The 288,358-nt window shown below is 43.3% G+C and overlaps 1 protein-coding gene and 1 non-coding gene across 3 annotated transcripts; one reads left to right on the top strand and one right to left on the bottom strand.

Annotated features, from left to right (window-relative positions):
- Positions 1 to 21,019: 21,019 nt before the first annotated feature.
- TRNAG-UCC (transfer RNA glycine (anticodon UCC)) lies at positions 21,020 to 21,092 on the top strand. Its single transcript has one exon. It is a non-coding gene; the product is annotated as a tRNA-Gly (tRNA).
- Positions 21,093 to 78,512: 57,420 nt separating this feature from the next.
- LRRC1 (leucine rich repeat containing 1) lies at positions 78,513 to 207,613 on the bottom strand. Of its 2 annotated transcripts, XM_060109567.1 has the most exons (15): positions 207,279 to 207,613; positions 162,596 to 162,713; positions 133,806 to 133,884; positions 130,301 to 130,390; positions 129,129 to 129,164; positions 108,310 to 108,366; positions 107,950 to 108,013; positions 107,487 to 107,561; positions 104,453 to 104,597; positions 101,868 to 101,986; positions 100,069 to 100,152; positions 90,586 to 90,701; positions 82,961 to 83,133; positions 81,652 to 81,788; positions 78,513 to 80,036 (listed from the first exon to the last, which is right to left on the bottom strand). In XM_060109567.1, the coding sequence occupies exons 1-15, from the start codon at positions 207,435 to 207,437 to the stop codon at positions 79,878 to 79,880; spliced, it is 1,611 nt and encodes a 536-aa protein (XP_059965550.1). In that variant the 5' UTR covers positions 207,438 to 207,613; the 3' UTR covers positions 78,513 to 79,877. The 2 variants fall into 2 exon arrangements, with proteins under 2 accessions (XP_059965550.1, XP_059965552.1); XM_060109569.1 differs by lacking the exon at positions 129,129 to 129,164.
- Positions 207,614 to 288,358: the final 80,745 nt, after the last annotated feature.

Here is a 288,358-nt window from a genome sequence, read left to right as displayed (position 1 = left end):
CAATAAAATATACTCTAGAATATGGGCCTGATAAATCAACTTTAAAAGGACAAATGTGATGGTCATATAGCAAATATGAATCAGCCAGTCCCATTCTTTCAAATTCCAATTTGGGTCCCGCTAGTCTAGACATTTATGCATTATTTTGTAGCTCAAAACTTTAAAAATCACTTAAAGGGAAGTGCAAAGGATAGCTAATTAAAACTATTCAGGCACACAACACATATATTCAACGGGTATCAGTTTTATTCCATGAAAAGTGGGCAAATTATATTTAGAAACTTCATGAAAGGAAAGTGTTTTCCTTCACAAAACTGATTTTTTCTTCATAATCCTGGCTTTTCTACTGGGAACAAAGTTATGACAGAGAAGATGAAATTCATTTTTCCAATGGAACAAATGTTCTCAGAATTCTTTAGAAATTGTTACATGCTAGAAAGAAAATTAACTGTATGGCATGATGGTAATTAACTTTCCGGGTTTTTTTGGTTTTTTGGTTTTTTGGTTTTTTTGCAGCAAACTACATATGCGAATGGCAATAAAAAATAAAAATGGCTTTCAGAGTAAGCTAAAACTGATCTCTACAGTGGCCTAGTCTCTCAGCCTTTTCAAACATCATTTTCACAACTGTTTGTGATCATATCTCAAATTTCCTATCGGTTTTTCCTCCACTTTTAGGAAACATTTTAGGAAATGAGTTATGAGGCTCTGTCCTTTAGCATGATTACAGCTGGTTCTCTATTGCCAGGCAGGGTTGCTCTAGAGCTTATTCTGCATCAGGATGGAAGGGCTGAGGATTCCAGAAGTGAAACATTTAGTAGAAATAATCCTAGCTAGCCCTGTTTCAGGATGAGAATTCAGAAAAGGTCTATCAGACTTATGGGCCAAAGGGGCTTCCCTCTTTGGCTCACCTCTGAGTTCCAGAAAGGGAATCACACATGTTGTCCTAATACGTTTGCAATGAAGTCTTATAGGCCGAATAGCAGGCAAGATTGGTATATGTCAAAATCAAGGCACGAGTTGAAATTTTATGTGAAGGGAACTTCCAAAATCTCTCTAGGAACAAAAAAGGCATGCTATGGCTGCAAAAGGAAACAGTTATTGCTAGTGTAATGCTGGAAGGTGAAATTCAGGATCCAGTTGGGAGTAGGGGGATGGTAGGAGGCAGAGCTGGTTGGAGAAGCAGAAGATAACAGGTATAATGACAGGGACATGCCAGTGCCAGTGGGAGGGATGGAAAGTTTAATTCAACAAACATGTACTGAGTATACATAATGGGTGAAGATTACCCTAGATTCAGGCAGATTTTTTAAAAATAATGAATAAAAACAATAATAAAGTGAAAAGATACAATCTCTACTTTTCTTCCCCAACAAACTCACAGTGTAAACGTGACTGGATATAAATAAGATATAATAGCACTCTTACATAGTACAGTCCCATAGCACTCACCATGTGCCAGGGGCGGCTTTAAGACTTTCCATATATCACCTCAATTAATTCTCCAAACCACTTCTAGAAGGTAGATACTGTTCTGCCTACTTCTTTCTAGTGTTTGTTAAACACTTCTAGGTAGATACTACTATTTTCTCCATTGTTATGAGATTAATTGTGTTCCCCAAAAAATTCATATGTGGAAGTCCTAACCCCCAGTCTCTCAGAATAAAATTATATTTAGAGATAGGGTCTTTACAGAGGTAATTAATTTCAGATGAAGTCATAAGGGTGGGGGTCTAATCCAATATGACTGGTGTCCCTGTAAGAAGAGGAGATTAGGACAAATATACACACAGAGGGAAGACCATGTGAGGAGACAGGGAGAAGATGGTCATCTCCAAGCCAAGGAGAGAGCCCCAGAAGAGACCAACCCTGCTGACACCTTGATCTTGGACATCTAGCCTCCAGAACTGTGAGGAGATATATTTTTGTTCTTTAAGTCACCCAGTCTGTGACTTAACAGACTAGCAGCACTAGCAAATTAATGCACCCATTTTATAGTTGAAAAAAGAAGACACAGTTACACAGCCAATAGCTGGCACTCAAGCCCCCTGGCCCAAGCACCTACCCACTGGGCACTTCAGCACCTCTGAACAAGTAATCTCATCCCAGGCACAACAGGGCAAGTGGGTCTGTAGCCCCAGCACTGTATGGTGAGGACCACTTACTCCATCCGTGTACAGAGATATGCTTAAATATATTTTACATATGTTTTAGGGACAAGAGATTTCTTAGGTAAGATCATGCCCATGCAAAAGCAAGCCCTTGTCCACTTGCTGGTCCAACAGAAGAGATGAGCTACATGGGTCTCCTTCCTGTTCATCAATCACGACAAACACGTCTCCTTCCCCTGACCGGAGAACACTCTCCCCAGAGTCACGTGGCTCCATTCTCCCTTCATCCAGAGCTTCCCCAGTGACCATCTAAAATAGCAAACCCTCTGTCCACTCATTTGCTGTTTTCTCCTTCATAGCTCTTATCACCTCTGGCAGTCTATTATTTCACATGATATTTGAAGTTTATACATATCTAATATTTATTTGCAGTTCATCTCTCCTACTACTGTATAAGCACCAGAGGGTGCTTTATTCACTACTTTATCCAGGCACTTAGAACGTAATAAGGACTAAATAAAGGACTTGTAAAGGAAAGAGGGCAGGAGAGAGAGGAAGGAAAGGAAAAAGCGAAGAAGGAAAGAGGGAGGAAGGGAAGGAGGGGGAGGGAGAAGAGGGACATGTATCAAATGGATGTGATAAGACATTTAATGCACTACTATTTAAAAGACTTTTGGTAGGAAACACAGGAATAAAAGGCATGTTTATCCAACGCAAATCATACTATAGATGAATACAATAAGGTTTGCTCACTTATCTTACTCAAAACACTAACCATTAGAGTAAAGGAGAAATAAATAGATTCAGGAAGCAGGAAGAATTGAACTTATTTGCAGATTCTGCCACTTTCTAGCTGGGTCACTTTGAGCAAATTAATTCTCAGAGTTTCAGTGCCCTCTCCCTTTAATAAAAGAATGATATCAACCTCTTAATGTTATGACAAAAATTAAAATGTAACAGGTACAAAGAACTTCACACAGTGTCTGCCATCAAGCAGGTTCTGGGTGGAAGTGCATGCCATTATTTCCCCGGGCTTCGTGAAGTTTATCTAGGAAAAAATGTTCACTTCAAATATAGTACCAAAGTCCTAACAAATGTGGCAAAAAAAATTAACAGAGAGAATGGGAGAAAATATTTGCAAATCATTTATCTGATAAGAGACTTGTATCCAGAATACATAAAGAACTCTTACAACTCAACAATAAAAAAAGACAAATAAACCCAATTTTTGAAATGGACAAAGGATTTGAATAGACATTTCTCCAAAGAAGACAAACAAATGGCCAACAGGCACATGAAAAGCTGTTCAACAAAATTGTGATTAAGGAACCCAAATCAAAGCCACAATGAGACAGTATTTCACACCCACTAGGATGGCTAAAATCAAAACAGACAGTAATAAGCATTGGCAAGGATGTGGGTAAATGAAATCCTTGTACATTGCTGGTGGTTATAAAGTGGAACAATCACATTAGAAGACAGTGTGGGAGTCCCTCAAAACCTTATATACAGAGTTACGATATTATCCAGAAATTCTACGTCTAGGTATATACCTAGAAGTTTTGTATATGTTCATACAAAAACTTGTAAACAAATGTTCATGATAGCGTTATTCATAATAGTCAAAAAGTGAAAACATAAATGTCTATCAACACATGAAAGGGAATATATCATACAGAAGCATATTACTCAGCAATAAAAAGGAATGAAGTATTGATACATGCAGCAATGTGGATGAACCTTGAAGTGAAAGAAGCTAGTAACAAAAAGTCACATATTATGATTCATTTATATGAAACGTCCAGAATAGGAAAATCCATAGAAATAGATAATGGTTGCCGGAGGTTGAGGGGAAAAAGCAGACTGTGGAGTGACTGCTGGTGGGTAGGGATGGGTTTTTTGAGGGTGATGAAAATATTCTGAAATTAGATAATGATGATGACTACATAACTCTGAATATGCTAAAAAGCACTTAACTGTATGTATACTTTGAAAGAATGAATATTGTGGTATGTGACTTATAGATCAATGAAGGTATTATTTAAAAAGATAAACAGAGGAAGATCTATAATTCCTCTCTAAGATGGGAATTTATGATTTTTCTCTAGGAATATAATATGAGCAATGGGTCGCTCCAAACAGGAAATTAAAATCTACTCTACAGTATGGCAGCAAGAATTTCATTCAAAAGTGAAACAAATGACCCTCAGCAAATGATATTTGCTTCAAGACACCGCCACCTCACTCCATTCCTTTGCATCATCACCATATGTCTTGTGGGGATGAGGAAATCTCAGCTGCTCAGGTTTTGTGCTCATATTCAAAAACTGGGGGAAAGTAGAGTTTGCAGCCATTAAAATGACTTGTTCATCTACTGGATCCAAGAGTTAAATATAGTTTTGTTTGGTTTGGTTTAATAGTGGTAACTTCCCCACACTTGCCATTTAAAGAATCTTTCATCTCCACAACAAAGGCACAGATAAATGCTCTGCTGCTGAAATGTCACAAGGCAGGTAGACACCCACGAGACATGAAAAACAAATGCTGTCTTCTTTTTAAAAGAATGACAAGTCTGCAGAGCATGGTGTAGACAACTGAAGATCTTCCTCATTGTACGCGCCAAGGATAAATATGTTTTTATTAAGATAGGATCCTCTTCTGAGACAAGGAACACCTTTTATATGGGTTTCTTATTATTCTACACAGCATTTCCCAGACCTACGTGCTCTCCACAGTCAAGTCAGAAGCCCATGTAACCCCACACTCATTTAGTAGTGATCCAGGACACTGCACTCAGCACATGCCTCCAGGTGCCATATCCTGTCCCAAGAACCACCTGCGTCCCACCCCAGGGTTGTGTTTCCTGTGGCACTCAAACACCAAATGCAATTCCAACTACACCCAGTGCTGAGAACTTATCTCACTCAAACAGCTAACTTTGGACCTGTTGGTGTTGCTTTTGGTTCCAAATGTATGCCTATGTCTCTAGGGGGCTCTGTTTGATGGTCCAATGGGATGAGGGGGAGGGGTGACAGTGAAAAACAAAACACAGAGACTGGCCCCCAGAATTCCCTGGTTTTCCTAGCATCCCTGCCTGAGTCTGTTTATCAGCTTTGGCCACTGTGAACCCTCAGGCAGCAGTTGTGAACTCTTATTCTAGAAAATCCTTCTGACTCTTATCTTCCAGTCTGTCTGTGCATCTGGCAAATAGGCAAAGACCCAAAGACTTTAACCTCCCACTGTCACCATTTGTAAACCCCTTTATGGCTTCTGCAGGCCAGAGGTACATGCTCATAGCTTGTGAAAAGATAATGTCTACAGAGGAATTTCTTAAAGTTGAATTTGTCACTATGTAATAAACATTTTTTAAAAGTGGAAGCTGCCAAATGGACACAAAAGCAAACCCCAAAATATCGTTATATGATAATTATGATAATGACCGCTTAACAAATTTGTACCTTTGTAATTACCAGTCTTCAATGAAACACAAACCTTTTCTACATGAATATGATATTTTTGACTTCTGATACTATTTGATCCCTTATTTTGGTTCTGGGCCATATTTTTTAAATGATTCTAGGCAAGACATTTTAGTCAATGGAAGGAAAAGAATATTTTCTTTACAAAATTACCTTTGATGGTAGAGCATTTGCTTGGAGCATTAGAAAATATTTCAATTAAGTGAGAGCTGTGAGAACTTTGAAAACTGTTATCTTTTTTAATGTGTGCAGCTGAAAAATGTAATTCTTTTATCAAAACTTATTGAAAAATAAAATGAGAGGTTTTTAAAACAAACACTAATACCAATCAACACTGACAAGAGTAACGATTCTGATATGAAATGAAATCCTTATCTCCAGAGCCTGTAACACATAAGCTGAAAAAAATCAGCCCGGGATCCAAGTCCAACAAGTTTCGTTTTCTCAACTGTGCTATACTCAGCACCTACAATATACATTATTTATATGGTATATATATATATATATATATACATACACATATACATACATACACATATATATAGTATATACACTATATTTACATATGCACAAATATTTATATATACACAAATTTATATATACACTATATATATATATATATATATATATATAGTGTATATCACTATATGTGCAGGCCCTCTGAATAGTTAATACACTTTCCAGTAGTCAGTTAGTGTCTCTCTCTCTCTCTCTCTCTCTCTCTCTCTCTCTCTCACACACACACACACACACACACACACACACACACACACACCATTGCTGTCTCAGGAGTGAAGACAACAGCCAGGTTAAATTAACAAGATTTCAGGAAAAAAGATTCAAAGATGAAAGCCTTTACTTTTTGAATATTAGAATTCCAGTGTGTTTCTCACATCAGAAAGGATTTCTGGATTTCAGTTTTCCTGTGCCTTTGCAGCTAAGCAAAGCAATGAGATTTTACACAATCACTCACTTCTCCCCTAACCCCAGCAGCTTAGCTGTTGTTGTGTGAACATGACAAATCACTTTGCCCCCAAAGTCACGGTGCTCTGCCCTTTGACAATGTGCATATACCCAGGATATACTTTCAGCTTTATCAGTGGAAACTGAAACACGTTCCAAGGTAGTATGCCCTTATACGGAAAGAACGCTTACCTTTCAACTGACTTGGAAGCAGCCTGCAGGACGGCCATCCATCAGGGAGGTCACCGGCCACATTCCCCGAGCAGCTGACCCTGTCAGTCTTTGGAAAACACTGTTTACTCTGTAACTAATGCTGGATCCCAGGCAGAAGATACAGAAACAAAATTTTAAATGAGTTAGGCGTAAACCTCATCCCCACTAGGACCTCTTCATGAAAACAGGAGTTGCAAAGTTTCCCCAGATGATTTCTTAATAAGAATGTCTCAGCAGTTCTGGAGATTTGGAGTCGAGCATTGAAAAGTTTTGCAGCACAGCAAACTATCTACTTTTTAGTGTACTGATGAAAATTCTTTAAGCTTCCCTACAGACATAAGTGATAGATAAGTAAAAGGTTAATAGAAATGGAGTTTTCTCTTCTGTTTATTTTGATTAGATTTTTTAAAATAAGATTGAAAGTCCTCCTGAAATGAAATGCCAAATGTTCCAGAGAAAATAGGTCAGAATTATACAAAGGGGAGCCCGTAACAGGCTGAACAAACCACACAGTCACGCAGGGCACTTGCCCTGATATCCAGCCAACAGGAAACACCCAGAGGGGCAGACTGTTGGTTCACCAACTGGCCTTGACACTCACAGCGAGGAGAAAGAGTCAGACACTCCAGACTGGCAGGTGGCAGATTTAATAACCAAGGGAACTTCCATATGAGGCTTGTCTTGGGCGACAACAAGACAAGCAGATCTCCATACCAGCCAACCAGAATTTTATTATTTTATTTTTATTTTCTTAACATCTTTATTAGAGTATAATTTCTTTACAATGGTGTGTCAGTTTCTGCTTTATAACAAAGTGAATCAGTTATACATATACATATGTTCCCAAATCTCTTCCCTCTTGAATCTCCCTCCCTCCCACCCTCCCTATCCCACCCCTCTAGGTGGTCACAAATCACCAAGCTGATCTCCCTGTGTTATGCGGCTACTTCCCACCAGCTAGCTATCTTACGTTTGGTAGTGTATATATATCCATGCCACTCTCTCACTTTCTCCCAGCTTACCCTTCCCCCTCCCCATATCCTCAAGTCCATTCTCTAGTAGGTCTGCATCTTTATTCCGGTCTTGTCCCTAGGTTGTTCTCACCATTTTCTTTCTTTTTTTTTTTTTTTAGATTCCATATATATGTGTTAGCATACAGTATCTGTTCTCTTTCTGACTTACTTCACTCTGTATGACAGTCTCTAGGTCCATCTACCTCACTACAAATAACTCAGTTTCGTTCCCTTTTATGGCCGAGTAATATTCCATTGTATATATGTGCCACATCTTCTTTATACATTCATCTGTTGATGGTCACTTAGGTTGCTTCCATGTTCTGACTACTGTAAATAGAGCTGCAGTGAACATTGTGGTACATGACTCTTTTTGAATTATGGTTTTCTCAGGGTATATGTCCAGTAGTTGGATTGCTGGGTTGTATGGTAGTTCTATTTTTAGTTTTTTAAGGGACCTCCATACTGTTCTCCACAGTGGCTGTATCAATTTACATTCCCACCAACAGTTCAAGAGGGTTCCCTTTTCTCCACACCCTCTCCAGCATTTATTGTTTGTAGATTTTTTGTTGATGGCCATTCTGACTGGTGTGAGGTGTGAGGTGATACCTCATTGTAGTTTTGATTTGCATTTCTCTAATGATTAGTGATGTTGAGCATCTTTTCATGTGTTTGTTGGCAATCTGTATATCTTCTTTGGAGAAATGTCTATTTAGGTCTCCTGCCCATTTTTGGATTGGGTTGTTTGGTTTTTTTGATATTGAGCTGCATGAGCTGCTTGTAAATTTTGGAGATTGATCCTTTGTCAGTTGCTTCATTTGCAAATATTTTCTCCCATTCTGAGGGTTGTCTTTTCGTCTTATTTAAGGTTTCCTTTGCTGTGCAAAAGCTTTGAAGTTTCATTAGGTCCCATTTGCTTATTTTTGTTTTTATTTCCATTAGTCTAGGAGGTGGGTCAAAAAGGCTCTTGCTGTGATTTATGTCATAGAGTGTTCTGCCTATGTTTTCCTCTAAGAGTTTGATGGTGTCTGGCCTTACATTTAGGTCTTTAATCCATTTTGAGTTTATTTTCGTGTATGGTGTTAGAGAGTGTTCTAATTTCATTCTTTTATATGTTGCTGTCCAGTTTTCCCAGCACCACTTATTGAGGAGGCTGTCTTTTCTCCACTGTATATTCTTGCCTCCTTTATCAAAGATAAGGTGACCATATGTGCGTGGGTTTATCTCTGGGCTTTCTATCCTTTTCCATTGATCTCTATTTCTGTTTTTGTGCCAGTACCATACTGTCTTGATTACTGTAGCTTTGTAGTATAGTCCGAAGTCAGGGAGCCTGATTCCTCCAGCTCCGTTTTTCCTTATCAAGATTGCTTTGGCTATTCGGAGTCTTTTGTGTTTCCATACAAATTGTGAAAATTTTTATTCTAGTTCTGTGAAAAATGCCATTGGTAATTTGATAGGGATTGCATTGAATCTGTAGATTGCTTTGGGTAGTAGAGTCATTTTCACGATGTTGATTCTTCCAATCCAAGAACATGGTATATCTCTCAATCTACTTGTATCATCTTTAATTTCTTCCATCAGTGTCTTATAATTTTTTGCATACAGGACTTTTTTCTCCTTAGGTAGGTTTATTCCTAGATATTTTATTCTTTTTGTTGCAATGGTAAATGGGAGTGTGTTCTTAATTGCACTTTCAGATTTTTCATCATTAGTGTATAGGAATGCAAGAGATTTCTGTACATAATTTTGTATCCTGCTACTTTACCAAATTCATTGATTAGCTCTAGTAGTTTTCTGGTAGAATCTTTAGGATTCTCTACATATAGTATCATGTCATCTGCAAACAGTGGCACCTTTACTTCTTTTTTCCCAATTTGGATTCCTTTTATTTCTTTTTCTTCTCTGCTTCCTGTAGCTAAAACTTCCAAAACTATGTTGAATAATAGTGGTGAGAGTGGGCAAACTTGCATTGTCCCTGATCTTAGTGGAAATGGTTTCAGTTTTTCACCATTGAGGACAATGTTGGCTGTGGGTTTTTCATATATGACCTTTATTATATTGAGCAAAGTTCCCTCTATGCCTACTTTCTGGAGGGTTTTTATCATAAATGGGTGTTGAATTTTGTCGAAAGCTTTCTCTGCATCTATTGAGATGATCATATGGTTTTTCTCCTTCAATTTGTTAATATGGTGTATCACATTGATTGATTTGCGTATGCTGAAGAATCCTTGCATCCCTGGGATAAACCCAACTTGATGATAGTGAATGATTCTTTTAATGTGATGTTGGATTCTGTTTGCTAGTACTTTGTTGAGGATTTTTGCATCTATGTTCATCAGTGATATTGGCCTGTAGTTTTCTTTCTTTGTGACATTTTGTCTGGTTTTGATATCAGAGTGATGGTGGCCTCGTAGAATCAGTTTGGGAGTGTTCCTCCCTCTGTTATATTTTGGAAGAGTTTGAGAAGGATAGGTGTTAGCTCTTCTCTAAACGTTTGATAGAATTCACCTGTGAAGCCATCTGGTCCTGGGCTTTTGTTTGTTGGAAGATTTTTAATCACATTTTCAATTTCAATTCTTGTGATTGGTCTGTTCATATTTTCTATTTCTTCCTGGTTCAGTCTCGGAAGTTTGTGCATTTCTAAGAATTTGTCCATTTCTTCCAGGTTGTCCATTTTATTGGCAAATAGTTGCTTGTAGTAATCTCTCATGATCCTTTGTATTTCTGCAGTGTCAGTTGTTCTCCTTTTTCATTTCTAATTCTATTGATTTGAGTCTTCTCCCTTTTTCTCTTGATGCATCTAGCTAATGGTTTACCAATTTTGTTTATCTTCTCAGAGAACCAGCTTTTAGTTTCATTGATCTTTGCTATCATTTCCTTCATTTATTTCTGATCTGATCTTTATGATTTCTTTCCTTCTGTTAGCTTTGGGGTTTTTTTGTTCTTCTTTCTCTAATTGCTTTAGGTGTAAGGTTAGGTTGTTTATTTGAGATTTTTTTGTTTCTTAAGTAGGCTGGTATAGCTATAAATTTCCCTCTTAGAACTGATTTTGCTGCATCCCATAGGTTTTGGGTTGCTGTTCTTTCAATGCCATTTGTTCCTAGGTGTTTTTTAATTTCCTCTTTGATTTGTGCAGTGAGCTCTTGGTTATTTAGTAATGTATTCTTTAGCCTCCATGTGTTTATATTTCTTTCAGATTTTTTCCTGTAATTGATATCTAGTCTCATAGTGTTGCTGTCAGAAAAGATACTTGATATGATTTCAATTTTCTTAAATTTACCAAGGCTTGAGTTGTGACCCAAGATATGATCTATCCTGGAGAATGTTCCATGAGCACTTGAGAAAAATGTGTATTCTGTTGTTTTTGGATGGAATGTCCTATAAATATCAACTAAGTCTATCTTGTTTAATGTATCATTTAAAGCTTGTGTTTCCTTCTTTATTTTCATTTTGGATGATCTGTCCATTGGTGAAAGTGGGGTATTAAAGTCCCCTACTATTATTTTATTACTGTCTATTTCCCCTTTTATGGCTGTTAGCATTTTCCTATGTATTGATGTACTCCTATGTTGGCTGCAAAAATATTTACAATTGTTATATCTTCTTGGGTTGATCCCTTGATCATTATGTAGTGTCCTTCTTTGTCTCTTGTACTAGTCTTTGTTTTAAAGTCTATTTTGTCTGATATGAGAATTGCTACTCCAGCTTTCTTTTGATTTCCATTTGCATGGCATATCTTTTTCCATCCCCTCACTTTCAGTCTGTATGTGTCCCTAGGTTTGAAGTGGGTCTCTTGTAGACAGCATATATACGGGTCTTGTTTTTGTATCCATTCAGCCAGTCTATGTCTTTTGGTTGGAGCATTTTGTCCATTTACATTTAAGGTAATTATCGATATGTATGTTCCTATTACCATTTTCTTAATTGTTTTGAGTTTATTGTTGCAGTTCTTTTCCTTCTCTTGTGTTTTCTGCCTAGAGAAGTTCCTTTAGCATTTGTTGTAAAGCTGGTTTGGTGGTGCTGAATTCTCTTATCTCTTGCTTGTCTGTAAATCTTTTAATTTCTCCATCAAATCTGAATGAGATCTTTGCTGGGTAGAGTAATCTTGGTTGTAGGTTTTTCTCTTTCATCAGTTTAAGTATGTCCTGCCACTTCCTTCTGGCTTGCAGAGTTTCTGCTGGAAGTTCAGCTGTTAACCTTATGGGGATTCCTTTATGTGTTACTTGTTGTTTTTCCCTTGCTGCTTTTAATATTTGTTTTTTGTATTTAATTTTTGACAGTTTGATTAATATGTGTCTTGGCATGTTTCTCCTTGGATTTATCCTGTATGGGACTCTCTGTGCTTCCTGGACTTGATTAACTATTTCTTTTCCCATATTAGGGAAGTTTTCAACTATAATCTCTTCAAATATTTTCTCAGTCCCTTTCTTTTTCTCTTCTTCTTCTGGGATCCCTATAATTCGAATGTTGGTGCATTTAATGTTGTCCCAGAGGTCTCTGAGATGGTCCTCAATCCTTTTCATTGTTTTTTTCTTTTTTCTGCTCTGCAGTAGTTATTTCCATTATTTTATCTTCCAGGTCACTTATCCGTTCTTCTGCCTCAGTTATTCTGCTACTGATCCCTTCCAAAGAATTTTTATTTTCATTTATTGTGTTGTTCATCTCTGTTTGTTTGCCCTTTAGTTCTTCTAGGCCCTTGTTAAATGTTTCTTGTATTTTCTCCATTCTATTTCCAAGATTTTGGATCATCTTTACTATCATTATTCTGAATTCTTTTTCAGGTAGACTGCCTATTTCCTCTTCATTTGTTAGGTCTGGTGGAGTTTTGCCTTGCTCCTTCATCTGCTGTGTGTTTCTCGGTCTTCTCATTTTGCTTAGCTTACTGTGTTTGGGGTCTCCTTTTCCAGGCTGCAGGTTCATAGTTTCCGTTGTTTTTGGTGTCTCTCCCCAGTGGCTAAGTTTAGTTCAATGGGTTGTGTAGGCTTCCTGGTGGAGGGGACTGGTGCCTGTGTTCTGGTGGATGAGGCTGGATCTTATCTTTCTGTTGGGCAGGTCCACATCTGGTGGTGTGTTTTGTGGTGTCTGTGGCCTTACTATGAATTTGGGCAGCCTCTCTGCTAATGGATGGGGTTGGGTTCCTGTCTTGCTAGTTGTTTGGCATAGGGTGCCCTGTGTTGTAGCTTGCTGGTTGTTGATTGGAGCTGGGTCTTGGCATTGAGATGGAGATATCTGGGAGATTTTCACCATTTGGTATTACATGGAGCTGGGTGGTCTCTTGTGGACCGGTGTCCTGAACTTGGATCTCCCACCTCAGTGACACGGCCTTGACACCTGGCTGGAGCAGCAAGAGCCTTTCCTCCACATGGCTCAGAATAAAAGGGAGAATAAAAAGAAAGAAAGAAAGATGAAGATAAAATAAAGTAAAATAAAATAAAGTTATTAAAATAAAGAACAATTATTAAGAAAAAAACTTTTTAAGTAAAAAAAGAAAACTTTTAATTAAAAAAAAAAACGGACAGACAGAACCCTAGGACAAATGGTAAAAACAAAGCTATATAGACCAAATCACACACAGAAGCATATACATACACACTTACAAAAAGAGAAAGAAGGAAAAAATATATATATATATCATTGCTCCCAAAGTCCACCTCCTCAATATTTGATGATTCATTGTCTATTCAAGTATTCCATAGATGCAGGGTACATCAAGTTGATTGTGGAGATTTAATCCGCTGCTCCTGAGGCTGCTGGGAGAAATTTACCTTTCTCTTCTTTGTTCGCACAGCTCCCAGGGTTCAGCTTTGGATTTGGCCCCTCCTCTGCGTGTAGGTCACCTGAGGGCGTCTGTTCCTGCTCAGACAGGATGGGGTTAAAGGAGCCGCTGATTCGGGGGCTCTGGCTCACTCAGGCCGGGGGGAGGGAGGGTACGGATGCGGGGTGAGCCTGTGGTGGCAGAAGCCGGCGGGATGTTGCACCAGCCTGAGGCGCACCGTGTGTTCTCCCGGGGAAGTTGTCCCTGGATCCCAGGACCCTGGCAGTGGAGTGCTGCACAGGCTCCTGGAAGGCAGGTGTGGAGAGTGACCTGTGCTCACACAGAGGCTTCTTGGTGGCTGCAGCAGCGGCCTTAGCATCTCATGCCCGTCTCTGTGGTCCGCGCTGATAGCCGCGGCTCACCCCTTTTCTCAGGAGCTCCTTTAAGCGGCGCTCTTAATCCCCTCTCCTCGCGCACCAGGAAACAAAGAGTCTAGAAAAAGTCTCTCATCTCTTCGGCAGCTCCAGAGTTTTTCCCCAACTCCCTCTCAGCTAGCCGGGGCGCACCAGCCCCCTTCAGGCTGTGTTCACACAGCCAATCACAGTCCTCGCCCTGGGATCCGACCTAAGCCTGAGCCTCAGCTCCCAGCCCCCACCCGTCCCAGCAGGTGAGCAGACAAGCCTCTTCCGCCCGCAAAGGGGCCTCCTAGTGTGTGGGAACTTTTCCTCCTTCACAGCTCCCTCCCACTGGTGCAGGTCCTGTTCCTATTCTTTTGTCTCTGTTTATTCTTTTTTCTTTTGCCCAACCCAGGCACGCGGGGAGTTTCTTGCCTTTTGGGAGGTCTGAGGTCTTCTGCCAGCGTTCAGTAGGTGTTCTGTAGGAGTTGTTCAACATGTAGATGTATTTCTGATGTATTTGTGGAGAGGAAGATGATCTCCGCATCTTACTCTTCCACCATCTTGAAGCTCAGTCCCCACCGGAATTTTAAATTTTACATACAGGTCTAACTGGGTTCAATCACGTGCTCCATTCGGATGATCCCAACAAAACAGAGCTCGCTCAAGGCTGCATCCTTCAAAACAGCTCCCACCATAGGAGCTGTGGGCAGAATGTACATTTCAAGGACAGGGGAGGGGGAGTGGCCTCTGATGACCCGTGTCCAGCTCATGGGTCAACTGGCCGTCAGGCCCTCTCAATGACCGCCCCCAACACAGATCCCCACTGCACCTTCCTCATTTCCCACATATTTTTTCCTGATTATTCTCAGCAGAAAGCAAGTCCATGTTACCCCAAAGCCCACTAATTTTGCGTCCAGCCTGCACACCGGGTTATCCAACTTTGGCCTCTGCTCCATTTGGAGGCTGCTTTTAAACCATGGCCCAAGACACTCACAGTCTGAAAAATAAATTATTACCCACTTATTTGATGTTCTTTGGAAAATACCTCGTTTCGGGTTGGCTTTGTCATCCCAACCAGTATAACATCCCCCCCTGCATTCTATAATGTATTTAAAAGAAAGAAAATATCACAATCAAATATTTGTCATTTGGAATTACTCACATCAGTACTGTCTTCCATTATTTCCACTAGTTAAATGGATTTCTGTTGTCAATTTCTAAGTGAATACTCATGTAACAGGCGGTGTTATTTTCAGGTATCATTTCCTTCTTTTTCATCTAGTTCAACAGTTTGACAATCATTGGTGGCACAGTAGAACGCATGCCTGTGCTGGTGCCGACAGCTTCCAGGGGTGGTTCACACCATCTACTGTCAGGAGCCTCGAGAGGAGTGAACAGAATCCCATACGGCAATACACCAAAGCAGGCTGAACGTGAGAAGTGCTGAATTAGGAGTGTAAATGATGTGCTTTGAGAGCCAAAGAAGGAGAGGACCACTCTGGCTGGGGACACTTGAGGTGATTCCACGCAGATATTGGGTTGGAGCTGGGTCACCCTAGTCCTTGCTACTAAAAGCGGTCTTTGGACAGCAACACGGACCTCACGTGGGAGCTTGTTAAAAATTCAAAATCTTGGGGCTTCCCTGGTGGTGCAGTGGTTGAGAGTCCACCTGCCGATGCAGGGGAAACGGGTTCGTGCCCCGGTCTGGGAAGATCCCACATGCCGCGGAGTAGCTGGGCCCGTGAGCCATAGCCGCTGAGCCTGCGCGTCCGGAGCCTGTGCTCCGCAATGGGAGAGGCCCACAACAGTGAGAGGCCCGCGTACCGCAAAAAATAAATAAATAAATAAATAAATAATAAAAGAAATGCTCTTAAAAAAAAAATTCAAAATCTTGGATGCCAAGCCAGACCTATAGAGCCAGAACTGGTATTTTAACAAGACCTCCAGGTGATTCCTGTGGGCATTAAAGTTTGAGAAGCACTGATTTGACTACTCTTAGAATTGATAGGGATATAGGAAGGACATGTCAGGGGTAAAATAACAGAGGCCAGAATATGGACAGGGTGCTTGAGGAAAGGCAGATAGGAATGGAGGATTTATAGAGTACATAGGAGGATTTATGTCTACTACCTAACAGTAATAATAAAAACATCATGACCACTTACTATGAGTCAGTGACTCTGCTGAGTGATTGATACAATGCTATCACATTTTACGCTCTCAACAACCTGGTGAGGGTGCTGCATCATTTTACAGATGAGGAAGCTGAGACTTACAGAAGTTAAGAAACTTCTCAAGTCCACACAGATAGAAAGGAGCAAAGCCAGGCTTCCTCCTAAGCCAGAGCTCTCAGCCATTCCCTGCTGTAAGCCTTGGATTCTCTGGACCAGCAACAAATCCCAGTCTTCCTAATAAATGTTCCCCTAAAGAACAACCAGAGGACCTGCATCCCGCAGGTAGAGCATCCAAGGAAGCCCAAGCTCTATTCCTCCATCCTTCCTTCTTTCTTAAACTCCTGCACCTGATAAAATCAGGAGAGAAGAGAGACAAGACTGTTTTGGTGACTAAGGTAATTATTTTTTCACTAAAAATTTAAGTTTTAAAAAAATTTATTAACAAATTCATATACACTGTAGAAAATCTGGAAAACACAAAGCAGTACAAAAAGGAAAATTTTAATTTTCTGTAAAGCTACAACTCAATTACGCCACAGTTAATGCTGAAGTACATTTCTTTCCATGTTTTTTTTAATATAGTTAGAATTTTTAGTGTAATTAGAATGGTGATCTGTATTTTTATTGAATAATACATTATGAACAATGTCTCCTGTCATTAATGCTTTTATCCATGAGTATTTCAAATGGCCACCTGGTGGCAAACATAATTTTTCTCTGTCCAGCAAAGAGTCAGGGACAGAGGTCAGACTATGACATTGGTGAGAACTGCCAGATATAACCCACCCTAATGGATGACACTCTCCTTTATCATTTTAAAATTGAAATAGGTCATAGTAAGTTTTCTTAAAATAACAAATAACTGTATGTTAGAGGCAAATGAAATGATCATACTTCCCCAAAACCAGAAAAACAACCAGAAGAAACATTGTAATTCCATGGCCACGAATGGCCTATGCTTCTTACTTATTGCAAACAGTAGCTCAACAAGAGCTCTTGATAAAATATCTGTTGTTTTTTAAAAATACATCATTTATTATGTTTACTATAATAATATTTTAGTAGTAATGTATAATCCTTTTGGATATTTTTTAAATATCCCAAAATAAAGGCATCTTGTTTACTTATACTTGATTTCAGGTAATAGAAACTAACTCAAGAAAAATAATAATAATATGAATAATATATTTAAGAACACAAGAATATCTCATGGCATGCAGCCAGGCTTCATGAGGGCTAGAACCAGAAACTAGAAAGTCATCAGAAACAAGTTTTTCCTCTGGGGTCCCATGATCTCTTATTTTTTTCTTTCTTTGTATACCTGCTTTCTTCCTATTTTTTATGAAAATTTGCTTTCTTTGTACAAGTAAAGGAAGATGCCTGCACTCCTAGTCCAAAATTTGCATGTCCTTCAATCCAAGACATGCATAGCAACTGCCTTGCTTTCTCTGAATTCCCAATTGTAAATTCCCAGGAGAGAAAATCCAGTTTCCCCACCTTGAGTCACATGACCACCATGATCCAATCTGATTTGGACAATGGACTGTGCAGCAGGAAGGAGACAGGGCAGGGTCACACGTTCTCAACACCAAAGAGCAGAGGAGACACAATCAAAGGGATGTGCTGAAATTTGGGAAAACAAAAACAAAAAAACACAACCAAGGTTAATATTTTGGTGGATTTTCTTTCAGCCTTTTTTCTATTAGATTTAACACTATTTCCTTCCAGGCTTTTTCTCTATATGGTATATCTTAATTGTGATAATGGTGTATAAATTTTAGACCTAAACATAAAAATATTTTTATCTTACTATAAAATCTTGGAAAGCATTTTATATCAGCAAGTAAAGCTCCAATTAGCGAATACGCCACATTTCACTCACCATCCCCATGTTGTTGGAAGTTTAGGTTGTTTCTAGTTTGCCATGATTTCAAACAAATCTGAGATGAGCATCTTGGTATGTCAAAAGCTCTTTCTCTATTTTGAATTATTTTCTTAAAGTTGACTCCCAGATGTTGAATTTTGCCAGATTAATGAAAACAAACATCATCCAAATTCTTAACAGAGATTGCTAAATTTCTTTCCTGAAGGGTTGCATAAGTGTGCTTTTCACACACCCTCCCCAGCATAAAGTATCATCATATTTTAAAATTTGCCATAGTGGGAACTTAAAAACAACACAACATTCATTAGTGTTCTTAAGGCAATATGAGTGCAAACATGGTTTCTTCTGTATGTTGTTGAGACACCACCACCATGCATTGGCCAGTTAGCATCAAGACTCCTTGGGTAGCCATGATCAAACATTCATCCACTTGTTAGCTTCCAAGCACTGCTAGTGCCACAACTAGTCCCTGTGCCTAAGGGGATTATTATAAAAAGAAAGAGAAAGATAATAGTCTTCACAGCAGTAGAAGTTCGAGTGCATTCCATTCAGGGCTGCCCTGCAGAGCTCTGGAAACCCTGGGTGATGCTTACCATAGGTCCTCTGGCCAGCCCTCATCCAGACCAGCACTCCAGGAAAGCCCAAGTAGTGGGGGTGAGTAGCGCTCTGAACATATCCCAGCCACAAAGACCAGGCCCACCAAGCACATTCCTGATTAACTGAAAGAAGAATGCCTTCTAAAACTATGAGTTGGTGAGATAGTCCCTTGGGCCTTATTCAGACGTATAAAAATGGTAAGCCCAACTGCAGAATCTGAGGCAGACAAAATTCACACTCGGTAGACTGTCATGATAACACTCCCTCTCTCTCTCTCCGACTGACGACAATTTATTAATGTAAATGTTGCTCCCAATTTGAGAAGTTCATTGAGGGATAATTTAGAATTAATAAACCGAGGCTAGGGTATACAGTGAATGTACTTCCCAAGTTAGACAGGGGTTTAATGTCACCACATAAAAACAAGTCACTACGATTATCTGAGTACCAGCTGTGCACTGATCAGGAACATGAGAGGAATATTGTTAATTATCATTACCCAGAGAAAAATAATTAGTTTCTTTGTAGGGAGAACAGTAAACAAATGTTGCTATTTCCATTTTAATTTCAACCACTGAGGTTGATAAAACTCAAAATTGGTCTACTTTATGAAAATCATAAACTTATTAGCACAGCATTAGCAGATTGCACGTTAATCTTTATGTCCATAAATTAACTGGTACACCATTCATTGGATGATTGATGCATTGTTTTCAGGGGACACACAGTAACTGCCAACCAGGAAGTAAAAAGGGTGATTCAAACACCCTTGAAGAGGATAATGCAAGCCAGCATTCTCAAGATTTCAAAACATTGTAAAAGTTTCTTTTACCCCATTTCCTTTTCTTCAATCATGACAAATTGACTTTCCTTCTCCTCCACACCCTACAAGTGAATTTCACAACCATCAGATCAGAGCAACATAGAGTACAGCCAACAGGCACATGAAAAGATGCTCAACATCACTAATCATCAGGGAAATGTAAATCAAAACCACCATGAGATATCATCTCACATCTGTCAGAATGGTTATCATTAAAAAGAACACAAATAGGGGCTTCCCTGGTGGCACAATGGTTGGGAGTCTGCCTGCCAATGCAGGGGACACGGGTTCGAGCCGTGGTCCGGAAGGATCCCACATGCCGTGGAGCAACTGGGCCCGTACACCATAACTACTGAGCCTGTGCTCTAGAGCCTGCAATCCACAACTACTGAGCCCATGTGCCACAACTACAGAAGCCTGAGTGCCTAGAGCCTGTGCTCCACAACAAGAGAAGCCACCGCAATGAGAAGCCCATGCACCGCAACAAAGAGTGGCCCCCGCTTTCCACAACTAGAGAAAGCCTGCATGCAGCAATGAAGACCCAACACAGCCAAAAATAAATAAATTAATTAAATAAATTTATTTTTTAAAAAAAGAACTCAAATAACAATTGTTGGTGAGGATGTGGAGAAAAGGGAACTCTTGTACACTGTTGGTGGGAATGTAAATTGGTGTAGCCACCATGGAAAACAGTATGAAGGTTTCTCAAAAAACTAAAAATAGAGCTACCATATAACCCAGCAATTCCACTCCTGGGTATATATCCACAAAAATAAAAACACTAATTCAAAAAAGATAAATGCACCCCAATGTTCACAGCAACATTATTTACAATAGCCAAGGTATGAAAGCAACCTAAATGTCCATCAACTGATGAATGGATAAAGAAGACATGGTATATATATATATATATACAATGGAATACTACTCAGCTATAAAAAAAGAGTGAAATTTTGCGATTTGCAACAACATGGATGGACTTGGAGGGTATTAGGCTAAGTGAAATAAGTCAGACAGAGAAAGACAAATGCTGTATGATATCACTTATGTGTGGAATCTAAAAAATACAACAAACTAGCAAAATAGACTCACAGATATAGGGAACAAATTAGTGGTTATCAATGGGGAGGTACAAACTATTATGTATGAAATAAGCTACAAAGATATATTGTACAACACAGAGTACAGAGCTAATATTCTATAATAACTATAAATGGAGTATAACCTTTAAAAATTGTGAATCACTATATTGTACATCTATAATTAATATAATATTGTACATCATCTATACTTCAGTTAAAAAAAAAAGAATTCAGATTAATCATAGCCTCCTCCCCTCAAGAGCCATCAGGCATAAGGACCCACACATCCACCTGGCAGGGAATCACACAGTCGATAGGCGGTGCTATTATTTGTTTGGAAGAGACTACGGTATCTGAAATATTAAAGATGACGCTAGGCCGTTCAAGAAGCTCACAGATGCTAGAACATGCTGGGGAAATCAAAGAATTGTTTTTAAAAGTTTGGAGATTTTAGGAAGCCTACAGAATTCAAAGTGCAGGCAGACACCAACAAACATCAAAAAAACAAAAACATCTAAGTGGGAATTCCCTGGTGGTCCAGTGGTTAGGACTCGGTGCTTCCACTGCTGAGGGCCCAGGTTCAATCCCTGGTCAGGGAACTAATATCCTGCAAGCCACATGGCACAGCAAAAAAACAAAATAAACAAACAAAAAAACCACAAAAACACCTAAGATAATTGGACCCCAAGGACAAATAAGCAGTCACACACTTGTCCCTACATCTAGAACTCAGGCCTAGTCCTCCAAATCCCAGTTGATGCCAATCCATCTCTCTTCACATTTGCATGCCATTAATTAAAGCATTTATGTGTGTCATTAAATACCTTCCAACAGATCAGCTTTGCCACACAGATTTGAATAAGAGCTTAAAACAGAATATTATTTGAGTCCAGTTTATATCTTTATGGTTTTATTCATTTATTTATATTCCCTGAGCCTTCATTTCTTATCAGAAAAAAATGGGAATACAAATAACAACTCTGGGCTTCCCTGGTGGTGCAGTGGTTAAGAATCCGCCTGCCAACGCAGGGGACACTGGTTTGAGCCCTGGTCCGGGAAGATCCCACATGCCGCAGAGCAACTATGCCTGTGCACAACAACTACTGAACCTACGCTCTAGAGCCTGCAAGCCACAACTACTGAGTCTATGTGCCACAACTACTGAAGCCCACGCGCCCAGAGCCTGTGCTCCACAACAAGAGAAGACACCGCAATGAGAAGCCCACGCACCACAACGAAGCGTAACCCCCGCTTGCCACAACTAGAGAAAGCCCACACACAACAGAGAAGATCCAATGCAGCCAAAAATAAAATAAATTGATTTAAAAAAAAAAGAATAACAACTCTCCCATAGTACTATTTGAGGGGTAAAATGTAAAAAAGATCACTACATATTGGTACTGTCTTTGTGGGAACTGTTCTTCCTTTCATCTTTCTGGGTTGTCAGCAGACGAGCATGTTACCTGAACAACGAAGTTCCACAGACAAGTGTCCATGGAGAGAACTTACGGTTGCAATTGAATGAAACAAGTTAGCGGTGTGACATATTTAAGGATTTGAATCATTGTCATTGTGCTGCATGCTAATTGTTAGGCATAAATAACAAGCCGTGGGTATAAGCATCTATAATTAGTATTGCGTTTACAGCCAAGTCCCTTTTAAAAATTTCTCTCCTCTCGTTTTGTCCATTCTTCAAATCTGTAACCAGCATGGAGGTCAACAAATTTTTTTTAATGTGGCTTCTTCACAATTATCACTCACAAGAACAATCAGCCACATTAAAAGACAGAGGGTTCCCTTGGCCCTGAACCCAGATGCCCCTGCCCCAGTGCTCAGGGCTTCCACCCACGGTTCACACCCTAGCCTCCACCACTGGGACTGTGAGGGCAGAGGCAGTGGATTATCGGGACCACGGGGCCACAGCTTTCTTCTCCGTGGAGGGCAGCTGAGGACTGGTGGCAGAGTAAAGAAGAGGAAGCCAGTCAGTATTTGTGGATTACTTTGTACTGACATCTCATACCAATTCCATAAGATAGCTGGGACCGTCCTCTCCCTTTTACAAGTGAGGAAGCTGCACCCAGTAAATGTCGAATAATTTGCCCAAGGCCCCAGTTCAAAGGGGACAAAAGGAGACTCAGAATCGAGATGGGCTCTACCCTCTATCTTAGCCTCTGGTGTTCGAGTGACTGGTCAGACCAGAGGCCTCACACTCCCAAAGAGGCAGGTGTGGGGGGCAGGTAGGCCAGGGAGAAGGACTTCAGAATTCTGTACAGTGGGAGTTTTAAAAGAGAGATGCTGATGGTCAAGCATTAATGGGGAAAGGGAGGGTCAGTTCAGATCATTTCCACTATAAGAATTTTGTTCTGGGAAAAGCAAGGGATGAGCCTGGGGTGGATCAGTCCAGCAAAGCCACCATAAGTGCTATGGCAATAAGGGATTTACTATAGGAATCAGAGTTTTCACAATTGTGGGAGGAGCAGAAAGGTGTAGAAAACTTAGAGGACAGAAGAGTCATTAGCAAGCTTCCAGGGTACACTGACTGCACTGGACAAGACACAGAGCTTGAAGAAAGATCTGAGAAGCTGAGCACAGTTAGACTCTGAAGTGGGGCTGTAAGAAGAGCTCGCGGTGGTTACAGGGGGGCTGTGGTCCCTAGCAGTCACAGCCTCTGTAGGTCTGAGGTCAAGCATCTGATGGTGGACCTGGGTGCATAGTTTGTTAGCAGATCCAGTGGTCAGGAAGATAAGAGGGCCACAAAGTGAAGGACAGCGAGGACAAGCTGGTACCCGTCAGGCACTTCTACATCTTTTCATCCCCGTATCTGGTGGACTTCCATTTCTATATTTCCACCCAAGTTCCTCTCTTGACCAAAACTAAGGGAAACTCACCAGGATGGGGGTTCAGGAGATAAGGTTCCAAGCTTAACCAGGTTATCAATAGGCACAATTCAACAGAAAGAGCTAATGCAGGAAAATCAGTTAGGAAGGTGTGTACGATATAACGTGACTGGTGGAGAAGGGGGAAAAAAAGATGGGAAAGACAAAACACAAAATGAAAAGGACTTGGCAATCTACAAACAAATATAAAGAATTCATCTTTGGGGTTAATATTAGCTAATATTAAAAATATAATCTCTTAAAAATATGTTGTAGTTTACAACAGTAATCTATAAAAGTATAATAATCCAGTTCTAGCATTATCAAAGGCCCTTTATAGCAAAGCTTATTGTTTCTAATAACATTTTAAACTGGCAATGTCATTTCGAATTAGCATTGTTAAAATTTTAAAAATGGAAATATTCTTCATAGAAAACGCTACCAAAACTTCTTAGAAGGAGAACATTTCTTGGAGGTGATACACAGTTTTACTCACCTCTAATAGGTTTTCTTGTCAGTGTGAAAAATCATGCCGGATTTTCAGTTGTGAAAATTCTTCTTGTATTTGGAGGATTGAAGACCTATGATTTCAACAGCCAAAAGAGTAAGACATGCTTGGGAGTTCTGCTTCCCAGAATATTTGAGGCTGTAGAGCAATTGTTCTCCTGTTTCCTCCAACCACTGAAAAACCGAATCTCATCAGCATTCCTATTGACCCCCTAACCCGTCCAAGATGATAACTTATTGAGGTTCCTCTATTTGACTCACAAGGTAAATAAGCCTTAAAGGACACAGAGTGCATCCAAGATGATAACTTATTGAGGTTCCCCTATTTGACTCACAAGGTAAATAAGCCTTAAAAGACACAGAAAAAAGAGTCTCTAGCTTCGTTTAAAAATAGCAAAATTAACAGATTTCAGGTAAACCCATGTGGGTATCAAATACTGCCTTGTAAGTGATATCAAAGGCACTGGATTGAGAGTCTAGGGGGCCAGGGGTCCAATAATTTTGTCATTAAAATGAGTGAACTAGACAAGATAATCTCTATCTTTTCTTTTTATTCTAGAAGTCTAATACTGCCATAGTCATAGGTTCAATAAATTTCATCCACCATCTAAGCAAAACATAATGCAGAAAATCTTCAAACCTTAGTCGACGACCAGGTTTGAAGATTTAGAAGATAGTAAAAGACTCTCTACTGGCCACAGTCACCAAAGCCTCCATACATATGGAGTCCCACCCTTTGGCATCCTTTTTTTTTTTTTATAAGAAGTCACAGAGGTTTAAAGTTGGACAGTTTTTTAAGACCAATATCACTTTCAGGTAAAACTTTTTATCAAGACCCCAAGACGAGTAATGATAATAACAGCCCCTTTCATCTGAAGGACCTCAGTAGCTACTCACAGTACTGGTGACATACACCATCCCACTTGAATATCAGTGAAAATCTCATCATGTAGACAGAGCGGGGGACATTACAGCTATTTGCCAAAAGAAGATACTGCGGGTCAAGGAAACTAAATGGGTTAACAAAAGCCAAGTAGACATCACATCTGAAGATTCGTGGTCTTATTTTGCTCTTTTTGTCATAACCTGCTGAGGGATGTTTTTAGACTGCAATGTCTACCAGATAGCAATCGTTTTGCAAGGTGCAAAAATTGTATAGGATAATTAAAAGTAAGATTCATAATAAAGAGATACTTCATGGTTGTTCATTCAAGCAGGCTGGTAGCCAGTGTAAACTCAATGATATGTGATAAGCTTGTGTCAGTAGAAACAAAATTATGTCACTGTACCTTGTCAAGAATTGCTAGTGTGCAAGTTAACCCAGTAATGTTTCCTCAAGAAGATATATATGTATATATATATATATATATATATATATATATATACATACACACACACACACATTTATATACACACATACATATACACACACATAATATATATACACACATATATAACACATGTATGCACACATACATGCATACACACATACATATATATTTACATATATATATATATATATATATATATATACACATACATATGGAGAACACAAACCCTCTTTATATAAATAGTACATGTACTGTACTAGAGGTCGCAAATATAAATGCTTTCAGGAACCAGCCAACCTTAAATTAGTCAAGTGGACACTTGTGAAACAATGAAAAATGAGGACCATGGTGACCTGGACACTGCGGTCCTTATTCACCTCCAGGCTATTGTTCCTATAGGAGAATGCAGGCCTGGTATTTCCAGATCTTCGCATTTTTCTAGAGAAACTGGATTCTTCTATGAAATCTCCTGATTTTTAAATGTGGGAAACTAATTCAATTTTTTTATGCTGTACAAGAAAAGAAAAAAAAATACAAACACAGCACTAATCACATCCATAGTCCAATTAGGCCAGCAGACCACCAATATACAGCTTCTATTGAATTCCAGTGTTAATACAAGAAAGTATTTGGCTTGTTAGCCCAGGGGTCCCAGGAGAGTGGAACCTGGGACTAAGTTCTAAGGAATGAGAATCAGGTGAAACTAAAAGACAATAGTATAATTACCAAGGATAGGACGAAGACCAAAGTCCTGAAAAAAGTGAAGTGTTTGCCTAAATTTCCATCCCTCATGCCTGTTATCCAGACATGGAGAATTACTTGTAGTTCTTGAGTAAACTGTGCACCCCATCACCTCCGGGCCTTGGCACATGCTGTTCTGATCTGATGCCTGAACACCCTCGATTTCCTCCTCTCACTTTTACTGGTCACCCTATCTTCATACTCCAGATTCCGGGCCACATCTCACCTGTTCCAAGAATCACTTAGCAACTCCGCACTCTAATCCTGTCCTTGGCAGTGCTACGCTGTATAGTTTATCCATCACACAGAACTGTATTTGTCTGTTTTCTTGCACTTCTTCTGGATGACTCCAGAGGTTCCTTGAAGGCAAAATCTGCTTTATTAGAGTTTATAGTCTCAACTTTTAAAATACTGTCTCGCACATAGTTGCTGCACAATATTTCTTAAATGAATATATGCTAAATAATAATGTAATAAAAATATTTTATAGCCTTTCAGATAAGTAATTTGAAAAGTAAAATATTACTACAAGTAGAAAAGTTATGACATTTCTATTTTCAGGTTATAAATCCTCCTGTATCTATTTCTTAAATTATAAGCTAAAGGCAGGTCCTTTCCCTTTCTTCCTGCCTTGATAGTAGATAAGATGGCTAGATTGATGGCAGCCTTCTTGTGACTATAAGGAAAAGACAAAGAGAATTGCAGAGATGTTAGACTTAACGTCATTTATCATTGAACCCACTCTGCCATCCAGTACTGTCTGGGCCTTTTATTTGAGGAAAAGGCACTATTTTTAAAAAATTCTAATTAAAGTGTTATAAAGAATAGCAGCATTTACTCAAGGATAGAGCACTATTTTAGGAGGAGAGACTTGTTCTGTTGAAGGTAAATAAAAGATACGATTCCATGTATGAATTAACCTTAGAGGAAATTAACCTAAAGGAAAATGCCTTAAAAGAAAAAACTACACATAATGAATTAAATTATTATTACTTACTCTCTCCCCTAAACAAATGCATGTTCATCCCAAGTTAATCACTAAATTGAAAAGGTATTTTATTCCAGCAGAAAATGAACAGTCTTTAGCAAGTAGGTCATTTGTACCTAAAGCAAAGAATTAGTTACACAGGGCACCAAAGAATAAGGTAAAAATCTATACAATTACTTTAACCACTTTTTTCCAGTAAAATATAAGGAATGAAAAATACATTCATGGTTACTTTTGAGTCACTAACTATGGAGTTTTTATAAAATACACTAAAATAAAATACACTTGAAAAGTAGGACATTTTTAATATACCAACAACTTCATTTTATGTAGACGGCTTCAAGTTATATGATTTTTAACGCAAATTCTAATATTTGCAAATGAAAGACAATCTATATGGAGTTGGATTTACTTTGTCCTGTTTAAAACAATTTCTAACAACTTGTTAAACTATGATTAAGGCAGCATGACTCAAGTACAATATTAGAAAAATATAAGTGGCAAAATATTCAATTGTTTTTCTAGGAGAGGAAGACGAGTAAAAAGCTTTATTCAAACAGTCTGAATAGGGGAAGACACCCCCAGCGGCTCCATCCTCCATCCTGAAGCCACCTGGGTCTTGAGATCCCAGGTCAGGGTCCTCATCTGAAGTAGAAGGACGCATCAGAATAATTCCAGGTCCCTTGAGATAATTGAGATAATCAGAGGTTGCTGACAAATGAGATGTAGGGATTTCAAAAGGAAGGAGGCTAAACAAAAAAAGATGAGCCAAATGCCAGGAATCACCATGGAAGATGAGTAATCAAATAAATGTAATTGCCAGCAAAGATGTGACTAAAGCATGAATAAAACAACGAGGCAAATGTTTTAAGCAGTAGAACAGGAAAAAGGAGACAATGGATCCAATTCGGGACAGAAAAGCAAATAACAGTGTTACACACTTCAAGAATGTCAGTCTGACTTTGCTATTTTATTGGCAATTTTGATGTGTGGGTTATTTCATGTATCATATGGTAGTAAGTGCTGGGATTAAAGGGTTCACCTGTACATTGAAAGGCCACAGTACAATTTGCATAGATTTTGATAAACTGAAGAGAACCTCAAAGTACTCAATGCTAAAACATATTTTTCCTTTCAAAATATACTTTTAACTGTCACCGAAGTGAAATTACTTGCATAATGGGTGAAATTACTTGCATAATGGTATAATCAAATCCAAATGTTAATTGATGAATGTATTATGTACAAGCATCATTTAGTAGGCAGATTTCACCAAAATGAAATCCTTGTTAGTTTTTTCTTATGAAATACGGACAAGAAAAAGCTAGAGGACAGATATTCAAATCCTTGTCAACAAGCCTCTCCAAGTTTAGCTATCCTATGGCTGTTATATATGCTATGACCCATCCAGAATGCCAGGTTCACATAAAAGTTTAAAACTGCAAAGAGTGGGAACCATAAAGTCACACTGGGATGAGTTCCTCCTACACTGAGATTTTACTATTTCATAGTAAAATGTGTACATATACACCTGTGTGCCTGGAATTTTATTCATAAAGAACATGCATAACAGAGATTAGAATCACAGTAGACTATATTCTGTGAAACAAAGGAACAGATAGATGGAAACTAATCTGGATGAGAAGATTCAGTTAATCAGTCACAGAAAATGGAAGCAAGTGTTTCTTATATTCTGTGCACACTACAGACAAATATACAAAGGCAAAGCTTGGTAGAGAGATGCACCAATTATTGTGTCCACGCTCAGCCATTTAGACCCCTGGTTTTGAAAGAACATTTCAGAATTTCTAATTTGCAGATGGTAGGAGGTCATGTATGAAGCAATGTTAATATGTCTGACATAAAATACATAATATTAAATTAAACAAGTGTACTTACTTATTTAATCTCATTTCTAACCTCAGAAAATCAGAGCATCCTTCCTATCATTGTGGCCTAAATGAGGCTTTATCACAAAAACAAGTCGTTCAGAGTCCTCTCTTCCTGAGCAATAATAAGACTATAAGGTCTGAGAATCTCATGTCCAAACAACTGTGAGTAGCATCCAAAGGACAGAAAGATTACAAAAAATGGATTTGCTTCCAACGACCTTGGTGGTAAACTTCTGGCTCTTTGAGTGACTCTCATGTTTTGTATGTAGTGGAAAGCCTGCGTTTCCTTTTGTCCTCATCAAAATAACGTAACTATCACCTTGCACATGCCTCTGCCTCGGATACACATCCCATGTAGGCATCCCATTCCTCTAAGCCTATGCTTTTCAAAAAGTGATCCCATGACCCCCTCCCCCATCCACTCCATCAAACCCGCTTTTGTATGTTATTCTTCGGAATGCAATATGATACAAACCCCATGGAAGAGAATTTGTCCATAGCTAACAAAATTACATATTCATCTACCCTTGAACCCAGCAGTCCCACCTCTAGGAATTTATCTTGAAGCTAATCCTCCAACAATATAAAAATATATATGCACATGCTTATTCATTGCAGCATTATCTGTAACTGCAAAATATTGGAAACTGCTTAAATGTCCAAGCACAGGAAATGGTTGAATAAACTCTGGCACAGACACACAACAAATACTATCCCCTCCTAGAAACGAAAGAGGAAACTCTCTAGGAAGTGATGTGGAATGAGGTCCAAAAGCTCTCATAAGTGAAAAGTCAAAGCACAAAACATCATATCCCATACCTCTGTTTAAGAAAGAAGAGGAACTAAGAAAACATACATATATCTACTTCTCTTTACAAAAAAATTACAGGGGAAAAATAAAACAGAAATAATTAAGTTGGCTACCTAATGTATTAATTATTAATTAGAATTGATAATATTTATAAGTAATAATTATAAATAATTATAACCACAATGTAGGGGGAAACCTAATTTGAATAATTTATAACAGTTTTGACCACAGGCCCTGCTTGTCCTCCATCTCGGGCAGGGCAGGGAGATGGGAGAACTGGAAAGATCCTGAACTCTTTTTAGTAGGTTTGTTTTTGTAGTACATGTGGGTGAAGGTATTCTGATACTATCTCAGATGTAATATGGGATTGAGCAGATGAGTCAGTGTGCTGATGTTTCTGGAAGCCAGGATTCTCACTGGGAAAGGAAGGACACGTAAATGTGGGATGGGAAAAGGCAAGAAAGGTAAACTGGAATTGGAGATACTGGCATAGACCCATGATACCTAAAATACGTGTGTGTATGTATACACATGTACATGTATATGCATGTACATGTGCCCGTGTGTAGAACATATGTGTGTGTGCATGCATAATTATGTGTGTGGGTGTGTGTGTATACGTATGTGTATGTGCAGGTACACGTGCCCATGTATATGTGTAGACCACGTGCTTGTGTGCATGTGTATTTATATGTGTGGGTGCACTTGTATATTTCTTGGCTCTTTCCAGGAACAATGAGCACAGGTGAGATGCAGAACTTGATCTCTAATACCACTCCCCACAACAAGGAACCAGGGTCCTTGGAGAAGGCCCGGAAAGCCGGGCTGGGGAAGAGTGATCCTGGAGCTACAAGATGAGCCTGGAACATTCTGTTACACTAGAAGGTAAACATGTGCTCCAAAGAATCATGGAAATATGACCCAGGCACAAGGAGCCATCTTGAAGGGACTCTCCTGGCCAAATATGGAATAATATGAGCTTAAAACTATATGAGGGGACTTCCCTGGTGGTCCAGTGGTAATGAATCCTCCTTGCAATGCAGGGGACATGGGTTTCATCCCTGGTCAGGGTACTAAGATCCCACATACTGCAGGCAAATAGGCCCACATGCCACAACGACTGAGCTCGTGAGCCTCAACTAGAGAGCCTGCGTGCCACAAACTACAGAGCCCATGCACCACAACTAGAGAAGAGAAAAACCCGCATGCTACTACTAGACAGAAGCCCATGTGCTGCAACGAAGAGGCCGCATGCCTCAATGAAAGATCCCCTGTGTTGTAACTAAGACCCGACGCAGCCAAAAATAAATAAAATAAATAATTAAATAAATCTTTAAAAAATAAAAAAATAAATGAGGATAATAATTAGAGGCCACTTGGGGTGGGGTGGGGTGGGGAGGGGACACATGAAGTCATGTGTCCATACAGATAACACACATATGTACGCATGCATACATACATGGGGGGGAAGGGAGAGTTCTTGGTTCCAGGACAATGTCACATGCTGACAGATACCTGTGGAGGGGGTGCTGAAGTGGGTCATGATGACCTTTCCAGGTGTTACATTCATACCCTGAGTTTTGTTCTTAGAGTTCAAATAGTTGACAATTAAGCCCAAGAGAATGTTGCTTCTTTGGGCTCTCAGGTGATATTCTCTTTCTTAACATCAATATTTTACTGCTAGGAAGAGAGTCACAATGTCTGATGAATGCTATCAAGGAGATGGCAAATACAGAGGACTCTTTACAGTTTCTTTATGACTCCTCTGAACATTAGGGTGATGTATCTAGAGAAATAAGAGGTTTAATTGAAGTTTTATGACAAAATGAGGACATTTTTTAATGGGAATTTAAAAGTTCTGAGCATTGCTACTCAAAGCATTAAAAAGATGAAAGCAGTGAGAAGAAAAACTGCAAACTGGCCTAGACATCCCCAGGTGACCCAGCAGGAGCATTTTACTGTGATGTGGTAATTGAGCAAACTTTTGTCATTTTTCTCTCTGCCCTACTATCTTTCAGAGAGCATAAGGCCGATCAATAACATTCATTTTAAGTCTAAAATACTGACAGTTGAAATGTGGATTAAGTCCAATCAAGACCTCAGAAAAGTGCCACCAGCGCTTTTAAGTGACCATGATAAGAAGGCTTTCCAGTAGATTAAAAAATCAAAAGTAACCTTCATACAGAAAGGCAAATAAAACCCCAGAAATGATGGAATGGAAGAACGCAAAGACCAGCAGAGAGGAACAGTGATGGCAGAATAAAGAAGCCAGAAGGGTGCAGCTCTGAAACACTTTAAAGGTCAGAGAGTGAAATGAGAAAGCGGGGGAAAGTATTTGTTCTAGACAGGCCAGCTGGGAGGAAATGTTTTCTGATTTCTATAGTATGGACCCAGCAAAGAAGCCAGACAACACATGGTGGGAGCCACTCATTTTGAAGCCAGTCTATTTTGTTTAAGAGATGCTTTCATAACCTAATGTCCAGCTAAGGAAATGTTGGCACTGCCAAGTTGAATAAACATGAAACAGCACCACTTGGGCTAAACATATCACCCCATTTGGGGTTAAACACACCAGAAATGTATCAGAATTTAAAATGTATATTTCTGAGACAATTCCATCAGTGGCTTTGTGAGAAAATATTTTTGAATATTTTAAACCGTCACTGAGAAAAAGGACATTTCCATTTTGTAGGAAGTTTGTTACTTTTTCTTCTTTTTATTTCGTTGAAATTTTTATGAGAAGCATATCAGAGCAAGCAAAATAGCTTTAACAACTTACTGAGAGACTCCTAAATCACATTTTCATGACAGAAATATATACATATATTATTAGAAAAAGTGCTTATTTCCAGAAATAAAAACTAACTCTTCCTGGTCATCTGTTTTCTTTTCTTTTCTTTTTTTTTAACTATAAACTCTCACTAAATTTTCCAAGATACATATTTTTGGGTTTCATTATTCTTCAATACTGAAAATGGACTTATGTTTCAATTTTTTTTAATATAACTTGCTTTCTTCTAGGAGATGGTTCTAATAAGAATGCTTCCTGAAATATAGATAAGAACACGATGGTATCTAAGTCCTAACACACAGGCACAATCCCGCCCCTGTGTGAATAAGGATATCACCCCACGGTATCATATTAAAACCAGTTCTAAATATGACTTGGGCTGAATTGTTGCTTTATAGTTCTGTACCTTTTAAATTAGAAATTTTTCAGATTTCATGTAACCCAATTTGTGGCATATGCATATTACTTTTTAGATTATATCTAGCACATGATCAACTCAAAAATAAATTTCCCGATACCATGAACATGGCTCATGACCTCTGCTTATAACCTGTGCAGCACCTTCAAGGTGAGGGGACTTACTCCTTCAGATTTTTTCTTTTCCCGATCGAAGCGGTTAGATTCCACACCACCCAATTAGGTAATTAAAGGATCAAGTACAGATCCAGCAAACTCTGGAAACAAAGTTGCAAGGGCTGTAGAGTGGAGCCTGCTGCCTTAGAGACACCCTCCCGACCCAATTCATCCCTCCCCTCCTGCCCCCTTCCCCATCTGCATGACTCCATCCCCAACAAGGTTGAGGCAATGCTGTGATATTTTGAGACTAGCTCCGAAGGTGGATGGAGCCACAAAGCACAACTAGAAATATGTGAAGACATTTAGGGCAACTCATTAATAAAAAATTAAAAAAAAACTGGGTGTGCAAACCTTCAGAGTATGTGGCATCTTGTACATCAAGAATTCAGGAACCTTCTCCTCCCATGGTAAAAAGTGTTTAAGTGGGCTCTGTTGGGAGTCAATTTATAATAACTGACTATTTTTATAGTATTAGTACACAATAACTATGCTTTTTTCCTTTCTGAGATTTTGTGCAAATAATCCTTTCCTTTCTTATGTAAATAGTATTAAAAATTAAATGATCACAAAAGACTTTTAGGCATTTACTTTATGGGGCCATAATGTTTTCCAAGTCAAAGAGATAGGCTAGCTGTTGCAGGTTGGGTTTCCCAAGAACCCATCGCAAGATGGATTGGGGATCAACAGCTGTGAAGGATAAGGGACACAAAGCTGAATTGGGCAAAGGGAAAAGGGAACTTCAACTCCTAGCTAAGAGCTCCAGCGAGCGGGGCCCATTAGAGCTAGTTGGGAGGAGATGGCCAGCGAGGCTTTCATCCCTTTCACCACGTCAGTCACTGGAAGGGGGCTGTTTGCACAGAGGGAGACAGGGCAAAGCATCTCTGCCACTGAGGCAGCCACACGAGGACACGTGACAAGTGCGGACTGTCTGCTCACTGCACTCTCCACAGCTGGCCGGCAAGCTGTTCCTTGAAGAAAGATCCAGGCAGTACACTCCGTGTCCACCAAGCTGGTAATAACTGGCTAGACTAGGGCCCTACCTAGCAGCCTGTTTCAAAGTTATCTCTATCCTCTGCTCTGTAGAGCAGTTCCATTTAACAAACAAACATTTAAACAAAAAATATTTAACATTTATACATGACTTTGGAAAACACAGGGAGAGTTGCTCTTAGGGAGGCTGCCTTGAGCTGCTTCCCATGTCTGTTGAGCCAGTTACATCAGCAAGGCTGGCAAGCACTTTCCTTTGTAAAAGCCACCATCGGCGTCTGTCCCTGGGTCAGAGCTGGGCCCACAGCTCTGCAGTCTGCTCAGGTTCAGGGAACCCCCAGCAAATGGCAGAGTGTCCTTCACTTCAGACATCTTCAGGAACTAGAAGAAGTGAACCACTGTGATTTCTGGCTTGCTAGTCAGTTAAAACCACAGACCAACAAGAAGAAGTGTTTTCCAGGTGATGATGTAAACAGCAACCTCCCCAGGCCCCTCTCAAACAGCTGGGGTGCCTGAGGAGAAGAAACACTGGGAGCTGACTGACTAACAGCCCCCCTCAAACAGGCCATCCCTAGACTTGCTTTCCTCCTCCAGCATAATCATGCTCATCCTCGTTGCTATGGGGATTACCCTGAGGATAATCACTTGTGAACAAGCACAGGTTTGGGCAGCCCTCTCCAGGCTGATGTTTCTCTTGCCCCCTTGATCTGAACATGGCAACACTGAGAACAGAGCCTGGAGTCCAGAGAACCCCCAAGGTCAATATCATGGTCCCAAGCTCTGGACTCCAATAATGCCTTATCATTATTCAAGCTTGTTGAAGACTCAGCTACTCTGGCTCTTGATTTTCATCCTGACTGATCCTCCTCCTGTGAGTCTTTAAACAAATCTTTTCTAGATCTCTCTCTCCTCATCTGAAAATAGGGTGGGTGGGTGTGTGGTTGGTAGAGATGATGACTAAGTCCAAAACTCCAAGGGCTAGGACATTGCTGTATGGATCCAAAGGGACAGCTATGGGACCTCTCTTCTCTATCATGAATCAATCACCTGGCAAGTGAAAATAAAATGAATCACCTATTAAATGATAATCACCATACCACTTTGGATATGTGGTGATACAGGCTTGAAATGATCTCCTTTCTCTTTCAACCAACCCAGAGTTTGCTTTAAGACCAACAAGAGCCCAATTTTAGTCCTTCAAACGTTCATTCAAAAAAAGCAAGCTACCTTAAAAGAAAACCCACAAGAAACCATTCTCAGTTCCTCTACTGGGTGAGCCTGACACCTGCTGGCCTCCGTCTCCCCTGCAGTCACATTTCAGAAGGAGCATGTTTTTGCAAGATTCTAATACTACCTATACAAATGTATCTGATCTAGAATGGCAGAGTTTTCTGGAAAGGATCTCATCGCAGGATTTATGCAAGAGAGTGACTTTGAGCAAGACCTCAGTGTATTTCAGTGATCCATTTAGGGATTAGGATTAAGAAAACCACATGTCAATAAATAAACTAAATTTTAGTCACACATACACACACACACACACACACACACACAGAGAGAATAATCTGAAAATTCTCAAAGAAAACTGTTCTAAATTTTCCCTCATCATTTATAAGAATCTGTAATGTTAGTGATACTCATGTGTTTATAGAAAATCAAAGTGACAGATAATATGAGAGAAAATGAGAAAGAAGCAAAGGGAAATATAAGGAGAGAGAAAGATAGTAAGACAGAAAGCTGGGAGTAGATGGAGAAAAAGAGGCAAAATGTAAAGAGGCAGCTCCAGGTACAAAGAGGCAAACACCAAAGTAGCCAGAGCTGGAGGAATCTTGAGTTAGGAAGCAAGAGGGTAGACCGTTCACTTTCCCCAAACAAAAACTGAACAATAAAGTAGAGAAAAGTGACCCAAGAGCTTTTAAGCTGTTTGGTGACTAACACACCTCACTTAGCTGGCTGCTCTCTTAAGCTGCCAGCTTTATCTCTCTTGACAGCCCATGGCGAGAATGTAAATTCTGGTCCCTCTACAAGGCAGCTAAATGTCCCCGGAAGTGAAGAACACATTTCCAAGGCAACACTGAATTCAAGAGTTTCATTTAAAAGGGGGCTTCTGGGCTTCCCTGGTGACGCAGTGGTTGAGAGTCCGCCTGCCAATGCAGGGGCCATGGGTTCGTGCCCCGGTCCGGGAGGATCCCACGTGCCGCAGAGCAGCTGGGCCCGTGAGCCATGGCTGCTGAGCCTGCACGTCCGGAGCCTGTGCTCCGCAAAGGGAGAGGCCACAACAGTGAGAGGCCCGCGTACCGCAAAAAAAAAAAAGGGGGGGGGCTTCTTATGTAAATCAAAACTGCAATGAGGTATCACCTCACACCAGTCAGAATGGCCATCAACAAAAAGTCTACAAAATATATTCAGTATCTTGTAATAAACTATAATGCAAAAGAATCTAAAAAAGAAAATATATATGTATAACTTAATCACTTCTCTGTATACCAAAAACTAACACAACATTGTAAATTAACTATAGTTCAATTAAAAAAAGAACCATAAAATGCAAATACGGTAGTATTATTTTTTTTCAAGTCTACAAATAATAAATGCTGGAGTGGGTATGGAGAAAAGGAAACCCTCCGACACTGCTGGTATTAATGTAAATTGATGCAGTCACTATGGAGAATAGTATGGAGGTTCCTTAAAAAACTAAAAACAGAGTTACCATATGATCCAGCAATCCCACTCCTGAGCATATATCTGGAGAAAACTCTAATTCAAAAAGATACATGATAAAGAAGATGTTGGTATAGAAATGAACTTATTTACAAAACAGAAACAGACTCACAGATATAGAAAACAAATGTATGGTTACCAAAAGGGAAAAGGGGGGAGGGATAAACTAGGAGTTTGGGATTAACATATACACTCTACTTTATATAAAATAAACAATGTCCTACTGTATAGCACAGGAAACTATACTCAATATTTTGTAATAACCTATAATGGAAATGAGTCAGAAAAAGAATATATATATATATATGTACATATATATATATAAAACTGTACACTTGAAATCAACTATACTTCAATCAATCAATCAACGGGGGCTTCTTAAGATGTCACTGAACACTTCGTTTCCTTATAATCAGTTTCTAGCACTAAGATAATTAGTTCTGCTGGGAGAAGGGAATACAGATGCAGCCAAGGTATTTATATTGGAATATAATAAAATATACACTAGAATTAATTGGGATATGCTTAATGCAATAATAAAATACACTTCCCATGCTATAATTTTTCTTATCTTTTGTTTGGGGTAGAAGTCAGAAGACCAGTGTTCTCCTCCTAGCTCTGCCACTCACTAAAGGTCACTTAACCTCCCTGAGACTGTTTCTTTATCCATAAAATGGTGACAACAACAACCTAGTCTAGCCACCTTGGAGGATTATGAAGATCAAATGAAATGACATCTTTGAAAACACTGTGAAATCTTCTGAGCTAGACTTTAAAAATGTGGAATCAAGAAACATTCTCCCTGGATAAGTGAGACGTGAACAGCCTTGGAGAAGAGAAAGATGCTGAAGGAGGGCCATCCCAGCAGAGATGGCTTTCCAGAGGAACCCAACCCCATCCAAGTCTGGGTGAAAACTCTCAGAAGCTATAGTAACGAGGCTTAGACACATCACTAGCAAATGGAAATATTAGACACAGATGAGTTTCTTCTCTGGCTCTCAATATTGATTTAAATAAATGCCCTACCCATTTCTCATTTGAACAAGCTATTCTCTGGTTGGTTGCAAACTACCATGGAAGAAGAAAAATTGAATGTACCCTTCCATTCTGCAAACTACCATGGAAGAAGAAAAATTGAATGTACCCTTCCATTCTGTCAGTTAGAAGTGGCTTTATAGGGGCTTCCAGAGATGAACCAAATGAAGTTACTCCCAGGAGTAGGTTCCAACCTTGGTATCACATGGGTCCTTAACCACCCCGTGGTTTTGTGTGCCTGTGACTCAGGCCACAGAACAGGGGTTCTGGATAGAGATGTATTTTTCCCAGGTCCTGGGCACCACTATCTCTCAAGTGAATTTTAATTCCACGGAGATCGAAGGACACACAGAGGAGGCATGAATCAGAGGGTGATGTCACCCACTGAGGTTTTTCCACTTATTTGGGATAACTCGACTCCTACACGACTGAGCTAGTTCCTTGAAAATTTAGAACTTTGAGAACTATCGAATTAATTTTCACCTTAGAAATAACCTCATAATTGTGCCTAAAAAACAAGCTGGACAAGCAGACTCTGAGAAGTTCCTTCCAGAATGATGATATCAGTTTTTTGTTTCTATTTACATAGCTATGCAAAAGGTGGATCTACTTGTAAGTCTGTGAACCTCTGCAAAGGAGTCCAAGTAGAGAGCATGTACCCCAGGATAGGCAAGAAGAAAAGATCAGACCTTCAATTTATATTTGTTTACCTCATCCTTTATAAAAATCATAAGTTTGTATATGTTTTATGATGCACATTATCGAATAATATCACAGTGCATTTAAATAATTTACAGATGCACACAATATATAAATAAAATTGTTTATTAATATCAGTACCTTATCCCCCAAAATTCTGCAGAACACAGAAATACAATAAAGAATATTTAAAGAATATATTCTGTTTAATTTTGTCATGTAGAAGATTACACGCTGCCTAGTAGGTTGGTTGATCCTTAAAGCTCAGTTCTGTCCCCAGTTTACAAGTGTAATAGACTAACACTAAAGTTCCAGAACTTTGATCTTAATTGAGTCCAGTAAGACAGGGAAAATGCATTAATATCAATGGATCATGACTAGAAGCAGAGCTGGGCCTAGTGTCATTACAGACATGAACATGTAACACACATGTAACCTACGAACAAAGCCATGAAAATACTAATGTCACACACATGGTGTGATGTTTATATTTTTCAATAAAAGTCGTGTCACAGCATTGGAACCCCCAAGGCTAACCTGAAATTGAATGTTTCTTTAATTCAAAGTCTGAGAAGTTCAAGAACTTGATCTTCAAAATGGCACAATCAAGGCAAAATAAGTTAACCTGGTGATCACATCCGCATCAGAAAAGCGCATTTCCCTACTCTGACCTAACTGTCATATCTGAAGAATCACAGACAAAAGGGGTGACATTGGCTTCAATACAGCACCAGGGAGCCCTCTCTCTCTGTTACATATATAACTCACCGTCATTACTTGATTCACTTTCCGGAATGAGGTGCCCTTCGGAGCTGAGTCATCAGCAGAATCAGGTCAGCCAGGATCTGAGACAGCTCCTTCCTGTGGGGCAAAAAGTAACTCATCACGTTCCTTTTATTACTTCTTGTTTTGAATTTTAAATTTTATCCACAGGATCCTCCATTCACCTCACTATGGCCGAATCTAATCCCCAGAGCCATGGAGATGGCGACTTTCTCCAGATTTAATGAAGACAACTAGCATGACCAACCCCCCCCAAACCCCCACCCCACCCTGCCCCACCAGGAATGACTCATTCGGAAAGCACAGTGAGGAAGGTCATAAATTCAGGTCCTCTGCTACATCCAAGGACCAAAGCAGACAGAAAATGCACTCCAAAGGTGAATTGCCAAAAGTTGTCAAAATTGTGCTTCAGTTACTAGACAAGTAATTAATACAAGGACTTTTAAAAAAGAAATTATTGTTACTTATCAACCTAACACTTTATTATTTACCCAGGTTTGTGGTTGAGAGAAAATATAGACTTTGTCAGTCTTAGTAAGTCCTCAGCTTGCTTTCTTCCCTAAATTCTGCTTCTTACTTTGATTAACTATGGCCACTCAAAATACTCCCACCATGACACTAGCAACTTACACAGCAATCTCACTCCTGGCCATATATCCAGAAAAGACGAAAACTCTAATTTGAAAAGATATACACACCCCAATGTTCATAGCAGCACTATTCACAATAGCCAATACATGGAAGCAACCTAAATGGCCATCAACAGAGGAATGGATAAAGAAGATGTGGTACATACACACAATGGAATACTACTCAGACATAAACAAGAAGGAAATAATGCCATTTGCAGCAACATAGATGGACCTAGAGATTATCATACTAGGTGGATAAGTCAGACAAAGACAAATATCATATGATATCACTTATATGTGGAATCTTAAAAAATGATACAAATGAACTTATTTACAAAACAGAAACAGACACACAGACATAGAAAACAAACTTACAGTTACCAAAGGGGAAAGAGGGTGGGGGAGGGATAAATTTGGAATTTGGGATTCACAAATACACACTACTATATATAAAGTAGATAACCAACAAGAACCTACTGTATAGCACAGGGAATTATATTCAATACCCTATAAGAACCTATAATGGAAAAGAGTCAGAAAAAGAATATATATATATATATATATATATATATATATATATATGAATCACTTTGTGGTACACCTGAAATTAACACAATATTATAAATCAACTACACTTCAATTTTTTTTAATAATAATAAAATAAAAGGAAAAAACTATCAACTTAATCAATCCATCCATCAAAACTCTAGTAGCAGCATGGACGTTGAGGAAAGACAGGTGTCCCATGTGCTCGAGCATTCTTTTAAATTAGGGCTCCTTATGTCATGTAGTCATGGCTGATCTGCTTTAAAATATTACCACATGAAGAATTTTTTTAAAGACTCAAGGCAACAAGTGCCTTTAGGGATCCTATAGGCATCATCTTCCTCTTGTCTTGGAAGTAGAAAATATTCAAAGCTGAGCAGACTTCTCAAGAAAGCCACAAACACCCAGGGTACTGACACTTTCTAGGACTTAGTAAGAGACAGTCACCTAGCTCTGTTACCTCCAGTCCCGGTCCAGCACCATATACACACCTTGGCCCTTACCCCTGCCACATACTTCTCAGAAAGCTTCCTGCCCAAGATCCTGGGCTTCAAATCCAGACTGTCTAATTCCGAATCCTAGTCTTCACACCTGCTAGCTGTGTGACCTTGACAAGGTCTTTAACCTCTTGGTGTCTCAGTTTCCTCACTTCCTAAGAAGTTTCTTATTGTATTGGTTTAAAGATTGAGTTAGTAAGTATAAATGATGCTCTGTACTCAATGATAATGCCTGGGGGCTGGAGCGGGGTGTGTGTGGGGGGTATGGATGGAATTGCCCAGGCTGGAAGGCCATGGCTCAGCATGCAAGGAGGAGGAGGAAGAAGGTGGTTTCTTCTCCTCCTGAATGAAAGCAAGCCAGGGAAGCTTCAAGAGAATCCTTGGATAGAAACTTGGGGCCTCAGGAAGGAGAGCTGGTGCCTCTCCCAGTTGGCTGTCTGCTTAGCTACCCTACTGCCCTAGACAGGAAAGAGTAACTTGGACAGAAATGGTAGACGGGGAGAGGCAAGTGGCCCATGTGTGGTTTGGATAAGCAGGGATGTTGGGTTTCCCGTGGGCCAAATGCGCACCATGGGAGGTAGCTGAACTTCAGCATCCTTGCTGTTTGGAGAGAGTATGCATGGAAGGCAACCTCCCTCTCTCCCTCTTTCTCTCTCTCTCTCTCTCTCTCTCTCTCTCTCTCACACACACACACACACACACACACACACACACACACATACACACACACACACACTGCTCCCAGACCCCAGAGCACCAGCCTGGCCAGTGGGTGGAGGGAGGGGGAACTTTAGAATGGAAATGAGAATTTAAATTCTATTGAACTGAGGCTTTTAAATGCCCTAAAAATATCTGCAGAGTTAGTACAAGTGTCCAGAGAGTCATTACAAGGCAGCATATGAGGTTTGAGAGACCGTGGTTGGAGTCCACACCAAGAGGAAAAGAACCCTGTTTCCTGTTTGAATTGCAGTGAGTTCAGACTGATGAACAAACTGGTGTCAGCTACAAATTGACACTTGCCATCTACCTCTACAAGGATTAAATCATGTGCTGCTGCAGCTGGTGACTCTCAACACCCCCTGAAAGCAGTTCAGGGTGGAGAGCAGAAAGGAGGCACTCTGTGCTCCGGGAGAAACTGGCAGAACAGATCTTCAGATAGTTAGATATTTTCAGGAGCTGATTTTATGAGCCCAATTCTTGTATCTCCTCATATCTAGAAAAGTACTAAAATCCTTCATGGTGATGTCTGCTCCTCATGACTGACAGTAACCTGCACGAGACTAGCAGGAACTTTCTGTAAAAAATATGTGCTTTATGGCATGTACTCCTCCTTCACCAAAATCACATATATAGTTACCTTCCCCCCTACCTCTTTTGGAACATTCCTCAGAGCTATTGAAGTGCTGTCTCCCAGGCTGCAGTTCTCATTTTGCCCCAGATAAAACTTAATTCGCAACTCTCACATTGTGCCTTTTTTTAAGTCAACACTGGTTAGAAGAGCATCATGGTCATCATGGAGGTTACTAACTCCTAAATCCAGTTTTCGCATCGATACCACACTGCACATGTCTTACCAAAAGAAAAAATTAATCTTGTACAAATGTAATTACCTGGAATTATCCTTCTCTAAATAATACATATGGGGTTTTGCCTACTTCATAATCCGTATTCTCTGAAATCTGATGCCACCTCCAAATCACAGGAGTGAGTCTCAAGTTGATCTCTCTGCAATTCAGCCCCTGCCTCTGCCACAGCTGATTGGACCAGCAGGGATCACATGACCAGCAGGGTCACCTGACCAGTGAGGATTACATGTTCTCTGAAATTCAAAAGTCCATCATATTTTACAAAACAACGGAAACCTCCTTCTACAGAGTCAATTCTGTGAAATCAGGGCAAGAAGGAAATAGTATTGGTCTAAAAAGTCAGGAAAGTGTTTCCCTAAAAATTCCATAGTACTTGGTCTGCTGTTTTAACTCATTCATGATTCTGATATGTTAGATCAAATCTGGCTTAAAATGGAAAACTATAAAGATCTCCAGGCAACCAAGTCTTGACCTTTTCTCATTTTAGTCTTTAATTTTAGTCTTTTAATTTTAGTACTTTAAGTGGATTGACATGTAACTACAATGCTTATTTTAATACCCATGTGTAGTAAAATATTTTTTGTTTTTGATTTTTTTTTTTTTGGTGTTACTTTCATCTTTATAAAGATAAAAATCATGAAATAGACCCGTGTTCTTCAAAGTGGCATGCACACACCCTGGGGAGATGCATGCAATCTAAAAACAATCCACCAGAGTGCAGGAAAGATATGTATGTCTAATGATGGACATAGTGTATTACTGCAGTAATAGGTATATATATGTCTAAATAAATAGACACATATGTATCGGGTTTGCATGCTCAAAAATGATAGAAGTACTCTTGAAAACTTTAGGCCACTAAAACAGCCAAGAAATCTCCACTTTTCCTCACCTGCCGGCTTTTCAGTCCTAGAGCACAGTGCCATCTAGGGGTGCCTGAGGTAACACAGTCGCGCTATTTGAGTAATTTTTCTAAGAAAAATGGTCTTGTCACTCAGATGGCAAGACAAACAAATAATAATGTTCTAAATAAGAGACACACAATTTTAACTATATTATGGGAAGCTTTGAAAACAGTATTTCTATAGTTTCCTGCTGCTGCCCTGAGGCTTTTTCCTCTGTCCCCCTAAAGGTAGATGCTTTCCTAAAGTTGCCATGCTTTCTTCCCTGCCTTATGCATTCTTCTCTCTCTCCCTGGCCTAACCTCCTTCCCCCCTTGAATCTGTTTCTGATCACACCAGCGAAAGGGCTGCACCCTCCTCTATGCTTCATACCTCTTTCCCTTAGAGCACTTGTCCTGGTGACTTCTAATGATTTGTTTCCTTGCCTGTCTCCCTAGTCTATTATCTTCTAAAGCAGCACTGTCCAGCAGAAAGATAATAGAAGACACAAATGTAAGTCACACTTAATAACTGTAAATGTTCTAGTAACCACATTTTAAAAAGTAAAATGAAACAGGTAAAGTTTATCTTAATAGATTATATTTAATGTATTCAAAATATTATCATTTCAATATGTAATCAATATAAAAAATTACTAATGAGATATTTTCCACATATTAAGTCTTCAAAATCCAGGGTCTGTTTTACATTTATAGAACATCTCGATTTAAACTAGCTACATTTCAAGGACATAGTAGCTACATGTGTCTAGTGGACTGTACTGAGCAGTGATTTCTAATGGCAGGGTCTGGTATCTCCTTACATTTTGTAAGTGTTCAATAAATGCTTCAGAGATAAATAACTGATTATGATGCTAGATGTTCTCTGGGAAAATCTGTCCTTTTTGTATCATGCATTGGGTCTCTGTAAATAGACACCACAAAAAACCTACAAACAAGCCTCTCTTAGAGGAGAAAAGGAGTCTAGCAAATCTTATCAATTGCTCATTTTGTTCTAAAAACTCCTTTTAGAGGTAAGTTATGCACACGGACTTCAATGTGTTTAATAATCATAAAACTAGCAAATGTAAGACTCCTAATGATGCACCGAGATTTCTCCTTATAATATGCAATATATTGTTAATCACTTTTTACAAGTCTTCTCACCCTGCCAGCACAGCACACCTTTTAAAGGCAAAGACTGCCCTGTTCTGTGTGTTGCTATACACTCAGGGCCTATTTATGGCTGGCACACGGTAAGCATTTTAAGAAGATATTTGTTGATTTGGAAAATTTGAGAGCTTGGATCCATGTGTGTTCCACTTCTCTCTGGATTTGTGAGTTTCATCTATTTTTTCCATTCATCTCGAAAACAAGGAGTTCCTCACTCTGTGCTAAGTGTTGGAGGCAGGGAGGGTTAGGAACACTGCTCCTTCCTTCAGTCTGAGCACAACCAATGCAAAATGGAATCCCTTCTCAGGACTCACCTTCGCAGACCACTCCCACATCCCTACTCACAGCGAGGACTGGGCCTTACCCGTGCCCATAGCATTTCTGTCTGCCACTGTCTCCGGCAGCTCTTGTGAGCTTCCTACAGCCCAGGGAAGCAGGTAGGTCCTTCTTAGAGGCTCCAAGAAGTTAAATAATGCCCCCCACCAAGGATCAACATGTTAATAAATTGAACCCGTAGTAGAAGCCAAATATTCTGACACTTAAACCATGTTTCCACTGTAATGGCTCCACCTCTCAAGTTTGAGAATGCATCTTCCAAGTCATCTAATCTGTAGTTTATTGTTGTCTTGTATTTAAAATGAACTTCTTCTTTTTCTTTTCTGTCATTTGTGTCTTACAGCATTAGTCCATGGGGATAAAAGTTATGGCGACCTCCTCCAGAACTCTGAGTGTGAAACCAGTGATACCAATACAAAATAAATAAGATTGGTGATCTGCAAAAATCATCTAGACACAGTGTTCAGGGCCATCATGTGCTGATGTGCAGGCTGGGCACTGCACAACTGTGCAAAGTGCCAGTCGGGTGCATGGCTTGCAAACCACAACCGGTAGCTTTGCAGGTGGTTACCTCCCAGGTCTACAGGGAAAACAACCCCAGAAATCAAATCTAGGTCCGGCAGAGTGTAAACAAAAGTTGAATATTATCAAGGGTACTGGGACATCTGAGGAAAAATTTGTGGCTGACAGGTGGGCCTCAGCCCTAGTCTGGCCTTCACACCCAGAGGGCAAATGCCTCCAGGGCAGGAACCAGGCCCAGGTTTGTTTAGGCCCAACTCTGTACCCAGTAGGTCTAGTTCATGACCAAAAATAAACAATCATTTATTTCTTTCACAGTGTACGTGTGTCTCTAAGGGCTTTGCAAAAGGCAAATTTTATGCAGGTTAATAATAATCACAAATGGGGCTTCCCTGGTGGCGCAGTGGTTGAGAGTCCACCTGCCGATGCAGGGGACACAGGCTCGTGCCCCGGTCCGGGAAGATCCCATATGCCGTGAAGCGTCTGGGCCCGTGAGCCATGGCCACTGAGCCTGCGCATCTGGAGCCTGTGCTCCGCAACGGGAGAGGCCACAACAGTGAGAGGCCCAAGTACCGCAAATAATAATAATAATAATAATAATAATAATAATAATAATCACAAAGTAACTACAGGTCATTCTTTTCACTTATAAAGTCCTTGAAGAATACCAGAAAATGCTATTCAACACTAAGTTGGCACATAGCTTGAGATCCATATCCACTTTTTAAAAGTGAATGGCTCCTACTGTACAGCACAGGGAACTATATTCAATATCCTGTGACAAGCCACAATGGAAAAGAATATGGAAAAGAATACATATATGTATAACTGAATCACTTTGCTGTACAGAAGAAATTAACATAACATTGTAAATCAACTATACTTCAATAAAATGTTTTAAATTTTTTTAAAAATGTTTTTAAGTGAATGGCTCTTAAGAAAGACGGTTTTGCCTAAACTTATAAATAACTTAAAGTAATCTGAAAAGGCTTCTGAAGACGTTTCATTCTAGGAAGAGGAAACAATCAAAAACCACAATTTGTGATGCAGCTTTAAGTAAGCCTGTGACACAATTCAGTGGGTTAAGTCATATCTTCTCTGTCATCCCTCCAGCTGTTTGCCTCTTCCTGGTACACCAGGCATTTTGGTGGAATTTTCTTTGAGCATTCCGTCAGCCAGGGCCCCCCTGAGAACACAGAAAAATTGTATCAAACCTTTCCACCCACAGCTCACACTTGGCTTCAAAAGAAGAAGAAGTAGAAGAAGAAGAAAAAAAAAAAAAAAACAGTGGAAAGAGTAATTACATTTTCTTTTTTTTTTTTTTTTATTTTTTAATTTTTTTTTTTATTTTACAAATTTAATCAGTTATACATATACATATGTTCCCATATCCCCTCCCTTTTGCGTCTCCCTCCCACCCTCCCTATCCCACCCCTCCAGGCGGTCACAAAGAACCGAGCTGATCTCCCTGTGCTATGCGGCTGCTTCCCACTAGCTATCTACCTTACGTTTGGTACTGTATATATGTCCATGCCGCTCTTTCACTTTGTCACAGCTTACCCTTCCCCCTCCCCATATCCTCAAGTCCATTCTCTAGTAGGTCTGTGTCTTTATTCCTGTCTTACCCCTATGTTCTTCATGACAAATTTTTTTTCTTAAATTCCATATATATGTGTCAGCATACAGTATTTGTCTTTCTCTTTCTGACTTACTTCACTCTGTATGACAGACTCTAGGTCCATCCACCTCATTACAAATAGCTCAATTTCATTTCTTTTTATGGCTGAGTAATATTCCATTGTATATATGTGCCACATCTTCTTTATCCATTCATCCGATGATGGACACTTAGGTTGTTTCCATCTCCGGGCTATTGTAAATAGGGCTGCTATGAACATTTTGGTACATGTCTCTTTTTGAATTATGGTTTTCTCAGGGTATATGCCCAGTAGTGGGATTGCTGGGTCATATGGTAGTTCTATTTGTAGTTTTTTAAGGAACCTCCATACTGTTCTCCATAGTGGCTGTACCAATTCACATTCCCACCAGCAGTGCAAGAGTGTTCCCTTTTTTCCACACCCTCTCCAGCATTTATTGTTTCTAGATTTTTTGATGATGGCCATTCTGACTGGTGTGAGATGATATCTCATTGTAGTTTTGATTTGCATTTCTCTAATGAGTAAAGATGTTGAGCATCCTTTCATGTGTTTGTTGGCTGTCTGTATATCTTCTGTGGAGAAATGTCTATTTAGGTCTTCTGCCCATTTTTGGATTGGGTTGTTTGTTTTTTTGCTATTGAGCTGCATGAGCTGCTTATAAATTTTGGAGATTAATCCTTTGTCAGTTGCTTCATTGGCAAATATTTTCTCCCATTCTGAGGGTTGTCTTTTGGTCTTGTTTATGGTTTCCTTTGCTGTGCAAAAGCTTTGAAGTTTCATTAGGTCCCATGTGTTTATTTTTGTCTTTATTTCCATTTCTCTAGGAGGTGTGTCAAAAAGGATCTTGCTGTGATTTATGTCATAGAGTGTTCTGCCTATGTTTTCCTCTAGGAGTTTGATAGTGTCTGGCCTTACATTTAGGTCTTTAATCCATTTTGAGCTAATTTTTGTGTATGGTGTTAGGGAGTGATCTAATCTCATACTTTTACATGTCCCTGTCCAGTTTTCCCAGCACCACTTATTGAAGAGACTGTCCTTTCTCCACTGTACATTCCTGCCTCCTTTATCAAAGATAAGGTAACCATATGTCCGTGGGTTTATCTCTGGGCTTTCTATCCTGTTCCATTGATCTATCTTTCTGTTTTTGTGCCAGTACCATACTGTCTTGATTACTGTAGCTTTATAGTATAGTCTGAAGTCAGGGAGCCTGATTCCTCCAGCTCCGTTTTTCGTTCTCAAGATTGCTTTGGCTATTCGGGGTCTTTTGTGTTTCCATACAAATTGTGAAATTTTTTGTTCTAGTTCTGTGAAAAATGCCATTGGTAATTTGATAGGTATTTCATTGAATCTGTAGATTGCTTTGGGTAGTAGAGTCATTTTCACAATGTTGATTCTTCCGATCCAAGAACATGGTACATCTCTCCATCTATTTGTATCCTCTTTAATTTCTTTCATCAGTGTCTTATAATTTTCTGCATACAGGTCTTTTGTCTCCTCAGGTAGGTTTATTCCTAGATATTTTATTCTTTTTGTTGCAATGGTAAATGGGAGTGTTTCCTTGATTTCACTTTCAGATTTTTCATCATTAGTATATAGGAATGCCAGAGATTTCTGTGCATTAATTTTGTATCCTGCAACTTTACCAAATTCATTGATTAACTCTAGTAGTTTTCTGGTAGCATCTTTAGGATTCTCTATATATAGTATCATGTCATCTGCAAACAGTGACAGCTTTACTTCTTCTTTTCCCATTTGGATTCCTTTTATTTCCTTTTCTTCTCTGATTGCTGTGGCTAAAACTTCCAAAACTATGTTGAATAAGAGTGGTGAGAGTGGGCAACCTTGTCTTGTTCCTGATCTTAGTGGAAATGGTTTCAGTTTTTCACCATTGAGGACGATGCTGGCTGTGGGTTTGTCATATATGGCCTTTATTATGTTGAGGAAAGTTCCCTCTATGCCTACTTTCTGCAGGGTTTTTATCATAAATGGGTGTTGAATTTTGTCAAAAGCTTTCTCTGCATCTATTGAGATGATCATATAGTTTTTCTCCTTCAGTTTGTTAATATGGTGTATCACATTGATTGATTTGCGTATATTGAAGAATCCTTGCATTCCTGGAATAAACCCCACTTGATCATGGTGTATGATCCTTTGAATGTGCTGTTGGATTCTGTTTGCTAGTATTTTGTTGAGGATTTTTGCATCTATGTTCATCAGTGATATTGGCCTGTAGTTTTCTTTCTTTGTGACATCCTTGTCTGGTTTTGGTATCAAGGTGATGGTGGCCTCGTAGAATGAGTTTGGGAGTGTTCCTCCCTCTGCTATATTTTGGAAGAGTTTGAGAAGGATAGGTGTTAGCTCTTCTCTAAATGCTTGATAGAATTCGCCTGTGAAGCCATCTGGTCCTGGGCTTTTGTTTGTTGGAAGATTTTTAATCACAGTTTCAATTTCAGTGCTTGTGATTGGTCTGTTCATATTTTCTATTTCTCCTTGATTCAGTCTCGGCAGGTTGTGCATTTCTAAGAATTTGTCCATTTCTTCCAGGTTGTCCATTTTATTGGCATAGAGTTGCTTATAGTAATCTCTCATGATCTTTTGTATTTCTGCAGTGTCAGTTGTTACTTCTCCTTTTTCATTTCTAATTCTATTGATTTGAGTCTTCTCCCTTTTTTTCTTGATGAGTCTGGCTAATGGTTTATCAATTTTGTTTATCTTCTCAAAGAACCAGCTTTTAGTTTTATTGATCTTTGCTATCGTTTCCTTCATTTCTTTTTCATTTATTTCTGATCTGATCTTTATGATTTCTTTCCTTCTGCTAACTTTGGGATGTTTTTGTTCTTCTTTCTCTAATTGCTTTAGGTGCAAGGTTAGGTTGTTTATTCGAGATGTTTCCTGTTTCTTAAGGTGGGATTGTATTGCCATAAACTTCCCTCTTAGAACTGCTTTTGCTGCATCCCATAGGTTTTGGGTCATCGTGTCTCCATTGTCATTTGTTTCTAGGTATTTTTTAATTTCCTCTTTGATTTCTTCAGTGATCACTTCGTTATTAAGTAGTGTATTGTTTAGCCTCCATGTGTTTGTATGTTTTACAGCTCTTTTCCTGTAATTGATATCTAGTCTCATAGCATTGTGGTCGGAAAAGATACTTGATACAATTTCAATTTTCTTAAATTTACCAAGGCTTGATTTGTGACCCAAGATATGATCTATCCTGGAGAATGTTCCATGAGCACTTGAGAAAAATGTGTATTCTGTTGTTTTTGGATGGAATGTCCTATAAATATCAATTAAGTCCATCTTGTTTAATGTATCATTTAAAGCTTGTGTTTCCTTATTTATTTTCATTTTGGATGACCTGTCCATTGGTGAAAGTGGGGTGTTAAAGTCCCCTACTATGATTGTGTTACTGTCGATTTCTCCTTTTATGGCTGTTAATATTTCCCTTATGTATTGAGGTGCTCCTATGTTTGGTGCATAAATATTTACAATTGTTATATCTTCTTCTTGGATTGATCCCTTGATCATTATGTAGTGTCCTTCTTTGTCTCTTCTAGTAGTCTTTATTTTAAAGTCTATTTTGTCTGATATGAGAATTGCTACTCCAGCTTTCTTTTGGTTTCCATTTGCATGGAATATCTTTTTCCATCCCCTTACTTTCAGTCTGTATGTGTCTCTAGGTCTGAAGTGGGTCTCTTGTAGACAGCATATATATGGGTCTTGTTTTTGTATCCATTCAGCCAGTCTGTGTCTTTTGGTGGGAGCATTTAGTCCATTTACATTTAAGGTAATTATTGCTATGTATGTTCCTATTCCCATTTTCTTAATTGTTTTGGGTTCGTTATTGTAGTTCTTTTCCTTCTGTTGTGTTTCTTGCCTAGAGAAGTTCCTTTAGCATTTGTTGTAAAGCTGGTTTGGTGGTGCTGAACTCTCTCAGCTTTTGCTTGTCTGTAAACGTTTTAATTTCTCCATCAAATCTGAATGAGATCCTTGCTGGGTAGAGTAATCTTGGTTGCAGGTTTTTCTCCTTCATCACTTTAAGTATGTCCTGCCACTCCCTTCTGGCTTGTAGAGTTTCTGCTGAGAGATCAGCTGTTATCCTGATGGGGATTCCCTTGTGTGTTATTTGTTGTTTTTGCCTTGCTGCTTTTAATATGATTTCTTTGTGTTTAATTTTTGACAGTTTGATTAATATGTGTCTTGGTGTATTTCTCCTTGGATTTATTCTGTATGGGACTCTCTGTGCCTCCTGGACTTGATTAACTATTTCCTTTCCCATATTAGGGAAGTTTTCAACTATAATCTCTTCAAATATTTTCTCAGTCCCTTTCTTTTTCTCTTCTTCTTCTGGAACCCCTATAATTCGAATGTTGCTGTGTTTAATGTTGTCCCAGAGGTCTCTGAGACTGTCCTCTGTTCTTTTCATTCTTTTTTCTTTATTTTGCTCTGCAGCAGTTATTTCCACTATTTTATCTTCCACCTCACTTATCCGTTCTTCTGCCTCAGTTATTCTGCTATTGATCCCATCTAGAGTATTTTTTATTTCATGTATTGTGTTTTTAATCGATGCTTGATTCGTCTTTAGTTCTTCTAGGTCCTTGTTAACTGTTTCTTGCATTTTGTCTATTCTATTTCCAAGATTTTGAATCATCTTTACCATCATTATTCTGAATTCTTTTTCAGGTAGACTGCCTATTACCTCTTCATTTGTTAGGTCTGGTGGGTTTTTATCTTGCTCCTTCTCCTGCTGTGTGTTTTTCTGTCTTCTCATTTTGCTTATGTTACTGTGTTTGGGGTCTCCTTTTTGCAGGCTGCAGGTTCGTAGTTCCCGTTGTTTTTGGTGTCTGTCCCCAGTGGCTAAGGTTGGTTTAGTGGGTTGTGTAGGCTTCTTGGTGGAGGGGACTACTTACTGCCTGTGTTCTGGTGGATGAGGCTGGATCTTCTCTTTCTGGTGGGCAGGTCCACGTCTGGTGGTGTGTTTTGGGGTGTTTGCGGACTTTTTATGATTTGAGGCAGCCTCTCTGCTAATGGGTGGCGTTGTGTTCCTGTCTTGCTAGTTGTTTGGCATAGGGTGTCCAGCACTGTAGCTTGCTGGTCGTTGAGTGAAGCTGGGTGCTGGTGTTGAGATGGAGATCTCTGGAAGATTTTCGCCGTTTGATATTATGTGGAGCTGGGAGGTCTCTTGTGGACCAGTGTCCTGAAGCTCGCTCTCCCACCTCAGAGGCACAGCACTGACTCCTGGCTCCTCAATTTGGGATGATTTGTTGTCTATTCATGTATTCCACAGATGCAGGGTACATGAAGTTGATTGTGGAGCTTTAATCCGCTGCTTCTGAGGCTGCTGGGAGAGGTTTCCCTTTCTCTTCTTTGTTCTCACAGCTCCTGGGTCTCAGCTTTGGATTTGGCCCCGCCTCTGCGTGTAGGTCGCCGGAGGGCGTCTGTTCTTCGCTCAGACAGGACAGGGTTAAAGGAGCAGCCTCTTCGGGTTCTCCGGCCCACCCAGGCCGGGCGGGAGGGAGGGGCACGGAGCGCGGCGCGAGCCTGCAGCGGCAGAGGTCGGCGCGACGCCGCACCAGCCCGAGGCGCGCCGTGCGTTCCCCCAGGGAAGCCGCCCCTGGATCCCGGGACCCCGGCAGTGGCAGGCTGCACAGGCTCCCGGAAGGGCGGCGCGGACAGCGACCTGCGCTCGCACACAGGCCTCCTGGCGGCGGCAGCAGCAGCCCCAGCGTCCCACGCCCGTCTCTGGGCTCCGCGCCTTCAGCCGCGACTCGCGCCCGTCTCTGGAGCTCCTTTACGCGGCGCTCTTAATCCCCTCTCCTCGCGCACCAGGAAACCAAGAGGGAAGAAAAAGTCTCCTGCCTCTTCGGCAGCTCCAGAGTTTTCCCGGACTCCCTCCCGGCTAGCTGTGGCACATTAGCCCCCTTCAGGCTGAGTTCTCGCCGCCAGCCCCAGTCCTCTCGCTGCGCTCTGACCGAAGCCCAAGCCTCAGCTCCAGTGCCGCCCTCCCCGGCGGGGGAGCAGACAAGCCTCTCGGGGTGGTGAGTGCCGCTCGGCACCGCTCCTCTGTGCGGGAATCTCTCTGCCCTGCCCTACCCAGGTATGTGGGGAGTTTCTTGCCTTTTGGGAGGTCTGGGGTCTTCTGCCAGCGTTCAGTAGGTGTTCTGTAGGAGTTGTTCCACGTGTAGCTGTATTTCTGGTGTTTCTGTGGGGAGGAAGGTGATCTCCGCGTCTTACTCTTCCGCCATCTTACCCGGAAGTCCAGTAATTGCATTTTCAATGATAGACATTCAGCTGCAACTTCTAGAGTGAAGGTGAATTATTTGCTGACATGCAGGCCTTAGCCAAGTTCACTTTCCAGCCACTGCAAAGCACAGGGATAGGTGTGCAGGCTCATCAAGCCCTCATTACTCTTCAGACTTCAGGTGTCATTTGTGAAATGATCAGACTCCACTGAACCCAAGCCCTGAGGCCAGGACACTGGCTTACTCCTTGATTTTTTTACCTTTCCTTTGGTAATGACTTAGTCAGATCTGTTTTTTTTGTTTTGTTTTGTTTTGTTTTGTTTTTTTGTTTTGTTTTTTTTTTTGCAGTACGCGGGCCTCCCACTGTTGTGGCCTCTCCCGTTGCAGAGCACAGGCTCCGGACGCACAGGCTCAGCGGCCACGGCTCACGGGCCCAGCCACTCCGCGGCATGTGGGATCTTCCCGGACCGGGGCACGAACCCGTGTCCCCTGCATCAGCAGGCGGACTCTCAACCACTGCACCACCAGGGAAGCCCAGTCAGATCTGTTTTTGAGACTATCTTTTCAATTCATGAAAACAAGCTAGATCATCTCAGGAATTTAAAAAAAGTCTCCATAAACCATTCAACGGAAACATTTAATGTTTATGGAAACACACAGCTTTCTGCTGGGCCTTCTGGAGCATGCATGTGAGTTGTGGCCCCTGCCTTCAAGGGGCATACAATTTAAATGGGAAGGCCACACACATACAAATGTGCACAAACAAGCAGTGTGTAACAGCAGTGGAAGGCAGTGCATACAGGGAGGCAGTGATGGGTAGATAAGAGGGCAGATTCTAAGCCACCGTTTGGATTCAAATCCTGGTTCTACCATCCTGTGACCTTGGGTAAGTTACTTCACCTGTCCGTGTCTGTCTCTTCACCTGTTAAATGGAGGTGATAACTGGACTTACTCCACTCATTGTGTGATGAATAAATGAATTAAGAACAGCTTAGAACAGTGCTGGGTGCATAGTAGGAACTCAGCTCCATAGAAAGAAGCTATAATTTTATAATTAGGAACCAAATACATGGGATAGGAAGGGCTTTCAAAGTTCGAACAAGGGGAAAATTGCTGTGGGTTGGTCGGTTATTAGAAAAGGTTTTACAAAGAAAATATTGCATCTGAAGTAAAACTGGAAGGGAAAATGTGAGCCAGAGGAAGAGGGGGATTCAGAGGAGTGGGTGGATATAGGACATCCTAGTTAGAGGGATGTTCTTTCATTGGAAAATAGGGGAAGTTGAGGTTGAAGGATGGCTGGCCCATTGTGGGAGGGCCAGGCACCAGGACGAGCATGGTGGATTTTATCCTTTGGACAATAGAAAGCTCTTGAAGTTTCCTGAACAAAAGAATGATGGATAAGAGTAATGTCTTTATGAAGGTTAATTCTTCAGCACTTGGAAGTGAGGCTTGGAGGGGAAGCCATCCATGAGACAACTGCAATAATTTAAGCGCAAAAGGGTAAGAAACAAAAAGAGTTAAGAGTCAGCACAGGGGACTTCCTTGGCGGTTCAGTGGTTAAGACTCAGCCCTTCCACTGCAGGGGGGCTGGGTTTGATCCCTGGTCAGGGAACTAAGATCCTGCAAGCTGTGCAACGCGGCCAAAAAACAAAAAGAGTCAGCACAGATGCTTTCATGCAAGAACTATCAACTGACGGAGGTTCCAGAACAGAGATGAGAGAAGGAGTTGGTTGACAGCATTAATGACAAAAAGAACGATGATGCCAGTGACATAAACAGGTAAATCCAGAGAGTTGACCTTCTTTTTCTTTTTTTTTTTTTTAACTCCGAGGAGGAAACCAGAATTCCCTTCTAGACATAATGACTTGGAGGAAACAGAGCACAAAGAAATCTCATAAAGGCAGATGGAGACGTGAAATTATTACAGAAAAGAGAGCTGAGATCAAAAAATCGGTAGGGGAGCCTCAGATCATGGGAGCCAGAAGAATGGATGGATTCACAGAGCAGGATTCATGGATACTAAGAATTAATGGATAGTAAAGAAAAAGACACACTTGGAAGAAAGAGCACAGCTTCTTCAAGGAAGGAGTTTTGACCTTTTTTTCATCCGCAATGGCCATGATGGAGAAGTACTCAAAATGGTAAAGGATGACAATTGATACTGAAGCTTTGGTCTAAATCAATAAACAAGAGTGTGCAGGGCAAGACCCTGAGCTGGCAGTCAGGAGAGCAGGGGGTTCAGGGAAGTGGAGGAGTGGTTCCAACCACGGGGATTCCCGGCCCTAAAACTCCACAGGATTCTGTTCACCTCAAGGTGTGGTGCTGTGGATAACTTCAGTCGTTCTTCTTTGCATTATTTTTATTTTCCAGTATTCCCTAATTAGAATGTTTAACTTTGTTAAAGTACGGGGGAAACTATTCTAGAAGCTTATAAGACATCTGTCTACAGGGTTAGGCTTCATTTTAACAATTTTCAAGGAAAATGTAGATGCTTTGGACTACTTCTATAGGTAATTATAGATATAGGTATATTCTATTTAAGAGGAGTTTACATATCACCTTTATGGAGGAAAATCAAATGCATGCCAATTATCTTTTATTTCTATTTTTAATATAGAAGATGCCTACAGCAACAAATTACTTTAAACTTTTTTCTATCTATCCATCTACATATATATGCCTAGGTCCTTGCCATAAATTCTAAAAATACTCAGACACCTCCTTTGTTTAGTCAGTGGATACTGAATGCATTGGGGAACACATTGGTAAGGAAAAATAAAAAATATGTACCCTCTCTGTGGAGAAAAGGGAACCCTCCTACACTGTTGGTGGGAATGTAAATTGGTGCAGCCACTATGGAAAATAGTATGGAGGTTCCTCAAAAAACTAAAAATAGACTTGCTATAAAATCCTGCAATCCCACTCCTGTGTGTATATCCAGACAAAACTATAATTCAAAAAGATACATGCACTCCTACATTCATAGCAGCACTATTTACAGTAGCCAAGACATGGAAACAATTTAAATGTCCATCGACAGATGAATGGATAAATAAGATGTGGTACATATATACAATGGAATACTACTCTGCCATAAAAAGAATGAAATAATGCCATTTGCAGCAACATGGATGGACTTAGAGATTATCATACCAAGTGAAGTAAGTCAGAAAGAGAAAGACAAACACCATATGATATCACTTATATGTGGAATCTAAAATATGACACAAATGAACTTATTTACAAAACAGAAACAGACTCACAGACATAAAGAACAGACTGTGGTTGCCAGGGGGTGGTAGAGGTAGGGGAGGGTTGTATTGGGAGTTTGAGGTTAGGAGATGCCAACTATTGTATAGAGAATGGATAAACAACAAGGTCCTACTGTATAGCACAGGGAACTATATTCAATATCCTGTGATAAATCATAATGGAAAAGAATACGAAAAAGAATGACTATATTATGTATAACTGAGTCACTTTGCTGCACACTTGAAACTAACACAACATTGTAAATCAGCTATACTTCAATAAAATAACTTTTTAAATTACCCTCTTTACACAGAGTATGATGCATTTTTTTTTCCCTTTGGTGTCTTCCCCTTCCTTCCCCACTGCACCACACAAGTTGGTCATGTAAAACTGACGTCAACTTACAGCAGAGCATCACACATCACCACTCGTAAGAGTTCTTTGGTCATCCCTACCTGTTGGAAATTCTTACCAACTCTCTTCCCCCTCAGACCCTCGCCTCTGCCACTTGGCTGGGCTCCTCTCCCCTCTGCAAACACTTCCCCTCCTCCTGCCCTTCTCAGGGACCTGTTTTTTTCCACCTTCCAGTGGAAAATTTTAAAGTCCTCTTTCTTCATGATGCTGTGCCATTTAGTTCTCCGGCTGCTTCCCGGACTTGTCTTCACTTGTAAACTCTCCATCTGTGGTTCTCAGTTGGAGCGTGTGTTGGCCTCACCCGGAGGGCTTGTTAAAACAGAGGGTGCAGGCCTCACCCACAGAGTTTCAGAGTCAGTAGGTCGGGGTGGTGCCTGGGAATTTGCATTTGTTAACTGGAGCCGCTGTTGTTGCTGGTGACTGGCCACACTCTGCAAACCACTACTCTGAAGGCTCCTGAACAAGTTTTCCTAACAACAGAATCACCTCTGAGCTCCTGGCTTCTGTATCAGCCCCACAAAGGGAGAACAGGACTTTTAAGTAAGTTGTTCTCGCTCTTGGGCCTGGGCAGGACCATCTCCCCTAGGAACATTTTCTGTATCATCCTTAAAACATTTGTTCTGCCCTCTGTTCAGAGCTGTAAGGAGGATTCTGACTCCATCATTGGATGTTAGACTGCTGGCAGCTCTCTGATGATGAAAATAATCAATAAGAAATCAATAATAAGAATAGAAAAATATATATATGTATAACTGAATCACTTTGCTGTACACCTGAAACTAACACAACATTGTAAAGCAAATATACTTCAATAAAAAAAAATTTTTAAGAAAAAAAAGGATATATCCAAAGCAATTGATAGCATATCTAAAGTATCCCATCAATGCATAATCATTTTTTAATGAATGAACTTAACCTTTATTTATCAGCATATTTGAATCTTAAAAATATATTTACTGAGAAAAAACAAGTTGCAGTGAACAACCACAACATGATGCCATTAGTATACATTTTAAACCACAGATTCATACTATATACTAATTCATATTCATTTGTGATGTCTATCAATATCATCAACATCTCCTTTTCCTAGTAGAACTCTCTGCACCTGCAAACATGTAAAACATGTTATGAAAAAGTGGAGGTTGCTTTTTCCTGTGTTTATTTCAATAAAAGTTAATGAACTCTGGGAAAAAAAAAAAGAATAGAAAAGAGTTTTATTTGAGTCAAACTGAGAACTGTAGCCCAGAAGCCCGCTTCCCAGATTACTCTGAGAAACTACTCCCAAGAAGCAGGGTTTTCAGCACAGTTTTACATCTTGTCAGAACAAAGAACATTAAACAAGTCAGGGAAACATTTCTCCTAGGTTTCAAAAACAAAAAACAAAAACAAAAACAGACCAGCACACGCACATACAGCATGTCCAGCATGGCCTTGGTACCTGGGGAGGGAGTCTTATCATCCAAGGAGGACCAGCATTGGCGTCCCAGGAAAAGGGGCATCTAGTCTTTATTTTTAACATGGACTTTCTTTACTTTTCTTTAATAATTAAGGCAGACGTACAATGTATGTTTGATAGGTCACAAACAGGCTATTTTAGTTGGCATCAAATTCAAGTTAACTCATGTATAAGCCAGAATGACTTCCCTATAATCTCAATATGTGAAATTTTCTTTTATCATCTCAAACCTCACCTTTCCCTCTTCTGCTGTGCCAGCATCTGAGGAAGTGGGTAGGAAAGCCAGGGTGCTCCCTGCTTTGGTGTGGGGGGAAGATTCAAACCACAGCATCCTCTCTGCACGTGACCCCTCACCCCAGCCCACCCCCCTGACCACAAAAGAAAAGGCCAGGCTCCTTCCCTTGCTAGCTCAAGCCATTCTGGACCTGCATGAGAGGCCTGCCTGCTCACCCTCAGAAATCCCCATTATGTAACTAACAAGCCATTTCACACCCCTTTGGTGTGTTTATGATGTCATCAGCCTCAACACCTGAACCAAACTCTGAGTGAGGGTCCCTCCTGCTTTTGTAGGATGACCATAAAAATTCCCTCAGGGCTTAGAAGCGTTTTCCTTTACTCTTTACATCTAAAGAACCCACAAAAAACCATTCTATGCAACCGTATAGGTAGAATTAAGCAAAAGTTAAGATGGAATTTGAGGTACCTTCCTCCGCCTTCCCCACCAGCTACTGGATACTGGGTACAGACATTTCAGGAAAACAATTAGAGGAAACTACTCTGGTAATTCACACCAGCCCAGTAGAAAAGTTCTGAAGATACTGACATGACCAGACTGTCTTACAGGACAGACCATGGCGACCAGCCCCATTCACAGACACAGAGCTTCCAGCCAGCTTAATGCCCCACTTAAGAATGATCAGACCGAGGTTCAGTCCCTGATCAGGGAACTAAGATCCCCCAAGTCATGCAGCATGGCCAAAAAAAAAGAAAAGAAGCACCCAAATAAGGATCACCAGATATTTGAGGATAGTGTCTCATATGAAAGACAGAGACCAGAGCAAATAACAGGAAAAAAGTAACTTATAGGAGACAGATACAATGCAGGAAGAAAAAAAATTCTTCACAAAATATCATTAATATCCTCAAAAAGATAAGAGAACATATTGCAACCACGAAGAACAGGACACTGTTTTTTTAAGTGAGCAAAAAAATACTTCAAAAAAAGGAGCTCCGAGAAATCAAAAGTATAACAGCAGAAATAAAAAACTTAGAAGGAAGAAGAAATCTTCCAGAAAGTAAAACAAAAATATGGAAAATAGAAATTAAAATATAGAGAATTAGAAAGTTCAGTCGCTCAAAGATCCAAATAATAGAAAATCCAGAGGGACTTCCCTGGTGGTCCAGTGATTAAGAATCTGCCTTCCAATGCAGGGGATACGGATTCGATCCCTGGTAGGGGAACTAAGATCCCACATGCTGTGGGGCAACTAAGCCCACCCCCTGCAACTACTGAGCCCTTGTGCCACAGCTAGAGAGAAGCCCACGCACAGCAGCAGAGGATCCCGCATGCCACAACAAAGATCCCTCGTGCCGCAACTAAGACCTGACGCAGCCAAAAATAAAATAAATAAATAAATATTTAAAAAGAAAAAAGAAAATCCAGAAAGAGAGAAAAGAAAAAAAGAGAGTAAATAGTGAAGATATTTTTTTTCAATTCCCCATATTTGAAGAAAATTAATTTTCACCTTGAAAGGTACACAAAATTCTAATATAATAGATGAATATAGACGTACATGAAGCAATAGCATTGTGAAATTTCAGATCAACAGGAAGGTAGGGAAGATCCTGAAAGCTTCAATTTTTTTTTTCCTTGCAAAAGATCAAGAATCAGAATGGCATTGGAAAACCCAACAGAAACTGTGGAAACTAGAAGTCAAAATTACAAGGGAAAATGATTTCCAACCTAGAATTATATACCCAAACTATTGATTAAAAGTTACAGTGAAATAAAAAATATTTTCTGATAAGGTAAGTCTGAAAAACCTTTTCTCAGATATACTTTTCTCAGAAAACTACCAAAGATTATGTCGCCCAAAATGAGGAAGTAAACCAAGAAACAGGAAGACAAAGAAAGCAAAAAACAGGTAATCCAACATAAGAGCAAAACAAACCACCAGGAAGATGTGCAGGAAGCTCCCAAGTAGATGATTCTGAAGCAGGTCTTAAGAGAAACTAGGAGAGTTTAGAGCAAGTTAGGAAACACCGTGGGGGATTTCTTCAGGAAGATGAATAGACAGGACTTAATGCAGCTGATTAAATCTGGACAGCTGACAGAGTATGGGATTGAATTGGTGACAAGCATATAAAATAATGAAGCAAACAATTATTAACTCCAAGGAAAATAAAGCATTTTACAAAAAAGAAAAAGTAACCATTGTATGTCACTTGCCTTATCTGTAAAATAGCATTTTTAATTTTTTTAAATTTATTGTATTGAAGTATAGTTGATTTACAACGTTAATTTCTGCTGTACAGCAAAGTGATTCAGTTATACATATGTATACATTCTTTTTCATATTCTTTTCCATTATTTTTCATCACAGGATATTAAATAAAATTCCCTGTGCTATACAGTAGGACCTTGTTGTTTATCCATTCTATATATAATAGTTTGCATCTGCTAATCCCAAGCTCCCAGTACATCCCTCCCCTATGCCCAAATAGCATTTTTATAGCAAAAATAATAGCATTGAATATTCCTCTAACCAAAATTCTTGTATATCTGTATTAGGAGAGAGGGGAGAAGGCAGAAAGTCAAATGTATGGTAGGTCAAAAGAGAAAGTATTAAGCAAGACTATCAATCAATACACAATGACTAAAACTGCAAAACTTTAGTAATAATAAAGTTGTAGTAAAGAAGTAACAACAGAAATCTGCCATATAGGGATATGGAAATAAATCTCAATCAAACAGCTCACTTGGTTGGAAGCAGTTGTTGCCAAGGAGTGGAACTTTGGGAGATGCCCAGTGGAATGCTATGCTTTTTATTGGAAGCCCTGTATACTCGTCTGACTTCTTAAGCTCTGTGCATGTGCAGTTTTAAATAGTTTAAATGTAAACTACTCCTAAGTTTACAAAATAACTTACCCTATAAAAAATTCCTAAATTAATTTTCTTATTTAATACATATGCTCTTCCCACAAAGAATCTGAGGTGGCATATCAAAATACATATGTAACTAAAAAGTCAATATGAATACAGAAGAAAATCAAGGGAAAGGAGAAAAAGGAATACAAGTTTCTTGAAGAATTACCAAATTCATAGTAACTTTTTTATTGCTTTATTTACTCAACTGAAAGAAATGAAAATATAATGGCTACCAGCATTTTGTGTGGGGTTTCTTGTTTATTTTGCTTTGTTTTGTGGGAAGGAGATGTCTGTCACTCTTTTTAGATGTGAAAAAGGTGTTCCCAAGCCATGGTAAAGCTGAGAGTCACTCAGCTAGAAAATTGTTTCTGACTCACAATTTGGAGCTAAGCTACTTTTCAAAAGTGAATCTATGCCATTAACGTTCACATATCAGCTCTGCTTCTCCCCCAAGGACAAGCACACAAAATAGGGGCAGTTATTTTACCTGTAGGCCTCGGGGTGTTTTTAAAATATTTATATGTAAGTGCAATGTCTGAGCCAGTACTTCTTATCCCAGGCAAATTTCTGCAAATGGGAATATCTATGAATGCGTTCCTCTGCAAAATAACTGTGATCACATCTGGGCTGCTTTCTGTTTGTCTACATTGTAGATGCAAAAGCCTAGGAAACTGTCCAGGAGTTGCTTTTGTTTCTTAAAAATAATATTCAAATTACCATTAGGGACATGATAAGCTCTTAATCAATAGCCTTCCGTGTTTTGTATTTTCTAACATTTGCATTTTAATAACTTCTAGTTTAATAACTAGAAGCTTAATAAACTCTGCAAACCACCCAGGTCATGAGTTTAGATATAAGAAAGTTCTTGGGTTTTTTTGGTTCTAAGTTGTTATGTTTTATTTTCTAACACTTGTATTTTTCTTCACAAATAGCTATAATTTACCTAGAAGGAAATTCACCAAAATATTAAGAAAGTGTTCATTTTCTTTGTGTGGATCAGCATTTTCTAAAAGAAGAGAGGAAGGAAAGGGGGTGCCAAGAGAGGAGAAAACACCCCTGATAGAAATGAAGCAACCATGTGCATCAGTCCAGGCATGACTTTCTGAAAAGTTTTTATAAAACTCATTAAGATAGTGGCGTTCTCTATGTCTCTATGCTACTCCTCTAAATGCCTGGCTGTTCAAGAGCTTGAAAAACCTAAGAGAAAGATCTTTGTTTCCCACAGATTCTGTATGGGGGACTTGGACACCATATCGATCTAAATCTCTTAAAGATTTAGAGACTGATGTCCAGAGCAGGTAAGCTACCTACTTCGGGACACACAGCCAGTCAGTAATAGATCTCAGACCAAGACACAGCCACCATCTCCCAAGCCGGTTCTGCCCTTGTAACCCCACTTCAGATGTCAGAGTGCAAGGTAAACTTTTTTATATTATACTATCAAACTAAGAAAATTTTATTTTTCAAGCCTGAAAATAACTTGTGGTTTCTAAATTTGTGGGTCCAGAGAAATCGACTGCAATGGATAAATACACTGTGTATTTCAACTCACACACCACAGCACATGCATGTGTGTGCATACACACACGTGTACATGCACACACATACACCAACACCCAATAAGGCCATTTGCCATCTAGCAGAATGCTTCCAAGTGGCCAGATGGCAACATATTCCTGCATGGATAGCTTTACCTGGAAGGATTGCTATATCTGCGTGTCATTCCTAGAATGTGAGTAACCTTGAGCGTCTCCAGAGATGTGTCTGGAAACTTGATGCAAACTGCTGAAAGCAGAATCAAAGAAATCACCCTCTTCTTCTTGGCCACAACCAAATCCTGACTGCGCATGTAGCTTCTTCAATTTCTCATGAAAACTTTCCAGGGATTTCTTTGGTCACTGCTTTTGACTCTAATAGTCAAGAGGTTGCCAAAGGACTGGCTCCTGCTTTGGATCTCAAGAAGAAAAATAAATGTTCTGCAGCCTCTAAAAAGGTGATAAAGCAGAGTGATAACATTCATCTAAAAATATATTGCTCACTCTGTTGGTGAACAATATTCTAAGGCATAGAGAACATCTTTAATAGATTATTTTCACTCTTTGCCATATTTTATTCCTGCACTTTCTTCAGACATTCTAAAGATACCAGCACTTTAACCCTCCCAAATGGTCTTCCTTTCCACGTCTTCACCTTGTCTTAAGAGAGATGCCTGGGCAAAGCCACATCTTTAGTACATTCAAGTTTAAAGGCTTAACATGTTTTTAATATAAATACAGAAGGGAAAAAAGTAAAGTGCTTAAAAATGGAATTAATTATTTCATTAAGCCATTCAAAGAGACAGTGATTTGGAGGGATTTTGCTGATTCTGTAAAATTTTTAAACCTGAAGTTACCGAAATGAGAGACAACCTACTAAAAGAATCAGTAAACAGCCTTAAAAGTTAGGCAATGCTGCCAACAATGAATAATTATAGCAGAAAATCTTGTTTAGGATACACAGAAAAAAATTTAAATCACTATAGAGGAAGCACCTTCATTTGCAAAAGTGATGTCCTATAAGAAACAAGACAATGTCAACTGACTGTTAAGATCTAATAAGAAGATAATCTTCTGACTAAGTCCTCTGAGGCAAACTCCAGTATTGGGTCAAGCATTGGAAAGTTCAAACCAAACTTAAAAAAATGAAAAGATAATTTTTAAATGCACAATTGGAGCACAGTGTGCATGAACAGTATTTTGCTGAAGGATTATTTTTAACTCTTCTGCATACAGATACGTTCACCATTATTTCACTGACATTCATGAGACTTATTCAATTAATTCAAGTCATTAAATGATATTCTTCTCCCTCCCCACTCCCTTCCTCATCCTGAGAATAGAAAAGTCCATTAACAGGTCATGGCAGGAAAGTGCTTCTTGATGGTACCATGGCAACATGCCACCAAACACAAAGGGGACCAGTGCTGAGAGGATGGGGAGAATCGAGCCAACCCACACTAGCCAGGGGGAAAGAATCACCCAAAATGGCAATATTATCATCTCCATTCAGAGCACACTTTTCTGGGACTATAAGTAGAAGCATATGTCTTTAGTTAATATTTCATTTTATAGCTGCAAAGAGAAAGGCCTAAAACTATTTTTTTTTAATCTAGTATATTCTATTTCTAAGGACCTATTCTCTCACGTTCACAGGTGGAAGCTCTATGTCCTCAGCTTCTTGCACTGGACTGACTCTTCCTTCCATTTTTCATTAGCTGAGCTGAGCATGGCAAAAAAAAACCACCTTTCCCTATAATGAGCCCCAGTGGGAACCTGGCAAAGGAGCTCTTAGAAGGTTTCAGGAACCTCTTACCCACATACTGGGAGGCAAGATGGGACCAGGTGATCGACTTCCCTACTAATTTTATCCTACATGTAGGGCATTTGTACCAGTCCAGCTAGGCTGGGGCCGGAAAGGTTTAGGATGCTTACCAAGAAGTGCCTATTAAAACAGAAATGCAGGTATCCATGCCCCTTACTCTGAGAAGGGGAAAAAGGAAAAGAACTCACTGATTACACACACACACACACACACACACACACACACACACACACACACACATGCACACATCATCCTGACATTTTTCAGAAGCCATCTTTTAGAAAGTTTCCTTAGCACATTGCTTTGCCTCTTGATTTTCTTTCCTTTAATTATGGCAGAAATCACAAGGAATAATAAACATTTCCCATACTTTACAAGTTAAAAAATAGGCAGGAAACTTTGAATTATTAAACAAGTATGACATGGGGAAATAGAAGCAGAAAATCATTTTCGCCCCCCAGCTTCTCCAGGCCCTTTGAAAATCCGGGCTGTCCCTCTGAGTTTTCTAGTCTCTTATAACTAAGGCAAACATCCTTGATCCAGAAGTGTGAAACCCAGGCCCATGTCCGATGGGCGTGAGATGGGAACCTTCCTCGAGGGAGGCCATGCTCCAGGCAGGATGCCAGCCCCGCAGAACTGCCCCCTGTAGTGGTAAAGACAGATCTGTGAGAAGAAGAGGATGAGGTCAGGAGGAAGGAAAGTACTCCCCTGACTGGCACTGATGTCTGGCTTCATGCCCTCTGGGCCGGGCCATGGGGAAAGCTGACTATCTCCCTCCCTGGTGCTTTTGTATGTGTTTTGGGAACCCCCATCATCAATGGGGACCTTCCCCTGTAGTTCTCTCCACCCCAACACAAGCGTCTCCATCCTCAAGCTCCTAGGAGCCCTTCCCATCCTTAGCTTCTCTCTGCTGAGCCATGTCAGCCCCTCCAGGTGGCCCACTAGGTCCCTTCAGGGGACCTCAGGCTGTGTATCACACTTGCACCCCCATCTCAGCAGGAGAAAACTAATAACAAGCTCTGGGAAGTCTGGTCCATCCCTACCCCGAAGCAGCTCTCCTTAACTCAGCTGTCCAGCTGGTTTCTGGACTGAGCTCTCTCAGGAGGGTCCCTCTTCCACCTCCTTAGACTTTGAGACTGAGAGGCCCAGACCTAGATGTCTGGAGTGGGTCCCTTTGAAGACCCTCCTGCAGGCCTTGAGGAGGGGGCAGACACCTGTGTGGGGGCTACTGGGAGAGGGGAGAGTCCCAGCAAATTCCAACTCTTTCTAAGGATAACTGGGGCTCCCTGAGTCAGGGCTGTGTCTCCCCTCAGACGGGGGCTCCCTGAGGGCGGGGCTGTGTGTCCCCTCAGACTGGGGCTCCCTGAGGCAATTTTTTGTGTTTGCATAAAATGAGACAATTTTATATAGTATTTTTTGAAATGCACATAAAATATAACTGTATATTGGATAAAAATCAAAGAGGCCATTGGCCCTTTTAAACCTTTTTAGCGGAGTAATAAGGAGCCTTTTTTTCTCCTGGACAATCACTCACTGGATGCTGAGCACCCACATTGACTTTGGATTTTTTCGGTTGATGATGGAGAAATGGAGACTTCAGCAAATCAAGGAAACAGGAGATCATAGACTATTTGCCATTTTGTACAACTACTTTTTAAATATTCCCTAAGAAAAAAGTAAAAGAATCCAACCTCTCCAGCCCTTTGATTAGCTAAAACCATTACTGACAAATTGTATCCTGAGTGGTTTAGTCCTAATTCACGATGTAGAAGACAGTGAAGGCTCTCCTGGGATTAACAACCAGGAAGAGAAAAAAATATAAACTATGTGTTTCAGGTTCGGAAGACAATTTTGGGCATTTGGAGTCAGGATACAGTGTTGTCTAAGAAGTCAATAATTTCCTAATCTCTTGCCACAAGATAGAATAAATAATATTTTTTTTTAAAAAATGAATACCAGGAGAAAATTTGAAATTGAACAAATATCCAGACAATAACCAGATATTTAAGATCACTGGCGTGGACACAACATCTGCAGAGCAGGCAGCAGAGATGCTCATTCAGAGGTGGGGTGCTGCCGGCCCAACTGTCCAGTGAGTTGGCCACTGATGTCTGCCCGTGGGTCCCCACCCCAACCCAGGAGCTGACCTCCACTGAAGGCCACATTAATTACTGGTCATGGGTGCAAAGGCCACCTTCTTGCTTCACTTGGGCTCCCAAGCACCCAGAGGACGGGCTGAAGCCTCTGCCCCAGTGGCCTTGCTGTTTGGCTTCCCCAGACGCCCAGTCCTGCTTTTCACACTCCCTTCAACGGTTGCCACAGAGAACATTTCTCAGCAAATCTCCTGCAGCCAAATCTCCATCTCAGAGCCAGTGACCCGGGGAATCATAACAACAGTAAAGCAAACCAGAAGTAAAGTGGTTTCTAGTTTGTCTTCACATGGTCATCTACAGTTTCCCTGTTTGCCATTCAAAGATGGTAAAGAAATGACTTCAGAAAGTAAAAATCAGAGTATCAGGCACCCACAGGAATAGAAACAGTGCCTACACGCTGTGCAACTCTCAAAAGATGGGCTGTGTCTAGAAAGTGAACGGGGGAGTTTATCTCAGCCGTAGCTCTAGAAAATCCTCAATTTCTTAGGCTGAAATACTGTCAGACTGAGAGGCAGGCAGAGGTTAACTTGATACGATGCATAAACGTAACGGGGAAGCCTGGCCCAACAGAGCGTCCAGTGGTGGGGAAAATGGGGGTCGCCACTGAAAATGCCCATTTTGGTTAGGCTTTTTCCTGGCATCTTTTTTTTTTTTTTTTTTTTTTTTGCGGTACACGGGCCTCTCACTGTTACGGCCTCTCCCGTCGCGGAGCACAGGCTCCGGAAGCGCAGGCTCAGTGGCCATGGCTCACGGGCCCAGCCGCTCCGCGGCATGTGGGATCCTCCCAGACCAGGGCATGAAGCCACCTCCCCTGCATCGGCAGGCAGATGCTCAACCACTGCACCACCAGGGAAGCCCCCTGCATCTTTAATATGCGGGGAACACCCACCTGAGATTCTTATTCCATGATAACATCGTATCTCTCTTCCAAAAGTTCACAAGATACCATGAAACTACATTTCCGCTTCAGAAGTTTTCACAACAGGCCTGTCAAGTAGGCAAATGCCTTTCCTCTTCTTCTGGAACCAATCTCTTTACCTCCCCCATGTGTTCTATTTCCAAGCCCAATCTCCTCTCATTACCGCCCCTTCCTCACCACACCCACATCACAAACACCCACTACACCTCACCTTCCCCTTCCCAGTTGAACCACAGATGCCAATCAAGCATAAGAAGCTTCCTGGGTCTTCATCACCCTCCTCCATTTTTATTCAATTGGACTCCCCCCACCCCCGCCCCTGCCCCCACTGCAGTTGATTGGCCAGGAGCCTGACCTGGGGGACCAATCAAGAGGCCACGCTGGAGTAGCTTGTATTTCTGTGTCTCTCTCTGACTTTCTGTCAGCACCAACCCCAATTTGGCTTTTGAGCTGAAGAGTTTTGCAAACACTGGGGCTAGGACTGCCTTTGCAAGTGACCATTGGAGGAGTCGAACAGGCCTGGTTCAAGCATAAGAGCTGCCACCGTGAGCAAGTCAGTTATCTATTTATGCCTCAATGTCTTAGTCGTTCAAATGTGGATAAGACCACCAAGCTCCGAGTGTTGTGGGAATTAAAACTGAATTGAGCTAGTGTGTGTTCTGCAGCCTGGATAGTGCCTGAAACATAATGGCAGTCACTCAGTAAGGGAGAGCTATTATCTCTTCTTCTACTGATGATAAAGCCAGACGAGTCCCCTAGAGTGTGGGCTGGGCTTAGTGGCTTACTTCTAACAAAAGAGCAGGGAATGAGAAACATAGGGAAGAGAAACTGGGGAACTCTACAGTGGAGAACACTGGTTCTGTCTAAGGTCCACGCAGAAAAACCCAGATGGCTTTTTATTTTGGTTTTGTTGGTGGCTTTGTCCTAGATCAGCCCCAGGTTGTTTCAACCCAATGACCAGTCTCCCCTGACCTGACCCAGGGCAGGGCTCTGGGAATCGAATCTGGGGCTGACATCATTTCCTGCAGGAGTAGAGTGTGCAGGTCTGGAGTGGAGACGGATTTTGCAGTCTGCAGCATGAAGAGGAAAGATGGGACCACCTAGGGAAAACGCATACGTAAGGAACATAAAGCTGAAGGCAGAATGCTGGGACTATCAGAAAACACCAAGGAGGGACCAAGGGACCCCTCCAAGGGACCAAGGAGGCTGGTGAGAGATGTGTGAGGAGAAGCAGAGAAAAGAGAGTCAGGGGAGGCAAAGGCACGGGCTTCAAACTACAGAATTGGACCCATTACTGGGTTATGAAATCAATTACTTGGTTGTGACCAGCTTGTGACTTGGTTGTGACTGAAGAAGAAGGAAGCTGGAATTAGAGTTCTTGCATATAGTCAAGGGTAAGGACTGTGTTAGGAAAGGTTAGTTTCAGCTGAGTAACTCATACTGGGTTACTATGTAGAAGTTTCCTTCATAAGTTGATTTGCTATAAAAATAATTGGAAAAAGCATGGATGGGAGTTCCGAGGAGGTGGGGGCTGTCCACAGAGCCAAATCCAGCAGAGCAGACGGGTCTAGAAACACAAGAGCTGAATCAAAATGTCCACCAGTGTAGGAGCTAATGCTACAGTGGTCATTATTTTGCAAATATAAATGTATCACATCAACACATGCTACATCTTAAACTTACACAATATGTCAGTTATATCTCAATAAATCTGGGGAAAATGTCCATTGAATATGGCAACATGGAGGTCTGGTGAGCCAGTCAGAGCACTTTCCACAGCATGTTGGAGGAAGTGCCCACGGAACTGGATGGAGAAGGGTGGGCGGGGGGGTAGAAGGAGAGAGAGCAAGACTAGACCTCTTTTTCAAGAAACTTGGCAGAGAAAAGAGGAAACAGGTAGTTATGGAGCAGACTTAAGATCAAGGTTTATTGCTTACTTAGGATACGATTTAAATAAGTTTATAGAAGCAGCTGAAGTTAAGGGGCAAAGTGGGTCATTGATGGAGCAAAGTGAGGAGAGAGGCTAAGGAGAGCAGGTTGTGACCAGGGAGTGGGGTCTGGGGAAAGGAGAGACCAGCATGGATGCCCAGTGGGCGCCCCTAGTGGGGAATGGGAAAGCCTGCCTTTCCCCCCCCACCATAAAATAAAGCGGGCATTCAGGTATCTAAATATGCTGCCTTTCCAATCTTTTAAATATTGTAACTCTTCCTGCAGGATGCTAAATAATTTCAATTATGGAGACAACAAGTCACAGAAAACGATATTGTTCAGCCAGGCCTAGGATGGTCATGGGGCCCAGGAAGGGCACCAAGGGTTTGTCCTAGCCCCTGAGCATTCTGAGAAGGGGTGACCCTGGGACTCATGTCCCGGAGCATCCCACGTTGGCAGAGCAAGTGGCAGGAAGGCTGTACTGTCAGAGGCGGGGACCAAGGTGCAGGCTCTCTGAGTTCAGCCCCTGCAGGAAGCCAGTGTGTCCAGATGGGCCTCTGGCTGTGATAAGCAAACAGGACACTTAGCGCCCTCTGGTGGCAAAAGTACCATATAGGACCTATGACTAGAAGCAGAAACCCCTGTAAACTTTATCTGTAAAAGGCCAAATAATATTTTAAAAGGCCTTGAGGGCCAATCTCTGTACATAAACAAATACACACAGCTGTGTGACAACAAAATTTTATTTACAAAAACAGGCAGTGAGCCATAGTTTAAGGACCCCCCACACTTAAATATTTTGATAGGAATATTGTCCAAAAAAAGTTTGTTATTGTTCCCAAAGCAAATCATGTCTCAGAGAAACACATCACTCAGTGACCACTACATTAAACAAGTCTTAAAAATGAACAACTTATTTGGAAATTATATGATAAATGATTAGAGTCACCAGTCAGATCTCTATGAAAGTATTGTCTTGGCCAAAATGTTCGTTTGGATTTTTCCACCAATAGTTTTAATGATATATATAATTTTGTTTTAGATAATAATGAGGCATACAATTTAACATTTATGTATTGATTTTTTTTTCCATACCAGATACTCATTTTGAAGATCATCTTTGCAATAACAAGGAGGAGATTAATGGATTTGGGGAGAAAATTGAAACCTTGGGACAGTTGACTAAAGCAACATGACTTTAGTTTCTTAAGACACTAAAATGAACGCATGAAGAACACAGGTGAGGTTTAGGACCCTGAACAGTTTAGAGACATCGCGGTTGGGAGATTTCCTCCAACAGCCCAGGTGTAAGAGAGGTTATGGGTTTGGAGATTTGGGGCTGCAGTGTCAGGCACAGACACACAAATGAATAGGACACAGTTCCTGCCATCGGGCAAGTCAGGAAGTGTTGATCCCATCTGGCCATGAGCATTCCCAGGCTTCCTCTGGGGTGCTGCCCCACAGGGAAGCAGAGTGTCTAATTCTGGTGGCACCTCCTCGACTCCCATTAGCTTGGTTATGTTCACAGAAGCCTCAAGCCCAGCCCTTGGCTAAAGAGACCAGATGCCCTTCTGCCCACCTGTGGGACCACTGCACACACACTTCAGGTCAGCCGAGGAGCTGGCAATTCCTGAAAGCCTACTCTGTGCCAGCTTTGTCCCCTAATTCTCTAAAAATATCTTCCACTAGGTATTATTCCCATCTTAAAACCGAGTCAACTAAGACTTGGGGAAATTAAGAAAAACCTCTCAAGGTCTCAAAATTAAGTAAGTGCTGTAGCTTTTTTTTTTTTTTTTTTTTTTCACACGAGCCTCTCACTGCTGTGGCCTCTCCCGTTGCGGAGCACAGGCTCCAGACGCGCAGGCTCAGCGGCCATGGCTCACGGGCCCAGCCGCTTCACGGCATATGAGATCTTCGCGGACCGGGGCACGAACCCGTGTCCCCCACATCAGCAGGTGGGCTCTCAACCGCTGCGCCACCAGGGAAGCCCCAGTGCTGTAGCTTTTAAACCCAGCTCTGCTCAACTCTAAGGCTTCTGCTCCTCCCCATACACAGAGCAGTGATTCTCTTAGTGTGGGCGCTGGGCCAGCCATTACACTGGGAACTTGGGAGTTTGGGAACTTGTCAGAAATGCAGATTTTCGGGCCCCAACCTAGCCCTCCCGAATCAGACTCTGGGGTTGGGACCCAGCAATCCAGTTTAACACGGCCACCAAGCGGCTCTGGTGCACGTTGCCTCCAAGAAAGACAGAATGTTGTAGTGGTCCCAGGTCACGGGATGGTGAGCAGGAATGGGCTCGCCCCTGCACCCCGAGCACCGAGAGGGGAGACGGGGCAGCAGGCACTGATTTTTCTGGCCGCCCCATGCCAGCTCCTTAAAGAGCGATGTGATCCTATCACCAGCAGCTGTGATTAGAGGGAAAGAACCAGGCCAGAGCTTCAGCGTATTTTGTTGACATGTTTCTTCTAACAACCTATGTGCTACAGGGAATCGTACACCAAGATGCGGTAGAGGAGGTTGGGTAGCTAGCTTAGAGTCAATCACCACAGGTGACAAACGCTGGGTTTCCAAAGGTCTGCTTCCATCCAGGCCCTGGGCACACCACCTTCATCCGATGGCAACATCAACACGGGGTGACGGCTGGGGAGGGACGAAGACGCAGAGACAGGCAGCCGCTGATGGGAGGCAGTCAGCATCAAGCAGGGACCCCATCCAACCAGTGATTATTCAGGTGTCCAGGTGAGAATACAACACAGATGAGGGTTCCCTCCCATCCTGCAGGGTTAGGGCTAGGCTTACGGTAAATGCCTATCCAGCTGTGTCCGCCCTCATGGGAGAAAGTGGCAGGGCCAGAACCTAACAAACCCGCAGTCATCTAAGGGGGATGCTCCCTGACCCTCAGACGTTCCAGAATGGCGACAGCCAAGAGCGACCCCCACCTGACAGGCCCAGCCCAGAGCCCATTCCCGAAACTCCCCAAACCAACCCCGAAACTCGCCCCACCCAGAATGCCTCTGGGCCAATGGGCAGGACAACAATTCAGGAAGAATATTCTATGCCCAGACAAGTGAGTGTGTTGTTTTGTTTTTCCAAGCAGTGCTCATCAAGGTTTAAACAAACAAGCCCTCACACCTACAGCTGGGAAGGACGGGAGGCCGCAGCCAGGTGTGTTAACACAGGATGCTGGGGTCCAGACAGGAGCAAACCTGTCTGCAAACAGCCAGACCTTAGCTCTAGAAAGCCCCTCTAGAGAAGCTTCTGTGGATTCTCTTTACATGGTATCAGGTGTCCATCAGGCCCCGATGCTCCCGGTTTCCTGCCACGTGAAGACTGCCCAAGGCTGTCTCTTCCTACAACCAGGGTGATCGAGCCAGTTTCCAACAAAATGAAATGCTGCTCAGTCACACAAGTTTTCTATTCTTCTGCTTGGCTGTGTCTGTGATTAAACGAAAATTCCTAAAGGGGAGTAATCACTATTTGTCAAATCTTTCACAACACTTTTTAAAGGGAGGATCAGAAGTAATAAATCACTAGTCACCTTTCCTATTTCCCCTCAAACTGCATCGCAATCAAGCTGCAGCACTCTTGATCTCCAAGTATTCCTTATCTGTCTTTTCTCCAAGGGGAGGCTGTGAAAGACAGGATGAAGATCGTCCCTGATTAACTAGCTCACGCCAGGGCTAACTGCCAATTTTTGAAACATGTTACAGCTCTCTCAAGAGCCAGTTCCCCAACTGTGACTTCAGTCAATAGTAAAAATATATATATCAATTTCTTTCTGGTCACCCACTAACCAAATCCTTTTTCTCCCTAGTTTCTCGAGGATTGCACACAGTCTGAGATGGTAGAACAGAGATCCCATGAACGTTTTCATAGCCCTTGCCATAGGACATGATGTGGGGTGGGCAGGGGGAGGGGTGGAGGGGAGTGGGGGGCATAGCATTTGCTACCCAAACTGGGCACAGAGGAAGATCCAGGTCTGCAGAGATGGTGCTCAATTTCACCGAGTTCTATGCCAGTCTTTGTCCATAACCTAGGCCTAAATGACCCCCAAAAATTAAAACAGAGCCATCACGTCTACAATAAATACAACTCTGAATATAGTTGCAGCTTCACAGTGTTTTAGCTGAGGGAGGGATGGGGGCAAAGGCAAATAAGGGAGTAATGGAGATCAGAGTCTAGTCAAAGGAGATGTGAATCAAATTCCAACTTTGTCATTTACTGTTGGATCTTGGAAAAGTTGTGAAAAGTATCTGAATCTTGCGGGGAGAGATCAAGATGATGGAATAGAAGGACATGGAGCTCCCCTCCTCCCACAAATACATCAAAACTAGCTGAATCCTAATTCTCTCCTTTGCAAAATGGAAATGCCACGACCTACCTCATAGGCTGTTCTGGAAAGCTGAGGCTGTTCAGTCAGCCTGGGGTGTGGCACATAGTAAGTGCTCAGTAAACAGCAGCCATCATAACTGTCATTTCACCGTACCAAGGGGCAGCTCATCATTTGCTTAGAAATTAAACTCTTGATGCCTTGCAAAGCCCTTGGAGGATCAACCCAATTAGATTCTCACCCAGTCAGAGCTCAGGGGTCTGTCACAGGGAGGGACTGCCCACTCGCACAGTTTACACTGTCCATCTGCCAACAAAAGCTCGTCTCGAACCTTCCCCACAGCCTACTGAATGAAGGTAACCAGATCAGGTTCTTCTGGTCGGTCTCCCCTTTCCTCCAGCTGTCAGCTTCTCAAAAAGAAAACAGTCCAGCAAGGTGGGAGTGGACCACACGTGCACCAGCTCAGGCTGCACTGATTTCTTTTATCCGGTAGGTTTTTTTCCCACTGATGCTCCATGTCTTCAGTCTACTTGCCCGTCCTGGTACAGAAAAGCCTCAGAGGTCTCCCTTGGAGAGAGAAGAGACAGAACACAGCAAGAGGGGAAAAAGGAGGGAGTTATGAAAATCAAAGGTGACACAGAGTTAAGATACTAAATGGGCACAACAGACCAAAGTCTAGAACACTGAGGACTTGGCAGAGAGGGGACGTGGCCTGGAAACCCAGAGACCCTTTTCTCAATTAGGCGTTTAATGGTTTCTTGGTAGAAACTAGCTTTCCCTTGAGGACAGCTAGCTTCGTAAAGTCCAGTTACAATGAAGGGGTTACCAGGGGACCACTGCTAACCTTATCATTAAGTGAGCTGACCAGACAAAACTTCCCTCGCCCATTACGTAACTCATGGGTCTCTAGAGAATATCGTAGAAGAGAGAGTTTTCAGATGAAGTTTTCTTCACCAGAGAACTAGCATGTGTCCTCATTTCCGGGGAACAAGACACTGGTGATCACACACTGCTGAGTCCACAGTAGGAAGTACAGAGCCGCTAATAACACCATTATAATAACAACAACAGCAAAGACCTGTAATAGTTGCAGCCACACACGCCCTGAGAGCTTGTGTCCTATGCAACCCATTTCATCCTCACTCTGAGCCTGTAAGAGGTATCACTGCCCCATTTTAGAGATGAAGGACCGGGGAGGTTAAGTCGCTTATCCAAAGTCACATGGCAGGGCTGGGATTCAAACCCACGTCCATGTGATTGCAATGGCTGTGCTGTGCTGACTCTCAAAATTTTAAACTCCAAAGTGCTACTTTAAAAGGTACACTTGCTCTCTGCTCCCCCCGAGTTTTTTAATTATTTCATTGTACAGTCTTCTCTTTATGGATGTATTTTAAAACATAATTTGGTTCCTTTAAAATGGCTTAACAGGGCTTCCCTAGTGGCGCAGTGGTTGAGAGTCTGCCTGCCGACGCAGGGGACATGGGTTCGTGCCCCGGTCTGGGAAGATCTCACATGCCACGGAGCAGCTGGGCCCGTGAGCCATGGCCGCTGAGCCTGCGCATCTGGAGCCTGTGCTCTGCAACGGGAGAGGCCACAGCAGTGAGAGGCCCGCGTACCAAAACAAACAAACAAACAAAAAATAACGGCTTAACATTTGCAGCAACATGGATGGACCTGGACATTATCATACTAAGTGAAGTAAGTCAGACAGAGAAAGACAAATATCATATGATTCGCTTGTATGTGGAATCTAAAAAAAAAAAAGAACCTATTTACAAGGCAGAAATACACTCACAGACATAGAAAACAAACTTATGGTTACCAAAGGGGAAGGGAGGGGAGGGATAAATTGGGAGGTTGGGATTGATACTACTGTATATAAAATAGATAAACAACAAGGACCTACCATATAGCACAGGGAACTCTACTCAACATCTTGTAAAATGGCTTAGCATTGGTCTCGTGTTGGTAATTGCTGACTCTGGGGGCAGGTATATGGGAGTCCACTACATAATTCTACTTTTGTATGTTTCTGATTACACATATTTTAAAGTTTTTTTAATTGGCTCTTTGGAAAGTTGGGTGAAGTCAACACTAAAGTCTGATGTGAGATTTTTAACTCTCACCCAGCTGCAAGGTCCCTGCTAGCCTCCCATTAACAAGCAGCCGTCCCTGGTCAGACTGTGTGTGTTTGTGCAGCCTTGCCCCCCGCCAGCCAGCATGCCCGTAGCAGGGGTGTCAGTCATCTTATATGATTAGAACTGGCTGCTCCGAGTAACTTTCCAACAAAGAAAGAATTTTCCCAGCCTCCACCCCATCCATTATGTGTGCCTTCTTGGGTGTGGTCCATTTCACAAGAGATGGCAGGATGGCTGTCAAAGGCTGGTGCAAACGACTTACCTGTGCTTCTTTACCCCCAGGAAGTTTTTAGGTAGAAAGATTGGGTTGGTCAGGACCATTGCTCCAAGCTTTCCAGAAAAAAACAGAAGATCCAGGCAAACTGTTCTCTCAATAGTTTTCTCACCTGCCCCTCTTTTCATCATCAATGATTTCATGATTTTATCCCCTCTACATTTTGAAGGTTTTATCCACTTAGGTGTAATTTCCTTGCTAAAGAAGAGGAACTAGGGGCTACAAACAAGTGGATGAACAGGTCATACTCGTCTTCCCTGCTTTTACCTGTCACTCCCCCCAAGACAAACAGTCAGGCCTTACAGCTACTCCTCCCTTTCCTAAAGGAAGGGCCAGACAGGGGGTGGAGGCTGACCGGGCTGTGGAGAAGGATTCCTCAGGAAAAGGTCAGGAACTTCTGGCACTGGCCTCACAAGGCAACCCTTTCACGTTTAAATTTTCCTTATAACGACAAGATACTTTGCTCCCTCATCTGAGGGCACCCCTTTCCTTTTCTCCATTTTAAGATTCTGGCATACTCGGTTTTATTTTATAAATATGATGCTTATGCCTGTTGCCTGACACACCTGATGGCTTTAACACTTTGATGGCCCTTGAAATTGCTTTGTAGAATCACTCTTTTTTTACCAATAAAGGAAGAATTTTTTTTTTAATGAAAAAAAAACCATGATGCTTAAGCTCATGGGCTGACAGAGAAGCAGATTGGCTTTATTTAAGGAGCAATCTTGACCCTGAAGAACAGAGAGAACTTCCATGGTGGTTTTTGTTTGCTTTCATATAAAGCCCACCCTTTACTACTCAGTTCACCATGACTTCGGTGAAACAGAGGTGGATAGAACAGTGTGTGTGTTTAAATTTTTCGAGGAATTTCTATGTACCTAATTATTTCTCTCCTTTTCCTTGGAAAAGGCCGGCATGTTCTTGGGTTGGGTCTGACTGGTGGGTGCTGTTTCCAGCATGATGCCTACACCTGTCCCAGCATCCGGAGGGTAAGAGCATCATAGTGTCACCCAGAATAAACAACTAAAGTGAAGGTGACTTTTCCTGCTCAAGGAAGGGGGAGGAAACTAATCCCAAGACTGAAAACAAAAAGCAAAACAAAGCAAAAAACCCCAAATGAATGTGAAAGTAGAAGAGACAGGCCAAAGGAAACAAGTAATTAGGTACGTAGAATTTTCTAGAAAAATTCAAACACACACACTATTCTGTCCACCTCTATTCCACCGAAGCCATGGTGAACTGAGTAGTAAAGGGTGGGCCTTATATGAAGACAAACGAACAAAATACCAGGGAAGTTGTATCCGTTCTTCAGGGTCAAGAAAACTCTGCTTAAATAAAGCCGATCTGCTGCTCTTATCAGCCCATGAGTCTGTGGCATCATCTTTGCAAAACAAAACCGAGTATGCCAGAATCTTAAAATGGAGAAAAGGAAAGGGGTGCCCACAGATGAGGGAACGAGACATAAAACTGAGCAGCCGAAAACCACTTATGTGCCACGTGCTTTCAAGTCAGCAGTCTTAGAAATGTACACGCACATACAAACAATGGAAAAAGCAAAGTGAAACTCCTGGTAGTAAAAGAAGGTATCGCAGTTGGTTGGTTGAAAGCAGGTTTCTAAGGAGTCTCATTGGCCAGACAGCCCCAACCCAAGGCCAGACTTGAAGGCGATGCTGGGCTCCGCCTCGGGTGGGAGGAAGGGGTACTCAGACCCACAGGAGGTTAGCATAAAACCACCGGCGCTCAGGTATTTGAGGAAAGGGAGGGCATTCTTAAAGAACTCAGCTGCCTTCTATCATTTGAACATACGAGGAGAAATCAACTTTAAAAAGCTGTAATGGCTCATGTCCAGGGTGACTTTATTTCATGGAAAGAATAAAAAGATAACACCAACAGCATGATTTTCCTAAACACCACACAGGGACAGGCTGTGTCTTCTTTTCATTCCTCTTTTATCACATCATACAAAATTTTAAAAAAGAAACCAACAGAAACACACCAAAACATACCCCCAGACCCCTTAAATTAGCAGACTTAAAATTAAAACTTGAAGCAATATTTTGTTATACTTTGATCCAAACTCTATTTACAAATTAAATTGCACTTATAAAGACAGCAACGTTTCTAATGGGGTTGTAGGTTATTCTGCTTTATTGTGGTTTTATATCTCGATATAAAACTTTTAAAGCTTTCTTCAGTAAAAACCATACTTTCTTTAATAGTACATAATGCATTTCCCCACTGAATTTCTGAGCCGGTTTTTTCTTTTTGTGCTTTTCTGCTCTGTTTTATTTTACAAATGGCACATACCTTCTGAGTAGGTACAAGCAGACACAACACTCATCCTAAGAGACTCATTCATGAAAAAGTCAGACTGTAAAAGAAATGAAATATTAGCAGTCCAATCCTTTGGTTCATCTTAAAAAAAAATCAACTGGTATAATTTACGAATTGGTGGTAACTCTTCTTTTTGGTTAAAAACAAATCCACCTGGTAGATTACTGATTAAAATCCAACATTGCTTTCAAAGTACCACCTTTCCAGCCTCCTCTCTGCTCAAAGATGCCATTGTGACAACTGGTTTGACAGGACACAGGCTACAGTAAGGCACAAGTGGATGGTACAAATAAAAACAAATACTTTAGGACTGGTGGTTGTTTTTTTTTTTTCCTGCACGTACCGTTTCCAAGATAAAATCACAAAAAGAAATACATATTATTTTGTTATGAAATACCTATACAAAATGTTTAAATGTACACCATCTGAGCTGCCAAAAAGGGTTTTAAAAAGTATCAATTTTTTTCCCCCATACATAAAACTCTCTCTCATCAGTAGGTCCAAGAGAACTTGGGTTCACAATGTCCCAGCACTTTATGGGAGGGAGGAGGAACAAAATTCCCCTTCTTGCTCTCCCTGACCCCAACACAAGACAAAAACAAAGGTCAGATGTTGTCAGTAGTGTATTCTACTTATTACAAACAACTGAAATTTAGGGGAAAAAAAAAAAAAATCAGGCCGGAGACCACGGGTGCGTACAGTGACTGGCTGCCGGATCAGAGTAAGGCACTTCCTGGGGGCGCAGCATCCCGACACGTGGGTGGGGACCGGTGCGGCGTCCGGTGGAGGCCAGGGCCTCTGGGGGCTCCACGCAGGGACAGGCTGGCTCCGCAGCAGGATGACTCGGGAGGTATGACGTGGACGCGCCATCTACACCGACGTGGTCACGCGGTCAATGGTGTGGTTGACCTCGTTTTTGTTGGAATCCAGTCCTTTAGCAGCGTTCCTGTCGTTCCGTAAATTTTCCACCGTCTTTTTCATGTTCTTGAGCTCCCCTGGGTGGGGCGTGGCTCGTCTCAGGAGCGTTCTCTGAAAAGCAAGGAGCGCGGTGAGTGTTTGGGTTTTACTCCATCACTCCTTCAAATGCGAAGCTTCCCGGGTAGCTTTCCAACACAGGTCTCCCCTTCCTAGAGGTTAAGAGGCAGAGTGGGCTTGAAAAGCTTGCTTTGGAGGTACGTGCATTTATCAACTGCTCCCCCGTGGTTAAGGGAAGGTGAAAGTGTGGAGTATAACTTACCTAGTCAAGATGGAAGGGCTCCTTTCAGAATAAAAGAATACTTTGTAAAATACGAGATGAGTGTTACGATAAGAACAAAGTTCCACGTGCAGTAAGAAAAAATAAAAGATTTGTGAGATAGAATTGTGGGGGGAGGGGAGGAAGGAGAAAGGAGTCAAAAAAATTGTAAAATGAAAATCCCTAGAATGTTCTACTATTATCTGAAGCGGTTCTGGCTTTCTTCAACCCATGAGGCACGGGAGGTGAAGGAAAAGGGAAGTGAGAAAGGACTTCTTTTCTAATTTTGCTGCTGTGTTTTATTTATGACCTACTGAAGAACGTTCATATTTTTCTAATAAAGACCACAGGGTGGGAAGTGAAGTGACAGGGTATGGGCAATGTTTTTAAACTTTTATTATTTAACATGTTATGTGCTCTTCTGCTCCTAAAACAGCATTTACATCTTATAAATGGCCAGTCCGGGAGTTTCAGGAGGAGCTACGATAGGTTAACAAAGGAGCAGTACTAAGGCAACGAGTAACTGGTGAAATAATCATGCTCTAAGAAGTCATGAGATAAAGTCATTTACGTTGGAGTCATTTTGTCATGCCTAATTCCTACTTTGCCCTCTACCACTGTAAGTGAATAAAAGCCCACTTGGGGACAGCTGGAATAACAAAGACTCCAGGCAGTAATTTAAAATTAAAAACTGCCCTTTGTCTTGGGGGCTGCAAGTACTCCCTCTGAGTTCTGCTTATGAAAATCTCAATTAGTGCAAGGAGTTTAAGAAGCCAAAGCCAAATTGCAGGAAGACTCCAAGAGTTGTCCCTGACTCAACTGGATGGCTGAGACACATATGGAGGACGGAGGCAAGTAGGGCTGAGTGGTCCTTTCAAACCTATTCCTGATTTCTGAATGAAAACCCATAAGGGAATCCTACTAAGATCACAAGCTCTCTGCATGAAGGTGAAGGCTCCCGGTTACGTGACGGTGAGCAAGAAGTCCAGGAGGACAGCAGGCAAGCTAAGCCATGTGGTGAAACATGGATGAATCCCCATGGTACGGCTACAAATGGGGGTGGAGGGCAGGGAGAGACTCAGTTCACTGGGAACAACAGAGAAGAAAAAATTCCCAACCAATTTTAAGAAAGCAGTGGGGGCAGGAGGGGTAACTATCACAAATAAAGAAAAAGAAGCACCCACAGACTATTCAAACAAACAAAGTCTCATTTGCCTTATATACACATGGTGAATCAGAACCTTAGAAACCCCCAGTTTTGCCTTCTAAAAAAAATTCTTAAATGCTGAAGGCAGAACAGAGAAAAGACTATTTGAAAATAAGAGAGGTCTTTATCAGGTGTCACTTTCAATCTCGGAAGGCTTTTAAATTTTGAACGTCTGTGGAAGCCAAGGAGCTCAAATCCCATACCGTTTCATTATCATCCTCATCCTTTTCATCTTCCAGAAATCGGATTGCGCTGACTCTGTTCACTGCACGCTCATTCCAGGCCTCATCGGACACATCGTTCACCAAGCTCTCCAGGGCACCACAGCGAGGCAGGTTCTCTGTTGGACAAAGACCACATCAGCAGGGTTCCTGTGACTGGCAAGGTTGCCCTTTCTTTTCAAGGATGCGTAATTCTATTTGAGATCATAAGATATCTGCTAAATCAATATTTACTATTTCATTCCAGAATGTCATCATGATTCATAGAGTTCTTTTTCATGATTCTTTTTTACACACTCACTTCAGAAACTTCCTCTTGACCGTGATATGGCCGCACATGTTGGATCTAGTACTTTGCTTGACAACGCAATCTACTGCATTGTTCTCTTGGGGTCTTAAATGCTCCTCTAACGAGGCTAGGATAGGCAAGGTGGCTCCGTTCGCCCAGACTCTTCTCCCTTTTTTCTATCGAAACCAGCTCCCAGAAAAGGATTTATGACAGTCATGTGATATGAGTGTGAATGGTTTTTTTTTTTAAGTAATCATTTTTTTTTTTTTTTAGAAGATGTTGGGGGTAGGAGTTTATTTATTTATTTATTTATTTTTGCTGTGTTGGGTCTTCGTTTCTCTGCGAGGGCTTTCTCTAGTTGTGGCAAGCGGGGGTCACTCTTCATCGTGGTGCGCGGGCCTCTCACTGTCTTGGTCTCTCTTGTTGCGGAGCACAGGCTCCAGACGCGCAGGCTCAGTAGTTGTGGCTCACAGGCCTAGTGGCTCCACGGCATGTGGGATCCTCCCAGACCAGGGCTCAAACCCATGGCTCCTGCATTAGCAGGCAGATTCTCAACCAGTGCGCCACCAGGGAAGCCCTGAATGCTTTTTTAAACCACACATAATTTACAAAACAAAGGTACAGTCACTCAAAACAACTCCCTGCCTTAAAAACAGTTTGCTGGAGATGTTCAACACTAATCCTCCAAACTGTCTGTTTGGATTTTAAGGGACTCTTACCTCTTTTAGGAGTATGTATTTGCATTTTCAGCCTTAGCTAGAACTCAAAACCAGAAGGCAGTTTTAAGAATATCACATGTGATACACGGGTATGAGCAGCACGTTTTTTCTGCAGAGATACAGGGGAAGCTTCCCAGAAAAGACCCACAATGACCTCACACCTGGGCTGGGTCTGCAGGCAGATAAGACACAACGCAGTCCCGTGTGGGAGTGAGAGGCCTTAAGGACAGGCATTAGCTGCTGCTAATTCTCGGGGCCAAGTGAACCTGGTCCTTCAATTTACCTTGGCAGGCAGGTTCAGAAGGCAGCTGAGGAAGTAAGACACACGTGAGAATCTTCTCCCCGGTGGTGTGGTCAGTGTCCGTCTGGAATGTGAGCAGGGGCTGGGATTGGTTGTCTGATAACCACAGAGCCTTCAACTTCAAAGCGGTCAGGGATAAAGGCAGGTGTGACAGCCTTGATGAAAACAAAAGGAGACATGGGGAGCTTACAATCTGTGATTAAATCAAGTCTTGTCCAAAACAAAACAGGAAAAAAAAAAAAAAAACTGCTTCCTGGGATTGGTTTCAATATGTGAAAAGGTATTATGTTTATAATGAGATACTCGATTTACCCTTTGCCAGTGGACGCTTCAGTGGGTGACTGTGCTTCCCTTTTCTGTCATCACCTCTCTCATTAGCACCTCCAGGCCACGGGGCAAAAAAGTGAGGAAATTACAGCACACGCTGTTTACTCTTGGGAAGTTTCCATTTAAAGGCTGGGGTGGGGCAGGGGAGTGGGGAAGCCAGTGTCATTGTGGAAGAACCCAGAAGCCGAGTTATTCCTAAATCAATGGGGACAGCCTCACCGGCAGGGCTGGAATAAGACCATGGTGTTACCTGCCCGCAGTAGCACCTGGCAAATCGGGACGTGAGGAAGGTGAGGCCTTGGGTGCTGCAAAGTTTAAATTGCAGTTAAAATAAAGATTAAAAGTGTTTCTTTATGGACTCCACTTGCTCTCTCTGGGGAGATTATTTTAGGTATTCCATTTTAGACTTTTAAGTTTCTGAAAGCTCCCACTTCTCAGACACCTACGTGATAATTAATTTCCACCTCAGATTGCTTCAGTTTCGAAGAAGATAAAGCACTTTAAAAATTGTAATGTGACACCTAAAGATTAGTTTTCTATCTATGTTTGTACAAGTATTTAACCAGTTATATCTATTTAGTGACGACCGTCACCAGAAATCATATGCACTTGGTACTTGGCGAAGATTGCTTGGAACAGAGGATCTCAACTAGGGGCAATTTTGCCCCTGGGGATACCTGGCAGTGTCTATAGACATTTTTGGGGGTGCTATTGACATCTAGTGGGTCAAGGCCCGGATGTTGCTAAATACCCTACAACGCATAGGACAGCCGCGCAACAACTATCCAGCCCCAAATGGAACACTGCCTAGGGTGAAATGCTGCTCTGGTAAAAACCAAGGCTTTACAAAAGTTTAATTCATTCTGAAAACACCCGAACCTCTGCAGATACCAGGAATTTAAGGTTTAAAGAACTTAAGGTTATATTTGATCAAGTATTTTTACTCTAAGGATGGCTCCGTAGATTAAAGGATAGCTCCATCTTAGAAATGACTTCATACGTTAGCTAAAAATAAGCTAATCACAGTCTGTTACCTACAATAGGAGGCACATTTTCTTAAAAGAAATCTCAGGCCCATTAATTCTATATGAAATTATGTGACAGCGTGTATTCCTGGGGTTCTTTCTTCTATGAAATGGTACCTCTATCTCCACTTAACATATATGGGAGAGATGCCTAAATGTCTCACCAACAGATTAATGCAGACTTATCAGACATATTTTGAATTGACAGACTTATGGGAAATAAACTAGAAAAAGCAGTTATACTCCAATATTATAAAACTAATCCAAGTAAAACGTAAGCACAGACCAACTAAGTTAATTTAACAGATGAAGTTAGAAATGATCAAAGAATGCAGACAGCGTATTAACAAACTTTCTATAAGAACAATGAATACATTTCACAAAAGCCTTCCCATGTCCTAGTTATGGAGGTGAGAAAATATTTTCTTTTCCTAAAAGTTAGTCCAGTCAAGGCTGACCCATCCCATACACACGCAGTGGGTTTAGTATTGGTTAAATACAGGGAACTGTGCCCACGTGGGAGTGAGGTTCTCAAGTCGATGCCATGAGGATTGCCTATGTGAAAGGACCCTTGAAAAGACTCCGTGTGTTGTACACGCCACTATTTCACCAATGACAGCCAAACTGGGTGGGAAATGTGTTTTTAAATCCCAGAATCCACCCAGTGCAGTGACATGCACATACCAGGAGGATGCCTGGAGGGGTCTGAGGGCACAGCAACTCACAGTCCCACTTCCCCTGATTCTGAGGTATTGGTTCTTTGAGGGCGCTAGAAAGTGAAATCTCTGTGCTTATATGTATAAGCGTACAAATGATCTCCCCCTCTGCCCAAAGGCTGTCACACACATACTCAAATGCAAGGAAGTTAAAGACACAAGGCAGGTATCTGCCAGACAATGTGACAGGACTTTTTAAAAAGGATATCCTAATACACTGGGTGTGGTGGGGGGGTGCTTAAAAGACATCAAACCCTTTTTCATTTTATTGAACCAAAGGGTAATTTCTTTTGAAAGTTTGTCCCTATTTCTTTTTTAAAAAGGAACTAAGCTAATACCCTCCAGAATGTTTCAAGTTTCAACGTCTTGGGCAAGAAATCTATAGTCAGCATCTCTACCTTCGAGAGAGTAAAGAAAAAATAAATCAAGATTTGAAAGCTGGCATGACACACAGATACTAAAAACACAGTCATCGTGCCTTCTCAGACTAATAACTGGCTTCCCAGATAAATGCTAAAGCAAAGGTATAAACAAAAGGCTAAACAGAGCATCAATAATAAATAACAGCTGCTAAGGATGCAAATCATGTCATAAAAACTAAAATAAATTACTAGACTCCGCAACAACGGGTCTTAAAATCACATGCCACCAAGCCAGGTAAGACGGCTGCATGGTCTAGAACACTGGTTTTCCTGCAAAGAATCAACGTGCCAGCTTGGATTCGGCCGCTGCCGGCCAAGCACACACCACACATGAGCTCGTTCACACGTGTCTTATGGACAGAGGTGTTCCCAGTGTCAAAGAGGAAAAAAGCCCTGCTCCCTGCCCAGTCTGCAAACAGAGACTCTGCGGGCTGGGCCGACCCCGTCGCTGACTCACTGCGGCCTGGGGGAGAAAGACACACACTCCTCTGTTTCTCTTGGGTGAACCATCTCAGATACAAGCCAGAAAACAGATTTTTTAAAAAATCTGCTTTCCAGGGGAGTTAGTAATACATTTTTGGTTTATTCTGGTACTTTCTGTTCACTACAGGATCAACAAAAGAAGCCGCAGCCCCATTAGTACACATCTCTGTGCTACATTTAGGACCACATCGCCTCAGAAAAAAAAGCCCGTGGTTACTATTTACATCAACAGTACAAGGAATAAAGCAAATGAACAACCAAACAGTGAGCTTTTCGTTTCCAGATACATTGGTGACCAACCCCGCTGAAGTGACCTTCCCCACCTCTGGCTATGATAGCAGTTGCTTTATCAAATTTACTTAGCAACTAAACATGGCCTACTAATTAATGTAATACTAACTAAACCTATGGCTGAATACTTCTTACAACTGAATATTTCATCTGTTTGTTACCTCCTAGTAGAACTGTTCGTTTTAAGCAACGTTTTCAAAAATGTTTAAAGAGATACACAGAGAGAACATAATCAGTGAAAAAAATGTAAACAATACCAAAATATCTAAAGTGTAAACAATACCAAAATATCTAAAGTGAAAGCCTCCTGTAACCTCAAGCTTCCAGCCCTCCTCTAGGGGAGCCACTTAATATTTTAGTGTTCTCTAAAGGTAAGACTTTTTAAAAACAAAAACAGGAATGAGAGCACCAGGCACTGTCCACACTTGCTCTTTGCCCTGGGCATCGTGGGTCACAACGCAGAGAAATAGATACTTCTCTAGCTGCTCAGTATTCCACAGTCTGGCTATACTGTTGTGTTGTGTTTTGTCTTTTAATATTTTTTCCAGCTTTATTGAGATATAATTGACATATACCACTGTGTAAATCTGAGGTGGACAATGTGATGATTTGATATATAAAGTTGGTGCTCAGTGTCTGAGGATGCAGGACCCGCGGATGTGGAGGGCCAACTATGCTGCGGCATCTTATATAAGGGGCTGAGCGTCTGCCATGTTGGTACCCTCGGGGGTGCTGAAACCAATCCCCCCAGGGATACAGAGGGGATGACTGTTTCGGGAAATGATTACCTCAGTAGGCTTAGTATCTCCATCTCCTCACATAATCACCATAGTGTGTGTGTATGTGTGTGTGTATGTATGTGTCTGTATGTTGGAAACATTTAAGATCTACTCTCCTAGCACTTTTAGAAGATATAATACAGTGTTGTTAACTACAGTCGTCGTACTGTATATTAGATCCCCAGAACTTATTCATCTGCTAACCGGAAATTTGTACCCTTTGACTGGCATCTCCTAATTTCCCCCACCCGCTGGCCCCTGGCAACCACCAGTCCACTCTCTGTTTCTATGAGTGCAGCTTGTTTAGATGTCACATAAAAATGAGATTGCACAGTATCTGTCTGTCTAACTTATTTCACTTAGCAAAATGCCCTCGAGCTCCATCCTTGTTGTCATAAATGACAGGATTTCGACTTTCTCATGGCTGAATAATATTCCATTTCATATACACGTATATATGTGTGTACACACACTCTCTCTCTCTCTCTCTCTCTCACACACACACACACACACACATCTTCTTTATTCATTCACCTGTTGGATGCTTAGGCTATTTCCATATCTTAGCTACTGTGAATAAATCTGCAATGAACATGAGAGTGCAGATACCTCTTGGATATCCTGTTTTCTTTTCCTTTGGGTATATACCTAGAAGTTGAACTGCTGGATCATATGGTGGTTCTATTTATAATTTCTTGAGGACACTCCATACTGTTTTCCACTGTGGAGGCACCAACTTACATTCCTGCCAACACTGCACAAGGGTTCCCTTTTTGCTGTGTCATCACCAACACGTGTTACCCCTTGTCTTTTTGATAAAAAGCCATCCTAATAGGTATAAGGTGATACCTTTTAGGCTCTTTAATTTATTTTTTGGATCATGAAATTCAAAGTTACAAACTATTTCTCCATTGACAGCCATGGTTTGCAGTATTTGGTACTAGTAATATTGCGAGGAAGATGCTCCAATACCCGATTTTGTGTACTTGGTGGATAGTCATATGGGAAAGAACCTAAGAGTTAAGGACATCTGTATTCTGGGCCCATAGGTGGTTGCTGATACAAGGCACCTCCTCTATTACTGTACCAGAAGGCTTGGTGCTTTAGTCTCCAAGTGGCATTTTAGCGTTATCCTTGCTATAATTTTCCTATCAAACGTGTCAAAAAAAAGTTTCTGGGAACCGACATGCAGCCTCCCTGTGCCGTTTGCTATTTTTTTTTAATTTTAATTTTTTTTATTTTTATTTATTTATTTATTTATTTATTTGCGGTACACGGGCCCCTCACCGCTGCGGTCTCTCCCGCCGCGGAGCACAGGCTCCGGACGTGCAGGCCCAGCGGCCACGGCTCACGGGTCCAGCTGCTCCGCGGCATGTGGGATCCTCCAAGACCGGGGCACGAACCCACATCCCCCACACCGGCAGGCGGATTCCCAACCACTGCTCCACCAGGGAAGCCCGTGTTTGCTATTTTTATATGCTTGGGGGGAGAGGCAGAAACTTCTGTTGTATTTGGTAAGACTTCCCATGGTGTGACATTTCTGCAAGCTGAAAAGCTAACATGGTAGCCTCTTTTCACCTGGAGGGTATCAGTTTCTCTACTGATACTTTAAATAAGTAGTAATTAAATATTTTAATAAGCTTAAAATCTGGTTATGCATCTATATACACAGTGGACTAAATGACACACCTAACTGACTCAGATGACAGCTATAGCACTCGGCTTTTTCACTGGTTTTTTCCCACCCTGGCCCAGGCATAATAAACATCGAACTTTCCCCCTCCTCCTGAGAACTTGAGAATGGGGTCTTCACTCGTGTGAAAAACAGTTTTTAGAGGTCAGAGCCATCTTTCTGCTCGAGAATTAGTGATGCAAATCCGTGCTCCCCAAAGTGGCAAGAACTGGGGTGGGTCTGGAATCACTGAGCTTCTACTGCTGTAGGGAGAGGTTAGGAGGGAAGGGCCTTCTCAAGCTGCATGTCTCCTGTTGGGCTTAATCCAAGCAGAAATTCAACATCCCGCTCAAATTAATTCTGAGTTTCCAGTCACCAGTGAATGGCCTTAAGAATCTATCAAGATGTCCTGAAAGCATCAACTTTAAAACGGTGAGGGTTTCCTGAGGCCGTAACTCATCACCAGGTTCCCCGGAGTCCTGCTGTTTGTTTAGCACTGCTGTCCACGATCCATTAGCAGGAGTGAAAAATGGTGGCTCGTGCCTGACCTGTGAGCAGCGAATCACGTAGGACACAATCCCCCAGACACTCTTTGGATCGCTAGCCTTTACCATTTTGAAGCATTGATCATCTTCCCCTGGTCCAGCACGTTCTCTCCCATCTAACTATATAACACCCAAAAGCATTTTTTAAATTCCTTTTGGCAACATAGCCCGTGATATCAGGCCCTCTGCAGTGGCCTGCCAGCCATTCTGCAAAATGAACATTTTTAACATTTCCATTCAGTCGACCAATATTCACCAGGCATGTACTGAAGGGACAAATCACAATGACACACAAACCATCACATCTAACTTTAGGTAACTTTAATTTCAGGAGGGTTGCATGCAGGTAAACAAGCAATTATCATCAGGGTAATTCAGAAATGCAGACCCAGAGAGGAGGCTTCCTGGAGAAAAGAGGAACATGAGTGCCAAAGGATAAAAGTGGGGAAACAGAGAAGGTGTCAGAGGTGGAAAGAGCCTGGTAGGCGGGCTCAAGGGAAGGAGAGTGCGGTGACATCCGCAGTGATGAAATTGGTTCCGAATGGCTGAAATGACTCTAGTCCACATTCCAGAGTCTGGCAAGCAGCCTGCACGCCTCTGACCCAGAACTCGAGAGATGGCGCTGCTGTGACCCTGGGGACACTGACTGGTGGCTCGTCAGGATTTTTAGACTATGAAACACCTGGCAATTCTGACATTGCCTGAATACAGTTTTTTTTTTTTTTTTTTTTTTTTTGCGGTACGGACCTCTCACTGTTGTGGCCTCTCCCGTTGTGGAGCACAGCCTCCAGATGCACAGGCTCAGCGGCCATGGCTCACGGGCCCAGCTGCTCTGCGGCATGTGGGATCCTCCTGGACCGGGGCACGAACCCATGTCCCCTGCATCGGCAGGCGGACTCTCAACCACTGCGCCACCAGGGAAGCCCCTGAATACAATTTTGTTCACAATGTCAGGGGGTTCAGAGTCATGGGCAGGACATATCAAGACCCCTGGCTAAAATCTAGCTCAGACTCATGGGAGCTCTTTTTTCAGATGAGGAAACCAAGGTCCACCATGACATATGGAAGCCAGTTATAAAAGCCAAGACCTAGGTCTCCCTCCCCCTTCCATCGCGGTACCGCCATCTGGGAGGCATGTGTCCGGCCGTGCCCACCGTAACCTTAAAGGACTACAAGCTCTGGCCGCCCTTGACCTTGTCCACTCCATCGGGCTCCATCACTCCAGCTCCCAGACTGGGAGCTTCCAGGCCTGGCTAATGCGACCAATAAATATATATTTTACAAGGTGGAGCAAAGGCAAGACAGCCAAGGCTGGGGTGGATGACCGTTTGCTTGTCTCGGGCTTACCTGTTCCCTGCCACGTCCAGGACGTGCAGCTCAGCAGCCCGTGACACCTCCGCAGGGATCCGAGTCAGCCTGTTGTCGCGCACGCAGAACACGGTGAGGCTGCTGCACCCGCCGATCTATGATGGGAAAGAAAACATGACTGTTTTCCAGGTTTTTCTGGGAGATGGGGGTGGGACTGGAGGGTCTTGTTCACCGAATGGCATGAAAAGGATGCACAAAATAACATCACATGACTTTAAGTCTCACTGATGAACAGCTATGATTGATTTAAATCATATAAAACACTGAGTCGTCCAGTAAACTTAAAAATCTCTGCAAAACATTAAACACGTATGTTCTAAATTAAGTCAAGAAAATAAACAATACAATTCAAAAACTGCATTCTGAACAGAAAGTCATTTTCTACTGCTACCTAATGCAACTGCATCTTTTAAATATGTTAACCAGACAACACAGGTCCAGACATATAGTATTTGGTAATATGGGAGTTTAAGAATTCTAGGTTGGAAAAGAATATGAAAAGAATATGAAAAAGGATATATATATATATGTGTGTGTATATATATATGAATCACTTTGCTGCACACCAGAAACTAACACAACATTGTAAATCAACTATACTTTAATAAAAAATTAAATTAAAAAAAAAGAATTCTAGGTATCAAAAGTCAGGCCAAAGGTGATACACACACACACACACACACACCCCTTTGAAGACCTGCCCATTATGTTAACTTCAGTGTTCCAGTTTCTTTAAAAATAAAAGAAAAAGAAGAACATCTGAGAGATGATACATTGATTTCTACCATACATCTTTTAATAGCCTTTGGTCATTCACAACTTAATTTGATAAATTCATTGCCCTTTGACAAATGCAAAATGAACCATCTTTTAGCAAGAAGTGAATTTGGTCGGCTATGACCTACTGCTGAAAGCACACGTCGACATCTGCGTCCACACCAAATTTGATTCCCTTTTTATTTTAAGTAACCGATTCAAAAGTAACTGAGCTTAGTAAGAGTCTAGTCTTCGCAAAAGAATTCAAGGACGCTCTTGAATAAGCTGTCTGTGGTTTCTACAGTCAGGAAAGCTGAACGAAGGGGTTGCAAAACCAGCTGGGTCCCAGACACAACATCCCGCAGGCCTGCGTCCATGCTACACTCTCCACACATGCGCTGTTCTGACTCAGGGAGGCTGGGGAAAAGGGCTGATGAAGGGACCTATTGATTCTGATACATGGAAAAATACCCCAGAGCCTCCGCCAGAGGAGGAGCAAGACACCCGGCTCTTCATCCATATCTGAATATACCTTCTGCCCTTTTCAATGTATGTCTGTATCTTAAAAAGCAGAATGCACATTTATGAAACTGCTACAAATTACCTTTGTGCACAATCTTTTTATGTCTTCCCTTAGGAGTTAATATAAGGATTTTGAAATAATATATTTAACCACAGCATGTAACCATAATGAATGTAGAAGAAAACTAAACACACAAGAAAACACAGCCTAACATTCCTCTCCGGTCACCTGGAAACACCCAGAGACATACTGTTCCCCTCGTTTCTCAGTATTCACATTTCCCATCCCAGAAAAACTGGTTTGCTCACTGTCCCCTAAAAGACATCTTGTATTTTTCGTCGCACTGTTTCTCATAGATACACCCTTCTTCTTTCTGTCTTTTTAAAATCTTACCATCACCCCAATTAGCTAAACATCCTCTACCCTGAAAAGCCTTCCCAGAACCCCTGGTCCAAGTCAATCCATTTCCTTCCTAATTATGGTCCATACAAACCCTCTGACAGATCGTTTGATGGGGCTGTTTAATTTGCACGCTTACATGTCATCAGGGTGCTTGGCATCCTCTCTGCCCAAAGGTGAAGCCCAGCTACCTACCAACATTCCTCATGAAGGTATGTCTACACACTTGTATTTGTTTACTTACTACTGAAAGGCTGTTACTTAAAGTTGTCATCTGCTTCTATGTGTAACAATGGAGACCACAAAACTCTTTTCCCTGGTAAGAGTTACTAGGACGGCCTCTCACATTTTGTAACTAACATGTCCTAAAAGAGGCACATCTTCTGTGGGGCCTGGCATTCTTCCCTCCCTTGAGGAAGGGGATCAGTTTAACCCAGGTGCCCAGGCACCTCCCAGAAGGAAAGGAATCAAAACCCTGGACACCCTGGATCGTGTGAGGACCGACACGATTAGATTCGCTCTGATGAATTTAGGTGACCCCAACAAAGATCGACCCATGCGGAGGTCCCCGTGGGCCCTGGCCCCACTCCATGTGGACGGGGATCCGCACCGGGTCTGAGAGCCAGGAGGGGCGCCTTCTGCGTCAGCACGTGGCTGAGGCCGGTCACGCCTCATGCCGGCCTGGCTCTGAGGAGACAGGGCTTATCTGGACTCCTGGGAGGCAAAGTATCGGTTATTTACACACAGAGCCGAGACTGCATCGTGATTTGGGGCTTCGCTTTGTCAGGAAGCCGCCCGCTAACCCCGCCACCGGTGGGGTCTTTGTTTGGGGGGCCTACTGTTGCATACGCCATGTGAACATTTTCAATTTGTACCGTGTGCCTATACCATCTACTCCTAAAAATTAATTAATGAAAGTGCGTCAGAGAGGTCTCTGAAAGTCGTCCGTGCAATAAGTTCCGGACAAGTTCACACCGCTTACGTACTTCGGGGGAAAGAACGGGAACTCCCGGTGGAGGGTGTGCACTGCCTACGTGTTTACAGCCTGTGATGTATTTTTCTGTCTTTCCTTCCCCGCTCTACCCTTTGAGAGGTCAAGGGGAGGAAGGCAGTGTATCCAAGAGCCTCAGGCGCTCTGGGTGGACAAGGCAGGTGAGTGGCCTCTGAGCGCCACTGGCCATGTTTTCAGGAAACGATCAGGACAGAGAGCCCGTCTGGGCTGAATGTGTGAGGGCTGCCTCACGGGGCAAAAAGCAAAGGACACGCTCACACCAAGCCAGCTGGGAGGGCATGGCGCAAAGCTCTGGCTTTTGGAAAAGATGATCGAGCAGTCAAAACCATGATTCAAAAGACAGAGTTCTTCACAGACGTCAGAGGGGGGATGCGGGGTGACAGAGAGGGGGCGCTCTGGGATCTCACAGACCAGGGGTGGAACTTAGGCTCCGTCCTAGGTCCTGTGGATTTGGATACGTTACTTTAGCAAAAGTAACAATAAGCATTAGATTGAACGAAACCACCTATCAGAGCCCCTATCCTAGGACCTGGCCTATTGCTGCTGCCAAATAAACGTAGCTGTTGTTTTTCCAAGAAGTGAAAGTCCCAGGTCCCAGTGACAGGCTATCCACACCTGAGCCCCTGCCGTGTTGCTGGAACTGTGCTGAAGCTGCCCACCTCTGCCCTGGACGCCCCAGAACCTCCTAAAACACTGTCCCCCTGACGGTGCATCACAGTGACATTTTGTGTTCACAGGAGTGAAGAACTGGCCTGAGTTCAGTATAGCATTCTGCATCATTCGCACGTATTTCTGCTTTCTCTTTTGGGTTCAGGAGGCAGAGTTTACAGGCTCCCTACGGGTCAACAGGATAAAATGTCTCCATCACTTAGAAATTCTGGGAAGCAGAGTCACTGTTTAAATAACTTATTACCAGTTACGTAGGAAGCTGATATTTTCAAACTCCCTTGAACCACAAAATAGCATACAAGGATAGCAGCACCAGAGAAAAGAATACGAGGGCTTGGACTTGGATTCTCTGAGAATTACAGAACGTAGCTAACGATCCTTGATGAGCTGTTCTGTGTTCTCCTAATTTAAGACAGTACTGTCCTTAACTCTTTGGCACTGATCTGATCCATCTCAAGGATATGGGACCTGCAGATCACTGAGCAAACCTTCAGTAAGGTCAACCTTCCCTGAATATTAACTGCCTGCAGGTGACAGCTTAAAGGAGATTATCAGACAGATTGCATGACTCAAAGAGAAAGCCTGTATTGGTCACCTTTGCCTATAGCCTGCCTTGTGAATACCTGCCCCGAGTGGAAAGGAACTTTCATTTTCCTTCGGCATCTTCCTTTCAATATTATTTGTAGCAGAACTGAACCCACATTTCACTGGCAAGAGGGAAAATGTACAATAAGCAAAATCTGGTCAAAATCCTATTTGAACAGAAATAACATGAGGTATAATTTTAGAAACCAAAGACTATTTTTTGCCTTTCCCATGATCATCTGTGGCATATTATTCAAATGTTCCCTGCTCCAGAAATATTTTGGAAACCATGTGGTTTTGGGACTCCCTGAATTGTTGGGCCACTGACATCAAAATATCCACTAACAGCGACAGCATTCTTCTGATTATAAGAAAGTAACTTAGTTGACTGGAAAATAAAAACCACATACACACACGCACGAAAGCACAATGAGAAAATAACTCAAACCAAATCCTGCCACGAAGGGATAATCGGTCTTAACATTTTTAGGTTCAAATGCCATGCATTTATGATTATAAATATGCACTCCAACAGAATTAGGACCAGCCCTATGATCTTTAGCACCTTTGTTTGCATACAGAATCAAGAATGTCTTCCCATGTCATTTTGCTTCTAACAGAATTTTTACTGACCACATAGTTATTTCCTTCTACGTAATGTATCACAGATTACTTAGCAGATCACCACTGTAGACACTGCTAATTAGTTCTACCATTTCTTTGCTGTGTGATCCTGGGCAAGTTACTTAACCTCTCTGAGTCTTAGTTCAGAAATCAATATCTGTTGGATGCTGATGATGATTTACCTATACCTCATTGAATTGTTGTGAAAATCAGACAAGAATTAGCCTGAAGGCACTTGGCACAGGGCCTGGCACATGTCAGCTGCCTCCGGACATGTTTGGCATGGTGCCTGGGACACGTTAGATGCTCCTGCATACACTGGGAGAAATAATCTCGTGCATGATTCTCAGTGTACATTCATAATTGTTCTCCTAGGATAAATTCCTATAAGTGGAATTACAGAATCAAAGGGTATGCAGGGCTTCCCTGGTGGCCCAGTGGTTGAGAGTTCGCCTGCCGATGCAGGGGATGCGGGTTCGTGCCCCGGTCCGGGAAGATCCCACATGCTGTGGAGCGGCTGGGCCCGTGAGCCATGGCCGCTGAGCCTGCGCGTCTGGAACCTGTGCTCCGCAACGGTAGAGGCCACAATGGTGAGAGGCCCGCGTACAGGAAAAAAAAAAAAAAAAAAAAGGGTATGCATATTTTTCAAAATTTTAATACTACTACCAAATTCCCTTCCAGAGAAGCCATAATAATTTATATTTCCATGATAACAGGCACTTTCCTGTACTCTCATCAATATTTGGTATATTATTATATTTTTTAAATCTTGAAAATTTGATAGGTGAAAATGCTTCAATTAACATTTTTTGAATAATGATTTCACATTAAAAGTCATTTCTATTTTTTTCTCCTGTGAATCACTTCCTGGTTTTTGTGGGGGGTTCTATGCTTTTCTTTCTGTCCACTTTTCTAGAGTGGGTACATGTCTTTTCTCAATGATGTGAAAGAATTTCTAACAGAGTAAGGAAAGACAGCCTTCACATGTGATGCCATAAACGTCACCCTTCCCCCAGCCTGTCTTTATTTTCTTGAAGGTCAGAAATCTCATTTTCACGTAGACAAGTCCATCAACTGTTTCTTTTATGAGTTATTTCCTCTTTCAAGTTTAGGAATGCCTTCTCTATCCTGAAACCAGTCAGCTTTTTTCTTTTTTTTTTTTTAATTCTAGCATTTTTAGGTTTTGTCATATCTTTTTTATTTACCAGTAATTCACTTTAGAACATCATGGGAACTTACTCTAGAAGAATTTTAAATTGTACTAATAAGAAGGCAGAAAGCTATCCACAAAATGAATACTCTATCACCATGGACATTTCTGAATAGCACAATAATATCTGTGGGTGATTCATGTTTACAGATTGCCTGATAAAGGAAAGCTTTGACGAATGATCTGCAAATCCTCCCTTGTCTCATCTGACTGGACAGGTATGATGTAGGTAGAGTCACTTCCATTTTGACTTAATGGAGACAAGAGACTAAGCCCTAAACTTGGATATATACTCTATTTCTTCCAGACAGAAACTCTCTGTGGTCTAGGTTATTTAACGATAAGATGTGGCTGGAAATACTATAAAGTTTGTGTCTATCTTCATACCCATGATCACACATACACCGATGTCTTGTCTATCCACGAATCAGAGTCTCTTCCCCTTAATTCTTCCCTCCACCAAAAACAAGGTTTTTTAGGAACTTCCTTATCACAGAAACATATGTACTTGAGCAACGGGATGAGAAATAAAAGATGCAAGTAAGTGGTTTGAAAAATCAGAAGCATGCCACATGTAGCAAATAAAGCGAATCTAGCCTGTCCCTCAGAGACAGAATCGTGCCAACAAAGTAGAATTTGATGAAGGCAGATGAGCCCCCAAGGTATGCCTTTCAGAATTTCTGAATAACTTAAGATGTAATTCACAGAAAAGCATTCTTTTGAGAGAGAGTAATCGGAACAAATCTGACAAACACATAGCAAAACCAGGTTCCAGGCCATGCAGTCATTTAAAGAAACAAAAATAAAAACTGAGTTTCGAGGAAAATGTCCAATGTTTTACAATGAAGAGCACACAAAGCTGTCAGCCGATCTGAATCTTCATGCATTTGAGAAGCAGAATGGAAGTCAGAGATGCAACTGTGGTCTGAACAATACTTACAAGATTGCAAGTTTACCTGACTTTTCTAAATTTCCAAGCAGCTAACAATTAAGAAAACAAGAGACATTCATTGATTTGCAAATGTTTACTACACATAACACCACACAACACAAACAGAATCTATTATCGTGACCCGCACAGCGCAAACATTTTCCCCTCAACCATTTGGGAAAAAAATGCAAATAAATGCTGCTATAGACGAAGGAACTGTGCTGTAAAACTGACAATATGTGATACTATCAAATGGGGGGAAAAAAAGACAAAAAAGAGGAAGAACTACACAGCACACCAGACCAATGGCCATTAATACAACTATGGATTTGGGGCATATAAATGGAATTGGTCAGCATTGCAGTTTAGATGTGTCATGCGTGAGACTTAATTGTTCAAGAGGAAGTAATCACGTTTGGAAAGAAAAGAATCCAATCAGGAGAGTGCAGGATTTGATGGGATGGTATCAAGCTTGGAGGCAGAGTGTATGCACACATGTGGCCTTCCCCCTGCACACACCTTCACACTCACACCAGACCAACAAACAAGACCCCGTTCAAGGTGAGGGGCCCATCGATGATTTGGCAGCTCAGCCCGAGGGTCAGAGGCCAGCACTGCCCATTTCTGCAGGGTCACCAAGCTGGGACCCACAGCAGAATTGGGACACGTCCTAGCCTGGGAGCTCAGAGTATGTGAGTCAGAGTGAAATGGGCTAGAAAAGAGCCAGTCCCTGGGGTCCTAAACAGCTCTGCTTTCTCGGGCAGCTGAAGGAAAAGGCACAAACCTCATTCCTTGATGAAACTCCAAATGCCAGGAAAGCGATCATATCAATAATTTCATTCTCTCAGAGTCAAAACAGGGCTGATGCTAATATGATGGGGACAGTTTACAAGTAGAAACTCCTCGCATTCTTGTCTAAAATGTGTTCCTTTGAAAGAGCAGATCCAAAGAGAGGGATGGGGACATGGCAGGTGGGTGGTGACCTTGCTGGGGATTAACATCATACTCAGAAGCCCTCTCTTTGGCCTTTACTGAAACTATTCCTCAAATGTATTAATTTTCTAAAGTGTCCAAACTAAAGATGATTTGACCTTCCTTTACCCAATCAAGGTCCTGCCTTACGTCAAGGTCACAGCGATGAAAAGGTAGGTTCAATCTGCTTTTATGGGCTTGGCCATCTGGGGACACGTCTGGAACCCATTCTCCCGACTCCCAGCTCTGTGAGCCCCGGTGGGGAAAGCTTCTCACCAGCCTCAGTTTCCTCATCTGTAAAGTGAGGAAATCCTCACGGCCTCAAAAAGCTGCTGTGACGATTCAGTGAACATACACAACAGCACCTAGTGTAGTGCAGGGCATTGAGAAAGGAAGTCATGAATCTTTTCTACTTCTCTCTGCATATGTTTATGTGTCCGATCTACACCCATCCACACGTGTTCTCCAACAAGAGTACAATTAAATGCTCAGAACACCAGCTCTGTGTTTCGGTTTATTGCTTTGGGACTGGAACCAAAACATTTTGATGAGCAGACTCTCTTGTGTCCCAGTTTAGCTGAGATGGAGATTTAGGTCTTTCTGCTGGAAACAGAACGTAGTCACATTTATAACAAACATCCTTATGCTTCCACTCAGGAAGGCTGGCTGTTCTCACCCAGGGACAAGCCTGGGCTGCCAAGAGTAGAACAGCCAGATGGGGAAGGGAAAGAAGAGACCAAGCCAAGTTGGACACCCAGAGAAGCGGCCCTGGGAGTATAAGAACCCCTTGAGCTCTGGCTGGTTGGAGGGCAGCTTTGAAACTATTCCAAAACAGATGTTAGAAAGGGTCAAACAGAGAAATAAGGAGGAAACCGCGCCTGGCCAGGGGTCATCACATCAGAGGACACAGCACCTTTTCATATGAGGCCTTGGCCAGGGGGAGGGGCTCACCAACAGCTCACTTGATGGGCCGGAGCCGGGGGGAGAGTGGAGAAACGGTATCTTAAACTTTATTTTAGGCTCTATTGCTAATAAAAAATCAAGCTCAGTATGACCCATTTCCAATCAGGTTCTCCTGGTTCCAAATAGAAAGCGAGCCTTCCTTTTAAACAATGGCCCAGACACCTCCCTGTGTGATCTGTCTCAGGTTTCCTCCCCATTCTCAGTACTGGCACCTCCTTTGCCAGAACTGAAATGCCACTAAGCTGCACAGCTATGCCTGCAAATGATGGTGACTGTCTCTTTTTCTCCTGCTTGGAGCACTGACCAAAAAACCCTAAGAGCCTGGCCCGACCTTCCCGGGCGTCCTCCTCTACTTGGAGGTCTCACTCCCTCTCTCCCAGAGGCAAGCCTCTGCCCACGAAGACACTCCATCAAGATCCGTTTTTATGACTCCAACGGTTATGGGACAGTTTAACTCCTCATTAAACCCAGTCAAACCCAAAGTCATCCCCTTCCTCTGCCCAACTCCCAGATCACCCCTTCCTGTCCGTGGTGTCACTGTTCTCCTAGGTCAACCCCAAAATGTCATTCTCTCTGTCCCCCTACAAATTCACCTTTCCCAACTCTGCCCACAGCCATCTGGACCCACATACTCTCCTTAATGGTACTGACGGTCATTCTTTGATACAATTCCTCCACCCATCCCTGAATCCACAGACGAGAGTTTACACCTTTAAAAAGCATCACATAAGTCTTTTAAAGTAGTTGACATCTTTGACCCCTTATGTGTTATTATTTCTTTATAATTATTATTATATTATTTTCTTAAAAGCACGTACCTCTTTTGGTAAAGACACTAATTTATTTCTGTCTGCATTCAAGTTGCTCAACTTCTTAAGTTTTCCAATGCTCTTAGGTAAAGTCTGTTAAAGTAACATTTTTGTTATTAACTTAATGCATACTTTTCACACGGCTCAGAGTAAAACATCTTTTCAAGAACTGAGAGAATCTAATCTCATCCAGTAAGAGAAGTGACGGTTCTTCCTGAATATCAGGTGTCTGTAACACTCACTTGGGGGATGTGGCATCTAATATTTTGTATTTTTGTAGAAATGAGAGTATGTTTCAATGAAATGACGTCAAAGGCACAGGCCTGGGAACAGAGAAACACCAAGTAAAAGAGGTAATGAAGGCTCTTCAAGTCAACGAAGTGAAATCTGCAACCTCGAGATTCATCCCTTCCCCACCTGCACCTCTGAGAACCCCAAGAGATGGCGGCTTAGATGCCTGTGGAGGCCAGAGAGCTCAGCAGGCAGTGAGAACCCGAGCGGGGGGGCCATGAGGCTGGGGGAAGTAGGGGGGCCACCCGGGCTGGTGTGGGAGCCCACGGCGGGGGGGTCTTCAACCCTGATGGAATCAGGGATGAATATTATTTTTCTGACTGTTATGACTACCATCTGTAATTCCGTTTTTCTTTTTTTTTTTTTTTTTTTTTTTTGACATGGACCATTTTTAAAGTCTTTATTGAATTTGTTACAATATTGCTTCTGTTCTATGTTTCGGTCTTTTGGCCGTGAGGCATGTGGGATCCCAGCTCCCCGACCAGGGATGGAACCCACACCCCCTGCATTGGGAGGTGAAGTCTTAACCACTGGACCGCCAGGGAAGTCCCTACCATCTGTAATTCTAAACCCAGAAACAAGGAAGGAGAGCCTAGTCCCTCCCACCCAACCTGCCCAAGGAGGCCGCTGTCCTGTCTGAGGGGAGGTGCTCCCGGCACACCCCACACTACCAACTCTACATCCTTCACTCCCTCTTGCTGTCTTCTTCTGATCTTTTCACCTAAAGAGCATTACTTACTCTGTTTATAAAGAGAGGAGAAAAGGGAAGAAAAAAGGAAAAAAGGAAAGTAGAGTAAAAACTAAAGTGACAAAATATAGAGAAAAGAGAATGGCAGGAAAATAAACTAAAGAAAACAGCGGCTACAAGACAACGACAAGAGGAGAAAGGGGAACAGATGGGTGGGAGGTGAAGGACGATGGACAGAGAGGAAGCAGCAGGAGGCGAGAAGCAGCTGAGGTTTGCCGTCGCCCTGGGAACCCGCCCCAGCAGGTGCTGGCCCGGGAGGATGCGGAGGCCTCTCTCTGGTCCAAGCCTGGGGAACCTGCACTGTCTCACCCAGCTTCTCAGATGGGGCGAGGTCAAGGTCAAAGCCGTGCTCTGGCTCCTCCAAAAGAGCATCCCCCCACCCCCAGTGCTCCCAAGGCTTCCCAGGCCAACCACCATTCCCTCCCCCTCTGGCCCGTCCTCGGACTCCCCGATGGAGGCATCAGCACTTCCAGCGACTGGGCCGGCCCCCCACCCCGCCCCTGCCTCCCTGGGCCCCCTAGTGTCCAGCTCAGTCCCTGTACCCTAAGCATCACAATGGGGACACACTCTCTGATGGGGGACCTGGACATGTCAAAACGGATCACCTTTATGTCACATACTTGCTTCTCAGGTCCCTTTGTTAGTTACAACGTAAGGCAATTTCCATCTGGTCTACCCAAATTACAAATAAGTAGAATCGAACCTAAGGAGCCTTTGTGATACAGAACCCACATCATAAGTCTCCCTCCGACCCTGGAACCACACTCACCAGGAGCCGGTTTTCTGTAAGAACCAATTCCGTGAGGCTTTCACAGTCCCCAACCGCCTCGGGCAACTGGGCGAGTCTGTTCTGATCCACCTTCAAGATTGACAGTTTCTTTAGTTTTCCTGTAAAAGCGTTATTCAAACTCATTAGCTATCACTGTTTTCCTGGTCACCGCTTGGTATTGCCTATCAGCTGTCCTTGCTCATTTGATTTCCTCACCCAGCTTTTCAGATTATGAAACTGTATCATTCTCATTTCGACCACGAACAGTGGAGAGTTAAAATCATTTGTTCAGAATGTCAGAAACAGTCAGCAATTAGCGGCAAATCCTTTGGAAAGTCACTACCTAAAAATAAGTCAAAGCCCAAAGATTTCAGAAAAAAACAAACAGCTGGCTTTTGATAGATCTTTAAGAACAAGAAATGTCTCATGTACAGAGGAGAGACTTTAATGTTACTCTAACGATCATCCTCACTAAAAACAAAAGACAGTGCAGTGCAGTTTATTCTATCACCTGTGGATGACAATGACTCAGTGAAGACCCCTACAATGAAGTATTTCTGTCAATGCAGAGTCAGATGGTAATCTTTGGGCTTCCCTGGTGGCGCAGTGATTAAGAATCCGCCTGCCAATGCAGGGGACACGGGTGTGAGCCCTGGTCCAGGAAGATCCCACATGCCGCGGAGCAACTAAGCCCGTGTGCCACAACTACTGAGCCTGTGCTCTACAGCCCGCGAGCCACAACTACTGAGCCCATGCACCACAACTACTGAAGCCCACACGCCTAGAGCCTGTGCTCCACAGCAAGAGAAGTCACCGCAATAAGAAGCCCGTGCACCGCAACAAAGAGAAATCCCCGCTCGCTGGAACTAGAGAAAGCCCGCACACAGCAACGCAGCCAACGTAGCCAAAAATAAATAAATTTTTGAAAAAAAGATGGTAATCTTTGAAAAGCCACATTAAGACTGATCTATTTCACTCTGGGCGGGGAAAACGGACTCAGGGGCAATGCCCTCAGGCCACGGGAAAGGAACTGGGGTTTACTGCAGCCTTCTCAGCCCCCGCGGGGTGGAGGAGATCCTGCATCACCAGATTCTCACTTTCAACTACTACTTCGTCAGGGGCTGAGCCTACGGAGCAGAGGTCCTTGTTACCCACAGAGAGCGGCCGGCGTGATGACACTGTCCCCAGGAAAATCGGAGAACAGCCTCTATCATAAAAGAGACATAAAGCTGGAGACATGCAGATGCTGAAGGGATGAACTCGCTTTGCGTGCGGTCCCAGGGCAAGGCAGAGGAACTCACCGATTGCTAGGCTCCTTGTTTAGCACAATCAGTACCAACTAACACTGTCCCCAGAGAGTCCCCCCCAGTCCTCAGGCCAGGAGACCCATATCCTCTGTGGGGCATGGAACCCTACAGCTGACAGAGCTCACTCCAAGAATCTCCTCAACAACATCTCTGACAAGTGGTCCGACAGCCTTTCCTCAAATACTTCTAGTGATGGGAGGCTCATTTCTTCACTAAGCAGCCCAAACTGATTCATAACAGATGTATTTTAAGCTCTTTCTTAAATCAAATTGAGATTCGCAACCCTTTCCTTTCACCCACTTGAACTAGAAGACGGAATAAATCTCCTTCTACCTGACAGCCTTTCAAAGGCTTGACATCAACTGTCTCATGACTCCTATTTCTCCCTTTTCCCAATGACAAAACATCCCCAGTCCCTACAACTGCTTTCCGATGCCATATATGATTCTCAGCAAATGTTTCTACCTGGAGTCAAAGTCCCCATCAATTTCCCAACCAGCCTCAACCAAAAGGCAGAGCCTGTATTTCCGCCAGGTCGCTATTATCATCTGGACCAAATACCAGAAAGGAAGGGGTCCTCTGTCACACAGCTTCTCCAACTACTGAAAACCTTCTCCAAACTCCCTTTGATGTTCTGAATACAAGTGAAGGTCAGAGACAGCTATCCTATGACAACCACACAGTTAAATATAGTTTCTTACAATTTCTAGGCAGCTTGGCTACGGTGGAGCTGACAGCGTATGTCTGTTTATATCTTCTCTGTTTGCATTTATTTTCTCACCCTGGGCTGTGTTCCTTTATGGTAAAGGAAACGTCTGGATTGTTTTTTAAAGGAAATGGCAAAGAATGGTTCAAGGAAAAGATGATTCTCGATAGACCAGAAAAGGTTCCATACAACAGCCACTCTCCCTGTAACAGCCCTTACTTGGGTCACACCATAAGGTCAAAGGTCGTTTCCCATAAACTATTTACGATGCTCAATTAGAAATGTCTTAGTGGTTGTTCACATGTCCGAAACACATTCTGTGATTTGGGCTCATCCCTACCGAAATCAGGGAAACAAGATGCGGAGGAAGTAGACAGGGGCCAACACTTAAAAGTAACAACACGTATAACTGCTACCAGACCAGGGCGACAGAAACGCTTGCATATGGAGAAACTTTAATTGTATTCAATATTCCTTGCTTTCCTTCTTTAAAAACAAATGACTGAAGGAATCACGTCCCCAGCACCTGAGAAGAGCCAGCACCTTGGTAGTTAGTTATTTTCAATACTCACCAATGCCATCCGGGAGTGTTTCTAACAAGTTCTGGGAAATGACTAAATCCGTTAACGAAGTCAGGCCACTGATTTCTTCGGGAAGTCTTTCCAACCTGTTTTCAGAGACATCTAAGCAAAGCAGGTTCTTCAGATTACCTATTTCCTACATCAACAACACAGGAAAAGAAAGTCATGCCTGAACCTGCCACGGTACGGAGGAATTTGTTACAGCGATTTTTCAAAATCAAATCCCAGAGTGGTCCTAAGGATGTTTCCTTAGCGCCGGTGTGAGTGTGAAGGCAGGGGTAAGCTTCCAGACTCCCTTCCAATGAAAACCGAAAGCGGTGTGAATCACACACACGGAGCTGGGAGGGATGCCAAGCCCTCTGACGTCACGCAGGTGAGGAATCACTCCCTTAATAAGATCAGGAGGTTGGCACCAAGAGAAGATGAGTCGTTTTAAGGTCCCACAAATTAGGGGAGAAAAAAAAAAGGAGGCTAGAATCCAGCTCTCCAAGTTTGGAATCAACCACTCAGAAGGCAGCGCGCACTTGAGAGCAAGCCTGAGATGTCCTGGAAGGAAACCATCCACTTTCTATCTCCCATGACAGACAGCGCTTGTTACAACATCGGTGCATCTGCTCCCCAGCCAAACTGGAGCACACAGACCCGCCGACACTGTTAACACCCGAGACAAGAAAGGCAGACTGCTTTGAAGCAGAAGAGCCAACCCAGGAGTGAGGAAGGTGCCTCTATGAGTCTCACATTCCATTCAAGAGAGATCGTACCCTTCTGCTCTCCAAGGGCACAGTTTCTCTCTGATAACCGCCTCCACTGTTCCATGCCATTGCCAGTCTGTTACGTTCCCACTCGCAGTACCCTCCCACCCGGACTGGTCTGGGCATCCTCTGCCCACGTCTGTTTACAAACCATGCCTCCATCTTTCCCTCCAGTAAACATCGCTCCAGTCACAGAATCAGACCCCTCCTCTAACTCCAGTGGCTCCCTGATGGCTACATAAGCACAAACTCCTCAACTGGCATTGAATTGGGCCTGATCGATTCTTCCAAGTTTATCTCCCACCTAATATACATCCTGTGAGCCCCACCCCTGCATTTCCTGCCTGTAGGAAATCAGACTACATTTCTACTAATTTCATGCCAGGCCCCTGAGGTTCTTCCACTTTTTCATTCATTCCTTTTAACAATGGCTTTGTCTCCTTTTCTTTCTGTCATCTGTGAAGACAGGAAAATAATTCTGATTATCTGGGACTGTCTGATGTGTTTAGTGCTGGCTTAATAGAAGGTTATACAAGCGGGCAAATGAGATGCTGAAATAACCATTAATAACATGACCAGTGACGTGTTAATTTCTTTGTGTTTGGGACATGGCATTTTGCACATAATTGTTTATGTACATCTGTCCACACATATACTCTCCCCCTGCATGTCTAATAGCTGATATTTTCAAGTTTATTGAAGTATAGTTGATTTACAATGTTGTGTTAATTTCTGCTGTACAGCAAAGTGACGCAGTTATACATATATATATATACATATATATTCTTTTTCATATTCTTTTCCATTCTGGTTTATCACAGGGTATTGATACCGTTCCCTGTGCTATACAGTAGGACCTTATTTATCCATCCTATATAGCTGGTATTTTATTACTTTCTTAATAACTTCCTGGCGTCTTCCCCCCATCCTTTGACTCTTAAGTAACTAGAATCCTCTCAATCAAGATTTCTCATAATTTCCTAGAGAAATCTAAGTGTTAATCAAACCCTTGCCCACATCAGTTACTGTTCTGTCCTATCTTTTTCCCAAATGCAGCCAAGACCTCAGAAATACACTCAAATTAGTTCCTTAGTTGCATTAGTCGTGGGTGATGTCAATGGTAATTCCAGCACTATAACTACAACAATTAGAATGTTACTTAAGTGCTTTTTTCTAGTGTTAGGCTTCCCTACACCGATACACATTTCCCACCCGAAGTGCACGGTCCCACCATGACAGGTTCACACAGCCCAGCAGACAGCTTCTGAGTTACTGTAAAATACACACACCTAGACCATCATGAAATATATTCTGACTTTAAACCCTGGCTGTAAGAGACAGCAAAGAGTAAAATTCAGTAATAGATGGAGAAAAACAAAGTAAGGGGAAAAATGCCCGTGTCTTGTTGTTAGTTCAAGTTTCTCTTTCAACTGACCAGAAAGCGGGTCCTGCTTGCTGGGACCCACAAGGTGACCATGACATACTCAGAAGCCCACACGAGACTCCATTTCATTCCGAACATGGTTCCCACACTTGGTAACAGCAGGAAAAACATGAACAGCGTGTGACATTCCAGCTAAACCATAGCAACACTTGGAAAAAATATGAAATAAAAGCTTTTTGCATTACTTTTACATCAACTATTACAGGGCAAACTGGGGTCAACTTATCCCAAAGCACTTGGCACATCACAAACAGTGGCAGAAACTTCTACCATCACAATCTGGCATCCTGGTAACTTCCAGATTTTCTGGGCTTCAAGCAGGCAAGCCAAGCATAAAGCAAGGATGAAATAAAATGCAGACTTCAGGGCTTCCCTGGTGGCGCAGTGGTTGAGAGTCTGCCTGCCGATGCAAGGGACACGGGTTCGTGCCCCGGTCCGGGAAGATCCCACATGCCGTGGAGCGGCTGGGCCCGTGAGCCATGGCCGCTGAGCCTGCGCGTCCGGAGCCTGTGCTCCGCAACGGGAGAGGCCACAGCAGTGAGAGGCCCACATACCGCAACAACAACAACAACAGCAACAAAAAAGGCAGACTTCACGCACTAAAGGATATATTTACTATCTTTAGAAACGGTGGGTTGAGGCTTTCAGTTTTTCTACAGCAATGCAGCACGATGAATGCTCAATATATTTTTCCAAATCTTTTTTTTCAACCAATGTTTTGATTTTCAACATCCCTCCTACAGAAAATCTCATGTAGAGGCAGGAAACACATGAAGGTGGTGGTGGTGGTTTTACATTTTGGGGGAGACAGTGTGAAATTACCACTCACCTGAGGTAATTCTGACAGTTGATTTCCATCCAACCAGAGATCCTTTAGATGTAAGAGAGCGCCAATCGATTCTGGCTAAAACAAAAAGTAATGTTATGGTAACAAAGCTCCAATTTCCAGCCTTCCATTAAGAAAGAACCCTAATTCAACAGTTAGTAATGGGGTACTGCAGAGGTCGTTTGTTGGTACTTCTCCAATATCAGCCCCCTCTTCCTAAAAGCATCTCCAACGCTCCCCAAGAATGCCAGCTGTTTCCACTGATGCCCATCATCTCTAGCCGTGACCCTCCACCCCTGAATCATAATTCTTAACCTGTGTGAACTGAAGCACATTCTCTAATGCTGCCAAGCTGCATCCGTGGAAACACTGGCTTACAAGCATCCTTACAGATCTCCCCCAAAATACTTTGTGATCGTGACTAAGAAGAAGGTGAAACTCAAATCTCTCTTCAGTACAGACTTACCAAATTATATATTTCATTGTTTCCTAGATCAAGTTCTTCTAGTCTCCGTAGCTGGGTTAGAGAGCTATTAAAAAAAAAAAAAAAAAAAAAAACAAAGGGAGGGAGCTCTTAGGACTTAGAAATGCTGAGCAATATGGCATTCCTCACTTGGACTAGTTTCCCAAAATAAGATTCATCTGGATTTTATGGTCATAATTATTGCACAGGAAGGACTATTGAGAGAAGGCTGGCATCTCTCAAATTTTCCAAAAGACACAGAATTTCTTTTTGACAAGATACTGTAGTACTTTTTTTTTTTTTTTAATGCTTCAAGAAGTTCATTCAGTACATAACCCCCTCTCCTTTTCCCCAGAGACTCACTCAGGGAGATACGTAAGAAGATTCTCTCTCAGTTCCAGTGAAGCCAGGTTATAAAGACTAGAAATGAACAGAAGGAAAAAGTATAAGGAAAGTTCCTGAGATTCTTCCTACTCCACTCCCCCAAAGTACACACTCCTCAAGGAGCAACTCTTAATAAGACCTTGTACGTCACTTCCCAGGGGAAAACATCTATGACCACCTCCACCCCCACTGAAAACAGCATCATCTCCACTTCCCAAGTTTTAATATTAAAATAAAAAGAGCAGTGTCATCACAGTAAGGCACCCTCATGCATATACTTTGTACAGTTGATATGTGAAAATAACTCTCTAGCCCTTGAAAGACAACCACTCCCAGGACCAAGATAGCAGCCGAATATGTGCTTCTAGGCTTTAGAATGTCGAAAATGTGCTGTTGCCATAAAAACAGGAAAGCCTTTAATCTCACGGACCTCTTCTTACAAACATCAGTGAGAAACCATGCCCGTTTGAAAACAGTGGGCATATCGGTCCAGAAAGTCCACGTGCTCTACTTAAGACCACAAGTTTACAGGGCAAGGGAGCACTGAGATGCAGGAGGACTCAAGTAATAACACACTCCACACGGTGCCCACGATGAGAGACTGTGGTCAATAAGCAGCGGCTGTGGTAATGTTGCTTTTACTCTTAATAAACCCCGAATGGCACTCTTTTCATCAGATTCTCCTGCCTCTCGGCTGTAAGCCATGTCTATTAGGAACACGGTGCAAGGAGACAGATGCTCTCCCCAGATGCCGACGATCTGGGTGGCAGTGGCAATTCTGAATCAGCAGACACCACACACGTCCAAGTATGTCAGCACTGGCATGACGTACTGATTCAGTAGATCATCAGTTGGTCTATTTCTCCAGCAGGCACTGTGCTAAGCTCTAACCAATAGCGAACTCCAGCTTTTGCTAATGTCACCAGAGTAACGACCAGATTTGGAGGGCATTTACATGTGAGTGCACAGAACATGGGGAGTCATACATCATCTCAACACTCTCATCTGCCTTAATCCTCTGTACTCCTTCCAACATCAAAGCCAGAATCGCGGTCACTGACAAAGCCGGTTTCATAATATCAGAAAATGTAAATTTGATTTTCAGAAACAATACATATACACACGTAAAGCCCATGGGCTTGAAAGTGTATTTGAACTATACTAGGAAATGCACAGATATGGTATTTCCTCCTCTAATTTTAGAGAACTAAAACTAATTTTAGAAACTGAGTAACGGTTTTCACAATTAAAGCAAAAGCAAACAAATACAACTCTTTATAACATACTTTTTTTAAAAAAAAGTCAATATCCCTGCTAATAAGTAATTGTGAATTTAATATCAATTAGTCTCTCCCCAAAATGTACCAGGTGGGAGTCGCACTACCCAGTTCTACTGCCTCTGGGCCAAGCCTTCACGTAGAAGAAATAGAACACGGGAGGAAGAGGGTGCAGTATCTGCCCCCAAAAGCAACCTGTAGATGAGGGGGAGATGTGACGTTACGCACAGTAAAAGTAAAAACTTAAAAACAAAGGGCTTTGTTTTCAATTTTAAATGTTCCTGGAACCGCTAGCCAGTTTTATGGGGAAGGTGATCATCATTTGGCTGTTTTCACATTTCTATTTTAAAAACCAGATAGAATTGTCATTTTATCTATTTAATGTTCATTACTTTCATGCCTCTTTTGACCCACTAAAGACAACCACTAATGAATGGAGGGGAAAAGTCCTTCTTTGCTTCAAAATCTTTACTCCCTGGGCATCATCAAAAGCATCTTGCAAAGAAGCAGTGTCACCCAGGCCCTGCTACTGAGTGTTGCACCAAGGTCTGCAGCCCTGGTCTGAGGCCTCCTGCCTGAAACAGAACAGAGCTGGGACCCACCCGCCACCTGGGACGCCACCTGGGGCAGGAGACGCTGGGTGAGGCGCCTTACCTGTGTCATCTCTGGACCAGGAACAACCAGCACATTGTCAATACCACTGGGATGACACCATTAGGAAAGTGAGGTCCATCAGACAGCGGAAAAGTCACAATTCAAATCTGGTGAAAGCCAAAACTCTGCCCTCTCCCTGAGGAACACCATTCTCTGGAACTCTCTCATTATACTTTACATTTTAAAAACACCTGTCAGCGACTTCCCTGGTGGTCCGGTGGCTAAGACTCCACACTCCCAATGCAGGGAGCCCGGGTTCGATCCCTGGTCAGGAAACTAGATCCCACATGCCACAACTAAGAGTTCACATGCCGCAACTAAAGATCCCGCACACCACAATGAAGATCCTGCATGCTGATCCCACGTGCCACAACTAGGACCCGGTGCAGCTGAATAAATAAATAAATAAATATTAAAAATAAAATAAAATAAAATAAAAACACCTGTCAATTTGGGGCAAATACAGGAATCTTACCTCCTCAACCACACCAAGGACATTGGGGTTTTTGCAGATTTATGTCACTTTAAAAATATAACACATTTTGAAATTATCTCTAAATTTTGTCTTAAGGGGAAAAGGCACAGGCCACAGTTACTGAAAGCAAATAATTCTTGAGCGAAAATGCTGCAAAAACACCAACAGGCTTGTGAATATATAGAGCTTATAATAACAACATCACCTATCGTGCTAACACCCAAATATAACACCCTGTTACGTAAGAAGGTTCTGACTATAAAACCTCTTAGTTTCTATCATTTGGGGATAGTAGCGAAATGTGGATGCATGGGTGTTAGTTACAGTGACAACAAAAAAATATCCTATTTTTGTAACCTTTCAAAACTCAAAAATTAATTTAAAATAAAGTGTATAAAATAATATCCTTTCTGGGGTGATGCTTCCCCGTTATCTTAAACTATTTAAACTGAAGAAACTGGGATATTATAATCAGACTCTAGGGACCCACTGATGAAAGGTCATCTAAAAAGAGTCTGAGAGGAACGAGGGCCATCCCTCACAACTACTTGGATTTGCTTGGCTGAAGTGCTTCATCACAGTGCCTCAATTCCCCTAAAATGAATACAATCATATCTATTGCAGTAAATAGGGCATGATATATATTCCCTTCAAGTTAACAGAGCCAATTTGGTACCTTGCTTCCTTGAGATAGCCCTGTGCCCAAACTCAATCAGGGGCCTCACAAATATGTGTGCCCCGAGTCAGGGTCTCTGAAAAGATTGCTATAAGATGCTATCAACCACAGGAGTCATCTCCTCTGCCCAAAACCTCCTCCAAGGACAGGCCTACAGATGGGGAGCGGCTGGCACTGGCCAACTTTTAAGGATACATCGTCCATAATTGGTGACTCGAGGAACAACAATGAATAAAAAGCAAAGACAGTGGTTTGACTACAGACGCCCACCTCCCACGTAAGCCCAAACCTCGGAGTGTAACCTGGACTGGTTGTTCTCAGTTCGATCATTAACTGATTCTCGAATGAAACTATGGGTTTGGTTCTCATCAGTAACTTGCCCTGGACAGTCCCAGACCAAACACAGAATCCTACCAGCCCCTCCAGAACGTGGTTCTCCAGGCCACTCTAGGAAGAACTGACATAAAACATGGTCTGCTTGAATGCAGGTTTAGACCAGAGACATTAAGACCAAAATGAATGGACGAATGATCTCCTCCCCTGGCTTTTCCAAATACAGCAGCTTCGATCAAGACTCCAGGATGGGAAGACGCTGGGGAGGTCGTGAAGGAAGAGCTGGCTGCTGCCAAGAAGGTCCTGCTACAGCTCCTGAGTTTACCACTACCTAACCTGAGGTCAGGACTGGTCTGAAGGTGGCAGGTGCCATCTGTGTCTTTTCAGTAGTTCCCTTCGGAGACTGGAGCCCTCAGCCTGCCATGAACATGGGTCTACAGCTTCCACTGCTCAGGCCTCCGATAGTGTAAGGAATATAAAGATGGAACACCCATTGTAATCTGTAGCACTTAAAAAATGGATACTGGCCTATTCTACTACGAAGATGTCTTATGAAATTTAAAAAAGTGATTTAAGTGCATGACTAGAAGACTTTCTCATGAAGATCTTCTTCCAGAAGCTATTTTTTGAGACAGGCAATATACCTGTAACGTCCCTGTGGAAGAGAGGCTCTTGGTGCTCCAGCCAGGCATCAGGGCTGAGCCTCTGTGGTGGGAGAGCCAAGTTCAGGACACTGGTCCACAAGAGACCTCCCAGCTCCACGTAATATCAAACAGGGAAAATCTCCGAGAGTTCTCCATCTCAACGCCAAGACCCAGCTCCAATCAATGACCAGCAAGCTACAGTGCTAGACATCCTATGCAAAACAATTAGCAAGACAGGAACACAACCCCACCCAGTAGCAGAGAGGCTGCCTAAAATCATAATAAGGCCACAGACACCACAAAACACATCACCAGACGGGGACCTGCCCAACAGAAAGACAAGATCCAGCCTCATCCACCAGAACACAGGCACTAGTCCCCTCCACCAGGAAGCCTACACAACCCAATGAACCAACCTTAGCCACTGGGGACAGACACCAAAAACAATGGGAACTACGAACCTGCAGCCGGCGAAAAGAACACCTCAAACACAGTAGGTTAAGCAAAATGAGAAGACAGAGAAACACACAGCAGATGAAGGAGCAAGGTAAAAACCCAACAGACCAAACAAATGAAGAGGAAATAGGCAGTCTACCTGAAAAAGAATTCAGAATAATGATAGTAGAGAGGATCCAAAATCCTGGAAATAGAATGGAGAAAATACAAGAAACTTTAACAAGGACCTAGAAGAACTAAAGAGCAAACAAACAGTGATGAACAACACAATAAATCAAAATAAAAATTCTCTAGAAGGGATCAATAGCAGAATAACTGAGGCAGAAGAACGGATAAGTGATCTGGAAGATAAAATAGTGGAAATTACTACTGCAGAGCAGAATAAAGAAAAAAAAAAGAAAAGAATTGAGGACAGTCTCAGAGACCTCTGATACAACATTAAACACACCAATATTCGAATTATAGGGGTCCCAGAAGAAGAAGAGAAAAAGAAAGGAACTGAGAAAATACTTGAAGAGATTATAGTTGAAAACTTCCCTAATATGGGAAAGGAAATAGTTAATCAAGTCCAGGAAGCACAGAGAGTCCCATACAGGATAAATCCAAGGAGAAACATGCCAAGACACATATTAATCAAACTATCAAAAATTAAATACAAAGACCAAATATTAAAAGCAGCAAGGGAAAAACAACAAATAACATACAAGGGAATCCCCATAAGGTTAACAGCTGATCTTTCAGCAGACACTCTCCAAGCCAGAAGGGAGTAGCAGGACATACTTAAAGTGATGAAGGGGAAAAACCTACAACCAAGATTACTCTACCCAGCAGGATCTCATTCAGATTTGACGGAGAAATTAAAACCTTTACAGACAAGCAAGAGCTAAGACAATTCAGCAGCACCAAACCAGATTTACAACAAATGCTAAAGGAACTTCTCTAGGCAGGAAACACAAGAGAAGGAAAAGACCTACAGTAACAAACCCAAAACAGTTAAGAAAATGGTAATAGGAGCATACATATCATTAATTACCTTAAATGTAAATGGATTAAATGCTCCAACCAAAAGACATAGACTGGCTGAATGGATTTAAAAAAAGACTGGTATATATGCTGTCTACAAGAGGCCCACTTCAGACCGAGGGACACATACAGACTGAAAGTGAGGGGATGGAAAAAGATATTCCATGCAAATGGAAATCAAAAGAAAGCTGGAGTAGTAATTCTCATATCAGACAAAATAGACTTTAAAATAAAGACTATTACAACAGACAAAGAAGGACACTACATAATGATCAAGGGATCAATCCAAGAAGAAGATATAACAATTGTAAATATTTATGCACCCAACATAGGAGCACCTCAATACATAAGGCAAATACGAACAGCCATAAAACGGGAAATCGACAGTAACACAATCATAGTAGGGGACTTTAACACCCCACTTTCACCAATGGACATATCATCCAAAATGAAAATAAATGAGGAAACACAAGCTTTAAATGATACATTAAACAAGATGGACTTAATTGACATTTATAGGACATTCCATCCAAAAACAACAGAATACACTTTCTTCTCAAGGGCTCATGGAACATTCTCCAGGATAGATCATTTCTTGGGTCACAAATCAAGCCTTGGTAAATTTAAGAAAATTGAAATCGTATCAAGTATCTTTTCCAACCACAACGCTATGAGACTAGATATCAATTACAGGAAAAGATCTGTAAAAAATACAAACATATGGAGGCTAAACAATACACTACTTAATAACCAAGAGATCACTGAAGAAATCAAAGTGGAAATCAAAAAATACTTATAAACAAATGACAATGAAAACACAACGACCCAAAACCTATGGGATGCAGCAAAAGCAGTTCTAAGAGGGAAGTTTATAGCAATACAATCCTACCTTAAGAAACAAGAAACATCTAAAATAAACAACCTAACTTTACACCTTAAGCAGTTACAGAAAGTAGAACAAAAAAACCCCAACGTTAGCAGAAGGAAAGAAATCATAAAGATCAGATCACAAATAAATGAAAAAGAAATGAAGGAAACTACAGCAAAGATCAATAAAACTAAAAGCTGGTTCTTTGAGAAGATAAACAAAATTGATAAACCATTAGCAGGACTCATCAAGAAAAAAAGGGAGAAGGCTCAAATCAATAGAATTAGAAATGAAAAAGGAGAAGTAACAACTGACACTGCAGAAATACAAAGCATTATGAGAGATTGCTACAAGCAACTCTATGCCAATAAAATGGACAACCTGGAAGAAATGGACAAATTCTTAGAAATGCACAACCTTCCAAGACTGAACCAGAAAGAAATAGAAAATATGAACAGAGAAATCACAAGCACTGAAATTGAAACTGTGATTAAAAATCTTCCAACAAACAGAAGCCCAGGACCAGATGGCTTCACAGGCAAATTCTATCAAACATTTAGAGAAGAGCTAACACCTATCCTTCTCAAACTCTTCCAAAATATAGCAGAGGGAGGAACACTCCCAAACTCATTCTATAAGGCCACCATCACCCTGATACCAAAACCAGACAAATTGTCACAAAGAAAGAAAACCACAGGCCAATATCACTGATGACTATATGAATATAGATGCAAAAATCCTCAACAAAATACTGGTAAACAGAATCCAACAGCACATTAAAAGGATCATACATCATGATCAAGTAGGGTTTATCCCAGGAATGCAAGGATTCTTCAATATATGCAAATCCATCAATGGATTTGCATACACCATATTTGCATACACCATATTAACAAATTGAAGGAGAAAAACCATATGATCATCTCAATAGATGGAGAGAAAGCTTTCAACAAAATTTAACACCCATTTATGATAAAACACCCTCCAGAAAGTAGGCATAGAGGGAACTTACCTCAACATAATAAAGGCCATATATGAAAAACCCACAGCCAACATCGTCCTCAATGGTGAAAAGCTGAAACCATTTCCACTAAGATCAGGAACAACATAAGGATGCCCACTTTCACCACTATTATTCAACATAGTTCTGGAAGTTTTAGCCACAGCAATCAGAGAAGAAAAAGAAATAAAAGGAATTCAAATCAGAAAAGAAGTAAAGTTGTCCCTGTTTGCAGATGACATGATACTATACATAGAGAATCCTAAAGTTGATACCAGGAAACTACTAGAGCTAATCAATGAATTTGGTAAAGTAGCAGGATACAAAATTAATGCACAGAAATCTCTTGCATTCCTATACACTAATGATGAAAAATCTGAAAGTGAAATTAAGAAAACACTCCCATTTACCACTGCAACAAAAAGAATAAAATATCTAGGAATAAACCCACCTAAGGAGAAAAAGTCCTGTATGTAGAAAATTATAAGACAATGATGAAAGAAATTAAAAATGATACAAACAGATGGAGAGATATACCATGTTCTTGGATTGGAAGAATCAACATTGTGAAAATGACTCTACTACCCAAAGCAATCTACAGATTCAATGCAATCCCTATCAAACTACCACTGGCATTTTTCACAGAACTAGAACAAAAAAATCTCACAATTTTTATGGAAACACAAAAGACCCTGAATAGCCAAAGCAATCTGGAGAAGGAAAAACGGAGCTGGAGGAATCAGACTCCCTGACTTCAGACTATACTACAAAGCTGCCGTAATCAAGACAGTATGGTACTGGCACAAAAAAAAAAAAAAGAAAGAAAAGAAATATAGATCAATGGAACAGGATAGAAAGCCCAGAGATAAACCCACGCACATATGGTCATCTTATCTTTGATAAAGGAGGCAAGAATATACAGTGGAGAAAAGACAGCCTCTTCAATAAGTGGTGCTGTGAAAACTGGACAGCTACCTGTAAAAGAATGAAATTAGAACACTCCCTAACAACATACACAAAAATAAACTCAAAATGGATTAAAGACCTAAATGTAAGGCCAGACACTATCAAACTCTTAGAGGAAAACATAAGCAGAACATTCTATGACATACATCACAGCAAGATCCTTTTGGACCCACCTCCTAGAGAAATCAAAATAAAAACAAAAATAAACAAATGGGACCTAATGAAACTTAAAAGCTTTTGCACAGCAAAGGAAACCATAAACAAGACGAAAAGACAACCCTCAGAATGAGAGAAAATATTTGCAAATGAAGCAACTGACAAAGGATTAATCTCTAAAATTTACAAGCAGCTCACGCAGCTCAATATCAAAAAAACAAACAACCCAATCCAAAAAATGGGCTGAAGACCTAAATAGACATTTCTTCAAAGAAGATATACAGATTGCCAACAAACACATGAAAGAATGCTCAACATCATTAATCATTAGAGAACTGCACATCAAAACTACAATGAGATATCTCACACCGGTCAGAATGGCAATCGTCAAAAAATCTACAAACAATAAATGCTGGAGAGGGTGTGGAGAAAAGGGAACCCTCTTGCACTGCTGGTGGGAATGTGAATTGGTACAGCCACTATGGAGAACAGTATGGAGGTTCCTTAATAAACTAAAAATAGAACTACCATACGACCCAGCAATCCCACTACTGGGCATATACCCTGAGAAAACCATAATTCAAAAAGAGTCATGTACCACAGTGTTCATTGCAGCTCTATTTACAATAGCTGGGACATGGAAGCAACCTAAGTGTCCATCAACAGATGAATGGATAAAGAATATGTGGCACATCTATACAATGGAATATTACTCAGCCATAAAGGAAACGAAATTGAGTTATTTGTAGTGAGGTGGATGGACCTAGAGTCTGTCATACAGAGTGAAGTAAGTCAGAAAGAGAAAAAAACAAATACTGTATGCTAACACATATATACGGAATGTATGAAAAAAGAAATGGTCATGAAGAACCTAGGGGCAAGACAGGAATAAAGACACAGACCTACTAGAGAATAGACTTGAGTATATGGGGAGGGGGAAGGGTAAGCTGGGACAAAGTGAGAGAGTGGCATGGACATATATACACTACCAAACGTAAAATAGATAGCTAGTGGGAAGCAGCCGCATAGCACAGGGAGATCAGCTCAGTGCTTTGTGACCACCTGGAGGGGTGGGAGGGAGGGAGACGCAAGAGGGTCGAAATATGGGGATATATGTATATGTATAACTGATTCACTTCCTTATAAAGCAGAAAGTAACACACCATTGTAAAGCAATTATACTCCAATAAAGATGTTAAAAAAAAAAAAAAAGATTTCAGGATGGAGCCTTCCCCATCAAGGCAACCTGGTCAATTCCACTCCAGCATCTCTGTATACCTTTCAGCAGTACCAAGTAAAGGACACGCTGCTGAGAAGTGATGCACTGGGGGGACCTGAATGCAATTCTGTCTACTTCAGAGGCCAGGCTCTTAACCACAGGCCAAGAGAAACTCCTCATGCATTTATCAGCTGCTTCAGTCAACACGTGGTATTATAGAGATGAAAGAAAGCATCCAGTACTTCTAATACTTTTACAAATGTGACCAAAGATTAGACACTGAGATGCAAATTGAGAATGACTGGTCTTTAATCCTCCGACCTCTAATAATGATATCAGCAGATTACTATACAACAGATACTGGTGCAAGCGCTTTCCAAGAATTAACTTTTATGGATGAGAAAATGGAGGCACAGAGAGGGGACCTGAACAAGGTCTTCCACAACTGGGAAGGGGCAGAGCCACGATTCACCAGGGAATCTGCATTTTTAATCACCATCTTCTGCCATCTCTCACCCTTCAGTTTGTGAAGTCAACTTTGTGAATAGGTAATCCATGAACCTACATGTATGTAAAACAAAGTATTCAGTAATAAGTCTCCTCCTACTTCTGTCTTTCATCTATCTGGTTTCCTACCACCTAGACCCTCTCACTAGAAATAACCCTTTTTGTTAGATATTTATGTGTTCACCTAGAGTTGCCTTTTATGCAGAGACAAACAGGTATGAATATATACGCTTATCCTCCTTTTTTTCACACGAAAGGTAGCATCCTATACAGAGCAGATATTTGTCTCCTTTCTTATCTGTACACCCCAGTATTTTTTTAATTGCATAGTATCTCTCTATCTATATAGACCTTAATTTTTTTAACCACTCCCCTAGTAACAGATCTTTTACCCTTCAATTTTAATTTCTGGCAAATTAAATTTCTATGTGATACCATCGGGAGGACCTCATCCTCCTCCTACAAAAACCGCTATTTTCTATCCTCCCTTCACTCCCGCAGTTTTTACCACCAAATGGGGCTTAAAAAAAGAAAAGAAAGACAAACACCTAACAAGCTCCTGCAGAAAGAGTGTGCACAGAAGTCTTTCTTTCCAGAACACTGATCTTAATGTTCTACACAGTCCCTGAGAGCAGGAGTTATAACAAGAGTTATACTCTTCTGTAAGCCAGAATGTAGGCCAACTATATTTTTAGGATTCTATTTCAGGGACTGGATGAGGGGTTACTTTAAAAAAATTTACATCTGTTCTCCACTATATTTCAAAAATTCCTTTCTAAACCACTTGGATTTTTTTTTCCATTTTGGTGGCCAACATCATTAAGAAAGTAAAGAATAAAATAAATTAAGGTGCCCCAAGCAAACAAATGGCAGTACAATATTAAACCATTAAAATATAAAATCTGTAAACATTTACAGCAATAACATTTGACTGGAATGGGGGAGAAACACACATTCATAGTGTTTCTGCTTTTTTAATACCAGATTAGTATTTAAGAAATCTCTAGTTACAAACTTCCTTATGGTGGCTTTGTTCTAGAAATTTTTCTAAAATTGTTCATTTTGCTTTTGGAACAACAAATATTTTACAGAAATTTCTGGGCCTCAAAAAAAAAAAAAGACCATTAAATACAGTAACAGTTTTCAAAAAGATTGATTCCTCTCAGGCAGCACGTACTAACAGGTCACCATTCCCAAGGGCAGCAGACACAAAATCACAACCACACACTTGACTTCAATCTGCCAGAGAACCCAGGACTTATCTGCTTCTTCCACTTCTATTAGCATATGGTGACAATCAAATCTTTATTGATAATAACCATTTAGTGACTGACCACTGGTTTTTGGGCACCATGCCAGTCCATTGCTTATATTTCTTCTTCTTAAATAATGCTCTTTTTCAAGGAGAAAATTTAATTAAACAGAGTAGAGATGTCTAGACATATTGAGGCTAACTTAACTTTTTTTTTTTTTTTCTGATGGCACCAGTTTCTTTAATGGCAAAGGATATGGAATCTCATGGAGCCAGATACACAAAGTCAAGACACAGCAGCTCCCGATGGAGGCAGAGCCTCCCCAGATTCTCAAAATCCTCCACAAGTTCCCGATGGGGCTTCTATATCCTCCCTACCCCGCCCCCATCCCTCCACAACACCTGGACCTTTTGGAGGCTCTGGCTGTGCAGACCTGCTGATCAACAGGTGCCAGTAACTGAGACAAAACGACTTCAGCACATTGCCTGTAAGGCTACCTTAGGGAGGAGTGCCTGTAAGAATAAACCTAGGTCCATTTCCAAGGTATAGCATCATCCCTCGGCAGCACCAGGCTCATTTGCCTAACGTCCATTCTTTTTATTTTTTTCATTGAGATATATTTCACATACTATAATATCCACATTTACAATGTGTACTATTCAGTGGTTTTCAGTATATTCATAAGGCTGTACAAACATCACCACTACCTAATTCCAGAAAATTTCCATCATCCAAAAAGAAACTTCAGACCCATCAGAAGCCATTCCTTATCCACACCCTGTTCCCCTCACCTGGCCCACCCCACCCCTGCCCCTGGCAACCACTAATTTAATTTCTGTCTCTACGGATTTACCTATACTGGACATTTCATATAAATGGAATCGTACAATATGTGGCCTTTTCTGTCTGACTTCCTTACTTAACATGTTTTCTAGGTTTATCCACATTGTAGAATGTGTCAGTACCTCACTACTTTTTATGGCTGAATAATATTCCATTACATAGACATAAGCACATTTTGTTTATCAGTTCATCACTGATGAAAATTTGAGTTATTTCTGACTTTTGGCTATTATGAATGATGCTGCTATGAACATCCATGCACACATTTTTATAGACATATGTTTTCTTTCTTTTTAATATAAATGTATTTATTTATTTATTTTTCGCTGCACTGGGTCTTTGTTGCTGCACTCGGGCTTTCTCTAGTTGCGTCGAGTGGGGGTTACTCTTTGTTGCGGTGCACGGGCTTCTCAATGCAGCAGCTTCTCTTGTTGTGGAGCACGGGCTCTAGGCGTGCAGGTTTCAGTAGTTGTGGCACATGGGCTCCAGTAGTTGTGGCACGCAGGCTCAGTAGTTGTGGCGCACGGGCTTAGTTGCTCTGCGGCATGTGGGATCTTCCCGGACCAGGGCTCAAACCCGTGTCCCCTGCGTTGGCAGCCGGATTCTTAACCACTACACCACCAGGGACATCCCTAGACATATGTTTTCAATTCTCTTGGGTAAACATAACAAGGAGTGGAACTGCTGGGTCATATAGTAACTATGTTGAACTTTTTGAGAAAGGACCTGCTCCCTCAAATGAGGGGCTGCATCTTTTTTATTGAAGTATAGTTGATTTACAATATTGTGTTAGTTTCAGGTGTACAGTAAAATGATTCAGTTATATATATATATACACTTTTTTCAGATTCTTTTCTATTATAGGTTATTACAAGATATTGAATATAGTTCCCTGGGCTATATAGTAGGTCCTTGTTGTTTATCTATTTTATATATAGTAGTGTGTGTCTGTTAATCCCAATCCCCTAACTTATCCCTCGCCACCTTTCCCCTTTGGTAACCATACGTTTGTTTTCTATGCCTGCAAGAGTGTTTCTGTTTTGTAAATAAGTTCATTCATATTACTTTTTAGATTCCATATATAAGTGATATCATATATTTGTCTTTCTCTAACTTACTTCACTTAGTATGATAATCTCTAGGTCCATCCATGTTGCTATAAACGGCATTATTTCATTCTTTTTTACGGCTGAGTAGTATCCCATTGTATATATATATCCCATCTTCTTTATCCATTTGTCTGTCAATGGACATTTAGGTTACTTCCATGTCTTGGCTATTGTATTAAATAGTGCTGCTATGAACACTGGGGTGCATGTATCTTTTCGAATTAAGAGTTTTCTCCAGATTCATACCCAGGAGTGGGACTGCTGGATCATACAGTAACCCTTCTTTTTTTTTTTTGCGGTATGCGGGCCTTCTCACTGTTGTGGCCTCTCCCGTTGCAGAGCACAGGCTCCAGATGCGCAGACTCAGCAGCCATGGCTCATGGGCCCAGCCACTCCACGGCATGTGGGATCTTCCTGAACCGGGGCACGAACCCGTGTCCCCTGCATCAGCAGGCGGACTCTCAACCACTGCACCACCAGGGAAGCCCCCTTTTTTTGTTTTTTAAGGAGCCTCCATACTGTTTTCCATAGTGGCTCCACCAATTTACATTCCCTAGGCTGCATCATTTTAAATGCCCACCAATAATGTATAAGGGTTTCAATTTTTCCACCAACATTCATTCATCTTTTTGATGACAGTCATCTAATGGGTGTGAAGTGGTATATCACTGTGGTTTTGATTTGCATCTATCTGTTAACTAATGATGTTGAGCATCTTTACATGTGCTTATTGGCCATCTGTATATCTTCTTTGGACAAATTATTCAAATTCTTTGCCTCTTTTTAATTGGGTTATTTGTCTTTTTAGTGTTGAGTGGTAAGAGTTCTTTATGTATTCTAGATATATGATTTACAAATATTTTCTCCCACTTGTAAGTTGTCTTTTCACTTTGTTGATAGTATCCTTTGATGCACGAAAGCCTTTGATTTTGATGAAATCCAATTTGCCCATGTTTTCTTTTGTTGCTCAGACTTCTTATGTCATATCTAAGAAACAACTGACTAATCCAACGTCACAAAGATTTACCCCTATGTTTTCCTATCAAAGATTTAACTCTTATATTTAGGTCTCTGATCTATTTAGAGTTAATTTTTGTATGTGGTGTGAGGTAGGGGTGTGACTTCATTCTTTTGCATGTGGATGGATATTTAGTTGTCCCAACAGCATATGTTGAAAAGACTATTTGTCCTCATTGAATTGTTTTGGCACTCTTGTCAAAATTGGTTAACCATAAATGCAAGGGTTTATTTCTGAATTTCCAATTCTATTCCATTGATCTGTATGTCTATTCTTATGCCAGTATCACATAGTCTTGATTGCTGTAGCTTTGCAGTTAAGTTTTGAAATCTGGAAGCATGACTCCTCCAACTGTGCTCTTCTTCTTTAAGACTGCTTTGGCTATCCTGAGTCTCTCATATTTCCATATGAATTTTAGGATCAACTCATCAATTCCTACAGAAAAGCCAGCTAAGATTTTGATGGGGATTGAGTTGATCTGTAGATCAATTTGGGTACTGTTATCTTAACAATATTAAGTCTTCTAATCCATAAACACAGGATGTCTTCCCATTTATTTAGGTCACTTTTAACTTCTTTGAATAATGTTTTGTAGTTTGCCGTGCACATGTCTTACATTTCTTCTGTTAAATTTATTCCTAAGTATTCTATTCATTTTGGTGCTTTATAAGTGGAATTGTTTTCTTAATGTCATTCTGGATTGTTCAATGCTATTATATAGAAATACAACTGATTTTTGTACATTCATCTTGTATCCTATAACCTTGCTGAATTCATTTATTAGCTCTAATAGTTTCCTGTGGATTCCTTAGGATTCTCTATATACAAGATCATGTCTGTCTTCAGGCTACCTCACTTTTGATAAGCAAAAAAATGCAGTTTGTGATTTACTTGAGTAGAAATTGATACAACTGGTCTCAAGAAAAATATTTTCACTATGAACAAGCTCTTTTGAGAGAAAAATTCATTCACACTTCGTACCAACGTTTGAAAACTCGTTAAAGCAAAATTATCCTTTCAGGCTTGACCGGTAGAATCTTCCAGGTGTGTTTAGCGATAGGATAGTAAAAAGTCATTGTCACTTGGCACTGTTTTCAAGGGCCTATCTGAAAAATCCGTTCTATTTGGACAGTTTTCTTAAAGCCCATCCCGGACTTGGAGCTCTACTCTCGAAGGTCCTATGAAGGTCTCCCTCCTCCTCCACCGCTGCCCTTCTGTGCTAAGTGTCACCTTCGATGATAAAGTCCTTTACTTAACTTTACCCCAACTTTTTCTAAGAGGGATTTAAAGAGGTCTTTAAAAAGTGCAAATATGCAAAAAGTTTCATGAATGAGAAAATGAGGGCCGGGGAAGGGAGGAGGAAACTAGTGTGCTCAGTGGGGCACCTGCAGCAAAGGAAATGCAGCTTTTTCCAGGGAGAAACCAAGTTCAAACCCCCTCTCTGCCACCCACTAGTGACACACACACACACACACACACACACACACACACACACACACACGGGCAGATTACTTACCCCCTTTTTACAGACAAAGCTAATGAAACTAGGGATGGTTCATGCTAACCTGTGAGTAGGGTGCTGTAACAGGACAGGTGTGCCCATCAGAGCATCGCCCCACCCCCCACCCCCACCCACTGTGCATGCCACGCAGCACCTCTGCCCCCAGGTCTCCGGGTCCCTTCATTCCATGGAAACTAACACAGCTGCTCTCGCTGATCGTGGGAACCAGCTCTGAGCTTTCTGGCAACAAAAGCAGAAAGGGAAATGTGATAAATGTCAGAACTGTTATTAAAAGGAAGATGCTTACAGTTCTCCCGGTGAGGCATTTTTCCCCCTAAAAAATAAATATTTTAAAAATCTCTCCCTAGTGTCTCCTTATATGGGGGAAATTAAGCAATATTAATGGATAATAATTATTCTTCAGTAGAAGATTTCAGGGCAATGGAAGCAGGTTCTTTTCATAGTTGTTTCTTTATGTCAACCTTTTATAGAAACTATATAGCATTTAGCCCAAAAAGTGACCGTGGAGGAACAGGTTAACGAGGTCCCAGCACAAAGCTTCTGGAACCCAACTGGATCATCTACGATGTCAGTTTGGAAACCAGCAGCATGCAGGAGGTAACACTGTGCACCCCGTCCCACAAAATTGTTCAGCGTGTCAGAGCCACGGCAGGGTCGGTATAGACACAAAGAGGGTCTCAGACCCAGAGCCCCATGGCTACAGGAGACAAGGTGGCCTGGGTGCACACGCTAACAGACACACACACACACACACACACACACACACAATCAAACACTGAACTAGCCTTCTGTGTGCAGACAAAGCACTCAAGGGCTGATTGTGTGCGCGATGTGGGGGGAGGGGAGGGGCAGTCAGGGAATCTGAGTCTGGGATCTATTTCACCTCTTCCAATCACTGGAGAAGGTTTCATGAAAGAGGCAGAATTTCAACCATTAGGTGGGGAAAAACCTCAGCCAGTTTGGAAAGAGAGGAGGCAGGTAAAGAATTCTGAAGTTCACTTTCATAAAAGGCTTTGAAGCTCTCTGCTTGGTTTGAGCAGAGCTCAGTGGGATCTACAACCCAGTGAAGACTCCCCAATGCATGCTGCTACAATAAACAAGCACCACCAAGCATCTGAAACAGGGGTCTCCAAACTTTGAGTGAAACACATATAAAGCAGACTTTTTAAATGAAAATATTATATGTAACACCGATACAAAAAAAAAAAAAAAAAAACTTTAAAGGTAATAGCAGAGCTGTGCTGGTGCAAACAGGGACCAGCAGAGACCATGAACCAGGGCACTGGTCCACACTCTCCACAACTCCCGGCAGGGACTTACCGGGAACACCTGGGGGCCCAACAAGGCAGAGTTTGAGAACCACTGGTCTCTGGCTTAAGGGACTCCCAAACAGTCTGCTCTAGAGTGGTGGTCCCCACACGTTTAAGAGTAAACCTTCATAATCCTTCTATTTATTTTAAAAATATATATAGATGCACTATGTGCCATTATATTGTACACATTATAAAATATATAAAAACAAAAAATTTTAAGTAGAAGATAAAACAAAAGAAAAAATATTTTTAAATATTTTACTAAAGATACAAAAATCTTTCTGGCTCTCCTTCGTGAAAGCAATGAGACTGAAAATACTGTATTATGTAGTAAATCTTTTGTTTTACATTTGGGTACAAAACTGATTCTAAATGATTTGATACTTGTTTAATGGCTGTAACAGGTGAAAAAGACACCTCACAAAGTTACACTGATCCAAGAACTGTGTCATCAGCTGCACTTATTAAATCACCCTATGACCAATTTTTTAAAATTTCTTCTGATTATGGAAAGGTCTTTGCTGAAATTCAGCTGATAAATTCCCATCTTCCCAACATCAAACACTTGCTCACAAAGACTAATCAGAAGGTGTATTTTTCTATTTTTAACAAAGGGGTTTTAAAACAGCCATTGAAGGTGAGTTCGTTTCCCGCTCTTTGTTAGGTATCACCTTTCCTTTGAAGGACCAAGTAATGTAGTACTCACGGGCCATCACAGAAAAGAGTCAGCAAATTTGAGACACTTTTATTCTAGTGAAAGAAAAATGTGTGCTTTTGCACGAAGTAACTCGTATAACTCTCTGTGGTTCAAAAGATTTTCCTGATCATTTCTCATCTCGCCACAAGTATTATAAAGATTCTACTACTTGAGAGACTTGCTTTATCAAGGTAACTGCACTGACGGTTACCTGGCATGTAGTCACGCCCTGCAGGACATGAACCACCTGGGCGATCCTGGCTGCTGCTCATCACCAACAACTGATGCTGCAGACTCCCAAGCACCCAAACAGTGCACTCAGCAATTCTGACAGCAGCAAGCTACTGTGCACTGAGGCAAACTCACAGGACCTCTGTATGCCTGTTGAGGACAGTGCCTCTTTGCAAAGCGGTGATGAACGCCGAGGACGTGGAAAAGGAAATGCCGTGGTATTTTGAGAAGCTGGGCAGGTGCCCATCGGGTATCCCACCTCCCACAGCACAGATATGGGGATGTTTAAGAATGAAATACAGGGCTTCCCTGGTGGCGCAGTGGTTGAGAGTCCGCCTGCCAATGCAGGGGACGCAGGTTCGTTCCCCGGTCTGGGAAGATCCCACATGCCGCGGAGCGGCTGGGCCCGTGAGCCATGGCCGCTGAGCCTGCGCGTCCGGAGCCTGTGCTCCGCAACGGGAGAGGCCACAACAGTGAGAGGCCCGCGTACCGCAAAAAAAAAAAAAAAAAAAAAAAAAGAATGAAATACAAATATTCAGTCTTTCAACGTATACTGTTACTTTTTCGAACGGTTGTTAGGACAAAAATGCTTATCGAGTTGTTTGGACCTGACTACTTAAAAAATGGACTGTTAGGTGTCGCTAGGGGAATGAGAAGAAAGTCGCTGAGTCCCTCAGGGCCGCGGGAGGCGTCTGTCCTACGGTGATGGGGGTGGAGTGGGGGAAAAGCAGGCCTGGGGCCAGGAGCGCCTGACTCCAGCTCCAACTCTGCCATCAACGCCCGAACGCTCTTCAAACTGCCGTCAGCGAATCACACGGGATGGGACAGGGTGCCCTCAGCTCCGAGGCCCTGCAAGGCTGCCTGTCCGAAAGGCTGGACTCTCTCCTCCAGGCGGGACACGCCCACCCGATCCTGGAGAAACCCACAGCTCTCCCAGTTAAGGCCACGTGCCGTGCCAGGTGCCGAAAGGAGACACCGAGATCCCGTCGTCAACTGAGGCTCAAAAGGCCAACACTGGGCTTCCGTGGTGGCGCAGTGGTTGAGAGTCCGCCTGCCGATGCAGGGAACATGGGTTCGTGCCCCGGTCCGGGAAGATCCCACATGCCGAGGAGCGGCTGGGCCCGTGAGCCATGGCCGCTGAGCCTGTGCGTCCAGAGCCTGTGCTCGGCAACGGGAGAGGCCACAACAGTGAGAGGCCTGCCTACCACAAAAAAAGAAAAAAAAAAAAAAAAAAAAAAAGGCCAACGCTGAGGTAGCTGCCCCATCTGACCCAACAGGCAGGGTTAATTTATACCCAAACCTCTACTTCAGAATCCACAGAGACAACAGTGAGTATCCGTCATGAAAGTGGCCATTCGATGTCATTTTCCTACTTTTTTTAATACCCCATCTTTGTGCCTTGTTTACAATACCATACTGTCTCTGAGAAGTATTCTTGTTACTAAATATTTGGTTAAATGCTCCAGAGCAACCATGTGGGATGTGGGAATTTTCGGGAAACTGAAGAGTCCCTCCCAAGAGGAAAGTCGGTGTCAAATAACGATTTGTTTAAAGTACAGTATGCTTATGCAAACAAGAGATCTCCTGGACAGTCACCAACTCAGCCGTTTCAAGTGCCTTTTCAGCACCGTCCAGGGCACCAGAGGGGTCCAGTCTTCCCCAGGGAGGAGTCTGCTCTCCGTTTCTTTCTACTAAGTGAGAATGGACACATAAACCCTAAGTCCAACAGAAAGAAACCATGGAGTATCTTGCTACGGTAACAAAACCAGGAATAGGAAACTTCCCATTTCCCATTAACTTTCACCAACTGACCTAATAAAAATCAGTTGATTCACTCCTCTGCCCAATATTCTTACTTTCTGGGTGATTACTCACCACAGGGTTCAAGTTCAAAGTGGCATTTTATTTTGGAAACAAGCAGTATATATGAGGCTGTAATAATAACACAAGCTGATTAAATCTAAACTTGAAACAAAACAAAAAACTGCCCTTATTACTGATCAAAAAAGCAGATACACAAGAAACGCTGAACGCTGACAAAAATAAGCATAGATATTAACAGAAAAGTGGCATAAAGCCTACTGTAAATTATCCTGAAAGGATTGTTAAGTAACATTTTCCATAAAAACAATGCAGTAGGGAGTGAGAGGGAACTCTGGTTTAATAAGAACATATTTCCTCTCAAAGCATGAAACCTGTTTAAAAAGACATGAATGAGGGGATGGAAGGGGCAGCCATCAGGCCAGTGGGAGGCCGGGGAGAGTGGAGGAGGGTCTCAAGGGAATTAGATTCCAGAGACCCCGAGGGGCACGAGGAAGGCAGCAGCAGTATTTCAGTGGCTATTATATTAATTAGAAATATATGAAACTTGACACAGCAAGAGTGCAGTGCGTGAAATCCACGGCAAAACACTGTCAATTTCCCCCACGATGGGTACCATGAACTCAGGGACCCTCTTGTCTCTGTCCCCTCTCGAGAGCTAAGCGGCACAGTTCTTAATCAGCACGTGTGCTGGCCCAGTGTCCAAGCATCAGCATGAACCTCAGAGGAACACAGACCTGCAGACGGAAACAGGGCAGCCAGCCGTCCTCCTCCTGCAAGGAAGGGACGCAGGGGGCTTCAGATGTCTGGCAAGAGAACCTCTGCAGAACAAACCCAGATACACTGCAGTTCCCCAAAAGGCGAGCTTCTGTTTTATCTTAGAACTTAGGCAGGATGGGTAAGGCCGAGAGAAATCCTTTATGACAGCAGGACACACTGGTTCACCAGTGTCGGCTGGCCACAGTGGGCTTTTAAGTGGTCAAGCGTGAGCCACCAGGCTGCTTTAAGCCAGTGTCTGTCCTGAAGGGATGGAGAAGACGAGAAGACCTACTAAGATAATTCCATCAATCAGTTCATCTGTGGGAATGTGCAAAAGAACACTGATTCACCAGCATACAGTTTCTCCACAGGGTTTTATTTCTTGCCATGGCTGTCCTCCCCGACCTCCGAGCCAGCATCGTGGACACGTGCCCGTCCCATCCCACCCCTCTCCCCAGCCCACCCACCCCCAACACAGACACCATGCCTGCTCTCCAGACACACCACCCTAACTCCCTGTTCCCAGGTCCATGGCACACAAATATTGTCAGACAGAGCTGTTGTTTAGGGCACATGCCCTATGTTTCCAATGAAATTACTAGTAGTCATTTCTAACAGTACTTAATAACCACCTATATGACACATGCTACTTCACTTCAGTTAACTACTCTGGAATCCATCGGTTTAGAGAAAACTTCAAAACAAATTAGGTTTTTTGGGCTTCCCTGGTGGCGCGGTGGTTGAGAGTCCGCCTGCCGATGCAGGGGACACGTGTTCATGGCCCGGTCCGCGAGAATCCCACGTGCCGCGGAGCGGCTGGACCCACGAGCCATGGCTGCTGAGCCTGCGCATCCGGAGCCTGTGCTCCGCAATGGGAGAGGCCACAGCAGTGGGAGGCCCGCGTACCGCAAAAAAAAAAAAAAAAAAAAATTAGGTTTTTCACTAGTAACAAGTAGCAGCATCCTTTTTAACCATTAAAATATAGGGGCAACTGGATGCAAAAACGCAGAGGCTTTCTTGAGGGAGATATTGAAGACTGGCTAAACGGCTTTCTGAGTAGAAAAACAAGACCTGTAAAAGCGAAGGAAGTGGAGTTGATGATATAAACGCCCTTTCACCCTGTATATGCAAACTTCACATAAAAACTTACTTGCCAATATTTTCAGGCAGAGACTGCAGTGAGATGTCATTTACAGAAAGACATGTCAAATTCTGCAATTCGGGAAAGCTTTCTGGCAATCTAAAACAAAAAAAAATATTGTTACAGTTGAAAAAGAGAAGTGCATATATGGTGTATACTAACATAAATATAAAGATTTCTTCTGTATGCTGACTGAAAAAACCTCCTAAAATTACTTTATATATGGCACATTTGTCTTGTCTTTCTATTTATAAGGAAAAAAATAAGGACTTGGTCTACCTAGCAGTACAGGGGTATGATAAATACTTGTTGACAGGGTGATCCAGAAATAATTAGAGAGGAAAGATATTCAAGCTGTAAGAATAAAGGAGAAACAATGTTGTGAGCCTACCGAGTGTATGGCTATGAAAGAAAATGATAAATAGTTCCTGCAGCTGAAAGTGCCTAAGAGCGAAAATACTTTATTGATTAACAGAAAATAGAAATTTTAGTCTACAATATTATAATAAAACACAAGACAGTGGCTTGATTTTTTTTTCCTGTAGCTTATAATACCCAGAGCAAAGCTACAGATTACTTACAGTTGATCAGCTGACAGCTAATTGCTACTTTCTTAATATTTTTCTTTTCACTTGATTTGATATGTCAATCATGTGAGATGATTTATGTTTCACAACGTTCTACACAAAGAGAAATTCTGCATACTTCCCTTAGACTACTGAAGAGCGAGGATTCAAAATAAAAGTATTATTTAAATACCTGCAAAGAAAGTTTACTTTCAATATTTCTATGGTTACTAGTATTTGGAGAGGAAAAAACACAAACTGAAAGCAAAAAAAATCTCATTGCATCTAAAATGCTGAAGGTCCTTATACATAAATCTGCTAAGATGGAGAAAAGAACACATAACTCATTTTTTTGCAGGGGGTGGTGAGGACTTCTTGCCTTAGTGATAGTCCCTAGATTAGAATCTTTCATTTCTTTCCTCTTTCTAGAGCTCTATTTACAATAGCCTGGAGATGGGAACAACCTAAATGTCCATCATCCGATGAATGGATAAAGAAGATGTGGCACATATATACAATGGAATATTACTCAGCCATAAAAAGAAACGAAATTGAGCTATTTGTAATGAGGGGGATAGACCTAGAGTCTGTCACACAGAGTGAAGTAAGTCAGAAAGAGAAAGACAAATACCGTATGCTAACACATATATATGGAATTTAGGGGAAAAAAATGTCATGAAGAACCTAGGGGTAAAATAGGAATAAAGACACAGACCTACTTGAGAATGGACTTGAGGATATGGGGAGGGGGAAGGGTAAGCTGTGACAAAGCGAGAGAGAGGCATGGACATATATACACTACCAAACGTAAGGTAGATAGCTAGTGGGAAGCAGCCGCATAGCACAGGGAGATCAGCTTGGTGCTTTGTGACCGCCTGGAGGGGTGGGATAGGGAGGGTGGGAGGGAGGGAGACGCAAGAGGGAAGGGATATGGGAACAGATGTATATGTACAACTGATTCACTTTGTTATAAAGCAGAAACTAATAAAAAAAAAATTCCTATGCTGTTTGACATCTAATACAGGTAATTCCAAACTTCAAAACCAAATCCAGGCCCCAAAAGACGAGAGTATTAACTAGGATTTTCATAATCGATGAAATACATTCTCAGGAATGGTTTCTATGAAGTTGCAACCTCTTTCGTAGCGTAATAGAGCTAAGATTTTTTAAATTTATATTTCAAAAGATGCAACTTAACGGTTCTGAGTTTTTACCAGAAACTATATATAATTTTAAAACTAGCTAAAATGATCGTAAATATAAGGAAATTGTATCTTTAAATGGCTGATTTGCTTTTTTCACTGGCTCTTAACATTAAGAGCCAAACTAGTGATGTGACACGATGAGGAAGGCCAGACTTAAGGTCGGGAGAGAGGAAAGCTAGTCTGAGCTGCCGCTCAGAGGCTGCATGATCTAGCAAGGTCATTTCACCTCTTGGAGCCTCAGTTTCTTCAGCCATAAAATCACTAGGCCACGCTGAATAATTTTTAAGGTCCCTTCAAGTCACAGACATCGTCTTCTTCTTCTTTTTTTTTTTTTTTTTTTTGGTCTTAATTCTTAAAAGAGCACACCTGCCAAATTAAAACGGCTTTCCTTTAAGAAACCTGCCCAAAACAGAGTCCAGGGTGAAAACTGAGTAAGGCCTCATACGATGCAGTGTGTTCTGGTCAAGAGAGTTTTGAAATGATGATAAAGTCACATATCAGTAGACATTAGGGGAAAAAACACTAAAGAAGTAGACAAGGGGATTAAGCAACTGAAGAGTTAACGAAAAACCGCCAGAGCAGCATAATATTTCCCAGCTGCCCAACCCTATGAGCTGCCTTGAGCACAAATAGCTCAGTTCAGTTCAACAAACACTGAGGGCTCACTCCATTCCAGAAAGTACAGTAGGGCTGCAGATAGAACCGTAAATGACAGAGGAGTACATCTCGTTGGGGGGCCTTGGTCAAAGTGATCGTTTACGTGTAGGTTTCGTGTGTTATGAGAAAAGTACTCAGAGAGGGTTACAGGGCCCAGAGGAGGGGCCGCGGGGAGTCGTCAGGAAAGGCCCCCTGAAGAAATGTGATGCTCAGGCTGCATCTTAAAGGAGAGCGAAAGGGTTGGCACAGTCAAAACGAGGGGGAGTGAAATCAGAGACCTGGAGCCCTTTATTACAGAGGACACAACATCAGACAAGGCAATTGAGGGCCATGCAGGTGGAAAGGCCGGCCAAGGTCAGACAGAGGGCGGGGGGGAGGCTGCACAGCACACCAGGAGCTCCCACTTGATCTTATAGGGACGGGGAGCTACAGAAAGTTTTGAGAAAGAGGGACAACCGTATGGATGATGGTTAAGAAAGAGGACGAGATGTAACAACGGTGGTGAGTTAGAAAGCTATCAGGCTAGAGCTGACTAGAGTACTATTTTTCATAAAAATAAACATTACTAATAACATAATAACTAAAATTCAAAAGACAAAAACCAGAATTGTTTTTAAGACATATTTATACTTCTTAAAAATAAGCAGATATGGGAAAAACAAAACGAAATAGGGCATTCCCCACCACTCCATACCCAAGAAGATCCAAGCAATTTTGAGACAGATGAGATGAATCCCAAATTTTAACTCAATCTCAATTTTTCTAGACACTTTAAAAAAAAACACACAAAAAAAGGGAATGGAAAGGAAAGGAAGAGTCCTTTCTTCAAGGTTGCTTACAGAGTCTTGAGAAATTTTATAAATAGGCCCACCTGGCCCAGAGAGACATCTAGAATGGACTCTTGAGGGCTGTCCCTGCATTGCTGTTTGGGCATCAACTCGGTTACCCTGGCAACACAGGCGCCTGGAATCCACTGGTCAGTGGGCTCACGACTGAGCCAGGAGCCACAGGAGGGGCTCCCAATGTCCCCGTGTTCAAAAAAGGTACCCTTAGTACTATGGACAGGAAAGCAAGCAGAAAGGTTACCTAGTCAGTGGGTTCCCGCTGAAGTCAGCGACCTGTAGTGCTTTACAGAATGAGATGCTCTCTGGAATTTCAGGAATATCTGCAGAAGGAAAGAAAATGTCTATCACTGACCACCACTGTTAACAGTTTTCATCATCCTCAAGATGGACCACAGTCGCAAGGGAATATCACAAAGTACTAACTCCGCTCAAACATGGCATGGATTCCTAAAGTACTTTTCTACATTTATTTTACATTTGCTTTCCTAATATAAGATATATTCTAAACAGAAGCACATTCAAGAAAAACATAAAGAACAACCACCCCACCAAGTCCCATCACCTCATCAAAACTCACTGAGGGCATTTGGTTGTAATTTCCTTTAGGCTTGTTTTCCCCTGTGTTTTCATATGGTTATATCAGTACAAAGTATTCTGAAGTATGCATTTTAAAATTATGGAATTTCTTCTGATTATAAGCATATTTGGAAAATACAGAAAACTCCAGTGAAGAATAAAAAACCACCAACATTCCCATCACCCAGAGACAATATTTTATTCTGATATATGTTTTTAATTGTCAGATACACATACAGAGTGTGTGTATAAATAGATCATATTTCAAAATACTAGGTTCATGCTTCACTTTATGTTATTTTACAAACTTTTTCCCCTGTCATTATTTTTCCAAATAGTTTCCCATTCTTAGTGGCAGAAAAGCCCACTGCACACATTTTCATACTTCATGTAACCAATCCCCAGTTGTTGGATATTTAGGTTGTTTCCAAGTTCCTAACATTATAATTATATTTATGTCCATTTCTGGTTATTTCCTTAGGCTAAGCTCCCAGAGTGTAATCACTGTGTCAAAGGCACTAACACCTCTGCAGCACTTGACAAATACTGCTAAATTGCCTTCGAGGGGGCAAGGTACAACTTTATACTTCCACCACCCGATTCAACATCTTTCCCTTCTTCCTTTCTTTCTCTTACATTTGAAAAACTGCCCATGTTATTGATAAAATAGTCTGGCAACATTTTCTTTTATATTCCTTTGATTACTAATGAGGCTGAATATTTTTCCCCATGTTTACCTGCCACTAAACATTGCGATTCTTGAAATGACCTAAAATGCTATTTTAAATTCCTCTTTCTCTTAGTTTAAACCCTGAGGTTACAGCTTTCAGGGCTGGAAAAGGTTAGTTCATAGCATTTAATTTCAAGAATACATTTATTTTGGACATACTAATGTTAAGAAGGGCTAAAATAGAAAAGGCTCTCTTGATCCCATGCCGTTTCTTCCACCAGCTCAACAAAGGCAAGCAGAGCCAAAACATACCTAATATTTCTAAATTGGGGGTGAAAAGGAGATGGGAGAAATAAAATGAAAAATGGATGCCCTGCTCCAACACCACAAAGTAATCAGAAGCTACATAAAAGCTCTAAGTACAAATTTAAAAGCTGCAAATATTTAAATTTGTGGTAACATTAGCCTCACACAATTCTCTGCCTTGCATGGTCGTATAAGGTAGTGAAGAATACATACTATTAATGATCCTAGTTTCATAAATATGATAGCAGTATATATATATATATATATATATATATATATATATATATGTACACACACACACATATACACACACATATACAAACATATACACACATATGTACACATACATGTGTGTACATACATACTTGTGTGCATGCATATGTACACATACAGACAGACAGACACACATGATATATATATATATGTGTATATATATGGCTTATCCACATTAAGAATGGACAAACTAGTGAATATAACAAAAAAGAGGCGGACTCGCAGCTACAGAGAACAAGCTAGTGGTCACCAGTTGGGTGGGGGGCAGGATAGAAGGAGGGGAGCAGGAGGTACAAACTATTAGGTATAAAATAAGCTACAAGGATATATTGTACAACCCAGGGAGTATAGCCAATATTTTATAATAACCCTAAGTGGAGCATAAGCTTTAAAAGCTGCGAATAACTATATTGTACACCTATAATTTATACAATATTGTACATCAACTAGACTTCAATTTAAAAAAAAAGGAAAAGACCAAAAAAGAAAAAAGAAGGAACGAACAAAGGTACATCCATCCATCATTACAGGACCAGCACGGCTATCCAGGGTGTGAGGCCTGCCCAGGTAAAAGGTGCCGGTCAGCCCTGCACTCCTGACTGTCCCTCCTCGGCCACCACTTCAGGTCCTAGTGAGCAGTTTTTACAAGGCTGAAAAAAGATGTGCAAGGGCTGCACCCGTCACCTCACAAGTGCTAGGGAAGATCAAGCTGACACCCACACACACACTGTACAGCAGCTTTCTGCTTGATCTGAGGAAAAGATCAAGGAAACAGAGAAAGAGGAAAGGCACAGCAATTTGGTAGAAGTCTTTAATATTTCTCAGAGCATCAGAAACATCCCTGAAGCTCAGGAAGATGGGCCTACCAAGGAACACATGAACTCTGCTCGGGGCTGGTCTGGAGTCAGGGTATCTGAGGGTAACAACAGCAACTGCCAGAGAACACAGCTGGACCCAGTCCAGACAGAGATGCCTTGTAGGAAGACATTCCATCCCTAGGCAAACTTGCTTGTACACAAGATCAGCAAACAGAACATAGGTCTCAACTCCAAAGACCATTTCTTTCTACCATACGCATGTTGCTAACTTAACTGAAAAGAACGTATTTGCCTATAAAAATAAGAGCTTTAGACAAGGAAGGCAATAGTGTGGCTAGAAGAGTCCTGCTTACTGGTTTGCTTTAAATTACTAAAAATATCAGAGCAGAAAACTAAGGAAGGGAACGTCTGTTCCTTCTTAAATACTTAGCTAAAATATCACACCCTCAGGGACACCTCCTTTGGGCCTCAAGATTCGGTCAGATCCCCCTGCTCTCAGGTTCCTGAAATCTGTTACAGGTTTTTTTTTTGGTGTTTTTTTTTTTGCGGTACGCGAGCCTCTCACTGTTGTGGCCTCTCCCATTGCGGAGCACAGGCTCCGGATGCGCAGGCTCAGCGGCCATGGCTCACGGGCCCAGCCGCTCCGCGGCATGTGGGATCTTCCCAGACCGAGGCACGAACCCGCGTCCCCTGCATCGGCAGGCGGATTCTCAACCACTGCACCACCAGCGAAGCCCCCCTCTGTTACAGTATTAATTAAATAATTGTTTGGTGATGGTCAATCTCCCTTATTGAACTCTAGGCTCACTGCAAAGAAAGACCATGTGGGCCTTGTCTGTTGCTGTTTCCCCAAAGCTGACATAGTACAGTCGGCCTACAGGTTCCACATCTGGGAATTCAACCAACTGTGGATCAAAATATTAAAAAAATATTCCAGAAAGGTCCAAAAAAAGCAAAACTTCAATTTGCCTCATTGGGCAACTATTTACATAGTATTTAAATTGTATTTACAACTATTTACATTGTAATAGGTATTATAAGTTATCCAGAGATGATTTAAAGTATATGGGAAGATATGCAAAGTTATATGCAAATATTATGCCATTTTACATAAGGGATTTGATCATCCTCGGATTTTGGTATTTTGTCCTCCACGGAGGCCGAGGGGTGACTGTACTAAGCTTAAACAAACAGCCCACGGGTACTGAATGAATAAATGAGAAACTCACATTGCTAAATCTCTGCAAAGACAGTTGCTCTCTAATCTGAGTCATGAAATATCCCCTGCAGGGTGAGTATTATCTCTGTTTTACTAGTAAGAAAACTGCTTGGTCCCAGATCTCTTACAAGAGATAATATAAAGCCTGCAGGTTATTCCCAGCTGAAATCCCCTTTAACTGTCTTCCAAGTGTTTTGCTCTGGACAAATGTGAGGTTTAAGACTAAACATATGAAAAACTATAGACAAAAACCACTTCTCAATGAGGCCAAGGCTGACCACCAACCTTTTCCGCATTTATGAGGTCTGCACCCTCGGATAAACTATTTAACTTACTTGTGTCTAATTTCCTTATCTGTAAAATGGGTCATCAACAGATATTTTCAAATAATGCCAGTATATCATACCTTAAGTGCTGCAGAAGTTCAGAGAAGGGAGAAAATGAAACAAAGGACACTTAACGCTTTGAACCAAATAAATAAGAGTAAAGGAGCAGCATAGGCAGGAATGTGACACTGGATGCAAAGTGGGGAGAGGGTAGGCCCTGGGCACAGTTTGCCTGAACTTCAGGATATCAGTTTGGGGGTATCTGGAGAGAAGGCCGGAGAGCTCTCTTGACAGAAGACTACCAATGCCAGGCTGAGCTGTTTACAATTAATTTGCCAGACAAGGAGTTTCCTCTTCTCTAAAAGAGGAATCATCACAGCTCCAGCTTAGGGTTGCACAAGAATAAAGGAGAGTCACACAAATAAAAGCACACGGTACACTCTACTGGACCGCTTTTTTATACTGGGTGGGGGATCAGTAGAGAGGACCACTATTTTCCATTCAAAGCCAAATAATTTTTTTGTGGAAATATAACTGACTTACAATGTTGTAGTAATTACTGCTGTACAGCAAAGTGATTCAGCTATACATATATATATTCTTTTTTTATATTCTTTTCCATTATGGTTTATCACAGGATATTGAATATAGTTCCCTGTGCTATACAGTAGGACCTGGTTGTTTATCCATCCTATGTATAATAGCTTACATCTGCCAACCCCAGCCTCCCACTCCATCCCTCCCCCAACCCCCTCCCCCTTGGCAACCACCAGTCTGTTCTCTATGTCCGTGATTCTGTTTCTGTTTCATAGGTAGGTTCATTTGTGTCGTATTTTAGATTCCACGTATAAGTGATATCATATGGTATTTGTCTTTCTCTGTCTGACTTACTGCACTCTAGTATGATAATCTCTAGGTCCATCCATGTTGCTGCAAATGAAGGCCGAATAATTTGAAGAAGAGTGGCGTTATTAATAGAGATGAGAGGCCTGAGAGGGCTTTTGCTTCTATCTGAGAAGGAATAAAAGCCTGAATGAACATCTATTTACATACAAATATTAGAAATAACTCATGAGGTTTTTCCTCTCATTAAAGAAGGTACCCCCAAACTTATAACTGCCAACATTCAGCTTAGTTCAAGCTTCTATATAAGGTGAAACAAAAAAAAAATCTTTACTCATATTTTTCATGTATTTGAACTGTCTTTGTCTTATATACGTCCAAGAATAAAAGCATAAAATTTGAAATTTACAAAATGTCTGAAAATTATTATCAAATTAAGTAATCTCTTCCCTACAATTTTCTTAAAATAACCTTCAATTCAGACCCACTCTAAACTACCATCATTTCTGAATCAGAATTGCTTTGAATTAGTGAGATGTGGTTGTACTTAAAAAATAAAAATACTGAATCTGTTGTTTACCAATATAACCATTACTACCACGTGTGTACAGGCGACTGATAATCAGTCCTAAACTCTGCAGTGCCAAAAATCTTCACCACCACCAAGCAGACAACCATCCTGGCACCATGAGCCCAAGGGCTTCTGAGAGAGAATACACTTTTCACCGCAGATACTGTCATTTAGAAAGTGATTTAGAAGGACAGTGCTTACCCTTCCTGGCACTCCTGCTATTTTCTCAGCATCCATTTTTAACACATCAGGCTGGGGTTCCACCTTCCCCAGCCCCCTCACCCACAGAAGTAATACAGAGCCTTAGCCTGCAATCCTCTATAAAGAACTCGATGCCCAGAAGCCTCAAGGTGGACCACGCCCTTTCCTGAAAAGCTATCACCATCTCAGGGCCCCCCTTGGGATAGACACAGGCTGGACTGTGTGACCTTCCTTCTAACTCCTTCTAAGGAGTTTAGAACCTTCCAGGGCATTTCCTGTCACATAGAACGGTGCACAAACGGCCTGTCCAGTTTATGATCGCAGCCCCAGTGCACAGCAGGATAAGTTCTTTCTGAATAACTGAATTACTCACTGGCATTTCTTCTGGTTCTATATAAACAGCATCTCTTCTCCTGGGTTCAAGACCCATCTGAGGTCCACAGTTACAGTACGAGGCTCTCTCCACCAAGAGACCATGAAATGCGAAGCAGAACGAAAGTTTGCAGGCCCGCAGCAGGCGTGCAACACTATTGAATTACCAACTGCGCTGGGCCTGGGATCCGGAGACAGACTCCAGGCCCTGAGCACGGGGATGCCTACACTGCCGGGCGCCCCTGCTCCTCTCAAAAGGCTGCTGGCCTTCTCTGCCTCGTCCACCACCCCAGGCTACTGAGAGGTACGATGAGATGATGTACAGGGTAACGTGGTAAAGTACACAAATGTAAAGGACTAGGTGGGGGGAGGTGTTCCCCCCCAAGGGGCACAGGCTGGCTTTGTCACTTTTTCTATCAACGTGTGGGGTCTGGGGCACATGGTCCCCCCCTCCTCTCACCCCGACACACTCAGACCAGAGGGGAAACTGTTCTCAAGACCTCTGTCAGCACAGAGGGAACTGAGTCTTTACCTGAGCATTTTGTTATCAGTATCGCATCTCAGAGAAATGTGCAGCTGCACGAACCGTCAGGCATTGAGGGCAGTACCTCAACGCATCACTGATACTAAACCACATCAGAAACAAACAAAAAATAAGACAGCACAAGCAAACGGCGCCATGGCAACGATAGCCACCCCTGAACTGCCCTTAGAGATCCAGGGGCAGAGGTGACCCAACAGCCACCTGGCCGTCCCAGAGGCACCCGGGTACCAGACTCTAACCTCCCCTGGCCTCTGCGGTGACATTCCACAAGCCACCTCGAGACTTGTCCTGGGAATAAATGTGCACCAGGGCCCACCAGCCAGTGCTGGTCGCCATGGAGATGTGTGCACACACACCTCCCTTCAACCACATATACACCTATACTTTTTAGCACAGAACTTCTACTTTAGAGGAAGATTTGAAATTGCTCCCCACTGCCTGGAGCTCAGAGAAGCCCCCTTTGCAATCGGTCACCTGGCAGTTGTTGTCACCGCCACCTTGGACACAAGTAGCAGGTCTCAGGCACTGAGAGAACAGCAGGGGACAGACTCAAGGTCAGGAAGTGACAGGTACAGGTCTGAAAGAGGAACACCTCCGAGCCCTGTTACACCACTTGACTGTGTGGCCCCAGATAAGAAGAGGTGCCTTTCTGAGGGTCTTCATGCATCATCTAATCCCAAAAACAAACAGTGGGATGGATGGTGGTGGTCCCGCAAGCAGATGCAGAAGCAGGCCTGGAAACATTAACTAAACAGCCCAAGGTCACTGTGCTCACATGTGGAGGGGCAGAGCTTTGAAATTCGGGTCCACCTGCTTCACGGCGAGGAAGAGGACAGTCAGATTCCATCGGCTCCAAACGTGCTGGAGAAAGAGATGCTGGAGGAAATGCACCTGGGGAGACAGACGAGGTGGGAACACAGGCCCGCGGTTCCGAGAGAGGCCTGGGCAGTCATCTCACCCAGAGGCGGGGTGGGTGAACTCTGTTGTGAGGGCCCCCAACACGCAGCTGGGGGCAGAGCCAAAAGGTCGAGGGAGCAAAGGGGTCCCCGAGGGGGTGGGTCTACGGTACGGCCAGCAGGTAGGGGACATGGGCTGGGCCCCAGGGTTCTGCTGCCACTGTCCAGAGGCGCCATCAGAGAGAGTGGTTTGAGGGAAATCAAACCACAAAGGTGGAGAAGCCAGGTCGCCTGCCGGTTCCTGTGGACAGAGAGGAACGGAGGGCATACAGCAGCTGCCCGACTCCAGTCTCAGACACGGGGCTCCTGGCCAGCAACATGGGGAAACGGGGAGACGGTGACACGACTTTCCGACCATGAAGCCAGATGTGTGTATTTACAAGGGTCACTGTCCTCTGGGCTCTGTTTAATCAGAGATTATAGCCGGACTGCGGCCTCGAAATCTCCTGGCTTTTTACTCAATGACAATGAGTTCTCCTTATCAAAATAAAGACTTAGCAATCCTGTGTCACAATCCCTCTAAAATAAATCCTGCTGTTCCATTAAATCTGAAAGTCTGCGAGCCTGGAGACTTTGGAGTGTGCCGTCAGAAAGCCTGGCAATTCAGGGGAAAGAGGAAGGAGGGGTTTATGGCTTGAGGAGAAAACCAAGGTCAAGGGGAAAGTTCACCGTAGCGTGCTTGGGTGGGTCTGATCTTTTTGTTTGGGACATCTGCGGGGTGGGCGGAGAGGCAGACAGAAGTAAGATGAAGGAGCGTGGATGCTCATGCCCGTCTTTGCTCAGAAGGCAGCACGGAGGGGACGCAGGGCCAAGGGGAGGCTGAGGGTGGAGGCTTCAGAACCCCGTCCCGGTCCACATCCACAGGGAAAGACGGAAGGGGCACCTGGAGGCACAGGTGCAGACGAGGGAGAAGCCCACAGGCTGGGAGATGTCCCTTCCCACAGCAGAGGCAAGTGACAAAACCCCCAACATGAAACATCCTCAGCAAACAATGAACCCCGCATCCACGAGGCGATGCTGCATGCAGTGGGCAGGGAAGACTGGAGGGTCACCCTGGCTTGGAGACGGGGATCCCGTCCCGTATAAACACCATGAATGCAGGCCTGGCCAAAGACAGGATTCAAACACGACAAGGACTAAACCACCAGCCGTGAACAGAATGAGCGCGTGAAAAAAGATGCTGCCGGGCCGTGGTGAAATACTGAATGCTGTGACTTCAGGCTCGCTCTGTACATCATGCTGCTTCACTGAGGACTATTTACTGCTCAGGTAAAACAGGGCCCTGTGTGCCAAATGGGCTGGCTGACTGCTGGCTGCCTGATACCATCCTGCTTAAAAATATCTGGGATTGGGCTTCCCTGGTGGAGCAGTGGTTGAGAGTCCGCCTGCCGATGCAGGGGACACAGGTTCGTGCCCCAGTCCAGGAAGATCCCACACGCCGCGGAGCGGCTGGGCCCGTGAGCCATGGCCGCTGAGCCTGCGTGTCCGGAGCCTGTGCTCTGCAACGGGAGAGGCCACAACAGTGAGAGGCCCGCGTACCGGAAAAAAAAAAAAAAAAAAAATCTGGGATTATCAAGAAAGGCTCAGTATGAACGCGTGATCCCAGTCTGCATTTGCTGCCCCAGCTGTTCCTCAGGGTGTGCAGGGAAAAAAATAATAATGTGAAGTGGACATTTTTTGTTTTCAAAGGCACCATCTCATTTATCACATTATTCCAACACCCAGGGACTCGCCCAGGAGGCAGCCGGCCTTTGTAGACAAAAGATGTGATTCCTGCGGCAGCCTTTCCAGCATCTGGAAGGAAAAATGGGAACAGACAGTGCAGGGCAGAAAGGCTGGCACAGCCTCTGCGTGGTGCAAGGGGAAGGTGGGACACGGGCCCTTTGTCAAAGTTTTATTTTGAGTCTTGGTAACTTGTGCTGGGAAAAAATTTTCCCAGCCCAGAGGGTTTTCACCTAATTCCAGCCACAATTACAAAAATAACCTTTACTCCTCAGCTTTTCCTCCCCAGCAGAGTTGGCTCAATAAACTCAAATATGTCCCGAGATACAAGATCTCCTGTTTTGGGGGAAAAAAAAAAAAAAATCACCGGAAAGAAAGAATTACAGAAAAGTAAATGTTAGGTTTCATACAGAATGAGAAGGGGGGTTGGGGGGAATGTGGACAGTTTCGCATTCTTTCTACTTGCCCTCCTCCCAAAATAAAATATATAGGATTTTGAAATAATGTCTACTTAAACCTCAAGATAACAGCAACTAAATTTCAAAACCAAAAAACAATATTTGTATTCATCAGCTATTTTAACAGTCACTCAAAATTACCACTCATTTTAATTACTCCCATTTAATATGGACAAAATCACAACTCCTGGTATTTATGCACCAAAATTCCCTAGGGAAATGAGGTCTTCCAATGGATCCAGGATGCTATGATCCAGAAATGAAGGCTTCTGCTCTCCCCCAAGCTCCTCCATCTTCTGAGACCACACACCCTTTCCCTCCCCTGAACTGCAGATAAGCACCTGGGGTCAGGGTCCCCCTGCACATGGATTCTGTGGGTCTGGCCCCGTGCTGCTCGTGACACCTTTATAAGTATACTTCACCTTTCCAGTTAGCATCTGTGACCGTCAGCTGAGATAAACATCCTCTCACACCACCACACCACACACAGTGTTTGCCAACTGACAGGCCACAGGCTGGGGTGAGTCATTCAGACTCCTAAAGCCATGCTCTGTGGAACACAGAGAACAGAGGACAGGGCGCAGGGCTGGGGGTGACAATGTGCTCTCCACAAGTGCAGGGAGAAGCCTCCTGGCCCAGGTGAACTCGCCAGAACGCTGAGGGTCAAGAGTTCCCACCAGCCCCTCCCACGGCACATCCCTAACCCGGGGCCAAAAAAAACACTGAGGATCCCAGAGGCTGGGGATTACCAAATTTCACAGGACAGAAGAATCACTCGGAACGCTTACTCGATGAAAGGGCTGGGCCCACTCCGAGCCAACGGATTCACAGGGTCGAGGGTCTGGAGAAGGAATCTGCATTTTAATCCAGCTCTCCTGGAGATGCAGAGTAAAAGGGTCTTCAAGCCCCCGAGAAACACTGAGACATTTAACCTAATTGGTTCTCAGCCCTGAATGCACATCAGAATCACCTGGTGCCATCATCGCCCGAGATTCCAGTAAGTCAGCCTGGGTGGGATCCAGGAAGAAAGACAAATATCATATGATATCACTTCTATGTAGAATCTAAAAAAAATGATACAGATGAACTTATTTACAAAACAGAAGCAGACTCACAGACATAGAAATCAAACTTACGGTTAGCAAAGGGGAAAGGGGGCAGGGGAGAGGGATCCATTAGGAGCCTGGGATTAACAGATACACACTACTATATACAAAATAAATAAACAACGAGGTCCTACTGTATAGCACAGGGAACTGTATTCAATACCTTGTAATAACCTATAATGGAAAAGAATCTGAAAAAGAATATACATATTATTATATATTTATTTACATATATATTTTTATAACTGAATATATATTTATATAACTGAACCACTTTGCTGTACACCAGAAACTAACACAACATTGTAAATCGACTATATGGTATTAAAAAAAAAAAAAAAGGTGAATCTAAGATGCAGCCAGGTCAGGGCCCACTGATGATGAGGCCCTGGCTGTGTTGGTGTGGTGCCTGACTTACCCAACAATTACTCACAGCTCCTGTCCACCATCCACCTCCAGAGTAAAGCTATTTCTGCTCTTAGATGGAAGCCCAGCCTACAACACATGAGGCTATGTGCACGGAGCGCTTGCTTGATCAGACTGCTTCAAAGGGAGCCAGAACAGTGATGGGAGGTAAAGTAAAGCCGTCTTGTTGTTTGGAAGAAGAGTAGGGGAAAGAGGTGGGGTAAAGATGCAAAGGGGGTCTGTCTGAACCTATTTAACAGCCTCCTTCCCATTTTTAGATAAAATCAATTTTTAAGAACTCCCTCTACCTGTAATACAAGTACACTTTTTCAACACTAACCCTAAAAAGAAAAGAGGTTAAACTAGAAAACGGAGTGCAAAAGTCTTCTAAAAAGGGCTCAAAAACATATTTATGCTATTCCAAAAAATACTGTAGAAAAAGAGCTTAAGGGCTTAAATACATAAGTTGTCAACTCACAGATGAAAAGGTATGATATTAGTAACAATTTCAGGTGTACAGCAAAGTGATTCAGATATACAGATATATACAGACAGATTCTTTTTCAGATTCTTTTCTCTTATAGGTTATTACAGAATATTAAGTAGAGTTCCCTGTACTATACAGTAGGTCCTTGTTTGTTATCTATTTCATATATGGTAGTGTGTACCTGTTAATCCCAAACTCCTAATTTATCCCTCCCCCCATTTCCCTTTGGTAACCATAAGTTTGTTTTCTATGTCCGTGGGTCTATTTCTGTTTTCTATATAAGGTCATTTGTATCTTTTGTTTTTCAGATTCCACATATAAGTGATATCATATATTTGTCTTTCTCTGTCTAACTTACTTCACTTAGTATGATAATCTCTAGGTCCATCCATGTTGCTGCAAATAGCATTATTTCATTCTTTTTATGTCTGAGTAGTATTCCATTGTATATATGTGTATGTGTGTGGGGGGGGGTTATATATATACATCTGTGTATCTGTGAGATAGACAGATATCAATCACATCTTCTTTATCCATTCATCTGTCAATGGACATTTAAGTCGCTTCCATGTCGTGGCTATTGTAAATAGTGCTGCTATGAACATTGGGGTGCATGTATCTTTTCAAATTATGGTTATGGTTAGGTTCCTCAATGAGTGGCTCCTGGCTCCAATTTAATTTACATGACTTTCCCTGGAGATTAAAATGCAGACTCCGGGGATCCTGCTCTGGGAATTCTGAACGTGTAGTCCTTGGGGAAGGTGGGAGATATGCAATTTTAACAAAGATTCTGACGTAGGCGGTCCCAGAGCCCACCTGGAGAAACACTGCTCCAAGTGAAGGAAGGAAGACCAAAATCCAAAGTCTAAATTTCCAGGTAGAAAGAATTCTTGCTCCCGTCATACCTGAAATCCCCTTTCTCTGTGGTCTGATGGTCAGCAGGACATTGATTTGTTGGACTTTGTCATCTTTTTCTCCATCCTCCCTTTTAAACCTACAAGCATGGTTTTGCCCACATGGTCTGTAGGCCTCTGGGGATAGACTGTAGCTTGTTGTTTCTGGACAGGATTCTTCCTTCTGCTCTATCTGTGATAACATCCCAGTTCCTGATGTGCAGAGAAAGCACAATAAAAGTTTCTCGAAGTTCCTATGTGCTTCTTTTCAAGAACTTAAAATCTGTTATAAAGATCACAACTTATAATGCCATGGAAGTGCTAAACCTCACATTTCATTGATTCTCTGCCAGCCATCTACCAGTTTCTGAACTGATTAATTCACATAATTCAAGAAATCTGCACCTAAGGCTGGATAGAGGGGCTGCAGACCCTGCACCTTGTTACAAAGCACCATTCAGAGAATAAGCGCTCCTACAAATCAAAAAGTGACAAAAACAGGGGCTCTCCTCTTATATCCAGTTTCTCTCTGAAGTTAAAACGGAAGCAATGGCCCCAAGGGCAAAGGCTAAGAGAGCACCCTATTCATTCACGTGTCCATATATCAGACTATTTACGCAGCTAATACTTGGTGAACCCTGGTGACTTATGTCAGGCTATGTGGCAGAAGCTAAGGAGGCAAAGGTGAGTAACAGAGGCACGGCCTTTGCCCACAATGATATTAAAATGCAGTGGGGAAGAGAGGTGTCATAAAAATAAGCCCAGTGTAGTGTGACACCCAACACGGGCAACCTCACCAGGGCGGAGAGAGTCTGCGAGTGGGAAGGGCAGGTTGATGACTTAAACTTTGCCTCCATTGACTTTTTATAATGAACCATATGCTGCTTTCCTAATTATATAAAAAAAAAAAAATCCCAAGGTGAAATAAACTTGGAAATACAATGGGTAAATGCAATCATTAAAGGATCTTAGAAGGAGAAACACTGTGGTCCTCAACACTTAACATGGAATAACCAGGCTTAAAATGCCAGAGTCCACTCTCGTCCCAACCATCGCTGACGACCAGACTCCAGAAAAAAGAATATTGGTGACTGGTTCCCCCCACCTTTTGCCTTCTGGGTGTGCCTGAGACGGCTCATTCCCATGCCAGACACCCATCAAACCCACACACATTATGACCCAACTTATGAAACTCCCCCATTAATTATATCATGGTCAGCCGTCCAAGACACACATCACATCAGGGTTGCTTCCGTGCCTTAGAACTGGCAGATCCAGCAGGAAACCGTGATGGCTGTTGTTTCCTCCCGGAAATGGGGGCTGCAGGTGTTTTTCAAGCACTTCTCTGATCTCGCAAAGAGAGTCCGGAGAAACGCACAAAAAACAACAAGCAATGAATGCCATAAACCTCTCTGGCGTCGTTTCTCCGGTCACAGATGACCTCCCAGATGCCAAATCAATCCACGTTTACTGCCCATCCAGCCCCTTTTTCCAGGCAGCCTTCCCGGATGTGCTTCCCGCATCTGGCTCCCAGGCAAGGTCTTGGGATGCTCCCGTTTCTCCACCTGCTCCTTCCCAGTCTCTGTCTCAGGTTCCTTTTCATCGGTCCTTTCACGACGGTGCTCCCCAAGGTCCTGCTTTCCCACAGCCGTGCCTGGACCGTCTCATCTGTGGCGACAACTCCATCCATTGATCTGCAAGCGTTAGCTCCACCCATGAGGTCAGTCCTCCGGGGAGTCTGACGCGGTGGCAGTCGGCCACGCTCTCTCTCGGCTTGTCTACGACACCAGCCAGCACTGCTGAGCAGCCCAACTGCCGCTCCTTCTTGGATCTTCCTCTGCTCTGCCTTAAACGGTGACATCCTGCACGCCCCTGCCTTCATTCCCGCAGCCCCAAACATCCCCTGCACAAGGATGCCTCCCAAGCCTTCACCTCCCCTGAGCCTCAGACCCTGATACTCAGCTGCCCACCGAACACCTCCACTGGGATCTTCCAAAGGCATCTCCCCCTCATCTTTGCCCTCAGTCCTGTCCTGTCTTGTGTCTCTCGTCTCCCCACGGTGGGAAGTGGGAGTTTATCCCAGTCGCAGACCTCTCACTCGCCCTTCCCTCCACACCCAACACATCCCCTCCCCATCTGTCACCCACACACCTGGTCCAGTGTCTCCCTTTTTCCTGCCCCCCCATCCAGTCTCTCCATTACCCACATGGATGCCTAGCCTCCTGCCTCCAGGCTGCCCCCATTCAACCCCATGCTCCCTGCTGGTGCCGGGTGACCTGGGAGTCACTCCCCGGCTGGACACCCTTTCACAGCGCCAACCCTAGCCCCACCCCTCGGGTTTCAAGAAAACACTCCCTAGCTGAGCCCACAGACCCCCGTGATCCCACCGCCATCCACCTCTCTCCGGCCTCATCTCTTGCCATGCGCTACAGTAATATCTTGCATTTTCCAAATTTCAGACCTTCAGACACACACACACATGCTATATCATCTGCCCAGGAACATCCTTCTTGTCCTTCTTGTCATTTCTTTGTCTCTACCTGCAACTTGTTCCTCAGAGCTTGAGTAAATATCATCTTTCCCAGGAAGGCTTCTTTTTTTTTTGGTACGTGGGCCTCTCACTGTTGTGGCCTCTCCCGTTGCGGAGCACAGGCTCCGGACACGCAGGCTCAGCGGCCATGGCTCACGGGCCCAGCCACTCCGCTGCATGTGGGATCTTCCCGGACTGGGGCACGAACTTGTGTCCCCTGCATCGGCAGGCGGACTCTCAACCACTGCGCCACCAGGGAAGACCAGGAAGCCTTCTTAATACTCTTCCCCTCCCCAGGAATGACGGAGACCCCACCCCACCCTGGGCTCCTTCAGGCACACCTCTGACACCGTCCTGTCATCACAGATGGACCTGGTCCTTTCATTCCTGTCCCCTAAATCCCTTGAGAGCCATCACCAATCTACCACTAGCCAGCTACCACTGGCTCCTAGCACAGAACTCGAATACCTGGTGCTAGTTTAAAAATTCAGGAAATGAATACAACTCATTCTAAAACTCTGTTCCTGTTCCCTTGTCCCTTATCTCAGTGAAGTGTGCGTTCCAGCCAAGACTTCACCAGTGCTTTGTTGGGCCTTTCCCAAGGAAATACTCTGCCGTTATTTAGAACGCTTACTTGAGTTTCTCACTTCCCATCTGGATCCCTGAGGAAGGTCAGAACAGTTGCCAGCACAGTCAAGAGGCATTTTAGAAATAAGAATAACTTCAGCTGGCTGCAGGGAAGGTCTCCAGAAGACCAGAGCATCTGCTTAGGAAATGCCAACGAGCTACAGGGAGACCTCCTTGCCATGGTCCAGTGGGTCACATATAAAGGCTGACTGGTCCATGACAAAAGCCCAAGGCAGGGACCTTGATAAGAAGGTCTGACTTATGGCTAAAAAAGATGTGGTACATACATATAATGGAATATTAGGCATTAAAAAGAATGAAAGAATGCCATTAGCAGCAACATGGATGGACCTAGAGATTATCATACTAAGTGAAGTATGTCAGGTGGAGAAAGACTAATATCATATGATATCACTTACATGTGGAATCTAAAAAAAAAAAAAGATACAAATGATCTTACGAAACAGAATCAGACTCACAGACATAGAAAACAAATGTATGGTTACCAAAGGGGAAACGTGGCGGGGGGAGGGATACATTAGGAGCTTAGGATTAACATATGCACACTACTATATATAAAAATAGACAACCAACAAGGACCTAATGTAGAGCACAAGGAACTCTACTCAGTATTCTGTAATAACTTATATGGGTAAAGACTGAAAAAGAATGGATGGATGTATACGTGTAACTGAATCACTTAGCCGTACACCTAAAACTAATACAACATTGTAAATCAACTGTAGTCCAATACAAGATAAAAATTAAATTTAGGGGCTTCCCTGGTGGCGCAGTGGTTGAAAGTCCGCCTGCCGATGAAGGGGACGCAGGTTCGTGCCCCGGTCCGGGAGGATCCCACATGCCACGGAGCAGCTGGGCCCGTGAGCCATGGCCGCTGAGCCTGCGCGTCCAGAGCCTGTGCTCCGCAACGGGAAAGGCCACAACAGTGAGAGGCCCGCATACCACGAAAAAAAGAAAAATTAAATTTAAAAAAAGTTATGAAGGCCCGAGTTAGGTGAGGGAGGGAGGAACACCCATGACCCATTCAGTTCCCGGGGTGCCTGCTGCCGCCCCGACTTAGTTGAGGCCCCTGTGGTGTTACTTGGGGCTCCCCCACCCCACTCCCCAGCTCCAGGTCGCCTTTTGCTGGGGACACGTATAGAGTCATTGGCACCTGGCCCTCCCATGTTTGTCTACCTTGCTCAGGCCCCCTTGTTCCTCTTGGCCCACCACTCATCCACCCCACTGGATGGAGGAAGCCTATGCTTTCACAGCCTGCAACTCCATCAAACAAAGGGTGAAGAGCAAAGGTAAACACTCCAGGGCATCAACCCTTAACATGCAATGGCACTTCCACTGAGCACCTTCACAAACAAAACATATGTTAGGTAAACATGGAGCTGATTGCTTCACAGAACCTTAAAAGCAGCGGAGCACTCGGGCTCCGTCTGCTTCTGCCACGTTCTTTCCCGTGTACCTCTCTCTGCAGCCGCATGGCCCTGGGGGTGGCTGTGTCTCCCTGACTGATTTCAGCACGAGAATCCTAAGTCAGGTAGAGACTTCTAAACTGCTTACTCACCTCTTACCTCACTCTGTCTGGCTGCCTTTGACTTATCACATCCTCTGGAAATTTCTCCACCTTGTTGGTTATCTACACCAATCCTACCTTTGAAACCTATAGCTTCCTGTTGGTATTAAAGTTACAGATCAGTTCGTGTTTTCCCCAGAAAGATGAAAAGGCAAGAGTTACTGATGAATCTGCCTTGTTAAAACAGTTAAATATTTAACAATAAAGGTTTGGGAAATGTTCGCAAACCCATATGAAGTGAACAAAAGCAAGACAGAAATATCTATGTGGTGCATAACCCCAATTTTTGTGAAGCAGGTTATGAAAAGGAAAAAGATAAAGAGAATACATAAAAAAACATTAATGATGACTATTTCTGGGTAGTAAGATATAATATTTTTCTACTGGGGAGACAGATTGTGATTTGGAATCTAACAAACCTGGATCCACTGCTCACTTACCCTGCCACCAAAGACAAGGTTTTTAAACCTGAGACTCGGTTTTCTCACCTGTTAAAAAGGGGGATGCAAATTTCCTTCTTGGAGGTGGTTTGAGAATTAAAGGTGATAACACACGACGCGCTTGCTTGGCCTCACAGCTCGTACACAGTAAGCCCTCAGTAAGTATTCTGAGGATAAAGATTCACACAGTTCTCTTGGTTTTTCAACAGTGTTTCTTTACGTTTCCTTATTATTAATTCTCAACAAGCAACATGTGCTTTAAAAAAACATAAGCTGGAAAACCAATGATCCTGATAATTCCTTGCTCTGCCCTTCCCCAGTCTTCTCAAGGACAGGTCAAATGGAATTCACTTTAAGTACAGAGAGAAAAAAGGGAAAAAAAGGACACCAGCTAAACTGGGGCTACTCTATATTGCAAAGAAGAATTTCCCAGAGGGAAACCTGCTGGCTAGCCCAGGCAGAGCCTCAGGTGTACTCCAAGGGTGAGATGAGTGTCAGTGGGTTAAGCAGGTGAATCACCCAGTTGCCAGGTCAGCGACAGTGTACTCAGAGAAGATAGGGCTACAAAAATGTGTGCCACGCTAAGTAAATTCATGTGGGACCAGTGATCAATCTGTATGCCGATGGAGCCAGGTACTGATGTCAACGTGTCAGAGTATCACCTGTCTTCAGCGTCCTTACCAAGAATTAAATGCCCCATCACAGTGCTTGCAGAATATTCACACTCTGAGAAAAGAACATGGGATGATCTTAGCCACTGGAAGTTAGAGACAAAGTCCTCTCCATAGGAGAGGGCCACACCTACTTCCAAGGGACCTGGGACGTTCACGTTGTCTAATCTCTTTACTTTTCTTTCACAGGTAAAGCCCCATACAGTCTTCATTTTTGGCTTTCCTTGTTCTACGCTTCTGGCAACACACCGGTCTTTTGCCAAGACAGCACAACGATGACCTTAGAAGGGTCACATCAGAGCATCCCAAGAAAGCCCTACTTTCTTTCATTAGATGATATTTCCTTTTTGGCCATAAAAGATGGACAAATCACCTCATAGGGTGTATCACTTCTACTGGTGGTTGAATTCATTCACTAGGTAGAATGTCATGAGTTTAAATCTCTTAGGCTGACTTTTTCCTATTTTCATCTCCAAATGCAAAGAGTACTTAGTCATAAATATTGCCTATATTATTTCTCTCAAAATAGACTAGAACTATCAGCCCTACCTTTATCATGCTCAATGTTCCCCAAATAATGAAAAGTGCCACCCCTCTGGGTTTCTTACTTCAGCTCCATCACTAACTAGAAATACAACTTGGAGGCATACCACAACTTCTTCAAGCCCCAGCTTCCTCATCCTCATCAGTCATCCTGAGATGCTTCTACCCAGCTCCCAAGATTGGTGTGTGGATTAGATAAAATACAGGTGTGATGAAACAGCACAATGCCTAGCATAAGGCACACAGTATCTAGACATCACTTCAGGTAGAAACCTCCCTCACCTGTGTCACTCTAGCCTTCAGACATGCTCGTGTCCTCACCCCTGCCCTGAATACTTATTCTCACAGTCCTAGTGCAGATCCTCATGACCCAAAACAAAGGACAATAATAGGGTTAATTCCAGCAGCCAACACTGAGTGTTCATTACATGCAAGGCACGTTTTTAAGCCCTTTACACACACAGCCTCTTTTAAGAGTCACAATACCATTCCCCAGATGAAGAAACTGAGGCACAGAGAACTGAAATAACCTATCCAAGATGGTGACCCCTGTCCTGAAAATCTTTCAGGACCCCATGTTCCCCAGAGCAAGTGCCTCAAACATCCCTCATACATAAAACTCTCGTTTTCAAAATATACTTTAAACCAGTTTCTAAAAATTCAAATTAAAACAAAATCATGCATACTTGCACAGGTTTTATGTTAACTGTTAGCAAATGGGTGGCCACCCATCATGTCGATCCGTGTCTGGGTTTACACATTTCTGTGCAGATGTGGAAAGGAGGCTACCCTTCCCTCTTTGGGGGCACACATCTGAATTTCCTACAAATGGGTCACTCACTGGAAGGTTGTGACAGAGCAACAGAATCGTGTGTGTGTCTATGTCTGTGTGTGTGTGTGTGTTTACTAGGCCTGTATGTGATCAGTGACATAAAACCGTACAATTCCAGGATTCAATTAAATGCCAGTTGGGGCAGCTGCTGCTCACGCCTTACCAACCAAGATTTCTCTTTTTCTTGTGTAAATAGCTAACTGCACTTCCCACCTCCTTTCAGTTAAGTTGCGGACATGAAACTGGCCAACAGAACATGGATGAGGATGATGTAGGCCACTTCTCAACACAGCCCATAAAAATCACCCAGGCACAAACCCTGTTTTCCCCTCCCACAAGGACCCTGGTGGCCGCTAGTTGAAGCAACATGTACATCCAAGGGGGAAGATATATATATCCCTGAATATATAGAACAGAGCCTCTCACAACCCACCTCCCCATTCCACACACCCCCACCAAACACACACACACACACACACACACACGGCAAGGGACTGTAAATTGATCAGCAATAAAATTTCTCATTCTGTTGAGCCCTTGAGAATTCTTTAGCCATGCAGTGCGGCTTGTGGGATCTTAGTTTCCCAACTAGGGATTGAACCCAGGGCCACGGCAGTGAAAGTGCCGAGTCCTAACCACTGGACCACAAGGGAATTCCCTCTTCTCTGATTTTGGATGAATCTTAAAATTTTCAGTGAGTATCCCACAGACAAGCACTGAGATATTTGCATTTTTAATGATATCATTGACTCCATAAATGTATAACAAACATTTGAAAAATTTTTCCAACAAACAACAACTCAGCTGAGGAATCCACTCCTTAACTCCCTCCAAATTTGCAACTCAAGTATGAGAATTGTTAAAGACTGCATGATTTCAACTTCAAACCAAAAATCCCCATTATTCTCTCAAGTCTCTTTCAAATCAGTTATACTGTAACTGACACCTCTCTGTGTGCCCTGAGCACTTTATTTGTATAACTGTATAAGCCATTAATGTTAAATTACTTACATATGTCTGTTGTGCCTGTAGAATTACCTCCTTAAGGGATAGAAGAATTCAGCAAAGAGCCTTACACAAACACAGTAAGTACTCAATAAATGTTGCTTGAATTTAAAAAAATAATAATTATGAGCTATAGTTGATAACCACAACAGTAAAAAAAAAAAAAAAAAAAATGGCCTAGATCCAAGGCTTTTTCAAACTGAAAAGATGTAAGAATCAAAATTTATTATTAGCTTGGAGCAGGTGTGTTAGACTGAGGATATATTCAATACTTAGAAAGTCAATTTAAAAACCAAATCATTTCTGGGCTTCCCTGGTGGTGCAGTGGTTAAGAATCTGCCTGCCAATGCAGGGGACACGAGCCAGGGTTCGAGCCCTGGTCCAGGAAGATCCCACATGCTGTGGAGCAACTAAGCCAGTGTGCCACAACTACTGAGTGTGTGCTCTACAGCCCGCAAGCCACAACTACTGAGCCCACGTGCCACAACTACTGAAGCCCCCATGCCTAGAGCCCATGCTCTGCAACAAGAGAAGCCACCTCAAAGAGAAGTCTGCACACTGCAAGGAAAAGTAGCCCGCGCTCGCCACGACTAAAGAAAGCCTGCACACAGCAAAGAAGACCCAACGCAGCCAGTTAAATAATTAATTAATTAATTTAAAAATAAATAAATAAGTAATAAAATAAAATAAAATAAAAACCAAATCATTGCTACATATAATCCTCTAGTTCCAGTTCTCAGTCCTGCTCCTCAGTCCCCCTTTCCTCCTCAGCTTCTTCATCCTTTTCTAAGATGTGTCTTTTCTAGCTTAATAAGCTCAGAGCATTGTTTCTGGTCATGGCAGCAAATTGCTGTCACCATTCTTACGGAGAGATGCCATCCAGCCCTCAGCTGCCTGAAGGCTTAGCATCTCTTGGCTCCAGCCCAAGTCACGTGACAAAACAGGTGACCTCAAAATCAAAAATGAAGCGCCATGGCCACTCACCCTCAACCACTTTTACAGCTGGAAACTGTCAACCTGAAACCAAGGAAAATTGTCTAGTTAGAAAGTGAGCAGAGACTGTCATTCCACATGTTGGGGTTTTTTTTTATTACTGAAGCATAGTTGATTTACAATGTGTTAATTTCTGCTGTACAGTTACGTGATTCTGTTATGCATATCTATACATTCTTTTTCATATTATTTTACATTATGGTTTATCAGAGGATACTGACTATAGTTCCCTGTGCCATACAGTAGGAACGTGTTCTTTATCCATCCTATATATAATAGTTTGCAACTGCTCATCCCAAGCTCCCAATCCATCCCTCCTCCACCCCTATCCCCCTTGGTAACCACAACTCTGTTCTCTATGTCTGTGAGTCTGTTTCTATTTCATAGATAAGTTCATTTGTGTCATATTTTAGATTCCACATATAAGTGATATCATACGGTATTTGTCTTTGTCTGGCTTACTTCACTTAGTATGGTAATCTCTAGGTCCATCCACGTTGCTGCTAATGGCATTATTTCAATTCTTTTTATGGCTGAGTAATATTCCCTGTGTGTGTGTGTGTGTGTGTGTGTATACACACATACCACATCTTTATCCATTCATCCGTCAATGGACACTTATGCTGCTTCTATGTCTTGGCTATTGTGAATAGTGCTGCTATGAACATAGGGGTGCATGTATCTTTTCCAATTAGAGTTTTCTCTGGATATATGCCCAGGGTTTTGTTTTACTTCAGGAGAAACCACTACAATTATGTGCCTTCATCTTAGCCCATTCTGTGTAAATCCAACACTGTTTTGGAAAATCCATCACCCAGCCACAGAGCAGTGCAGGACTGAGTGAATGACTGAATGGGGGAGGGGTGGAGGAGGGATGAGGAGCTACTGAAAATCTCTAAACATTTAGAGAACCCAGGACTGACTGAAGTTCGTACTGACCTAAAAAATATATTCAGAGGTGTTGACCTCAAACTCAGGGCACCATCTCTATTACAAACCTGCTAATTAAAGAGAAAACAAGAAAGAGGAAGTTATATAAACCTACAACTTATTCAGCACAGCCACAATTTTTCTGGTAAGTGGAAGAGAACCATATGAATTAATAAAGAGTAACAATAGTTTACTCTTTTATACTTTTTTGAAATTGCCATCTGAGGCAGATTTTGAGTACTATAAAATTATCAGTGGGGCTTCCCTGGTGGCGCAGTGGTTGAGAGTCCGCCTGCCGATGCAGGGGACGCGGGTTCCTGCCCCGATCCGGGAAGATCCCGCATACCGCCGAGCGGCTGAGCCCGTGAGCCATGGCCGCTGAGCCTGCGCGTCCGGAGCCTGTGCTCCGCAACGGGAGAGGCCACAACAGTGAGAGGACCGCATACCGCAAAAAAAAAAAAAAAAAAAAAAAAAAAAAAAATTATCAGTGTCCTGGTTTATTTACCTAAGTTGGCCTTAAGTAATGCATGGCTGTTTTCAAAAACTGATCCACTCGAAAACGTGAAACAACTGGTCTGAGGATACGCAAAATGACAAATTCTGAAAGAGTTCCAAAATCATTTTGAGCAGAGACATTGTTGTCAAAATTTCCCTTCGGATTTAACAATTTGCATCATTAATTTGTGATAGATTTTCAGGTTTATCTGATAAAATATCATGGATGTTTCTTTATGGTACAAAAAAAAAGGAAGGATCTGTTTGCATAGTTTATTCCAACTCTTTCAGTGTTGAAAATGGAAAGGTGATTAGAAAACATCACAGATGCCAAATTTCTTTCCACCTCCACTTTGAAAATAATTATTATTATCTGGAATTAAAATGTGAGTGGAAGGCAATTGTATGTTTTCTATTATTAACCCCTCTCCCTAACAAAAGAACAGGTAAAAAGGTAAGACACAGAAAGGGCCTGTGATAGGAACGTGGCAGTACTTGTAAAGGCAACCAAGCCAGGTCTGGGGTAGAAATTGTCAGCTCTCCACCCACAAGGCAGAGTGGCACCATGGGGCTTCTCTTTGAGGGGTGTCTCCTGTACCATTTTCACAGTGACTGTGACAAAGAAACTCACGACTGATAACACAGATTAGGTCTAGCACTGGAGCGGTGTGCTAGGCAGAGCATTAAGCCTGGGCCCGGATTAGGCAGAGACAGAGAAGGGAACAATGGCCTGACTGTGGAAAGTCTTCAGTCTGCGTGGGCGAGAACTGGCCTCTGCCACACTTCTGTTGTGGGTGTATGTAGTTATTACCCCCCAAAAACACTAACTGTTCACAACCAAGAAAGAGGACTTCTAGGCACACTGGATGCCTTGCTTGCCAGAAAGAGCTTTTTTCAGGGCACACTCAGAAGCACCAAGACTTGCTGTTACACAAGGGCATTTCAGTAGGCTTCAAAATTGATCTTATTTTTTTTAATTTTTTATTAGTTTCTGCTTTATAACAAAGTGAATCAGTCATACATATGATCTTAGATTTCATTAAACAAACCCACTGCCACAGAGCACAGACACTGATCCCCATTTTGCAGCTGTACAGAGGGCGACTAACCCAAACATTTAATCCAAGTCTAGCCTCTCGACTTTGTGGGACGATGATCCTGCTGATGGAATTGGATAAGCTGTCCATCTGCTAACTCTGAAGCTCTGTCCCAGTGCCAGTGAGGGTTTTGTACTAAAACTATCTCTTAGTTTCTTGTTCACTCAAGTTTGCAAAGTAATTCTCCAGAATGTGCAGTCTCTGGCCATGTTTGTTCCGCATGCAGTATTATTTGCCCCATAAGAGAAATAAACTCATGACTTCTTTGGCTGTGCTAATACTAATAGCATTTCCTTAACTTCATCCATCCCTGTTCTACCTTCACAATTTTTGTCATCCCAGTAGAGCACCTGTGTTCTTTATTATTTACCTCACTCTTTTAAATCAACTTTGTTGAGTAAGATTTATCTTTAAATCACTAACATGAATAGAAAGCCATTATCATCACCAGATATAAAAGATAAATATAACAATCAATAAAATATAGTGCTATTAAGTTTTACAGAAAGCAACCTAAAGGGAGTAAAACTTTTTTAAATAAAAAGGAAAGAGGATAACTTCCTCACTCTGATTCAATATTAAAAACTGCTGTTTTGCAGTACCACTTAAAATCTTCTCTAGCAGTGCTGGTGGCGTATGCCTTACACTTTCGGGGAAAAAAACTGAACTAAACAGACAATGAAACAGTACTGTGATGTAAGTCGAATTACAGCATAGACTATAAAATTCAAATTACTAACCCTCTGGGCAGGACTCATGATGCACTAAGAAAGTCTGCCCTAGATTTGTGGACAGCGAGATAGTACTCTGGGGTAGTACCTCTTCTCACATATCCAGAAAGCATTTGTCTCCAAGAGCTAAGAATCAGTGAGCAGAGAAAACAGACAAAAAGTCCGGGCATGAAAGCGGATGCGCTTCACCACAGAAAACTGCATCAGACCTTAACTTGAAGTCTGTAGTACTATCTCCCTCCCTTGAGCAGGGAACATTAGGAAACGTTTAATTTTGCTCCTGGAATCAAAGCCGACTTGAACTTCAGTCAGCTCTAGCCTCTTACCCTTTAGCCAGGAATATCCTGGAGGTTTCCCACCTTCCACATGGGCAGGTGCGGGACCAAGAGAAACAGCGAATCTGGGCTCAAAACCACAGGAAGCTGCTGAGGGGCTGTTAGGAGAGGGCTGGGGGGTGGGGACAGCTAAGATCTCCTCCTCAGCGTGTTTGGCATCCCTGGGGAGCTTCTTAGCAATGCAGCATCTCCAGACCCACCCCAGACCTACTGCATCAGAATCTACATTTTAACAAAATCCAATGGTAATTCATGGCATGATCAAGTTTGACAAGCACTGATCCAAAAGGGCTTGAGTGGTCTGACACCAACATCTCATTTGCCTCCCTCCTCCATGGGCAAGCGACACTCTTTGGAAAATCAGGAACTGAGGAAGCCAACAAAGGTCCTACCACGACAGTGGCCAGTGCTGGCCGTGGCCCTGCTACAACCCAGGGACTGGGTAGGAACAGCCTCTGATCACTGAGAGGGCCTTCTCTGCTGGGGCTGCAGAAGACACACGGGGATCCAGACATGAGCCCCAAACCCCTACAAATACCTGCATCCACACAAAGTGCAGGTCCTCCCACTGCCTCTCAGGCTGCAGCCTCTGTAACTTTGATTCACCTACTCAGCTGCCTAGGAAACTCACATTAATGGGATTTTATGGGCCAAAAGAATGAGAGAGGAGACACGGGGAGATTTGCCTGACCTGGAAACAGCTCCAAACCCACGTTCCTATTGGTTATAGTAAAACCATGACCTTGTTCTGCTCTGTCATCTGTGCAGTTTTTTCACAACCACAAAGAAAGGCCCCTCCACCACCACCACCCGATTCCCACCACACACACGAGCCAGAGCAAGCCTTTGCCAACAGGCGAAGGGGGAGGTTAACTCCCCCAGCATTTCTACAAGAGCCTGATTAAAAGGGAGCAGATCTGCAGGATCCGTCACAAAAGTCCAACACCTGCAGAAGGAGAGGTTGAAAATGAGGGGGGGAGAAAAGGCGGGTAGGCATCCCAGGGAGATAGAACACTGTGTGACCTGACACGACTACAGTGAAAGCTCACCTCCTCTTATCAACATGCTGGAAGGCATAAATGGACACGTGGAAAGAGGCACGTAGCCCTTCTTTCTTCCTCTGAATATCTGAAAAGACACAGCTGATGTGGAATCTGGTCAAACTGGCCGCTGACAATGCTGAATTCCCACAGAGCATCTTTTCCCATCAGAGTCAATAATAGGACTGCAACCTTCAAGCTTTATGCGTTCTCTGCTCCCAGATAACTAAAGCCAATACTTCTCCTCTTTCTCAAGTATGTCTGGACCCCTGCTTCTCTTCCTTCCTAGTGCCAATTTCAAAATGACTATTTGATTTCTTGGGATTGTGTGATTTCAGCGACCATTTTTCAAAGGCACTGCTTCCTTGCAGAGTTCATAGCCAGCCAGTCTTTACAACGGAGATCATCGCTAAGACAAGAGAAAGCAGTTTCAATCACATACTCCTTAGGTAAGGGAGACGACGCAGGACAGCCTTAGAGGCAAGGCTGGCCTCAGAGGCCCGCCCCCTGCCACACTGCAGTGTGAGGGGACGCTGCCCATCGACAACTTCTGCAACGAGGGCAGGGCCGCGCTCTGTACTGCTTGCCACCCCTGTACCAGGGCAGCCAATACCTAGGGTGCCCAGTGACCAGGAGCTATGGCTTACAGTTGGCTTAAAAAAGATGAGTTGGGTCAACCAGGCCTCATTTAGAAATGGCAGCCAGATGCCACAGCAAGGGCAGAGGCCCAGAAGTGCATGGTGAGAAACCACAACAAACCGGGTCTGCAGAGGCCAGTTCCAAAGAACAGAGCACCCATAAACAGAAGAGAGACGCCAAGAAACCACTAAAATGGTGTCAGATGTGGACTCCGGGGCAATGCTTTTAGCAAGTCAGCTCCACCCCACACCCCATCCTTACCATCAAATCCCTTTTACTTAAGCAGAGCTGACCCCCCTGCAGCCAAATAAGCCATTGTAAAGAAGCCTCCCAAACTAATTCTTTCACTCTTTCTAGCACCTGCAAGGGAAGAAATAATTCTCATGACAAAGGTAGATGCTATATCAAGAGCATATGGCTTGGCCTAAAGACAGTTTCCAATGGATGGGATCTGAGAGGTGGTAGCAATTTAAAAAGTGGAGGGTAGGGGCTTCCCTGGTGGTGCAGTGGTTGGGAGTCTGCCTGCTGATGCAGGAGACACGGGTTCGTGCCCCGGTCCAAGGAAGATCCCGCATGCCACAGAGTGGCTGGGCCCATGAGACATGGCTACTGAGCCTGCACATCCGGAGCCTGTGCTCCGCAACGGGAGAGGCCACGGCAGTGGGAGGCCCACGTACCGCAAAAAAAAAAAAAAAAGTGGAGGGTAAAATCATTCTTTCTTCACCATGTTTTCAATCAAGTACTGATTATTACTGCTGCCTTATAACAATGATCCACAGGAAAATACTGTTATCCGGGCCTTGGGGTTTCTGCAGAGGACATCAGATTAAAAGAGCCAGACCTGAGGGTCACTGAGAAGGAACCTACAGATTTTTGTAGGAAAGCAAAACAAAACACAAAGCGGGTGTGTAATAGGAGAGACAGAAGAGGATTATCATTTTTATAAACAATAGATTACATATGGGCTTATCCTCAGGACATTCAACCGGAGTTCTTGCAAGGACTGAATTCCATCACTAAAGACAGGACCCCCTGGGAGCTGCCATTTTAACTTGAAGTAATTAATCAAACATGCTTCAACAAGCCATGGGACCAGGCTGCCCGGGGAATGCTCTAAGGGCTATAAAACCCAAGGTAAAACCAGGGTACCCATTTAAAAGTGAAAGGTTAAACAGGATATAAACACCCTGCTAGGGCGTTCACTTAAAAGGAAGCAACATTACAGTGAAATCTGAAAATCAAAATAAAATCACAGATATGCCACACAAATAATTCAAGTGGGCAGACCTACCCGGGGCCTAATCAGAACTGAATGAAACTGACAGAAATATCTGGACGGCAAGCAGGTCTGTTCACTGCAGCAGGGAGACAGATTCTCAGGGGAGCAGCCCAGGCAACCAGGCCATAGCCAGGAGAAACCAACCCTTCCCTAGGGCGCTTTCCCTACCACAGCAGTCCCCCGAGATCTGGACAAATGACCATACTAGCAGCCCTCAATGTCACCTCCAATCAAACAAGGGGGCAAGCTGCGGATTTGCCAGTCCACAGCTCCACCGCTGTGAATCAGACTGAACCAACTTTGAGAAAGTTATCGCCTAAAAACTGTCATGACACTTTGGGTAAATACATACGAGGTGACTAAAGTATTCAATAACAGCATTAATTTCATCCCAAAACATATACATAGCTTTCCTCCAAGAATATTTATCCAGCCATATTTACTAAAAATTGTAAGCATCAGCATCAGAAGAGACAAATGAACAATTCAAGTGGAATCATTTTTTCTTACCATTTCGGGACACGTCAAGTTCCACCAGCTGCATGAAGTTTGCTATTTCTGGAGGGAGCCGCTGAATTTCGTTATCGCTAAGTCCAAGCTTTCGTAACTTGACTAGCTGGAAAAATTGCTGAAAGACAAAATAGTTTCATGTAGGTCTCACATCTATTTGCAGTGTAAACTTTTTGCCCAATATGAAATTTAAAACAATATGTCTTCTAAAAGTTAGTGACGATTGCACCAATGTCAATTTCCTGATTTTGATATTGTACCAAAGTCATGTGGTGATGTCACCAACAGGGTAAACTGGGTACACAGGCCATCTCTGTGTACCATCTACAATTATTTCAAAATTATTTTTTTTTTAACAATGAATAAGTAACTCAATGAAAATAGTAATGACTCCTTTATATTATCCAGTAGGTGGCCACATTTTCTACTTATGGAACCTGATATGAAATCTGCAATGTTAAATAAAGATATTTGAAAATTAGAGTGAAACATTTCTTAAACATTTTTAAAAGAAATTACTGTGCATCAGAAAATATATAACATTTGGAGGAGAAATGTGTGGAGGAGAAAAAAATTATTTTTGGCCAATCTAAAAAAGAGCCTGCACTGGATCCTTCCATTAACCATGGCACACAGAGGTGCCTTTTGCGCCACACCCTTTAAAAACAGTACTAAAATAGCATTAAGGGAATTTATAGGGAGATGGATATAGATATAAAAAATATGAAATAAAGTCATGAAGACAATTCAAGATGAGAGGGAACGAGAAGCAAACTAGACATGCAACAAAATCCTTGAAGCTAGAAAACAGATAAATTAAATGACAGCTAATGAAAGAATCGATACAAAGCTGAAATTTAAGCCTATGGAGTGAGTAGCCAATAGGAGATTAGGTCCAGGTACCTCTGAAGGAAGGAGAACTGCTTGAAAATGGATATAAAGACAGTTAGGCCCCCATAACCCCTCCTCTCCCCTGCACAATGAGGCAGGGACTGGAAATTTCCCCCAGAAGGGCTGACTGTAAGCACAGCTAAGGGCAGGGGTGAGGCACCCAACTGGAAAAAGGGGGAGGGGGTCAGAGCCTGCTCACTGAGATCCATCCCCTTCTCCCTGCAGCCAGGCTCCCAGGGGGGAAAACAGACAGACTTACAGACACGGATTATACAATAGGGAAGCCCCAGGTTACAAGCCCCACCCATGCACTCAGAGCTTCAATTCTTTCCTTTTTTACTTCAAGTGCCTGGATCTCATTAAAACAGAGCCAAGGTTCTCCAGACACTTGAGGAAAGCCCTTTACATGCAAGAGAGTGGGCACCCACACACATCTCAGAAGAAACAAATGTGATGTAGGGAGCAGGAAAAACTTCACCAACCAAAAAAAATATAATTAATACCCACAGAGAAATAAGAGGAAGTGAACAGCATGATGCCATAAGAGGCAAGCTTCAAAGAATAAACTCTCAGAAATTAAAAACTAGTGCAGCATCAATATAAGAATCCAATAAAAGAGATGAAAAATAAAGTTAACAGAAATCCCTCAGAAAGTAGAAAAGAAAGACAATGAGGTGGAGAAACGGGACAGAAAAAAATAGGAAAATTAGATGATCAGTCCTCAAGGTACTATATCCAATGAATAGGTATTCCAAAGAGAAAGAAAACACAGGGACTGCAGAGCATGAGTTTCCAGTTTGAAAGGGCCCAACACGTGGACAATAAAATGAATGACACAAAACACATAGGGATACCAAGGAATATTATAAAAGTTCATTAACTCCAGAAATAAGACGATTCTAAAAGCTTCCAGAGACCAAGGGGTTGGAGGGGGAAGGGAGGTCATAACAAAGGATTGGGAATCAGAATGGTGCTGGACTCAACAGCAACCTTGAAAGTAAGAGGGCAATGGAGCAATGCCTTCAAAATTCCAAGAAAACATTATTCCCAACCTAAAATCACATACCCAGCCAAACTATCAATCAGGTATGTGACAGAATAAAGACATTCTCAGACACGCATGGTCTCAAAAAATTTATCTTCCTTGGACCTTTCTCAAGAATCCATCGAGGGACTTCCCTGGTGGCACAGTGGTTAAGAATCTGCCTGAGAACGCAGGGGACACGGGTTCGAGCCCTGGTCCGGGAAGATCCCACATGCCGCAGGGCAACTAAGCCCGTGCACCACAACTACTGAGCCTGTGCTCTAGAGCCCGTGAGCAACTACTGAGCCCACGCACCACAACTATTGAAGCCTGCGCACCTAGAGCCCATGCTCTGCAGCAAGAGAAGCCACCACAATGAGAAGCCCGCACACCACAACGAAGAGTAGCCCCCACTCGCCGCAACTAGAGAAAGCCCACGCACAGCAATGAAGACCCAATGCAGCCAAAAATAAATTAATTAAATAAACAAATTCATTAAAAAAACAAAAAAACAGAATCCATCGAAATGTGGAAGTATTGGGTTGGCCAAAAAGTTCATTTGGTTAGTGACTATGTTGTTCAATAAAATTATTGGTGAAAATGAAAAACGTGTCTCTTATTTTCACTTAAAACCGAATGAACTTTTTGGTCAACCCAATAAATCTAAAAGGAGGAAGATCTGAGATCCAGAAATCAGAGAATCAACAAACAGAGACAAAGGACAAAACAGTGAAGGAATTCCAAGATGGCAACCGAGCAGCAGGTCCCAAGAGCAACCTGTCTATACTGAAGAAAATATGGGGCTCCCATAAAAAAAAATTAAAAATAAAAACACATGTGAGGGGTTATCTGACATGTTTGGGAGTATCAGGAAGATTTATTTGGTGACAAATTAGAAACTGAAATAGAGAAAACAAAGCAAGTAAAAAAGGAGGGAGTTATTAATTCCAGAAAAAATACAGAGTAAAAGAAGATATAGTCATAATATAAATATAAAATTTGGTTATGAACAGTACTTATACAGTCATAATATTTTAATATTTATATACTGTCAAAAACAAAATTTATATTATGTCAATACTGAGAGGATGGGAAAGAAACTGTAAGTGCTAAAGACTCATCTTCCATAGAAGGAAATCAATAAATAACTAAAAAGTGTGTGTTGCGGGGGAGGGGGAATCAAACAGTAAAATCAAGCCATTTAGCAATGTGGAAGCTAATGTCAATAGAAATATCCCAGAGCTGGGGGTTCGCAAAAGCCAGAAATTGGAGTGGGAGAGGGGGAGGGCAAGAGGCTTATTGGATTTTTTAAAAATTATTTGCATATATTACCTTGCTAAAAATAGAAATTGAATTTACAAAGGAAAAAGTCTCTACTAAGATAACAGGGTGCTCCAAATGATAGTTGCGAAGGATGCTAACATTTAATAAGCTACATCATTTCTTTTCCTTTGGTAAAAGGGATTGTAACTTATACAGTCAAAAAGAAGGCATCGTCTTTGACAACCAGTTGGGCAATACACAAAACGTAAAAAGTTTTTCAAGTCCACTGACATCATAACAATACTTTTGGGCATCTATTCTCCTAACATAATTGAAAATAAGAAAAACCAGCTACGGTGCACAATATGTCTTTGCATTCTTATCACTACAAATGAAAAGCATGTCAAATAAGGGAAATGATTAGCATGTTATTAATAACTCAATACCAAGCAAACAACAAAAACAATTACTGTAAAGACCAGAGAACTTGAAAAAGATTGGCAATGCAAATATAATTTAAAAAGAAGACAAAATGGCAGGTACTCTATGGAAAAAAGCACGCGTGAATGTTGAGAAGGGAACAGGGGGATAAAAAGTTATGCTAGGCAACAAGGGAAATGCATGAACAACTTTATTTTTTTAACAAAAAAGAAAGATGTTTTAAAATAAAACGAACTATGAATCTCAGCAAATGAATGCTACCAATTAGCTATATATGACAATGAGCGTGCTCAACAAAAGGACTAATACTCTGGAGTTCTTTAATCATAGGGCTGAAATTTAATTTCTTAAGGAAAGGTATTGAAATTTCTTTATGTGGGTTTTACTAAAGCATTAGCTGACACAAAAGCCATTCAAAAGAGTCACATTTGAATAACTGAGCTTATGCCAGTTGTTCAAAGAGTCTGACAGTTTAATAATGCATCGATGTGTTTACTCAGGCATGAAAAGCTCACTTTGTTTTCCAGGAAAGGCATAACAGCAACAGCACAAAAACCATCACCAAATACATACATTCAAGGACCGCTCAGAAATAATACAAGGAACCAAGTCAACCAAGAACTTAGATCTACAGTGAATAATAAGCTCGTTTTATGTCTGTGGAAATGACAACCTGCAAATCCCAACGTCCAATAGAAATCCTAATTTAATCCTAATCCTAACTTTAAATCCTAATTTAAAGCAAGCAAATTTAAGTTTTGTTCTGCATATTAAAAGCAACCGCAAAAAGAACCTGTCACAAATACTACTTTATTCAACTGGGGATGCACATACCAGATGGAAAAATAACCCTATCTGACAGCATCCCACAACAAAAACAGTGATTCCTCAATCCTTCCCTCATTATCCTGATGGGATCTTAGTTTGGTGTCCAAATGCTTTAAATTAACTACATTCTATAAGATAGACACAATGCCACTAAGACTGATTAAACCTTCAAGTTTTCAACTTCCGCAGATCATCATGGAAGAAAACTCCACAAGCTTATAAACCCTTCTGCCTTCTCTCTGAGATGAGCCAGGGCACATGAGGAACAATTCCTGTAGCCCTCTTGGCAGGATGCCTCAGCAGGGTGGTCATGTGATGGGGTACACAGACACCATTCTTCAACCACACCATGTTGATTACAGCACACTGGCCCACTTAGAGCACATTTTGTACAATGACATGGAAAGAAACCCAAATTGCCTTGGCTTGCTTTGCTACACCACAGTCTTCTTATAGCCACCATTGTTTTTAGTAGATACAGAGTCTTTAATCTGGTTGAACAGAATGTTTCTTTTTCCCATTCTCCATTTCTGGCAAGATTCTTTTTCCTTCTCTTGATAGTATGAGTTCCTCTCCCTTCTTCTTAGGAATACTCAGTCCTAAGAGAGCTGTGTCCATAGCTATCACTATATGGCCAATGATCAATTGTCCCCCACTGCCCAAATGTCCCCATAAGGTGGAGAAAACATGAACCACTGTTACAGATTCACCTGGGGGATGACAATATAAAGAATGTTATTAAACTCCTGAAAAAACTGTTTGAGCTGTCATGACATCACATTTACTCACAGACTTCCTTCTGGGGGTCTTCTAACCTTTCAACTAAATTTGACCCCTTTCCATCCTACATAACTCTCATCACATCCCTACTCCTGTCCCCAAAGACCTGAACTGCCTTTGTGGTCAACCTCCTTGGTAAAGATGTTGTAAAGCAGTTGTTCTAATCTCCAGGTGAGAATAACACTTGTTACAATATTTATCATTTGTATCATCTGGCAATGTTCCTTTCTACGAGACTTACAAAAAGTAACTGTGACTTTATTACCCAGAAATTCTACTCCTAGGTATATACCTTATAATTTTTTTTTAAACTCTCACATATTCTATTCCAGAATATATACAAGAACGTGGTTGGCAGAATTGTTCGTAATTGCCCAAAACTGTAAATAACCCAAATACCCATCAATAGTAGATCTGACAGAGGTATATTCTTGTAATAAAATTTTTCACAGCAATGAAAATGGAAGCTTACACTTAGTCATAGTATGGAGAAATCTAGAAATAATATTCAGCAAATGAAGCCAGACACAAAAGAAGGCATACTGTATTATTCCATTTATGTAATGTTGAAAAATCACCAAAACTAAACTGCTTTGTTAGAGATACATACAGAGGCGGTAAAAAAATATTTTTTAAAAAAGGCAAAGATGTGGTTACTATTAAATCAAGTTAATGGGTACCTCTAGGTGTGAGGGAAACATTATGATCAGGAAGGTCATGCAATGGGCATTAGGAGGCCTGCCAATGTTAAACCTTCTAAGCTGAGTGGCAGTTACGAGTATTCATTTTATAATTTGTTATATACTGTAAGCTGTACATTTATGCTTTATGCACTTTTCAGTATACGTGAAATATTTTTATTTCACAATAAGAAAAGTCTTTTTAAAGCTTTAAACTACTTACTAATCAGGAAGAAAAAATACCAGACAATTAGCACCATGACATCAAATTCTTTAACTCATCAGAGTTAATGATAAGGAAAAGCAATGGCATTATGTCTGGAAGAGGAGGAGAAATAAAACGACCAATAGTAACCAAAACAATGTTAGAATGATCATTCTGTAGCCATTATGATATAGCTGTCAACCTTTACTGAGGGATTCTCTGTGCTCAGCAGTGAGCTAAGGACTTTACCTGGATCACATACTCTAGTCGTCTCAATGTCACCACAGTGCTAACACCTACATGTATCAGTCAGCCACAGCTGCGTAACAGACCATCCCGAACTTAGTGACTCAAAAGCAACATGATTTTTTGAAATTTCTCACATTTCTGTGGGCTTGCTGGGCAGTTCCTCTGCTGTTTTCACCTGAGCTCACTCATGCAATTACAAGCAGCTGGAGGGTCAGAAGAGCTGGAAGACCACCCTGGCCTCACGCTTATGGTCTGGCAATTAGTGCCAACACCCAGCTGGAGCGCCTCTGTTCTCCACAGGTCTCTTTCCTCTCCCTTATGATTGAGTGGCTTCTTACATGAAGCTCTCTGAGTAGCATTCAAAAGGGACAAAGAGTCTGGGAGGACTCTTGGGGCCAAGACCTTGAAATTTGCACCATGTCATTTCAGTCCATAGTCAGGGGAGTGGAGAAATAGTCTCCACCGTCAGATGTAAAGAGCAGCAAAAATCACACTGAAAAGAGGCATGGGAGGGGAGAAATCTGGTAGATTAAATGGTCTACCGCAAAATGAGGTAGGGGCCTCAGGGGTGCTACAGAAGAACACATATAAAAACTGCACAGATTATCCCAGAAAATTCTATGGTTGATCACAGAGTAATGATTTTTCCAAAGGAAATTTAAACAGAAAATATAATAATATACTGAATAAACTTTGGTTAAGACATGACTTTTGATACATGAGAAAGTTAGGGATAAAAGGAAAAGCCCAAGAAATATTCACAGAATAGTTAAAAGATCCATTGGCTAAAGCAGAGAATTCAAATAATCATATCCCATGTCCAGAATTTGAATTTGAAAGGGTTTCAGCAAACACTCAAAAATAAGAACTATTGATGAAATAAGCATCAATAAGATACTTTTTCTAGTATGTTTTAGTAAAGAGGGATGAAATGGTAATGTCCCCAGGTGAATCACTTGACTTCCCTGGTCCTCTGTGTCCCTGTGTAAAAAATAAGCATTAAATGATCGAAGGGCTGTTTTTAGTTCTAAAAATACTAGGACTGCATTTCAAAATACCTTCAATGTACCATAAGAAACATGAAAATCCTATTAACACGCAATACAATAAGCATGCAGTTAAAAATGCATAAAATTACAGAAAGTAGATTTGTGGTTGCCTAGGAAACGGGAAATGACTGCTAATGGGTATGGGGTTCCTTCTGGGGTGATGAAAACATTCTAAAATTAATTGTGGTAATGGCCACACAACCCTGTGAATATACTAAAACCACTGAATCATTCACTTTAAATGGGGGAATTGTATAGCCTGTGAATTACATCTCAATAAAGGTGTGAAATCATGCACAGAATTGGTAGACAATAAAGAAGGAATCCCCTTTGGTAATGAAAGACTAAGCTAGGAACACAGAGACATTTTATTTTAAATTGAAGTATAGTTGATTTACAACGTTGTGTTAGTTTCAGGTGTACAGCAAAGTGATTCAGTTATATTTACATATATATACACACACATATATATGTTCTTTCTCAGATTCTTTTCCATTATAGGTTATTACAAGATATTGAATATAGCTCCCTGTGCTATACAGTAGGTCGTTGTTGGTTATCTCTTTTATATATAGTACTGTGTATCTATTAATCCCAAACTCCTAATTTATCCCTCCCCTCCACACCACTTTCCCCTTTGGTAACCATAGGTTTGTTTTCTATGTCTGTGGGTCTATTTCTGTTTTGTAAATAAGTACAACTGTCTCATTTTTTTAGATTCCACATATAAGTGATATCATATGGTATTTGTCTTTCTCTGTCTGACTGACTTCACTTAGTATGATAATCTCTAGGTCCACCCACGTTGCTGCAAATGGCACTATTTCATGCTTTTTTATGGCTGAGTAACATTCCATTGTATATACGTACCACATCTTCTTTATCCATTCATCTGTCAGTGGACATTTATAATAGGTTACTTCCATGTCTTGGCTATTGTGAACAGTGCTGCAATGAACATTGTGCATATATCTTTTCATATTAGAATTTTCCTAGACAATTTTATTTAATCAAATCCCTATATGCACCAGTGAGGTAAAGTTTTTTATGTTCAGTTCACAGATGAGGAAACTGAGGTTTCAGCAACATTTCATGGCTCCCTGATACTGCTGCTAGTTAATAACATTCTTTCAGGCATAACAGCATTGGAGGATCACAGCATAATAAATTTTCAAGTAACTGGCAAACAAAAAACATTTGTGAAACTATATTCTAAAGAGCTAAGTGAAACAAAGTCATGGGAAGGGGAAATTGGGGCTAGGATAGGTGTTACACTAAAATGTTGCCAGCGCTGTAGGAAAGAAAAGAACATGCCAACAAGGCCTCATGGCAGGGGCGCTGTGGCCAATTCAATCCAGGCAGAGAGAGCAGACGTGAAAGAGAAGAAATCTAGACAGATAAGAAAGTGAGTAACTTCTAGAGGATCTTGGGCCTGGAGAGGTAACTCCAGATAAAGCCTAAGGCCAGGGGAAAGGCTGAAAGAGACAGGAAACCAGGAGACAGAATGTGATACAAGTTTATAATACGACAGAGCAAAAGGGGCACATCAAGAAGAAAGGCTTGGTCTACTTTTGGAGGCAAAGGAGGAAACATCACCCAGCAGCAGGGCAGCCCGGGTGGAATTCAAAAAAGACTGACTACACTGTCTATTCAACTGGCAATTCGAATTTTCTGAACGATTTTCAGATAGATATAGAATGGGATTCAAAAGAGAGTCACAAATACTAAAGAATTTGAAATGCTGATTCACAAAATGGGAAGCTTATATCCACACACTACTGCGTGGGCCAGGGTACAGATAATAAACATGAAATGAGATAAAAGGTTCAATCCGTTCAGTAAAACTAACCGCTTCCTCTATAATGAAAAGCAGGGAGAAATATATTTCCTTGCCCACTGATTTGCCCATAAGACAAATAAATGAGACAGACCACAGGGAAAAAAATCTCCTGTTCTAAAATACAATGTTTAATCGGTCCCTGATTGAGCAGCACAGGTACCCTTTCTTTTGGCAACAAAGAGTGTGGATTCTTTTCCTTGCGTGGCCCTAGAAAGTCACAGGCAAATCAAAGTTCAGAGAAGCAAATGAGTTTCCCACTGAGTGCTGACATGTATACTTGAGCATTTATAATAAGGATGTTTACTTTGCTTGGAATATTTCTCTTCCCAATTTTTCTGTCTCTGGTCTCCACTAATCATTTTACCCTCTCTCATTTGCTAATATATGTTCACACTTTCATGGTGTTTTCATTACATTATCAAGCTGGCATCATGAATGAACACTAACAAGGATATGAATGCCTCAAGGGTGCACCCCTGGGAACTAAAACAGCTCAGGTGTGGATCACTTTGAAAAATCATAAAACCAGGAATGCATCATTTATGGTGCTATGATCAGAAGCCTGGATGAGGCTGGGACTAGTATTGCAATGGCTTGGAGAAGAGAAACCTTCATTGAAAGTACGATGGATTAGGACAGCGTTCCTTTACTGAGAACCTGAATGAGGGGAAAGCCAGGGTCATTGGAGGGCAGGCTGATGGCACAGAGAGAGAATGGACAGACTTGGACTGAGCAGGAGTGGTCCAGCATGGGAAGGGTCAAACGTGCCATGGTGAGAACAAGATATCAACCTGAAACACTAACAAAGGGGAAGGATTAAACACAGGCTGGTAAAGTCAAACAACGAACTATTGTTTGGCCATTAAAAATGTTTCTGGAGAATGTTTAATAATACAATAAATCCAAGTGTTCTAGGGCTATGGAGAAACAATGTAAAAGTGCATAAACTATACAATCCCTATTATGTTAAAAAATATAATATAGTTTTAGGGAAAAAACTACTTTAAGGGCTTCCCTGGTGGCTCAGTGGTTGAGAATCCACCTGCCAATGCAGGGGACACGGGTTCGATCCCTGGTCCAGGAAGATCCCACATGCCGCGGAGCAACTAAGCCTGTGCACCACAACTACTAAGCCCACGCTCTAGAGGCCACGAGCCACTACTACTGAGCCCGTGTGCCACAGCTACCGAAGCCTGCGCGCCCTAGAGCCCACACACAGCAACGAAGAGTAGCCCCCGCTCTCTGCAACTAGAGAAAGCCAACATGCAGCAACGAAGATTCAATGCAGCCAAAAATAAATAAAATTTAAAAATTAAAAAACTTTTTTAAAAAACAACTTTAAAAAGGTAAATCTGCTGAGAAAAAAAGAACTTAAATTCAATGATTAAGGATCACTCAACTTTGGGGTATTGATATTTTGTACCACAGAAAACCAAAGACTATTTATCTGAAAAAAGAGTTGTTTTTCCTTCAAACTTGAACCAACTTCAAGCAAAACTTGAAAGGAAGGAGCTAAAACCAGCTTACATACAAAAAAAAACAGCTCTTCCAGCAAGAAGTCAAACAGATATGCAATTCAGGTAATTAAAGTGGTTTTTCTATTATATTTTGACACAGGATTTTGAATAAGGTTGAATTTTTCACACATTGTACTCACGAAGGCATTACATGACTCAAATGGAATAAAACTGTGTTTGGGGGATGTTTTGGCTTAGATTCAATACAATTTATCCAAGCTAACAAGCAGTAGCAAGCACTACACAGAAAATGTGCCTACCACGTGCAGGGTTTTGAAGTGGAGGAAAAGATGATCAAACAGGTGTAGTCCTTAATCTCAAGGGACACCCAGGGGTTGACACAAACAGGGAGATCAAGTAGTTAAAATACAAGGGAGAAAGTGCAAATCATCACAAGTGAGGCTCAAAATACTAAGAAAGGATAATAAAAGTCTTGTCAGAAACTACATCTATTATGCTCCTTCAGGTTTAAAAGAAAAAAAAAGGTCCATTAGGCTATTTTATGGTCAATCACACCACACCAATAAGATCAAAGATTCCTATGAGACATCACTTAAGAATGGATTATTCAGAGAAACTGTTAAGAAGGTCGTTTCTGGGGCTTCCCTGGTGGCGCAGTGGTTGAGAGTCCGCCTGCCAATGCAGGGGACGCGGGTTCGTGCCCCGGTCCGGAAGGATCCCACATGCCGTGGAGCGGCTGGGCCCGTGGGCCGTGGCCGCTGGGCCTGCGCATCCGGAGCCTGTGCTCCGCAGCGGGAGGGGCCACAGCAGTGAGAGGCCCGCGTACCGCAAAAAAAAAAAAAAAAAAAAAAAAAAAAGAAGAAGGTCGTTTCTGAATTTTCTCAGGAAATTCACCAACATTTAGATCAATGCTCTGAGTTCTTCCAGGCTCAGCTAAGAAAAAAGATATGGGCAACACACATATCTTGGATGAAGAGAATACAGCCAACTGCCTTTTCATTAATGTTTTCCATCTTCTATAGTAATAAATCGATAGCACCCCTAGCCAAGGATTGATCTTTCTGGAGAGAGAGCAAGAAATGGAGGAACTCAGTCACTGACACAGCATTTAAAAAAGTAATCTGAGTTACCAGATCACAATCACTCAAGAAACTGGTAAAGACTCTCTTTTGGTAACCAGAAAGCTCATCAGTACCTCTTTGGCTTTACAATTTTAGAGTAACGACAGGCCTAATTTGTGAGTCTTTTTCTATACAATCTGAACAAATCAGATTGTACTGTCTCATTTCCCCCTGAATATTCTGCAACGTCCCCAGTCAAATCACACGACCAACTCCACGACGCCCCAAATCAGTCTGAGTCCTAAGATGGAGGACATGTCCATTAGAGAAACTTCACAAAGACTCCAAGCCCTTCCACAAGGGAACATTTTGTTTGGAGATACCACATTGTGAAAACGGTCACTGTGTGACTTTTTGTTACAACATACGCAGAATATCTTAGAATTGTTCATATGAATGTCAATATAAAACGATGTCAGGGTCTGCCGTGGATCTGAAGCCTGAAGAAGTGTGAAGGTCAACACAGCACATCCTGGGCTATCATACACTGCTTGCCCAGTGCCCTTTGTGCCACACTTACCTTTAACTGAGAAAGGGAGCACTGGCTTTACTCTCTGGTTGGCATGACAGCCCGTGTTTGATCCGATGCTGACAGAGGATATAAGGTGCCGGGGCAAGATTCAAGGCCCTTAATAGAGAAGGGGTTGGGATACCCAAAGGAGGAGATGCACTGAAAACAATGCACAGGACGTTTGATTGTAAGGGAGGAATTTTATTTTTTATCCTTTTTTGTTTTAATCTATTTTTGGCTGCTTTGGGTCTTCATTGCTGCACGCAGTCTTTCTCTAGTTGCGGCGAGCAGGGGCTACTCTTTGTTGCGGTGCACGGGCTTCCCATTGCGGTGGCTTCTCCTGTTCCAGAGCATGGGCTCTAGGTGCACAGGCTTCAGTAGTTGTGGCGTGCGGGCTCAGCAGTTGTGGCTCCCAGGCTCTAGAGCAGTAGCAAGCACTACATAGAAAATGTGCCTACCACGGCTCAGCAGTTGCGGCGCACGGGCTTAGTTGCTCCGTGGCATGTGGAATCTTCCCGGACCAGGGCTCGAACTCATGTCCCCGGCATTGGCAGGCAGATTCTCAACCGCTGCACCACCAGGGAAGTCCCAGGGAGGAATTTTAAAATGCCCATCAATGTGATCTGAAATAAATTAAATCAAACCAAGACCAAAAAAATGGCTCCTAATCTTCTAAGATGACATATAATGGCACTTTTGGTGCATGCTCATTATAAGTAAAGGGAAAGAAAAGGACTTTATCTCTTATCCTCAATAACACTTAAGATGACCAAACTGTTATAAACCACTATCGAGAGATTTTTGAAGGGTGGGGGAGGGACCTGAGTCACCAGTGAATTTGATGTATTTCCACCCAGAATCTGTGTCCAACAAACTGCTGCAGGGGCTGAGCCCTGCAGCGCTAGTCATCACAGCACCATATTTATTTTGGAGAGTTTGTTTCGAGGAATTGCCAAAGGACTTTTCCACAAGAGGAGGGGGCACATCATCGAGTAACAGAGTAAACTCAAGAGAAGAAATAATCCAACATGGGACGCACATCTGCTGAGGCCCCACAAGACTCCAGACAATTTAAACATTGCAATTCGGTCTTTGCATAGATGAAGAAGTCACTGTTAGGCCCCAGCCAGATTTCAGGCATTTAGAAATATAGTGATCACTGTCAAATTTAATAGTGCAGAAGGGCTTACCTTGCCCCCCAAACATTTTCTAATATATTCTAAATATGCATGAGCTACAACATGCCCTTTGGCATCCGTAATCACAATTTAAGATTAAAATTGCATAATTCAGGAACTTTAGGATGAGCGTGTCTCTCCACCTAGATAGGCTTGGGTTCCAAAGTGTTTCTAGCTCCTATGAGAGTGGCCTTGCATCTTCAAAAGAGATCATCTCTCGTGTTCAAGCTTCTCACACACACTCAATGCATACTGTTTCCTACCGGCTGCCCCAAACAGCTAAGTGCAAAGCAAGATGGAAAGACCCAAGAGTAGATTCCCTGGCAACTCCCACACAGTTATGCAAAAACACAACGGAGCACCTGCCGATCCCTGCATTTTAGCTCCACAAGCTGAACGAGATATTAAGTTCTAATATTAATGCAGATGAAGAAACACAAGGCCTAATTCTGAAAACTGTCTGAACTGCCTACCGCGTAAGGAACAAGAGAAACCCCTCAGTGTCTCCCAGAACATGCTGCACCCCCATGGTCTCCATCTGAGTAAATGCTTTGTGTGTGGAGAGGACAGGCAAAGCTCTCCCCCAGCCACTTCTTTAAGCTGCTCTTTTTGACATTCTTTAGATTTTATTGCTACTGTTTGCCAACAACCTTGGTCAGAGGCCACACAGACATTCCTGGTGTTCGTTCAACGTTGGAACGTACAGCGGTGCTGGGTGGGGACCCGAGGCTGCCCCATCAGCCACTCCACTTGTTCAGCTCAGCAGCTAAGGACTCAGCTCTTCCAACATCACCAAGCCCTACAGAGAGGTCCCCGCAGTGTTCTCAAGCCGCTGACCAGCCGCCTCCTTGGGAGAAGTGCTTACTCAGTTCATTACCTCAAGAGTTCTGAGTCGGAAACCTCTTTTCGGCATGTGACCAAAAAGAACATTCGAGCAAAAGGGAACTCCTGGATGAAACCCAAAGCAAAGTAGGAGAGACAGCCACCTTCCTTCAGCTCCTGGACCCCAGGAAACAAGCAAGACCTCCCAGGGGTCCAGACACAATGGCATGGACCATCCCCCGTAAGTCCTTGAGGCAATTTTCTGAAGTAGCTCCAGGGTCCCAGTAGCTTCCATGCTACCACTTCCCCAGCCCCCCAGCCTCCAACTCCCAGCCCTGAGTCCAGCTTTTTAGCCAGATTTGTCTAATAAAAGGACATCAGGTCATCCCTTCATCCCTGTCATGGAATCCCATCAGCACCTCCCACCCACCCCATCAGCACCAACAGGGGCTGACCCCGACCCAGCACCACTTTCTCTCTGGAAAGCATCTTCCACAGCCTGGCACTGTGGCTGACTAAGCATCAAAGATTTGGGAAGAGCATCAAGTATGCATAGGTCCAAGCAATTTAAAATTAAAATGCTACATGACCAGAGTAGACTTTGAAAGTCTAATTTCAAAAAGTTTCAGCACTTCACTTTTCACCACAGTAGCTCTAAACTAAACAAAAGATGCCTCTAAGGTGCCAGGTACTAGGCTAGGGGCTCTGTAAACATCACCTCACTTAATCTTAAAAACCACCCTGAGCCTGACAGCTACCAGGATTTCACAAATATTGAAAGTGCAGCACAGGGAGGGTACACACCTGGGCGCCATTTACACAGGTGTGTCAGTGCCAGGATTCAAACTCAGGTCCAAAGTCCCTACCTGTCCACTATAAACAGCAAGGCCAAGAAGCATTGTGGAGTCCAAAGTCTGTAGACTTGGCTCCCCAAGTTACTGGCTGGCTGTGTGACCTCATGCAAGCTGCTTAACTGCTCTATGCCTCAGTTTCTCCATCTGTAAAAGGGGGTCACAATAGTACCCATCCCTCACAGAAGTGCAGCGACAATTATATGAGTGAATCGAGGTCAAGTATGTAGAACAGTGCCTGGCATATAAGAAATAGTTAATAAATGTTAGCTATAATTATTACTATTATCTCACCATAAAGCACTCCCTCTTATATATCCAAGCTACTAAAACTTTTCAAGTGTAAGAAATGTAGATCCAGTTATAACATCTTGCTGTCCTTGGATTATACTGTTAGGATGAAGCTAAGTGCTAAACGAGAACCATGCCCATACATTTCAAGACTTCTGTTATTTTCAAAAGCAGAGAAAGACCACAAACAAAAAGACATTATTACACATAAATCAACAGACTGCTGAGACCAAATGCTTACAGGACCTGGAGAGGTCCTTACATGTTAGTTAACGTTACCTGTTAGTTGACAAGTCCAGTCACCCCAGTCTACCCAGTACTCGAGCTACTATCCAAACACAGCAAGTAAATTCGAAAGCAGTATTTCCTACTCATCAAATCATTGAAAACAAAATAAAGCAAGAGTGAACTAAAACATACATGAAAGGGCTGGAAGGATTTCAGGGAAGCTCAGTGACCTGGCAAGGGCAAAGTCAGGCAAGACTTCAGGGTGGGCTGAGCCTGGTCCTGAGAGGCACACAAGTGGGAGGGGAGGCCAGGAGGCCCGCCCTGGAGGAGGGCTGAGCCCACGCAGGTGGAGACCAGTTCTGGGAAGCGGCCCCGCAAGGGCTGCCTGGCTCAGGCCCGCGGGTGCTGCCCTGGGGCCCGGCTCCTCCAGGCCTGGCCCTGTGATGACCAGCAGCAGAGGCCTGCGCTCTCCAGATGCCAAAGGGACTCAATTAGGGCTCCGGGCTCTCTTCCAGGGCCCACAGCCTGGGAGTCTAATTATGAGAAAGGAAGGAGAGCGGGTGATGCAACTGCCCACGTCTCTCTCCCTTGGCCTTGAACCAAGAGCCTCCACCTCTCCAACGGGTCAGCTTCCAAACATGTACTTGCAGGTCAGGGGTGGAAGCTCAGAGCACATCTCTGCACACACGGGGGCAACACTGCACATGTGGCCGAGTCTCCGGGTCACCCCACAAGTCTGCTCGACCCCCAGCAGCCTGGATGTGTCTTCCTGAAGCCTCCAGCAACCGGCCACTGCTTACAGAACGAGGCACAGGCCCCGGAGGGGCACAACTGGGGCTCTCCTGCCCTGGGCATCTTCTACTAACAGCATCAACATTTTCTATAGGTTTTGGCAGCTTGCGAAGTGCTGCCTCGTACCTCATGCCACCAACAGAACCGCCCAGGGAGCAATCGGTCATTCGAGCTGAACTTGAGAAGGACAATATGGTATGTAAGGCATCCGAGCCACAGCTCACACCCAGCCTCCCTGGCTGCAAGTCTGGTGTCTGGTCTAACCTCTGCCCTCAACTGCCCAGTGGCCTTTCTGACCTCAGTCCCCACACCCACAGCCCCAGGGAACTATCATCTCCGCACCAGGCACTGACTGTCTCCAGCACCTCTCCCCAGCTAGCAACAGCTCACTCACCCAAAATGTCACAACCTCTCGGAAGCCTTTTTACCCAATCAATATCCTATAATGAACCTTAATGAAAAAGAATATGCATTTATGCATACGTATGTATAACTGAACCACTTCGCTGTACACCAGAAACTAACACAACATTGTAAATCAACGATACTTCAATTTAAAAAGAACAAAGTGCATTCCTCTCCCACCACATATACGAGATTTGGAACTGATTGCCATTATGAAGTATCAATATATCTAAGAACCATACAGACCAAAGGTCTAAGGACAATGTCACACCCTTTCCCATGCATGCTTGCCAGGCAAAAACGAGAACTGCACAAGATACTGGAACAAGCTGGTACAGAGCAACCAGAAGAGCAAGGCTGGTGATGAGCCCTGATCACACCCCACAAAGAACTGAAAGGGAGTTAGATTTGCAGGGATTGTCAAATAGCTTATGAGTATCTGAAGATCTATCACGTGGTAAAAGAACCAGACTTGCTCAGTATGGCCCAACCAAAGAAAGAAAAAAGTCCCTCTATATATTCAACTAAAATGTGATGGGGTCCTCTGGGGATACGGTGAATTCCCTGCTCAAGCACAGGGCAGATGACTGCTTAGTGTGGTTTCCTGACAGGAACTGATGGATTAGATGGGAAGTGGATCTAGAAAGTGCCTGTCTGACCCCAAGATTCTGCAAGTTCAATTTCCCTTGGCATGCTCTTCCTTTCACTCAAAATCTACCCAGATTCTTAGATAACAGCTTGTGACATGAGCTTGGCCTGTAATTAGCTAGCACCAAGTACAGTATCTGCAAGAAGCAGCAAAGCAATCTCTCGTTATCTGGGGTCAGAATTCAGCATCCAAAATTCAAGTCAGAAAGTGATGTCACAGACCCTGGTGAATGAGAAGAAAAATAAGGAAGCACTGACCAAGTCAGGTGGCAAAAACATAGCACCACTTTTCACAGGTATCGGAAGGAAGGAGAAAAGAAAGAGTTTGGCAAGACAGAATCACCAACTTGTCTTCTTCACAAGGACGCGGGCGTCAATATATTAAGTTTTTCACGATAGGATCGTGTCCTCCCTCAGGAGTTACAAAGAACTTTTAAAATACGGAATTTTAATTGATTCTTATCAATACTTTCCATGCTAATAGAAGGTTTCTGTTCTGTTTTGAAATCCAAAGATCTGACCTCATAGATGAAAATAGCATTATGAGTGGGAATTGTTACTGAGTCCAAGCTCGCACTGCTTGCCGCACAACAGGCCAATAAATCGAGAGATGAGGTGTTGGGGCAAGGAATGGTGACTTTATTCAGAAAGCCAGCAGACCGAGAAGGTGGTGGACTCACGTCCCAAAGAACCATCTTGCCTGAGTCAGAATTCAGGCTTCTTTTATACTAAAAAGGGAGGGGGTCAAGTCAAGCATTTACTGGTTCTGGTCAGTCTCCAGAGGGGAGGTGTTAATTCCTCCCTTCCTGCAGTCATTCATTCACAGGTGGGCCTGGTCAGGACGTTTTCTGTGAGCTAAACAAAGGTATTTTAGCTGGACATTCATTACCCGGGAGGCAGGGTTCCCAGACATGGGCCACTATGTAGAATTTAAGCTTATAGGCAACATCCCTTTAGTGATTAACTTGTAATGGAATACTACGGTCCTTCCCTAGTACAGAATAGCACGTCCAGGTGAGGCGCTGTGATGCCTCAGACCAGGAGCAGGCGGGCCACAGCCTTAAGGCTGGCGTGATAACCCCAAGGATCACAGGAACGGAGAATTCAGAATCTGACCTTGGGAGATGCATCCTGGCATCCAATCACCATCCTTAAACTGGTGATGGCTGAGCTGGAGAAGCCAGAGAGTACCTCACACAACCGCAACTGCTCAAGCCCTTTCTAGCACCCAGAGGCTCCCACCTAAACTGGGCTCAACCTTCCCCACTGCCGGGAACACACTCACGTCTCCCAAGAATACACACGTGGATTACACGTCTGCAAGGACAAGAACAAGAAGAAGAGAGAATGAATTCTTTGTGTTCCCATTCTTCCCACCCATTATAAAGAAGCACATTCCACTAGGACTGAGGATGCAAACAAGAAGCGAAAGGGCATTTAGTTCTAGTCAATGAGATTTTGGTACTTGGCCAGGTGGCCATTTGTCTACTAATCCTGAGTGAACCACAGAAAACTGAACAAACCGCTCCTCCGTCCACGAGCCCGGCAGGACCTGGATGCTGCCCAGCAACCACCCGAGTGCTGGCCAGCCGCTCGCCCTCCCCAGCGCCTTTAGGAAGACACGCTTTCACTGCTCCAGGTCGCTTACAATGGAGATGCCAACAGTGTTTCTGGCTCTCAAAATGCCAAAGTCACCTTCCTGATTAGGCCACAGCAAGACACAGAACAAGCCTCGTCCTATTTCTCCCTGACCTCTTCCAGTCCGAGGGTGGACTTCGTTCAAGGGTACTGGGTCTAGCTTTTTGCAGGCCTTTATTTTAGTGTCGCCCATTTGTTTGAACACTCAACAAGCAAGTTTAAACCACATTCCCTGCTCTCTCACTGGTGTCTGAGTCTTTGCTGCTGCTGCGTCTTCCCTAACTCCTCTGCAATTTTCCTCCCTCAATTGCTATGTTCTTCTTGTCAAGGAGCCGTACCCCTCACCAGCCATCTGACATTTGAACGGTGGATGCACTGTTCCTAATAGGACCTAGAAATATACAGCTGGATTAAGAACCAAGAGCAAACGGTCTCTCAATCCATGACAAGTGCAGTGATTATATTTTCTTTCACGAGTTTTAGTTCAAAATAATTACTTACAGAAACCTAAATATGTTTGACACGCTCCATTCAAAAAGGAAAAGAACAGAATGGTCTCAAAACGTTGAAAAGAAATTTTTTTAATGTTTTAAAAGCCTAGCATTAGAAGGCAAAGCATTAACCTTAGAGTCTTTCCAAAGTCAGCCTCTCAATGGGCCAGAACAGTTACTGAAAAAAACGTCCCCTTTACAGCCGTCTTTAATAGCACAGAGGTCTGCACAAAATCTGAGAAAGGCAGCCAGGGCCCGACAACCTGGAAAAGAGCAGAGAAAGAAAATGAAGATGGGAAAAGCAAGTGGTGACTTCTCAGATGGTCATCGGGACCACCCAGCATTCTCAGAGTAAATGAGGATACGAAATGGACAGGCACAGCCACCAGGATTTGCGTGGCCCTCGGCGTGGAGGGGGCACTCCTCAGCCTTTCAACCTAGGAGGCCCGGTGCCGAGGGCCCAGGATACTCTCAGGGGCTCAAAAAATTTTTCATTTAAGATCAAAAGAAAAAAAAATGAATATAAGATTATATATCACACTCATAAAATATAGCTGGTAATATTTTTATGAAGGAAGGGGCCCATGAAGGAAAAGTGCCTGCAGCGGGCCCCAGAACAGTCATGCCCGGCTCCGTCCGCAGAGGAAAAGCAGATGCCAGTGAGGCTGGTTACCCAGGGCCCGCGGCGTGACAGATGCTCAAGTGCTCCCTGAACAGCAGAGAGAAAACAAGCTCTGGCACCTGAAGAAAGAGCAAAGAAGCCAACAAGCCCTTAAGGAGCTGCTCTGTGTGGCCGCCACCCTGGATAGGGAAGCACAGCCGACGTGCCCGTAACATCAGTGCTGATGCTGAGTGTGTTGCCTCGTGCTTCTCTCCCCTGGTCATATCTACTCCACTTTGAACTTTTTTGTTTCATCAAATTGTGATGTTTACACTCCAACATCTTGCCTTCTTCCTGTAATATTGCATCCTGAATCATCTCCTATGTCTCTAAATAGAGCATCTGGAATTCACCAAGGTATGTGGGAACACCTCTTAGGGTGCCCTGGACCAATGGAGAGATGAGCTGAAGAGAAAACAGGGGGGCGGGGGGGGGGATTGGAAACTGGTGGAACAATCTAGGTCAACTCAGAGATTGCTGGCAGGTGGGCATGTCATCTAACTGCAGGAGTGACCACGGGGCACCAGTCAGGCTTCACACTGCGCAGTGCTGTAACGAATGAGTATAAGACACTGATGTTCCTCCACAGGGAGCCTACAACGTGCAAAGCTCCATTCTAGATGCTTGCCGTGCGTGGACTACCACACCCTTATTTATAACAAGACTGGGAGAGACAGAGGTTTCCATTTCATACCAAGGGTAGCGTACAGGATGAAAGTTCACAGGCCTGAGTAATCTGCCGAAGGTCAGACAACCAGCAAACAGCTGAAATCTAAGTTCAGCCCCCAGCTCCACCTTCTTTCCATTTGATGACACATTTTTCTTTCATTTTCAGGGTCCCTGAAACTAGCTGGTAAGTTGTTAGAAAATCTGGTGGAAAAAAGATCTCTCGAAAGGCAGCTACAGTAGAGCTAACGTGCTAATCTGATGAGATTAAATTCAGGCCCAAGAAATGTGAAGCCTTGCATTAGGATCCATAAAAACTAAAATCCTGTACAGAATTATGGAGACTCAGCCTGAAAGGAGCAACATGCATGAGCAAGACTTGGGGATGGTGTTAACCAAGCATTTTACAAACTATACATATTAACTGAGCCATAAACACAATACTAGGGACTTCCCTCGTGGTCCAGTGAGTAAGACTCCGCGCTCCCAGTGCAGGGGGCTGGGGCTCTACCCCTGGTCAGGGAACGAGATATCGCACGCATGCCACAACTAAAAAGATCCCGCATGCCGCAATGAAGATCCCACGTGCAGCAACTAAGACCCAACACAGCCAGAATAAATAAAATTTAAAAATAAATATTTTTCTAAAACATTTAAAAAAATAAACACAATACGAATTCAATAGTTAGGAATGCACTGATATTCTCTCAGACTACATTTATGAGCATGTTATGCCCAGAACGAAGAAAGCAGCCCTTCCCTGCACTGGCTGGTAAATCTCACTTGGGGCACCGTGATTTAAAAAGGTCTCTGGTGAAATGTAACATCTCCTCTAGGAGCATAACGAGGCAAAATAAAGGAACTAGAAAGTTTAAACCGAAGACCAGATTCTATAGAAGGGGATAGGGGAGAATCACGGCAGAGGGGATGCTGGTATACATCCCTTCACACACAGGCAGAGCCCCCGCTGCCCGCATCCCTTCCATCTGACATTTACACTACTTTGGTCCAGAGCGGAGGTTCTAGACTCCTTTACAGATGTCTGAGCAGATAAGATACCTCCTCAACAAAAGACTCAATAATTTAGGGTCCCGCTAATAGCAATTCAGACTTTTTCCCAGGACTTAATACACAGTCACTCAGGAAGCATGTAGGCACTTCTGTGAGGGCGGGGGAGGGACACGATGTCTTCAAGCACTTTCCAAGGCTCCCCTGAACGACACCTACACCTCCCACTCTTCCCAGCTCTACCTGCCCCAAGCATAAATCCAGGCAAGGCTAACAAGATAAATGTGAAAGGCCACAAAGGGATGTGTTGAGATGCAAACCCAGCGGAGACTCCCAAACCCCCTTTTTCTCCCCGACAGCTTTCCATCTGTTGCCTTCATCATCGGGTCACTATGCCACTTAACTCACCTTTCTGACAAGACCCTCCAGTGACCATCGGACCCTCAATTATCTCTGGCTCTTCCACAGCCTCAGTAATTCTTTTTTCTGGTCCCACAGAGCTTTCATGCAGGCTCTGAGCATCTCCAGCGCAGGGCAGGACCCGCCACCTGCGGTGCCAGGGCAGTTAGCACTCCATGGGTGTCCCTGGGTTCTGCTCCCTGGGCTCCCTGATGACTCGGACCCCAAACGATAAAAGCACTCGTGAAATGAGATTAAGTGAGGATTTACGTACCCACGCCATTTCCTAGAAGTGAAAGGAAGGAGATTTGACAAATCACTTCAATGACCAGGACGCCTCCTATTCCAGGAAAGATTCAGGGCATATTTTAAGAAAACGAAGAAATTTAATTTAGAAAGCGTTTTTGGACTTGACTTGCCCCTCCCCCATCTTTCTCCACGCTCATAACATCACACGTAAACATACAAACACACAGCCACATGCAGAGTTTCTCATTATTCTGTAAAAAGGAGATATTGTATGATCTTCTCTGCATCTTTCTTTTCTTAGATAAAAATATATCAAGAAAGTTCCCCCATAACAACTACTTAATAAAGCGTTACCTCATCTTTGCAAGGACGGCAACGTAGCCATGCTGTGTGTGCATCACAATTCATTCAATCATTTCCCTGACAAGCATTCACTTTATTTCCTTTTCCTTTTCCCTTTTTTTGGCCACCACAAAAATGCATTAATAAAAATTCTTCAATCTCCATCTTGACACGTTGGTATTTCTATTTTTAAAACAGAATGTCAGAGCTGGAATTGTTGGGCTGGGCTTCCAATTTTCATCAATAGTGCAGGAACAGCTTCCAGAAGGGCCCTATCACTCACATGTCCAGCCCTGCCCTGCATCCCAAAGGCAGACTGCTTAGAAGATAATTGGCATTGGTGTTTGTATATGCACAGACTACCTCTAGAAAGATACAAGGTAATAAAAGAGTGGCTTTCTCCTCTGAAGGGAAGTGCAGGCCTGGGACTCAGGAAGGGGCACTGCTTTTTGCTTTTCGTTATACACATTTTTGGTGCTGTCTTAATGTTTTACCACATCCATATACTACATATTCAAAATATAAAATGCTGGGGCCTCCCTGGTGGCGCAAGTGGTTGAGAGTCCGCCTGCCGATGCAGGGGATGCGGGTTCGTGCCCCGGTCTGGGAGGATCCCATATGCCGCGGAGCGTCTGGGCCCGTGAGCCATGGCCGCTGAGCCTGCGCGTCCGGAGCCTGCGCATCCGGAGCCTGTGCTCCGCAACGGGGGGGGCCACAGCGGTGAGAGGCCCGCATACCGCAAAAAAAAAAAAAAAAAAAAAAAAATATATATATATATATAAAATGCTCTCTAAAATATCTCTAGACATTCCAAAAAAAAATAAGTACTGATGGTACAGCACTGGCCGTATGTAATTCAATGGTGTGAGCTTAAAATGCATGGAATTTCATTTCAACTTTACCATTTTTGAGTGCCTCCATTACTCTAGATTCTAGGGATACAAAAACTAAGGCAGCCCTTCCCTCAAGGAGCTCCGAGTCCAGTAGAGAGAAAGACATCCACAATGTCAGGTGGTAGCCAGGATGCTGGAGGGTGAAGGATGCCCCCCTGGGCTCCTTGGGGAGCTAGCTGGATGCCCTGCAGTGGAGCTCTAGACAATCACCACCTCTCTGAAGTCAGGGACTCGAATCTTAGGTGCGATTATGGGGGACTTTCTTCTGCCTCATTAAACATTTTTGCATTTGTCAAGGTTCCCAAAATGGGCATCAGTATCACTTCTGTAATCAGAGGCGGGGAAAAAAATACTACCCCCCAAAATCAATTGCCAGCATCAAAAATATCAACCCAACTGAATTTTTTTAGCTTAAAAGTTGAAGCACTAATTAAAATTCTGGCTATCTTCTCTGTCTTACCATGAAACTAATGTGATGAAATGTTTGTAAAGAGGAAGACAGCTGGGTTTTTAGGGAGCCCTCACACTGTTTCAGATTGTTTGGCACCTAGGAAAGCATTCACACGATGCGTGAATCAGAAAGAACAGGAAAGAAGAGCCAGTACATACCCATCACCCTTCCCTTTAGTCCCCATGAGCTGACTTTCAAAGAAATATTTAGTTTACAAAGAATACTAGAAAATTACTAAAATCTTGAATAAGGAACTTTAACATACTATTTAAATATTCTATGGAAATAAGCTATATTCAAAAGCAGTGACTACAAATTTAGCTCTATTTTGATTTTGGTAACTCAAAATGAACACAGAAAAAGGCTTTTGACTGATTTCTATAGGCGTCAGGCACTTAGAATTTCCAACTCCATGAATTCTCTCTCCCCACGTGTTTCTTTTGCTTAAGATTCAAGAGGCTGTTGGGAGAGAGATGAAAGGGTTCAACTCCTAAAATACATTTGGATATTCCATCAGGTAATGAATGCAGAAGTATTAGTATATAACAATCAGAGAACACAGACCCAACATCTATTTTGTAGTCCAAGCCTAAATTATACCGAATATAATTAGCAAGCCAAGAATAAGGAAATATACCAAACGAAAAACAAAAATGTGCCCTTTGGTACTGTGCTCACCGTAATTTATATCCTCAAAATATCTAATGAACAGCCCAGTGACAAAGGCATTGAAGATTAAAGCCTCTTTTACTTAAAACCTGCTTCTGAGACTGGAATTACATCAGACACACCTTCATGCATTTGCCAAAATTGCTCACGTTATGAAAGCCAAACTTTCAGTTAAGATTTTAAATGATTAGCGAGAAAAGAATGCGGAGTTATTCAAAAGTCACAAAGGGGAGATGGAAACTCAACAGCAACATGCTCGGGTCCTCGGCAAACCTGCTTCTATCCTGGATATGGGAAGGGTTTTGTTTTGACAGAACCCTGGGGCAAAACCAAGGCATTCTTTTTTGGGGCTAGCATTAAAAACCAATAAAAACAAAACATTTTGTAAAAGCTGGCCTGCCTGTCTTCCAGGAAGATCAAGGTCACGTTGACTGAGATGAAGTTTTACGGAGACAGCTGTCTGTGTGTTGAGCCTGCTTCACTAGCCTGTGGACGCAGGGGAGGGAGAAGAGAACCCAGGTCTGTCCCTGAAAACTGGAGCCTGAGTTCCCTGCAGGCCCAGCAGGCAGAAGCCAGCTCTGACAGGCTGCAGAGTCCCCTTGGCAGGCCAGGCCCACAGACAACTGTCACCATGTTTCAGGGACCTGGGGGGAGAGGACTGGGCCTGAGCCAGGCCTCAGATACAGCTCCTTGGGACCAGCTCAGCTGTGCGTGCATGTGTGTGTGTACGCGTGTGTGCACACATGCAAGCACACGAGAGGAAGGGCCCAGTGGGAGAGTAGAATAGAAAATGAGAGAAGGGCACATCTCAAGTTGTGGCCACTAAGGGCCCCATGGCACACCTGGACCTATAGGCTGAGCCACAAACACCAGGGACAACAGGACAGGGGGCCCATCATCCATGGGCCCCACAGAGGAAGGGACTCTAGGCCAGAGGAGAAAGCAGCGAACCACTCCCTCTGACAAATACACCAGAAGTTCAGAGTATGATGGAGACCCTTGACTTCCAACCCTAGGTGATGAGCACCATAGCATGTGCCAAGCAGAGCAGGTGCCCTGTGTATACGGACTGCACTCCTCACAACGCCCTCCCCGGATGGCATCACCAGCCTCACTTAAAGGACGAGAGACAGTGGTGTGGACATATATACACTACCAAATGTAAAATAGATAGCTAGTGGGAAGCAGCCACATAGCACAGGGAGATCAGCTCGGTGCTCTGTGACCACCTAGAGGGGTGGGATAGGGAGGGTGGGAGGGAGACGCAAGAGGGAGGGGATATGGGGATATATGTATATGTATCACTGACTCACTTTGTTATAAAGCAGAAACTAACACACCACTGTAAAGCAATTATACTCCAATAAAGATGTTAAAAAAAAAAAGTTAAACAAAACAAAAACAAACAAACAAAAAGGACGAGAGAACGAGGCTCAAAGATGGTGAAGTAACTCGGCGAGACCACGGAACCAGTACAGAGGAGGCAGGGCAGGAACCTGACCCATTCGACCCAAAGCCCACCGCACCCATGGTTCTCAGGGTGTGGCTGCGGGACCCCCAGCACCACTCACCTGGGGCGCCCCCTCCCCGGGCACATAATGCATCAGAGTCTCTGGAAATGCAGCTCCGGAATCCATAGGTTTCCAAAGAACTCCGCAGGTGCTTCTGATAAAGAACCAAGTCGAACCCCTGTGGTGCCTGCGGGCCAGCAGCCAGGGGAGGCAGCGCGGCCACAAGCCTGCTTCGTGCGCGTGCTGGTCACCAACCAACGGCGCCGGCGTGTGGCCACATGCACATCATTCTTTACAGTCCCCACTGAGGGAGCCCAGACCCCAGGGCCTCCCAACGTAGAGCCTAGAGCCCAAAAGGCCCACGAAGACAGTAACACGGGTCTCAGAGTCCACTGCAGTATTTCAAAGGCCAAGAGAAATCATACCTTCGTTACCTAACTCCAGGTCTAAGTAAAATGTCTTTGGAAGAGGGAAAATTTAACGGTTCATCACTTCACACATACAGTGTGTCTGGACTCAAAGCCTTTACAGCCAGGCTGAAAACGGAACAGAGAAGTGGCACAGACCCCAGGCAGGCGCTGTTGCTCCAACATCTGGGCACTTCCCCACTGGAGCCACCTTGGGGCCCCTCCCTCCACCCAGCAAGACAGAAGACCTGGGTCAGTGCTTCAGGGAACTACGGTATTTCCCAGACAGATCCATAACCTTATTCTCTAGACTTAGTCCCAGCCTGTCCCAAACATCAAATGTCCCTTCAAAGGAACAAAGACCTGCAAACTCCAGGGATGGTCAAAGGTATGTGTGGGTGGCCTGAGGATAAACAGTGGTTTTGAAATTTGAGTCAAACCGGCAGGGTGATTAATCTGAAGGGCAAACCATGCCTCTGGATGCACACGTGCCTACGTTACAGCTCATTCACCAAATTTGAAAACTAAGAAAATAGAACATAAAAGCTTACTGAATCAACACCCCAAAAAACTGATCTACACATTGCTTTAGCCAACTAACTTGAGCCGAACTTGAGTGAGAAAATGAACTGGGGAGAAAGTAAATATGGAAAGAAGAGATGGGCAAAAGGGTAAGGAAAGAAAATGCTGGAAGGAAGCAAAAGAGGAAGAACAAGTCAGGAAGCAAACTAGAAAAAAGGAAAAAGAAACAGGATTGCCAAAGAGGGACGCTCTGTCCAGAGGAAAGGAGCGGGACTGCTCACACATTTTTATCAGGATCTGCGGTTCACTTGAGCCAAAGGCTTCAGATTACTATCACCCCCCTATTAGCTCCCGCTGGGAAACTAATTAGCTAGTTAGGTCTTTATCTTTAAAACCTCCATCCTCCAAACAGAAGGCGATGCCCAGGAAGGCACCGGAGCTACCAAGACAGTGGGCTCCAGTTCCCAGTCACCCCCCAATCCCTGCAAAGTCCTAGGGTCTGTAGAGCAGAGGGGACGACAAACCCAACCTGTGCACTTGATACATGGTGTGGTTTTTAAGTTGTATAATAAGATGTCAACAATTAGAAATCAGGAGACTTCACATAGAAAATCTTGTTTTCCAGCAAAAGAAAAACAAAGCACTGAGTTAGGCAGTAGCAGGAGGCCCTCACAAAAAGCCCTAGAAAGCCTGTGCCACCAGCTCCAACCTTGGGTTGGTCAGGTGGGGGCATCCCCTCCAGGTGGGGCGTGGGCGCCTCCTGCCCACGGGCCTGTCTCAGGCTGGACCTCCCCATCCCACGCCCCCCACCTGCCACTGCACAGCTGATCCTGAGACAGGCGAGCCTCGCAGCCCCTGGCTTCCTTGAGGCTAGTGACCGCCACACCCTGGGCGTCACCATCCTCACCTGGTCACACCCTGGAACGCTGACCCCACTCCGAGCTGCTTGCCGTCACTCACCTCGACTCCGATATTCCAGACCTGCCACGACCTCTCCCACTCCCTCCACGTCTGCTTCTCCTGGACCCTCTCCCCTTGCGGGAACCTCCCCCTCTCTCCACCGAAACAGCATCCCAAACCTTACGCATCAGAAACCTCAGGGGCCTCACACCCTCTCATCCTGCCGGCCTCCCCCGCAGGTGGACTGGGCACCTACACCCTACCCTCCTCTATCCCAGGCCAGTAGAGCTAAGCCTTCTGGAGGATAACAGAACAACCCACGAAGGCCAAGGCACCCCCGGGAATTCACACCCACCCAGGAATGCCCTGAGCCCGCCCCCCGCCCCCTCCTCCCTCACCTTGCAGGTGCCCCACTCCATCCTCCACTGAGAATACTGAAGCCCCCAGCCCTGATCTTTTATTAACCACACGCACCCTTCCCCTCGGTCCTCAAATTCTGAGGGTGGTACCCAGTTCCTCAAGCTGAAACCTCAGTCGTTATCCTTGAGCCCAGACTCTTCAAGCCAGTCAGTCACCAAACCCTGCCCCTGTCCCGCTCCCCTGAAAATCTGCGCACAAGCTATCAACAGGCTGAGCTGTCTCCACACAAGTCTGATCAGAGCCCCGGGGCTTACTCCACTGACGACAGGCCTCCATGACAAAATAAGGACCAGCCTCCTGAACCTGGCTTTCACAGCCACTCACAACGGGGCTCCGGCTGTCCCTCTCCTTAAAAATGTGGCTGGCAAAAAAAAAAAAAAATCAAAAAACAAAGGAAAAAAGGGGGGCTTCCCTGGTGGCGCAGTGGTTGAGAGTCCGCCTGTTGAGGCAGGGGACATGGGTTCATGCCCGGGTCCGGGAAAATCCCACATGCCGTGGAGCGGCTGGGCCCGTGAGCCATGGCCGCTGGGCCTGTGTGTCCGAAGCCTGTGCTCTGCAACGGGAGAGGCCACAACAGTGAGAGGCCCGCGTACCGCAAAAAAAAAAAAAAATGTGGCTGGGTTGTACATGCCTCCCTCCACCCCTAGAAAGCCTGTGCCACCAGCTCCAAGGGCTCGGCACGACATGCCCGGGTGTCGGATGCCACTGCTCACTTTTGCACACCCAGTACCTAATAAGTTCACTGGCCTTTCAATGCACGTGAGCTGCGTGTTGATCTCAGGACCCCCAGCCTGGCTCTGCCACATGAGAACATGGCATGAAAAAGCAGGGCCTCTGGAGCCCCCGGACCTGGACTTCCCACCAGGTTGTTTCCCACGTGGGTGACCTCAGGCAAGGGCTCAGCTTCTGTGTTCTCATCTGTAAAATGGGGCCTTTAAGAACCCTCCCACATAAGGCTGACCTGAGAACCAGGCAAATCCTGTGTACATGCCTAGCTGTGCGTCTGAAACACGGTAGGCGGTCAGCAAAGAGCTCCACTGGGTGTTTTCAAAACAGTAGCTGAGGTTTCCCTCCGCTCTTCCAAGGCGAGGGCAGGCAGTCCAGCCCGTGGGCAGACCTTCCGCACCGCCTGGCCATCTCACTCCTCATCCACGCTTCTGCAAAGACACAGGCCTGAGCAGGGCCAATGCTGTGTTCTCCCTGGACCCTGCGCCGGCAGGATGCACTGCCTCAGCCCCAGCCTCCCACCCGAGTGCACAGCAAAGCCCCACCACACGCCCTGCTGGCTGCCGGCGGGTCCCTCCAGGGACACCGGGCGCAGGCTGAACTTGACTGAGGCTGGACTGCGGCACCACCAGCCCCTCGGAGTAACTCACCACACTGTGGCACCAAAGGGAAATGTCCGAAGGTTTATGTATCTCAGCTACCCCATAAAAACTTTTTTTTTCAATGCAACAGACATTTTTTGAACATTTCCTGTGAATAAAGCAGTGAGTTCCCCACTGTCTGAGACAGAGATGCATAAAACAAGTCCCTGATGACAAACCGAGAGAAACAAACAGATGCACAGCTAAGTCTAACCCTGAGGAACAGCAGGAGAGAGGTGAGTCAAGACGGACTGCGGTGGGTGGGGGAAGGTAGGGGGGTGGTTGCAGGGACATGGGGTCATGGGTATGGCTGCAGAGCTGGGAGGGCTTCTCAGAGGAGGCAGCAACTGCCCTGGAGAAGAGGCTTCTGAGCGGAGCGCACAGCAACCGACAGGCACGGAGGTCTGGAGGACGCGAGACCACTGAGTCACAGAAATTTAACCATTAAAGACCACAGTCAGAAAGTACTAAAAAGTACTTAGCATGTTAGAATTTAACAACTTAGAAAATAAGTATATCTGGTAATTTAATCTTTATAATATCTTCTTGACTTATTTTTTCTTCTCTCACAAATTTTCTCTCACACATAGTGAGAAGGAAACCTAGGGAAAACATCGACATGTCCAAGCTTTTCTTTTTCTTAAGAACACCTTGGAACAGAAATCAATCCTGCCGGAGACTTTTCCTGAGCAGATGGTCCCTGTGTTTCTGGCAGAAGACACAGGTTTAAACGAGAGAGACGTCACAAAAGGAGGGCATCTGCAAGGGCCAGCAGGCGGGCGCTGTCTCTGCCCCTCCTCCTTCCGGGAGCACTGCAGCCGCACCCATCCCCACCCCGTATTCCTACTCCTCACCTTCCCTGCCTCCCTGCCTCCCACTAGAGGCCAGAAAAAGAGTCCAGGATCCACCCGTGACTCTGCATATGCCCATCCCCGGGTGCCACCATACGAGGAACTGCAAGTCACTCAGGAGTCCCCTCAGTGCCCGGCACTGCCGACCTGCTAAACCAGCCCTAACTTTCCTTCGGGCCTCCTGACACGTGAGGGCCCTAAGTGCCTCTGTCACTTAAGGCATCTTAGGTTGAGATGTTTGTTACTCGCAGACAAGAATATTCCAAAGGCGCTCCTGTTTCTTCAAGGCTGAAACCCTCTATGAGGGGAAATGACCAGTGAGCTGAAACCAAAGAAGTTACCTGACTTACTTTGGACCTAAACCCGAATGTCGAAATCAAACATTTTAGAATATAGAAATTTTTAAAGACTACAGGAACTACACCTCACAAGCAATTACCCCCTTCTCTACTTGCCTGACAAAGACATCTTGAGACAGTTTTTCTTTTCGAACAGTAAGTTCTAAAGAGGGGTGGGCATGCGTGAGGTTGAAGAGTGGGGGTAGGGCTTGCTTTCTCTTGGCCTCTGTGTAACGTCAGTGAATCACCACCATTCTCAGAGAGAACGTGACACTTTCCTCTACCGCCTCTTGCCATTTTAGAACCAAGTTATCGCAAATCAAGGTAGGTGAATTACTGTCACATGCTACTAGGTAAGGCGCATCTCCTATAAGACGCATAGCTTCTATTAACCTAATCTTATTAGCGTCCATGTGTAGCAGTATTGGAATGTGTATACTTCCAGAAAGTACATTCGAACCTCTTTATGAGTCTGACCTTTACAGTCAAGACTCGTAACTGCCTCATGAGCTAACCACTTGATATCATGCTTTGACAACAGAGATCAATAGTATAATAGCTGAATCATTGGCAGCAGAATTATAATGGAGACACTCCTAGGATAAAACCAGCACTCATTTTCTCTCCTGAAGGTAAAAAAAAATCCAGCCCCCAACAATGGGTGCCACTAATCTTCTTTGAAAGATTATGCGTGAATAAGCACATTAATATTTGGTGACCTAATTTTTAAAATATTTCAGCTCAGTGCTCTTTTTCTTAACAATGCAAAAATAACCCAGGCGGCACAGGTGTCTCTGTCCCCTTTCTCAGAGTGGACGCAACTCCTGGCCCATCAGGTGGCTTTCGGTGCCAAAGACGTGGTCTCTGTGCATGTGACCTTGAGGAAAGACGGTCCAGTGGTTAGGAACACTGGCTCTTGAACCAGACAGCCCCAGTGTGACCCCCAGCCCTGCTCGTACTAGCTGTGTGACTTTAGCAAGTTAAGTCATCTCTCCGCGTCCTAGTGTCCTCAAGAGGATAATAAAGCTATTTATGTTTGTTGTGAGGATTGAATGCGTTCATCATGGGAAGTGTTTAGGCAAAGCACAGCTCGGGGCACATTGCTCAAAAAATGTCTGCTGTCTTTATTATAATTATCCATACCCAGGCTTCCACCCCTAAGTTCTGGGTCTCATAAACACTTCACCACACCCCAACTCAAGGACTTACCAGGTCCTATGCCACTATACTCCCTTTCCTGGTCCTCCCAAACCCCATAAAGGCTCTGCCAGCGCCCCGGTTGATAAACCCAAAAACGTACATCCAATACATCAGCAGGTTCTGTTGACTTTACCCCCAAGATAAATCTCCTCACTCACTGCTACCACCCCGGTCCAAGTCCCCATCAGTTCTCCAGGTCTCTCTGCTCTGTGAACCCTTCCTCCCTCGAGACTAAACTCTCACCTGCCAGCAGAGTGAACTTTCTAAAACACAAATCAGATATCTATAGGCTTACGATCTGCCACACTTTCAATTGGTGAAAAAAAATCCAAACTCCTCACCGGGGTCTCTGAGCTCTGACATACCACCAACATGTTCACCTTGATTTTCCACCCGCCACCCTGTCATACCAGCCGCACTGACCTTCGTTCTGCCCACAAACACCCCAAACTCATCCCAAGCCTTTGCAAGGAGCTCTGCACTGTTCACACAGCTGCCTCACCGCATCAGGGCAAGGGTCACCTCCTGGGAGAGGTATTCTCGGAGTAAACAGAAGCCTCTCCATGGCTCTCAACCACATTTCCCCATTTGGTTTGCTTTATAGCTCTGATCACTATCTGAAATTCTTATTTGCTTATCCATTTACCAGCAGTCTCCCTTACCTGGAATGGAAGCTCCGTTAGGACAAGGCAAGATACCCACCTTGCCAGAGAGAAGGATGCCTGTAGCACAGCCGGCACTCAATAAAGATGCAGGGTGCATAGGGGAAGCGGGAGTGAGGGTCTGCCAGGACCCAGCAGAGATCGACCCCCCAAACCCCCACTCCTGAATCACACTGCCTGGGAAGCCTGACACCAACATCTAGTCAGGAAAGCAAATTTCAGCAGAAGAGTAGAAGGCTGTAGCTTTTGATCCTAATATACTCCTCAAAAAGCCACCTCAGTCTGATTTTAACCCATAGATATTCCTTAATCATCAGTCCCCAAATTAGGTTTCCCAAAATACAGTCTCTCGGGTGCTCAAATCAACCCAGAGTGAACTTTCAAACAACCGCCTCTGAACTCTGCTTGAGTTCATTTAAAAAGGAGACAAAAAGCCAGAGCCAAGTTGCCTATTTTACCTCACTTCTAAAAGCTGGGAGAATGCAACTGACACAGGGGAAAAAAATTCAGTGTTCAAAGGTTGTTGGTGTGTGTGTGTGTGTGTGTGTGTGTGTGTGTGTGTGTGTGTGTGTGTGTGTGTGTGTGTGTGTGTGTGTGTGTGTGTGTGTGTGTGTGTGTGTGTGTGTGTGTGTGTGTGTGTGTGTGTGTGTGTGTGTGTGTGTGTGTGTGTTAACCAAAGAAAATCTGCTGATCTTTTTCCCTTAATTGGTTCTGGGAATCAACAACTGACCGCAGGAGGGTAAGCGTTTGGAACAGCTTCTCCTTATTATCGAATCCTTGATTATAATGATTAAGCCTGGACTTCTGGTTCTACTAAACCTCACCGAGCAACCTCACGGGTCACATGCACAAGTGGGGACCACTCCCCTCAGGTTAGCGCTGTGGCATCGAGTCATAAAATATCATAAAATTAGCATCCAGGGAGGTCAGAACTCAAAGAGACCTTGAACATCCCTAACACCACCTCTTCAAGACAAATAAGGAAACTGAGGCTCGAGAGATTATGTGAATTGTCCAAGGTCAGGGCTAGTGTCAGTCAGAGCACGGACACAAGCCCAGGGCTATCCAACTGCAAGACCAGTGCCACCACCACCGTGACGCCATCCATACAGGCAAGGATGGCAGAGAGCCCGGCTCTTCGTGGAGTAATCGGTGAGCTCAACTTACAGTCTGCCCCCAACCCATTTCTAAATCCACTTGCCAAAAGGGCTGAAAACGTCCCCAAGAATGCTGCTCGAATATGTCTTCAATGTCTGCTCTGTGACGCAGCAGGAAAGCAAAGAAGAAAAGGTGTGTTGTGGCTTCGATGGGGGACAGAGATCATTTCAAAGAGGTAACAGTAAGGACACAGGTGTCCCCAGAAACCAGAGAAGAGGGAAGGGAAGTGTTCTCAGAGGAACCTGATCGCCTGAGCTGTGTCCCACGGGATGACCAGCAGGGAGGCAGACAAAGAAGCCAACAAAGAGGAACTCCCAGGAGACAGAGCACAAAAATGAAGACTCTGAGGCATGAAAAGACCGGTAACCAAGGGCAGCTAAGTGCTGCTGAAACGCAAGGTTCAAGCAGGGAAGAGATGGGAGATAAGGTAGAAGAGCCAGGCTGTACCCCGCAGGTGAGGAGCCACTGCAGCAGGAAGTCGCCCATCACATCTGTGTTTTAGAAAGATGTCTCCCGCCAAGAATTGAGACAGGATTTGAAGAAGACAGGACGAAGGGGTTTGAAGCCTCTCTCACAAAACAGCCAAGAATGATGACAACAGCCAGCAGATTTGATTGGGTGCCGTCTATGTAACAGACACTGTTCCCAGCACACATAGTAACCCATTTACTCTTCACACACATGAGGTGGGGTCTATTAGTACCTTTTTACAGATGAGCAAACTGAGGCCCAGTGAGGCTGAGTTACTTGTCCCAGGTGTCACAGCTAAGGGGTCGATCTCCTAACCACGCAAGAGATCCAGGCCAGAAGCAACACATCCGTAGAAGGGACGGAGGGAGGAGCCGACCGGCCCCCCCACAGCCTGCACGCTGCCCTGCCCTCCTGCTCCAGAAACCAAATCAACCCACATTAGGAATTCCGTGACGCCAACCTCTCTGCCCGACTAAACAGCATAAGCCACCTGAATGCAAGCATTAGATGTCAGTCTTCCAAAGACCCGGAACGAATATCGTATTGACGGAAGCCCACTCAAGGGTCTTCCCAGGTCTCTGGGAAACAGCCCCAGTCGAGGAGAGAGGGGGGCAGAGATGACAGAACCCGTCTCCCCACCTATTTCTCCAGCCCCCCGAAAGAGCACAGGACCTGGAGCCAGGAGTGGGAGAGGACCGCCCATATGTTCATTTTGCTCTGATCCATCACTTTACCTCACTCGTCTTGCACTTCTTTAGCTGTAAGGTGGGTAGATGTCTCCTATCACTAGGCCTCCACCCAACTCGGATTTAAAAAATAATCATCTTTGACAAGCTAGCAACATCTACTGAAATTTGTAAAGTATGTACCCTTTCATCCCATGATTATGCGCCTTGAACCCATGCAAAGAAACGTTTGCATGTGTGTACAAAGTAATATGAACAAGAACATTCAATCTAGTGTAGTTCATCGCTGCAAAAATTTGGAACAATTTAGATGTCCAGCAAAAGGAGAATGGTGAAATAAATAAATCATGGCATAGCCTATATAAGGGAACCTACAGCACCAGCACTGATGTTAACAAACATCTATACATACTGACACAGAAGACATCCAGGATACGGAGTTAAGTACAAAACAGCAAGTCGTGAAGCAATTTATATAGTAACTTATATAGAAGTAATTTATATAGGAGTCCTCTTTTCCTTTTAACAATGATAAATATATGGTGGTATGTGAAGAGGAAAAGTCTATAAGGATACATTCTAAAATTGTTCATGTCTGGTATCACTTGGAAGGAATCAAGGAAAATGTCACTTTTTTTTTTTTAATAGTGATCTTGGGGTCTTCTTATTTATTTATTTATTTTTTTTTTTTTGGCTGTGTTGGGTCTTTGTTTCTGTGCGAGGGCTTTCTCTAGTTGTGGCAAGTGGGGGCCACTCTTCATCACGGCACACAGGCCTCTCACTATCGCGGCCTCTCTTGTTGCGGAGCACAGGCTCCAGACGCGCAGGCTCAGTAGTTGTGGCTCACAGGCCCAGTTGCTCCGCGGCATGTGGGATCTTCCCAGACCAGGGCTCGAACCCGTGTCCCCTGCATTAGCAGGCAGATTCTCAACCACTGCGCCACCAGGGAAGCCCAAATGTCACATTTTTTATTCTTTGAATTCTTCTATGCATCCAACACATAATAACAAGACAAAACAAGGCCACATCATAGTCAAATTCAGGCAGGTTGCACTAACAGCATGAGCCTCAGAGGCCTCAGAATCTTCCTCATCAGGTCAGGCAGTCAGAGCCCAGGTCACAGCAACTTCCACATCAGGTCAGACATTCAGAGCCCAGGTCACAGCATCTTCCACATCAGGTCAGGCAGTCAGAGCCCAGGTCACAGCATCTTCCACATCAGGTCAGGCAGTCCGAGCCCAGGTCACAGCATCTTCCACAACAGGTCAGGCAGTCAGAGCCCAGGTCACCTCCTCAGAGGTTTGGCAGCTCCCTTCCGGGCTTCACAGCTGCTCATCTGACTCAAGCTCCCCACGTCCACCACAAGTCAGCTGATAGTCCCTCGATTATCTTTCCCCCAGAAGTGGGTGTGGATTGTGGAAAGAAAGGTGACCAGAGCGGTCAGGATGGGAGGCCACGCTATCCAGGAATCAGTTTGGAACACACTGCAATTAGGTGTAACACCTTCCACCCACCACATGATAAATCCATGCCTTGTGGTTCTCGGAAACAGAAATGCCAAATGTCTCCCAACTGAGTCAAATTCTCTGGAATCTAGAAGTTACAGCCTGGATAAGGAAATTCTTCCAAACAGTGATAAGTTAAAAAAAAAAAATTAATATTCCATCTTACTTCTAGAAATTCAAAGTATTTTACACTACAGGCACATACACATACATACATACATACACACACACACACACACACACACACACTCGATTAGATCTTCTAAAATACCACATGCAATAGTAAATTACCATCCCTGTCCACTAAATAATACCCAAGAGAAAGTAAATGGACATCCAGCAGTTTCTCCTGTGCATTGACTAAGATCTGGCCCATGATCTCATCGCCCCTCATAACTATCCCATGAAGTGGAGGACAAACATCTAGCCCCGTGTTCTGGGGAAAATCCTAAAATAGGCAAACTTCCTCTAGACTTCTGTGAGCAAAGAGAGAAGCCTGCAGCCTTACTGGATCCACACCCAGAAGAGCCCAACGCTTCCGTTCATGGCTCGGCGAGACCATGGTTGGGATTTTTGTCATCACTGCTGAGAAATGTTTACACTGCTATTTCTGACCCTCTTGTGTAAATATCAGCTATGCTTTACCCCCCAAATTTCAAGCCTGGGTAAAGGGTCCTTTTTAAGGAAATCCCAAGTACCCAAGTATCAGAGTTACAGAAGCTGCAATTTTTGGTAGAGAGGATAACGCTCCAGAAGCTGTGAGGAGGGGCCGAAGTGGCCCTTTCTCTCTGGAAGCCCCTGGGAAGAGGGGAGGGGGGCTGGGGAAATGGGTTCATTTTGCTGTTACCAGCATGACACAACTTTCTCAACTCTAGGAAAGGTTTATTAAGTGAATAGATTTACTTTTTCTCAAATAATTGAGCAATTTTTTTGCAACATTTCAGCAACGAGTTAACTTCAAGTGACTCTGGAAATCAAAAGGCTCCAAGCATCAGTGTTTTAAAGCATCAGCAGAGAACAGAGGAAACTGAGGTCCGTGGTCCGGTACACACATAGCACATATTCATGTTACTTGGGAAAAAAGAACCCACAGGATCTCCAGGGTTACTACGGCTGCAATTTTATCAACTTGATGACCCAATTCAACTGAAACCAAAAAAAAAAGAAACAAACTCTTCCCACCCCCAGCACCTCTGTCTGTCCATCTCTCCCCTAAGCCAATGCCTACACACAGCTTAGCGAGCAATTTACAAGTTCAATGCTGACACGCCCCACAATCAAGGAAAATGTGTCTACAACAAGGAGGTAAATGCTTTGTGCTTAGTGTCCCCCGAGCCCTGATGAAGGGCCTCAGGCGGTCAGCACAGCACGGCAGGGGGAAGAGGAGAAACGGTGCTGGACCAGAGGGCAGGAAACCCCCTGCCTGAACGTCCTTGATCCATCCCACCTTGCCCACCCCGCCGGTGCCAGATGGTTTCCTCCCACCCAGACCACCACAGAGGCTCTTGACAGCATCCTCTACTCCTCCCAGGACCACCTTCCCAGAAGAGAGGTCCACCTGTGCGGCGCCTCTCCTGACACACCGTCCAGACCCCTCCTGGCCCCTCTCCAGTCCCGCGACCACTTGGGCAGCCTCGCTCGAGCCACCTGGGAAGGATGGGCTTTGGTGACCACGACAGGTTTTTTCTTCCTTCTAACGTGAATGTCACCCCCTCTGAAGTCTTCCCTCAGCTCCATCAGAGCTGTCACAGGGCCAGGCCCTGTCCCCAGGGGCAAGTGACACGGAGCTGGAGGCACGCCCTGGCTCCACAGCTGACCTTGGCCAAGTTCCTTACACGAGCCTCCGAAACAACTCCCTAAGTAAGTCTCGGTGCCCACACTGGCAAAACTGGAAATATAAGGGCTAAAGTGAGCGGTGGTTCCATTTAAGGGAAATAATTTCTAGAGAGAACTTAATGCAATGTTTGGAGCTCAGTAAAATCTCAGAAAGTGGCATCTAGTAGAATATTATTAATAAGTAGCAGATACTCAAAGTTAATCAAAGGCACTCCAACATCCACCAACCTGGGGCAAATGACATCTTCCCCAGGCCTCAGTTTCCTCACCTGTAAGGCGGGGGTGGGGGGGAGAGGGAACAGGAGATGAGGGAGGGGCACTGGACTAACACGGAACAGAACAGGAAAACAACCAAGAGCTAAACTGTGTAACAGCAGCAGGCTCTCTGAGAAAGCAGAACTTCAGATAGTTTCCCTAACTTGAGAAATGTGCAGGTCACGGCTCTCAGGGGCAAGTGCTCTCTTGGACGCCCTTCCCCCTGGGCTTTGCCTTAAATTATTTTCATTATAATGCCACTTAAGTCTGTCCAAATCTAAAGCTTCATATGCTTTAGCCCTTATAAAACTGTAAGGTGAGACAATGTAAAAATTGGATAAAAACCAATAAAAGAGAGCTCAGCTTTCATTGAACATGACGTATGACAATGATGCAATTTTGTTCCATGTGCTCAACTGCTCACACAGTGTGTTAAGTACAAGAATACCTGGAGCAAGTTCCTGGCAACTCTGTGGGGCTCTACCACCGTGGGGCTGGCATCCCCTCAGCCAGCCAGCCACAGCTCTTCTCTAACGGACCATCGTGAACCCTTTGTTCATGTACTTCCAGCCCTCATCTGACCCCAAAACACAATTTCTGCGATAAGTCCACATCTGTCCTTTCCCGTTCGCTACAGACAATCAAAGGGGTTCGCAATCTAACGCTGGGAGGAAATCTTTATGACATGCCTCATTTGGAAGGTCATCTGGATGTTACAGAATCTATGATTTTTTTAATTATTATTTAAAAGAATATTAAAAATTTACTTTTGGTTTTAAAAAATCACTTGCAAATTCCCAGGAAGATGTCTTTAAACTCTAGTTTAATATACATTGTTTCCTCAAAAATCAAGAAAATATTATATTTTGGTGAAAGAACTGAGTAACTGTATAAATATTATAAATTTGTTATATGGGGAAAAAAAACATGGTTTCCTAATAAAAGCATCTTGCCATAGTATCCAGAAAGATCTTAGACATCACAGACCTAACTGTAAGTGTTCTGCGCGCATACTCTCTTCAATCCCAAGAACCACCCTATAAAGTAGGTGCTACTGCGACACGTGAGGAAACCGAGGCTTGAAGAAAGAATGAAAGTGATGGAGCAGCACCTGAATTGATTCCAGCAGCCTTGCCCCCTGCTCCTTCCAGACCAGCCCTGAGAGCCTCTGTAGAGGACGGCCAGACACGCACAGCAGGGATCCAGGGGAAACCAGCTGGGGGAGACAGAGACGCAGAGGGAAGGTGGCATTCTCAAGGAAGAAATGACAGGACCTAGTGACAGGATGGATGGAGACAAGAAGGTAAGTCCCTGAACCTGTGAGCCAGGAAGAATGGCTGGCCCGGCCTCCAGAAATGGAACTGCTGGGGAGAGAAGCCAGTGCAGGGAGCCAGACCTAAACTAAAACACGGTGGGTTTAAGACAAAAGGGACTTATTCCAAGTGGGGATGGATATCCTCTCAACAGATCACAGGCGAAGAGGCTGAAGTCTCGTTACACAGGAATTATGTTTACAAGGCACGAAGATTATTTCGAAAAGACAAGGCAGTCAAAAGTGTCCAGCACAGGGGAATTCCCTGGTGGTCCAGAGGTTAGGATTTGGTGCTTTCACGGCCGGGGGCCCAGGTTCAAACCCTGGCTGCGGAACTGAGATCCCACAAGCCTCACACACGGCCAAAATAAAAAAGTGTCCAGCATAGAAGAGACGGAGAACAAAGATAGGCAGGAGAGGACCACTGAATTCTGAACATCTGTGTCTTTACTAATTCCAGTAGACCAGTGCACAGTACAAGTCAGGCGTGGCACAGGCAATCACAATGGCAAAGAAACAGGGCTGTCTCCCCGTGACAGCACATGAGGACTCATCCAGGCAACAGGCATGCCCACTGTGTCCCAGATACTGTCCTAGGTTCAGCCACAAACAAAAACCCCCCTGCTGGCATGGAGCTTAAGTTCTGGCTGAGGAGACAAAGAACGAGCAAGCAAGGACACAGTCTGGAACCAGGGGGTGATGAATGTTCTAAGGGCTAGGGAAAAAAATAAAGCAGGATACGAGAAACAAGAAAGGGCAGGGGCAGGTATCTGAGATAATGTCATCTGGCAATCACGGAAGGACTGACTGAACTCTAAGAGGAGGTGACAGGATGAAACTCAACTTTTTAACCTAGAGAGGCTTGAGAGCATTCACTCCAAGTGTCTGCTGCCTAGTAGACCAGGCCCTGCAATGGTCTAGAGAGACCACAGTAAACACATGTTTGAAGATATCTGAGCATCGTGCACAGATTGAGGGGAAAACTGATGTCATCAGGAACACAGAGAGGAAGGCAGGAGAGGAAGACAAAACAACCGCACCACGTGGATGACCTTCACTTCTGAAGACCTGGATATGCTCTGACTCCATTAGAGAAGGACAGATGCTGGAGCAGTGATGAGCTTCAGGGGACAAGAAAGCAGCAGAGGAGAAAGATCTGCATCAGACTCAGCAGCCTTCAGTCAACAGATAAACAGGGGTTTACCCAGCAGGACCCACTGGACGCGGAGCTCGTGCTCCCAAGGGGGCACCTCGAGGTGTCTCTGTTAACACACATCCCAAAGGGAGGGGGCTGGGGAAGGGGACCAGTTGGAGGATGGGAAGGGGTAGTGAGGCCAAAGGTGAGGGCTCTAAGTCCCCTGCAGCCATGAGAGGCTCACAGGGTGGGGACACTGCTGAGGACAGTGATGCGAGTTCAGCAAAAGGTCGGCAGATTAGGTCAGTACCCACGGCGGCAACTGATAACTGCAGTGCCCGCTCCAACCACAACCACCACACCTGTACTAAAGCCACTGTCTCCCCACAAAGCTGCTGATTAAACCTTGTTTAATCTCTGTATCCCCCACAACTAGCAAATCCTGGAGGGTCAATAAAGGCTCTACTGAGGCCAAGCTTACATGACAGGAGTAAACCAGGAGGGGCTAAATAACTGAGGTTCTGATGGAGGTGAGAAGCCCAATAGTCCAGATTCCTGCTCAGTTGGCAGATGCATGAAACGGGAGAGCTTGTGGCGGGGTGGGGGGTGGGGGTGGCTGGCCATAGCGTCTGTATCACACCAGCTGCACAGCCCTGAAAGTCACTTCAATCCTGAGTCTCAATTTGGAAAACAAGGGGATTGGAGCAAATCAGAGGCTGCAGACTTTCAGGGAGAGGAGATGCTTTTCTCAGTGCTGAAGGCTGGGGAGCATGTGTGCTTTTGCTATTGGGGTTGGGGGATGCAGGCCTCCCCTTTGGCTGCAAATGAATCGCGGAGACGAGAACATAATGCAGGTATGGCCATCACGACGAGGACCTTGGAGGTTTGTCCGCAGAAGAGGCCCACTGGTGACGTGGCAGGTAAGAAGACAGGGGCTGGGGGAGGGGGCCAGGACTGCAGTGAGCAGCGGTAATGAGTTATGCAGACCTCAGACGGGAGACAACGGATGCCCAAGCAAAGACTGTGAATGAAACATCCGTGTTTTGAAGACGGTTGCTGGAGTCTGGCTTGTACACACCCAGGCACACAAAAAGTCAGGGAGAAACAGATTTTACATAACTTGAAAACTATGAAACTACTTTAAGAGCTGTAAGAGCAATTACCCATATGCCAGACCACTTCTAGCCTTTGAGGAGCTTGTTTATTACCATATTTACTGAGGGCTATCAGACTGTATTTTGAGCTTCTGAGAAGTTTCCATTTAGAATCAGTAGAAATACCTGACACATCCAAACCCCATAATTTCCCATACCAAGCTGAATCTCCCAACATTACAGACAAACCCACAAACTTTGCAGAAGGGAGTGAAAAGCCAATCCAGTCACAGGAAATCTTCCAGCTCTACAAAAGAAAACAAACAAACAAAAACACCACAAAGAGCACTGAAACATTTCTAGTCTAACAGCTTTTCACTCAAGCTTTAATAACTTTATTCTGAAGCCCTTGAAAAGTATTAAATTACATACAGTATTCTATATTCCTGGCAGTAGCAATGCCTAAAACTTATTATAACTTAAGGCAGTAAGTGAATTCATGACTTTTAAGTCAAATTTAAGGAAGCTAAAGGCCAGACAAAACCATGTGTTTGAAAATGCCCACAAAATAATAAATGCCAGAGGGAACTGGATGGCTTTTCTGCTTCTAAGCTAAATAAAGCCTGGGGGGCTTTGCAAAGATCCTAGTGAGGATAATCACCGCCCCCCGCCATTGCACACAGCAAACCATCCAATCAATTCTACGCAGACCAAGGAAAGTTAATCCAAGAAGAATAACAACACTTGAAATGTTGAGAAAAACATAGTTCTGCTGTTTAAAACACTCTTATCGGGCTGGAGGACAAATCGGGCCATTCTAACATGCCAGAACATTTGACTGGTGAGTGTTTCTGTGACCATGTCTTGGCTTTGTGTTAACAAAGGGTCCTGCAAGACATCTGAGTTCCAACGCTCGGGTCTTCAGGAAGGTCCTCTCTCGCCTGCCAGCAGTCTCCCTACTTCCTGCACACCTTCGGATTAACTGCCCCGACTTCCTGCACAGCCCTGGATTTGGGCTACCTTCCTCCTTCAGGCTTACTCAAGCTAAGTTCCCCGGGCAAGCTCGAAGGGTAAAAGTTCGCAGTCCCCGACCCTCCATTAAAGCGCAATCAGCATGTGTCGCTTGACAAGCCTGGCCGCGGCAGGGTGATTAATTTACATAAACAACTCTGAAGAGGTAACTCATCACTGCAAGGGCAGAAGTCAGCCGGCTAAACCTGGCCGCTCTGGGAGCGGCGGCTGCAAGGCTGGCCCACCCGGCAGAGCCTCTGCTGACGTTCACCGCGGCTCCTTCCACGCAACAGGTCCACGCAGGCAGGGCACCAGGGCACTTGCCCACAGCTCCGCAGGCGCAGCCCCCCTCCTGCCCCGCCCCCCACAGCCGGTCCCGGAGCCCGGGCAGCTACGGCTCTTCCCGGCACGGCCCACCCGCGATAAGGCCCGGAGCACATTCTTCGGAAGATGCCGAGATAGCGCGGCTCTCTCGCGCGCTGCCCACCTCCTCCCGGCCCAGTCCAGGCCGAAGGGAAAAGGCGCCCCGGCCAGCGATCGGGGAATGCGAGACAAGGAGACCGCCCCTGGAGCCGGATGCCGCGCTCGGTCCTTCCAGCCGGGAACGGCCCCGGCCACCTGGCTCCTCACCTGCCTGGTCACAAGTGCCGGGCGCTAGTACCTAGATATGTCTATAAACTACTTATCGGCACAGAACGTTTTCCCAACTGCACAAGCTACAGCGACCACTCAGAAAAGAGCAAGTCGCTTTGTATAGAAAGAAAAGGAACTTTTCGGGAGGGGGAGGGGGAGGGGGAGGAGTGTGGGAGGAAGAAGCAGGTGAATGAACGTAGACGTGGTTTCCGCGGGACCTGCCTGCCGGGTCCCGAGGTGGAAGAGGGGGCGAGAGGGGAGGGGAGGGGAGAGGAGGGGACGGGGTTGGGGGAAGAGGAGGGTGCGAGGCTGGCGGGGCCCGGCCGCGCTCCACCAGGGCTGCGCGCAGGTGAGGCTGGACACTCACCTCCGGCAGCTCGCGGAGCTGGTTGGCGTCCAGCAGCAGCTCCTCCAGGCTGCGGGCGTAGCGGTAGATCTCCTCGGGGACGTAGACCAGAGAACAGTGGCGCTTGTCGATGGTCTCCACATGACGGTTGCACCGCCACAGGGGGATGCAATGGAACATCGCCGCCCGCCGCCGGGTCCCGAGCCGCGGAGACCTAGGCTCCCCGCCCGCTCCGCCCGCCCGGCGGCTGAGCTCCGCCCGCCGCCCACTCCGCGCTCCTTGGCCCCCGTGCTCGCTCGCACCTCGAGCCGGGCTCCACGCTCCCAAAAGCGCCCAGGAACCTCGGGCGAGAGGCACCCCCCGACCCCGCGCCCCCGCGCCCCCGCCGCCCGCCGCTGCGCCCCTCCCACCCTCCGGCCGCGCCGCCGCCGCCACCGCCGCGCTGAGCTTCCTACTCGCCGCCGCCGCGCGACTGAGCATGCGCGCCAGTGGGCTCGCGCCCAGGGCGGCTCCTGCCCGAGGGATGCTCCGCTCCGGGTTTTCGCGGCGACTTGGATCCGGAGGGTCGGAGTAGCAGCGGTCAGACGCTCGCTGTCCCCCTACTCAGGCTGGGACCCAGGGAATGTCGCGGCATCGGAGGGAGCCCCTCTGAAGGAGCCCGGGGCAAAGAGGAGGCAGGGGCGAGGCAGCCCGGGGGGAGCAGAATAACTTTGTTTTTTACTTTTACTTAATTCGCTCTCCTCGCTCCCCTTCCCCAAAACCACTTTCCCTTCCGGGGTCAGGCGGGACCGCCCCGAAGCGTACCTTGCGCGCCGTGGGCGGCCGGAGCCCCAAGGTTCCGTGTGGTTTTGAGGTGTCTCCGCCGCCCTGGCTGCGGCTTTCTTGGCCACTTGCGTGCGCGCTGCTCCAACACCCCCCGAAGAGAGCGGGCCGCCCCCGGCCCCGCACGGCACCCCGGCCCCTGCCTTGCCCCTGGTCCTCGGGCACCGCCTGCAGGCTGTGTAGCATTCTCAGTAATCATCGTCTCTGTACACAGTAATAGGAGATCCCTCTCCGCAAACCACCAACATAGGCGTCAGAGAGTCTGCGAGATTCTTACAGATGTGGATGCACCCCATCAGAAGCCCACATACAAAAACGAGCTGGCAAAGATTAGTTTCTGAGCCCATTCCAGCCTGGCCAGATGTTGGTCCCTGGCGACTAGCCTGGACAGGTGAGGAGGGAGGAGCGGGAGAGGTGGGGCAGGTCGCGTGGGGGCTTCCGGCTGAGCATCCTCCATCCGGCTTCTGCGTTTCTGCACTAACACCCAGTCTCTTGCGAACAGTAGATTGCAGCCCAGGGAGTAGCTGGGGAGGACCCAGGAGGCTCACTACTGGGTGATAATGACCATTCCCTTGCCCCTGATTCGTATCAAGGGACTAGGACCAAAACCCCGAACTGACCCTCTTCCTATCTCCAAATAACCAAACTGGCTCCTTCGCAAAGGGTTGCTGACGATGTGAAAACCAATCACATTTATGGATTGTTTACTGGGGGTCTACTCTGACTCCCCACCTGGCCACCCCCCTAGTCCTCACACCTTCTGCTTCAAGTGAACTGGGCCTGTGACCTCTGAGTAGACACCACCCAGGCTCTTCCACCCCCACTACTGCCCCCAAACTGCTAAAATCTGGAGCCACGGAATCCGCATTTCTGCAGAAGACTGAAAGCTGAGTGTGCTACATGGCCAAAGCAAATCTGGGTCCGAAACTAGTTTCTGCAAGGCATATGTGGTCTCAGTTCCAACCGTGCACCAGACAGTTTTCCTGGGGTGAGTGGGGAGGGGAACATTTCGTCATTTCAACTCTACTAGGACAGCTTTTCACTTCCCAGTCGGTGAGGATGGGCCCAAGTACCATTGCCTTGTCTGTTTCTACCCTGGCATTATCACCTGAACTCTAGTTCAAATCAATCCCTAAACTCCACTGCCCTACCCACTCCACCTTGTCTTTTGTTTGTGCTGGCTTGATTCCTACATTCTCAAGGAAGGTTACCCGGACATTGAACCTTAGTCACTCTTCCTTCATTCTTGCATTCCAGAAACCCAATTTGTGCCACCTTTAGTGGGAGACTGTGGTTCCTGCCTGAGAGCCTGGGTCTGGAATGGTAAGCAAGTCACTGGCCTTGTAAGTTTTTCAACTGCTTAAAAATAATAATAAAAATAAAGAAGGCCTGGCCCCCCATCTTAATCTTCTATTGACTTCCAGAGATTATCACACTAGATTATTATAATAAACACCAAATGTGTCTTTAAAATGTGGCTGATCTTTTTAAAAATTCAAACCTCAAGAAGCATTCCCTGTGTGCCTCTCCATGGCACTTATACTTCCCTGTGTTAGATTATTTTTGTAGCACCTTAATCCCCAAAAGACTGTGACCTTTTGGACATCAGGTACTGTCTCACTTGCTCTGTAGACCCCTGCAACTACCATAGTTCCATATGTACACTGAATGACCGGCTAGTCTTGGCTCTTTGGAAAGTCAGTGGCAGAATTCTTGACTTTCCTCATTTCCAAAGATCTGCCAAGAATCTGAAACATTAGTCTGGTAAGACAGAAAAAATGAAAACACTTTGCCAAGTGGAGAATTAGGGAAGCAATTCTTTATCCTCCTGAAGAGTTTGAGGGTTTCCCTATTGATATAATTTCTAGTTTCTTTCCCCATATGTATATGATTTGGACTCAAACAAAATTTAAACGACCATAGAAATCTAATTTTTTTGGAATAATGCAATTCATTTTCAGTATGAACCATTTTTCACATCCACTGGGGCTAGAGAGGTCTGACTTTCAACTCTGGCTCTGCCACCTAATAGCTTTGTTGAACAGGTTGCTTCACTTTTATAAGCCTCAGTTTTATCAGCACAAATGAGGACAATGGTCCATGGGTTGTTATCAGGATTAAATAAGATGGTGTTAGTAAAACGCTTAGCACAGTGTCAGGCACACATCTGTTCAATCAATAAATATTCACTATGTACTGGTTTGTCTGTGTAATCAACGTCTATCTTTGTTTTGGGGGTCACTCACTTTGGAGAAACCAGCTGCCGTGTTGAGCAATCCAATAGAGAGACCCACACGACAGTCTTGCCCATAGCTATGTGAGCGAGTAATATTGGAAGCCAACCCTCCAGTCTCAGTCATGCCTTCAAATGACTGTAGAACCAGCCAATCCCCTAAGTGCAACCTTGTGATAGACCAGGAACCAGGACCACTCAACTAAGCTGCTCCTGGATTCCGAACTCTCAGAAACTGTGTGAAACAAATGTTTGTTATTTTAAGCTGCTAAGATTTGGTGTAATTTGTTACACAGCAACAGATAACTAGTAAATGTACTTACCATGCTTCACACATGGTGCTGCAGATAGGTCTTGCCCTCATGAAGCTTGTATTCTAAGGTTAAGAATGATAAATTCTCCATTAATGGGGGTCTTCCCTGGTGGCGCAGTGGTTGAGAGTCCACTTGCTGATGTGGGGGACACGAATTCGTGCCCCGGTTCGGGAAGATCCCACTATGCCACGGAGTGGCTGGGCCCATGAGCCATGGCCACTGAGCTTGCACACCCAGAGCCTGTGCTCCGCAACGGGAGAGGCCCCAACAGTGAGAGGCCCGCGTACCGCAAAAAAAAAAAAAAAAAAAAAAAAAATTCTCCATTAATGGTGTTGTTGTTGTACTATTATTAATTTTTTGACTATGGTGGTTGTCATTAATTTCTTTTAAAGTGAAAGTCCAAAGTGATAGCTTGTAAGATGGGGTAAAATGGGGATTCAGAGGTTTGAGCATGTGAATTTTAAAGGGAGATACCACCCCCATCCACTAGAATGACTAAAAAGAAAAGGATTGACAGTCTCAAATGTTACTGATATGGAGCAACTGGAACTCCGGCTTTGCTGGTGGGGGTGTAAAATGATAAAACCACTTTTGGAAAACAATTTTTAAGGTTTTTTATAAGCATATGCCTACCTTAATGATCCAGCCATTCTACCTACCCCTGGGTATTTCCATACAAAAGCTTGTTTACAAATGTTGATAGCAATTTTGTTAAAGATAGCCAAAAACTGGAAACCATCCAAATAGTCGTCAACAGATAAATGAATACTACACTGAAACAATGGAATAAGAACGATAAAAAGAAGTTTGTTCCTTTTCTACTGCTTTTCTAATGTTAATAATACTTGTAACAATGTGGATGAATTTCAAAAACAGCATGCTAGGGCCTCCCTGGTGGCGCAGTGGTTAAGAGTCCGCCTGCCGATGCAGGGGATACGGGTTCGTGCCCCGGTCTGGGAGGATCCCATATGCCGCGGAGCGGCTGGGCCCGTGAGCCATGGCTGCTGGGCCTGCGCATCCGGAGCCTGTGCTCCGCAACGGGAGAGGCCACAACAGTGAGAGGCCCGCATACCGCAAAAAAAAGAAAAAAAAACAAAAAAAAAAACAAAAAAAAAAAGCATGCTTAGCAAAAAAAGCCAGACACAAAAAAGTATATACTGTATGATTCCTTTTATATACATGTAAATTCTAGAAAATGCAAACTAGTACAAGTGGTACAACCTAGATCACTGGGTACCTGCAACCAGGGATTGAGGAAGAGATGTGGATAGAAAGATTGATGGCAAAAGGCATGAGGGAACTTTTGGGGATGATGGAAATATTCTACATCTTGATTGTGGTTGTTATGTGGGTGTGTACATTTATTAAACTCATCAAACTGTGTACTTAAAATGGGAACCTTTTATTGTCTAAAATGTATACATCAATAAAATTAATTTAAAAAGTTAACACATAGTATACAGGTAAATGTACCCAACAGGCAGTCGTAAATTACATCCAGGGCCAAGTCATGTTGTGTTATTTATTTATTGAGTGGCCGCTATGTGCCAGTCACTGATAAATTTACTGAGTTCTGGAGGCTGGGAAGTCCAGCACCAGTAGATATGATGTCAGGTGAGGACCTGCATCCTGGTTCACAAATGATCGTCTTTTCACTGTGTCCTCACACAGAACAAGGGAACAGGGGAGCTCTCTGGGGTCTCTACTATAAGGGCGCTAATCCTGTACATAAGGGTGCCACCCTCATGATCTAATCACCATCCAAAGTCTCTGCCTCCAGATATCATCACATTGGGGATTACATTTCAAAATATAAACTTAGAGGGAAACATATTTAGTCTATAGCATTTTATCTTCTCTGCTGGATGGCAGCTGAAATTTTGTATTATTTTATGCTTAACTGAGATGCTTGAAAACTGAACTACACATGCATAGTTAAAGGTCAGCCAGAGATATGGGCAGAGTTTATGCAGAATTTGGAGCATCCACTGTCACTCAATCCTTTCTGAGGTTTCCCCCTCTCACTTCCCAACTGCTGTGGTCACCACAGCCCTGTCAGACTGCTCTAAACATTAGTTGTTTTCATTTATACAAGAAATATTACCCATTCTGTGCAGTAGAGAATAGTGGCTACGCTTGTTAAAACCATGAAAACAGAACCTCACCTAGTGTTATATCCTCTTTCCAGTGTAGACTCCCCTTCAGTTTCCACTTGCTTTTGGTCACTCTCCAGGATCTTCAGATAGTTTTTTCTTAATATTTTGTCCAACATTATCATTGTTATCTGTGGGAAGGTTGGTCTGATAACCTTCCCACTCAGTCATTACTAAAGATAAAACAGTATTCCCTACTTTTTATTAATCAGAATCATTTATTTATTCAGCTTTACAGGTTGTAATAGTATGTAAACAGTCTAAAATTTCACATTATGAAGACTTAAACTGCTCCTCCATTCAGAGAAGTTACAGATGAGCAGTTTGAGTTTATCTGCTCTTCTGTTTTTCTCAATCTGATGAATGTGCTCATGATGAGACAAATATTGAACAACATTTTGCCTTGATGGAGGTGAGCAAACACTGTCTGTCATGTAGGCTGGTGGAAAAAAACTCATAATTTTACATTGAATTTTTGCATCTGCTGCTAACCAGGGATGAGATCTTGGGTGATTCATATTAACTCCAGTATTCATTTTCTTTATTTCTGCAAAAGAGATGAAAAATGCCACCCTCAAAAAGCTGTCAAGAAAACTGTGGATTAATGTAGTCAAAAGAGCTTTCTGTACCCCAGAAAACTACACATTAGGCATTAGTCACTGTCAGTACTCTTTTCTCAGTTACCAGCCAAAAGAAAGCCTATCCTGTGAGTACTCCATTTGGGTAAACAATATGTAAATTATTGGATTGGGAGAAGTTAGACTAAAGTTTTCAACATGAAAGAGACTATACCAAAGGAGCCCAGTACAAACTATAGCACACGCCACTGAATCCATCTTTTTCTCTGCCTCTGTTTCACACCTTCCTTCTCCAGTAAACAGAAACACGTGGGGTGAAGCCTAAAGGAGGCTCATGAGCACACTTCCTCGGGTTGGGGCAATGATTTCCATTTGTATAATGCTTTTTAGTTTAAAGAGCCATAACATACACCATCTCACTTGATCAAAATATATTTTTTAGTCATTTGGATAAACACAGAGGCTTCATTTACTGCTTCATTTGTTTTCCACCTTGATCCACAAAGGATTTAAGAAGAGCATAAAGATTATCCTTTTCTCATATCACTCTTATTTTATAGTTATGGTGCCTACAATATAAACTAAAGTATTATGGACACTAAGTCTTCACTGAAGGCCAAGACCTACTGCATAAGAAATAAGAGAAAAAGATATCAATGAGCAGAACTGTGTTCCTTCTAACAACCAGGGTCATTCAGACAATTCAAACACCACTGCTAATAAAAGTGTGTTGATCAGTTCACTAGAATAAACCTAGAAAAAGTCATGTTTCTCCAGTGAATTTTGCACCATCCATAACACTGATATAAACTTGATTGGAGAAATAACACCTTTTAAGCCCTGTCAGAATAAAATGTTGTGAGGTTACTGAAAAGGATTATTTTTAATTTTAGTTTTATTAAGGTATAATGGACATACAAAATTATAAGATATTTAAAGTGTATATCATGGTGATTTGTATACATTGTGAAAGGATTCCTTCATGTAGTTAATTAACACATCCATTACCTTACACACTTAGCTCTTTCTCTTTTCTTTTTTTTTTTTTTTTGGTAAGAGCATTTATGTTCTAATTTCTTAGCAAATTTTAATTATGCAATACAGTGTTATCAACTATAGACACCATGTTTTACATTAGCTCATAAGACATTATTCATCTTATAACTGAAAGTTTGTGCCCTTTTACCAAATTCACTCTTTTCCCTCTGCCCACTGGCAACCACCTTTCTACTCTCTGTTTCTATGAGTTTGACTCTTTTTTTCAGATTCCACGTGTAAGTGATACTATGTAGCATTTATCTTTCTCTGTTTGATTTTTGTGTATGGTATAAGAAAGGGGTCCAGTTTCATTCTTTTCCATGTGGCTCTCCAGTTTTCCCAGCACCATTTACTGAAGAGTCTATTGTTTCCCCATTTTATAAATTTTATAAATCAATTGACCAAATATCCATGGATTTATTTCTGGGCTCTGTATTCTGTTCCTTTGATCTATGTGTCTGTTTTTATACCAATACCATACTGTTTTGATACCAATACCATACTGTTTTGATAACTATAGCTTTGTAATATAGTTTGAAATTAGGACACTTGATGCCTTCAGCCTCATTCTTCTTTCTCAAGATTGCTTTGACTTTTCAGGGGTTTTTGCAGTTGCATACACATTTTAAGATTGTTTGCTCTATTTCTGTGAAAAATTCCATTGGAATTTTGATATTGATTGCATTGACTCTGTAGATTGCTTTGGGTAGTATAGACATTTTAACAATATAATTTTTCAAATCCATGAACATGAAATATCATTCCATTTATTTGTGTCTCATTCAGTTTCTTTAATCAATGTTTTTTCAGTGTACAGATTTTTCACTACTTTGTTCCTAGGTATTTCATTCTTTCTGATGCAATTGTAAGTGGGATTGCTTTCTTAATTTCTCTTTCTGATAGTTCATTATCAATGAATAGAGGCACAACTGATTTTAGTCTATTGATTTTGTATCCTGAAAATGTACCAAATTTGTTATTAGTTCTAACAGTTTTTGGTGGAGTTTTTAGAGTTTTCTATCTATATAATATCATGTCATCTGCAAATAGAGATAGTTTTACATCTTTCTTTCTGATTTGGATGCCGTTTATTTTTTTTCTTTCCTACTTGCTCTGGCTAGATCTTCTAATACTCTATTGAATAAAAGTGACAACAGTGGGCATCTGCTCTTGTTCTGGATCTTAGGGAAAATCAGTTTTTCACCATTGAATACTGTGTTAGCTGTGGGTTTATAATATATCGACTTTATTATGTTGAGCTATGTGCCCTATATACCCAGTTCTTTGAGAGCTTTTATTATAAATGAATGTTGAATTTTGTCACATTCTTTTTCTGCATCTATTGAGATAATCATATGATTTTTATACCTTAGTTTGTTAATGTGAATGTCTATTTCCTTCCCCAGGTTAGGGAAGTTTTCAGCTGTTGTTTCTTCAAATAAGTTTTCTGACCATTTCTCTCTCTCTCTTTCTTCTCTGCCTGGACCCCTATAATATGAATATTTGTCCACTTGATGTTTTCCCATAAGTCCCTCAAGCTGTCTTCATTCTTTTTTTCTTTTTGCAATTCTGATTGGATGAGTTTCTCTGCCCTTCCTTTGAATTCTCTAATTGTTTTCTTCCTCTTCATCTAGTCTGCTATTGAACTCCTCTATTGAATGTTTCAGTTCAATTATTGTTTTCTTCAGCTCTATTTTTTTCTTTTTGGTACTTTGCTATATTCTCTCTTTGTTGAAATTTTCACTTTGTTCATGCATTGCTTTCTTGACTTCAGTAAGCATATTTCTGACCACTATTTTGAATTCTTTATCAGGTAAATCACTTACATTTCATTAAGGTCTGTTTCTGGAGTTTTATCATATCTTTGTTTGGAACATACTCTTCTTTTTTCTTCATTTTCTTTGACTCTCTGTGCTGAATTCTGCACATTGGGTAAAACAGCCATCTCTCCCAGTCTGGACAGAGTGGTCTTGTGTGAGAGATTAACCTTATTGCTCAGCCTGGCCTGAGCTATTTGTTGTCTCTGAAACCTTTGTGATTGTCCAAGCTGCCTTCTTTGTTCTTAGTGGCTCCCAGTAATTGAGGGTGTGCCAAGGCCCATTTCAATATGGGTATTTTCTCATTTGCCCAATGTACAGACATCACTCAACTAGTTTCTGGATTTCTTTTAGAGGAAATTGCTCTGTGTGTAACCATAGATTTAGTGTATCCAGAAAAGGAGGTGAGTTTAGGAGACTCCTATGTTGCTCTCTTAGACTGGGACGCTAATGAAGCTTTCTCAAAGAAAAGAAAGATAGCTGTGAACTTCCAGGCTGACATTTACCAAAAAAAAAAAAAAAAAAAATTTTAACTGTTTAAGAATACCAGGTAGCGGGGCTTCCCTGGTGGCACAGTGGTTGAGAGTCCACCTGCTGAGGCAGGGGGCACGGGTTCGTGCCCCGGTCCGGGAGGATCCCACATGCTGCAGAGCGGCTGGACCTGTGAGCCATGGCCGCTGAGCCTGCACATCTGGAGCCTGTGCTCTGCAACGGGAGAGGCCACAGCAGTGAGAGGCCCACGTACTGCAAAAAAAAAAGAATACAAGGTAGCTTATTTTTCACCTTCCAATTATATTACTAATCAAACAATAAAGAAATGTGTCTTATTTATTTACTTATTTATCTTAAAGTACAGTATTTATATTTTATCCAATGATATTTCTTTACTTCAGAAACCATCTGGAGGCCTCCTCAATTCTAATTTATTCTTAGTATTTTCCATTAGTGGATCAACTAACAAATCTTTTTTTTTCCATTTCCCCCCACAAAACACAAGGAAGAAATCTTTCTAAAGAGCATTATCTTGCTGTAAAAAATTTTATTTTCTTAATATGTTGAGTAATTTGTAAACAAATGCATTTCTTTTTATTCTACTGGCACCTTAAAAGAGGTAAAAAATTAAAATGTTGGGCCTCCCTGGTGGCGCAGTGGTTAAGAGTCCGCCTGCCGATGCAGGGGATACGGGTTCGTGCCCCGGTCTGGGAGGATCCCATATGCCGCGGAGCGGCTGGGCCCGTGAGCCATGGCCGCTGGGCCTGCGCATCCGGAGCCTGTGCTCCGCAACGGGAGAGGCCACAACAGTGAGAGGCCCGCATACCGCAAAAAGAAAAAAAAAAAAAAAAAATTAAAATGTTAGTGTGAAAATATCAGTAAGTAATATTATTATAAATCTATCATTTGGATAAGCTGAATCAATTTGTAGGAAGGCAACACTACAGGTATATCTGCTATAAGAAAATCAAGCATGAAGATACCTAATCTTATAACAAATTTCAATGGGGAGATGCTTTCTCTCAATTTTGTTGCTTTGCCAAAAAAATTTACTGCAGGATTTAAATGGATCATTATTTTAATGCATTGAACTTGAATTTTACTTACCAAAAAAATTGTTTCATACAATTTTGTAGGTAGACATCTAATGCACAAAGCTAAGTATAACTGTATTAGTCTTGAATATGATTATTATTCAAGACCTGTACTTAACAGTGAAGACATTACTCTGTGAAAGTCCAGAGCCAATCAGAACATGAACGTTCACCAGACAGTTTGAATCTCTCTTAGACCTGCTGTGTAAGAAGAATTGAGGAAAATTCACATTAAAAGCACAACTTGCTAAAATCTACATACATGTATAAGGAAAGTTCACTTGATAGGCTTGTTTCATATTTTTTAAAATTTATTTTGCTGAAGTATAGTTGACTTACAATGTTGTGTTAATTTCTGCTGTACAGCAAAGTGATTCAGTTATACATATATAGACATTCTTTTTCATATTCTTTTCCATTATGGTTTACCACAAGATATTGAATATAGTTCCCTGTGCTATACAGGAGGCTTGTTTCATATTTTTAAATCTCTTAAGTGATATAGAAAAGAACAAACTTCACATTTATAAGAAAAACTTAAACTAATTCCCTTCTAGACCATAAAGTAAAATTATTAATAAAAGCCACTGAATTAGGAATTCAGTGAGTCTCAGTCCTGGCTTTTCAACAAAATAACACTGGACATCAGAAGATTCATCTCTCCTGTGCCTGTTTCTCATCTCTAACCAGAGCAGATGGGATGACAAAGTATTATATATAAGGTCTCTGACAGCTCCTTTTAAAAGGACTATAATTCCTCTTCTGCACAATGTTCTGCTCTATACCTTTTAGCAAGAGTAAATGGCACAAAATCCATCATAAGGAAATGATCCTTCACGTTTTCACTTTTGTAAACATTTCTCTTTCAGGGTTCGCAGCCAGTGCATCTCCATTTTTCCATTATCAGTTTTCCTCTTCCCAATGTAACTGTCGTCATCAAATCTCTTTGCCTCAGAATATTCACCTGTTCATAGTCCCTTACATTCTTTTCTTTGTCTGTTCATCTGGCTCCTCATTTCTCTCTACTTTACTGAGAAAGAATACTTCAAAGACAGAAATTGTTAAGTTTAATAGAGTGATTGGCTGTCACAGACAGCCCAATAATTAAATACTGTCCCTAATAATATAGACTCTCAGTAATTATTAGAAATAGAAGAACACAAAGTGTCAAATTGTTGGATTGACCTTCTTAATCTCCAAGCAAGTCGTATTTACATAAAAGATAGGTTTTTCTACTTGTACAATAAAATACAATAAAATGTTTATATTTAGAATACTAATTTTTTAGTATTTATGATATGTTTGTCTAGTTACATCATACATAGTTTAGTATTTACATAATCTGTCTTTGAAACCTGAAAGGATGCAACTGTCAAATTTGATCTACATGGTTCCCTCTTGGGAGGCTAATGCAGCTAGGCAGTGCCATGGCTAAGGGGCAGCCAGCAGGAGAAAGAGGGAAGAAGAGCTGAGAGATCATCCAAAGGCAGAACACTTCACCCTGGGGAGGTGGCTGGAGCACACTGTGGCTTAGCTGGGAATAATAAACAAGTTGCCTTCCCAGTGTGGGCTGGGAGTGGTATTTACATGTCACCATGACTACCTTCCTGATCTTTAGGGCTCCCTGAGGAAGGAAGCTGCAGTGAGTGTGTGTATGTGTGTAGACCAAAGAGGAGGACGTGGAAAATGTACCAGGGAGACAGCCAAAGGGGAAATGGTTCTTAAGAAACAAACCAGATCAGAGGAAATGTATAATTAGGCTTAGAGTGGGAATTGAAAGTAGAGATGGTGTTATAAGTTGTAACACGTTGTATTGTAACACTATGCAAAAGAAGTCATGATTGTTATTATTTCGTGGGGTATGTTGAAGCTCTTCTGATACAGCCGGTTGCGCTGCTTAGCAGTGTTTTTGTTCCCAAAGGGTGTGAGCCTCTTACAGAAAGACAGGACTAACTTTCCTATGAAAGTGATGACATACAACTGGACACATCACAATCCCCAGGCTAGCTCTGTAAGACTAAACCACATTGTAGGCAGACTCTCACATGGACCCAATGATCTCCACATCTCTGTATACAATAGAGGTTCTTATATTATTCCCTCCTCTTGAGTGTTGGCTGCATTTATTGACTCGCTTCTAAGGAATAAAAAGGCAGCAAAAGTCATGGGATGTCACCTCTGAGATTCAATTATAAAAAGACCATGGCTTCCATCTTAGGTGTCCTGCTCCTTCTGTCTTAGGTGGCTTGCTCTGGGGGAAGCCAGTGCCATGGCGCGAGACAGCCCTGCAGAGACACCCACTTGAAGAAGCTTGGAAGCAGATCTCTTGAAACACGTCAGCAGCCACGTGAGTGAGCTCAGAAGGAGATTCTCCCCAAGTTGAGCCTTGAGTTGACTGCAGGTCAGCTGACATCTTGACTGCAATCTCAACGGGAGGCTGAGCCAGAATCAACCCAGGAAGCTGTGCCCAGATCCCTGACCCACAGAAACCTGGAGATAATAGATGTTTATTGCTTTAGGCTGCTAAGTTTGGAGTAGTTTGTTGCACAGCCATAGAGGACTAATTCAAACCATGACAGGTAACACATAACATAGCTGAAATGCTATATAAGGTGCAGCGGAAGAGTTAGGATCAAGGCAGGCAGGGGTTGGGACAGGAGAGATGTGGACGGTGACACAGCTCACGGAGCAGCTGTGTTGTCCTGTGTGCCAGGCACCTTACAGACACACCTGAGGTTATTCTCATTACTCTGGAACACTGGAAACGTTCTCCCCACATCACACATGCATAACCTAAGGTTCAGAAGGGTTAACTAATTTGCCCGACTCTAGGGAATTCCCTGGCGGTCTGGTGATTAAGACTCCGCGCTTTCACTGCTGAGGACACGGGTCAGTCCCTAGTCAGGGAACTAAGATTCCACAAGCCCCATGGCGCAGTCAATAATAATAATAATAATAATAACAATAATAATAATTTGCCCAACTCTGTAGCGCTAGTAAGTAGCAGACACTGGTTTTGAACTCTGGTTTGTGAGCGGATATGATACATATACATGAAGGTCCTGCTTCTGTTACACTAATTGCAATGAATGACACTGGTAATGAGTGGAAAATCACACCCGATTGCACCTTTCAGACACATGCCTCACATTTCACGGGATAAGAGCTGAAGTCGGGTGTGAGCAGATCTCTGCAGGAACATGAATGGTGGCGGTGTGGGGAGGGGATGGAGGAAAGCCCCATGTGGGTTACATCAGACACAACAGCACAGCCTCTGTTACCCCCCGGGACGGCTCTGGCTCTGGTATCAGAGTGACATGGGTTCAGACTAATTATTGGTTCTATGACCAGGACAGGTTACTTCTTGCTGCCATAGTTTCCTTATCGGTACTGACTCAACAAGGCCACGCATAGAAACTGCTTGGCAGAGAGTCAAGCATATGGCAGATACTTAATAGTTGTTCACAACTAATAATACTATTATTATGGTTTTCTCTTCAAATTTGCCTTTCTGTTAATAAATATGTAATTACTAGTACTGCCTTTTATGCTCATTAGTCAGAGTGATTGTTTTTTTAAGGGAGGGAAAACTATTTCCCTACAATAATTGGGTGAGAGAGTTGAGGCAGAAAAAAAAACTACACTAGAATATGAGAAAAGGGAAAGGGAAATAAAAACAAAAGGTGTGTGTTTGTGAGATAATGATTGTGAGAACAGTGCTGGGAGCAGAGGCAGGGAGGCATGTGGACTCTGTCTGCAAGGAGCAAAGGCTGCATTTTGTCCATCTTCCTATTGTCCTAACACCATCAGGCCCACGGTCCTTCCACGAATGCACAATGAGCTCTTTCATTCAGCAAACGCTACGCAAACTTATGGCACACCATCACGCTTCCACGAGGGTAGCATCGCAGAGCTTCCGTTCTAATAAGGCAAGAGAGGCAATCAACACATAATACACAGAGTAAATCTACATACACAAAGCATGAGTACATTTGGAAAGTCATAACCGCGAGAGAGATTTTAAAGCAGGAAAAGGGGCTGGAAAGACCAAAGAAGGGGTCATGCTGCCTAAACCAGGGTGATCAGGGCGTTGGTGGCTTCCAAGGCTGCCTTCTGAGTGTGGTGGGAGGGGGGAACCTCTTTGGAGGGGTGCAGCCTGGGCGCGTCCACAGGGGAATGCTTGGGCGCGCAGTGCTGGCAAGGAGGCTGGCCAAAGCCAGAAGTGGCACCCCACCAGCTAGGTAGAGAGGGAACCCACCAGTGATTCGGTCCCTAGCAAAAGTTCCACCAGATCCTTGACCCCTTGGCATTCACCTTAAAAGTAGTCAGCGAATCTTTTTCACACATGGACAGGCACTTTTCAACCCGCTGCCTCTGCACTGGGACTTGGGGCCAGTGAGTGTGGCTGTGAAACCTTCAAGAGTGGAGTCTCGGGCTTCCCTGGTGGCGCAGTGGTTGAGAGTCCGCCGGCCAACGCGGGGGACGTGGGTTCGTGCCCCGGTCTGGGAGGATCCCACGTGCTGCGGAGCAGCTGGGCCCGTGAGCCACGGCCGCTGAGCCTTCGCGTCCGGAGCCTGTGCTCCGCGATGGGAGAGGCCACAACAGTGAGAGGACCGCGTACCGCAAAAAAAATAATAATAAAATTTAAAAAAGGGTGGAGTCTCCACAGACACAGAGAACACACTTGTGGTTGCCAAGGGGGAGGGGCCTGGGGAGGGATGGAGTGGGAGTTTGAGATGAGCAGATGCAAGCTATTATCTATAGGATGGATAAAAAACAAGGTCCTACTGTAGAGCACAGGGAACTATATTCAATATCTTGAGATAAACCATAATGGAAAAGAATATAAAAAAGAATGTATATATATGTATAACTGAGTCACTTTGCTATATAGCAGAGATTAACACAACATTATAAAACAACTATACTTCAATTAAAAAAAGATTTAAAAAAAGAGTGGAGTCTCAGTTTCCCACAGCTCCCCAGCCCTCCCATATGTAAGCACCCCTAGTTTTCAAAGCCACGCATTATGCAGGCTCGTCTTCCATGTGTAGGTCTCCAGGGCCAGGGGGCCCAATGTGGGGCTTGAACACCTTTCTCCTAAGGGAGGACCTCGCCTTTGTGATTTCCCCTCCTGCTGTGGGTCCCCTCACCGGGGGTGTGGGTCCAACTAGACTACGTCTCTGCCCCTTCTACCCATCTCCATGTGATTTTTGTCTTTATATCCTTAGCTGCGGAAGAGCTGTCCTCCTGGTCTTCAGAGAGAGCTGCTCTCTATGGAGTCGTAGTTTCGGTGTGTCCATGGGAGGAGGTGAGCTCAGGGTCTTCCTACTCTGCCATCTTGATCCTGCCTGGTACCTTTTTCTGTTTATTCTAACTCACTCTTTTAGATGTATCGTGTGTGTGTGTTTTAGAAATACATTAGCACAATGGTAAATGAATACAGTGTATAAAAAAGTAAAAATATATTGGGGGAGTTAAATGAAAAAAGAAAAAGACATGTTTGGTTCTTTAAAAAAAAACAAAAACAAGTAATTTGTAGGGTGACACTTAGGCACCATGGAAATATTATTCTCCAATGACCTTTCACCTAGTAGCGTTAGCATTCATTGATGATCTTTGGCTACATCAATTATTTAAGTGGGAGCTGCAAAAATGATGCATTTTCTAGTTCTACCCTTTCTCCTAAATCTGTTTGCTGGCTTTGTTCTGGGAAGAAAGAGCTTTTTCTTGTTAACTGGGGATGAACTAGGACCACTGAATTTCAAAATTTCAGACTTTAAGGACCATTGTTATTTTCACCAAAGCTGCTTCTTTATGATTTTGTAGATTGTGCTTTGCACAGCTCGAGTGGTGGGGGGCTGACATAGTAGTCATTGTAGACTGTGTAATTATTATGACAATTTTCTGGAAGACAGCAGAAAAGCTTCTTGAGGAAGGGTCCTCTTTTCTAATTTAGCCCGAGCTGCACTCGGGCTGGCAGCTGGGACATATGTACCCCCATCCCTGGCCACTCACCTTCAGACCTTGGAAATCAGCCTCTGGAAACCATTCTGGGGTGTTCCCCAACTGTGTGCTTCTCCCCAGAACTCTGTCCCACCAGACACGTTTCTCCCATTCCCGGTTTCTTTCCTACCATCCTTTATCATCTACTGGAAGAGCACTGAGGCAACTCTGAATTGGGGGTGTTTTCAGTGTAGAGGAAGAAAGGGAAGGTACCTGCCATTCACTGATGTTTTGTGAACGATTCCGGATGTTTTGTGCACTCACCAGTTTTCAGAATCTTCTCTCTTCTGTCCTGTGCAGGAGTAAACAGTACCCACCATTCGTTTCTTTACCTCCTTCTATTTCTAGCAGACTAGAATTCTACAAAGGGGTACATTTTCCAATGTATTTATAGGCAACCAGGAGAAATGGCAAGACATTTTACTCAGAAACATTTGCACACCTAGTCAGTGATGCTTAGTGAAAATCGTCTACATCTAGTGGGATGGAGCAAAGTGTCTTCTTATGGACTCATTAAACATCTACAGGGGGCTTCCCTGGTGGCGCAGTGGTTAAGAATCCGCCTGCCAATGCAAGGGACATGGATTCAAGCCCTGGTCCAGGAAGATCCCATATGCCACGGAGCAACTAAGCCTGTGCACCACAACTACTGAACCTGTGCTCTAGAGCCCACAAGCCACAACTACTGAACGCACATGCCACAACTACTGAAGCCTGTGCGCCTAGAGCCTGTGCTCCGCAACTAGAAAAGCCACTGCAATGAGAAACCTGTGCACCTCAACAAAGTGTAGCCCCCGCTTGCTGCAACTAGAGAAAGCCCGCGCACAGCAACGAAGACCAATCACAGCCAAAAATAAATTAATTAAATAAATAATTAAAAACAAACAAACATCTGTGGGGTCGCTCTATTCCCAGCTCAGCTAGAGCAGCTGTTTGCTTAAAAGCTGTCACGTCCACCTCCCCTTTGTGCTCTGTGTTTCAGCAATTCCCCGAATGATGGAAATTTTCAGCTCTTTCTCTCGCCCTCTTGCCCAAGGAACCTGTTGGCAATTACAGCCTTTCCTTGACAAGGTCCTTTTGACACAGCCCACTGATGGCAGTTGCCTCCAGGAGGGTTCAGCTGTTTTAGGAACAGGGTGACAGTCAATTGCTTCGATTTCCACTTGTTGTTAAAACTTTTCCAGGACTTTTCAAGGTGGTCTTCTTGTACCATCATGACAATTTTCTTTTCTCACCATGGGTGCTGTCATGTATAATTAAGCTCTGTGCTCCAGAATGAAGTCAGAAGTGGTGATTACATTACCATCAGCTGAATGCCACCAACTCTATCCCTATGAAATTTAGAGAAGCTTCATGCAGTGACTTTTATTTTTTGCCCTCTTTTAATAAGAACTCAGTTCATACACCTATGAAACATTTCACTTTAGAAACTAGAAGACAGGTTTGAGCCACCCTGTCTGTATCTGGAAATCAGAGTTTTTTCACCTTGGCACTATTAACATTTTAGGTTGGATAACTCTTTGTCGTATAGGGTGTCCTGTGCATTATAGAATGTTTACCAACATCCCTGCCTCTACCTGCTAGATGCCAGTAGCACACCTCTCCCAAGCTGTTACATCCAAAAATGTCTCCAGTTATTACCAAATGTCCCCTGGGGGGCAAAGTTGTCTCCAGTTGAGAATCATTGTCCTAAATGATAAAGTATTGATATAACTGTGTTCAGTTTGGTAACATACATTTCTTTTTTTGACATTTTTATATTCTTTTCCATTATGGCTTATTACAGGATATTGAATATAGTTTCCAGTGCTATATAGTAAGACCTTGTTGTTTATCCATTCTATATATAATAGTTTGCATCTGCTAATCCCAAACTCCCACTCTATCCCTCCCCTTCCCCCTTGTCAACCACAACTCTGTTCTCTATGTCTGTGAGTCTGTTTCTGTTTCATGGATATGTTCATTTGTGTCGTATTTTAGGTTTAAGTGGTACCATATGGTATTTGTCTTTCTCTGGCAGTCTTACCTCACTTAATACGATAATCTCTAGGTCCATCCATGTTACTGAAAATGGCATTATTTCACTCACTTCTATGGCTGAGTAATATTCTGTTGTATATATGTACCACACCTTCTTTATCCATTCATCTGTCGATGGACATTTAGGCTGTTTCCCTGTCTTGGCTATTGTAAATAGTGCTGCTATGAACATAGGGGTGCATATATCTTTTCAAATTATAGTTTTGTCTGGATATACGTCCAGGAGTGGGATTGTTGGATCATATGGCAACTCTATTTTTAGTTTTCTGAGGAACCTCCATACTGTTCTCCATAGTGGCTGCACCAACTTACATTCCCACCAACAGTGTAGGAGGGTTCCCTTTTCTCCGCACCCTCTGGTAACATACATTTCATTGTTTTATTCTTACCTGTAAAAGCCTCACAAAATCTCTGCCTTGCCTAAAGGTATAATGGAAATAAAGTTCTTAATCTTACTTATTTTTCTACAGAGTTATCCAAAGTGATTCCTAATGAGTGTAACCAATTAAAGGGATAATAGGGAGGGGAATACTTCTTTTCTGTATAATAGACTAACCAATGCCAGTTTATTCACTGTGGGTAACTTTAAAAATACCAGAAGAAATGGGTAAAAAATAAGAACTTGTGCCATTTTGTCACATGATTAACCTGTTGATTTGTTTTTAAGAGTAAGATATTTTGGAAACCTAAGTTTAATAGCAATTCTACCACCATTAAGACTAGGTTCCCTCGAAGATGATTATTCCAGGACCTAAGATGATACAATGATATAGGCTGATGGGATCTTCCAGGCAACCTCAACACAACTCTTCACTGGCAGCCAGGACACTGAAACCCCTTGCAGTACAGTAGTGTATGTGTGTCTGTGTGTGCCTGTGTGTCTCTGTGTGTGCCTGTGTGTCTCTGTGTGTATGTATGTGTGTGTGTGTCTGTGTATGTGTATGTGTGTACGTGTATGTGTGTATGTGCATGTGTGTCTGTGTATATGTGTATGTGTGTGCCTGTGTCTGTATGTGTGTGCATGTATGTATATGTGTGTGTGTGTGCCTGTGTGTCTGTATGTGTGTGCCTGTGTATGTGTGTTCGTGTGTATGTGTGTACATGTGTGTATGTGTGTGTCCATGTATTGTGCTTGTGTGTGTGTGTGTGTGTGTGTGTGTGTGTTCCGTGCTGTCATGGTTCTCCAGCATTCTCTTCCCTCCCTGGCTCTGCTCATCTGACTGTTGCCGATCTCGGGAGGCTGAGCTGCTTTTCCTTTGCTTCCCTGAAATGCTTCCCTAGAACAGTGATTCCAGCCCAGGGTGATTTCTTCCATCCTTAAATCCTCAGTGTGTATCCTCTACAACAGCATCTCCCCATTCTCTTGGAATGTTTCATTGGTTTTATACAAAAATGTGTTCCATGTTCAAATAAATGGGGAACTTGGCATCAACAAAAGGTCTGCAGATTACATTGCAGCAGACACCCCCCAGCCTTCATAGGCTAATATGCACAGAGAATCTCCAAGGAAGGGGCCCCCTGTGAGTGTTTCCCCAGCTTAATGCACTCTGGGACACTTCACAGAGTATCTAATGGGACTAGAGTTTCTCAGAAGACTTTTCTGCACCACTCCTGTGACGCTTAGCATATGCTATGTTATGTTTTTACCTCTGCATTTCATTTCACCTTCCCTACATCATAAGGGAAACTCCAGGGCAAGAATAAAATTCTAGCCATATACACAGGAGATGCTCTGTAACTGTGTTGATATAAAAATGCAAATCCACTTAACAGCGGACCTTTGATTTAGGGCCCCACAGATGGCTGTGCAGGTTAAGAACATGACACTTTTGGGGGCGACATTCACCTCCAGCATGAGGAGGGCTTCTGCAGGCACTGCACGACCTGGGCAAACACACCCAGGGGCCCCCACCTTCCAGCCCTTCTGCCCTGGAGTGCTGTGTTTTCTTCACATCCACCAGAACCTGGAGTGCAGCAAATCTTCACATGCTGTTACATATTTCATTCACACAAAATCGTCAGTCAGGGCCTCCCTGGTGGCGCAAGTGGTTGAGAGTCCGCCTGCCGATGCAGGGGATACGGGTTCGTGCCCCGGTCTGGGAGGATCCCATATGCCGCGGAGCGGCTGGGCCCGTGAGCCATGGCTGCTGAGCCTGCGCGTCCGGAGCCTGCGCGTCCGGAGCCTGTGCTCCGCAACGGGGGAGGCCACAACAGTGAGAGGCCCGCATACCGCAAAAAAAAAAAAAAAAATCGTCAGTCAGACCCATATCCTTTACTGAAGATTTTATGCGACAATCAGCAGAGGGGATTTGCATTGCCCACGGTCAGGGAACATTAAAAATTACCCATTAGACCTTTCTATTCTCCTGAAGACACTCTTCAGCTCTGCCACTAGTGTGGGCCTTGTTTTCTCTGTCCTTCCTTCTAGAAGCACGCTGACTTTCCCCCTTGTTTTAATTTGCTTTCTCTGAACCACTGTGGCAAGGCACAGAAAAAGGAAGCAAACAGCCTCAAGCCACCACAGAAAGTCTTTATGACATCAAGGAGGGGCAGCTGGTGTTTGAAGGTTTGGGGCGGGGATGAAGTGGGAATGCCAGCAAAACAAACCAACATGGAAAACAATTGCTATGGCTTAGTTAGAAATATCTATACATGTCAATGGGCTCAAATTACACAATGGTATCATGTCTGCGATGTGCATGTGGCTCCTGCGCTGAATTCGGAAACGCGGTGTGGTCCATGCCATTGCCTGTCTGAGACCTTCAGCAGCTCATAAGATGCTACTGGCAGCGTTGTGTGCTCTGAGCAACCCCAGCAGGAAAACTGGGGTTGGACGGGTAGAACCTTTCTTTTTTTTTTCTTTTTTTCTATACGCGGTCCTCTCACTGCTGTGGCCTCTCCCATTGCGGAGCACAGGCTCCGGACGTGCAGGCTCAGCGGCCATGGCTCATGGGCCCAGCCGCTCCGCGGCATGTGGGATCCTCCCGGACCGGGGTACGAACCCATGTCCCCTGCATCGGCAGGCAGACTCTCAACCACTGCGCCACCAGGGAAGCCCTGGTAGAACGTTTCAAAGGGCAGCATGGAGGGTGGTTCTTCCCACTAAAATATGAGTGGGGAACTTTAGGGTCAATCTTCAGGCAAGTGTAGTTTTACGTGACATCTACTGGAGGGTGAGAGATGGGGGTCCACAGGAGGCAGGATCAGCTGATTTCCAAGCCCCCTGAGTCCAGAAAACAATGCTCTCATGCAGCTGCTGTTAAAGGCTGGTGACCAGTGGGGAGGGCAAGGCCCCAGGCCCAGGAAAGCCCTTTCTTTTGTAGAAACAGAGTCAGAAGCCTAACAAAAGTGGAACCACCCTTCAGCTCTGAAGTGCTGAGAGGCCTGGAGTCTTTGGACCATTTTATGAAGCAGTTTTCAGTCAAATCCTGGAGCTTTCCACAGAAGGGGAGAACTATAAGTCGATTTATACCCTATTATATTATGTTAGGCACTTGTTTCTCTGACAAAGTTACTGACTGCAAAATAGAAAAGGCTGGTAGAACATGCCATCTTGTGCCAGTGAAGTCCTGAGCCAGTAATTAGCACAAATCTGCAGAATAATCTTCTTAGGCCTTTTAGTTACCCACAGGCCGATTCTAGCTGCTGTGGACATGCTCAGATAAGCTTCTCTTGCATTTTAACTGTGTTCACATGACAAGGGACTGTGCATGGCAGGCAGTGGAACTTTTGCAAGCTTGTCTAAAGACAGAAGCCACCGCAGAGTGACAAAACTCTCCTGCTCTCTTCCAAAATAAGCCCTCAGAGCTGCAGCGTGGTGTCGGACCCCCTGACACACAAGAACATCAAAAATCTCCTCAGGCCAGGAGAACAGGGCTCGTCAAGTTTGGATGCCATTTGCCGGACCATCTGGAATCCTGCAGTTCCTTCCAAAGATGCTGGCTGTGTCCTTAGGATGTGTCATTTAGTGCCTTGGGTTCTAGTTCCTGCCTTTCAAATCTGTATTTTCCTCTCCAGTTCTGTGGGTTTCTGAAGGGCTTAAGTTTGGCCAGCATTGCATATAAGACAGCAAAGGGATAATGTGGTTCTTTCCAAACAGGAGAAAATAATTTTTTTCCGATTATGCAAGTTATGCTAGCTCATGAAAGAACATTTAGAAGGTATGAAAGATGAAAGAATATTTAGAAAGATGAAAGAATATTTAGAAAGATGAAAGAATATTTTATAAGGTGCCTATACTTCCACCACCTTGAGATGAATCAATTCGATCTTTTCTCTTGAAGAACTTTGTAATTAGTTGTAATTAAGAAACAAGCAGTTGGAAGAGGAACAGAAGCTACAGATACGTGGAGAGACACAGAAACAGAGAAAGAACCAGGATGTCGGTCGAGCACCAAAACCGGGAATTGAGTAGCTCTCGTACTAAGGAAATTTAGATCCTCTCTAGGTGTGGTCTGTACACCAGCAGTGGCATCACCAGGAGTTTGTTGGAAATGCAGAATCTCAGGCCAAATCCCAGACTTGCTAAATCAGAATCTGCATTCTGACCCCCACCCCCGACACCCCGGTGATTCCCACACTAGACTTTGGGAAGTTCTGCCCGAGGTGACCCAGAGGCCGCAGCTGTGGTGGGCCCTGATAGCCTTCATCCTGAGGTTGAGGCCTGATGGTACCCACCTTCCATGTCCCGTGAATCCTGGTCCCAGGTCATGAGGTTATAAATGGAAAAACTGGGATCCAAACAGGAGTCTGCCTCTCTAGTCCAGCTAGTTCACTGTTATGTTCTATTTCTAGTCCTTTTATCCAGAAACACTATATGGTTGCCAGGAAGACAAATCACGTGATTAGAGGGTTGGACCTTTCAGTCTCATCCCTGACCTCCAGGGAGAGGAGAGGGGCTAGAGGTTGAATCAATCAGCAATTGATTCGATCCATCGTGCCTGTGTAACACAGCCTCCATAAAAACCCAAAAGGACTGGTGAATACATGGAGATGGGGGCGGGGGTCCTTCTCAGAGAGCATGGAAGCCCCCCACCCTTTCCCACATACCCTACCCTATGTATTGCTGTCATCTGGCTGTTCCCAAGTAACATTCTTTTATGATAAACTGGTGGTCTAGTAAGTAAAATGTTTCTCTGAGTTCTGTGAGCAAATTAATAGAACCCATGGCTGGGATCATTGGAACCTTTGACCTCTAGTGGGCCAGGCAGAAGCCTGGGCATTTGGCATCAGAAGTGAGTGGGGAGGGCCCCTAACCTGTGGGTGTCTAGAGAACTGCTTGTCGCTGTGGAGAAAAACACCTCAGCCACATGTTGGAAATTGGGTCCAGAACCCACTTTTAGGATCTTACATATTTTTACAGGAAACTTCCATTACCTGTTTATGAAGCAGTTGTTAGTACTGCTTTGAACTGTTCTTTGTTCTTTGCACCACTTAGGATTATACTTAGCAATATAGATTTTATGTCACCCTGCACAACTAATTTCTTCTGGCTTTGCTTCCGTATCAAGATTGGCCTTTATCATAATAGGAAAATGTAAAAGTTAACATTTCAGAGAAACTCACAAAAAAATGAGTATAAAGTGTTTGAGTTGAAAGCTCAGAAGTTCTCTTTTGGTAGGAGGAGGCTCGGGGCTCAGGCAGATAGAGGTTTCTATCTTGACTTTGCTAATCACTTTCAGAAGTTACGAGACGCAGAGACAATGATGGTGGCTGTTAGATCAGTGGTTCCTAAGCTTTGCTGTGCTCTAGAATTTCCTGGGGAGCTTGTCAATTCCTATGGCCCCCTGACCAATTAAATCATTGTGTCTGGGGGTGAGGTCCCGGCAGGAGGAGCTTTTTAAAGATTCCCAGGTGATTGCAGTGTGAGCAAAGCGGGGGACCCAATGTACTAAACGGTGCATTCCTTACAATAGCAAATGATCGGCTCCTGGTTATCTGTTTAATAAATCCAGATTTGCCATCATTGAGTTTGCTTGCTTCAAGTAAGGCACATGTGTAAAGTATCTGATATGACTAATAATTACTCTTTCTATGCAGAAGAAAATGGCCCCACCCCACAACTATGAGATCAGAATCTGCATTTGAATAGGATCCCTAGCTGATTCCCTTGCACATGAAGGTTTGATCAGACTGTGACTCCTGGGAGGCCTGGATGAGACAAGAACTATCCTTGTTTCCCTCATGGCCTCCTGGTCCTTGCAGACAAGAGCATTTAAGAACTGATGGCTGATTGACAGATGAATGGTTAAAGAATATGTGATACACACACACACACACACACACACACACACACAATGGAATATTACTCAGCTGTAAAAAAGAATGAAATAATGCCACTTACAACAACATGGATGGACCTAGAGATTATCATACTAAGTGAAGTAAGACAGAGAAAGACAAATACCATATGATATCATTTATATATGGAATCTAAAATATGACGCAAATGAACTTATCTATGAAACAGAAACAGACTCACAGACATAGAGAACAGACTTGTGGTTGCCAAGGGGGAGGTGAGTGGGCGGGGGGATGGATTGGGAATTTGGGATTAGCAGATGCAAACTATTACAGAAGGATAGATAAACAACAAGGTCCTACTGTATAGCACAGGGAACTATATTCAACATCCTGTAATAAGCCATAATGAAAAAGAATATGAAAAAGAATGTATATATATATATATGTATAACTGAGTCACTTTGCTGTACAGCAGAAATTAACACAACATTGTAAATCAACTACACTTAAATAAATTTTTTTAAATTCTGCATACAAGTTTGTAGACCCCTGGAAGCCCACACGTGAGCTCCCTGTGTCCCTGGCAGATAAAACTTGAGTCTAAAGTGATCACTGAGATCTTGAGGTGTGTATGCAACTTCCCCGCATCTTCAGAATCAACAGAGGGTAGAGCTGGATTCTAAAAAGGTACTGATGACAGGTTAATTTAAAGGCTAAACCAAAAATAGTTTGACAAGGACAAGGCAAAGATGTTTATTTAGGCCTTTACACACGAGTCTCAGGAAAGTGTTTTGACTAGCACTTTGGTTTTCCTACTTCGTTCTTCATGCTGTGAATGTCTTCAGCTTTTTTTTAAAGCTTTAAATAGATCTATGATCAGAATGACCATGAACTGTAACAGAACAAGAGAATCGTGCCTATTAACACAAATAGCCAGACCCTATCTAAAATAGATTGGGCAGTCTTTATAGGAAAAAAAAAAAACGGCTTGCTTGCATGGGCTCCACACCCAGGCAATTAGTTCTGTTATTGAGACATAAAGCACCAGGGGAGAAGCAGGCTGTCAAATGTACCATGAATCTGTATGTCTGAGAGTAGGATTGGAAAAGATGCATACGTTAGGTTTGACTCACAAAGCCAAATTAATGGTGATTGGCAGTAAAAAAACACTTTCTACGGTTTCCCTGCCTTTAGCAATTTGAGTCATAATCTATTTAATGCTTGGGGAATAATAATTTTCCTTATTTATCTTCTGGTTTATTCCATGTAAGACATAAAATGGATTATACGGATATATGTGCCATGGAAGAAAACACAATTTTGAATAAAAGAGTGAAAAATATAAGCCAAATGAAAAATAAGTGGGAAAATCATGAGACAGCCATCAAAAACTGCATTCTCTAGGTCCTGTGTATGTGAGACATGAGAGCCGCTGATGGCTAAGACAGAGGGTTACTCATTGGGTTCTGAGTTTTATTGTATGAAAACAAGGAGTATTTTCACAATCTGCTAAAATAAAAAGATCTATTTCTGTAACTGAGACTAGAGGAAAAAATGCCTCCTGCATTGTCAAAAAGAGGACCTAGTAAAAAATTGAAAAAATTCTTTCAACTTCTGTACAGCCAAGAGTTTTGTAAGATTACAGCATCAATCAAGTCGTTGAAGCATAAGTTTCAAGGAGGGGCACACAAAACACGTTTTGTTTAAAATACATGTGTATTTTATCCACTGCAAATGGCTACCAGAGCTGCCAAGACACACTGTCCATCCTGACCTTGACCCCTCTGGGGGGAGATTCTGGTACAGCTCAGTGACAGGGGGTCTGTATGCCTCTCATGTAACCAGCCCACGGCCGAAGCACTGGTCATAAAAACTGCACACAATCTTGTATCAATATTATTTCTAACATATTTCTCGGCAAGTCAATAAAAATATAGTAAAGATTAGTTATGCAATAACTGTCAGCTCCCTGCCTGCCCCTTGGGTAGAACCTCAGAAACTCACACTGACAACTTTTCAAGGCAGAAAATATCTTAAAAACTAATAGGATTATAATTTATGGGAGAGTAAAGAGTGTTACCTTTTTTAATTAATTTATTTTTTATTGAAGTATAGTTGATTTACAATGTTATGTTAATTTCAGGTGTACGGCAAAGCAATTAAGTCATATATATATATACATACACACACAGATACACACATGTATATATATCATCTTTTTCAGATTCTTTTCCCATATAGGTGATTACAGAATACTGAGTATAGTTCGCTGTGCTATACAGTAGGTCTGAGCCCACCACCTTTGAACCTTCGAACCACTCTCTGCTGGTGGGAAATCTCCCCCAGGTGCCTCATTGTGTTGGAGGCGGGGACTTGGTTTTGATTTTTAACTTAAGTGTTTCCCAGATTTCACTAGCATGTCACTTTTATTATCTCTGCAAACTTTTCATACTATTTGTCCTGTTATTAATATCTTTCTTGCAGCTGACTTTTAAACTTTATTCATCCTATGTGAAAACAGTTGTGACATTACACTTATGCAAGAATTTTTTTTCTAACAGACATGAAAGACATGGGGGGTTTTTTTGTTTTTTTTTTTTTTTGCGGTACGCAGGCCTCTCACTGTTGCGGACTCTCCCGTTGCAGAGCACAGGGTCCGGACGCGCAGGCTCAGTGACCATGGCTCACGGGCCCAGCTGCTCCGCAGCATGTGGGATCCTCCCGGACCGGGGCACGAACCGGTGTCCCCTGCATCGGCAGGCAGACTCTCAACCACTCTCAACCTGGCTTCCCACCAGGGAAGTCCAAGACATGGTATTTTTAAAAATTTCCCCCAGAACCACCTAAAATTGTCTCACATCCAACACTGTGGAAATCATAGCTTAAAGCCTATGAAAGTGCTTTAGAGGCAGCATGGCACAGGGGTTTGAAACTACAGGTTATAGAAACAGACAGCCAGGGTTCAAATCCCAGCTGTGTTTCTTGTTAGCTTCACAACACTGAGCAAGTTACTTAATCTTTCTGTGCCTCAGTGTCCTCACCTGCAAAATGGGAGTGATAGCATCATGAATTTAATATATATAAAGTACCTTTTTTTTTTTTTTTGGTTGTGCCACATGGCTTGCAGGATCTTAGTTCCCCAACCAGGGTTCGAACCCTGGCCCCAGCACTGAAAGCACTGAGTCCTAACCACTGGACCACCAGGGAATTCCCAGTATATATAAAGCACTTCTAACAGGGTTTGGTGCGTAGTAAGTGCTGTGTGCTGTGTACCATTATTATAAGGACACAGTAAGCAACATAGCCTTTGCTCTAGAAAAGTCCGGACTTCCAACTCTGTAAAGCTGGGGAAAGTGAGCTTTTTGGTAACCCTGGAACTAACTCTTTCCTGGTTCTCACCCAATTCATTCCTCAGATGACTTGTGCTGGTAGTTACCTTTCATATCAGATTTGTTGGGCCAATTCACATCTTCACCTCTGGATCTGTCCCACCTAAATTTTCTGAGTTAATACAATATTCATAGTGACATTTACAGTTTTAAGTTGGGGGAGCGGTTTGTTATTTAGTGCTAAGCGGCAGATGTAAAGGAAATGGGGGAGGGGAGAGGCAAGACGCAGTGCAGAAGGATGGAGGTGGAGGAGGAGGCCAGGCCTGAGGTCTTCAGAAAGGCCAGTTAGTGAGCTTCAAAAAGTTGTCACAGGGGTCAAATAAAATGGGACAGTGGGTACTTCCCTGGCGGTCCAGTGGTTAGGACTCAGTGCTTCCACTGCAGGGGGCGTGGGTTTGTTCCCTGGTCTGGGAACTAAGATCCCGCCTGCCTCGAGGCTCAGCCAAAAAAAAAGTGAAAGTGGCTGCCTCTGAGTGGTAGGATAATAAATACATTTTATTTCCTTCTTTCTCCTTTTCAGTATTAACCAAGTCTTGTACAGTGAACAAGTATTGCTTTTATAATGAGAAAAAAATTAAAAGTGTTCTCTAAATTAATAAAATGTGTCCTTGACAAACTCCAAACAGCAAGCTGCTCAGGGAGAAAGGAATTCAAATTAATAGCAACTGAATACAGAGAAGAAGAGAAAAACTCTGACAGGGTAAAATTTTACACTTACTCCCTTGCTTATTCACTTGTGTAAAAGACCACCAAGAATCTCAAATGCATAACTCAGGAAAGGTATTAACCTCAAAACAACTTTCTCACAGTTCTCTGGAAGTGCTCAGAGTTAACTCTGGCTGGAAAGTAGGGACACACCACGTGGATAGAGTTAAAAGAGGAGGCTGGGGGCAAAAACCACAAACCTTCCAAGGCCTACCTTCTACTGACACACAGAACATTCCCTCCAGGGGTGGAGTAGGGGTGTGGACCGGGCTCCCCATACTTATAAAGTTGTAATGTCCTAAAAAATTTTTTGAACTCTCAAAACCTATATGTCCATAGAAACTATGTTATAACTGTTGAATAGAATTCCAGTCTCCTTTGAGTTTTCAAAGATATGTTGCATTTTTTTCCCATTTAAATCTGGCATAGACTTACTGTTTCTTTTTTTCCTGATCTCTCAGCTTCAAAGGGAGAAGTATTGAAATCTTTCTATCAGCCTCTGAGGTGCATTAAAACCTCCCACTATGATTTAGAGTTTGCCCATCTCTTCCTGTGGCATCAATTTGTTTTCTTTATATTTCATGTCTCTGTTGCTAGGTACATATAAGTACGTGTTTGTTAGAGTTTCTTGGATTATTCTTATTACGACATATAATGTCTCCCTTTATTCCTTCTCTTGGTGCTGTCATTTTCCTTGGGAGGTGAAAGCCCAGGGCAGTGCAGGTGAGGAAAAAAGGAAGTGAGGTAAGGAAAAATGCAAGGCTGGGTGAGCAATGAGTTACCGTGCTGGTCACCACTTCCCAACCAGCTCAGAAAGCACAGCTCTGTGCTGAGCGTGGTTATGTTCTCCAGTATCAGGGACTTTCTCCACAGGGTTCAAGAAAAGAAAGGACAAGATTTATCCGCCTGGCTCCCTCTTCTCTCCACCTACCATTGGTTGAGTTTCATCCCACTGGGACCTAATTCCCCCACATTTCAGTCTTGTGTCATCTGGCCATTCAGCCAGCTCCAATGTCCTGAATGTGACCTTTAATCCAAATTCGGAGTGGAGGGAGTGGAGTGGGGTAGGAGAGGGGAGGCAGCTGAGAGAATCTGAGGAGAGACAAGATTTGCATCGAGTACATCCCTTATAGCACACGTTCTCAGTGACCCTGAGGTCAATTCAATAAAAATCGACACCCCAAAGAAAGATTGACCAACTCAAAATCAATTCAGTAAATATGAGTTGAGCACTTACCACATGCAGGTTACCATGCTGGGTACTCTGAGTGGAAAACAAGATGCTAGACATAATCCTGGGCCTCGTGGGACACAGGCAGTGTCTGGAGGACAGATTTTGGATTTAGAGAGACCTGGATCTGAATTTCTTCTCTGCTCCTTGGTGCTTTGTGAATCTGAACAAAAGGTTTATCTTTCTAAGCCTTGGTTTCCTGGAGATGGTGGTAGTTCTTGCCCTAAGGATTGTTATAAGAATGAGATGAAATAATTTTAAAAGTAGCCAGTATGGGCTTCCCTGGTGGCGCAGTGGTTGAGAGTCCGCCTGCCGATGCAGGGGACACGGGTTCATGCCCCGGTCAGGGAAGATCCCACATGCCACAGAGCGGCTGGCCCCGTGAGCCATGGCTGCTGGGCCTGTGTGTCCGGAGCCTGTGCTCCACAAAGGGAGAGGCCACAACAGTGAGAGGCCCGCGTATCGCAAAAAAAAAAAAAAAAAAGTAGCCAGTATGTCTGATTAACGTTAAGTGTTATTTCCCTTCATGGGCCTAAATCAAGGGGTCAATTCAGATAACTACAAAAACAGCTGTTATAGGTAGAGGATGAACAAGGAACCCTGAAGGGCAGAGGAGGGAAAGGAGGGACCCAGGAACGTCTGTAATGCTTCCAGGTCTGTGGTAAGAGAAAGAGAATTCTTTCCCCTTTCCTGGGGCACAGTAGGCCGTTAGCAAATTTTCTGTAATGGCACAGTTGGCACCCTTCTGACCTCTGTACCCCTCTCCTGCCTCAGGTCACCTCTGTCCTTCACTTCCTCCAGGGCGTTAAGCCTGCCCCAACTCAACCCCCTTACCGGAGGAGGCACTATTATTTATTACACAGTGAACTGATCATACTAATTCCGATGAAGTTTGAGTGACTGCTGGCCCTTTACCCTACTGATTTGTGCCTCTTCCTAACTGTCTTATTTCACAAAGACAAGTCTCTAATTTGCATCCCCTCCATGAGAACACACAGGCTCAGGCAAACTCCCTCAAGCCTCCCTGGCTTCTCAGGGTCTTCCTGTCTCCACTTGGACCCACAGGCTCTGGAAGCTGCAGGCTTCCTCGGGGAGCTCTGGCCAGTGGAGAATCCAAGTTCTCCGACAGGTATTAGATGTTTCCACCTCAGAGGAGCCTACTGCCCCCTCTACATTTTTCAATCACAAAATTTCCATTCTAGCCCCCTCCTCCTTTCTCAGCACTTTTCTCTTTTTTCTTTGTGTATATTTTCTATATTAAATCCATCATCCACCTATCAATTTTTTGTTTAATGAGTCTTTTTTTTAACAACTGTTTATCAACTTTATTTTCTTCTTTTTTTTGTTCAATAGTTTTTTTAATTGAAATATAGTTGATTTACAATGTTGTGTTAATTTCTGCTGTACAGCAAAGTGAATCAGTTACACTTATATACATTCTTTTTCATATTCTTTTCCATTATGGTTTATCACAGTTGAATTGAATATAGTTCCCTGTGCTATACAGTAAGACCTTGTTGTTATTCCATCCTATATGTAATAGTTTGCATCTGTTCACCCCAAACTCCCAATCCTTCCCTCCCCTGCCCTCCCCCTTGGCAACCACAAGTATGTTCTCTGTGTTTGTGAGTCTGTTTCTGTTTCATAGATAAGTTCATTTGTGTCATATTTTAGATTCCACATATAATTGATATCATATGGTATTTGTCTTTCTCTTTCTGACTGACTTCACTTAGTATGATCATCTCCAGGTCCATCCATGTTGCTGCAAATCTCCCATCTCACCTTTTTGTTTGTTTGTTTGTTTTTGTTTTTGTTCTTGTTTTTTTTGCGGTATGCGGGCCTCTCACTGTTGTGGCCTCTCCCATTGCAGAGCACAGGCTCTGGACGCGCAGGCTCAGCGGCCATGGCTCATGGGCCCAGCCACCCCGTGGCATGTGGGATCCTCCCGGACTGGGGCACGAACTTGTGTCCCCTGCATCAGCAGGTGGACTCTCAACCGCTGCGCCACCAGGGAAGCCCTCCCATCCCACCTTTTGATGGTGGTGGCAGGTCAGGAATGAGAAGAGGCCGTGTGCTACAGGGGAGAGCCCTGCACTGACATCAGGGCAGAAGATTTGCTGAGTCACTTATTAGCTATGTGACATGACCAGGTTACTTCATCTTGTGGGGCCTCCTTTTCTCACAACTAAAATGTCAGTGACAAGCCACACCTCATGAAGTCAACAGTAAGTGAGATCATCTGACTCATAAAACACTTGAAAACCTGCATGCCAGATCCTATGCTAAGTACTAGGGATATACTTTGAACAAGACAAAGTTCCAGCTCTCCAATAGGGCAGAATCTAGCAGGAAAGTCAAATCTGTGAATGGGTGTATCCTGGGTTCTAGAAGTGGATTCCACAGAGGCTCACAAGAGATGATATCAGACACACACAGGGAGCCACCCCTGGGTGAGGCTTCTATGCTCTCAATAAGTCTCAATAAAGCTGCTACTGCCCATATGGAACACATATCTAACGTGTTCTTTAGGTTGACTAAACCTAAACATTTTCAGATGGGGAAATTCTCATGTAACCTCTTCCCACCCCAGACCCCCAGAACCTCTGCTCTATACAATATTCGGGCAAAGTCAGTCATCACCTTATCTTCAACTTCCACTTGCTAATGACTCTGAAATCTGCATCTTCAGTCCAGATCACTCTGCTGAGCTCCAAAACCACCATCTGCTGATGGGTACCTATCTTCTGGTTGATCCACAGGTTCCTCATTTGCAATAAAAGCAACACTGAACTCAGGGCCCTTCTCCCTCTGCTGCTGGACCTCTTCCTCCCATATTCCCCCACTGTGTTGCAGGACACACAATCTGCCTGAGCTAATGACCTTGGAGTCATCCTAGATTTCCACCATCCTTTGCACCATTATTAGTCATCCACCAAATCCTGTGAGTGCCATCTCTGAAATATATAATATAGATCCCAAGTCTCTATTCCCACTGCTCTGAACCTAGTTAAAATCTGTAGGGCTTCCCTGGTGGCACAGTGGTTGAGAGTCCGCCTGCCAATGCAGGGGACACGGGTTCCTGCCCCGGTCTGGGAAGATCCCACATGCTGCAGAGCGGCTGGGCCCGTGAGCTATGGCCGCTGAGCCTGCACATCCGGAGCCTGTGCTCCGCACTGGGAGAGGCCACAGCAGTGAGAGGCCCGCGTACCGCAAAAAAAAAAAAAAAAAAAATCTGTAATAATCTGCAATCATTTTTTTCTGGACTGTCCCCATGACCTTCTTGTCTACTTCTAAATGCTGTTCTCTCTAAACTATAATGTTTCTTTCCCACAGGTGATGTGATGACGTCAGTCCCAACTAAAATCCTTCCAATGGTTTAACCCATTGGAAGCACGCAACACCCAGAATTGTGTCTTCCCCCTCTCCTTGCTTGATCAATTTGGGGGCAGAGTGAGGGACTGCCATGCACAAGAAATAGAAGACACATAAGGAAAGAATTGTAGAGGAGATCATCCTGCATTGAAGTAATTTATAGTCTGACTTGGAAGGCACTGGAAGAGTCAAATAGCATAAAGGTTATTGTATGATCACTTACTCAATACCTGTGACGTGTCTGGCACCAAGCCAGTTGCTTAGTGCAAAAGATTAAAATAAGTTGGGGATTAAAATAAGTTGCACTTAAGTTGGGGAACAACTGTTGCGTCATGATATAGGTATGAAGTACTGCCCCAGCCTGGAGCCTGAGTTGTGACTTGAAGGTTGAGTAGGGACTGGCAAGGTGATGATGAACTGCATGGGGCAGATAAGGAAGCCAGAAGTTACAGCAAGAGGAAGCATGATGTTTGGGAGATCGCATGCAGTTTGTTGCTGCAGGATTACAGGGACCATGACCAGGGGAGCACGAGAATGAAGGGTTAGTCTGAGGCACTCATTCATTTATTCACTTACTCATTCACATGTTCATCAGCAAATATTTATCTAATATCCTTTCCCGTGTCTCCTATTAGTTCCATCAGCCCCAGAGAGCTATGGCTGTATCATGGCTTAGTTAAGACCTTGAAAGTCACCAGTGAGTAGATAAAGATTCTAAGGGAAATCACCATTGGTCTATTGCTTCCCCCTCCCCAACCTCCACTCTCAGTCCCCATAAAATGCCCTTGAACCCTTCAATAATTTTTTTTTGGCTGCGCCATGCGGGATCTTAGTTCTCCGACCAGGGCTCGAACCCGTGCCCCCTGCAGTGGAAGCACCGAGTCCTAACCACTGGACCTCCAGGGAATTCCCTCAATATTTCAATCTTGTGTTCCAGCCACAGATTTGAGATGTCATCCTTTAAATGAATTAGAATGAAAGAAAATAAATACATTTAAACAGAAAGAAAGGGCTTCAACAGTTGCACAGAAACCTCTTTGCTGCTGTAAACATTTAGGACAGGAAGACACACGGCTGAAGTCAACTCCCAGCCACGTTTGGTGTATAGTTTTCATGTTGTAAATGATCAGCGTTCAGTCTTTACTCCTGTACTGGCAGTCTTTTCCTTTGTGTGTGTGAGTTTCTTCCTATTAAGTAAGCCTCTCTTTTGGAAGCATTCTTATGGCAACAACTATAATTACAAACCCAAGACTGAGCTGCAAAATGCGGTGATGTGACAGCTTTTGTGAAGAGTGGAGAAAGAATGAAAGCTCATAATTTTCTCTGAGGTGTCTTGAAAGCTGACAGTATTTCTGCCCTGATGATGTAAACGTGCAGTGACCTGGAGATTCAGGTGAGAATAAGCCAGACAGACATGCTAAGTCCCTGCTCCATGGGCCGTAAGTCAACAAGCAAGAGATGGATTCTTGATGGCGTCTTTCAAAGGAATCATCTAGAACAATATTTCTCAATATTTTGGAATAGGAAGGCTGCTTTTTCATGTCAAAACTTTTCATTCCTCCTATGAGTTGAGTTGTTCTTTTTGAATACATCTTTTGAGGAAACATATAAATGATCACTAGCAGTTGCACCTTTGCTGTGACTTTGAAATAAATTTGTTTGCCTCATGAATCACAATAGCATTTATGCTATTGGAAAATTTCATTAAAAAATATGATTTCTTCGGTCGACCAACAAAGCTTGGCCCCTGATGAATTGGATGCAATTTTCAGCAGCCCAAAAACCTATGATTTCCTCCTCCCCTCACTGTCCCTACTTCAAGGTCACAGACTTGGAAAGGCGTGTTCCTTGTATCCATTCATTTAATTGTTTCTTTTCATAAAAAAAAAAAAGTATCAGGAGCCTATTATATTTTGAGCATCATGATTGGGGTCATACATACAAAGTCAATACCTGGCACCTGCCCTCAAGGAACTTAAGTCCAGTTGGGGAGACGAATATGAGAACAGTAAGACAGGATGGTGAGCACAAAGGAGGTATGGTCAGTTCTATCAGGGGAGAGGAGTTAGAAAAGCTTTCCTGTAGGAGGAGTATCAGCCAGCTATGGCCACGGTAATTCTGGGCAGCTCATGGCTCAAAGATGTGATGACTGAAAACAATAATCCTTAGGCTCATGGTCTACAAGACAATGGCCAAACCATTGGGCCGAGCTTGACTCCAGGCTTTGGGTTCCAGCTCTAGGCTGCTGACTGTGTTGGGGTCCACTCCTCCACTCCACATGGCTCTCCTCCTCCTTAGGTCAGAGTCTGTTCTCAGAGTGCATCTCTAAAGAGCAGGAGAGTTCAACTGTTCCAAAAGTGTTCAAGTCTCAACTCTCACTGCGGTCACTAAAATTCCACTGGCTGAAGCAAGTAGCATGGCCACACCCAAAGTCAAGGGACCGGGCAGCATACTCCACTTTTCCATGACGTCGGTATGGATGCCCTACAGGGAAGTGAAGAAGTGGGGCCCGAAATTCAATTTACCAAAGGAGAGGACCTTGGCTCTACATTCTGAGGGATGATTACAGCTGACATAAGGATCAAGGGAAATCAAGGAATATTCGTGCACAGTATTTGGCCTCCAAGAAATGTTATGAGGGATAGGGGTCAGGGATGCTCTGGGGGATCCATGCTCAGCGCCTGTCATGGAATATTCCAGAGCCACTAGTACATAGTGATGAGCACAGCCTTGTGGCTGCCAGAGCTGCCCTGAGCTAGAGGAAATTTAATGAAGGTTCTCCTCCTGCTGAAACTAGGCCCAGACCGACCTGGGGCCATTTGAACCCTGTGTCTTTGGTTTGATGGACAGTGACATTTAAAAGAAGAAAAGTAGGACACACATTCTGTGCTACCTTCCACACTAATCCATTCTTCATGCTGCTGTCTTCAAAGGATTGTATTCATTTCATATTTCCACTGTCGGGGAGGGGGACAATTTCCCCCCACCCTTCTTGAATTCTCTTGGCTGGTCTAATCGGTAAAAAGACACAGGACAGATTAACAGGAGAAAAAAATTTTTAATTCATACCTATGAAGGTCTCATAGAAACGGACCTAATTAGTAACCAAGGCAGGCAGCTTTTTTTTTTTTTTTTTTTTTTTTTTTTTTTGCGGTACGCGGGCCTCTCACTGTTGTGGCCCCTCCCATTGCAGAGCACAGGCTCCGGACGCGCAGGCTCAGCAGCCATGGCTCACGGGCCCAGCTGCTCCGCGGCATGTGGGATCCTCCCGGACCGGGGCATGAACCCGTGTCTCCTGCGTCAGCAGGCGGACTCTCAACAACTGCGCCACCAGGGAAGCCCTAGGCAGGCAGCTTTTATACTCTTTAGACAAAGAAACAATAAGTTGAAGAGGAATGGAGAGGACAAAGAAATTTAGACTTGGGCGCTTAATTAGTGAAGAGTCAAAATGGAATTGGGCTTGGATGGTGAATCAGTAAAGAAGTAACAAGGTTTGTTTCTAGAGCCTTTTTGGCCCTGAATTCCCAATCTCTGGTGATAAGGATGTCAGAAGCAGGGAGGGCACCTTTCACATGGGAAATTTATTTCCTGTTTCAGGGAGACAAGAAGGAGGGTCAGAGCGTCCTTCTTACATTGGCTGTTTCTTAAGTAACTTTCATTCAAAATAATCAATATACCACTTTGGTGTATTTGGGGGCAGCCTGCCCTGGGCCCCAACACCACTGTAACCCAATTACCACAAACTTAATGGCTTAAAACAGCACACATTTATGATCTTACAGCTCTGGAGGTGAGAAGTCTGGAATGGTCTAATGGGCTAACGTTGAGCTGCAGTCAGGGCCGCGTTTCTCTTGGAGCCTCCAGGAGAGAATACGTTCTCGCCTTTGCTGGCTTCTGGAGGCCACCGGTGTTCCTGTGGTTTGTGGCTCCTCCATCTTCAAAGCTAGCAGTGAAGCATCTTCAAAACTTTCTCTGACTCTTTTCCCTTGTGATGCTATTGAACTGATCAGAGAATCCAGGATGAGATCCTTATTTTAAGAACAGCTGGTTAGCATCTTTTATTCCATCTTGCTAGGTAACATGGGGACATGGACATCTTTAACAGGCCATTGTTCTGCCTGGCGAACAGGTGAGGGAATGGGGGGTGGGGCATGAACATTGCCTCCTACTGGTATTATGCTTTATGACATATCAAGACTTTTATTTTTTATGCTCTCACTTTTCAATCAATAGTAAGCAGAGAGCCGTTTTATAAGTGAATAAATTGAAACCCAGATAGTTAAATGGCAACACAGTATAGCATAATAGTTACTTGCTGCTGTTTCAACTACCTCAGAGTACTACCAATGTATCTAGTTGGCCCTTATCTGACTCAATTGCTATCTTTTGTTACTTGTCTGTCTCATCACCTCTAGGCAGGCATGGAGTGTCTTTATGCTCTGTGCCTTAGTTTAAGGAGGGTGAAAGAAAATAACATTTATTAGACACTCATTGTAAACACCATTTGTCAGGGAAGCTATATGTGATTTGTACTTAAAGATGAGTAACCATGGGTCCGACAGAACAAGGCTGGAACTCACACCAAGATCTGCCTGACTTCAAAGCCAGTGATTTTTCTTCTTCCTATGGTTACAGGAAGAGCTGGGACTGGGACATAGATTTTGTGTTCAAAAGGGGGCAGCTTTTTCTATCATCCCTACTAAATTTATGGAGTATTCCAGTTTTAAGACAGAACTTTGAAACGAAAAGTACATGATGAATATATTTGTCCAAACCCATAGTATGTACAACACCAGGAGTAAACTATGAACTTTGGGTGATATTTATAAATATTTAGAATATTGAATATTTGTATAATATTCTAAATTCTTTGTTGTCATTTCAATAATCTTCACAGCATCTTCACCAGGAGTAGATTCCATGTCAAAAAACCACTTTATTTGCTGATTCATAAGAAACAACTCTTCATCTGTTCAAATTTTATCCTGAGATTGCAGTAATTCAGTCACATCTTCAAGTTCCACTTTGAATTCTAGTTCTCCTACTTTCCCCACCACATTTGCAGTTCCTTCCTCCACTGAAGTCTTGAATCCCTCAGAGTCATCCATGAGGAATCAACTTCTTCCAAACTCCTGGTAACATTGATATTTTGACCTCCTCCCATGAATCAGAAGTGTTCTTCATGGCGTCCAGAATGCTGAATCCTTTCCAGAGGTTTTCAATTGATTTTGCCCAGATCGATCAGAGGAATCACTATCTATGGCAGCTATAGCCTTATGAAGTGTGTTTCTTTTTTTTTCTTTCTTTTTTTTTTTTTTTTTTTTTTTGCGGTACATGGGCCTCTCCCATTGCAGAGCACAGGCTCAGCGGCCATGGCTCACGGGCCCAGCTGCTCCGTGGCATGTGGGATCCTCCTGGACCGGGGCACGAACCCGTGTCCCCTGCATCGGCAGGCGGACTCTCAACCACTGCGCCACCAGGGAAGCCCTGAAGTGTGTTTCTTAAATCATAAGACTGGAAAGTTGAAATTACTCCTTGATCCATGGGCTGCAGAATGAATGTTGTGTTAGCAGGCATGAAACTAACATGAATCTCCTTGGCTTTTTTTCGGAGCAGTAGTTCTCAATAGTGAGCTTAAAATATTCAGTAAACCATGTTGTAAAGAGATGTACTATCATCTGGGCTTTGTTGTTCCATTTATAGAGCACAGGCAGATTAGATTTAGCATAATTCTTAAGGGCCCTAGGATTTTTGGAATGGTAAGTGAGCATTGGCTTCAACTTCAAGTCATTAGCTGCATTAGCCCCTAGCACGAGAGTCAGCCTGTCCTTTGAAGGCAAACATTGACTTCTCCTCTCTAGCTATGAAATGAAAGTCCTAGATGTCATTTTCTTCCAGTATAAGGCTGTTTTGTCCATATTGAAAATCTGCTTAGTGTAGCCACCTTCATGAATTATCTTAACTAGATCTTCTGGACAACTTGCTGCAGCTTCTACATCAGCACTTGCTGCTTCACTTGCACTTTTATGTTATGGAGAGGGCTTCTTTCCTTAAAGTTCATGAACCAACCTCTGCTAGCTTCAAACTTTTCTTCTGCAGTTTCCTCACCTCCCTCAACCTTCACAGAATTGAAGAGAGTTAGGGCCTTGCTCTGATTGGGCTTAAAGGAATGTTGTGCCTGGTTTGACCTTCTACCCAGAGATTAAAACTTTCTCCATATTGACAATAAGGCTGTTTCACTTTCTTATCATTCTTATCGTTTCTTATTATTCACTGGACTAGCACTTTTGATTTCCTTCAAGAACTTTTCCTTTGCATTCGTGACTTGGCTAACAGTTTGGCACAAGATGCCTAGCTTTCTGCCTATCTTGGTTTCCAACATGCCTTCCTCACTAAGCTTAATCATTTCTAACTTTTGATTTAAAGTGAAAGACATGCAACTCTTCCTTTCACTCAAACACTTGGAGGCCATCGTAGAGTTATTAATTGGCCTAATTTTAATATTGTTGTGTCTCAGGGAATAGGGAGGCCCAGGGAGAGGAGAGACATAGGGGAATGGCCTGTTGGTGGAGCAGTCAGAACACACACATTTATCAATTAAGTTTGCCATTTTGTATGGGCCTGGTTCATGGAGCCCCCCAAAAATTACAATAGTACCATCACAGATCACTGGTCACAGATCACCATAACACATATAATAATAACAAAAAAGTTTGAAACATTTGAGAATTACTGAAATGTGACAGACACAAAGTTAGCAAATACTGTTGCAAAAACGACTCCAATAGACTTGCTTGACACAGGGTTGCCACGAACCTTCAATCTGTAAAAAATGCAATATCTGCAAAGCACAATAAAATGCATTAAAATGAGGTCTGCCTATAAATGACATCATACAAGAAAGATTCTATTGACATTTTCTTTTTTCACTCAGTGTTTTGGTTTCAAGATTTATCCATGTTAGGGACTTCCCTGGTGGTTCAGTGGTTAAGACTTTGCACTCCCAATGCAGGGGGCTTGGATTCAAATCCTGGTTGAGGAAGTAACATCCCCCATACTGCAACTAAGCCCGCGCACCACAAGCACTGAGCCCACGTGCTCTAGAGCCCACACACCGCAACTAGAGAAGCTCGCGAACTGCAATGAAGAGTAGCACCCGCTCGCAGCAACTAGAGAAAGCCCGTGTGCAACAACGAAGACCTAACATGGCCAAAAATAAATAAATAAAATAAATTAATTTAAAAAAATTAGTCAGGCTTGTATTTTGTAGGTCTGTTGTTAAATTTCATTTGTTTTATGAATTGCTTTTTCTTTTATTTTATAAATATACTGATCCTCAATAGGTTGGAAATTCAAAAGGAAAGCACTGGATTTTCATGATACTGTTTGAGAATCTCTGCACAGTTTCTACCCAGAAGAGGCATTTCTGGGCAATGAGTAGGTGCATCTTTAACTCTAGGGTGTTTATACTCCAGGATGGTCAAACCATTTTCCAATCTCACATGCAGTGTATGAGTTTCCTTTTTCCCACAGTTGCATTATCAGACTTTAAAATCTTTGCCAATATGATTGATACCTGCAAAATAATATTGCATCTTAATTAACACTTCTCTGATTAATGAGCTTGAAATCTGTATGTTTGTTAGGTTCCCATTTGTGTGACCTGAACAAGGTAGATTTTTTCAGTTTGCCATTGGAGGGGGTAATATTTCCTTAACAATCAAGCTCTAGGAGGTAAAGTATTATAACAGGTAGAACTGGTATGGATGAGGAAAAACCTAAGAATAGCTGGTTCTGACTTGATGAAAAACAGGAAATGCTACTTGTAGCAAATGACTGCTCAGGCAGGGACTTTCCTGTATATGCATCTTCCCTGGTATTTTGGGTTTGGGACAATCATTCAGTTGTCACCACTAATACACTTCAAAGGAGCAGTTTTCACTAAGAATTTTGTACCTAACATCCAGTTCTGATCATCCTGTGTTTTTCTGGTGCTAATGAGGCAGGAGATAGATGGGCCCTGGGCAGAGCAGCTGTAGTTCATCCCCTGTGGACAGATACTCCAAAATAGCTGGAGGTAAGAAAAGCTGAGCCTTGCTCAAATAAGAGACAAAAGACGACATATTCCTCATTCTCGGAGTCAAGGAGACCTTCCTGATTACACACGTGCAGAGAGACTCCTTGAAGGTCAAAAAGGGAGCAGGCACCACCCCATAGTAAGTGATGTCAACCAACCCATAGGCCTCTTCGCTAGAATCCATCTTAGCTAAGAGATGCACGTGAACACATGGGAGGACCCTTAGATAAACCAAATACAGACTCAGAACCAGGCAAATGATGGGCCAAAGGAAACCCAGAAGAAATGCCCCATATACGTGATTCAAACGACCACGAGGGTGCTACTCTGTCTCTGAGCCCACCCGTGTATCTATCCACACGTACTCTTTTTCCTCCTAATAAACACTTCACTTGTTTCACTACTTTCCATTTCTTTGTGGAAATTCATTTCCTGCAAAGCCGTATGGAACCAGGGCCTTGTCACTGGCCACTGCCACAGCCTGACTTCAGTCTCTGGCTGAGAACGAAATCCTGCTTCAAGCCGCTGCAGGCTGAGGCCACCTGAGATCACTAATAAGACAGAGGACACAGATGGGACTCAGAGGGTCTGAGATGGAAACACAGTGGAGAATGAGGGAACCACCTGGCCAAGAAATAGGATGTTACCAGTCCTTCTCCCCACTAACTGGTACTTTATACTAGTTAGTCAACGTATCATCTGATATATCAGAAACCCACAGGATTTTTTAAGAACTCTGTTAGCTCAATCAGAGACATGCCAAAATGAAAAGAGCCTCCGGGTCCTCAAACTTCTATGGGGAGAAAGCAGGGTAAGTGTTTCTCAGCTGCAAACACAGATCATTTTAATGAAAAAGGCAGTATGTCTCAGCGGCTTCCCAGAGGCTGGCCTGGAGAACTGTGGAGAACTATTCCAAGAAGCTGAGCTAGCACGTGCCCAGTGGATTCTGGGATTGCTGTGGATCACTGACTGCTCTGCACCTTCTAGTCACTCCCCCCTTTTGAATGCAAGTGTCTACCTCTAGGTTACAGATGTATGTTGAGTGTGTGTATGTGGTGGTGGGGGGAGGAAGGAGATAGAATAACTTCTCTTTCTGATTCACATTCTACACAATCTGTATCTGCAACCCAGGAACCACACCCAAGGAGTTGTGCCTGAGGAAAAATTTCTGAAAAGCCCCATCTGAATTTGAACATGATTTAGATGACAAGACACCATCATGGGGTGAGGCTTTGGGAGTCCAGAGAGAGGTAGGTGTAAGTATATTTTGCTTGTGAGGGATGTGACTACTTGAAGACCAGAAAGTACACTGTGATAGCTGGGAGCTTCACCTCCTGGGATTCAGGCCCCTAGGTGGCCAGTCCCCTCCCACATTAAACCTGGTGATTTGTTTTCACTATTAGAGTAGGGCAGAGGTAACATCACGGCAGTTCTGTGCACAAGCCTCAACAAGGCCAGGCAGCTTCCACTCTGTACTTTGGGGATCCCTGAGCTGCTGTATAAGAATATCAGATGCTCCGCTGGAGAGATCATATGGAAAGGCCATGTGCGGAGGCAAAAGCCCTGGATTACATGAAAAGAAAGAGTGAAGCCTGGACTCCCAGCTGTCCCTCAAGGCGTCAGACAGTGAATGAAGCCGTTTTGGACGTCATAGTCCCAGCTGCCATCCAATTGCAGCTGCAGGAGGGACCCCCAGTGAGACCAGCAGAGCTGTCCAGCTGAGTCCATCAATCTATGGAGTCATCAGCAATGATAGAATTGTTGCTGATTTCAGCCACTACTTCTGGAGTGGTAACAAAACAACATCTTTATAATGTGAATCTACTTCATGAACATGCTCTATCTCTCCTTTATTAGATGTTTTTCAGTTTCTCCCCACGACGTTTTGTAGTTTTCTGTGTCATGGTCTTGAACATTTTTTTAGTTTGGTTCTTAGACATACGCTTTTTGTGTTCTGTTGATAAATAGTATTATGTATAACATTTTATTTTCTAATTGCTTATTGTCAGGTTATAGAAATTTAATTATATGTAGAAATGAACTACATGATTTTGTTTATTGACGATCTATCCATCTATCCAGTGAGCTTGTTCAATTCTCCTATTAATTCTAATAGTTTATCTGTAGACATCTTTGATTTTCTACCTATGAAATTATATTATATATGAATAATGACAGATTTATTTCTCTTTCTAATCCTAAAGATTTATTTCTCTTTCTAATCTAATTAGAATTTCCAATTCTAAATCCTAATCTAATCCTTTTTTCCTGTTGCACTGGCTAGAACTTCTAATATAATGTTGAACTGAAGAAACCATTCTTGTCTTGTTCCTGATTTTACGGGAAAAGTTTTCAATATTTACCTATTAAATATGATATTACTTGTGGGTTTTTTTTTAGATATTTTGGGGAAGGCAAGAGTTTTTATTATAAATGAATGTTGAGTTTTATCAAAAACTTTATAAAAAACTTTTTCTGCATCTACTGAGATAGTCATATTTTTTTTTCTTTTATCTGTTACTGTGGTGAATTTAAACATTGATTTTTAAATTCAAAACCAATCTCACATATCTGAAATAAACCCAGCTTATCTTTTCAAATCTATCACTGGACTTGATTTGTTATTATTTTTTAGCATTTTTGCATGTATGTTATAAGAGAGAGTGACCTGTAACTTCTCTCCTTGTATGTCATTGTCTGGTTTAGGTATCAAGCTTACGTGGGTCTCATAAAAAGTACTTCTTTTGCTATTTTCTGGAAAAGTTTATGTAAGATTGATTTTATTATTTCTTTAAATATTTGGTAGAACTCACTAGTAAATCATCTAAGTTGGGAAAGATTTTCATTATAGGTTCAGTTCCTTTAACAGATGTAGATTTATTATTTTTCTTTTTTTTTAATTGAAGTATAGTTGATTTACAGTGTTGTGTTAGTTTCAGGTGTACAGCTAAGTGATTCAGTTATACTTATACAGATGTAGATTTAAATCCTATTTCTTACTGTGCCCGTTTAGGTACACTGGGTTTTCTAGGAATTTGTCTATATCTAAATTTTCAAAATTATTGGCATAAAATTATTCACATAGACATCTTATGATCTTTTCAATGACTTCATTCCTGAAATTGTTTATTTGCACGTTCTCTCTCTCTCTCTCTCTCTCTCTCTCTCTCTCTCTCTTCTTGATTAGACTGGCCAGGTGTTTGTCAACTTAATAGTTTTTTTTTTAATGATAGAACTTTTATATCAGACAAACTTCATTGTGTGTTTGTTTTGTTTTCTACTTTGTTCTTTATTATTTACCTTCTCTACTTTCTTTGAGTTTTCTGTTGTTTCTAACTTCTTGAAATGGAGACTTAGATCATTCATTTTCAGTTTTTCTACTTTTCTAGTAGATGCAATTAAACCTATAAATTTCCCTTGAAGCATAGCTTTGGATTCAGCCTACATGTTTTTTGTTTGTTTGTTTTTAATTTGTTTAATTAATTTATTTATTATCTTTGGCTGCGTTGGGTCTTTGTTGTTGCGCATGGGGTTTCTCTAGTTGCGGCGAGTGGGGGCTACTCTTCGTTGCGGTGCACGGGCTTCTCATTGTGGTGGCCTCTCTTGCCATGGAGCACGGGCTCTAGGTGCGTGGGCTTCATTAGTTGCAGCACGTGGGCTCAGTAGTTGTGGCTCACAGGCTCCAGAGCAGAGGCTCAGTAGCTGTGGCGCACAGGCCCACTTGCTCTGTAGCATGTGGGATCTTTCCAGACCAGGGCTCAAACCCATGTCCCCTGCATTGGCAGGCAGATTCCTAACCACTGCACTACCAGGGAAGCCCCAGCCTACAAGTTTTGATGTCTCATATTTTCAATACATTCAATTAAAAATATATTCAAATACCTACTGTGATTTTTTATTTGATCCACTGGGTTATTTAGTAATGTAGCATTAATTGTTAAAATTATGGGATTTTCATATTGGTGTATTTTCATATTGGTATATTTATTAGCAGCTTAATTACATTGTGGTCTGAGAAAATTCTCTGAACTATTTTTTTCTGATGTTTGTTAAGACTTCCTTGATGGCCAAGTATATGGTCAAATTTTTTATAATGTTCTATATGTACTTGGAAAAAAATGTGTAGTCTGCAGTTGTTGGGTGCATTTTCCAATATGTATATGTCAATTATGTCAAACTTGTTAATCATGTTGCTTAAATCCTCACATTTTTACTCTGTTTTTGTCTGCTCATTCTATTTATATTCTTTAGTGAAGGACAGTCTCTAGAGTACTCTACAGTACAGTACTGTACAGACTTATCTAGTATCCATAAGTGAAGATCCTAGATAAGTCTTATTTTTCCTCCCAAAGCTTAGCTATTCAAGACATGGTTAGAAATCAGGTGCGTGTGATTCCATACAATTTATTGTCCTGACTGGCACGTTTTATAGGCATCATGGGATGGAGTACCTCTCCATCAACTGAAGACACTTAACTAGAGGAAGTAAAGCAAAACCAGAAACACAGCATAGCTTCATCAGAAAGCTTTTCAGTTCCTGGTTTGTGTTCTAACTTGTCCTGAAGTGCATAATGAAGAGAGTCTGACAGGATGGTCAGGATGGGGACACTGAGACAACACTGTCACTGAGAAAAGTCATGTGACAAGTGCTAATAGTACAAATCCTAATATTCCATTTGCGGTGCTGACACTAAGATTAAATTAAGACTGCACCTGCGGAAAACACGGCTGTGCTGGGATGGTCCTCCTACGGGATGTTTGTGTGTCTAAGCTGAATGTTTTCAACATCTCTTTCCAGTTGCTCAACAAAGGATTAATGAACATAACTCCATTTAATGTGATTAATGTCTCAGAAATATATCTTATTCTAGAATTCATAAAAGACCCTGACTTCCTATCGAAAGGCCTTCAGAAAACAAGGTAAAGAACATAAAATCATATCTAAGTATAAAAATTGACATTTTAATTTAGATATTAGATTCAATAACGAATCTTGGTCAATGAATGTTTATTTTAAAAGAAAATTCATGCACCGCAGCCTTCCTACTAATGGTAGGTGACTACATAGCTATTTAAAATATTGAATTAATGCAAATTAAGTTGTAAATGTGGATGCCCTTCACTTAGTACAAATATTTTACCCTTCCTCTATTCTCAGAAATATTTTGTGTTAGGCCATCATGGACAAATCTGTTCCCTTTATGGACTCACTTTTCAAATCATTGTAAAAGAAGGGAACTAAACTACTTAGCTTATATGATTATTATGAAAATAAGGTGAAATCAAGTAAACAATATTTTAAAAGTATAAAGAATCTGCAGTTATTAATCAGTAATATTATAAGAAAAAGAAGACTCAATAAAATTCCAAAGAGTGCTTTTTCTTTTGAGACTATCATATAAATACATATACACCTGGATGTGTATATACATTCTTGTTAACTTGAAGCCGCCGTATAGATCTATACGTAAAAAAAGTGGATGGGAATTTTACAATTAAAGCTAGAGATTTTTCTATTAACGTATCAAGACCATAACAGCAAATTTTATATTTATTATACCAGAACATAATTAGTGGTTATTCAAGTGAACACACATGGAATCATGTAAAAATAACAGGTGCGAGAATTCATAGAGTCATTAATTGCAGAGGCTCTGAGGATTTGAAACAAGAGGCACAAAATAACTGAGAAGCAGGCATTCCAGGTATCCGTGTGGCTCATGTGGGTGCTTTGAATTATTTGATGTGGGAGATGACAGCTTGTCTAAAGACAGGGCCAAGCTGGACAGCTGGCTTGAGGATTAGCCGCATGTGAGAGGCTGGGGATTGGAGAAGAGCAGAGGTAGGATCAGAGCACTGGGTAGGGCCAACTCTGTCACAGCTGGACTCTGGGTTCTGAAACCATGTGTCTGTTCTTGTTTCTCACTTGGGTTCCCACCACCAGTTGAACTGCAGACTGTCTTCCTGCCCTGGCTCTTCTTGTAACTGATTTCTTCCCATGGTTTAAGGTCAGCTCATTGTTGCTTCTTCATAGAAGCTGATGCCTCCCCAGCTCGCTGTCTATTTCTCTGCAGACTTTATCACCATCTGCAACTATGTTACTTAATCACTTGTTTACTGTTCACTGTGTGCTACTGCCTATCAGAAGATAAGCTTTATAAGAGGAGTAACTGTATCCCCAGCAGTTTCTGGGTCATTTTAGTAAACATGAATCAAATAGCTGATGGATGGATGGATGGATGGATGGATGGATGGACAAAGAAAAACATTCATCTCCAAGGTCCCCTTCAGCTGTACGATTTTCCTACTACGTGTGTGTGTGTGTGTGTGTGTGTGTATCACTGAATCACTTTGCTGTACACCTGAAACTAACACAACATTGTAAATCAACTATACTTCAATAAAAAACAGAAATCTTGATCCAGATAAATAAAAGTAAATCATAAACACAGTGTAGTGAGCAGCAGAATAGCAAAGACAATGATCTTACCAGGCAAAAGTTAGAGGGAAAAGTCAGATTACGCAAAATGTACAATGAAAAGATTGATATAAGAATTCTCAACAGCAACACTGTACATCAGAAGACAGTATACTCCTATCTTCAAAGGACTGAGATAATAGGGTCACCAACCTAAAACTCTGTGCTGGACTGAACTATCATTAAAATAATAATAATAATAGAGAGTGTATCTCTAACAGAACTTCTTATTCCAGGAAGAAAAAAACTGAACTCAGAAGGAAGGACTGAAATACAAAAATGTATAGTAAGCAAAGAAATCACTAACTATTTAGATAATTCTTTTAGATAGGCCTTGATGGTATAAAGCAGCATAATAACTATATTGACTCGTGGTTATAAAAAAAGGATGGAGTTATGACAAGACAGAGGAGACTGTTGGCTGAGAATGTTCTAAAGTCTATTAGGAGGTAGAGGCATTTGTTAACCTCGGACTTTAAAAGCCACATATGTGTGATCAAACTATAACCATCACCATCAAGAGAAATGAAATATATAGTTGTCAAATCAACAGGTGCTCTCAAAAATCTTGTGGATGAGTGCAGCTAACAAGGTATTTCACAGCACTAGAGCTGATATTCTACCTTTTTTGTGAAAGGGCCCCCCCCCTACAGACCCAGGAGTTCTTTCTTCTCTGTTCTTTGGTGTCATGTCCTTTTCCTTTAGTGCAAATTGTCATGGCCTGTGCCATGGGGCCAGGTCCTGTTCACTATTGCATCCCAGGGCCTGGTACCCACAGGCACTCATGTTTGTAGAATGAATGGATGCAACTTGCTCAAGGCCACACAGTGCCAAGTGGCAGACGAAGATGAGGACCCAGATCTCTGCAGGCTCAGGCTTGTTTCGAAAAAATTGTCGCATCTGAAAAACGCTGTGTCCCGTGAAAACAGTAGCTGTTGGATTAAAGCAAGAAGAAATCCCTCTGAGATCAAAAATCAACTTTGATCAGAGAAATTCACGTGGGTAACTATTGTCAGTCTTCTGTTGGTAACGCTGCAGGTGATGCTGGCAGTAGAGCAGAGTCCTAGAATAGGCTGTCAGAGCAACCCAGTCGTCCATGAAGAACTTGACCATATTCATCCCAGGACAGCCTCCACAGGGGCACGGTCCCAGGGGACGGATAGGGTCCCTGCCCACCAGCTTGTCACCGCTAGGGATGAAGACCCCTTGTTAAATGCAGTGCGCCTCCCGGCCTGCCAGTGATCAGCTGAGGAGGGGGCAGGTGGGAGCGCTGCAAACTTGCTCCTGGAAGGTTCTGCACTGAATGAGCCAGGAAGGAAAGGAATTGAGGGAAGGGGAGAAGAGGGGGTGAGAAACTAGAAGGTGATGGAAGACGCCAAGTACTTGTTCCACAGTTCTGCCTGGGGCCACCTCTGTGCAGATCTTCAGCCTCAACACCCACATTTTAAACTGGGAAACGCCACACAGAAGATTCAAGGCTGGGCACGAAGTGGGGGATCTTTCGAGATTCTCTGAGGGACAGCAGACAACTGAGTTAGAAGGAATCACTCAGACTCACGGCTCTGCTGTCCACGTGGTATTTTCTCCTGCCCTTTCCTATCAGTCAAGCACCAAGGGAAGCAGATAGAGAAGGAAACTGACCCCAAAGTCAGCTCCCTTCAAGAGGAGGAGGGCAGGCAGGGGAAGGAGGGAGTGGGGCAGCCCCGGACATGGGGGGAGGGAGGGGCTGAGCATGAGAGCTTTTGTTTGGGTTCACGTTTGGGTTCACGGCTAAACTGAGTTACCATCGAGGTGGGAGTCATGCTACATCCAGGTACCTAGGCCTTGGGTACAAGATTCAAGTTCTTAAATAGAGCCCACGCCTCCACTTAAACAAGAGTTTCTCTCCTTAACCTGCCTCCCACATAGAGGACCATCAGCAAGGAAACACACTCTGCTAGAAAGACTAAAGGAGGTTAGGGTGTGTGTGTGTGTGCGCGCGCGCGCGCACGCGTGTGTGTGTGTGTGTGTGTGTGTGTGTTATGAAGAATGTTCTGGGGACTTGGGGCAGCAGGAATATGGAGCATTTCTGTCACACTGGAGTGACTAAAGTTAATGTTCTACTCCATCCTTCAACTCTGAGGTACAAGGTGTAGTCCTGCTTTTGCATTAATGAATCCTTGACATTTTTCACAGGATTGTGGAGCTTTACCAGAAAGGGACTTCATAACTGTCATAACATTTTAATCTCCCTGGGTCTGGGACCCAGTGGAGCCCTACTGGTTCCCAAGGAGACTTTTTCTACAATTAGCATTTCAGTCAAAGCCTTAATTCTGCAAAAAGAAAGCAGAATGTGAACAAAGACTTCCCAAGACACCAATTCTGACTCTAGTTCCCTGGGGTGCTGAAGTCGGTTGTAACCTAGCCCTGAAATCAGAGCTTTGTCTCTTAAGCCTTGCTGTCTCTACTTGTTCAAAATGCATGGACTGGGGCTTCCCTGGTGGTGCAGTGGTTGAGAGTCCGCCTGCTGATGCAGGGGACACGGGTTCGTGCCCGGGTCCGGGAAGATCCCACATGCTGCGGAGTGGCTGGGCCTGTGAGCCATGGCCGCTGAGCCTGCGCGTCCAGAACCTGTGCTCCGCACTGGGAGAGGCCACAACAGTGAGAGGCCCATGTACCACAAAAAAAAAAAAAAAAAAAAAAAAATGCATGGACTAATACTTTCATCTGTGAACACTTGCATTTTTCCAGGTGCCTTACTGTACACATTTTCTGCAGGGGGAGTCTGTTTTCTCCCACATAGGTTTGAAGTGAGAAGAATCCAGTTCATCATTACACATTTCCTTAGACTGGATCAGGGTGTGGAGCCACCAGTATTTGCCTGTGAGCTACTGCTATAAAGAAGCCCCTTGCAAACGTTACCTGTCAGACTGCTGTCACGTCTTTATTGATAGCAGACACTTGGCGTTAGCGAATCAACCACTGGGTTAATGAGAATTCAGACTCGCAGCCTCCCCTCAGCTCATAGAATAAACACTGTTTTCCTTTGGCCTAATTACTAGATGTTCTTAAACATCATCATTTTGTAAAAGAAACCGGGACTACAAATTACTTCGTGAACTGCACTGTGGGAACTCAAAAATGTGCCTGCAGTTTGGAGAGAGTGTTTGTTACAGTCCGTAGGACACAGCGCTGGTCACAGGCAGCAGGCACTCTCTGCAGATACCGTGTTATTTCCTGCACTGTCCCTCACTATCCACACAGCCCCTACCTAAAAAAGGTCAGATGGGAATCAGAATGTCTTTTTCCTTTATCAGCAGATTTTGTGTGGTCGGGTCCATAAAGCTGCTGGCCTCGGGATAATCTAGATTTCTTCCCCAAAGCCCCACAACCAATTTCTGTTGTCATGATTAAATGAAAAAATTCAACAAACAAAAACACCACCACCACCATGAACAACAACAAAACTCAGAGACTTACTTTTGTAACTTTCTTAGATAAACAACAAGGTCCCTACTGTATAGCACAGGAAACTATATTCAATATCTTGTAATAAACTGTAATGGAATTGGAAAAAAAGAATATAGATATATACATATGTGTGTATAACCGAATTGCTTTGCTGTACCCCTGAAACTAACACAGTATTGCAAATGAACTATACTTCAATTTTAAAAAAAGAAAAATAATTTTCTTTAACTCAGTGAAGCCTGATGAAATACCTCAGGGTTCATAGTGGGTCAGTTATGTTGAATTACTATTATAGAATTTTATTTGAATATTTAGCCTAAAGGAGCCTTGCCTAGTCAGATCTGCACAGGTGCCCCTATACCAACGGGAAAATATCTGGAATTGGGAAGAAAGAAGCGGCCTATGGTTGCTGCTGGGACCCCTAACATGTAGAGTGGTGAGGACTGTTCTTAAACACAAAATCTCCTGCTGAGTATGTCTACAGACCCTGACCATAGGATCCCTCATCTCTTCTGGAAAACAGCAAAAGAACGCTGAGAGAACAGCCAGATATGTCATATACAGGTTGTTACACAGGCTGGCATTCCAATACAACAGTGGAGAGCTTATTATTATTATTCTACTATTATTATTATTATTATTATCACTACCACTACAGAGTAATAATTCCTGAAGGTATTCTTTGGAGGGGTCCTGCGGCGCGGCCACCACTGGAGGGCGCCGCAGACCCTTCCGTGTTAAGCGCTGTCCCCAGAGCAGAAGTGGGAACCAAGGGCTAAGGGCGGGGCGGACCTAAACTTCCACTCAGGACTCTCTCCATCCCTTAACTCGCATCCCACTGTAGGAGTCTCCTCCCACAAGGCAAGGGGCGACGGGGTGGCCAGGCAAGCACTACTTGAATTGCTTTGAAATTCAATATTTCTTTGGAAGAAAAGATTCTTGCCTTTGGGGCCTCCCTGGTGGCGCAGTGGTTGAGAGTCCGCCTGCCGATGCAGGGGACATGGGTTCGTGCCCCGGTCTGGGAGGATCCCATATGCCGCGGAGCGGCTGGGCCCGTGAGCCATGGCCGCTGGGCCTGCGCGTCCGGAGCCTGTGCTCCGCAACAGGAGAGGCCACAACAGTGAAAGGCCCACATACCGCAAAAAGAAAAAAAAAAAAGATTCTTGCCTTTGATAAATTTTATTCATTAAAATATTTCAGCCCTTTACGTGAGCCGAGGCTGTGCTGACCTCGGACCCCAGAGCCTCTTGGACACTTCCCGCCACAGGTGTATTATGGCAAGACCGACAAGTGAGTTCATCAGCAGACTGCACCGTCCTAAAGGCAACGTGAAGGAGCTCGGGGGAAGGGGGTGTAAGTCAGATGGGGGGTGATCCAGCAGGCAGTGTGTCCCCAAGGCCTCAGTGTGCTGAGGCTCAGAGACCAGATCAGAAATCACCGGGTGAAGGAGAAAAACCAGGCAGGAACAGAGATGGCTTTTTGACAAAGTGCTTTCAGTATAACAGAATACATGACAGAAAACCAAAATCCAAATGCAAAATAAGAGAAAAAGCCAATAGCTAGTAGCCCGCAAAAAACCCACCAAAAAAAAAACCCTGTTCTTTTAACCAGAAACTTTTCTAGTTTTCAGGTTTGGGATTAAAAACAATCTAGGAAGAAAACAACAGCATAACCACACTAGCCTGAGATAAGGCATTGGAATATCATCTTTAGAGTGTGTGCCGTCCCCAAGGGGTGACAGGGCTGCTGGCTGGTAGTGGGGATGTTTCCTCAGAGGAGTCATGTGAGAATATGTCCAATATGTCCCCACTTCTCCAAAATGTCCACCTAATCCCCCCGAAGTGCAGGAGTGCTAAGTGCTCAGGTTCTCAATCCTGGCCACTGACACCTTCAGATCACTCGGGGAACTTCTGAAAAACACAAATGTCCTACCTGCTGCCCCTCCCCCGGTCCAATTTAATTTCTGAAGATTCTCTAGATTATTCTAACGTGAAATCAGGGTGGAGACCTCTTGAGTTATATGCAGATGACATTTCGTAGGGAAAACACAAAATTCCAATTCAGGATACCCACCACCTCCTTTTCTTCTCTAGAGCACCAGGAATGGATTAAAACCTCTAACTTTTACTTGAACCTTCAACACCTGAAATGGTATGTAGGTAAAATCTGTTTTCACAAAGAAAGTAGTATTAAAATTAAAATGAATACATAAAGGGTAGGAAGGGTGCCAAAATATTTATTTTTATTGTTCTTATGAGTCACCTTTTAATTTCTAGAGTCCCCCTCAGATGGGCATCTGACAACTCCTCCCTTTGGTCCTTCTTTTGTGCTTTCTTCAGGATGCTCTGAGGACCTCCCTGCCCTTTCCTGGGGGTCCCAGCCTCATCTCTGAACAGTAGACTGAGATGCCCCCATCTCTGAAGCTCCCTCTTGGCTGTATCTGGGACTTTGGGTGGCAGCTTCTACTGAGCTTGTATGTGTGCTGACCGTGAGCAACTTAGAATTCTTCATCTCAGAGCATCTTCAAGACTGACAAGCCTTCCTTTTGCCACCATTCATCTCCTCTCATTATTATGCTAACACATTCCTTAATTTTTTCCTGTTACGTTGTCATTGAAATAATTTTTCCCTGTGATGATTCATTTTACTTAGCAGCTTGACTGGGCTGTGAGATGCCCAGATAATCGGGTTAAACGTTATTTCCAGGTGTCTGTGAGGGTGTTTCCGGGAGAGAGAAGCATTTGAGTTGGTGGGCTGAGTAAAGCAGACTGTCCTCCCCAATGTGGATGGGGCCCACTGGGGCCCGTTGAAAACCTAAACATAGTAGAAGGCAGAGGAAGGTTGAATTCTACCTCTGTGCCTGACTGCTTGAGCTGAGATCCGGGTCTTTCCCTACCCTTGGATTGGTACTTACACCATCGGCCCTCCTGGTTCTCAGACTTTCAGATGCTGACTGGAATTACGCCACCAGCTTTCCTGGGGTTCCAGAAGGCAGATCCAGGGACTTCTCAGCTTCCATAACTGCATGAGCCAACTCCATATAATAAATCTCTCTCTATCTCTAATATATATAGTATAATTAATCTATATTTATATTTATACATAAAATATCTTATTTCTTCTCTGGCTGACTAATGCACTCCCCATCAGGAGAGAGTGTGAGAAAGATACAGGCAGTGGTGAAGAGGGGGACCCTGGCCCTGCCACAGCTCCCTGACAGCTTACAATCAGCCACCACTGTGCTGAATTGGGGCTCCATCAAGGGGCTGGATCCCATCATGGTTACTGCAAAGTGGCATGTTCTTTGCAGCTGGATGCCCTACATTTTATAAGCACTTTAACTCAAACTAGGGTCCAAGACGGCTGCTGCCCATTAAAGTTCATCTTCGTCTGGCAAGAAACAAGAATTCGAGCAAGAACTCTCAGGACTGGAAGGGAAAGGTTGAGAAACAAAGAGGGCTGAAGGATTCATCCCTGGCAGCCCGGTGCCGCTGGAAGGCAGAGCTCCGCTGCGCCTACACCTTTGTGCCACTAGAGGGCGGGGTTATATCGGCTGCAGCAGCTGTGTTGGCCCAGGGTTTGCACCAACACTTGATAAATGTATATAATCCTAAAAGTAAATGCCTCACATTCTGTGATATCTTACATTAAAAGCAACATGGCTCATGGAGGAAAAAAAGAGAGAGGCAGGCAACTCAATCAATGCGACTCTGGGAACAAACAAAATACTGATTCTCATAAAAATATAAATGGTTGGAGCCACATATTACATGCCAAACAAATAAGAAATACAATGGTCAATAGAGAGCTTTAGTAGAAAAGGTGAAAGGAGCCTGACTGAGGAGGATGAGGAAGGGGTGTAGAACAAGGACCCCGAATATTCGCAGGCTGCTGGTGCAGATGCAGCCACAGCCGAAGCGGTGTGTGAAATACCGTGGGGCCGGAAGGGATGCTCTGGTCCTTTGTGCTTTGTTTTGCACGAAGATGGAGGAGACTCATGCAGTTAGCACTTCTAAGACAGAACAAATGACCAAACTGGGTAAGAATTCGGGGTGAATGCATTTCCCCTCATTATGGAATTTCTCCACCACAGTGTCAGGGGAAGCTGACAAAGCATTCACATCCTGGGGGTGGAAATCTTGTCTGAGCCAAAGAGACTTCCACATTTCCAGTTTACTGACATTTCTCAATTTACAGCCATGGTCAGCAATGACTCGTGTGTAGGAAGCAGGCACAACAGATCAGCTTTGCCTGGGCTCCCAGGACAGCCCTCTCTTCCCATGCTAGTTTCTGGTTTGTTTTTATTTTTAAGATTTTTGCCTTTAGGGATTGTCTTAATAGCTTGGAAGTTCAGCAACACCTGGAAAGGTATGTTTGCTGGAATTTATCCCCCTTGTGAATGGTTTAGTAGGGTGGCATTTCCAAACGCCTGGCCCTCTCATCCTCTCTCTGCCAGCTTGTCCAGCCCTCTCTTCACCCCTCTGTGCCCTGGGAGACGCTGGGTTAGTTCACTGAGAAGTTCGGTCACAACAGTGGCCTTAAAATAACCACAGAGCCAAAGCCAAGATGATACAGAGTACTGAAAAACAAGGAGATAAAAAAGGGCAAAAGGGCTTCCCTGGTGGCACAGTGGTTGAGAGTCCGCCTGCCGATGCAGGGGACACGGGTTTGTCCCCCAGTCCGGGAAGATCCCACATGCCACGGAGCGGCTGGGCCCGTGAGCCATGGCCACTGAGCCTGCATGTCCAGAGCCTGTGCTCCGCAATGGGAGAGGCCACAACAGTGAGAGGCCCACGTACCACAAAAAAAAAATAAAGGCAGGGCAAGAAATCCCTAGCATAAAGGGCCAATGCTCCTTCCCCGAAAAAGGTAAGAATGAAATGACCCTTGAAGGGTTTCAAAGATAATCTCATATATTACACATATATTACATATATTTTACAGTGTCACATTACCCACAAAATCATGGAGTATCACACTAGACACCTTATCCTGGATTCTCACTGTATCAAGCAGAAGCTAAGATCAGAATCAAATGAGACATCACTTACATAGATCAGTTGATGTAATAGCAGAAAGTGCTAGAAGGCTTCAGTAGAGCCCCCAAACTCTGACACCACTGCTGGAATCAAGATGAAGCCTATCCCACATGTAAACTGGTGCAGCCACTATGGAGATTCCTTAAAAAACTAAAAATAGAGTTACTACATGATCCAGCAATCCCACTCCTGGGCCTTTATCTGGAGAAAACTCAAATTCGGAAAGATACATGTGAGGCAACTTTCAAGATGGCAGAGGAGTAAGATGTGGAGATCACCTTCCTCTCCACAAATACATCAAAACTACATCTACATGTGGAACACCTCCTACAGAACACCTACTGAACGCTGGCAGAAGACCTCAGACTTCCCAAGAGGCAAGAAAATCCCCACAAACCTGGGTAGGGCAAAAGAAAAAAGAAATAACAGAGACAAAAGAATAGGGACGGGACCTGCACCAGTGGGAGGGAGCCGTGAAGGAGGAAAGGTTTCCACACACTAGGAAGCCCCTTTGGGGGCAGAGACTGCGGGTGGCAGAGAGGGGAAGCTTCAGAGCCATGGAGGAGAGCACAGCAACAGGGGCGTGGAGGGCAAAGCGGAGAGATTCCCACACAGAGGATTGGTGCCAACTAGCACTCGCCAGCCCGAGAGGCTTGTCTGCTCACCCGTTGGGGCAGGTGGGGTCTGGGAGCTGAGGCTCGGGCTTCAGAGGTCAGATCCCAGGGAGAGGACTGGGGTTGGCTGCGTGAACACAGCCTGAGGGGAGCTAGTGCACCACAGCTAGCGGGAAGGGAGTCCGGGAAAAAGTCTGGACCTGCTGGAGAGGGAAGAGACCATTGTTTTGGAGAGTGCAAAGAGAGGAAATTCCTGCTCTGTGTGCCCACAGATGGCAGAGCGCTGCCTAAAGTGAGCTCCAGAGATGGGTGAAAGCCGTGGCCATCATCTCAGATCCCAGAGGCATGGACGGCTACCGCTGTCACGGCTGCCACCAAGGATCTTGTGTGCAAGCGCAGGTCACTACCCACACCTTCCTGGGAGCCTGTGCAGCCCGCCACTGCCAGGGTCCTGTTATCCAGGGACAACTTCCCCAGGAGAACACACGGCGCGCCTCAGGCTGTTGCAACTTCACGCCAGCCTCTGCTGCTGCAGATGCTCCCGGCATCGTCATTATGACTACTGTGCCTCTCCCTCTCCCTGGCCTGAGTGAGCAAGAGGGCCCTAATCAGCCACTGCTTTAACACCCTCCTGCCTGGGTGGGGAATAGATGCCTGAGAGCAGCCTACATGCAGAGGCAGGGCCAAAATCAAAGCTGAACCCCAGGAGTTGTGCGAACAAAGAAGAGAAAAGGAAATCTCTCCTAGCAGCCTCAGAAGCAGTGGATTAAATCCCTGCAACTGGCGCGGTAAACCCTGCATCTGTGGAATACCTGAATAGACAAGGAGTATTCCCACAATTGAGGTGGTGGACTTTGGGGGCAACTGTGGACTTGGGGTTTGCTTTCTGTGTCTGATTTGTTTTTGGTTTTATGTTTATCTTATTTTAGTTTTTAGTTTTTGTTTTCATTTGTGGGTTTCTTTATTGGTTTGGTTGTCCCCCTCTTTTTTTCTCTCTCTCTTTTTGTGAGTGTGTGTGTGTTTGTTTCTTTTTGTGTAATTTTGTCTGTTTAGTTTTGCTTTTACCATTTCTCTTGGGGCTCTGTCTGTTCGTTGTTTGTTGTTGTTTTTTTCTTCCTTTTCTTATGTGCCATGTGGCTGACAGAGCCTTGGTGCTCCAGCAGGGTATCGGGCCTGAGCCTCCGAGGTGGGAGAGCCAAGTCCAGGGCTTTGGACCACCAGAGACCTCCAGGCCCCATGTAATATTAATCAGCAAGAGCTGTCCCAGAGATCTCCATCTCAACACTAATACGCAGCTCCACCCAACGGCCAGCAAGCTCCAGTGCTGGATGCCCCATGTCAAACAACTAGCAAGACAGGAACACAACCCCACCCATTAGCAGACAGGCTGCCTAAACTCATACTAAGTTCACAGACATGCCAAAACACACCACTGGACATGGCCCTGCCCACCAGAGGGAGAAGATCCAGCCCCACCCACCAGAACACAGGCACCAGTGCTGCCCACCAGGAAGCCTACACAAACACTGAACCAACCTCACCCACTGGGGTCAGACACCACAAGTAAGAGGAACTATGAACCTGCAGCCTACAAAAAGGAGACCCCAAACACAGTAAGCTAAACAAAGTGGGAAGACAGAGAAATATGCACCAGATGAAGGAGCAAGGTAAAAACCCACTAGACCAAACAAATGAAGAGGAAATAGGCAGTCTACCTGAAAAAGAATTCAAAGTAATGATAGTAAGGATGATCCAAAATCTCAGAAAGAGAATGGAGAAAATACAAGAAATGTTTAACAAAGACCTAGGCGAATTAAAGAGCAAACAAACAATAATGAACAACACAATAAATGAAATTAAAAATACTCAAGATGGAAGCAATAGCAGAATAAGTGAGGCAGGAAAATGGATAAGTGACCTGGAAGATAGAATAGTGGAAATAACTGCTGCAGAGCAGAATAAAGAAAAAAGAATGCAAAGAATTAAGGGCAGTCTCGAAGACCTCTGGGACATTAAATGCACCAACATTCAAATTATAGGCGGCCTAGAAGCAGAAGAGTAAAAGAAAGGGTCTGAGGAAATATTTGAAGAGATTATAGTTGAAAACTTCCCTAACATGAAAAAGGAAATAATCACCCAAATCCAGGAAGCGCAGAGAGTCCCATACAGGATAAATCCAAGGAGAAACATGCCAAGACACATATTAATCAAACTATTAAAAATTAAATACAAAGAAAAATATTAAAAGCAGCAAGGGAAAACAACAAATAACATGCAAGGGAATCACCGTAAGGTTAACAGCTGATCTTTCAGCAGAAACTCTACAAGCCAGAAAGCAGTGGCAGGACATATTTAAAGTGATGAAAGGGAAAAACCTACAACCAAGATTACTCTACCCAGCAAGGATCTCATTCAGATTCAATGGAGAAATTAAAATCTTTACACACAAGCAAAATTAAGAGAATTCAGCACCACCAAACCAGCTTTACAACAAATGCTTAAGGAATTTCTCTAGGCAGGAAACACAAGAGAAGCAAAAGAACTACAAAAACAAATGCAAAACAATTAAGAAAATGGTAATGGGAACATATGTATCGATAATTACCTTAAATGTAAATGGATTAAATACTCCAAAAGACACAGACTGGCTGAATGGATACAAAACCAAGATCCATATATATACTGTCTACAAGAGACCCACTTAAGACCTAGGGACACATACAGACAGAAAATGAGGGGATGGAAAAAGATATTCCATGCAAATGGAAATCAAAAGAAAGTTGAAGTAGCAATACCCATATCAGACAAAATAGACTTTAAAATAAAGTCTGACTATTACAAGAGACAAAGAAGGACACTACATAATGATCAAGAGATCAATCCAAGAAGAAGATATAACAATTGTAAATATTTATGCACCTCACATAGGAGCACCTCAAGACATAAGGAAAAAACTAACAGCCATAAAAGGGGAAATCAACAATAACACAATAAGAGTAGGGGACTTTAACACCCCACTTTCACCAATGGACAGATCATCCAAAATGAAAATAAACAAGGAAAAACAAGCTTTAAATGACACATTAGACCAGATGGACTTAATTGATATTTGCAGGACATTCCATCAAAAAAATTAACAGAATACACTTTCTTCTCAAGTGCTCATGGAACATTCTCCAGGATAGATCATATCCTGGGTCACAAATCAAGCCTTGGTAAATTTAAGAAAATTGAAATCATATCAAGTATCTTTTCTGACCACAACACTATGAGACTAGATATCAATTACAGGGAAAAAAATTGTAAAAAATACAAACACATGGAGGCTAAACAGTACACTACTTAATAACCAAGAGATCACTGAAGAAATCAAAGAGGAAATCAAAGAATACTTAGAAACAAATGACAGTGAAAACTTGATGACCCAAAACCTATGGGATGCAGCAAAAGCAGTTATAAGAGAGAAGTTTATACCAATACAATCTTACCTCAAGAAACAAGAAAAATCGCAAATAAGCAACTTAACCTTACACCTAAAGCAATTAGAGAAAGAAGAACAAAAAAGCACTAAAGTTGGGACTTCCCTGGTGGCACAGTGGTTAAGAATCTACCTGCCAATGCAGGGCACACGGGTTCGAGCCCTGGTCCAGGAAGATCCCACATGCCATGGAGCAACTAAGCCCGTGTACCACAACTACTGAAGGCCGCATGCCTAGAGCCCATGCTCTGCAACAAGAGAAGCCACTGCAATGAGAAGACCACGCACCACAATGAAGATTAGCCCCCACTCCCTGCAACTAGAAAATGCCTGCATGCAGCAACGAAGACCCAACGCAGCCATAAATAAATAAATAAATAAATAATTTATTTAAAAAAATAAAACCGAAGTGAGCAGAGGGAAAGAAGTCATAAAGACTGGTCAGAATTAAATCAAAAATAAATGAAGGAAACAAGAGCAAAGATCAATAAAGCTAAAAGTTGGTTCTTTGAGAAGATAAACAATATTGATAAACCATTAGCCAGACTCATCAGGAAAAAAAAGAAGACTCAAATCAAGAGAATTATACATGAAAAAGGAGAAGCAACAACTGACACTGCAGAAATACAAAGGATCATGAGAGATTACTACAAGCAACTATATGCCAATAAATTGGACAACCAGGAAGAAATGGACAAATTCTTAGAAAACTACAACGTTCCAAGACTGAACCAGGAAAAAATAGAAAATATGAACTGACCAATCACAAGCATTGAAATTGAAACTGTGATTTAAAATCTTCCAACAAACAAAAGTCCAGGAAGAGATGGCTTCAGAGGTGAATTCTATCAAACATTTAGAGAAGAGCTAATACTCATCCCTCTCAAACTCTTCCAAAAAATTGGCGAGGAAGGAACACTCCCAAACTCATTCTACGAGGTCACCATCACCCTGATACCAAAACCAGAAAAAGATACTACAAAAAAAGAAAATTAGAGACCGATATCACTGATGAATATAGATGCAAAAATCCTCAACAAAATACTAGCAAACAGATCCAACAACACATTAAAAGGATCATACACCATGATCAAGCGGGGTTTATCCCAGGAAGGCAAGGATTCTTCAGTATACACAAAACAATCACTGTAATACACCATATTAACAAATTGCAGGATATAAACCATATGATCATCTCAATAGATGCAGAAAAAGCTTTTGACAAAATTCAACACCAATTTATGAGAAAAACTCTCCAGAAAGTGGGCATAGAGGGAACCTACCTCAACGCAATAAAGGCCATATATGACAAAACCACAGTCAACATCATTCTCAATGGTGAAAAGCTGAAACCATTTCCTCTAAGATCAGGAACAACATAAGGGTGCCCACTCTCACCACTATTATTCAACATAGTTTCGCACGTTTTAGCCACAGCAGTCAGAGAAGAAAAAGACATAAAAGGAATCCAAATCAGCAAAGAAGAAGTAAAACTGTCACTGTTTGCAGATGACATGATACCATACATAAAGAATCCTAAAGATGCTACCAGAAAACTACTAGAGCTAATCAATGAATTTGGTAAAGTAGCAGGATACAAAATTAATGCACAGAAACCTCTTGCATTCCTATACACTAACAATGAAAAATCAGAAAGAGAAATTAAGGAAACAATCCCATTTACCATCTCAACAAAAAGAATAAAATACCTAGTAATAAACTTACCTAAGGATGCAAAAGACCTGTACTCAGAATACTATAAAACTCTGATGAAAGAAATCAAAGATGACACAAACAGATGGAGAGATATACCATGTTCTTGGATGGGAAGAATCAATATTGTGAAAATGACCATACAACCCAAAGCGATCTACAGATTCAATGCAATCCCTATCAAATTACCAATGGCATTTTTTACAGAATTAGAGCAAAAGATTTTACAATTTTGTAAGGAGGCACAAAAGACCCTGAATAGCCAAAGCAATCTTGAGAAAGTAAAATGGAGCTGGAGGAATCAGGCTCCCGAACTTCAAACTACACTAGAAAGCTACTGTAACCAAGACAGTAAGGTACTGGCACAAAAACAGAAATATAGATCAATGGAAGAGGATAGGAAGCCCAGAGATAAACCCACGCACATATGGTCACTATCTTTGACAAAGGAGGCAAGAATATACAATGGAGAAAAGACAGTCTCTTACACAAAAAGACAGTCTCATACACAAAAATAAACTCCAAATGGATTAAAAATCTAAATGTAAGGTCAGACTCTATAAAAGTCTGAGAGGAAAACATAGGCAGAACCCTCTATGACGTAAATCGCAGCAAGATCCTTTGGGACCCACCTCCTAGAGTAAGGGAAATAAAAACAAAAATAAACAAATGGGACCTAATGAAACTTAAAAGCTTTTGCACAACAAAGGATACCATAAACAAGACAAAAAGACAACCCTCAGAATGGGAAAAAATATTTGCAAATGAAGCAACTGACAAAAGATTAATCTCCAAAATATACAAGCAGCTCATGCAGCTCAATATCAGAAAAAAAACAACCCAATCCAAAAATGGGCAGAAGACCTAAATAGACATTTCTCCAAAGAAGATATACAGATTGCCAACAAACACATGAAAGGATGCTCAACATCACTAATCATTAGAGAAATGCAAATCAAAACCACAATGAGGTATCACCTCACACAGGTCAGAATGGCCATCAACAAAAAATGTAAAAACAATAAATGCTGGAGAGGGTGGAGAAAGGGAACTCTCTTGCACTGTTGGTGGGAATGTGAATTGATATAGCCACTATGGAGAACAATATGTTGGTTCCTTAAAAAACTAAAAATAGAACTACCATATGACCTAGCAATCCCACTACTGGGCATATACCCTGAGAAAACCATAATTCAAAAAGAGACATGTACGGGCCTCCCTGGTGGCGCAAGTGGTTGAGAGTCCGCCTGCCGATGCAGGGGATACGGGTTCGTGCCCCGGTCTGGGAGGATCCCATATGCCGCGGAGCGGCTGGGCCCGTGAGCCATGGCCGCTGAGCCTGCGCGTCCGGAGCCTGCGCGTCCGGAGCCTGTGCTCCGCAACGGGGGAGGCCACAACAGTGAGAGGCCCGCATACCGCAAAAAAAAAAAAAAAAAAGAGAGACATGTACCACAATGTTCATTGCAGCACTATTTACAATAGCCAGGACATGGAAGCAACCTAAATGTCCAACGACAGATGCATGGATAAAGAAGACATGGGTCATATATACAATGGAATATTACTCAGCCATAGAATGAAATGAAACTGAGTTATTTATAGTGAGATGGATGGACCTAGAGTCTGTCATACAGAGTGAAGTAAGTCAGAAAGATAAAAACAAATACCATATGCTAACACATATATATGGAATCTAAAAAAAAAATGGTTCTGATGAAACTAGTGGCAGGACAGGAATAAAGATGCAGATGTAGGGGACTTCCCTGGTGGTGCGGTGGTTAACTATCCGCCTGCCAATGCAGGGGACATGGGCTCGAGCCCTGTTCTGGGAAGATCCCAGGTGCCGCGGAGCAACTAATCCTGTGCACCACAACTACTGAGCCTGTACTCTCCATCTCACGAGCCACAACTACTGAAGCCTGCAAGCCTAGAGCCTGTGCTCCACAACAAGAGAAGCCACTGCAATGAGAAGCCCATGCACTGCAACATAGAGTAGCCCCCACTCGCCACAACTAGAGAATGCCTGCACGCAGCAAAAAAGACCAAACGCAGCCAAAAATAAAAATTAATTAATTTTTAAAAAAACCTAAAGAGAAATATTAAAAAAAAAAAAGACGCAGATGTAGAGAATGGACTTGAGGACACAGCAGGGGTGGGAAGCGTAAGCTGGGACGAAGTGAGAGAGTGGCACGGACATATATACACTACCAAATGTAAAAATAGATAGCTAGTGGGAAGCAGCTGCATAGCACAGGGAGATCAGCTCGGTGCTTTGTGACCACCTAGTGGGGTGGGATAGGGAGGGTGGGAGGGAAGATCAATAGGGAGGGGATATGGGGATATATGTATACATATAGCTGATTCACTTTGTTATACAGCAGAACCTAACACAGTATTGTAAAGCAATTATACTCCAATAAAGATGTAAAGAAAAATTATAAAAATAAAAATGAAATTAAATCTCAAAGAAAAAAGATACATGCATCCCAGTGTTCATAGCAGCACTGTTTACAATAGCCAAGACATGAAAGCAACCTAAGTGTCCATCAACAGATGAATGGATAAAGAAGATGAGGTACATATATAACAGGGAATACTACTCAGCCACAGAAAAAATGAAATTTTGTCATTTGCAGCAACATGGATGGACCTAGAGACGATCATACTAAGTGAAGTAAGCCAGGCAGAGAAAGACAAATATAATATGTTATCACTTATACAGGGAATCTAAAATATTATACAAGTGAGCTTATTTACAAAAACAAAAACACTCACAGACATAGAAAACAAACTTGTGGTTACCAAAGGGGAAAGGAGATGGGAGGGATAAATTAGGAGTTTGGGATTAGCAGATATACACTGTTGTAAATAAAATAGATAAACAACAAGGACCTACTGTATAGCACAGGGAACTATATTCAATATCTTGTAATAACATATAATGTAAAAGAAAAAAAGAGGAAGCCCACCCCACAAAATCCACATCAACACGTCACCCTCCTTTCTCCATCCTCAAGGAGATAATCACCTTTGCTGCCTCCAATGACTGGCTGGCCAACACATATCTGACATTTTCTGATAAAATAAGTGCTTGTGGATGAATTGCTGTGGCTTTAACAACAGTTTGCTTCCTAAAAACTGTTAACTCTTTCCCTGTTCCACCTTTCAGGTTTACAGGGTAGAGGGAAAACCACACAGTGGCAGTCACATTTTATCGTGATCAGTATAATACTGACCCTATTCCAAGAAGATGCAATTCTGATTTCAAAAGATATTGCAGTTCAAACAATTAGATCTCGTTGGACTCTCAGGATAATAAAGAAAGCCTATGCAGGAGAAATTTATTCTGAGATAAAATCCCCCCCAAAAGATCTCTTTATCTTAAGATTAGTAAAATGTAAAAGCAACCACTGTTTCCAATGAAGATTTCACCTAAAATAAGCAAATAAGAATTACGTGTCACTTATGTGGCATGTTAAGACTACAAACAACATTATAAAATTTTTAAAAAACAATGAATCACAAAATAATGTCCTTCACATGAGCTGGACAGTGTCTGGGGAGCACAGGGATAGTCTGTGAATCCCTCACCATCAGCACCACCAGCATCTGAGTGGAGGGAGTCCCTCTGACAGTGCCTGGTCCAGAGGTGGTGAGACACCAGACAGGTGAGCCATGCCTGGCCACTGGCCTTGGGAAGCCAGATGGTCTAGGCCAAGCCCTGGATTTGGCATTCTGACTTGGGCAGGACAGGAGGTGTCCTCAGTCACAGAGAGGCCTCGGCTGTACACAGGTTCCTGGGGAGGCCAGGTATATCCCTCCGGAGAACTCATTCTCCCTGGGATATACCTGGCCTTTCAGGGGAATCTAGGAACCTCTGAAACTCAACCTAGACAGAGCCTGTACCCAAACCCAAATCCAAACTACTATCTTTCTACACACACACGCACGCACACACACACACACACACACACACACACACATGTTCATTGTGGAAATATCAGAAGACAAATATGACCCAGGTATCAGCTGGGGTCCCCCACTTGAGAGGACATGGGGAAATTGTCCAAAACCTCCAATTCCAGAGCCTGCGGAAGTCCTGATTCCAGTGTTAGTTATTTCTGTCTGCTTCCCCCGCTCCATCCCTCCCGTCCTGCTCTGTGTCCCAGGGGGCTGAACTTTGCAGGTGGCACCTGCACGGTCCCTGGCCTCCTGGCTTCTTGGTAGGGTTTGGCCAATTGAAACACATATAGGAAATCAGTGAGTAGAAAAAGCAAAAGGAAGAGACACGGATTCCCTCTGCTTCTGTCCTCTGTTGCTTACATTCTGTAGTCTTAGCTCCAGGTGAACAGTCTGTCTTCCAAGGTTCCAAGCTCTCTGTGGACTCGGATAATGCAGTTGCCTCCCTCTGCCCCCTAAGGACTGCACGTGTACCAAACCAAACTTGGGTCTGCTCACCCGACCTGCAACAAAGCCCAATCTACAGACACTGGGTTATGGTGAAGGAAAGTACAGAGTTTAATGCAAGGTGCCAAGCAAGGAGAAAGGCAGCTGGTGCTCAAAAGAGCCAAATTCCCCATTGGTTTCAGGGAAAGGTTTTTAAAGACAGTGTGAGGGTGAGGGTCGTGGGGTGTGTGATCAGCTGTTGCAGAATTCTCTGACTGGTCGATGGTGAGGTAACAGGTTCTGTTTTGGGAATCTCAGTCATCAACCTACTGGTTCTAACTGGTCTGGGGTCTACAGGCTGGTGGCCAGCAGTCAACTTCCTCCACCTGGTGGGGGTTTTAATATCTGCAAAACAAGTTAAAGATATGACTCAGGATATCATTTGTAACCCTTGAGGAGGAACTAAAGGTCCTTGACTTTGTTTTATGGCTAAACTATTATTATGTTGTCTTGCTTGACTCTTTTCCTTTGTTTCTGCATTTTCTCACGTCTCTGATTAAATTGGCTCTTTGGAACTTAGGGAAGGCCTAGGTGGCTAAAGGTTTTTTACAAACAAGGGGTGGGGATGTGGAGGTCTGTCCAGGGAAGGCCCCACAGGGTCCTGCTCAGTTTCAGGAGTGTGAAGGCTCCTTTTGGTTGCTAGTCCCATGTGTCCCCTGTGCTTGCTGGCTCCTCTAACACTGTCCCCCTCTTTTTTTCATTAAACTCTTCTCAGTTAAACCCCCTGAAGGTGTGGTCTTTCCCTCTTGGTGTCCTGACAGATGTACACTCCTTCCCAGTGATTCCTTTGGACTCCAGAAAGTCTTATGGTCACATGTGCACTGCTGTCCAGGCATCTCTGCTTCTTCACTTTATGGATCTAAACAAGAAGCAGCTATTTAATGGTTCCTTAACACAGTAAGATTTTTAAAGTCAGTCATTCATGAGTATGGGGGAAAGTTGGGGGTAACAGAAATGATCATAACTCACACCATGCAGTCAACAACTTAAAAATCCACATTAGACACATGTGGCCAATTATTTCAGACCATAGCCTCTGGAGTCAACTCTAGGAACCAAACCCTCGCTCTACCACCTCCTAGCTGCTGTGTGATCTTGGATAAGTTACCTAATTTCTCTGGGCTCCAATTTCTTTCTTTCCTCCCTCTCTCTTTCCTTCCTTCCTTCCTTCCTTCCTCTCTCCCTTTCTCCCTGCACTGTCTCTTGTAAATTGGGGTGGTATTAGCCCCTACCTCCTAGGGTTGTTGTGAGGATGGAACAAGTTAGTATCTGCAAAGTTCTTAGACACCTGGCTACGATAAGGATCCTGTGTGGGAATTAGCTATCATTTATTATATATTATTATTATTACTGGACATTCTCCAAAATCCTTCTCAGCTGAGTTTCTTGGCCTCTCTCAGCCCCTTTGGCAACTTGGCAGCCTCTTTTTGTCCAGCTTCCCCATTCCTTTCTCCTTCCTCTCCCATGCTTTCTCTGGGACTGCCCCTAGGGTGCTGGGTGGGAGAGGACAAATATTTTTTGCCCCCTTGTCTGTACAAACCATTTGAGTCACTCAAAATTAGCATGTCAGCCCGATACTGGCTGTCCAATCTTATGCAGTTCATGAAGGAAATATGGTGCTGGGCAGTGGGGGTGACCCACCTGCCAAGCCTCTGGAACTGGGGCCCAGCCCCACGGCTCCCAGAAAACCCACAGGCACAAAGTCTCCGAGATCCTCAGGACATCTGGTCAACCTCACGTATGGGAAGTGGGGGTGGAGGATCAGAGGGTGCCGCAAAAGGGAGAAAGAGGGGCCAGGGCCCTCAGGGAACCTGGGACTCTATACAAGCCCTGGTCTGGGCTCAGGGTCCCCCACCTGGAATGTTCTGCTGACCCCATCAGTCCCAGGCACTAGAGGATGATGGACGATTTTGAGGACCTATGAGGGGTTGGACTGGTCTTCTCCTCACCTACCTCCTTCTGCATTTCTCCTTCATATAAAGCAGAGTAAAGAAAGTTCCACATTCTCCCTCCCAGGCTTGCATGGCCCCACCAATCAAGGTCCTCTATAGACACAGAGGCCTTCCTTTGGCAGAACCTACCCTCCTTATAAGGCGCTTACAGTGATAGACTTCTGATAATGACAAAGGAAGAAAAATAAGAAGATAAATATTACCCTTAACTCTACTACCAGGAGATATTGCCTGGCCACATTTAAGCATGTGGGAAAGTATGGCAGCTCTAAACAAAGAGGTGGATCTAAATGTGTGGATACAGAAACAAGTTTGTAGTACACAATACAGGATACCCCATTAGATTTGAATGTCATATAAACAATGAATCTTTTTTAGCATAAGTATATCTCATGCAATATTTGACACATATTTACACTAAAAAAAAATTTTTTTTTTTTTTTGGCTGTGTTGGGTCTTTGTTGCTGCATGCAGGCTTTCTCTAGTGGCGGCGAGCGGGGGTTACTCTTCATTGCAGTGCACGAGCTTCTCATTGCAGTGGCTTCTCTTGTTTCGGAGCACGGGCTCTAGGCTCGCGGGCTTCAGTAGTTGTGGCACACAGGCTCAGTAGTTGTGGCTCGCAGGCTCTAGATCTCAGCCTCAGTAGTTGTGGCGCACAGGGTTAGTTGCTCCGCGGCATGTGGGATCTTCCCTGACCAGGGTTCGAACCCATGTCTCCTGCATTGGCAGGTAGATTCTTAACCACTGAGCTACCAGGGAAGTCCTACACTAAAAATTTTTGTTGTTTATCTTAAATTCAGATTTAACCAGGCATCCTGTATTTTTATTTACTAAATTTGACAACACAAAGTACATTGTTAAGTGAAAAAAGCAAGTTGCCAAACCTTATGTTTATACTGATCCCATAAATGTAAACAAAAATTATTCTATACATAAACATGCTTATATAGACACACACACTCATAGATTAAAAATCTCTAAAACTAGGACTAGTACCTCTTGGGTATAGGATACGGGAGGGAGCTTTAACTTTTTACCCTACACATCTGTATGCTATTTACATTTTAAACATGTGACAAAGTCATTTAAAAGATGTAATGAATGTATTATGGGTGAAAAGACTTTTAAAATAGGTGAAAAGGCAAAAAGCATAACTGTATAAATAGTATAATTACTTCTATAATTATTTAAAATGCTGTGTCAGAACTTGCACTAAGAACTTAACAATGGTTCTGGACACAGTACTCGGGGTTCCCATGTAAGACATCAGTCCACGCAAATGGATTTGGTGCTGCTGCTTGATTTGCTGACTCCTCATTTAGATCACCCCCAATTTACTGAGAGGGAAAGGAAAATTGGAAGCCCACGGGGATGAGGGGAATGCCTAGGCCAGACTTCAGGCTGTGAGCTCATGGATGGAGTCCCGGGTGGCTGTATGCATCAGGCTGGAACTTGGTTTATTTCAAGGTGATACCAGGTGTCCCGGGAGTGGAGAAGGTAAATGTTCTCTGAAGTGGACACCTACAGGCCTCTGACACAATTGTTAAGGCCTGAGTTTTACTCTGAAAACTTGAACTTGTGTCCTGAAGATACAGAGGACTTTGCTGTATGTAGGAAGCATCGTGTAACACTTTAAATATTGGGTTGCATCCAATATTGACAATTTTATACGTTTAGTCTCTTAGAGGCAGCAGAGCCATGAACTTGGCCAACTGAAACTTTTTGTAAAAATCACGCCCCCAAACTTCTACAAACTCTACATGCTTCTCTTCCTACTTGAGGACATTCTTTCAATTTTGGATCCTCCGCCCTCTTGTACCTCAAAATAGTCTATTAGGCAGACCATTTGTTCCCTTTGATTCTATTTTGAGAGTGGCTTTCCTTTAGACAGAGCCATTGGAGCAGCTGCGACAGTTGATGTCCGTCCATCTGTGACCAAAAAAAAAAAAAAACCTTACACAAGTGCAGTAGCACCAAGGCTATCCCCAAGCTGCTCTGAATACTTCTCTGAGTAAGGGAGCCCCACCGGCCCAGAGGTGGAGGGTCCCCTCTCCCGATCCACGTAGAGCTGGATTGAGGGATATCCGCAATAAACACGTGGGATGAGGACTCATTTGTAGCAGTTTTAGGATCCATCGTCAGATAGTATTAATGACTTAGTACAAGTGAGGAATGTATTTATGCCACGTGCTAGGTTGTAATCAGGAAAGATTCAATTATAGTTTCTGCTCTCAAGGAGTTAATAGGCTGAGACACAGAATAGTAAGTGATGAACCTTATACATAACACCTAATGCTTTTGCATGCTGCTCTGTGCTTTCACTCTGCCAAGGCTTTTAACCAATTTGAGCTCATCTTCCCAACCACCCTAAGAAGCGGGCTGCTGGGAAAACAGACAAGAGAAGCAAGAATCAAGCAGTGACCAATAGATTAAGTGACATTAAAAACGTGAAATTTCATTTCTTCATTTCCAATTAATGGAAATGAACTTTGTAAATGGACGTTGTAAACGAATCTGAAATAGTACCAGTTAAATAGAAGCTCAGGGGAAAGGAGTCCCCGGGCTCCACCTGCTGGGTGTTGGGTCACTCAACCTGCTCCCCGCTCCTGCCAGCAGCCCAGCCCACCCCCGGGACCCAAGGCCAGTCTGCACACTTCCCTCCAATGGCCACAACCAGCAGTGTCAGTTTGAGCTTCTGAGATGAGGGACAGAAGTTAAGGGCAGGTCTGGAGTCCAAAAGGCAAGGAGCCACTGAAGCTTGCTTCCTAAGAGGGAAACTCAAAGTTCATGGCAAGCTATTTTTACCCCTGCTTGCCTTAAAGCAACCTTATTTCTTCCCAGAGAGTAACGCAGGCATGGAGAATCTGGCCCATTAATGTGATCTCAAATTATATTAAAATACTTTCAACTCATGAATGGCTTTGGGGCAGAAAGTTGTCAAATCATGAACAAATCCATGCGCCTCCTTGCTGTGGATGGTATAGTTTTGATCTTGCTTCCCGCAGAAATTTGAACAATATACACTGAGACCCTGCCTCCAGGACTTGGGATCCTGCAAAGCATGGGGCAGTGCCAGGACACCCAGTGCAAGTTCATGCACCTTGGCTGAATTTATCACTGAGTCATAAAGATAATTCATCCTGTGTCCTAATGTGAGAGGGGAATCAAAGACTGCAGCGTAGAGGATGTGTCTTCTTTTTCCGGTTGGCAAGCAGAGAGTGAGAACTTTGCCTTGCCCTCTCCCTTCTTACCTTCCCCTCCCAGGGGCCCACCATCTGTTCTGGAATATCACCATCCATGCAGGGTTACCCCGAGCAAGCCTTTTTAGACAGGGTTTTGTCATGAACAATGATCCAAAAGAGAGATTAGAGATGAATTTGCTCTTCATTTCTCCCCCCAGCCCAAGCAGTGCTTTACAGAAACACAGTGCTTACTCAGATAGCTGAACATCCCCCAAAGCGCTGGTTACAAGCAAATCCATCACACTAGTTTGTATCACCCTTTCAACTGCCGCGTGGACATCACCCACCCACGAACACAACACGCCTCATTCGTGAACTGTTTGTTGAGCTGCCTCCGTGGGCAGGTAATTGTGAGGGCACCGGATGAGTCAAATACGGACATTTTCCCACGGAACTTCCAAAACGGCATGGGAAATAAAAGGTGCAATTATAATCCAGGCAGGAAGTGATGAAGTGCCAAACGAAAGATACACACACAGGGATGGGGGTTCTTGCAAGAGACCAGTTCCTGTGTTTGGGAGGAGAGGGGGGTGCCTTTGAAGGCATTTGAGCCAGGCCGCGAGCAAGGGCAGGGTTTAGTCCTGCACAGTCAGGACCCGGCAGGGATTGGCAGAGGCATAAAGGCAGGGAATTGTGTGCACGCCCCGCGGAGATGGTGAGCGAGGGATCTGGATTCATCAGCATGAGGCGGAGTAAGAAGAGATCAGACTTAGATTCCTGCCACGTCAGGAACTATGTAAAATTACAGGCGACAATTGTAGACTCACTCCACGGGCAAGGCTTTTTGTGCCCAGCAGCAACCTTAGCGCTGCGTTTGCAGAAGTCTGAACCAACATGTGCCTTCCTGGGAGGGGGCTGTGCGAACCGACCTCTGGGTGCTTCCCACGTGGAGCGGGGCTGCCTATTGCCTCCGGAGCATAGAGCAGGGCTGGAGAGGGAAGGGCGCTACCTGGCGAAGCACTGGATAAGCTCCAGTCGCAACCGGTGCTGTAGCCCCGTTTGACAGGTGAGCGAACTGAGGCATAGAGGAACTCCTTTGCCTAAGGCCGTGTAGATGGCCAGAGATCACACTCAGAACTGGAACCCGGATCCATCTGACTCCAAAGCTGCTATTCTCAAATAGTAGCAGCCTTGACATCCTGCAGAAATGAAGCTGAGCTCTCCTGCCCCCTCTCCATTCAGCATCCTACCTTAGGTCCCAGTGGCAGAGAATCCAGCGTAGTGGAGAATGTTACTGTAAAATGACAGGCTGGAGCCCAGGTTTCGTAAGGAAAAAAGAGAGAGAGAGAGAGGGAGAACCCAGAAAGGTGCTGAGCATCTATTAAAAATAACCAGGGCTCCAGGGACTGGAAGATGAAAAAAGAAATAACAGTACGTATAATAATAGCATTATGGTAAGTGTTAGTCAGTATCGAAACACTTTATGTTTAAATAGATTATCACAATTTTCACAGCAGCTCATTGAAGGGGATGTAGTTAATATCATCCATGGCCCAGAGAGATTGATTAACATGCCTAAGGTCACACAGCTAAGAGAGTGGCAAAGGCAGGATACAAATCCAGACATTTCTGACTTCAGGGTCTGTGCACTGAACCTCCACAAAGTGTCCCTTTGAAAGATGTCAAGTAACCATAAGGAAAAGACATAGACCCTCTAATAGAAAAGAAGACTCTAGGATTTTGGAGGTTTGTGCTTACCCCAAAGTCATGTAGGCCGTGGCTACCTAGAGATGATTTCTTCCAAGGTAACCATTCATTCTCTATGTCCAGTCAGTTTGCTTCCTTTAAATGTGCCTCCACCAACTTACCCCCAGCCTCCCCTCCAGGACAGTATTGTAGGTTCTGGTCACTTCTCCTCCCCCCAGATCTCCCACATCTGTCTGCCCCCTTCCTCTCACACCTGGAAACTAGCAGTTCTGCTTCTGTCACTTTTTGGCTGGCAACAAAGAGACTGGGTTTCTTGAAGCAGGAATTTTAAGGCTATACTCAGACGTGTCTCCCTTTTCTTCAATAACAGCATTTTTCTCCCAGTGGATTCAAAACTACTTTTAACGTGGAAAATTTCATCTCTCACGGCATCTCTCTATCGTGGATCAGGATGGTTGACATTGTTTGGGGATTATGGTGAGCCAGGCGTGGCTCTTAGTTCTTTACCTGTATTAGCTCACTTAATCCCCATGCATTACCTGATGGGATGATACTACTGTTAGTTCCAGTTGTAGATAAGGAAAGTGCTTCAGAGAAGTTAACATATCTCTTGTTTCCTGGTTAGGTAACTGTTGGAAGCAGCAGAATCCTTGTTCTTGGATCCTAGAGTTGAGTTCCGGTTCATTTATGGTTTACTAGTGCCCTGGTGAGACCCACGATGCTGAATATTAAGGTGGTTCTAGGAAATCTAGGGTGATCGTTGGTAGCCCTAGTTCTTGAGGACATTCCAAAATGCGTGGAACCGCATTTAAATCACTGTAAAATCACATTTGTAGATCTGAAGGCATAAAATCCACCTGCCAGGGCCACCATATTTTATAGTGGAGGCAGGAAAACCGACCCATATCACTTGCAGGCGTAAGCAGGCCAGCGTCCAAGCTGCCATGTTGCAAAATCACATTACTTACAACAGTTGCCATGGACAGGCAGGGATTTGTGACTCCCAAACAACACCTTAAATAGCAAGATACACCAAGACACATGGTTTGAATTCTTTTTTTAAAAGAAAAAAAAATCTCTACATTCTTAACAAATGGCCTTATCATATTTGGAATCAACTAAGATATTGACTAAACTAATAATGTTTTATTTTTATTTTTACTTTGTTTTGGACATAGGCAGAAAAAAATATCCATTCAGATAAATAAGTTGATTTGCATATTCAAAAAGAACAATTAAGAGGAATTCCTTCAGGAATACCAAAAAAAGTAACAGTCTCCCATGTGTGAAATCCTCTTTTATGCAAAGTCTAGATAATACTCTTGGGCTTCCCTGGTGGCGCAGTGGTTGAGAGTCCGCCTGCCGATGCAGGGGACACGGGTTCGTGCCCCGGTCTGGGAAGATCCCACATGCCACGGAGCGGCTGGGCCCGTGAGCCATGGCCGCTGAGCCTGCGCATCCGGAGCCTGTGCTCTGCAACGGGAGAGGCCACAGCAGTGAGAGGCCCACGTACGGCAAAAAAAAAAAAAAAAAAATACTCTCCTAGTGCCCTCATCTGATTATTTCTTTACGGTAAGTTCCTAGAAGTAGAACTCTTGTGTCAAATGATATTAAGGGGCTTATCATACACTTGACCAAGCTATCATCCAGAAAGGTGTCCCCAGCTTCCTACAAGAGCCCTGATTTCCCACACTCTCACCCTGGCTGATATTATCCAGAGGTTTTTGAATTTTACCATCAGAAAGTATGTTCAGATTCTGCTGAATCTATTTTTCCTTACTTCTTGGGTTTGTGTTGCACAAAACCCAACCCCACCTATCCTCTTGGTCTTGTTTCACCCTCTAGGTCCTCACGCCCTGACCTCCAGCTTCAGAGGCCACCCTACAATCTCTGCACACGCTCTTCCCTCTTCCTGAAACCTCTCTCCCTGAGCTCTGCCTGGGGGACTCCTACTCGGCCTTCAGCTCTCTGCTTAACCATCTCTTTCTCAGGAATGCCATCTCTGTTTCCCTAACTAGATCAGACCCCCATGAAGCTCCCTTCAAAGCACCCCCTCTGTTGAAATGTAATCTACTATGTGATTCACTTATTAAGGGTCTACCTCCACGACTAAATCGTAACTCCACGAACGCAGGTATTTTTTAATGTTACCCATTGGATTCTTAGCCTAAGAGTGCCTAGGACATCCTAGACACCCAACAAGAATATTTGAACAAATAAATGAATGAATATTAAGAAATAAATAGAACTTGCCTTCAAGTCGCTATTGACTCAAAAAGAGAAGTAAATGCAAAAAAAATTATAATTCGATGTAATAAATATGCTACTATAGAAATATACAAAGTTCAGTTCAGAAGAGAGAAGGGGCAAGTGTCTAACTTTGGAGCAAACTGAGAAGGCATTATTGGTAAGGTCACCTGAGCTGAGACACAGAGGGTGAGCTCCTAAGAGAGAATGAGGGTGGGGTGAACATCAGGGACCGAGGAGGAGGCCATGCCGAGACCCAGCCAGGGAGCCCTGGGAACTCACAGGCACTGAGGGAAGTTTTCGGAGTGAAATGGAAGGGAACACTGGAAAATGACAGGGCGGGAGAGGTGACTGGAGTTTTATTATGCAGTTTGCACAGGCAGAGAAGACACCACTAGAATCTGCATTTTTAAAACTTGTTTTTGCAAACTGGAGAAAGCATTGGGGTGGAACGGCTTCAGGCAGGGCTCAGGGAGACAGGGAAGAGGCTGTTGAAACGGTCCAGGAGATAGATTAGGGCCGGAGCCAAGGAAGTAGCCGCGGGTTGGAGATGAAGAGGTTGAGACGCGGTGAGGCGGGGTGGGGGGGGGGGGGGGGTTGGGGGGGCCTGCAGAATTTGCAGGGCTCTGTGTCAAACCGAAAGGCAGGGCCCCTTGTTCAAGGGACAGTGCCAAGAAGTGCCGTGAAAGGTACAAGTGTTTTCCTTTCTTCCATAGTCCCCCACCTCCACCCCAAACCTCTCTCAACTTAGGGTATTTTTTATTTGCTATTTAATGCTTTTCCCAGTAAAGAAAAATTAAATTCTACATTACTACGCTGAATTTTACCCCTCATCTTTATATTGTGCGAGGCCAGTGTTAAATACAAATATCAGAGTTTTTAACTGCGGAATTACACACTTTGAATTTCGTGACTCATTTCGGAGGGTTCCTCCAGGAAGGCTGGAAGGAGGAAAGAGACTCCCGAGGCACGAATTGCCCTCGGGCGCTGCGGGGCTGAGACACGGGGTGCTTTTGCTCCTGTCTGAGAGCCCCCGGGTTCCCAAGGTGCTGCTCCCGTCCAGGTGGGATCTGGGGGAATCAAACCAGGCGTTTCCCTTCCCACCGCCTGCAGCCCCAAGCCCTGCGGGACAGGATCTCCCAAGGATCTTAAACCCGTGCCCGGAGGCTCTCCTCCGCTTGGGGAGGGGAGCGGGGGCGGGGGCGGGGAGATTGCTGCACAGAGAGCGTCCCCCTTTAGCCCCCCCGCCCGCCGCACACGGTCCCCAGCCCGGGATGGGGACGGCAGCCGCCTCGCCAACCTCCACCCGCACCCCCGCCCCAGACGGCACAGGGCCCACGTGTCTGATCCCGACGCTCCCGGACAGCGTGGGAAATGCTGGGGGCCCCGGGGAGCAGGAGGAGAGCTCCCGGCGGCGGGGAGGCGGGACCGCGGTGAACCCAGGCTCCGAGGCCCCTGGAGCCTGCTCCATCCTCCCCTTAGACTTCATCACAAAACACAGATTCAGACAAACTGGTTAAGACTTGCGAGACAACAGCTGCAGAGCGCTAAGCCCCAAGTACACGCTCCCCTGACAGCCCAGCCCTGTCGGGTTGCAAAGCCGTGAAGCTGGCCCCAGGCAGAGACAAGAGATATTTAAGAGATAAGAATAAGATGACGGGTTTCATTGTGCGTATGTGGGTGTTTTCTGGGAGGCATAAAGGAGAGGGGACCTTTCACAACCAGTAGTTTTATGTCTTAGGTGACAGATATGGGAGTGCCATTAGCCCAGAGAGGGAATGTAGAAAAGAGCAGGTGTGTTTCCACCTGTAACTCCTTCACCATGTAGCATTCTCCACTTAACCTGTTCTCCCAGTAGATTTGCCTTGTCAGGGGGCAGTTGCCTTTAAAAGAAAAAAAGTTTCCCATACAATATGCAAGATTTGAGCATGTGAAAAATTCCATGGAAATCTCTTGGCCCAGAGAGTAAAAGAAAAATTAAACTATTCTTTAACTTTCCACTAAAATTTAAAATTTGGAGAATTTTCTAATGCTTTTATAAAGAAAGGAAAAAAATCTTGACTCTATAATTTCCCTCTTCCCTCAAAATATTCAATGAGTGTGTGTTCCCATTTGGTGCCTGGGTCATACTCTTAAGTAATGAATTGGCTGAAAGTAACATTCCCGTTAAAATATTTAGCATAACTGTTTACAATAGCCAAGACATGGAAGCAACCTAAATGTTCATCAACAGATGAATGGATAAAGAATATATATATAGTGGAATATTACTCAACCATAAAAAGAATGAAATAATATCATTTGCAGCAACATGAATGGACCTAGAGATTATCATACTAAGTGAAGTCAGTCAAAATCACATATCATATGATATCACTTACATGTGGAATCTACAAAATGATACAAATGAACTTATTTAGAAAACAGAAACAGACTCACAGACATAGAAAACAAACTTATGGTTACCAATGGTGAGAAGAGGGGGATAAATTAGGAGTTTGGGATTAGCAGGTACAAACTACTATATATAAAATAGGTAAACAACAAGGTCCTGCTGTAGAGCACAGGGAACTCTATTCACTATCTTGTCATAACCTATAAGGGAAAAGAATCTGAAGAAGAATCACTTTGCTGTACACCAGAAACTAACACAACATTGTAAATCAACTACATTTCAATAAAATAAGTAAATAAATAAAATATTTAGCATAGAAGTGTTGAGTTAAAATTTAAGGTAGAAGTTTTTTGAAGCTTTCTGTGTTTTCAAAATAGGTGTCCAAAAGATGAAAGTGAAAGTGTCATTTATTCATTCAGCAAATATTTATACTGAGAACCTATAGTGTGCTAGGCTGGAGATGCAGAGGAGAACAAATAACACATAGGCTGTTGTAGAACAAGATCATCCTAGTGGTAGAAGACCTCCAAAAAAAGGAGAATACAAAAGCACGGTCATTTCTAGGTGTATTTTCCTTGCCCTTGCCCTGGAATCAGCCGAATTCTTCAATGACCCCCGGTTCCTTTTAGTAGAAAATTGTATTTAGAATTCAGAGTCCCATCGCGAAGGTAACGGAGCATCCCTACTCCCAGGGTCTCAGCAAACAGAACTCTAGCCGGTTATCTCCACACACGCACACACACACACCCACGAATGCACAGCATCAGTGCCAATTCTAATCACACACCACAGGGTTCCTTCTGCTTTCCCCCCTTTTCATATTTATAGCTCCCTTTGCTGACAGTGAGAGACCTGGCACCCAGCATTCTTGATACGTTTACTTATCGAATCGATCCCCTCCTTCTAACCACGTTCTTACTGCCGCTGCCACCCCTTTCCCCGATGTTTGCTCCCTCCCTCCCACCCTGTTTCCACTCCCATGTCAGTCCCACGGGAGGGTGGGGGCTCCCCTCCCTCCACCTGTGCTCTGACAATCTGCCCTGTGTGGACACCTCCCTCACTCTGCTTGGATGCGATACCCTGAGCCACGCTCTTCTACATCATATGCCCTCTTCCCTCCACTTGAGCCCTGATCCCCAGACCTTACTGCCCCTGCATAGACAAACCTCCTGACCCCCACAGGCTGCCCCTCCACGTGGACACCTCCTCACCGGGTTCCGGAGACTGTGCTCTCATCTGTGTGGTCAAACAAGCCACAGAAGTCAGGAAGAAAGACCACCAAGCTAGTGTGTGCCTTACTTAAGGGGCTGGGGCAGGAGAGGATGAGTTTGTGGCAGCAGTCCTCCTGCCCTAAAGCTATCGTTACTCTCACTTTCCTCCTGCCCAGTTTATTGAAGACATTCATCTTCTGTGAATTGAACTGGAATGTAATGTGCAGCAGGCATCATCGTCAGCCAGGGCAATGCGTTAGATGAAGTTCTATTGTCCTCAGAACATTTTTCCACCAAGATAAGCCAAGTCTTAGGATCTTGTATTGCTATTTTTCAGAAAGTTTCTCTGGGGTCAGGTTAACCCGCAAAGAAATCAGGTACTACTTCAGTGGGTCCCTTGAAAGGGTTTTTTGTTGGTCGGTTTTTATTTATTTTTATCCAAGTCCCACCCCCCCCACACACAGCTTATTAGGTATGACGAATAAGTTAAAGAATAAGTCACTAGGGCCTCCCTGGTGGCGCAGTGGTTGAGAGTCCGCCTGCCGATGCAGGGGATACGGGTTCGTGCCCCGGTCTGGGAGGATCCCATATGCCGCGGGGCGGCTGGGCCCGTGAGCCATGGCCGCTGAGCCTGCGCGTCCAGAGCCTGTGCTCCGCAACGGGAGAGGCCACAACAGTGAGAGGCCCGCATACCGCAAAAAAAAAAAAAAAAAAAAAAAAAAGAATAAGTCACTAAAGTAGACTGATGGATGCAACCCTCAGTAGTCTTCCTACCTTTCAAAGATCCTTTCATTTAAAGAGTTCTCCTTTTAATTACTTGCTACCCTCTGATTCCTCTCACTATATCCATCCTTGATATTAATGCCCTAACTTTTCCCATCAGCCTTGCTTTCCAACCCAATCCTGGATTTCCTTCCTAACTCAATAGCAAATTCTGGGATCCCATCCAGGGACCAGAGTACTTGACCATCTTTAAGTCCTAGACACAATCCGTCACAGCCTGGAGTCCATGTAAAGAAGAAGAAGGGCGTGTGTGTGCACAGGTATGCACACAGGTATGTGCACAGGTGTGCATGCAGAGTGCACAGCACAAGCCAACAAGCCAGCTCCCTCTTCTCGCCACGTCCTGAGTCACTTTTCCACCTGCACAGTCAAACCCTGAGCATGGCTTTCGGAGAAAGAGAAGATGACACAGATTTAGAAGCAACCCTATGGCTTTTTCTGCTATTTCTCCCCTCAGAGATCTTCTGCTCGGCACTGACCACAATTCAAGTTCACTATATCTTTGGAACCACCCAAGACCCAACCAGATTCTGAGGGTTTGTGTCAGGGGATTCAAACTGACTGCCCCTGGGCTGAATCCAGCCCCATAAAAAGTTTACATTTGCTCAGAAGAGCATTTAAGAAGTGCCTGTGAATGTCTGCAGGTGGGGTCTGCCCTCCCTACCTGGCTCGGTGCTCATCACGCTATCTTACAAGGCAGCCTCCACACCCTTTCCACATCCTTTGCCTGCCGTAGAGGCCCTGGCATAAACCCTGTACTCATGACTTCCACTGCCCATAATAATGACTGCTCTTCCCC

This window comes from Mesoplodon densirostris, chromosome 10 (genome assembly GCF_025265405.1).
Source record: "Mesoplodon densirostris isolate mMesDen1 chromosome 10, mMesDen1 primary haplotype, whole genome shotgun sequence".
NCBI classification, from domain to species: Eukaryota; Metazoa; Chordata; class Mammalia; order Artiodactyla; family Ziphiidae; genus Mesoplodon; species Mesoplodon densirostris.
This window is presented reverse-complemented; position numbering and strand designations above follow the sequence as displayed.

Excerpts from the sequence above, each read along its gene's own strand:
- LRRC1 (XM_060109567.1), bottom strand. The coding sequence starts at position 207,437 with ATGTTCCATTGCATCCCCCTGTGGCGGTGCAACCGTCATGTGGAGACC. Across the intron at positions 162,714-207,278 it reads AGCTCCGCGAGCTGCCGGAG|CAATTTTTCCAGCTAGTCAA; the intron begins GTGAGTGTCCAG and ends TTTGTCTTTCAG. Across the intron at positions 108,367-129,128 it reads TGCCCTGTTTCCGTCTGCAG|TCTTTATAACCTGGCTTCAC; the intron begins GTCTGTGTTCCT and ends GTTCATTTCTAG.